General features: G+C 38.2%; 4 protein-coding genes across 4 annotated transcripts; 2 read left to right on the forward strand and 2 right to left on the reverse strand.

Annotated features, from left to right (window-relative positions):
* Positions 1–13,363: 13,363 nt before the first annotated feature.
* Positions 13,364–15,704, reverse strand: LOC118279529 (uncharacterized). The gene is made up of 2 exons (XM_035599164.2): positions 15,502–15,704; positions 13,364–13,709 (listed from the first exon to the last, which is right to left on the reverse strand). The coding sequence occupies exons 1-2, from the start codon at positions 15,602–15,604 to the stop codon at positions 13,381–13,383; spliced, it is 432 nt and encodes a 143-aa protein (XP_035455057.2). The 5' UTR covers positions 15,605–15,704; the 3' UTR covers positions 13,364–13,380.
* A 4,759-nt stretch (positions 15,705–20,463) lies between these two features.
* Positions 20,464–22,989, forward strand: LOC118279802 (uncharacterized). Its single transcript, XM_035599587.2, has 3 exons — positions 20,464–20,565; positions 21,645–21,778; positions 22,451–22,989. The coding sequence occupies exons 2-3, from the start codon at positions 21,691–21,693 to the stop codon at positions 22,972–22,974; spliced, it is 612 nt and encodes a 203-aa protein (XP_035455480.2). The 5' UTR covers positions 20,464–20,565; positions 21,645–21,690; the 3' UTR covers positions 22,975–22,989.
* A 22,241-nt stretch (positions 22,990–45,230) lies between these two features.
* LOC118279527 (uncharacterized) lies at positions 45,231–211,128 on the reverse strand. The gene is made up of 22 exons (XM_050702466.1): positions 210,514–211,128; positions 117,137–117,278; positions 88,765–88,854; positions 87,175–87,323; positions 86,460–86,572; positions 86,007–86,201; positions 84,681–84,792; positions 83,633–83,702; positions 82,615–82,730; positions 81,843–81,931; positions 80,989–81,172; positions 80,103–80,482; positions 79,432–79,694; positions 78,456–78,652; positions 76,877–77,308; positions 75,841–75,946; positions 71,862–72,723; positions 64,358–64,422; positions 63,227–64,156; positions 54,476–55,332; positions 46,966–47,116; positions 45,231–46,897 (listed from the first exon to the last, which is right to left on the reverse strand). The coding sequence occupies exons 1-22, from the start codon at positions 210,664–210,666 to the stop codon at positions 46,032–46,034; spliced, it is 6,522 nt and encodes a 2,173-aa protein (XP_050558423.1). The 5' UTR covers positions 210,667–211,128; the 3' UTR covers positions 45,231–46,031.
* On the forward strand, positions 180,020–183,720 carry LOC118278183 (uncharacterized). Its single transcript, XM_035597286.2, has 2 exons — positions 180,020–180,601; positions 180,844–183,720. Exon 2 carries the CDS (start codon positions 180,873–180,875, stop codon positions 183,432–183,434), a length of 2,562 nt encoding a protein of 853 aa, XP_035453179.2. The 5' UTR covers positions 180,020–180,601; positions 180,844–180,872; the 3' UTR covers positions 183,435–183,720.
* Positions 211,129–214,443: the final 3,315 nt, after the last annotated feature.

Here is a 214,443-nt window from a genome sequence, read left to right on the forward strand (position 1 = left end):
GATAACACGAATCAAAGTTTAGGAGTGGGAGCTAAAAGAAGTGTCGCCACACGACATTTCAAATCAACATGTCTTCGAAAGTATTTGTCTCTGTAAGAAAATAATTAAAAATACGTGTCTAAAGTTTTATAATAATCTACAGAAGGACATTAAAGTAAAAATAAATTAGTCATCTACCCTATTATGTAGGTAGGTAACAAAAACTTTGATTGGACTGAGGAAACCCCCTAATTCGGGGACTTTTGGCCATCAAGTCCTTTCTCATACCTTTTTTAAGGGGCCAAACTCATTCAATGACCTCTCGCCTTGGGTGACGCGAAGAGTGTCAGACTCTTACTAACTAAAATCCACCTCATTCCTACTTCTGTTTTTCGAGCCGAAGCTTCGGTAAACCTGCTAGGTAATCTGCAGCTCTGGATCAGACATCGTATCAGGTAAAAGAGCAGACGAATCACCTGATGGCAAGCAATCGCCGCTGCCCATGGACACCCGAATACCAGTGACGTTACAAGTGCGTTGCCGGTCTTTAGGAGGTTAACACTTTGGCTGCCAACAAAAATCTGTTGAAGGCGAATCCTCCGCTAGCGCCGGTCATTTTGACCTCCCATGGCAGCCAACGTGTTAAAAGTTTAACGGTTGTTGGGGAATCAGAGATTGGGCAGGGCCTTTAATTGGGCCTCCGATAACCTCACTCACCTAACGCAAGCGTTGTTTCACGTCGGTTTTCTGTGAGGCCGTGGTATCACTCCGGTCGAGCCGGCCCAGCAGTGCCGAAGCATGGCTCTCCCACACTTAAGCTTTGCGCGTCCTGCTGAGGAAGATCCTATTAGTGACTACTGAGGTGGTTTTAAAGAGGTAATTATCATTTTATTATAACTTTCGTGAGACAAACCTATACTAAATTAATTATTATGTTACGGCGGTGTGTGTCGCGGAATGCTGCTCATAAATAGCCTCTAACATGGCTTGAAACTAGTCGAGTTCCTCGTCAAACAGTTACGTGAGTAAGCCGATAACATAATAATTAATGAGGTAATTGTCACCTATACTTACTACTCGTTCTCCTCAAAAGCCCATGTGTCGTTTGACGGAATCCCCTCAACATCAAAATGGGTTTTTCTATAAAGTTGTAGACACAATTGGTTATCTAAAAGGTGTTATCAATATTTACAATAAATATGTAAATACTTAGACTTGATAAAGTAAATCCTAAGTAGATATAGGTATCAGACTCAGTACAGTCATTCATTTATATCGTCACGCCTTTAACCTTTTGAACGCCAGAGCGTAAACACATCGGCGCTCCTTCTACGCCAAGCCACAAATTCAGTACAAAAACCTACAAAAAAAATAGTGATTCCAACATCTTAACTAAAAGTTATCGATAACCAATGAATCCGTGCTTTTCGTTCTATATTTTTTAAATAAATATTATTCGTTGCATTGGCCTTTTATTTAACTTGACCCTATTTGGTATCATACTATCATTAAACAGCAGTTACTAAGTTCTAAGCAACCTAAAAGCAAACATTAGAACTACAAACGAATAAATCAATAATATAATAAGGTACATCACTAATCTGGTTCGTGACGTCATCCGCCGACGTGAAGACACGTCTCTGGCGTGGCTGGCACGACTTTTGACAACTTTCTCGCATGCGAGTAGGGATGTGATCATGTGATATTGTGGTACATAAAAAATAATAATATTTTATTATTTAAAACAATTTAACCTTTTGAACGCCAGAGCGTAAACACATCGGCGCCCCTTCTACGCCAAGCCACAAATTCAGTACAAAAACCTACAAAAAAAAATAGTGATTCCAACATCTTAACGAAAAGTTATCGATAACCAATGAATCCGTGCTTTTCGTTCTATATTTTTTAAATAAATATTATTCGTTGCATTGGTCTTTTATTTAACTTGACCCTATTTGGTATCATACTATCATTAAACAGCAGTTACTAAGTTCTAAAAGCAAACATTAGAACTACAAACGAATAAATCAATAATAAGGTACATCACTAAAGTTCTTCAGTAGTCATTTGACTGTCAGCCATTTTTAATATAGCCTCGCACAATAATAATGCTTCAAATTTTAATATTACCACCGATCATAATAATAAATGTAGTAAAGCACTAGCAGACTCCCGTAGCGCTAATGACGTCACCGCTTGACGTCCATTCCCGTCTGTGGCGTACAGGTCTATGAGCTCTTACATAGGGATGCGCGAGAGTGGACAGTAAACTATCGATTTAAGGATATCAATTATAAGTTCTTTTCCACATTTTTTTAAATATTATACATTAGGAATATTCAGATACGAATATTTGTCAGTAAAAAGTAATTGTCAAAGTAATAGTAAGCTACTTTCAATAAAATATTTCATAAATTTGGAATATAAGTTACCTTACCTACCCATCACTAGCTGACGTGTCTTGACGTCTGTGGCGTGGGGAAATACACAATTTTACGGATTTCGATTAGCAATATTTGACGATTGTTTTTTCTTGTGAATTCAAATAATGAATATATCTTTGTGTCAATTTACAATATTTCACTAAAGTAGTTTGAAATAATAGGAAAAAGAAACACCGAAAACTTAATTTAGTATATTTATTTTGTATTTAAAAAATGTCGTTTTCTTGACGTCTATAGACGTCGGTGGCGTGTTTGGCACGATTTCGTTAGACGTCTATAAACGTCCGTGGCGTTCAAAAGGTTAATCTCCGAAGGGGTAGGCAGAGGTGCACATTATGGCACGTAATGCCGCTGTACAATGTACATCCACTATTTAATTTATGTTGTAAGTCCCATGTAATAGATGGTGAGCCTATTGCCATATACCGGGCACATTTCCAGACTCCGTGCTACCACTGAGAAATTTTCGAGAAACCCAAAAAGGCCCAGAAATACTTCGCCCGACCCGGGAATCGAACCCGAGACTCCTAGCCTGGTAGTCACCTTGCAGTGCAGCAATACTCTTAGAACGAAAATGGCGCTCTGATTGGTTGGTTCATTCGAATCAGCCAATCAGAGCGTCCAACGCGCATTCGTTTCGATTAAGTACTTTAAACGTAAACCAAACTTACATTAATGTTTCTTGGCAAGGTAAAGGTAAATAAAATAGTACACATTTTTATATAAAAACAAGTTTATTTTTAGACGACAATTCAATTGTTTACAATATGCCACACAGCAAATGTCACAATAATGTAGCTTATTTAGATTTAACGCCTGTTTTACCAACTTAATCTAGGCATTGCAATTGGTATTCGAGTATTCATTAACTAGATAAGCATAGTTAAACAAAATAGGTAGGTACAGGTACCTAGGTACATTTGTTTGGTTTCAGTATAAAACAAGAACATAAAATTTAGTAAAACATTGAAGAAATAATAACAACAAAAATACAGAATGCTATAAATTCTATATAATATGCTCTATAATGCATACATGGTGACTAGGTACGTAAAATAATGGCATTTAGTTTCAATCAAATCTGTTTATTTTATAATTATTTTTTATTATACTGATACATTAAACACCACAGACATTCCGTCCGTGCCTTTTTAAAATCAAATACAAATAGTTACTAATACTATAATATCACTTAACCATTGACATGCTACATAAATCAATACAAAAACATAAATAACATCTACACATACAAAAATACAAAAGAAATAATTAAAAGTACAATAAAAAATTACCCTTTTTTAAGGGGGGATAATCATTCAATGACTTCTCCCGCCTCGGGCGAGGCGAGAGGAAGTGTCAGACTCTTACTGACTAAAAACCACCCCGTTCCTACTCCTGCTTTTCGAGCCGGAGCCCCGGTAAACCCGCTAGATAGACTGCATGCAGCTCCGAAAAATATTGAACAAAAAAAGTAAAAAACCTCTTTCTAGATTTGCACCTTGTGGTAAGCAAAAAGCCATAGGAATAAAGATTTTTTTTTATAATTTAGGTAATACACTAAACAAGGCTCTTACTCTTAAAACTAGACAGCTAGTCTCTTTCATATTATGCTTTGTTAGAAGTAAATTATGACTAGGAAATAATTAAAAAGAAAACTTATTTGTAAATGTCAATCTACAGTACTTAAGCGTAAGAAAAAATGCAACAGAAAGTAAATGCCTATATAAAATAAAACAGCGCTACTCAATAAAATATTTTTTTTAAACATTTTTTTTATTTTATTTTTTTTGAAAAGTTAAAACATTGTTATTGTCAAAGGCGTATTATAGCGCAAGAGAATTTTTAGAAGAAAAATTATTATAACATAAAGGTCTCAGCACACATATGGGATCGGAAAGGGATCGTAACCGTAACGCCTTTTGCCTCGCTGTCAACCAGGCGTCAACCTACCGTATGCACGTAACGAAAGCGTATCGGGTACGGAGAGACGTAAGCGCGGGTACGGAGAGACGTAAGCGCGGGGACGGAGAAACGTAAGCGCGGGGACGATGAGCCGTAAGCGCGGGAATTCAAGTTCGGAGCCTGTTCCGAGGCGAGGCGATTACGTTATTATTCCGATTAGTGTGCGTTGCAGTAGGGAGTTTAATACAAGCCATTCTGAACGGCTCGAGGCGATACGGTGACGATCCCTTTCCGATCCCATATGTGTGCTGAGACCCTAATACCGTAGTTTCTATCCAAAATTGCTTTATATTTGCCTCTATCTATTTCTTGTGGATATGAATATGGATGGATATGGTCAATGCTCCTTTTGTTAAACAATATAAGATCCCATATAAGTACCCATATTCGCAGAAATAAATGAATTTGAATTTGACTTCTAAACAGTAGAGCTACTCGGTTCTCGAATATGAAGTTCGTTTAATCTTCGGCCGAAGGTTTTATTGATTTACTAATGAAATTACTTAAAATAACGTTTTATTTTTAATTTCATATCAAAACCTAGTTATTTATCAATATTTCATTCGTTCATTTCACGAAAGTTCGTAATAAATGGAATTGTAGTATACAATGTGCGAAGTTTTTTCGTTTGATCGTTGAATTAGAGTTGGCTCCCATTATTTCTTGCTTTTCAGCCTTTGGTATAGAATAAGTACGAAAATATACCTTATGTTTACCCTCATAGCAACTAATATGATAAATAAAATACGCGATACAGAGAAACCCTAGTTCTAAATTTCGTCAATAGAAGGCGCTTTTTATTTGAGATAATTTTTAAAACTGACGTCATGTAATATTTCAACCCAATTTTACTGTCGATAGTGTAAATAAGTTCCTAACTTTAGGAAACAGAGAGTAAAGTTCCCTAAAAAAGGAGGATCCTCCGACCAGGCGAGGTGATCGTGTCTGGCGGGCTTTCTGCCCAACTGTTGTTCGTTGCGATTTTCTATCAACTTGTAACATATACATTATTTTGTGTTTTTATTTTCTCTTTTATTGATTTTCGTATCTAGGTAACATTTGCAATTTTAATTATTATGTTAGGCCTATCGGCTTACTCACGTAACTGTTTGACGAGGAAGACAACTAGTTTCAAGCCACCCTAGAGGCTCATATTCATGAACAGCATTCCACGACACACGACGCGGCGATTGTCGCGCTGCTACTGATGAACATATAATTAAATTAGTATGTCTCACGAAACTTATATTATGTAATAAAACATTTGCTATTATTTCTTTCTCCCAAACAGAGCATTCACTATACTAGGCAGATGGTAAGGCAACAACTTTTGCAAAGACTTCATATTTTCATTGTTATCACTAAACTCGACTAAACTGTCCGCTAGCTGATGAATAGGTTCACAAATCTCACTCTTTATTTTCTCCTGCAATGCTTTTCCTTGTTCCGTGGTTAAGCAAAGTTTAGTTATCGTACGAGACACACCCTCAACTTCAGCAGTATTCAGTATATTTATTAAACTTTCTCCATCCACATTATGAATGCATTTCATCATATTCTCTGTTAACTCTTTCCAAGATGGATTCGCTGCACCCAAAACGAATGCTCCAGTCTTTATAATCCCTACAATTCCATCTACATTGTCTTTAGTTACATACTTCCTTGTGCTTCTCAATAAGAGATTAGTTATATTCACTAAACCTTCATTGATAGCGATGTTCAGACATGTCTCTGGGTTAGAGCCGGCTGCTTCAGAATCAGCTTTCTGTTTCACAATTAATTCAAATAGAATCTTCTGGCTACTCTCTTGATCCGCTATCTCTGCTACTTCTGGGTCATATTTCAATTTGTAATCGAAAGCATTTCTTACCCCCGGAGGGCAGATCATTATTATGCAATTTACTACAAAATTCCAGCACGATTCTAGTTTGATGTGATCTAAATCTCCCCTTACTATAGCTTTTAAAAGATCCGTCGCTTGTTCCACTACAAAATACTCAGCAAATAGTAGATTGTAGAATCTTGGTACACCGTCTACTACACAATCTATTAAGTGTGATTTCATCTCGCCTGATTCTAATTTCCTAATGATTTCTTTCACTTGTGCGATTTCAGATTCAGTGAGAAGCTTTGATATGTCTTTCTCTTTGCATATTGCATACAGGGCTAATTTCTTGTGAGTTTCCAAGAATTCGTCGCGAAGTTTCTCATGTTCATCCTCAATGTCCAATCCCCAATCTTTCGTTTCACAAATCTGTTTGATATTTCCCTTCAAGAAACGTTGATAAGACGTCATAGCGTTTATGTAAACCGCTGATCGTTTACTAATCTCTTCCGTATTTAAATTCAATTCAAACTTATCTGTTATTTGAAATTTAAAGTAGTTAGCAGCAATGTACATGTGTAGCGGTGTTCCTGATAATTCCAGGCTGTTTTCTTCCTCAGGATTGCGAAGAAAATCGTCCATTGCCGTGTATGAATCCAAATTCCATTTTGTTTTAATTTTTTCCGCCATAAATACTGAAGATAGACTGTTCATTTCATTCTTGAAATGGTCCAATATAGTCAGGTATATTATGTGTAGTGGCATACTCAGCATAGGAATTATAGGTCGGTCTTCAACCAATGACTTGCCCTTAGGATTGAATATTTTTGTAATATAATTAATGAACATGTTTAAATTATTAAACTGTTCATGGTTTAATTTCTCCAATTTCAAATTTGTTTTCCAAAATCGACTTAAAAAGCTTTCTTGTTGTATAGTCGACAATCTTTCTAGAGTATATGAGTCGCCTAGTTCTTGTTCTAAAATGTGTTTTATGTAGCAATTACTTGTAATCCACATTCTTTTATTCCGTTGTTTCAACGCGACCAGTAATTCTAGCCCTTCTTTAGTGTGATGTGGGTAAATTCTATCGAAACCATCAAAAAGAAATATGACTTTGCCTTCATTATAAAAATGTATAAACCATTCCAATTCTGTAGGTACTACACTCAAACTGTTTAATTCAACTCTTTCACCATCGACTTCAGTAAAATTAAGTTTTTTAACATCTATTGGAGTTTTTAGAGCGACTTTGCATAGAAATCTCATAACATCATTTGTGTCTAACTTTTTACGCCATTTAGCATAGTCATTTGTATACAGCGACATGTTGATCCTAACTATCCACGGTTCTGGGTCTATTTTCTTCGTTTCCAAAGCTAAATGGGTAAGCAGTATTGTCTTTCCCATGCAAGGCTTCGAAGTGATTAAAACGACTTTGTCTTTTATATCATTCAAGTTATTTACTGTAATTTCTTCACCATCCATGATTAAATTTCTATGAATGTAATACTTCTTTATTTCATTGTACTTATGTGAGTCTAATGAGTGTCCTATTTCTATTTTATTATTGTTTAGTATTGATAATAGGAGTTTGGCGTTTATTAAAGACTTGGATCTATCGGATATAAGCGAGTTTAACGTCACATCCTTACCCTGATAGCATATTTTGTAGTCATTGAGTATTTTCATCTGAGATTTCGAACTTAAATCGCTCAAATTCACGTTTTTATCATTGAAAACGCTGTGTTTATTGTGTTGTGAGAATTTTTCGTCTAATTCTTTTTCTGTGATTACAATTATAGTACAGTTGCAATTCTCGATTATATTCTTTAGCGTTTCTTGGTGTCGTTCATCTAAATTCGTTTCACATAGGATGACTAGAGTGACATCTTTCATTTCTCTTAACTCATTCATTAATTGATCATAATCATTATCAGGAAGTATGTGAAAATAATCTAAATTAACAAAAGTGTAATTACTCTGATTCTTCACAAGCTGCATTATTTTCGCTGCAGTTAAAATGACAGCGTCGGTGGTTATATTAATGATTTTATTATTTGCTATTAATTCGTCAAGTTTCATTGCTTTTATCGCGGTTCTATTAAATTCTATGGCTAGCTTTTTAAGAGATCTTATGAACATGACATTTAGAACTGTTAAAACGGGACTATTGACTATATCTTTCTTAGCTTCATCAAAAATGGAGTCAGTTTTAGTTAAGTAACGTGCTTGAGATTGCGACTTCCACCATTTTTGTATTTCGTCGTGAAATCTTAGGAAAATGGCGTCAGAATGGACACGGAATAGAAATTGGTTTTCGTTTTTATTGGCGTTGTAATGCGCATCTATTTCAGCCTTAAGTTTACTTTCAACACCGTCCTCTTTCGCTTGGTTTGTGTAAAACCAGAGTTTACTTAAATATTCCTTCGCTAGCTCTTTATCGTTTTCATTTGGATCGAAACAGGTTCGAGGGAAGCTATTCATTTTCACATTAAATCTGTAATTATCTAAGTCATCTTTTAGGAGTTCTTTAATTTCTTTTAACATGTATTTTGAGTTCTTTCCTAATGTGCTTTCATTGGTGTTGAATGCAAACGTTTGGGTACGCTTATCATACAGCAATAAATTACCAACTGTACCACCGATACCTTTTGTAGTTAAATGATTTAATTCTAATATCTTTTTAGGGCCTACGTTATGATTACAAATATCAATTACTATAGGATAAAGTACTTCTTGTTTATCATTATTTTCTATTCGCATTTCTTCTAAACGTTTTTTACCATCTTTTATTAACTCATAAAACTTATTAGCAAGGAATTTCAATCTGTCTGTTGGCACTTCATCATTAAAATTAGAAGGAAAATCTGTATTACCAAATGTGTTGGGTAAAGTAAAGCGAAGTTGATTTAGTTTATTTTTACCGCATATGTTTATAGCGTCATTAATAATGGATTGTGTAACATGTATTTTATGCAAATAGTGGTTCATTTCACGGATCTCTTCCTGTTTGTAATGTTTCTTTGATATTTTATCAGTATCGATGCTTAGCCTGTTGTTTTTTTCATCGAAGTATATTACGTCACCTATTAACTCACTTATGGTTTGCGCGCACGGACTACGAACTATTTCTTGAATTCTATCCTTAACTTCTTCTTTAGAAAGTTTAGTTTTCTTGCTCTGTTTAAAAACTATGATCTTATAAAGTGTGTCCCTTAATGTCATTAGTATATCATCGTCAGTCTCGAAAAAATCATCGCGGAATTTAGCATCGAAAGAATTTTTATTGCGACCTTTCTCTTCGATTACGAGTTGAGCCAAAGCCGGGTGGTATAATTGTATTAGATCTATAGACATAATCTCATTTGACTTGTTAGATAATATACATGTTAGGAATGCAGTACCAAGAGCTTTGACGCGTTCTTTTTGCATGAAATTGGTTAAAAAATCAATGTCACTTGGTTCATGATCAAATTGGAACACTTCATTTTTGTCACCAGTGAATATAAGCTCATGCAACTTACTACAGATAGGTTTATTGCCAACAAGTTTACGATCAAAACATTCTTGAAGTGGTGTGTAAAATATAAAATAACAATCTATATCATTAAACTCACCTTCGAACATAGGATCGAAGACTTTAGACTTCTTCAAAAATTTTTGCTTAATTTTAAGAAAACTGTCGAAGTATCTAGCTAAGCTGAATTGTCCTGAAGTACTTCTGATGCTGGGCACGGTGAGCTTCGCTTTGTCGGTCACCTCTCGATGTTTCGCTTGCTTGAAGCACACGACATGTTTAGACTTGTCACCGTCTCTCATCTTGAATCGGAAACAGACGTCATCAAAATCCCCAATGTCTCTAATGTTTGTTGCTAAGTAAAATTCGTCTATGTCTTCGTCGTGTAGAGCTCTGTGGAGTACTAAGCTTAGTAGCTTAGTTTCATAGAACTGCCCGCTCACACCCGAAGTGCCTGCTCGTTTTGGGTACAGAATTTGCTCGGCCGGGTTTTCAGTTATTTGAGAAACTGTACGATTTTGGTATGACTGCACACGTTGGTTCGTAGAGCTACCTTCAGCACTTGCTACCCGCTGTCCACCGCTCAGTATTTTAAGAATTTCTTTACCAATTTCCGTTTTGTTCTCTTTAGCTATATGTAAAGGTGTTTTCTGGTCCAAATTACACTGTAGCACTGCACCGTTTTTTATGAGAAACTCTACAACGTCTTTTTCACCCTTTTCTGTGACAATGTGTAATATTGTATTATCATTGTTATTAGCATCTCGGCTATTTATGTCGGCGCCTTCGCTCAATACTGCTGCAATGTTTTTAATTTTTTCTTCAGCTGGTTTATTCTGTCTCGCTCGTACGAAGAGTAGTCCGTTTTGGATTAGTTCGTTTTCAGCGTCATCCATTGTGGCTGTATCACTGGTATTATCACTATTGTTTTTATCTTATATATTGCACAATGTAAACACTTGTAGATAATTATTAAAAGACACGATTCTCGTTCGGTGCGCGTGCGATGACTAACTTGTTGGGACAGGAATTGCGCGCGAACTTCACTACTGAGTAGGTCCAGTGATACCAGTTGCGAATTCATTTATTTTGCATAATTTGTATAGGTTTTTATAAATTGTACTATGATTTTAGATGATAATGTTGTTATTATAGAATTGATGTTTATTGAATTACTTGTATGTGTGTATTTTTCGGGTTAAGTGGTAAGTGTTTTCGGGTTCGATTCCCGGGCCGAGTAAAGTATTAGTGGATTTTTTCCGGTTTAAAAAAAAACTCATTAGTACGGAGTCTGGAATTGTCCCCAGTATATGACAGTAGGCTCACTCCCTATTACATGGGACTTTAACACACAAATGGTGAAAAGTGGATGTACATTGTATAGCGGCATTACGTGCCGTAATATGCACCTCTGCCTACCTCTTCGGGGATAAAAGGCGTGACGTTGCATTGTTACTTATTAGAATTTTAACAATTTCTACCAAAAATGAAGTGTTTTTTTATTCTGGCAACCCTGTTATGTTACTTTGTATAAAAATAACTCTGGTACTGCTAACTTCACTTGATTTGGCTAAACATGTATTTATTAAACATTGCAATACCTAAGTATACTTATTTATATGAGAACAAACATATGTGCGCGTGCGCGCATAAATCTGGAACAAGCGCACACAAACTAATGTATTATTGTAAGAAAAAAAATGGGTTTTCGTTATTTTCAAGAGAAAACGGGGATTTTTTCTAGATAACTTACCTACATAAGTGTGGGAGAGCCATGCTTCGACACGAATGGGCCGGCTCGGCCGGAGTGATACCACGGCCTCACAGAGAACTGACGTGATACAACGCTTGCATTGTGTGAGAGTGGCTACTGGAGGCCTAATACCCCCCTTATTCCAATCCCAAGGAAGATTGGAAAGGGAGGTAAATCCCCAATTCCCTAACAACCCTGAAATTCCTAACTCTCAAAAGACCGGCGACGCACTTGTAACGTCTCTGGTGTTTTGGGTTTCCATGAGTGCAGGTGATTGCTTACCATCAGGGGATCCGTCTGCTCGTTTACCGGTAACGTAAAACACAAAACATTATATTATATACTTTACCTGCAGCAATACTTCGCCCCGAAGAGAATCGAGCCCGAGACCCCTCGCTCGTGCAGTCGCACTTGCGACCACTCGACCAACGAAGCAAGACAGTCATCGTATTTAATATTAAAAAATAAATAAATCATCATTTTCAGTAGAAAAGATTTTTTTCTGTTATCGTCCTACATGCTGTGACATAGGCCATCTCCAATGGGCACGCCACTGGAGCTCGAAATCTTCAGCTATACGCATGCCAAGGTTACTACCAGCCTACCTTGCTCCCTTTCGTCACTCCAAAGGAAGCTGGAAAGGGCGCCCTACACTGAAACGCTAAAAAAAACTTGTCAACGTCTATGGTGATGGGTTTCCAAAAATAGGTTTTTACCATAAACTGACGTTTGGTAACTAACGCTATTATTAGAACTTATGCAGCAATACTTCGCCCGTGAATCGATGCCCGAGACCTTTTGCTTGCGACCACTCGACCAACGAAGAAGATATCGGAAATAGTAATAATATCATCGAAGTGAATAAAATGGTAAATATCCCGTCATAAGTTCTAATAATAAAAAATAAAATGTTAAGTCAAATGAACCTTCTGTATGTATATCTGTCATAACCTATATGTATATATGTCTAATGTACTATAAAATATGACTCAAGGTTATATTTCGGCGCTAGCTACGAGTAGGGGAATACCCTAAAATTGTATTTTGCTTATACAGATGCGTTGGTCAAATCGTTACTAACATTACTATTCCTGCATCGTCACGCCTTTTATCCCCGAAGGGGTAGGCAGAGGTGCACATTACGGCACGTAATGCCGCTATACAAAGTACACCCACTTGTCACTATGTGTGTTATAAGTCCCATGTAATAGGGGATGAGCCTATTGCCATATACTGGACACAATTCCAGACTCCGTGTACCACTGAGAAATTTCCAAAACTGAAAACCCCCCAGTAACACTTTGCCCGACCCGGGAATCGAACTCGAGACCCCTTCGCACTTGCGACCACTCGACCAACGAGGCAGATTAAAAATAGGTGAATAAATATGTACCGTATATCAAAAGGACTATGCCATAATGTAATTCATTCACAAACGTTATGTTACTCGTCGTAATAGGGTAGTATCCATTTTTTTTTATATCGTTATTTGGTATATAGATTATCTATTTATTTTAAAACATTAGTATTATTTTTTTATATGCCTCATTGGCCGAGTAACAAAAAGTGCACATATCTGCCGGTTTCAAGGGGTCTCGGGTTCGATTCCCGGGTCGGCTTTTCTCGGTTTTTCGAAAATTTCTCAAAATTAGAAACGGACCAGTAGTTCGGCAATAGGCTCACCCCTATTACATGGAACTTACAACATAAATAGCGAGTGAAATGTGTGGTGTACATTGGCATTTAATTAGTGCCATAATATTTGGCACCTTTGCCTACGAATTCCTTCGGGGCTAAAACGTGACGTTATAATCAACCTGTAAAAAAACGCTTCTTTGTTTGGGTATTTTGTTACACGTATATTTTCTTTCAAAAAATACTTTCGAGGTTACAAAAACTACCAATCAAATGTAGGGCTACCAAAAACGTAAGGCGATTGCTGTCGCCTCCGTTGCTGTGGTCTCCCATACCACCCTCTTGAGTACTGTTGTCTAGAATACTGAGGGCGCTGAGTATACCTGGATCTGTCGTAATATGTCCTCCTATAATAATGCCTCGGTTTAGGCTTAGGTTTTCGTGGTCGATTGTAAATGCTCCTGATCCGATTTGCAGGCATCATCGGATCTGGTCTCGGATCTGGTCTCGGAGCTGGCACCGGTTGAGGAGGGGGAGGAGGAGGGCGGGCGTCCCTCACAGTCCTCTGCAATATCTGATAATGGTCGTCATCTGAAAATAACAGTAATATTATAAACTAGCTACTTCTGCGCGGTTTCACCCGCTCTGCTCGGCTCCTATTGGTCATAGCGTGATGTTTTATAGCCTATAGCCTTCCTCGATAAATGCACTATTCAACACAAAAAGAATTATTCAAATCGGACCAGTAGTTTTGGAGATTAGCGCATTCAAACAAACAAACAATCAAACAAACAAACTCTTCAGCTTTATAATATTAGTATAGATATATGCCGCTAAGCTGAGCCTTTTCGACAACTTATCTATATGTGGGGCCCACTGTAGCTTAGAATAATTTTTTTTACATTTGATGGGTCGACGTTTGGCCGCTATCTCACCTGATGGTAAGTGATGATGCGGCCTACGATGGAGCACGTCTGCCCATAAGCAACCTATTCACTCGGGCTTTGAAGACACCCAGGTTATACCCATCAGGAAACACAGACTCCGGCAAGGAGTTAGCGTCTTTTTTTTGTGCCAGGGGGGAAAATCATTCTCTTTTGTGCCAGGGGGAAAAATCATCCAATGAGTTCTCTCGCCAGCACGCTGGCTTTAATTTAGCGATGTAAGGTATAATAGTGTCAGACTGGTTATATGACTAAAAACCACCCATACGTTCCTACTCATGTTGTTTGTCGAATTTTTCAAAGCCGGAGACCCCGGTAAACCCGCTAGATAGTCCGCAGCTCCGGACCCATTGTAGAACTTATTGTCCAGTGTTTTTAAGCTAAAAAGATTCACCTTGTAATCGATGTACAGGGTCCAACTCCTCGCCCTTGATTAGCACACTGGTCTTCACCTGTCTTACATTTAGTGTGGTAGATGTAATGCCAAAATATATAATATATAGTGTTGGTAAATGCTCCCCATTAGGTTTGCAGATATCATCGGATCTGGAGGAGGGCGGGCGTCCCTCACAGTCCTTGGCAATATCTGATAATTGATGTCATCTGAAAATAACACTAATATTATAAATGTCTGACTGCCTCGTTGGTCTAGTGGTCGCTAGGGCGGCTGTAGAGAAAGGTATCTCGGGTCCGATTCCCGGGTCGAGCAAAGTATTACTGGGCTTTTTTCAGCTTTTCGAAAAATATCTCAGTAGTAGCACGGAACCTGGAATTGTGCCCGGTTTATGGCAATAGGCCCACCCTCTATTAAATGGGACTTATAACACAAATGGTGAAAAGTGGGTGTACATATGTACTATACATTGTGTGCACCTCTGCCTACCCCTTCGGGGATAAAAGGCGTGACGTTGACGTATTATAAATGTGAAAGTTTGTTTGTTTGAAAGTTTGTCCGTCAAATACGCTGAAACTATTGAACGGATATTGATGTAATTTGGTATACAGACAGTCAGCTCATAGACTTGGGGATAGCGAGGATACTTTTACGTTAATGGGGCTCCAGCTGTATGATTTTCAAAACGACTGCCTGGTTAGCACGGCGTGCAATTGACTGCCGTGCAACTTGTAGCGGGTTCGACTCTCGCACGAAGTAACTCTTTGTGATCCACAAATGGTTGTTTCGGGTCTGGGTGTCATGATGTGTATGTGAATTTGTATGTAAACCGTACCCACGACACGGGAGAAAATACTAGTGTGGGGCAACGTTAATAAAAATGAATAATGTTCAAATACTCAAACGCCACTCAATTTTAAGTCGCTCTCAAAACTAGTTCTGTCACTATAAATGCTTTATAAAAGACAGAGATAGCACGATATTTAAGTACAACTTAAAATTGAGTAGCATTTCAGTATTCGGGGGTAAGTAATGTTATAGTTACCATTTCCAAGCTGTACATGTCTCTCGTCAGAGGCCGCTGGTTCGTGCTGTGCAGCTGCAAGCACAGACAGCGCACACAGCATAAACGCAAGCACGAGCTGCATGACTGCCGGCACAACGTTATGCAAACTCCACACTCATGCTGTGTTATTTCACTCCGCAGTATTTATACCATTTTAGAAGCAATTGATTCGTTTAAAACAATGTTATCAATTATTTATTACATTATGTATATTCTAAAATAGTTCCAAAAACAATACATTGTGATGTGAATATTAAAACTATAGTTTTTCAGATGTGTTTTTTATACATATATGTCGCAGGGATCATGATAAAAACAGGGATTTCGTCAAATCCCTAAGGGATTTGATCAAACCACGGCGGATGTCAAAATAACAACACGATTTTATTTTAAATCTGGTGATTTCACAAATCCCTCTAAAGAAATCTAGTGATTTGAACAAATCCCTAAATTGGTTCAGGGAAATGAATTAAGTAAACTGCGGTATTTTAAAGGTTTATTTTTTCAAGCAAGAAAAAAAAAGGATGGAATCATGGTTTCTGTCACGGCTCCGGTGATGCAGGGCTTCCGGCGATCCCATGCTCGCTAAGCGTCGCAGATGGCTCTCGCTCACCCCTGTAGCTTCGGCTCGTAGCCGCCTGCTCCTCAGCCCGCGGGCCGCCTCGCCCCTCCTACAACTACGCGATTTTTTTTTTTTAAACGTTGCCCCACATTAGAGATTTTCTCCTGTGTCGTAGGTGCGTTTACAAACATACAAGTTCACATACACATGACACCCAAACCCGAAACAACAATTTGTGGATCACACAAAGAGTTGCTCCGTGCGAGAATCGAACCCGCTTCCCGTTGCGCGGCAGCCAGTTTCCCGGCAATTTATAGCACCAACCGTGCAGTCAAATTTTTAATTTACAGTCTAGGGGTAGGGCAAACAAGACTACGTGCAGTCGATTTTGCAGCGAAATTCGGTCCTGTCACTTCACTAGCATTATCATTTCACTGAATTTATTCCTCCCGTTTAGTCAAATCACTCCGATTTGGTTAGGGAAATGATCAAATCGTGTTGTTATTTTGTGGTTTGATCAAATCCCTGTTTTTATCATATTCCTGCGACATACACAACAATACGTAACTTATATTTTTTCCTTTAGATTAAAGTTATTTTAATTAATATGCTACATTTATTTTACCTATGTATATTTAACTTATTTTAAGTACATAATAGTTATTATTTGTGTTTTTTCCTCAAAGTCACTGCTACGGTCACACCAATCGGGTAGTTGCTTCAGTCAAAAATACATATTTTTTACAATTTTTTCTGTCTGTCTGTCTGTCGGAACATGGTTGGATCTATTTTGACGGGACTTGATGCGGGTAGTAGTCGCATGGGGTTTGGAATTAGGCCCAGTATATGGCAATAGGCATACCCCTTAACATGGGACTTGTAACACAAATGGTGAATAGTGGTTGTACATTGTATAGCGGCATTACTTACAGTTACGTGCACCTCTGCCTACCCCTTCGGAGATAAAAGGTGTGACGTTGCAAAGCTAAATATTGGTATGTAGACTATTTGTAACTAAATAAAAACCGAAATCCGCCTTCAACTCTTAAAAAATCGCGTGCAAAGCCGCGGGCGGAAAGCTAGTAAAGTATAAAAAGAACTATGTAATATGTGTATCTATTGTTACATTACAAAATAATTATTTTAGGAATAATAATAATTGTTAAAATAAATAATAGATTATATTATGTATTGTTTAGTAGTGATAAATAAATTGTTATTAAAAAAATGGTATAAATAAGGCACGGTAAAGCATCGCCGATGTACAGTTGTGCATGGCGTTCGTGCATCGAAAACATGAAACTTGTGCTTGTATTTGAGCTGTGTGTGCTGTCCGTGCTCGTAGCTGCACAGCACGAACTAGCGGACCCGGACGAGAGACATGTACAACTTCGAAATGGTAACTATAAATTGAATATATGTACATAAAGCAGGCTACAATATGGGGTAGTTCAAGAAAGAAGTAAATAGGTTTCTTAATGGTCGGCAAAGCGCATGTAATGCTCCAAGTGTTGCAAGCGTTCATAGGCCACGGTAACTACTTACCATCAGGTGGGCCGTGTGCTTACTTGCCACCGTCGTGGTATAAAAAAATATACTTACTGGCATTTTTAAAGCATGCTTTTTCTTATTTCTTAAGTTTTGATATTTTCGAAATAATAATTGGTCACGCACAAACAGTTGTTAACTTGTTACGTGTGGTACATAATCGAACCCGTGACACATTGCACAACAGTAGCGAATCACATTCCCTTTTATTTAAATATATTATAGGCGTAATGTTCCTATTAGTACGACATGTTATAATAACAATAGGGTAGATGACTAATTTTTATTTAAATGTTCGTATTGTAGATTATTTTGAAATATTGGATATGTATTTTTTTTTCTTACGGAAACAAATACTTATGAAGATATATCGATTTAAAATATAGCGCGACGTCACTTCTAGGTACATTTTATACGTAGAAATGACGTATTTGCTCCCACTCCTAAACTTTGATTCGTTTTATCCAAGCATTGTTATCTTATACGACAAAATAAAAAAATACGTGTCTAATATTTTTTCATTACCTAACTGACGGACAAAATAGATTTTTAATTTTCATACCCCGTCATCATCCCTATTATGTTACGTTATATTTCAGATATGGATGACTTTCATGAGGTGCTACACAGGCCCGTGAGGAGCACCCGTCGCCGGCACCATAACCGTCCAGGGCCTAATCCAAACCCGAAGCCAATGCCAGTACCAAAGCCAACACCTAGGCCAATGATATCTGCAAATGAGATTAATCAATATTACCACCGACGTAGAAGATTTTGGGGAAATAAAAAGAAATCGTACTCTGGACGGCAAAAACAGCGTCAACAGCACCACAAGCCGCCGTATGTGAAACGACAGAATCTGTATAGGTACAATAGAAATAAATGGTGACAAATAAGTGCGCTTAAGTGTGGGAGAGTCATGCTTCAAAATCAAAGTCAAAGTCAAAGCATTTATTTCAATTAATCCTAAATTAGGCACTTTTGAAACGTCAAATTGCATTGTCCGTCAGTTCGTCCGTCAGTGAAGCTAGGCGCTCGTTCCAAAGTGTTGCTTCGAATGGAGAAGAACGAGCAAGAAATTCCATCGTTACTCTTTTTAAAAAAATGATTTTTACAATATCTCTGATACATTATTTGATCATTTACCTATTGTATAATTATATATGTAGGAACAATGTAACGACAATACAGCGTCAAAACTAATGGGACAATAAAATCAATTTGTGAAGAAAAAATAGCGGTTGTTTCAAACATAGTGCCCACATATGTACGCTTACGGCACTTCGGCATGAATGGGCCGGCTCGACCGGAGTGATAGCACGGCCTCACAGAAAACCGACGTGAAACAACGCTTGCGTTGTGTTTCGTTTCGTTGGGTGAGTGAGGTTACCGGAGCCCAATTACCCACCTTCCTAATGCTTCCAAGCCCCGATTCCCTAACAATCTTTAAATTCCTCATTGTATTAAATTTATTAAATGTAAATTTGTTTTTGTATGTGTGCAATAAAGTATAAAATAAATAATTTACTTAACCCTCAAAGGCTGGCGGCGCAGTTGTAACGCCTCTGGTGTTTCGGGTGTCCATGGGCGGCGACGAATGCTTACCATCAGGTGATGCGTTTGCTCGTTTACCGGCTTATACTAAAAAAAAATTGAATAACATATAAATTTTTATAATTTTTTTTTGTTTTATTAATGGTCAGTTTGTTCAATTGGTTCAATTTATTTACTATAGACATAAAAAAATGTGCTCCATAAATACAAACAAGTTATTTGTAAAATAACGCAATAAAAACTTTTATACAATATATCAAAATTATAGTTTCATTTGCTTCCTAGTTTTTTCAATAATAAAATAGTGAATAAAGTTGGTCGACGAGGACAAGCGGTCTCGGGTTTCATTCCCGGGTCGGGTAAAGTATTACTAGGCTTTTTCGGTTTTCCGAAAAATTTTCAGTAGTAGCACGGACTCTGCAAATCCGCCCGGTATATGATAATATGATAATATCACCTCCTATTACATGGAACCTGTAACATATATGGTGAAAAGTAGGTGTACATTGTATAGCGGCATTACGTGCTGTAATGTGCAGTTGTGCACCTTTGCCTATACCTTCGGGAATAAAAGGAGTGACGACAAATAATAATAAATTAAATAAAGATTGTGTGTATGTTTGTTATTCAAACGGCTGAACGGATCGGTATAATATTTAGAACAACCATAGATTCAGGTCTTTTTTTTAAGGGGATGAATCACCCCAGTTACTTGTTGCCGCCTTGGGCGAGGCGATTAGTGTCAAACTCTTACTGACTAAAAACCAAGTTGTTTATATGGTTTATAATAACGCCCTAATTAATAAAAACCTTTATAAAATTTATCAAAATTGTAGTTTCATTTACTTACTGCTTTTTTCATTAATCATGAAATAAAGTTTGTGAGATTGTATGTTTGTGTGTCGTCAAAACAGTTGAACGGATCGGTATAAAATTTGGAACAACCATAGATTTTGGTCTGGATTTAACACATAGGCATATATTTTTAATCGCACGCCATGCGGTAAGTAAATATTATGAATTAATTTTAGGAACCATTGTGTTATACAACAATACCTATTTACAAATGCACTGTGACACACGACTACACAAATCCAGTTTACCATGGTCTCGCTTTGTATGATCCTTCCGCACATTTGACGGTCAGTTTATACTGGTTATATGTTGCTTTATGGGTAAACTTTACAACAATGTGCTTATATTTAAACAATATTACGAATTACAAACTAAATATAATAATGCATTATAAGTTATAACTGTAGAATTGTTAGTCATGTGTGCACGCGTCGTAATGCCAAGTTTAAAGCGTTATTTTAATTCAACGTAGGCTTTTTTGAAACGTACTTAAATAATATTTGGCGTGTTGTTTAATTGCTAAGGTGGGAATTAATTACCGATTTTTGGTTTTATATAGTGTACAGTGAAATCATCATCATCTGGAATCATCTTTTTTTATGGAATAAGCCGGTAAACGAGCAGACGGATCATCTGATGGTAAGCAATCGCCGCCGCCAATGGACACTTGAAACACCAGAGGCGTTATTATTGTGTTGCCGGCCTTTTGGGGGTTAGGAATTTAAGGGTTGTTGGGGATTGGGAAGATTGGGAGGGGGGTAATTGGTACTCCAGTAACCTCACTCACACAACGCAAGCGTTGTTTCACGTCGGTTTTCTGTGAGGTCGTGGTATCACTCCGGTCGAGTCGAAATACGTCCACTGTTGAACAAAGGCCTCCCCCTTAGTCTTCCACGTAGAACGACAAGCCGCCACCTGCATCCACTGGCTTACTGTCACTGGCAGTGATGTCAAATAACAAGAAATAATTTATTTTACTCTGTTATTTGGGCAGAACATTCCTTTAGAAACAATAAATTTTCACATAAATGAATCGTCAAATTCAGTGCTCCTTTTTTAAGGGGGAAGATTGTTTGGACTTCTCCCGCCTTAGGCGAGGCAGGAGAGTGTCGGACTCTTACTGACTAAAAACCACCCCGTTCCTACTCCTGCTTTTCGAGCCGGAACCCCGACAAAACCCGCTAGGTAGTCCGCAGCAGCAGAAGTGCGCTTGGTTTTTATATTTGACTGACTGGCGGCTACTTCACCTCCCCTGGCTCGACTTTTGGGGCAGCTATAACGTAATGAGGTAAAAGACGTAGCAGCTGGGGAGGACAAGTTTGACAGCCGACTAACATCTAGTGACATCTTGTGTTATAACAGTTCTATTTAATTTGGGTTAGGGTAAACGTGTTCTAGAGTGGAGACCGCGTCTAGGCAAGCGTAGTGTAGGGCGCCCTCCAGCTAGGTGGAGTGACGATATCTACAAGGTGGCTGGTAGTGGTTGGATGCGTAGAGCTGAAGATCGAGCTCAGTGGCGTGCCATTGGAGAGGCCTGTGTCCAGCAGTGGATGAGAACAGGCTGATGATGATATTTTGGATTGAAATCGGTTCTTCATTTCAGTCAGTCTGTGAAGCTGGTTGTTCCAAATCGGAGATTCGTGTGCAGGATGAGACCTATAATTGTGCTGTGCATGCTGCCTGTGCTGGCTGTGCAGTACGTGCACAAGGAGGAACTACCCCCAAAATTCCAACAAGGTAACTTTTAATTGACTTTCTTTGACACAAAATAATAGGGATGATGACGGGGTATGAAAATTAAAAATGTATTTAGAAAATCTACTAGTTTCGATATGTCGCGCAGCCTACTCCGTCATGATGAAGAGTCCTTCAGTGACACGAAACTAGTAGACCTTTTCTCGTAATCGAGTGAATCATGATTTTAAGTTAACTAGTGGTCGCCTAGTGGCCGAAATTCGACCATATACGATTTAATTTACAATACCACTTAACATACGTTCAAGGATAATTAATTATTTAACTCAAACTCAAACAAACTCCTTTATAAAACTCTATTCATATAAGACGTGAGAATATCATCGCAACGTCTTGTCAATTTTGACGTTTTGTCAAATACGATCAGATACTATGCATGTGTGTGTAATGTTTTATTTATTGATTTAATGTACTTTATAAGCATTATTATTGAAAAATATTAGCGTTCTGCACTTCTCCTACACATAAACTATAAGTGTACCAAATTTTATGCTCCTACGTCCGCGCAATTTTCGTAAAAATGAATATAAAGTTTTTGCATCACGTATTAATATATAGATTTAGTATGTTTCATGAGAGTATTTTGTTGTAAAACGAATATTTGTTTTAAAGTTATAGGTATTTGTATTATAGTTATATAATTTTTTGTTTCAGTTCTCGAAAACAGTCCGGAATTTCTTATCGATAAAAAAAATGATATAGAAATAGCTGTAATAGGGCCATTAAGTAAAATGTTAAAAATCTACGGACCAGGCGTTTACGTGTCAGAAATTAGCCAGCGTATTAAAGTGGTACCACTTGCCAAACGCCCACCACATACAACGCAGCAACACACGCTACCATCAGGTCGGAAACCGCTTCAACCACGACCACCGTATCAAAAGCCTCTCGACCAGAGAAAAAAGACTTTGAGACCGGGGTACCAACAGGCTCTACTTCAGAGACAAAATAATCAGAAGACCCTGGATCAGAGACGAAAGGTCCCGAGACTGGGGTATCAAAAGTCTCTCGATCAGAGAGGAAAGGTTATGAGACTGGCGAATCAGAGGCCATTACTGCAGAGGCGAAAGTATCAGATGCTACCGTATCGGAGGTTACAGACTCCGAATTTGAGAAGACAGTCTCAATCACGGCATAGGAGACCTGGTCATCGCAATCACACACTTCATAGATCGTAATCATCATCGATATATCAGCCATAAGAGGGGAAACAAGGAGTACCTAAAGTTTTTAAACTGACATGGTCACTAACACTAAAATTGAAACGGGATATTTACCAAGTTTATCCGTGATCATGGCGCTTGCCACAGTGCCGAAATATCGGACACTCATAGAACTAGAAGATGCTAGATGCAACGCCACGCCTTTTATCGCAGAAGGGGTAGACATTACGGCACTTAATGCCGCTATATAATGTACACCCACTTTCCACCATTTAATTTATAAGTCCCATGTGATATAGGTGGTGAGCCTATTGCCTATTGCCATATACTGGACACATTTCCAGACTCCGTGCTACTACTGAGATATTTTCGAAAAGCCGAAAAAAGCCCAGTAATACTTTGCCCGACCCGGGAATCGAACCCGAGACCTCTTGTTCGACAGCCGCACTTGCGACCACTCGACCAACGAGGCAGTCATAGAACTAGAAAAACATGGTAAATATCCCGTCTTAAGTTTCAATTCTAAAGAGTAAAGTTCCCTAAGAACATGGGGATCCTCCGACCAGGCGAGGTGATCGTGCCTGGCGGGCTTTCTGCCCAACTTTTGTTCGTTAGTATTTTCTATCCATGTTCATTCGCATGTAAACTTTTTTTATGGAATAGGGGGCAAACTGATGGTAAGCGATCAGCACCGCCCATGAACACCCGCAACACCAGAGGAGTCACAGGTGCGTTGCCGGCTTTTAAACTTCATAATGTGCGATGATGTGTGCAGGATTTTTGACGTCATCCGTTGATTTGCTCGTCGATAGTCTGTGTGACTTCTGTTGTTTGTCACTTGTCATGTACATTGCCTCACAAACTCCTGCCTCAATGACTTCCAGTACCCTTAGTATGAGTTAGCTTTACGTTTAAAGCCATCTATGACTTCACGTTTGACGCGATGGCTGAGCAACTGGTTGCCGTGTAACGTGTAGCGGGTTCGATTCACGCAAGGAGCAACTCTTTGTGTGATCCACAAATTGTTGTTTCGAATCTGGGTGTCACGTGCTTTTTAATTTGTATGTTTGTAAACGCATCCACGACATAGGAGGAAATCCTAGTGTAGGGCAACGTTAAAAAAAAAATAACGGAACGAGAGTGCCCTCGGCGCTGTGATTGGTTGGTGTTGGTTTATTCGAGCCGTCCAATCAGGAGAGCCGAACGCGCTCTCGTTTTGATTACTTTAAACGTAAAGCAAACTTATTTACTTATTATTATAGGGAGGAAAAAGAAATCATTGTTATTAATCCAACATTGTATTTGTGATTTCATTATATTCAGGAAAACTGGTAAAAAATAATACTATAGTATTAGTTTTAGTACTAGTGTAAGTTTTATTTATAGTTTAGTATTTTCTTTTATTTACCTATTTATATTGTATGGAGAAACCTACTCTTATGTCTTAATTTTAACCACATATTTGTTTATCATCTGAAAAATGAGCGAAATAAGGCCAGCAGTTAAGCCAAAAAGCGCATTATTCTCTTTGAGCTAATTTGAACACTCTTTACAAATACGGCATTATAACAGCCGCGCCGCATGTCCGTAACATTCCTAGACAACCTACAACATTACAGCTCTTCTGTGATCAAGGAACATGGAGCTGTTCACACAGAATTTAATACTTGATTATTTTAATTATTTATTTTGTTTGAAAATTTAATTTTTTAATTTTCGGTTTTCGTTGAAATATTTAGTTGTATTATGCTTCTGTGGATGAGTACTACTTGTAGTTTCATTTAAGTCATATGGGTGATCTCCATACTGTATACCTACGATTCAATGATTCGGGCGTTTCCGGGAATGCATGTCCATTATTAATTTGGGAGTATTGTAGATAAGTAGAAGAAATAATAAGAATGCTTCTTTCTGTGTCTCGTTGGCCGAGTTGTTGCCAGTGCGACTGCCGGGCGAGGGGTCTCAGGTTCGATTCCCGGGTCGAGCAAATAAATGCTGTGCTTTTTTCGGATTATCAAAACTGACTAAGTAGTAGCACGGAGTCTGGAAATGTGCCCAGTATATAGCAATAGGCTCACCCCCTATTACATGGGACTTACAACATAAATTGTGAAAAGTGGGTGTACATTGTATAGCGGCATTACGTGTCGTAATGTGCACCTCTGCCTACCCCTTCGGGGATAAAAGGCGTGACGTTGCGTTGCGTTCTTTCTGTGTAACTGTGAATCAATGTTCGCAGTAAATACAAACACAACTGTACAATGTGTAAATAATTCAGGAGGAAGGTTTAATGGTTGAAGCTAGTAACCGATTTCTCCAAAATCTCTGCATTGTAGACAGAAACTCCATACCCACAGCTAATGTGAAAATCGGTTATTAACTTCAGCCGTAAGTAAAGTGTTACAAGTGAGAAATAAAACAAACTTATGAAACAGAATCGTCGCTTTATTCAGCAATTTCCGGTTGAAAAAAAGAATCAACAAAACTACACTGAAATTGTGAACATGACTATTTTACAAACATTTTTACAGAGCGATAATGTATAATTGCGTCGCGTCAGTTGTGGCCGCCCGTCGCTCGCCGCTCGGCGCTCGGCGCTCAACGCTCGCCAAGCTGACTGAAGCTCGCACGCAGAGCGGGCAGAGAGATACAAAATAATAATATTTACAACAAATGTACGTCCGCTGTAGCTCCAACGAGGCTGAACAAATAATAACCGGCGGCCGCGGCGCGGGCGAGCGATGCGAGCGGCGCGAGCGGGACGAGCGACGCGAGCGACCACAACGACTACGCCTAAACTAGAATTCAGAAACTTATGAGGTACATCATTCTATTCACGTTACTAAGCGTATGTTATCGGCCCCAACGACAACTTGGGGCCGATTCTTTTTTTTACATTTTTTCCCAAATTTGCAGCCTTTTTGTACAGTATATGATACTTACTAATTATATATGTATAGACATAGTTAAACCGTTACATTTTTTTGTTGCGAGACATTTTTCCTAGCAGCGCATGCGCGATGGGCTGCCATGAAAAACGTTCCCACGAAGTTTTTTATAATCGTTGAGACAACAGGACACTTGCGTAACACGACTCGATATAATTTCGCATAGCTAGATTAAACCCCAATGTTTTTTTTACTTTACATTAAAATACACGATATTTTTAACATTTTTTTTTGCTTTTTTTCTGCAAAATTTCTAACAAGAAGTGATTCGAACAGACAAAATATTTCCATTATACATCTGTTATCCCGAAAAAGAAACTACATTAAGACTGACGAGGCAAATCTGATGGCAAGCGTTGCGTGCTATGATCGTTGCGCGACACGTTGCACGTTGCATGTTACATCGAAGCGTATTTATTACGTGGCAACCCTCGCGAACGAGCACAGGCCGCAGCGTACAATGTCGCCATATAAAAAATGAACGAAAACAATAATTATTTGTTTTATTTCTATCTACCTACATTGTGTCTCTACACGTATATATCTAATAATTTGAATGGACACACTCCCTAGTACTCTACAGTTTATCATATCGATTACTTTACGGACCCCGTGGTCGTAGTCGTCGTGTCGAGCTAACCTTCCTTCATTAATGCAATTACGACCTTACGGCGCGACAATAAGGTTGTGAATGTATTAAACAGCGCTGTATAGCGTGGCATATCAACGTATCCTTCCCTTTTTAATGCATTTCCAACCTTATGTCGCGGCGATAGGCTTGTAAATGTACTGTCAGACAGGTATAGCTTTACATGCGCTCATCTGCACACACATAAACGTTGTACATGTCATATTTATATACGGAACATGTTCCGCGGTAACGCGAACTGTTCGCACAACTGATGCGTGTAATGTAAACTCACTTTAATTTACATGTTTATAAGGTTGTTATTTGTTTAAATAAAGGTTGAAGATAGATTTATTAAGGTTTTATTACAAAAATGAGATAGAAATAACAATCAAACTATAATATTGTGACTGTCTGTGTATTTGATTGGAAAACTAATAAAATTACTTGAGAAACATAGAAAGCCAATATAATTACAATGTAACAGAATCAGCGATACATGTATAATACTGCGGCGTTCCTCGTAGTAGAATATTATAAATGAAATAAATAGGTAAACGAGCAGACGGATCACCTGATGGTAAGCAATCAGCTTCACCCACGGACACTCGCAACACCAGAGAAGTTACAAGTGCGTTATCAGCCTTTAGGGGACTCGGAGATTGAGGGTTATGGGTACGGGGGATCGAATTTAGAGGGGGGATGGGGTATCGAATTTAGAGGGGGTGGGCGACCGAATTTAGAGGGGGGGGATGGAATTTAGAGGGGGGGGGTGGAATTTACAGGGGGATGGAATTTAGAGGGGGGTTTAATTTAGAGGGGGGATGGGGGATACGTGGTTTTCTGATGGGAGGAGGACTGAGCCACAGTATCACTCACATAGCGAAACACATTTAACTAGTATTGAACAGTAATATAGAAACGGCAGACAGACACATTATTCTTTACATGTATATAGCAGCGCAAGAGTTGTGAGAACGAGCGCGCGATTTACAAACGACACATCGAGCTATACAAAACCAGTTTAACAATGATCTCGCTTTGTACGACATTTCCGTACATCCGACGGTCAGTTTATACTGGTTGTTTCATAACCAGTTTATCACGTATGATCCTGTAGAACATTCGACGATCAATATCCATTGGTTATAATGAACCAGTCTACCATGGTCTCGCTTTGTATGATGCTAAGGGTCAATTTATACTAGCGCAGAGTCGAAGCGTCAAATTCTTTACTAAAAGCGAATACGCGCGCATTCGGTCGAATACGCGCGATAGTCCATCGTGATCAACACCGACGCAGGCCAATTACCAACTGATGACGCGTGGGGTCGCTAGTGGGCGCATGGATACGCGAGAATGCGCGCGCACCAATCGGCGTTGTTCATGCGCCTTTTTAAAATCTCAGAAGTAATGTTTTTTTTTATGAAACATCGGTAAACGGGCAGACGTATCACCTGATGGTAAGCAATCGCCGCCGCCCATGGACACTTGAAACACTAAAGGCGTTACAAAAGCGTTGCCGGCTTTTTGGGGGTTAGGAATTTAAGGGTTGTTGTTCGGGAATGTGTGCGTTACGCTGTGGAGTTAAGGTTGAATTTGTTATGTTCAGTTTTGGAAAGACGCTCCGATGCGCTTCGACTCTGCGCTAGTACAAATTGACCGTAAAGCACATTCGACGTCCTATTTATACTGGTTCCGTATACCTCGACATGTACGCGGGCGGAATACAAAAACGCGTTTAAAAATACAGGCTAACGTTACAAACATATTGGGAATCTCACTTGAGTGTCATATCTTTAATTACAAGTCGTATTATATCGTACGGGGGGTCGGCAGAGCGGTAGGTGTAGCTGATTGTTTAGTCCTTGCTGTAGTGAGGTGAATAGATAATGATAGGTAACACTTAACGATATTCTCGTGTTCACCGAGTTATAAGAGACCCCTACCGGTACAAGTAAGGGGGTCCTTTAGTTAGGTGCTACACGCTAAGTAACTGTTAATTATGAGATGGTTTTGGGGTTCTTTGTCAATATAAATTATAGAAGTAAGCTTCATATTACTATTTACGTGTGCACATCAACATACACCATTCTGTAATAGATTTTCAACCTTATCTGTGAGCAAATAAAGTTGAAACTTCATTACAATTTAGTATACGTTGACGAGCTACCGTCCTAACGTAAATATCTTGCAAACTAGACAAGCAGCTACAGACTACCAGCTTCTGCCCACCCTCGGGGGATAGCAAACCATAATTATATACAATACACTGCCTTCTCCCCTTTACAATAGGGTCTATATTTGTGTGGCTACTGCATATAGTTACGGGTTCAAAGCAGTCTGACCGCGAATCAAACTATACTAAACATGTTTAATGGATTTTAAACCTTATATTAGAGGAATAATGTCTAAAATACAATTTCAAAGTATTAATTTGGTTAATAAAGTATTTTTTTATGGGATTGGGAGGTAAACGAGCAGACGTATCACCTGATGGTAAGCAATCGGCGCCGTCTGTGGACACACGCAACATCAGGGGAGTTATAAGTGCATTGCCGGCTTTAATATGAGGAGGTATTGAGGAGGATTAGGGGATTTGAGGGGGATTGGGGGATTTGAGGATTAGAGATACTAAACCATTTTTAAACGGAATTTCAAACGTTATATTACAATGATAAAATCAATAATCAATTAGAAATGTTTACAAAATTTAGTATACCTTGATCTGCGGTCATTTACACTGTTATACAAAGAATCGTATCGACTACTAGCCGACTGCCGTCCCGCACTACAGTACGTGCAAACAGTCATACGCTACTATTTATTTATTATTATATAATTCGGTACATTTTCTTTTCTGCTAATCAAACATAATTAAAAACTGAAAAGGACAAACATTATCAATAGATTTTCGACCTTAATGTAGAATATTAAAAGTTGACAATACTATGAAAGATATTTTGTCAATTAAGTTTATTTATAAGGCAGTTATGAAATATGAATTTGTCATAATATTTATTTTATTACGTAATATGTCGTGTAGAGGTAAGGAACACAATGTTATTTAGCTGCGCCGAGCAAGTCTCCGGTTCCGAAACTTGCCACGGCGGCGCTAGTGTCGCAAATGATCTCATAGAGGTAACAAATTGCAAAAAAAATGTGAACAAGTCTGACACTCCCTCTCGCCTCGCCCAAGACGGGAGAAAACATTGGATAATCCCCCCCCCCCTTAAAAATCACAGCAGACCTTTGATACTATTTCAAATTTATTATTAAGATACTACACATGCCAGCGACTTCGCCCGCATTGTCAATAAACGACATCAACCTGCTAGTAACTACCAGGACAATTGAAACAAGCGACTGAACTAAGTGAACCGTCCAATAGTTGAGAAACAGAGAGCCTAGGCGTCATCCTACGCTACAATCTATCTCTGCGCTCAATTTCATCCGAATCCGTACAGCAGTTACTGCGTGATGTCTGTTCAAACATACGGACAGACAGACTGACATGTGCAAATATCCTAGAGTCAGCAAGTTAGGTGAAACACAACGGCACCTAACTATAAGTAACACATAGAGGTAAGAGGTTACTGTAGATGCTCCCCTACGCTAAATAACTCTTAAGAGGTGGTTTAGGGGTGGTTGAAATAGACATTTTATTTAAAATTGTGTTCTTTACTCCTACAAAACACATTTACAAATAACACATAGCTGTGTACATTACAAAGTCATTTCTTTTTAATTTTAATCAGTACATGTGCACCATGAAGTTAGGTACATGAGAGTTATTGCTTCGCGACTAACTTCAGAGTCCTGACCGAATAATTTTACAATCGCGTACATTGCTACTTTAGATCGAATAGAGATATATTTAGCGGAGATTATACTTCTGAACCAATAAGATATGTGTACAACAAGTTCAAATATTTACATTATGCCAAGTGTAGTTGTATTCAAGTCTCATTATTGTTCACACGGCGTATCAATTGAATGTTATAATCCCTTTAGAGGCGTCTCTATTCTCTCCAGAGTCCATTTTCGTTAATATAAGAGCTACAGAAAGGCATCCTTACAAGGGCGACTCGGTACAAGTGCCAATTGGCGCCCACCGAGGTACATAATCACACGAAATAATTTTTACATACATTGCCTCCCATCGAAAGCAGATACTTAAGTATTTATTATTACTATAGCAACACTGCGATCGTCTCCAGTGTTGCCACACGTTGACACGTTACAATTTCGTAGGGTTGCCGGACATGGTCGATATATTGATTCAGTATTCCGTGTCGGCAATGTTGCATACAAGCGAGTGCGGTTACAAGTATATCCTGGAACACGGCCGGAGACGTCGCCGGTCGACTACCGACCTTATCACTAACAACATAAGGGTGATATCAAACGGAACTGTCTCTATATACAAGTTGTCTAATAATAAATTAATGGTACAAACACAAAATAATACTAAACTATACGATCTGCCGAGCGCGGGACACGCGACCGCGCGACCGCGCCTCACCGAGTTATTAAGTAAATATTTTCATTATTTATAATACACATAAAACTATATGATACACAGTAATGCGGTTATTATTTTACACATGTTTAAACATTTCTATTCCGTCCCCACGCGCACATTACACATTAAACGAACAAAACAAAACTAACGAATGTCTCTTTTGCTAAAAAAAACTAGCGAGGGCCGGTGTACCTAGGAAGCGGTGTCGTACGGCGGCCTCGGATTAACTATTTCACAGCCTTGTACAAGTTGACACGCAGCAGGCGCGGCGCGGGTCACGTGACCTCCATCGGCAGCGTGTCCGGCGCCCGGCGCCGCACCGCGCCGTTCGTGGGCGCCGTCTCCTCGGGCGCCGGCGCCGCCGCCGCGCCGGACGTCGACGGCGCCGGCTCGGCGGGCGGGGCGCCGGGCGCGGCGGGGGCGCGCGGGGGCCCAGCCGCCGCTTGAGCTGCGCGGGCGCCGCGAAGGCGATGGCCGACACGTTGGCCGACAGCGGCTGCGCGGCGCCGCCCAGCGCGATCTTGTGCGCGGCGCGCGGCAGCGGCACGGCCTTGTGCAGCAGGTTGGCGACCAGCGCGCGCGGCGCCACGGGCCCGAGCGCGCGCGACTTGAGCTGGATCTGGTGGCGCACGGCGCCGGGCAGCGCGGCGCGCACGAGCTGGCGCCCGTCGAGGCTGAGGTTGACGCGGCGCTTGTCGTCGGGGGGCGCGCGGGGCGCGGGCTGGCGCACGACGTTGACGAGGTGCGGGCCCTTGCCGAGCTGGCCGGCCTTGATCTCGAACAGCTGCGCGACGGAGCCGGGCGCCGCCTTCAGCAGCGCGGCGGGCGCCTTGCCGTCGAGCGCGGCCAGCGACACGACGGCGGGCAGGCCGGCCAGCGCCCGGTTCTGCGCGAGCAGCGCGGTGCGCTGTGTCTGCGTGAGCGGGTGCGCGTGGAGTACCTTGAGCTTGCTGGGCGGCACGTGCTGTAGATGCGACTGCGCGACGACGAGCGGCGCGTGCGGCGCGTGCAGCACGTGCTTGTGCAGCGCGCCGCCCGCCAGCTGCACGAGCGGCGCGGACAGGCGCCGCCCGCCGCCCGCCGAGCTGGCCGCCGGGGCCGCGCTCGTGCTGCCGCTGGCGCTGGCCGCGCCGACTGTGGCTGGGGGCAAACCATACCGTGCCGGACATTAGAACTAGTCACAGAGCGAGCCGACAACATTCTAACCAAACACGTTGAACCAAGACCTCAAACTACATTTCGGAGATCTTCATTATTATTCAAGAAATAAGCAACAACTCACCCGAAGACTCAGTCAGTATCATCTGTCATTGTGTAAAAGATTACCATTCTGTCCACTTCTTTCATGATCATGTTGATCATTGGAAAGTCATAATGACGCCATTATATTAGTAGACTCAAACTCGTCAAAATCGACAATTTTGAAACCAATGATCGATCATTCTGACACAATTGTCAGTTAGCAGAACATCACCGCTGATGTCCAGGCTACCGGCACTATAAGCTGTACTAGTGTCGAGTCACAGAGGGACTCTTCATCATGACCGAGTAGGTTGCGCGACACCAGCATAGAAATTTATCAGTCCGTTTACAATGAAATACAAAGTTACCTATACAGTTATTCAGTGCAACACGAATTCCTCCAGAGTATTAGCAACCGTCGTTCTACGTGGAGGACCACCTTTGTTCAAACGTCTCTCGGCTGATGATGATGATGATGATTAGCAACCGAGGCCGCTGTATCAAAAGCCTCTCGATCAGAGAAGACTTTGAGGCCGGGGGTATCAATAGGCTCTACTTCAGAGACAAAATAGGCAGAAGTCGCTGGATCAGGTTGTATTTGTGATTTCATTATATTCAGGAAAACTGGTAAAATATATTACTATAGTATTAGTGTTAGTACTAGTGTAAGTTTTATTTATATATCAGTATTTTCTTTTATTTACCTATTTATATTGTATGGAGAAACCTCTTATGACTTCATTTAAACCACATATTTGATATCATTTGAAAAATGAGCGAAATAAGGCCAGTAGTTAAGCCACAAAATGCATTATTCTCTTTGAACTAATTTGAACACTCTTTACAAATACGGCATTATAACAGCCGCACCGCATGTCCGTAACATTCCTAGACAACCTACAACATTACAGCTCTTCTGTGGTCAAGGAACATGGAGCTGTTCACACAGAATTTAATACGTGATTAATTTAATTATTTATTTTGTTCGAAAATTTCATTATTTTTAATTTTCTGTTTTCGTTGTAATATTTAGTTGTATTATGCTTCTGTGGACGAGTACTACTTGTAGTTTCATTTAATTCATATGGGTGATCTCCATACTGTATACTTACGATTCAATGATTCGGGTGTTTCCGGGAATACGAACATTGACGAAGATGCTGTATGCACATTATTAATTTGGTAGTACTGCAGATAAGTAGAAGAAATGATTAGAATGCTTCTTTCTGTGTCTGCCTGCCTCGTTGGCCGAGTTGTTGCAAGTGGGACTACCGGGCAAGGGGTCTCGGATTCGATTCTCGGGTCGGGCAAAGAAAGGCTGGGCTTTCTTCGGTTTTTCAAAAATTACTCAGTAAAAGCACGGAGTCTGAAACTGTGACCGGTATATATGGCAATAGGCTTACCCACTATTCATGGGACTTATAACACATATTATGACAAGTGGGTGTATTTGTACAGTAGCATTACGTGTCATAAATAATGTAATGTGCACCTCTGCCTACCCCTTCGGGGATAAAAGGCGTGACGTTGCGTTGCGTTCTTTCTGTGTATCTGTGAATCAATGTTCGCAGTAAATACCTACAAACACAACTGTACAATGTGTAAATAGTTCACACGGAAGGTTTAACGGTTGAAACTAGTAACCGATTTCTCAAACATCTCTGCATTGTTGACAGAAACTTCATACCCACAGCTAATGTCAAAACCGGTTATTAACTTCAGCCGTAAGTAAAGTGTTACAAGTGAGAAATAAAACAAACTTATGAAACAGAATCGTCGCTTTATTCAGCAATTTCCGGTTGAAAAAAAGAATCAACAAAACTACACTGAAATTGTGAACATGACTATTTTACAAACATTTTTACAGAGCGATAATGTATAATTGCGTCGCGTCCGGTTGTGGCCGCTCGGCGCTCATCGCTTGTCGCTCGCTCAACGCTCGCCAAGCTGACTGAAGCTCGCACGCAGAGCGGGCAGAGAGATACAAAATAATAATATTTACAACAAATGTACGTCCGCTGTAGCTCCAACGAGGCTGAACAAATAATAACCGGCGGCCGCGGCGCGGGCGAGCGATGCGAGCGGCGCGAGCGGGACGAGCGACGCGAGCGACCACAACGACTACGCCTAAACTAGAATTCAGAAACTTATGAGGTACATCATTCTATTCACGTTACTAAGCGTATGTTATCGGCCCCAACGACAACTTGGGGCCGATTCTTTTTTTTACATTTTTTCCCAAATTTGCAGCCTTTTTGTACAGTATATGATACTTACTAATTATATATGTATAGACATAGTTAAACCGTTACATTTTTTTGTTGCGAGACATTTTTCCTAGCAGCGCATGCGCGATGGGCTGCCATGAAAAACGTTCCCACGAAGTTTTTTATAATCGTTGAGACAACAGGACACTTGCGTAACACGACTCGATATAATTTCGCATAGCTAGATTAAACCCCAATGTTTTTTTACTTTACATTAAAATACACGATATTTTTAACATTTTTTTTTGCTTTTTTTTCTGCAAAATTTCTAACAAGAAGTGATTCGAACAGACAAAATATTTCCATTATACATCTGTTATCCCGAAAAAGAAACTACATTAAGACTGACGAGGCAAATCTGATGGCAAGCGTTGCGTGCTATGATCGTTGCGCGACACGTTGCACGTTGCATGTTACATCGAAGCGTATTTATTACGTGGCAACCCCCGCGAACGAGCACAGGCCGCAGCGTACAATGTCGCCATATAAAAAATGAACGAAAACAATAATTATTTGTTTTATTTCTATCTACCTACATTGTGTCTCTACACGTATATATCTAATAATTTGAATGGACACACTCCCTAGTACTCTACAGTTTATCATATCGATTACTTTACGGACCCCGTGGTCGTAGTCGTCGTGTCGAGCTAACCTTCCTTCATTAATGCAATTACAGCCTTACGGCGCGACAATAAGGTTGTGAATGTATTAAACAGCGCTGTATAGCGTGGCATATCAACGTATCCTTCCCTTTTTAATGCATTTCCAACCTTATGTCGCGGCGATAGGCTTGTAAATGTACTGTCAGACAGGTATAGCTTTACATGCGCTCATCTGCACACACATAAACGTTGTACATGTCATATTTATATACGGAACATGTTCCGCGGTAACGCGAACTGTTCGCACAACTGATGCGTGTAATGTAAACTCACTTTAATTTACATGTCTATAAGGTTGTTATTTGTTAAATAAAGGTTGAAGATTGATTTATTAAGGTTTTATTACAAAAATGAGATAGAAATAACAATCAAACTATAATATTGTGACTGTCTGTGTAATTGATTGGAAAACTAATAAAATTACTTGAGAAACATAGAAAGCCAATATAATTACAATGTAACAGAATCAGCGATACATGTATAAGTGTTTATGATATTAAGCTTGATGGTAGTTTCGTAGGAATTGAGTCAGTTAAAATGCGTGTTTGCTTTAGGAGTTTTTATTTACGACAAACGGGTGACAACTAGTGACAAATACATTTTGTTTATTTATTCTTTTTTTACCATAAACAATATAGATATAACATGCCGCCCACCAAAAGGACACAGTTCTTTTCTAAACATAACAATAGGAAAACTTAAAATGGATATTTACTATTACTATACTTATTAAACTAATCATAATAGTCTTAAGGGTATTTTATGTGAAATTTAGCATAAACTTCATTCATTTTCAATTGGCAATGCGCACAACTTGGAACAGCATCTCTTCACTACGCTGTTACCACTTTTGATACTATAGACTCTAGTAATGCCGTCTTTTCCGGGATGCTTATCTACCACACGACCAAGGGAAAACTTTCCTGGCGGTAATCCGTCGGTCTTTATCAAGACAACATCACCGATTTTGAACTCTTCTGATTTCTTTAACCAAATGGGACGTTGTTGTAATCTTGTCAAGTATTCTTGTTGCCAACGTCGCCAGAAATCGCCAAGCAACTTTTGTGTATATTGCCACCGCGATAGGGAATGCATATTTGTGTTTTTGAAGTTAGGTGACGGTACCACTATAGGAGCTTCACCAATAAGGAAGTGTCCAGGTGTAAGGACTTCTATGCAGTCTGGATCTTTATCATCGATAGGACACAACGGCCTAGAATTGAGACAAGCCTCAATCTGGCACAACACCGTAGTCATTTCTTCATAGGTTAGATTGGTGGTCAGAATGCGTTTCAAATGGTGTTTTACTGATTTTACGCCGGCCTCCCACAAGCCTCCAAAGTTCGGTGAGTACGCTGGTATGTAATGCCATTGTGTTCCTTCCAGTGCCAGTGTGTTTGATATTACACCTTCGAAGACCAGATTTGCCTCTTTCCATGCAGCCATCAGTTCTTTGTTGGCCCCAACAAAGTTTCGGCCCTGATCACTCCATATATCACTACATTTTCCTCTTCTTGCAACAAACCGCTTGAATGCAGCGATAAAGGCCTCAGAGGTTAAATCGCTTACCAACTCAAGGTGCATTGCCTTGGTTGACATACATATGAATACGCAGATGTATGCCTTCTGAGTTCTGATGCCTCTTCCTTTAGACATGCTTATATTAAATGGGCCTGCAAAATCAACTCCGGTGTGTAGGAAAGCTCGAGCAGGAGTGACTCGCACTTTAGGTAGGTCACCCATTAATTGTGTTCTTGATTTCGCTTTTAGTCTAGCACATATAAGACACTTGTGTATGCAGGATTTTATAAGTGCCTTGGCTCGTACAATCCAATACCTTGAGCTTATGTAACTTAACATAAGTTGAACACCACCGTGCAGTGTGCGAGCATGTGCGTCGGCGATAACCAAAGGCACCAAAGTGTTCTTGTTTCCTAATATAACAGGATGTTTAACCTGCTCATCCAAATTCGCGTTACGAAGTCGACCGCCCACCCTGAGGATACCATCTTCGTCAAGGTAAGGATTTAATGTTTTAATTTTACTTTCTCCTTTTAATGCTTTATTTGATTTTATCCTTTCTATATCATCTTTAAATTCTTGTTGTTGTACTAATTCTATGCATTTCATAAGTGACTTTTCTAATTCCTTTGTAGTAAAGTTCTTCTCCAAGTTTTCTAAGCTTCTCTTAAAATTTAAAAATCTTCGACAGTATGTTATTACTTGTATCAGTTCTTGTAAATTAGTAAACTCATTAAACTGTGACGTTAGGCCTTCTTCAATATTTACTTTTAAATTTGCTTGTATTGTATCCCTTTTTCTTTCTAAATCAGTAGATTCATATTCTTGTTTTAATGTTATTTCTGTTTCAGAGAGCCAAGCTGGACCCTTCCACCACAAATTGGACCTTTTTAGATCAACTATTAACATACCCCGTGACCCAATGTCTGCAGGATTATCTTCAGATGAGACATGAAACCACCGGTTGTTATTTACATTTTCAGCTATCTCTACAACCCGATTTGCTACAAATGTCTTCCATTTGTGGGGATCGCCTGATAACCACGCAAGGACGATGGTTGAATCTGTCCATGCATAGATGTTTACGGTAGGTATTCGCATGGCTTGTTGTATTTGCTTAAGCAATCTCGACAGTAACAGCGCTCCACATAACTCCAACCGTGGTAGTGACACAGTTCGTAGCGGTGCCACTCTAGTCTTAGCTGCTTGCAGTTTTGTTGACACTGAGCCATCCCGCATCTTTATTCGGACGTAAGCTACAGCTGCGTATGCTCGCGTGGAAGCGTCGCTGAAGCCATGAATTTCTATCTTGTCTACCTCACTCGTTAATGTGCCAAGCCATCGATCAATATGTACTTCTTTTACTCCTTCAAAGTCCTTACGGATAGTCAACCACTCGTCAATCAGGTTTTGACTTATTTTGTCGTCCCAGCCAGTCTTTTCCAACCATAATTTTTGTATTAACATTTTAGCCAAGATCAAACTCGGAGCGATCCATCCCAGAGGATCGAACAATTTCTGCATGTCAGATAAGATTGTTCTTTTTGTAATTTTATCTGACACTGGAAGTAAGTTTATTTTATATTGAAATTGATCTGTTCCTAGATTCCAGATCAAACCTAGGGCTTGCACAGTTCCATCTAATTTTAAATCTAAGTGTACTCGTGTTGTTCTCTTATTGGCTTCTATAGATTGCATAAACTCCATAGAATTCGAAGACCATTTTGATAATATGAAGCCACCTTTTTGCAGTATAGATGACACTTCTTGAGCTGTCTGTATAGCTTTCTCTGCCGTATCCTCGCCTGAGATCAGATCATCCATATAAAAATCTGATTTGATAACTCGTACGGCTTCTGGATGGTTTTCACCTTCATCGTCAGCCACTTGATGAAGAGTTCTGACTGCTAGATAGGGTGCTGAAGCTGTACCAAAAGTAACACGAAGCATACGGTATTCTTTGATTGGATCTGATTCTTCTTCTCGCCACAGAAGGCGATGATATGTATCGGCGTCTTGTTTGTGTAGTAAAACCTGAAGATACATCTTCTGGATGTCACTGGCATAGCAGACACGATATAGTCTCGATCGCATAACAATATCTCTAAGGTCGTCTTGCAGTTGAGGACCTACAAGTAGCTCATCATTGAGAGAAACGTTATTCGACCCTTTAGCCGAAGCATCAAATACGACACGTGTCTTTGAAGTTTCTCTGTCAGCGCGGACAACTGCGTGATGAGGTAAGTACACAGATTTGTTTTTATTACTTTCATTTTCAGGTATTTCTTCCATGTAGTTTGATTTTATATATTCTTGCATGGCCTTTTGATAGTTATCTTTTAGTGTAGGTTCCTTTCTGAATCTTCTTTCAAGCTGTAGTAGTCTCTTTCTTGCTATTTCTTTAGTGTTTCCATTGGGAGATAAGGGATTTTCAGTTTTAAATGGTAAGCTTACTACATATCTTCCTTCTTTTGTTCTTGTCTGATTTTTTTCATATATAGTTTCACATAGCTTTTCTTCTCTTGTTAATTTTCTTTTCTTGTCTGTGTCAATTTCCCAAAGGGATTTTAACATGTTTTCTACTTCTATTTGTTGATGAAGGACCAGAAAACTTTCTTCTCTTACACTGGTATTGATTTCTCCAAACAGAATCCATCCCAGGTTTGTTTCTTGTGCACATGGAGAACCCGGAGGACCTTTGATTAATTGTTGCTGCACGATTTGTGCATACTCTTTAACACCAAGGAGCAAGTCTATTGGACCCGGTTTGTGATACTCCGGATCAGCCAGGTTGAGTCCCTCTAGGTGTGGCCAATGTGTGACAGTAACAGCTTTGGAAGGGATTTTCGTGGTTAACTGTTTACTCATGACGTATGCTTCAATGTTGATCTCGAAGCTTGAATGCAATCGAGAACCAATCCTTAGTTGTACCACGTGATTGACGTTAGTTTTTGTAGATCCCACTCCAATGATACTTCCTCTTGCTGTACGCCTGGTTAATTTAAGTAGTTGTGTCGCCTTCTCGCTAATGAATGATGCCTGCGAACCTTGGTCTACCAGTGCACGTAGAACAACAGTGTGATTATGTTCGTTCCTTGCTAAAACTGTTGCCGTGGCCAGTAGTGCTAGACTTGTGCTTAGTTTGGTACTGTGATGCGACGCGATTGTAGTGTTGACTAGTTCCTCCTTCTCTTCTACGCCGTGTTGTACTACTTTCGGTTGTTCAGTGTCCTCAGATTGTACCGAAGAAGTAGCGTCCTTAGATCGGTGTAGCAGAGTGTGATGACGTCGACTGCATATACGACATGAGACTCGCAATTTACACAGATAAGCGGAATGTCCTGGTACCAAACAATTAAAGCAAAGTTTGTTTGACTTAACATATTCAGCTCTCTCAGCAGGTTGCAGTTTGCAGAACTCCTTACAGTGGCATAAGGTATGGCTTTCTTTACATAGCACGCATTTTCTATCTCCCGACGATGGTGAAGTTGAGGCTGTAGCAGTAACAAAGTGTGAACGCTCTTTGATAGACTTCTCACGGAGGCCCGATGTTGACATTACAAGTTCTAAGGTACGGTATTTTGATTGCATGAACTGTCTTAAGTCATCCCAGGTAGGTAATTTATCGTCTTCATTTGTACAAACGGTTTGCTCCCATTCTTTGTGAGTCTCTGTGTCCATTTTCTGAATCACTATAAAAATGATTATAGGATCCCAAGAGCTCGTAATTATATTTAAGTTTTGTAAGTTGTTTAAGCAATCCGTTGTAACGTCCAATAAACTCTTTATTTGATTTGCAGATTGAGTATTTATTTTTCTTTGCGAAAATAATTTCTTTAAAACTGAATTGATAATCAATCTTTTATTACCGTACCTGGTTTTGAGAACACTCCATGCTTGTTCATAATTACTTTGAGTTATTTGAATAGGTTTCAATAACACCTCGGCCTCTCCAGTGACACTACTCTTCAAATAGTGTAACTTTTGAACATCACTAATCGCCGTGTTTTCATGAACTAATGAAATAAATAAGTCTTGAAAGGTAGGCCAATCTTCATAATTCCCACTAAATCTTGGTAGTTGTATCCTCGGCAACCTAACGAGTTGATCATTATTCGTATTTGTAAATGAATTATTTTTCGATGATGTGGGTAGGGACGATGCGTTTATCGTAGACAAAAGGTCTTGTAAGTCGGCTAATAACCCAAGATATAAATCTTCATAAGTATAGAAATCCTCGTTAACGAAGTAATTTAACGTTTGTTTTTGTTCTTTCGTTGTTATCTTGACTAATTGTTGATGAGATTCTCTGAATGTTGTCCAATATTCGTCTATACATTTTATTCTTGCTTCGACGTAACCTTTTGTCAGCCTGGTTTTAGGACATTTCTTAATGTTTACTTGCGTTTTTTGTAATAAAGCAGCTGTGTCTTCTAAAACGTTTATTAGCTCCTTAGTAGTCATTGCACCTTTTTTTGCTTCTATTCATTTATTAATGACGGACCTTCGGAATGCGATGTCGCTATTGTTCTCGTTGGCCGGCCGATATCTTCGATAACTTGTTTTTTGTAATTAGCTCGGTTCGTAAATCCGGCTCGAAGGACCACTATGTTTATGATATTAAGCTTGATGGTAGTTTCGTAGGAATTGAGTCAGTTAAAATGCGTGTTTGCTTTAGGAGTTTTTATTTACGACAAACGGGTGACAACTAGTGACAAATACATTTTGTTTATTTATTCTTTTTTTACCATAAACAATATAGATATAACAATAATACTGCGGCGTACCACGTAGTACAATATTATAAATGTTTCATGAAATAAACAGGTAAACGAGCAGACGGATCACCTGATGGTAAGCAATCTGTGTCACCCATGGACACTCAGCAACACCAGAGGAATTACAAGTGCGTTATTAGCCTTTACGGGACTCGGAGATTGAGGGTTAGGGGTACGGGTGATCTAATTTAGAGGGGGATGGGGTATCGAATTTAGAGGGGGGATGGGGTATTGAATTTAGAGGGGGATGGGGAGTGGAATTTAGAGGGGGGATGGGGGATCGAATTTAGAGGGGGGATGGGGGATCGAATTTAGAGGGGGGAGGGGAATACGTAGTTGTCTGATGGGAGGAGGACTGAGCCACAGTATCACTCACATAGCGAAACACATTAAACTAGTATTGAACAGTAATATAGAAACGGCAGACAGACACATTATTCTTTACATGTATATAGCAGCGCAAGAGTTGTGAGAACGAGTGCGCGATTTACAAACGACACATCGAGCTATACAAAACCAGTTTAACAATGATCTCGCTTTGTACGACATTTCCGTACATCGGCCGGTCAGTATATACTGGTTGTTTCATAACCAGTTTATCACGTATGATCCTGTAGAACATTCGACGTTCAATTTCCATTGGTTACAATGAACCAGGGGCCTTAGTCTGCTCTGCTACAGTGCAAGAGGGACGGAGCTATACAACCTACATAGCTCCGTCCCTCTCGCACTGCTCAGTGATCGACCATTCTGACACAATTGTAATAGCAGACTAAGGCCCCAGTCTACCATGGTCTCGCTTTGTATGATCCTAAGGGTCAATTTATACTGGCGCAGAGTCGAAGCGTCAAATTCTTTACAACTAAAGCGAATTCCAGCGAATACGCGCGCATTCGCTCGAATACGCGCGATAGTCCATCGTGATCAACACCGACGCAGGCCAATGTCCAACTGATGACGAGTAGATTCATTAGTGGGCGCATGGATACGCGAGAATACACGCGCACCAACCGGCGTTGTTCATGTGTAGACGCGCGAATTCCGAAGAATGCGCATGAAGCACGCGCCTATTTAAATTCTCAGAAGTAATGTTTTTTTTTTCTGAAACACGCCGGTAAACGTGCAGACGTATCACCTGATGGTAAGCAATCGCCGCCGCCCATGGACACTGGAAACACCAAAGGCGTTACAAAAGCGTTGCCGGCTTTTTGGGGGTTAGGAATTTAAGGGTTGTTGTTCGGAAATGTGTGCGTTACGCTGTGGAGTTAAGGTTGAATTTGTTATGTTCAGTTTTGGAAAGACGCTCCGATGCGCTTCGACTCTGCGCTAGTACAATTTGACCCTAAAGCACATTCGACGTCCTATTTATACCGGTTCCGTATACCTCGACATGTACGCGGGCGGAATACAAAAACGCGTTTAAAAATACAGGCTAACGTTACAAACATATTGGGAATCTCACTTGAGTGTCATATCTTTAATTACAAGTCGTATTATATCGTACGGGGGGTCGGCAGAGCGGTAGGTGTAGCTGATTGTTTGGTCCTTGCTGTAGTGAGGTGAATAGATAATGATAGGTAACACTTAACGATATTTTCGTTATAAGAGACCCCTACCGGTACAAGTATGGGGTCCCTTTAGTTAGGTGCTACATGCTAAGTAACTGTTGATTATGAGATGGTTTTGGGGTTCTTTGTCAATATAAATTATAGAAGTAAGCTTCATATTACTATTTACGTGTGCACATCAACATACACCATTCTGTAATAGATTTTCAACCTTATCTGTGAGCAAATAAAGTTGAAACTTCATTACAATATAGTATACATTGACGAGCTACCGTCCTAACGTAAATATCTTGCAAACTAGACAAGCAGCTACAGACTACCAGCTTCTGCCCACCCTCGGGGGATAGCAAACCATAATTATATACAATACACTGCCTTCTCCCCTTTACAATAGGGTCTATATTCGTGTGGCTACTGCATATAGTTACGGGTTCAAAGCAGTCTGACCGCGAATCAAACTATACTAAACATGTTTAATGGATTTTAAACCTTATATTAGAGGAATAATGTAAAAAATTCTATTTCAAATTCTTAATTTGGTTAATAAAGTATTTTTTATGGAATTGGAAGGTAAACGAGCAGACGTATCACCTGATGATAAGCAATCGGCGCCGTCTGTAGACACACGCAACATCAGGGGAGTTACAAGTGCATTGCCGGCTTTAATATGAGGATTAGGTATCTGAGGATTAGGGGATTTGGGGGGGTTGGGGATTGGGGATTACGGGGATTTGGGGATTTAAGGATTAGAGATACTAAAGCATTTTTAAACGGAATTTCAAACGTTATATTACAATGATAAAATCAATAATCAATTAGAAATGTTTACAAAATTTAGTATACCTTGATCTGCGGTCATTTACACTGTTATACAAAGAATCGTATCGACTACTAGCCGACTGCCGTCCCGCACTACAGTACGTGCAAACAGTCATACGCTACTATTTATTTATTATTATATAATTCGGTACATTTTATTCGCGATCCGTTTTGCTAATCAAACATAATTATAAACTGAAAAGGACAAATATTTTCAATAGATTTTCGACCTTAATGTAGAATATTAAAAGTTGACAATACTATGAAAGATATTTTGTCAATTAAGTTTATTTATAAGGCAGTTATGAAATATGAATTTGTCATAATATTTATTTTATTACGTAATATGTCGTGTAGAGGTAAGGAACACAATGTTATTTAGCTGCGCCGAGCAAGTCTCCGGTTCCAAAACTCGCCACGGCGGCGCTAGTGTCGCAAATGGTCACTTGGAGGTAGCAAATTGCAAAAAAATGTGAACAAGTCTGACACTCCCTCTCGCCTCGCCCAAGATGGGAGAAAACATTGGATAATTCCCCCCCCCCCCCCTTAAAAATCACAGCAGACCTTTGATACTATTTCAAATTATTATTAAGATACTACACATGCCAGCGACTTCGCCCGCCTTGTCAATAGACCACATCAACCTACTAGTAACTACCAGGACAATTGAAATAAGCGACTGAACTCAGTGAACCGTCCAATAGTTGAGAAATAGAGAGCCTAGGCGTCATCCTACGCTACAATCTATCTCTGCGCTCAATTTCATCCGAATCCGTACAGCAGTTACTGCGTGATGTCTGTTCAAACATACGGACAGACAGACTGACATGTGCAAATATCCTATAGTCAGCAAGTTAGGTGAAACATAACGACACCTAACTATAAGTAACACATAGAGGTAAGAGGTTACTGTAGATGCTCCCTCACGCTAAGTAACTCTTAAGAGGTGGTTTAGGGGTGGTTAGCAGGGATTTTATTTAAAAATTGTGTTCTTTACTCCTACAAAACACATTTACAAATAACACACAGCAGTGTACATTACAAAGTCATTTCTTTTTAATTTTAATCAGTACATGTGCACCATGAAGTTAGGTACATGAGAGTTATTGCTTCGCGACTAACTTCAGAGTCCTGACCGAATAATTTTACAATCGCGTACATTGCTACTTTAGATCGAATAGAGATATATTTAGCGGAGATTATACTTCTGAACCAATAAGATATGTGTACAACAAGTTCAAATATTTACATTATGCCAAGTTTAGTTGTATTAAGTCTCATTATTGTTCACACGGCGTATCAATTGAATGTTATAATCCCTTTAGAGGCGTCTCTATTCTCTCCAGAGTCCATTTTCGTTAATATAAGAGCTACAGAAAGGCATCCTTACAAGGGCGACTCGGTACAAGTGCCAATTGGCGCCCACCGAGGTACATAATCACACGAAATAATTTTTACATACATTGCCTCCCATCGAAAGCAGATACTTAAGTATTTATTATTACTATAGCAACACTGCGATCGTCTCCAGTGTTGCCACACGTTGACACGTTACAATTTCGTAGGGTTGCCGGACATGGTCGATATATTGATTCAGTATTCCGTGTCGGCAATGTTGCATACAAGCGAGTGCGGTTACAAGTATATCCTGGAACACGGCCGGAGACGTCGCCGGTCGACTACCGACCTTATCACTAACAACATAAGGGTGATATCAAACGGAACTGTCTCTATATACAAGTTGTCTAATAATAAATTAATGGTACAAACACAAAATAATACTAAACTATACGATCTGCCGAGCGCGGGACACGCGACCGCGCGACCGCGCCTCACCGAGTTATTAAGTAAATATTTTCATTATTTATAATACACATAAAACTATATGATACACAGTAATGCGGTTATTATTTTACACATGTTTAAACATTTCTATTCCGTCCCCACGCGCACATTACACATTAAACGAACAAAACAAAACTAACGAATGTCTCTTTTGCTAAAAAAAACTAGCGAGGGCCGGTGTACCTAGGAAGCGGTGTCGTACGGCGGCCTCGGATTAACTATTTCACAGCCTTGTACAAGTTGACACGCAGCAGGCGCGGCGCGGGTCACGTGACCTCCATCGGCAGCGTGTCCGGCGCCCGGCGCCGCACCGCGCCGTTCGTGGGCGCCGTCTCCTCGGGCGCCGGCGCCGCCGCCGCGCCGGACGTCGACGGCGCCGGCTCGGCGGGCGGGGCGCCGGGCGCGGCGGGGGCGCGCGGGGGGCCCAGCCGCCGCTTGAGCTGCGCGGGCGCCGCGAAGGCGATGGCCGACACGTTGGCCGACAGCGGCTGCGCGGCGCCGCCCAGCGCGATCTTGTGCGCGGCGCGCGGCAGCGGCACGGCCTTGTGCAGCAGGTTGGCGACCAGCGCGCGCGGCGCCACGGGCCCGAGCGCGCGCGACTTGAGCTGGATCTGGTGGCGCACGGCGCCGGGCAGCGCGGCGCGCACGAGCTGGCGCCCGTCGAGGCTGAGGTTGACGCGGCGCTTGTCGTCGGGGGGCGCGCGGGGCGCGGGCTGGCGCACGACGTTGACGAGGTGCGGGCCCTTGCCGAGCTGGCCGGCCTTGATCTCGAACAGCTGCGCGACGGAGCCGGGCGCCGCCTTCAGCAGCGCGGCGGGCGCCTTGCCGTCGAGCGCGGCCAGCGACACGACGGCGGGCAGGCCGGCCAGCGCCCGGTTCTGCGCGAGCAGCGCGGTGCGCTGTGTCTGCGTGAGCGGGTGCGCGTGGAGTACCTTGAGCTTGCTGGGCGGCACGTGCTGTAGATGCGACTGCGCGACGACGAGCGGCGCGTGCGGCGCGTGCAGCACGTGCTTGTGCAGCGCGCCGCCCGCCAGCTGCACGAGCGGCGCGGACAGGCGCCGCCCGCCGCCCGCCGAGCTGGCCGCCGGGGCCGCGCTCGTGCTGCCGCTGGCGCTGGCCGCGCCGACTGTGGCTGGAGGCAAACCATACCGTGCCGGACATTCTTCAACTAGTCACAGAGCGAGCCGACAACATTCTAACCAAACACGTTGAACCAAGACCTCAAACTACATTTCTGAGATCGTCCGAAATGAAACTGTAGCGGACACAGAATATCGACGGGAAGACTGCAGTTCATGGAGTATATAAAAGCGACCTTCGTCCCTTTGTCATGATCATATTGATCAAAAACCTGAAATAATAAATAAAAACGCAAGAACTTACCCGTAAAATTCTCAGTTAGCAGATCATCACCACTGATGTCCAGGCTACCGGCACTATAAGCTGTACTAGTTTCGAGTCACAGAGGGACTCTTCATCATGACCGAGTAGGCTGCGCGACACCAGCAAAGAAATATTTCTCATAAGAACTTACAGTCCGCTTACAATGAAATACAAAGTTATATATACAGTTATTCAGTGCAACACGAATTCATCCAGAATATTAGCAACCGAGACCACCGTATCAAAAGCCTCTCGATCAGAGAAGAAAGAGTTTGAGGCCGGGGTACCAATAGGTTCTACTTCAGAGACCAAATAGGCAGACGTCCCTGGATCAGATTTTATTATATTCAGGAAAACTGGTATAAAGTATTACTATAGTATTAGTTTTAGTACTAGTGTAAGTTTAATTTATAGTTTAGTATTTTCTTTTATTTACCTATTTATATTGTATGGAGAAACCTCTTATGTCTTAATTTAAACCACATATTTGTTATCATCAGAAAAATGAGCGAAATAAGGCCAGCAGTTAAGCCAAAAAGTGCATTATTCTCTTTGAACTAATTTGAACACTCTTTACAAATACGGCATTATAACAGCCGCGCCGCATGTTCGTAACATTCCTAGACAACCTACAACATTACAGCTCTTCTGTGGTCAAGGAACATGGAGCTGTTCACACAGAATTTAATACTTGATTAATTTAATTTTGTAATTTTCTGTTTTCGTTGAAATATTTAGTTGTATTATGCTTCTGTGGACGAGTACTACTTGTAGTTTCATTTAAGTCATATGGGTGATCTCCATACTGTATACTTACGATTCAATGATTCGGGTGTTTCCGGGAATACGAACATTGACGAAGATGTTACATGTGCATGCCCATTATTAATTTGGGAGTACTGTAGATAAGTAGAAGAAATGATTAGAATGCTTCTTTCTGTGTCTGCCTGCCTCGTTGGCCGAGTTGTTGCAAGTGCGACTGCCGGGCAAGGGGTCTCGGGTTCGATTCCCGGGTCGGGCGAAGAATTGCTGCGCTTTTTTCGACTTTTCGAAAATTACTAAGTAGTAGCACGGAGTCTGAAACTGTGGCCGGTATATGGCAATAGGTTCACCATCTATTACATGAGACTTACATAGTGAAAAGTGGGTGTATATTGTACAGCGGCATTACGTGCCATGGGTAATGTGCACCTCTGCCTACCCCTTCGGGGATAAAAGGCGTGACGTGGCGTTGCGTTCTTTCTGTGTAACTGTGAATCAATGTTCGCAGTAAATACAAACACAACTGTACAATGTGTAAATAATTCACGAGGAAGGTTTAATGGTTGAAACTAGTAACCGATTTCTCAAAAATCTCTGCATTGTTGACAGAAACTCCATACCCACAGCTAATGTCAAAACCGGTTATTAACTTCAGCCGTAAGTAAAGTGTTACAAGTGAGAAATAAAACAAACTTATGAAACAGAATCGTCGCTTTATTCAGCAATTTCCGGTTGAAAAAAAGAATCAACAAAACTACACTGAAATTGTGAACATGACTATTTTACAAACATTTTTACAGAGCGATAATGTATAATTGCGTCGCGTCCGGTTGTGGCCGCTCGGCGCTCGCCGCTCGGCGCTCGGCGCTCAACGCTCGCCAAGCTGACTGAAGCTCGCACGCAGAGCGGGCAGAGAGATACAAAATAATAATATTTACAACAAATGTACGTCCGCTGTAGCTCCAACGAGGCTGAACAAATAATAACCGGCGGCCGCGGCGCGGGCGAGCGATGCGAGCGGCGCGAGCGGGACGAGCGACGCGAGCGACCACAACGACTACGCCTAAACTAGAATTCAGAAACTTATGAGGTACATCATTCTATTCACGTTACTAAGCGTATGTTATCGGCCCCAACGACAACTTGGGGCCGATTCTTTTTTTTACATTTTTTCCCAAATTTGCAGCCTTTTTGTACAGTATATGATACTTACTAATTATATATGTATAGACATAGTTAAACCGTTACATTTTTTTGTTGCGAGACATTTTTCCTAGCAGCGCATGCGCGATGGGCTGCCATGAAAAACGTTCCCACGAAGTTTTTTATAATCGTTGAGACAACAGGACACTTGCGTAACACGACTCGATATAATTTCGCATAGCTAGATTAAACCCCAATGTTTTTTTTACTTTACATTAAAATACACGATATTTTTAACATTTTTTTTTTGCTTTTTTTTCTGCAAAATTTCTAACAAGAAGTGATTCGAACAGACAAAATATTTCCATTATACATCTGTTATCCCGAAAAAGAAACTACATTAAGACTGACGAGGCAAATCTGATGGCAAGCGTTGCGTGCTATGATCGTTGCGCGACACGTTGCACGTTGCATGTTACATCGAAGCGTATTTATTACGTGGCAACCCCCGCGAACGAGCACAGGCCGCAGCGTACAATGTTGCCATATAAAAAATGAACGAAAACAATAATTATTTGTTTTATTTCTATCTACCTACATTGTGTCTCTACACGTATATATCTAATAATTTGAATGGACACACTCCCTAGTACTCTACAGTTTATCATATCGATTACTTTACGGACCCCATGGTCGTAGTCGTCGTGTCGAGCTAACCTTCCTTCATTAATGCAATTACGACCTTACGACGCGACAATAAGGTTGTGAATGTATTAAACAGCGCTGTATAGCGTGGCATATCAACGTATCCTTCCCTTTTTAATGCATTTCCAACCTTATGTCGCGGCGATAGGCTTGTAAATGTACTGTCAGACAGGTATAGCTTTACATGCGCTCATCTGCACACACATAAACGTTGTACATGTCATATTTATATACGGAACATGTTCCGCGGTAACGCGAACTGTTCGCACAACTGATGCGTGTAATGTAAAATCACTTTAATTTACATGTAAATAAGGTTGATATTTGTTTAAATAAAGGTTGAAGATAGATTTATTAAGGTTTTATTACAAAAATGAGATAGAAATAACAATCAAACTATAATATTGTGACTGTCTGTGTGTGTATTTGATAGGAAAACGAATAAAATTACTTGAGAAACATAGAAAGCCAATATAATATAATTACAATGTAACAGAAACAGCGATACATGTATAATACTGCGGCGTTCCACGTAGTAGAATATTATAAATGTTTCATGAAATAAACAGGTAAACGAGCAGAATAACCTGATGAAATAAATAGGTACGCCAGAGGAGTTACAAGTGCGTTATTAGCCTTTACGGGACTCGGAGATTGAGGGTTAGGGGTACGGGGGATCGAATTTAGAGGGGGGATGGGGGATCGAATTTAGAGGGGGATGAGGGATCGATTTACTGAGGGGGAGGAGGACTGAGCCACAGTATCACTCACATAGCGAAACACATTAAACTAGTATTGAACAGTAATATAGAAACGGCAGACAGACACATTATTCTTTACATGTATATAGCAGCGCAAGAGTTGTGAGAACGAGCGCGCGATTTACAAACGACACATCGAGCTATACAAAACCAGTTTAACAATGATCTCGCTTTGTACGACATTTCTTTACATCCGACGGTCAGTTTATACTGATTGTTTCATAACCAGTTTATCACGTATGATTCTGTAGAACATTCGACGTTCAATTACCATTGGTTTACAATGAACCAGTCTACCATGGTCTCGCTTCGTATGATCCTAAGGGTCAATTTATACTAGCGCAGAGTCGAAGCGTCAAATTCTTTACAACCAAAGCGAATTCCAGCGAATACGCGCGCATTCGCTCGAATACGCGCGATAGTCCATCGTGATCAACACCGACGCAGGCCAATTTCCAACTGATGACGCGTGGGTTCGCTAGTGGGCGCATGGATACGCGAGAATGTGCGCGCTACAATCGGCGTTGTTCGTGCGCCTTTTTAAAATCTCAGAAGTAATGTTTTTTTTTTCTGAAACACGCCGGAAACGGGCAGACGTATCACCTGATGGTAAGCAATCGCCGCCGCCCATGGACACTTGAAACACCAAAGGCAGGAATGGGGGTTAGGAATTTAAGGGTTGTTGTTCGGGAATGTGTGCGTTACGCTGTGGAGTTAAGGTTGAATTTGTTATGTTCAGTTTTGGAAAGACGCTCCAATGCGCTTCGACTCTGCGCTAGTACAAATTGTCCCTAAAGCACATTCGACGTCCTATTTATACTGGTTCCGTATACCTCGACATGTACGCGGGCGGAATACAAAAACGCGTTTAAAAATACAGGCTAACGTTACAAACATATTGGGAATCTCACTTGAGTGTCATATCTTTAATTACAAGTCGTATTATATCGTACGGGGGGTCGGCAGAGCGGTAGGTGTAGCTGATTGTTTGGTCCTTGCTGTAGTGAGGTGGATAGATAATGATAGGTAACACTTAACGATATTCTCGTGTTCACCAAGTTATAAGAGACACCTACTAGTACAAGTAAGGGGTCCCTTTAGTTAGGTGCTGCGACATGCTAATTAACTGTTAATTATGAAATGGTTTTGGGGTTCTTTGTCAATATAATTTATAGAATTAAGCTTCATATTACTATTTACGTGTGCACATCAACATACACCATTCTGTAATAGATTTTCAACCTTATCTGTGAGCAAATAAAGTTGAAACTTCATTACAATTTAGTATACGTTGACGAGCTACCGTCCTAACGTAAATATCTTGCAAACTAGACAAGCAGCTACAGACTACCAGCTTCTGCCCCCCCTCGGGGGATAGCAAACCATAATTATATACAATACACTGCCTTCTCCCCTTTACAATAGGGTCTATATTCGTGTGGCTACTGCATATAGTTACGGGTTCAAAGCAGTCTGACCGCGAATCAAACTATACTAAACATGTTTAATGGATTTTGAATCTTATTTTAGAGGAATAATGTTGAAAATCAATTTCGAAGTAATTTGGTTAATAAAGTATTTTTTATGGGATTGGAAGGTAAACGAGCAGACGTATCACCTGATGATAAGCAATCGGCGCCGTCTGTAGACACACGCAACATCAGGGAAGTTATAAGTGCGTTGCCGGCTTTAATATGGGGGTTAGGTATCTGAGGATTGGGAGGTTAGGGGATTTGAGGGGGATTGGGGGATTTGAGGATTAGAGATACTAAACCATTTTTAAACGGAATTTCAAACGTTATATTACAATGATAAAATCAATAATCAATTAGAAATGTTTACAAAATTTAGTATACCTTGATCTGCGGTCATTTACACTGTTATACAAAGAATCGTATCGACTACTAGCCGACTGCCGTCCCGCACTACAGTACGTGCAAACAGTCATATGCTACTATTTATTTATTATTATATAATTCGGTACATTTTATTCGCCATCCGTTTTGCTAATCAAACATATAAACTGAAAAGGACAAATATTTTCAATAGATTTTCGACCTTAATGTAGAATATTAAAAGTTGACAATACTATGAAAGATATTTTGTCAATTAAGTTTATTTATAAGGCAGTTATGAAATATGAATTTGTCATAATATTTATTTTATTACGTAATATGTCGTGTAGAGGTAAGGAACACAATATTATTAAACTCCGCTAAGCAAGTCTCCGGTTCCAAAACCCGCCACGGCGGCGCTAGTGTCGCAAATGATCTCATAGAGGTAACAAATTGCAAAAAAAAAGTGTGATCAAGTCTGACACTCCCTCTCGCCTCGCCCAAGACGGGAGAAGACATTGGATAATCCCCCCCCCCCCTTAAAAAATCACAGCAGACCTTTGATACTATTTCAAATTATTATTAAGATACTACACATGCCAGCGACTTCGCCCGCATTGTCAATAAACAACATCAACCTGCTAGTAACTACCAGGACAATTGAAACAAGCGACTGAACTAAGTGAACCGTCCAATAGTTGAGAAATAGAGAGCCTAGCCGTTATACTACGCTACAATCTATCTCTGCGCTCAATTTCATCCGAATCCGTACAGCAGTTACTGCGTGATGTCTGTTCAAACATACGGACAGACAGACTGACATGTGCAAATATCCTATAGTCAGCAAGTTAGGTGAAACATAACGACACCTAACTATAAGTAACACATAGAGGTAAGAGGTTACTGTAGATGCTCCCTCACGCTAAGTAACTCTTAATTAAAAGGTGTTTTAAGGGTGGTTGATGTATAGATTTTATTTAAAAATTGTGTTCTTTACTCCTACAAAACACATTTACAAATAACACACAGCAGTGTACATTACAAAGTCATTTCTTTTTAATTTTAATCAGTACATGTGCACCATGAAGTTAGGTACATGAGAGTTATTGCTTCGCGACTAACTTCAGAGTCCTGACCGAATAATTTTACAATCGCGTACATTGCTACTTTAGATCGAATAGAGATATATTTAGCGGAGATTATACTTCTGAACCAATAAGATATGTGTACAACAAGTTCAAATATTTACATTATGCCAAGTGTAGTTGTATTCAAGTCTCATTATTGTTCACACGGCGTATCAATTGAATGTTATAATCCCTTTAGAGGCGTCTCTATTCTCTCCAGAGTCCATGTTCGTTAATATAAGAGCTACAGAAAGGCATCCTTACAAGGGCGACTCGGTACAAGTGCCAATTGGCGCCCACCGAGGTACATAATCACACGAAATAATTTTTACATACATTGCCTCCCATCGAAAGCAGATACTTAAGTATTTATTATTACTATAGCAACACTGCGATCGTCTCCAGTGTTGCCACACGTTGACACGTTACAATTTCGTAGGGTTGCCGGACATGGTCGATATATTGATTCAGTATTCCGTGTCGGCAATGTTGCATACAAGCGAGTGCGGTTACAAGTATATCCTGGAACACGGCCGGAGACGTCGCCGGTCGACTACCGACCTTATCACTAACAACATAAGGGTGATATCAAACGGAACTGTCTCTATATACAAGTTGTCTAATAATAAATTAATGGTACAAACACAAAATAATACTAAACTATACGATCTGCCGAGCGCGGGACACGCGACCGCGCGACCGCGCCTCACCGAGTTATTAAGTAAATATTTTCATTATTTATAATACACATAAAACTATATGATACACAGTAATGCGGTTATTATTTTACACATGTTTAAACATTTCTATTCCGTCCCCACGCGCACATTACACATTAAACGAACAAAACAAAACTAACGAATGTCTCTTTTGCTAAAAAAAACTAGCGAGGGCCGGTGTACCTAGGAAGCGGTGTCGTACGGCGGCCTCGGATTAACTATTTCACAGCCTTGTACAAGTTGACACGCAGCAGGCGCGGCGCGGGTCACGTGACCTCCATCGGCAGCGTGTCCGGCGCCCGGCGCCGCACCGCGCCGTTCGTGGGCGCCGTCTCCTCGGGCGCCGGCGCCGCCGCCGCGCCGGACGTCGACGGCGCCGGCTCGGCGGGCGGGGCGCCGGGCGCGGCGGGGGCGCGCGGGGGGCCCAGCCGCCGCTTGAGCTGCGCGGGCGCCGCGAAGGCGATGGCCGACACGTTGGCCGACAGCGGCTGCGCGGCGCCGCCCAGCGCGATCTTGTGCGCGGCGCGCGGCAGCGGCACGGCCTTGTGCAGCAGGTTGGCGACCAGCGCGCGCGGCGCCACGGGCCCGAGCGCGCGCGACTTGAGCTGGATCTGGTGGCGCACGGCGCCGGGCAGCGCGGCGCGCACGAGCTGGCGCCCGTCGAGGCTGAGGTTGACGCGGCGCTTGTCGTCGGGGGGCGCGCGGGGCGCGGGCTGGCGCACGACGTTGACGAGGTGCGGGCCCTTGCCGAGCTGGCCGGCCTTGATCTCGAACAGCTGCGCGACGGAGCCGGGCGCCGCCTTCAGCAGCGCGGCGGGCGCCTTGCCGTCGAGCGCGGCCAGCGACACGACGGCGGGCAGGCCGGCCAGCGCCCGGTTCTGCGCGAGCAGCGCGGTGCGCTGTGTCTGCGTGAGCGGGTGCGCGTGGAGTACCTTGAGCTTGCTGGGCGGCACGTGCTGTAGATGCGACTGCGCGACGACGAGCGGCGCGTGCGGCGCGTGCAGCACGTGCTTGTGCAGCGCGCCGCCCGCCAGCTGCACGAGCGGCGCGGACAGGCGCCGCCCGCCGCCCGCCGAGCTGGCCGCCGGGGCCGCGCTCGTGCTGCCGCTGGCGCTGGCCGCGCCGACTGTGGCTGGAGGCAAACATACTTGAACTAGTCACAGAGCGAGCCGACAACATTCTAACCAAACACGTTGAAACTGTAGCGGACACAGAATATCGACGGGAAGACTGCAGTTTATGGAGTATATAAAAGCGACCTTCGTCCCTTTGTCATGATCATGTTGATCAAAAACCTGAAATAATTACCTTGATATTATTCAAGCAATAATAAAAAAAGCAAGGATCTTAAAATCCTCAGTTAGCAGATCATCACCACTGATGTCCAGGCTACCGGCACTATAAGCTGTACTAGTTTCGAGTCACAGAAGGACTCTTCATCATGACGGAGTAGGCTGCGCGACAGTTAGTAAAGATATACAGTTAATTCAGTAGGCACAATACGAATTCCTCCAGAGTTAATAGCAAATGAGACCACCATATCAAAAGCCTCTCGATCAGAGAAGAAACACTTTGAGGCCGGGGTATCAGCAGGCTCTTTCTGTTGTCGCTGGATCAGGTTGTATTTGTGATTTCATTATATTCAGGAAAACTGGTAAAATATATTACTATAGTATTTATAAAAACAATAGTTTTAGTACTAGCTATTTACCTATTTATATTGTATGGAGAAACCTCTTATGTCTTAATTTAAACCACATATTTGGTATCATCTGAAAAATGAGCGAAATAAGGCCAGCAGTTAAGCCAAAAAGCGCATTATTCTCTTTGAGCTAATATTAACACTATTTACAAATACGGCATTATAACAGAATAGTTGTAAAGTAGTAAGTTAACAGTAACATTCCTAGACAACCTACAACATTACAGCTCTTCTGTGGTCAAGGAACATGGAGCTGTTCACACAGAATTTAATACTTGATTAATTTAATTATTTATTTTGTTTGAAAATTTCAATTTTTTAATTTTCTGTTTTCGTTGTAATATTTAGTTGTATTATGCTTCTGTGGACGAGTACTACTTGTAGTTTCATTTAAGTCATATGGGTGATCTCCGTACTGTATACTTACGATTCAATGATTCGGGTGTTTCCGGGAATACGAACATTGACGAAGATGTTACATGTGCATGTCCATTATTAATTTGGGAGTACTGTAGATAAGTAGAAGAAATTATTAGAATGCTTCTTTCTGTGTCTGCCTGTCTCGTTGGCCGAGTGGTCGGGTTCGATTCCCGGGTCGGGCAAAGAAAGGCTGGGCTTTCTTCGGTTTTTCAAAAATGACTAAACTCCGTGCTACTGGAGTTTGAAAATGTGCCCGGTATATGGTAATAATGTGAAAAGTGGGTGTACAGTCGCATTACGTGCCTTAAATATGCACCTCTGCCTACCCCTTCGGGGATAAAAGGCGTGACGTTGCATTGCGTTTTTTCTGTGTAACTGTGAGTGAATGTCCGCAATAAATACAAACACAACTGTACAATATGTAAATAATTCACGAGGAAGGTTTAATGGTTGAAACTAGTAACCGATTTCTCAAATATCTCAGCATTGTTAACAGAAACTCCATACCCACAGCTAATGTCAAAACCGGTTATTAACTTCAGCCGTAAGTAAAGTGTTACAAGTGAGAAATAAAACAAACTTATGAAACAGAATCGTCGCTTTATTCAGCAATTTCCGGTTGAAAAAAAGAATCAACAAAACTACACTGAAATTGTGAACATGACTATTTTACAAACATTTTTACAGAGCGATAATGTATAATTGCGTCGCGTCCGGTTGTGGCCGCCCGTCGCTCGCCGCTCATCGCTCGTCGCTCGCTCAACGCTCGCCAAGCTGACTGAAGCTCGCACGCAGAGCGGGCAGAGAGATACAAAATAATAATATTTACAACAAATGTACGTCCGCTGTAGCTCCAACGAGGCTGAACAAATAATAACCGGCGGCCGCGGCGCGGGCGAGCGATGCGAGCGGCGCGAGCGGGACGAGCGACGCGAGCGACCACAACGACTACGCCTAAACTAGAATTCAGAAACTTATGAGGTACATCATTCTATTCACGTTACTAAGCGTATGTTATCGGCCCCAACGACAACTTGGGGCCGATTCTTTTTTTTACATTTTTTCCCAAATTTGCAGCCTTTTTGTACAGTATATGATACTTACTAATTATATATGTATAGACATAGTTAAACCGTTACATTTTTTTGTTGCGAGACATTTTTCCTAGCAGCGCATGCGCGATGGGCTGCCATGAAAAACGTTCCCACGAAGTTTTTTATAATCGTTGAGACAACAGGACACTTGCGTAACACGACTCGATATAATTTCGCATAGCTAGATTAAACCCCAATGTTTTTTTTACTTTACATTAAAATACACGATATTTTTAACATTTTTTTTTTGCTTTTTTTTCTGCAAAATTTCTAACAAGAAGTGATTCGAACAGACAAAATATTTCCATTATACATCTGTTATCCCGAAAAAGAAACTACATTAAGACTGACGAGGCAAATCTGATGGCAAGCGTTGCGTGCTATGATCGTTGCGCGACACGTTGCACGTTGCATGTTACATCGAAGCGTATTTATTACGTGGCAACCCCCGCGAACGAGCACAGGCCGCAGCGTACAATGTTGCCATATAAAAAATGAACGAAAACAATAATTATTTGTTTTATTTCTATCTACCTACATTGTGTCTCTACACGTATATATCTAATAATTTGAATGGACACACTCCCTAGTACTCTACAGTTTATCATATCGATTACTTTACGGACCCCATGGTCGTAGTCGTCGTGTCGAGCTAACCTTCCTTCATTAATGCAATTACGACCTTAGAACGCGACAATAAGGTTGTGAATGTATTAAACAGCGCTGTATAGCGTGGCATATCAACGTATCCTTCCCTTTTTAATGCATTTCCAACCTTATGTCGCGGCGATAGGCTTGTAAATGTACTGTCAGACAGGTATAGCTTTACATGCGCTCATCTGCACACACATAAACGTTGTACATGTCATATTTATATACGGAACATGTTCCGCGGTAACGCGAACTGTTCGCACAACTGATGCGTGTAATGTAAAATCGCTTTAATTTACATGTAAATAAGGTTGTTATTTGTTTAAATAAAGGTTGAAGATAGATTTATTAAGGTTTTATTACAAAAATGAGATAGAAATAACAATCAAACTATAATATTGTGACTGTCTGTGTGTGTATTTGATTGGAAAACTAATAAAATTACTTGAAAAACATAGAAAGCCAATATAATTACAATGTAACAGAATCAGCGATACATGTATAATACTGCGGCGTTCCTCGTAGTAGAATATTATAAATGTTTCATGAAATAAACAGGTAAACGAGCAGACGGATCACCTGATGGTAAGCAATCTGTGTCACCCATGGACACTCGCAACACCAGAGGAGTTACAAGTGCGTTATTAGCCTTTACGGGACTCGGAGATTGAGGGTTAGGGGTACGGGGGATCGAATTTAGAGGGGGGATGGGGGATCGAATTTAGAGGGGGGATGGGGGATCGAATTTGTAGGGGGATGAGGGATCGAATTTAGAAGGGGGACGGGGGATACGTGGTTTGCTGAGGAGGACTGAGCCACAGTATCACTCACATAGCGAAACACTAACTAGTATTGAACAGTAATATAGAAACGGCAGACAGACACATTATTCTTTACATGTATATATATAGCAGCGCAAGAGTTGTGAGAACGAGCGCGCGATTTACAAACGACACATCGAGCTATACAAAACCAGTTTAACATGATCTCGCTTTGTACGACATTTCCGTACATCCGACGGTCAGTTTATACTGGTTGTTTCATAACCAGTTTATCACGTATGATCCTGTAGAACATTCGACGTTCAATTTCCATTGGTTACAATGAACCAGGGGCCTTAGTCTGCTCTGCTACAGTGCAAGAGGGACGGAGCTATACAACCTACATAGCTCCGTCCCTCTCGCACTGCTCAGTGATCGACCATTCTGACACAATTGTAATAGCAGACTAAGGCCCCAGTCTACCATGGTCTCGCTTTGTATGATGCTAAGGGTCAATTTATACTAGCGCAGAGTCGAAGCGTCAAATTCTTTACTAAAAGCGAATACGCGCGCATTCGCTCGAGGCCGCAGGCCAATTTCGCAGGCCAATTTCCAACTGATGACGCGTGGAGTCGCTAGTGGGCGCATGGATACGCGAGAATGCGCGCGCTACAATCGGCGTTGTTCATGCGCCTTTTTAAAATCTCAGAAGTAATGTTTTTTTTTTTCTGAAACACGCCGGAAACGGGCAGACGTATCACCTGGTGGTAAGCAATCGCCGCCGCCCATGAACACTTGAAACACCAAAGGTGTTACAAAAGCGTTGCCGGCTTTTTGGGTGTTAGGAATTTAAGGGTTGTTGTTCGGGAATGTGTGCGTTACGCTGTGGAGTTAAGGTTGAATTTGTTATGTTCAGTTTTGGAAAGACGCTCCGATGCGCTTCGACTCTGCGCTAGTACAAATTGACCGTAAAGCACATTCGACGTCCTATTTATACTGGTTCCGTATACCTCGACATGTACGCGGGCGGAATACAAAAACGCGTTTAAAAATACAGGCTAACGTTACAAACATATTGGGAATCTCACTTGAGTGTCATATCTTTAATTACAAGTCGTATTATATCGTACGGGGGGTCGGCAGAGCGGTAGGTGTAGCTGATTGTTTGGTCCTTGCTGTAGTGAGGTGAATACATACTATCTATACTATAATATTATAAAGCTGAAGAGTTTGTTTGTTTGTTTGAATGCGCTAATCTTTGGAACTATTGGTCCGAATTGAATCATTCTTTTTGTGTTGGATAGTGTATTTATCGAGAAAGGCTATAGGCTATAAAATATCACGCTTTGACCAGTAGGAGACCAGTAGTAGATAATGATAGGTAACACTTAACGATATTCTCGTGTTCACCAAGTTATAAGAGACACCTACTAGTACAAGTAAGGGGTCCCTTTAGTTAGGTGCTGCGACATGCTAATTAACTGTTAATTATGAAATGGTTTTGGGGTTCTTTGTCAATATAAATTATAGAAGTAAGCTTCATATTACGATTTACGTGTGCACATCAACATACACCATTCTGTAATAGATTTTCAACCTTATCTGTGAGCAAATAAAGTTGAAACTTCATTACAATTTAGTATACATTGACGAGCTACCGTCCTAACGTAAATATCTTGCAAACTAGACAAGCAGCTACAGACTACCAGCTTCTGCCCACCCTCGGGGATAGCAAACCATAATTATATACAATACACTGCCTTCTCCCCTTTACAATAGGGTCTATATTTGTGTGGCTACTGCATATAGTCACGGGTTCAAAGCAGTCTGACCGCGAATCAAACTATACTAAACGTGTTTAATGAATTTTGAACCTTATATTACAGCCAGTTTCAATAACGTATCTATCTGTACACATTTTGTATGGAGCTTATGTCAAAATACTATCTCTATTAGGCAAATCTACAGATAGATAGGTAATTGAAACTGGCCGTTAGAGGAATAATGTAAGAAATACAATTTCAAAGTATTAATTTGGTTAATAAAGTATTTTTTATATGGGATTGGGAGGTAAACGAGCAGACGTATCACCTGATGGTAAGCAATCGGCGCCGCCCATGGACACACGCAACATCAGGGGAGTTATAAGTGCATTGCCGGCTTTAATATGGGGGTTAGGTATCTGAGGATTGGGAGGTTAGGGGATTTGAGGGGGATTGGGGGATTTGAGGATTAGAGATACTAAACCATTTTTAATCGGAATTTCAAACGTTATATATTACAATGATAAAATCTAAAATAGAAATGTTTACAAAATTTAGTATACCTTGATCTGCAGTCATTTACACTGTTATACAAAGAATCGTATCGACTACTAGCCGACTGCCGTCCCGCACTACAGTACGTGCAAACAGTCATACGCTACTATTTATTTATTATTATATAATTCGGTACATTTTATTCGCGATCCGTTTTGCTAATCAAACATATAAACTGAAAAGGACAAATATTTTCAATAGATTTTCGACCTTAATGTAGAATATTAAAAGTTGACAATACTATGAAAGATATTTTGTCAATTAAGTTTATTTATAAGGCAGTTATGAAATATGAATTTGTCATAATATTTATTTTATTACGTAATATGTCGTGTAGAGGTAAGGAACACAATGTTATTTAGCTGCGCCGAGCAAGTCTCCGGTTCCGAAACTCGCCACGGCGGCGCTAGTGTCGCAAATGGTCACTTGGAGGTAACAAATTGCAAAAGAAATGTGAACAAGTTTGACACTCCCTCTCGCCTCGCCCAAGACGAGAGAAGACATTGGATAACTCCCCCCCCCCCCTTAAAAAATCACAGCAGACCTTTGATACTATTTCAAATTATTATTAAGATACTACACATGCCAGCGACTTCGCCCGCATTATCAACAAACGACATCAACCTGCTAGTTACTACCAGGACAATTGAAATAAGCGACTGAACTAAGTGAACCGTCCAATAGTTGAGAAATAGAGAGCCTAGCCGTTATACTACGCTACAATCTATCTCTGCGCTCAATTTCATCCGAATCCGTACAGCAGTTACTGCGTGATGTCTGTTCAAACATACGGACAGACAGACTGACATGTGCAAATATCCGTTTTTTAAGGAGTCCTTAGTCTGCAAGTTAGGTGAAACATAACGACACCTAACTATAAGTAACACATAGAGGTAAGAGGTTACTGTAGATGCTCCCTCACGCTAAGTAACTCTTAAGAGGTGGTTTAGGGGTGGTTGATGTAGAGATTTTACTAAAAAATTGTGTTCTTTACTCCTACAAAACACATTTACAAATAACACACAGCAGTGTACATTACAAAGTCATTTCTTTTTAATTTTAATCAGTACATGTGCACCATGAAGTTAGGTACATGAGAGTTATTGCTTCGCGACTAACTTCAGAGTCCTGACCGAATAATTTTACAATCGCGTACATTGCTACTTTAGATCGAATAGAGATATATTTAGCGGAGATTATACTTCTGAACCAATAAGATATGTGTACAACAAGTTCAAATATTTACATTATGCCAAGTGTAGTTGTATTCAAGTCTCATTATTGTTCACACGGCGTATCAATTGAATGTTATAATCCCTTTAGAGGCGTCTCTATTCTCTCCAGAGTCCATGTTCGTTAATATAAGAGCTACAGAAAGGCATCCTTACAAGGGCGACTCGGTACAAGTGCCAATTGGCGCCCACCGAGGTACATAATCACACGAAATAATTTTTACATACATTGCCTCCCATCGAAAGCAGATACTTAAGTATTTATTATTACTATAGCAACACTGCGATCGTCTCCAGTGTTGCCACACGTTGACACGTTACAATTTCGTAGGGTTGCCGGACATGGTCGATATATTGATTCAGTATTCCGTGTCGGCAATGTTGCATACAAGCGAGTGCGGTTACAAGTATATCCTGGAACACGGCCGGAGACGTCGCCGGTCGACTACCGACCTTATCACTAACAACATAAGGGTGATATCAAACGGAACTGTCTCTATATACAAGTTGTCTAATAATAAATTAATGGTACAAACACAAAATAATACTAAACTATACGATCTGCCGAGCGCGGGACACGCGACCGCGCGACCGCGCCTCACCGAGTTATTAAGTAAATATTTTCATTATTTATAATACACATAAAACTATATGATACACAGTAATGCGGTTATTATTTTACACATGTTTAAACATTTCTATTCCGTCCCCACGCGCACATTACACATTAAACGAACAAAACAAAACTAACGAATGTCTCTTTTGCTAAAAAAAACTAGCGAGGGCCGGTGTACCTAGGAAGCGGTGTCGTACGGCGGCCTCGGATTAACTATTTCACAGCCTTGTACAAGTTGACACGCAGCAGGCGCGGCGCGGGTCACGTGACCTCCATCGGCAGCGTGTCCGGCGTCCGGCGCCGCACCGCGCCGTTCGTGGGCGCCGTCTCCTCGGGCGCCGGCGCCGCCGCCGCGCCGGACGTCGACGGCGCCGGCTCGGCGGGCGGGGCGCCGGGCGCGGCGGGGGCGCTCGGGGGCCCAGCCGCCGCTTGAGCTGCGCGGGCGCCGCGAAGGCGATGGCCGACACGTTGGCCGACAGCGGCTGCGCGGCGCCGCCCAGCGCGATCTTGTGCGCGGCGCGCGGCAGCGGCACGGCCTTGTGCAGCAGGTTGGCGACCAGCGCGCGCGGCGCCACGGGCCCGAGCGCGCGCGACTTGAGCTGGATCTGGTGGCGCACGGCGCCGGGCAGCGCGGCGCGCACGAGCTGGCGCCCGTCGAGGCTGAGGTTGACGCGGCGCTTGTCGTCGGGGGGCGCGCGGGGCGCGGGCTGGCGCACGACGTTGACGAGGTGCGGGCCCTTGCCGAGCTGGCCGGCCTTGATCTCGAACAGCTGCGCGACGGAGCCGGGCGCCGCCTTCAGCAGCGCGGCGGGCGCCTTGCCGTCGAGCGCGGCCAGCGACACGACGGCGGGCAGGCCGGCCAGCGCCCGGTTCTGCGCGAGCAGCGCGGTGCGCTGTGTCTGCGTGAGCGGGTGCGCGTGGAGTACCTTGAGCTTGCTGGGCGGCACGTGCTGTAGATGCGACTGCGCGACGACGAGCGGCGCGTGCGGCGCGTGCAGCACGTGCTTGTGCAGCGCGCCGCCCGCCAGCTGCACGAGCGGCGCGGACAGGCGCCGCCCGCCGCCCGCCGAGCTGGCCGCCGGGGCCGCGCTCGTGCTGCCGCTGGCGCTGGCCGCGCTTACTGTGGCTGGAGGCAAACCATACCGTGCCGGACATTCTTCAACTAGTCACAGAGCGAGCGGACAACATTCTAACCAAACACGTTTAACCCAAAACCTCAAACTACATTTCGGAGATCTTCCGAAGTGAAACTGTAGCGGACACAGAATATCAGCGGGAAGACTGCAGTTCATGGAGTATATAAAAGCCACCTCTGTCGTTTTGTCATGATCATATTGATCAAAAACTTGAAATATTAACTTACCCGTAACATTCTCAGTCAGCAGATCATCACCGCTGATGTCCAGGCTACCGGCACTATAAGCTGTACTAGTGTCGAGTCACAGAGGGACTCTTCATCATGACCGAGTAGACTGCGCGACACCAGCAAGGAAATATTTCTCATAAGAACTTACAGTCCGCTTACAATGAAATACAAAGTTACCTATACAGTTATCCAGTACAACACGAATTCCTCCAGAGTATTAGTAACCGAGACCACCGTATATTAAAAGCCTCTCGATCAGAGAAGACTTTGAGGCCGGGGTATCAGCAGGCTCTACTTCAGAGACAAAATAGGCAGAAGTCGCTCGATCAGTTTTATTTGTGATTTCATTATATTCAGGAAAACTGGTAAAAAATAATACTATAGTATTAGTTTTAGTACTAGTGTAAGTGTTATTCATAGTTTAGTATTTTCTTTTATTTACCTATTTATATTGTATGGAGAAACCTCTTATTATATAATTTAAACCGCATACTTGTTAACATTTGAAAAATGAACGAAATAGGCCCAGCAGCTAAGCCAAAAAGTGCATTATTCTCTTTGAACTAATTTGAACACTCTTTACAAATACGGCATTATAACAGCCGCGCCGCATATCCGTAACATTCCTAGACAACCTACAACATTACAGCTCTTCTGTGATCAAGGAACATGGAGCTGTTCACACAGAATTTAATACGTGATTAATTTTAAGTTTTCGCTGTAATATTTAGTTGTATTATGCTTCTGTGGACGAGTACTACTTGTAGTTTCATTTAAGTCATATGGGTGATCTCCATACTGTATACTTACGATTCAATGATTCGGGTGTTTCCGGGAATACGAACATTGACGAAGATGTTACATGTGCATGCCTATTATTAATTTGGGAGTACTGTAGATAAGTAGAAAAATAATAAGAATGCTTCTGTGTCTGCCTGCCTCGTTGGCCGAGTGGTTGCAAATGCGACTGCCAGGCAAGGGGTCTCGGGTTCGATTCCCGGGTCGGGCAACGAATTGCTGCGCATTTTTCGACTTTTCGAAAATTACTAAGTAGTAGCACGCAGTCTGAAACTGTGACCGGTATATGGCAATAGGTTCACCATCTATTACATGAGACTTACATAGTGAAAAGTGGGTGTATATTGTACAGCGGCATTACGTGCCGTAATGTGCACCTCTGCCTACCCCTTCGGGGATAAAAGGCGTGACGTTGCGTTGCGTTCTTTCTGTGTAACTGTGAATCAATGTTCGCAGTATACTCAAACACAACTGTACAATGTGTAAATAATTCACGAGGAAGGTTTAATGGTTGAAATTAGTAACCGATTTCTCAAACATCTCTGCCTTGTTGACAGAAACTCCATACGCACAGCTAATGTGAAAATCGGTTATTAACTTCATCCGTAAGTAAAGTGTTACAAGTGAGAAATAAAACAAACTTATGAAACAGAATCGTCGCTTTATTCAGCAATTTCCGGTTGAAAAAAAGAATCAACAAAACTACACTGAAATTGTGAACATGACTATTTTACAAACATTTTTACAGAGCGATAATGTATAATTGCGTCGCGTCAGTTGTGGCCGCTCGGCGCTCGCCGCTCGGCGCTCGGCGCTCAACGCTCGCCAAGCTGACTGAAGCTCGCACGCAGAGCGGGCAGAGAGATACAAAATAATAATATTTACAACAAATGTACGTCCGCTGTAGCTCCAACGAGGCTGAACAAATAATAACCGGCGGCCGCGGCGCGGGCGAGCGATGCGAGCGGCGCGAGCGGGACGAGCGACGCGAGCGACCACAACGACTACGCCTAAACTAGAATTCAGAAACTTATGAGGTACATCATTCTATTCACGTTACTAAGCGTATGTTATCGGCCCCAACGACAACTTGGGGCCGATTCTTTTTTTTACATTTTTTCCCAAATTTGCAGCCTTTTTGTACAGTATATGATACTTACTAATTATATATGTATAGACATAGTTAAACCGTTACATTTTTTTGTTGCGAGACATTTTTCCTAGCAGCGCATGCGCGATGGGCTGCCATGAAAAACGTTCCCACGAAATTTTTTATAATCGTTGAGACAACAGGACACTTGCGTAACACGACTCGATATAATTTCGCATAGCTAGATTAAACCCCAATGTTTTTTTTACTTTACATTAAAATACACGATATTTTTAACATTTTTTTTTTGCTTTTTTTCTGCAAAATTTCTAACAAGAAGTGATTCGAACAGACAAAATATTTCCATTATACATCTGTTATCCCGAAAAAGAAACTACATTAAGACTGACGAGGCAAATCTGATGGCAAGCGTTGCGTGCTATGATCGTTGCGCGACACGTTGCACGTTGCATGTTACATCGAAGCGTATTTATTACGTGGCAACCCCCGCGAACGAGCACAGGCCGCAGCGTACAATGTTGCCATATAAAAAATGAACGAAAACAATAATTATTTGTTTTATTTCTATCTACCTACATTGTGTCTCTACACGTATATATCTAATAATTTGAATGGACACACTCCCTAGTACTCTACAGTTTATCATATCGATTACTTTACGGACCCCATGGTCGTAGTCGTCGTGTCGAGCTAACCTTCCTTCATTAATGCAATTACGACCTTAGAACGCGACAATAAGGTTGTGAATGTATTAAACAGCGCTGTATAGCGTGGCATATCAACGTATCCCCCACTTTTTAATGCATTCCCAACCTTATGTCGCGGCGATAGGCTTGTAAATGTACTGTCAGACAGGTATAGCTTTACATGCGCTCATCTGCACACACATAAACGTTGTACATGTCATATTTATATACGGAACATGTTCCGCGGTAACGCGAACTGTTCGCACAACTGATGCGTGTAATGTAAAATGACTTTAATTTACATGTAAATAAGGTTGTTATTTGTTTAAATAAAGCTTGAAGATTGATTTATTAAGGTTTTATTACAAAAATGAGATAGAAATAACAATCAAACTATAATATTGTGACTGTCTGTGTGTTCATTTGATTGGAAAACGAATAAAATTACTTAAGAAACATAGAAAGCCAATATAATTACAATGTAACAGAATCAGCGATACATGTATAATACTGCGGCGTTCCTCGTAGTAGAATATTATAAATGTTTCATGAAATAAACAGGTAAACGAGCAGACGGATCACCTGATGGTAAGCAATAAGCCTCACCCATGGACACTCGCAACACCAGAGGAGTTACAAGTGCGTTATCAGCCTTTAGGGGACTCGGAGATTGAGGGTTATGGGTACGGGGGATCGAATTTAGAGGGGGGATGGGGTATCGAATTTAGAGGGGGCATGGGGATCTAATTTAGAGGGGGGATGGGGGATCGAATTTAGAGGGGGCATGGGGATCTAATTTAGAGGGGGGATGGGGGATACGTAGTTGTCTGATGGGAGGAGGACTGAGCCACAGTATAGAAACGGCAGACAGACACATTATTCTTTACATGTATATAGCAGCGCAAGAGTTGTGAGAACGAGCGCGCGATTTACAAACGACACATCGAGCTATACAAAACCAGTTTAACAATGATCTCGCTTTGTACGACATTTCCGTACATCCGACGGTCAGTTTATACTGGTTGTTACATAACCAGTTTATCACGTATGATCCTGTAGAACATTGAACGTTTAATTTTCATTGGTTACAATGAACCAGGGGCCTTAGTCTGCTCTGCTACAGTGCAAGAGGGACGGAGCTATACAACCTACATAGCTCCGTCCCTCTCGCACTGCTCAGTGATCGACCATTCTGACACAATTGTAATAGCAGACTAAGGCCCCAGTCTACCATGTTCTCGCTTTGTATGATCCTAAGGGTCAATTTATACTAGCGCAGAGTCAAAGCGCATCAAATTCTTGACAACCAAAGCAAATTCCAGCGAAAACGCGCGCATTCGCTAGAATACGCGCGATAGTCCATCGTGATCAACACCGACGCAGGCCAATTTCCAACTGATGACGCGTAGGTTCGCTAGTGGGCGCATGGATACGCGAGAATGCGCGCGCACCAATCCGCGTTGTTCACGCGCAGACGCGCATACTTCGGAATTCGAGCGCCTTTTTAAAATCTCAGAAGTAGTGTTTTTTTTATATAAAACACGTCGGTAAACGTGCAGACGTATCACCTGATGGTAAGCAATCGCCGCCGCCCAAGGACAGTGGAAACACCACGACTTTTTGGAGGTTAGGAATTTAAGGGTTGTTGTTCGGAAATGTGTGCGTTACGCTGTGGAGTTAAGGTTGAATTTGTCATGTTCAGTTTTGGAAAGACGCTCCGATGCGCTTCGACTCTGCGCTAGTACAAATTGACCCTAAAGCACATTCGACGTCCTATTTATACTGGTTCCGTATACCTCGACATGTACGCGGGCGGAATACAAAAACGCGTTTAAAAATACAGGCTAACGTTACAAACATATTGGGAATCTCACTTGAGTGTCATATCTTTAATTACAAGTCGTATTATATCGTACGGGGGGTCGGCAGAGCGGTAGGTGTAGCTGATTGTTTGGTCCTTGCTGTAGTGAGGTGAATAGATAATGATAGGTAACACTTAACGATATATTCGTGTTCACCGAGTTATAAGAGACCCCTACCGGTACAAGTAAGGGGTTCCTTTAGTTAGGTGCTACATGCTAAGTAACTGTTAATTATGAGATGGTTTTGGGGTTCTTTGTCAATATAAATTATAGAAGTAAGCTTCATATTACTATTTACGTGTGCACATCAACATACACCATTCTGCAATAGATTTTCAACCTTATCTGCGAGTGAATAAAGTTGAAATTTCATTACAATTTAGTATACATTGACGAGCTACCGTCCTAACGTAAATATCTTGCAAACTAGACAAGCAGCTACAGACTACCAGCTTCTGCCCCCCCCTCGGGGGATAGCAAACCATAATTATATACAATACACTGCCTTCTCCCCTTTACAATAGGGTCTATATTTGTGTGGCTACTGCATATAGTCACGGGTTCAAAGCAGTCTGACCGCGAATCAAACTATACTAAACATGTTTAATGGATTTTGAATCTTATTTTAGAGGAATAATGTTGAAAATCAATTTCGAAGTATTAAATTAGTTAATAATGTAATTTTTTATGGGATTGGGAGGTAAACGAGCAGACGTATCATCTGATGGTAAGCAATCGGCGCCGTCTGTGGACACACGCAACATCAGGGGAGTTATAAGTTCATTGCCGGCTTTAATATGGGGGTTAGGTATCTGAGGATTGGGAGGTTAGGGGATTTGAGGGGGATTGGGGGATTTGAGGAGTAGAGATACTAAACCATTTTTAAACGGAATTTCAAACGTTATATTACAATGATAAAATCAATAAAATCAATTAGAAATGTTTACAACATTTAGTATACCTTGATCTGCCGTCATTTACACTGTTATACAAAGAATCGTATCGACTACTAGTCGACTGCCGTCCCGCACTACAGTACGTGCAAACAGTCATATGCTACTATTTATTTATTATTATATAATTCGGTACATTTTATTCGCGATCCGTTTTGCTAATCAAACATAATTATAAACTGAAAAGGACAAATATTTTCAATAGATTTTCGACCTTAATGTAGAATATTAAAAGTTGACAATACTATGAAAGATATTTTTTCAATTAAGTTTATTTATAAGGCAGTTATGAAATATGAATTTGTCATAATATTTATTTTATTACGTAATATGTCATGTAGAGGTAAGGAACACAATGTTATTTAGCTGCGCCGAGCAAGTCTCCGGTTCCGAAACTCGCCACGGCGGCGCTAGTGTCGCAAATGGTCACTTGGAGGTAGCAAATAGCAAAAAAAATTGTGATCAAGTCTGATACTCCATTTCGCCTCGCCCAAGGCGAGAGAAGACATTGGATAATCCCCCCCCCTCCACCTTAAAAAATCACAGCAGACCTTTGATACTATATAAAATTATTATTAAGATACTACACATGCCACCGACTTCGCCCGCCTTGTCAATAGACCACATCAACCTGCTAGTAACTACCAGGACAATTGAAACAAGCGACTGAACTAAGTGAACCGTCCAATAGTTGAGAAATAGAGAGCCTAGCCGTTATACTACGCTACAATCTATCTCTGCGCTCAATTTCATCCGAATCCGTACAGCAGTTACTGCGTGATGTCTGTTCAAACATACGGACAGACAGACTGACATGAAAAAGAATTCAGCAAGTTAGGAGAAACATAGCGACACCTAACTATAAGCAACACATAGAGGTAAGAGGTTACTGTAGATGCTCCCTCACGCTAAGTAACTCTTAATTAAAAGGTGTTTTAGGGGTAGTCGGCAGGGATTTTATTTAAAAATTGTGTCCTTTACTCCTACAAAACACATTTACAAATAACACACAGCAGTGTACATTACAAAGTCATTTCTTTTTAATTTTAATCAGTACATGTGCACCATGAAGTTAGGTACATGAGAGTTATTGCTTCGCGACTAACTTCAGAGTCCTGACCGAATAATTTTACAATCGCGTACATTGCTACTTTGGATCGAATAGAGATATATTTAGCGGAGATTATACTTCTGAACCAATAAGATATGTGTACAACAAGTTCAAATATTTACATTATGCCAAGTTTAGTTGTATTAAGTCTCATTATTGTTCACACGGCGTATCAATTGAATGTTATAATCCCTTTAGAGGCGTCTCTATTCTCTCCAGAGTCCATTTTCGTTAATATAAGAGCTACAGAAAGGCATCCTTACAAGGGCGACTCGGTACAAGTGCCAATTGGCGCCCACCGAGGTACATAATCACACGAAATAATTTTTACATACATTGCCTCCCATCGAAAGCAGATACTTAAGTATTTATTATTACTATAGCAACACTGCGATCGTCTCCAGTGTTGCCACACGTTACAATTTCGTAGGGTTGCCGGACATGGTCGATATATTGATTCAGTATTCCGTGTCGGCAATGTTGCATACAAGCGAGTGCGGTTACAAGTATATCCTGGAACACGGCCGGAGACGTCGCCGGTCGACTACCGACCTTATCACTAACAACATAAGGGTGATATCAAACGGAACTGTCTCTATATACAAGTTGTCTAATAATAAATTAATGGTACAAACACAAAATAATACTAAACTATACGATCTGCCGAGCGCGGGACACGCGACCGCGCGACCGCGCCTCACCGAGTTATTAAGTAAATATTTTCATTATTTATAATACACATAAAACTATATGATACACAGTAATGCGGTTATTATTTTACACATGTTTAAACATTTCTATTCCGTCCCCACGCGCACATTACACATTAAACGAACAAAACAAAACTAACGAATGTCTCTTTTGCTAAAAAAAACTAGCGAGGGCCGGTGTACCTAGGAAGCGGTGTCGTACGGCGGCCTCGGATTAACTATTTCACAGCCTTGTACAAGTTGACACGCAGCAGGCGCGGCGCGGGTCACGTGACCTCCATCGGCAGCGTGTCCGGCGCCCGGCGCCGCACCGCGCCGTTCGTGGGCGCCGTCTCCTCGGGCGCCGGCGCCGCCGCCGCGCCGGACGTCGACGGCGCCGGCTCGGCGGGCGGGGCGCCGGGCGCGGCGGGGGCGCGCGGGGGGCCCAGCCGCCGCTTGAGCTGCGCGGGCGCCGCGAAGGCGATGGCCGACACGTTGGCCGACAGCGGCTGCGCGGCGCCGCCCAGCGCGATCTTGTGCGCGGCGCGCGGCAGCGGCACGGCCTTGTGCAGCAGGTTGGCGACCAGCGCGCGCGGCGCCACGGGCCCGAGCGCGCGCGACTTGAGCTGGATCTGGTGGCGCACGGCGCCGGGCAGCGCGGCGCGCACGAGCTGGCGCCCGTCGAGGCTGAGGTTGACGCGGCGCTTGTCGTCGGGGGGCGCGCGGGGCGCGGGCTGGCGCACGACGTTGACGAGGTGCGGGCCCTTGCCGAGCTGGCCGGCCTTGATCTCGAACAGCTGCGCGACGGAGCCGGGCGCCGCCTTCAGCAGCGCGGCGGGCGCCTTGCCGTCGAGCGCGGCCAGCGACACGACGGCGGGCAGGCCGGCCAGCGCCCGGTTCTGCGCGAGCAGCGCGGTGCGCTGTGTCTGCGTGAGCGGGTGCGCGTGGAGTACCTTGAGCTTGCTGGGCGGCACGTGCTGTAGATGCGACTGCGCGACGACGAGCGGCGCGTGCGGCGCGTGCAGCACGTGCTTGTGCAGCGCGCCGCCCGCCAGCTGCACGAGCGGCGCGGACAGGCGCCGCCCGCCGCCCGCCGAGCTGGCCGCCGGGGTAGAGCTCGTGCTGCCGCTGGCGCTGGCTGCGCTGACTGTACCTGGGGACAAACGATACCATACGGAATACTCTTGCTGGACTCTTCACAAAGATATCAGACACAATCCCAACCAAAGACGTTGGTGTTCTTCATAGAGAAAACACACATTATATTACATAAATCTGACTCAAACCAAGTTTTAGAGATCATCTAATAGAATGAAAGTATAACAGACACAGAATATCGATGAGAAGACAGTTTATAGAAAAGCGAAATAAAATGTCTCTTTGTCCGAAGCACCAATACACGCACTATACGAGGGCTGCACTAAAAGTATCGGTAATGGAATATGTCCACTGTTCCTGTCATTTTAAAATCTTATTAATTGAACATTCCCTGGTTTTAAGAATCGAATACAATTTATTTATTTACAAAAAGATTCTCGGTCTTGTCAACCTTGTACGAAACAAGTTACTAGTAATTGTACTATACGTTGAGTAACTGAAAATGACTCGTGAAAATTCAAGAGTGATGATGAAAAGTGATTGTGTGACTTTCAAAGTGGTTTAACACAAAAACAGTGAGTTGATCGGTTGCTTTCTGCATTTGAAGCCCCATCCAAAACCACAATTTATCTCTGGTATGCTGAATTTCAACGTGGACGTGTCAGGCTCACTGAAGATCCCCGTCAAGGGCGTCCAAAAACTGACTGGTCGTCAAGAAAACATTGATCCTGAGCGTAAGCTGACTGAGCAAGATCGACATGTGACATACACGATAATTGGAATGAGTCAAATAATCTAACGTAAAATGCAGGTGTAAAAAATAAATTGCGTGTCGGAGATTTTCATCACCTGAAGAACGTATGGACGCCTACGAAATGGCCGTTTTAGGGACCCCAACTTCCAAATGGAATGGTTGGTTTCATCGCATGGATTAATGTGTCAAATTTCGCGGAGAGTAACTTCGAAAAACAATAAATTCTTACATATAAAAATAAGTCGGGTTTTCTTTCCTGATGCTATAACTCCAGAACGCACAAACCGATTTCGACGGTTTGTTTGAAAGGTGGCATACGTTGGAAAGGTTTCAGGTTCCGTGAGATTTATAGCATGAAAATTCAAGAGAAATTCAAGAGAAAAGCAGGAAAACAAGGTCAAAGTCAAAGTCAAAGTCAAAGCATTTATTTCAATTAATCCTAAATAAGGCACTTTTGAAACGTCAAATTGAATTGTCCGTCAGTCTGTCTGTCAGTGAAGCTAGGAAAATCATTGTTGGCGAAAAGAAGTTTCCCGGTTTGCTTGTACAGTTTTAAATAGTAATGTTGTGTCAATCCCTCGATTCCCAAATTTTTCGCTCGTAAATGCTGCTATTGAACGAAATAATGAGTCAAAAGTCTTGGTCAATTATACATATAGATAAAACTTTTAGTTCAACTCAGTAAACCAAATTTCATAGCCGTTAAACAATACATCATCATCAGCCTGTTCTCGTCCACTGCTGGACATAGGCCTCTCTAATGGCACGCCACTGAGCTCGATCTTCAGCTCTACGCATCCAACCACTACCAGCCACCTTGCGGATATAGTCACTCCACCTTTTTTTTTTTTTGAGGGGTGAAAATCATCCTATGACTTCTCCCGCCTTGGGCGGGGCGAGAGTGAGACTCTTAATGACTAAAAACCACCTCGCTCCTTCTCCTGCTTTTCGAGCCGGAGCCCCGGTTAACCCGCTAGGTAGTCCGCAGCTCCGGATCAGGCATCAGCCCTGCTGGGCCCCATCTGATCGTCACTCCACCTAGCCCTACACTACGCTTGCCTAGACGCGGTCTCCACTCTAGAACACGTTTACCCCAACGGTCATCGGTTCTTCGACAAATGTGACCGGCCCACTGCCATTTCAGCTTGCTAATCCTTTGAGCTATGTCGGTAACTTTAGTTCTCTGTCGGATCACCTCGTTACGGATTTGATCCTTCAGAGAGACTCCGAGCATAGCTCTCAATAACAATACATGCGTCTCAAAATGGTTGCCGATACAAAGCATGCTCGTCTAGTCGACATTACAATACTTTGTATTTCATTTTCTACACATGAAAACAGTTTTGCATGTCTTATTTATATCTAATCTACACCTCACAGCGTCAATAAACTGGATCTTTCAATCCCAAACACATAAGAGCCCGCAGGAAACTTTTCGAAATACAATCAACTCTCGTTAATTTGAAACTGGAGGGATTCTGCAAATGGAGCGAGCGACACTGGGATGCCGTCTCCTCCTTCTGCGAAGCAGTCATGTTGGCTAAGGAGGAGGCGCAGCGCTTAAGGAAACAATCCTCTTCACAAATCGAAAGTTTTAAATTGACAAGACTCGACTGTAGAATATGCATGTACAATCTCTAGCTTAAGTAACTTTTTAAACCTGTGTACTAGATACTGTCAAGAATTTCCCTGTACCTATTCACCTCTCTTCTGTCCCTATTCACCTCTATTCACAGATTATATACGGTAAAACAGGGTGAATAGCGATCCCTATTCTACTATTAATTAGACCGTATATAATCTGTAGGCTATGCACATGGTTCTTTGTACCTATAATATTAATAATATGTACGTGTATTGAACGGCGATGCGGCTGCGCCCGCAGTTCATGTATGTATGTAATTGTATTCAGTCGCCAATATACCGTGATCGCTTTCGGATGTTTTATTTCTTTGACACCCTTCTGATCTAATATTCGTAGTTGGATATAGCAGACATTATTCATATTAACTAAAAATCAATTCATCGCTAAGATCCTTCGGTAAGACAAGGGCGGAAGTGCTAAAATTTCCGAAAATAAGTTAAATATGCCTATAAAGACCAAGGGGCAGGAGTCCGATACGTTGGTCGGACCAAATCCGTGCCACACTGGAGACCACAGTCTGCGACGCCATCCACATCGCCGAAGATAGAGCAACATGGCGAAATATAGTTAACCAGAGAGTTATTCGTCGGGGTCACGACCCTCAGCATTGAGGATAAACGACGCAAGGAGGAGGATGCCTATAAAAACCCTATAAAAACTTTAAAACTTCTATCTTGAAAATGTTTAATACATATTAGCACTTCGGCCCTTTTTCATACAGAAGGTGCGATATTATGTAAAAAAATGGTTTAAAGTTAAAAACTAATACATACCTGTGTTATCCCTAGCCTGCACGGGCACGGCGACGACGGGCGGGAACGGTCCGTTCTGCACGAGCACTCCCGACTGGGCCGACAGCAGGTGGTTCTGTAGCCGCACCTGGGACAATACAAACGTAATGTTATATAGCTTTATTGTATTTTATTATTTGGCTCACTAACAATTGTTTACACGATAGAAATATAAAATACATTCAATATAAAACAATACTTGTGTAACATTTTCTTAAAGGTAAGCACAGCATGCGTTATAAAACTTAGTTAATGTTAACATTTATACAACCTAATGAGACATCCGAAACTTAACAAAATAACATTGTGAACTTTATTGTATGAAGAGATACATGTTTTTGAAGATGTAAGAGGGAGAAGAAGGTAAGTGTAGGAGAGCCATGCTTTTTCGGCACGAATGGGCCGGCTCGACCGGAGTGATACCACGGCCTCATAGAAAACCGACGTGAAACAACGCTTGCGTTGTGTTTCGTTGTGTGAGTGAGGTTACCGGAGGCCCAATTACCCCCTTCCCAATCTTCCTAATCCCCAATTCCTCAACAACCCTTAAATTCCTAACCCTCAAAAGGCCGGCAACGCACTTGTAACGCCTCTGGTGTTTCAAGTGTCCATGGGCGGCGGCGATTGCTTACCATCAGGTGATACGTCTGCTCGTTTACGTGTTCCATAAAAAAACTAGTTTTATTATAAGAATTTCTTCCTGAATATTTCTTATAGACTAGGTACAATAAGGATGATGACGGGGTTCACAACAGACCGCATTAAAACCATAAAACACATGGTTATTAGTTAGAATAATATAAAAATTAAATCGGGTTTTCCTTCCTGGCGCTATAACTCCAGAACTCACGAACCGATTTCCACGGTTTTGCATTCGTTGGAAAGGCCTCAGGCTCCGTAAGGTTTATTGCAAAAAAGATTAAGGAAAAAATTCAAGAGAAAAGCAGGAAAACAGGGAAAATCATTCGCCGGGTTTGCTAGTTAGAACATAGAAAATGAAATTAAGTACAAAACATACCTTCAAACTATCAGAAACAGCAACAGTCACGATCTGAGGCTGAGAAGGAGCCTGCGGTTCAGTAGCCACGGAAGTGACAATAGCAACATCGCTCGCTCTTCGATGCCCGGTTGAGGTAATTATATGCTTCTTAAGCGGCGAGTGCTTCGTCTGTACAGTCTTTAGTTGGACTCCGTGAGGTAATTGGACCTCTTCAATGGTGTCCTCTTTGCGTTTCTTCTCGATCTTGATGTGTGGTACCTCGTTGACCTCTTCGACGATGATGTTGGAGGTCGGTACCGGCGCTGGTACCTCTGCCACCTTCTCCTCTTTGATTGGTTTGGGCGTTTCGATCTTGGCTGGCGGCGGCGGTTCGTTTTTGACCATGTCCACGTAAATTATTTCTTTATCCGCGTTCGTTACGTTCACGACGGTCGAACCAAACGCGTCCGCCTGCGGGAGAATACGTTATTAGAAATATCTTTCGATGAAATTAGTTGAAAACGTACGAGGTTTTTATGATAATTTAACTTTTTAAACCCTAAAGAGAAAGGTACAAATATTCAATGCCACACTACTTTTCAAATGTCATGATAATGTACAAAGTATAGGTACATTATACAATATATTTTTTATATTACGAGTATGTGTATTTTTTGACAAATTTCTCGGTAGGGAACAGAGAGTAAAGTTCCCTAAGAAAAGGAGGATCCTCCGACCAGGCGAGGTGATCAGCCTGGCGGGCTTTCTGCCCAACTGTTGTTCGTTGGGATTTTCTATCCGTGTTAATTCGCATGTAAACTTCGTATGTGCGATGCAGGATATTTGTGACGTCATCCGTTGATTTGCTCGTCGATAGTCTATGTGCGATTTCTGTCAGCTGTCACTTGTTACTTGTCAATGTGTCGCCACATACTTATGATTTGAGATTGACATTTGATTGATGAGAATTTCTCCAAAGTAAATTTTACTATTGCCTCTAAGACCTTAGTAGAACTTGAACAGATAAATTGGCGAGATTATACTAGGATGGATGCTAGAGTCTAATAAAAAAGTGGGATATTTAAATATAAAGAATGCCTCGTTGGTCGAGTGGTCGCAAGTGTGACTGCCGGACAAGGGGTCTCGGGTTCGATTCCCGGGTCGGGCAAATTATTACTGGGCTTTTTTCGGATTTTCGAAAATTTCTCGGTAGTAGCACGGAGTCTGGAATTGTGTCCAGGATATGGCAATAGGCTCACCCCCTATTACATGGGACTTTAACACAAAATGGTGAAAAGTGGGTGTACATTGTATAGCGGCATTACGTTCCGTAATGTGCACCTCTGCCTACCCCTTCGGGGATTAAAAGGCGTGAAATTGAGTTGTGTGTGTGTGTATCTTTATATATATAATTCTTCTGTAAGTGTGTATGTCACTGAACTTCTCTTAAACGACTGGACTGATTTTGATGAAATTTTTTGTGTGTGTTCAAGGGGATCTGAGAATGGTTTAGATTCACAATTTTGTCCGCTGGACAATATTTTTTTCAAATTAAAGATGTGTAGACAGGACAACGTTTGCCGGGTCAGCTAGTTAAAATATAGAATCGTGTGCTCACCTTTCTCTTCCTCGGGCCAGAGTCGGCACGCCCGTCCGAACTCTGGCCGTGCAATAAAAAAGAATCCTTAGCGTCCACGTTGTTCACCAGCTCATCCAAGATATCGTCCGTTATCGCTATCTTCTTGTCGTCCTCCTCGGCTAGTGCCTTGAGGTCCGTCTCCGATAGTATGCTCTCCACTTGTGCTTCTGTCAGACCTGTACAAGATAGAAGAAGTTTATTTATTTATTTATTCAACTCTTTATGCACATGAATGTTTTTTTTTAAAACATTGCTCCACATTAGGATGTTCTCCAGTGTCGTGGGTGCGTTCACAAACATACAAGTTCACAATCATCACACCCAGACCCGGAACAACAATTTGTGGATTACACAAAGAGTTGCTCCATGCGGGAATTGAACCCGCTACCCGTCGCGCGGCAGTCAGTTGCCCAGCCACCGCGCCAACCGTGCAGTCAAATGTGTACATAAGGTGGGCTTATTGCTGTAGGCATTTTCTACCAGCCAAACCCAGTTTAATGTAGTACTCAAGTCCGCTTATACCGTTCAGTAGTTTCAACTTGATTTGCGGATAAATATCCAAACAAATAAACTTTCACATTTATAATATTATATAGTGTGATGTGTGATAGTGTGATATCAACATTGACAGTCTATAAGGGTGCTTTTGCTTTTTACTATGAAGGTTTTAGGGTGATTTTTCACCAGAGATGTGCTATGTAGCTATGCTACAAAGATGTAATAGCTACGCTGTGAAACTATCTGCCGCACTCAGAGACATTTAATGATTACTTAAACTATTCCTTAGTAACAATTTTGTATGGAAAACAATTGCTAAGGACTAGGTTAAGTAACCATTAAATGATTCTGAGTGCGGCAGTATTTGACCGTTTCCACTAGTACTGACATGATCATATTGTACAAAAACCTTGAAACATTATTTAATAAAATTTTTTTTAAAAAGCAAGGAACTTACCCGTAAAATTCTCAGTTAGCAGATCATCACCGCTGATGTCCAGGCTACCGGCACTATTGTCTATATCCGGAGTAATATCCGGGTACAATTCTCCGAGAGTGAACTCCGAAGTAGTGAACGAGTCTAGGCCTTCGGTCGGGGGCTTCTCAGCAGCCCTGAGTTCTACGGAGATCGGGGTGTCCAGGGCGATCGGGAACTGATCGGGGTCCGGCTTTTCTTGGCGGGGCGGCGAAGGGGGCGGTGTTTTCGGTCGGAAATGTAACCTGGAAAGAAATAGGAAATATTTATCAATACATGTTTAACAAAGTTGATATTTTTACCTCAATAAAACTCTGATGTCTATTATTGATTACTCTATGTCTGATATTCGGAGCTCACTTTTCACAATTTGTGTTATAAGTCCCATGTAATAGGGGGTGAACCTATTGCCATATACTGGACATAATTGCAGACTCCGTGCTACTCCTGAGACGTTTTCGAAATACCGCAAAAATCCCAGTAATTTTTGGCCCGACACGGGAATCGAACCCCAGACTCCTTGCTCGGCAGTCGCATGACCACTCGACCAACATTAGTAAAGATGGTAGGTAATGATAATCACTTTCATCATATCGTCACACAGGTAGATCAGGCATCCCCAAATTTAAACAATGATTATGCACAAAACTCACCATTTCTTATTAACTTCATTGATAAACTGCTCAAACTCCTTCTCGACGGGCTGCAGCGGTTCATCCGAATCGTAGCTACTGTCCGAGCAGCCGCTATAAGAACGCTTTCTCATAACTCTCTGCAGATTGTCTTGTACAACATCATCTATAGTCCTCGCACTAAATCTAATATCACTTTTAACACTGTCTTGTATAACGTCTGGTAGGCTATTTCTGTCTGTGTGTCCGTCGTCTGCGTTGTCTGGGTCTGGCTTCGTCCAGAGCTCTGGATTCCTGGCCAGGTGTCGCCTGAACGCATGTCTCCAGGGGTACTTGCCGCTTGTATGGTAGTCTCGAGTCATCTCTTTTGGCGTACGATGCGCTTTTGTCTCGAGTTCCACCTGGAATTTAAGAGTTGATTATAGTTATTAGATTATGATCGTGTTTACTTAAGTTAATAATACTTAAATATGTGTAATTTCATTTCTATTTCGTGTCACTGACGGACTGCTGTACATAGATCTCTTCCAGTGACTTAGATTTGAGTCCATATAGAGATTAATTTCAAGCCCAACCAGGGCTCTTAAAAATAACTGGTACATTCCGTACAGTACGAATACCATGATAAATAAGTGATTTTCTGCTATGTCGTACGACAAAAATCCTAGTACGAAGCCACGTTTTCTTTCTTTAAATAATCTAATATATAAAAATAAGTTGGTTTTTCCTTCCTGACGCTATAACTGGAGAACGCACGAACCGATATCCACATTTTTGCATTCGTTGGAAAGGTCTCGGGCTCTAGTTTATAGCAAAGAAAATTAAAAAAAAAAACAGGAAAACAGGGAAAAACATTGGTGGCGAAATGCAGTTCGCCGGGTTTACTAATTGAATATAATGTAGTTACCTCCTCGTCCTTCTCCCGGCGGTAGTGGTGCGAGTCGGTGAAGGTGAAGGGCAGGTGCGTGAAGAGGTCGTGCAGCGGCGTGCGCGTGCGGTCCAGCACGACGCGCCCGCCGCGCGACACGCGCCGCCGCGCGAACCCGATGCAGCGCGTGCCGCCCTCCGACCGGAGCGACGTCAGCGTGTACCTGAGGGAACAATGTTATATTAGTATAGAGAACATTACAAATATGATGAATCGGCAGAAGGTAATAGTATTGTTCAAAGGTTGTCGTAAACCTTCCAAAAATATTTTCTATAGTGAATTGCATAGGTATTGCATATAAAAATAAGATGATTTCCATTTTTAAGATTTGTTCTTTCAAGTTGTCCGAAAAATGGCTGTTAAGATTGCCTAATCACATGTTACGATCATTATTATTCGCAGACCTTCGATTCCACGATGGATGGATTGTGAAGTGGAAGAACGTAAGTAATAAGAATTTCAAAACTGCCATACCTACATAGTCACACGATAGTAAATATCCCCTTTCCATATTAAAATTTCACAACCCTCTTACATATTATCTTACGGCCATTCCATCAACATCAACAGCTTTTTAATGGCCACTGTTGGCCAAATGTCTCTTCTCACACAGAAAAGGTTTGAGCATTAATCACTACGCTTGCTCATTTCGGGTTGGCGATTTCAAACTTATAATTAGAAATTATAAGCCCAGGTTTCCTCACGATGTTTTCCTTCACCGTTTGTCAGTGGTGTCTAAATAATCTTAGTACTTGCTGTTGGCAGGACAGGCAGGCACCTGTATTCCATATTAACACTACATGTAATACTAAAATAAGCAATATAAAACATACCTATGCCTCTCATCGACCTCGTGTTCGCACAAAGCGTCGGCGGAGGTATCTTCCGGGTCCAACGGGTCTCCGTACAACGTAGACGTCGGCTGCAAACATAACACTATATTACACACGACTATTAAATCTGATACAAATTATGGGACAGTCAAAAAACCTTAGATTAGATAGCCGGCTCGACCAGAGTGATACAACGGCCTCACAGAAAACCGTGAAACAACGCTTACGTTGTGTGAGTGAGGTTACCGGAGGCCTAATTCCCCCTTTCCCAATCCCCGATTCCCGAACAACAATCCTTTAATTCCTAACCCCCAAAAAGCCGGCAACGCACTTGTAACGCCTCTGGTGTTTCAAGTGTCCATGGGCGGCGGCGATTGCTTACCAGCAGATGATCCGTGTGCTCGTTTACCGGCTTATACCATAAACGCCAGTATACGAATAATATCAATGTTTATAGGCGAGCCAGTATACGAATAATATTAAGACGTAACGTAACGCCTTTTATCCCCTAAGGGGTAGGCATACAATGTACACCCACTTTTCACCATTTGTTTTATAAGTTCCATGTAATAGGGGTGAGCCTATATCCTGGACACAATTCCAGACTCCGTGCTACTACCGAGAAATTTTTCGAAAATCCGAAAAAAGCCCAGTAATACTTCGCCCGACCCGGGAATCGAACCCGAGAGTTGTTCGGCAGTCGCACTTACGACCACTCGACCAACGAGGCAGAATAATATTAATGTTCACAGAATATGTATAAAAAACGAACCATTTCATAATAACAGCCGGGTTTCCGTCTGAATGTGAACGGTCCATCGTCGGGCGGAGTGGCGGCCTCGGCGCGGGCGCTGCTCTCCTCCTCCGAAGACGTGTACACGCCAGAGTCTGGAACCATTCAATTTTTTTATTATTATTCATACTTTTATGTACACAGAAATGAGTGAGAGAGTGACCAAATGGTCACTGATTTTTATGAACTAGATTTATTAGCGTAGATTAGGGTTGTCATCTCTGAAGTTTCCAGGTTTCCAAAATAACTTTCGTACAGTTCCTTAAAGATACTTAAGAGAAAAGAACTGTACCCTTAGTATGAGTTTGCTTTACGTATAAAGTAATCAAAACGAGAGAGCGTTCAGCGCTCTGATTGGACGGCTCGAATAAACCAACCAATCAGAGAGCCGAACGCGCTTTCGTTTCGATTACTTTAAACGTAAAGCAAACTCGTACTAAGTGTACTGGATTTGAAACAATTCTCCTAGACGTCTAGACGCTTTTTGAACTTCTTCTAAATTAGGAGAAATCCAAGAAATTCGGATGAATGACAACCCTTGTCTACCGAGATGAGTTTAAAGGAGTTTACAACCAGTTAAGTTTATTAAACTCATTGTAGGCTTAGTTAGTAGTAGCCTACTATCAAATACTGGGGCATACCCAATTCCGTAGTACCTATTAAAGAATATCCAAAAACAATAGTTTAAACCTGAGATATCATGCTTGAAGTCTATATATCAAAAAATCAACCATTTTAGCAAAAACGTTTACATTATTTGAGCAAGAAAAGGTGTCCATTATAAAATAATGGTCTCTTTATTCGATTTCTTCTTTTTAACGATTTATTTGAAGATTTGAATACTTACTTTTGTTGATTTATTAGAACAATGCTAATTACATAACATTTAGACTTGAATAAACCAATTTTTACCGTAGATTTAATGTTCAAACGTTGGTATAGCATCACGCCACGTAACCTAGGTACCTCGGGGCAGAGCTAGTGTTTGTGTACATACCTCTCAGCCCCTGCACGGAGCCGACGACCGGATGCCTGTGTTTCCGTCTCTTGTACGGTCGCTTTTCACGCTGCAAGTTAACAGACCATCATGATATCTTACTCGCTTACAGTTTTCAATTAATAAACTATGCGAGTTTTTTTTTTCGTTCCTATTTGTTGGTGAATAGGTTATATTTTTGTAATATGATTATAATTAATAAAATATTGTAGGTTTTGTACTGTATACAGTACTTTGCTGGTCTATCATTGTTTATTAAGTTTGTTTTTAGTAGGTAACCATAGATACCGTTACAAACCAACCTAGGTAGACAGATTACATTTTGTAAATAAACTGAAACTTATACGAACTTTGTCCTCTTGTGTATACCTTAGTTTTGATGTAAATAGGAATTTCTATCTATCGGATAAAATAAGGTAAAGAAATAGGATGAAAAAAGAAGTATGGAACGGCAAAGGATTACTAGATGGTCGGAAACGGGGATGACCAGAGTAAAGATGTATGAAAAGAAAGAATTTGGTACAGCATCAGGCACAAACAATAGTTTGATGAAAAGGAAGCGATTACCAGAGAAAAAAGAGATGGAAAAGAAGTGAAATAATAGATTGTATGAAAGAAAAAGAGTTCATTATAGAATAGGACGTCGATACATTGAGGAGAATGTCTGAAAAAGACATCGTTCAATTGCCTGGTCCTAAGCAATAGGAAAGTAAAGAATATTTGTAATAGGACGAGACTCCTATGCTACAGCATCAGGCACAAACAATATATCGATGAAAAGGAAGAAGAGATTACCAGAAAGAAGTGGATGAATGAGTAGATTGTGTGAGGAATGATTTGTAAAAAAGGCAGTTTAAGATAGGATGTCGATACATTGAGGAGAATGTCTGAAGAAGACATAATATAATTGCCTGATCCTAAGCAACAGGATAGGAAAGGATATTTGTAATAGGACGAGACTCCTACAAATGAAGAAGGATGGTAGAAGAGGTATAACGTTGACCGGGTTTATGTGTATATGTGTATATTTGGTGTTGTATATAGATACCTGTCGCGGCTGGTCGACAGGCGTGGGGGGTGGGCGCGGCGGGTAGTGGGGGAGCGGGTACGGCTCGCGACGGAACGTCGACGACGATATCGGCACTGCGCTGTAGGTTGTCCTGTGAGATATAAAACATACATGTGTAAAACAATCTTATCATATTTGGCGTAGAATGCAACGTCACGCCTTTTATCCCCGAAGGGGTAGGCAGAGGTGCACATTACGGCAGGTAATGCCGCTATACAAAGTACACCCACTTTTCACTATTTGTGTTATAAGTCCCATGTAAAAGGGGGTGAGCCTATTGCCATATACTGGGCACACTTCCAAACTCCGTGCTACTACTGAGAAATTTTCAGTAATACTTTGCCCGACCCGTGAATCGAACCCGAGACCTCTTGTCTGGCAGCCGCACTTACGACCACTCGACCAATAAGGCAGTCTGGCGCTTCCCGAAATATGCTTCAACAATGTCGTATCATCTTACTTTGTGGGCAGAAATCAGTCATTGCCAAAAAAACCGGGTCAATGTCCATTTAATTGAGGAAGAGACCAAACACAGTTTTGGTCTATTTGTTCTAAATATCTAAGAGAACAGTCACGAAGATATTATAACATTTACTAATAGTAATGACTCAACCGTGGACCATGTGTACATGTGGTATTTTAGCGTAAATTATATCTCTGACAGTGATATGCTTCAGATCATAATTTCACTCCGCAAATTACTCTCGGGACAACTTTTTACTGTTCCCTTACTTCCTAATAAAATCAAGAAGTACACAAAAACTACGTCTCATGTCCTAATTCGGTGGATAGTGATATTTAAAGCCGGGCAGAGCCCTAGTTTTGGGATAAGCCACTCAGAACTCCTGTGCACCAGGATCTATAATAGACACAACCATGAAAACACCGGAACACTGAAGTCCGGCGCATCCCAGGGACATGAACAACTGTCTTGGATCCCGCAAAGACATAAATCTGAAGAGGAGATATCCAGAGTCTGTTATCACATTGAACGCCGTAGTGGTCACCGGTGACCGACGTTAGCGGAGGATTTGCCTTCAACAGTTTTCTATTGGCAGTCAAAGACTTAAACTTATGAAGCGCTTCGCTTCAAGCTTCCTTGTGCGAACTGCTAGGGAGTGGAACTCCTTGCCGGAGTCTGTGTTTCCTGATGGGTATAACCTGGGTATCTTTAAAGCCCGAGTGAATAGGTTGCTTATGGGCAGACGTGCTCCACCGTAGGCCGCATCATCACTTACTATCAGGCGAGATAGCGGCCAAACGTCGGCCCATTTAACATAAAAAAACTGGTTGTTGGTAGTATACCTTGGCGGTGGTTCAGGCAGCAGTTGGTTGGCGAAGTCTCCGGCGTGGTACCGTCGCTCGGCGATCAGTGCAGTCAATCGGACGAGCTCTCGCTTGGCGTTCTCTCGACGTGAAACCAACTCTAACAGGCTCAACGCTCTGGCCAAATCCCGTCGCAGTTTCAACATCTTCTCGTATGAGCTCTCGTCGTTTTTCCTGGAATTAAGTAATGTGAAGTTAATTATTGTTATAGTAGTTTGTTTGTTTGAACGCGCTAATCTCCGGGACTATTGATCCGATTTGAATAATTATTTTTGTGTTGGATAGCGCATTTATAAAACATCACGCTACGATTAATAGGAACCGAGCAGAGCGGGTGAAACCGCGCGGAAGTAGCTAGTAAGAAGATATTATTAGAGTCAATGGCTTATTGACGATGTAAATCCTTCTTCACAAGAATCTGGTATTTCTCACCTGTTCTTTCTGGTCTGCATCTTCTCTGTCCGCCGCCTGAACGCCAGGTAAGGGTTGTTGGACGACTGGCCCGGCCTGTTCTCTGTTTTCACCGACAGGATCAGCGGGTGTTGCTGGAAATATACAAAACAATACATTATTAGTTAAAGGAAATAATCTGTCTAATTATTTACTTGGAGTAACAGTCTCTTGTTTTGGGATAGGTCGGTATACGACGGTAGATGGATCACCTGGTGGTAAGCTGTCGGCGCAGCCCACACACTCGCACCACCTGAGGAGTTATTTTAAGTATGTTGCCGGCTTTTAGGGGTTTGGTGAATTCTTCATCCCTATTAAGAATTCACTGACAATATCTAAAAATGACTGTCTATAACACAAATGGTGCAAACTGGGCGTACATTGTAAAGCGGCATTACGTGCCGTAACGTGCACCTCTGCCTAACCCTTCGGGGATAAAGGCGTTGTGTGTGTGAAAGTGAGAATTTTCGTAGAAATATACCAATTTATTTATTTGACATGATTATGTTTGTGTTTTTTTTTTACACATTTAATGGGACGACGTTTGGCCGCTATTTCACCTGATGGTAAGTGATGATGCGGCCTACGGTGGAGCACGTCTGCCCATAAGCAACCTATTCACTCGGGCCTTGAAGACACCCAGGTTATACCCATCAGGAAACACAGACTCCGGCAAGGAGTTATAAACTTTTATTACCGTATTAAGCCGCTTATTGAGCCAGTAGTCGTAGACCGCGATGACGAGGTCGTCGTTCCTCTCCAGCAGCAGCTTGGCCTCGTTGAGGGTCACCACCGTCTGGCCCGAGCTCTTCTCCAGCTTGTCCATCATCTGCTCGAATTTCAGCTCTGCAAATTAAACATACTAATATTATAAAGCTGAAGAGTTTGTTTGTTTGATTGTTTGTTTGTTTGAACGCGCTAATCTCCAGAACTACTGGTCCGATTTGAATAATTAATTTTGTGTTGAATAGTGCATTTATCGAGGAAGGCTATAGGCTATAAAACATCACGCTATGACCAATAGGAGCCAAGCAGAGTGGGTGAAACCGCGCGGAAGTAGGTAGTTAAACGATAATGTTTGTATTATTACATAGATCAGGTAATTGAGTGGTCACTTAACTGACTATCAAATAAGAAGTCAAGGATATTTAGTCAAGTTGAAAGATGAGATCCTAATATTGTGGTGGCCCGGAGGTTTAAGACGCCCGCTTCTCATGCATGAGGGTGCGGGTCCGAAACCTACCAACGGCAAGTACCAATATGACAATTTCCGAGTTTTATGTTCTTTCCACGATTCATTTAGACACCACTAACAAACGGGGAAGGAAAACTTAGTGAGTAAAGCTAAGGTCATTAAAGCAAATTTTCAGAAGTCAACGAACTTTTAAGCCGGACTGAGCTCTTTTATATCCACCTCTTTCAGACCAAAGGGTATTTTAAAGACTTTTGAATTTTTACATCAGTTTTCTCTATAAAACCACTTTAAAAATCCATTCCATCTCTACCACAATGAATTTTTATCTTGAGCTGCGGTAGTCGACACGTCCGGCGCTACCAGCAATAAATAAGCCGGGGCCACACTAACGACATGATGACGACAAATTGCACCGCTAGATTGATTCAGTCGGTGTGTGCTAGTTACTCACTGCTACGGATTTGTCCGCATAGACGGATAGACAGAGACATTCATTTAACATGTGAAATTGTAGCTTTATTACTTTTTTGGGACACGCTTACCCAACTGCAACTCCTGTAATGCACGCTACACACCTTACGATTTAACTGGGCAGTTTTATCTGTACAGGCGAACTGTACAGTTAAATCGTAAGTCCATACAACCTACACACCTTCAGTCAGCTCTATCACAACATGCAGAAGGCAGGGTCTACAGTAGATACAACCACGAAAACACCGAATCCATAGCGCATCCCAGGGATATAAATAACGGTCGTAGATCCCCCAACGAAATAAATCAGAAGATATCATTAAAGGAGAAGAAAAGGTGCAGTATTCACATGTGTCGGTAATGGGTTGAGCATTCAAAACTCTCTCTGACCTGAAAAAGCGAAGTATCTGTTACCTACAATTACACGAGAGAGTGGAATCAACATCCTTGATGGATTCGGTATATTTAAGTTACCTAAAACAGTCGACACTCTACCAGCGTAGGATTATTAACCTTTCGTATGCCGTATATAAGACAACAATAAAAATTACATTGTGTCTCGCGTGGATCTGTGTTCCTGTACACGACGGGTTTCTTGATAAAGGAGGTTCAATAATTTACCTGTTAGCTCAGGATGCCTTTGCTGTTTCAGCCACCTTTCATCCTCCGTGTCGATGTCGTATTCTGGCGCCTCTTGCTCTTCCCACAGCGCTGTAACAATATAAAACAACATTTTAATAACAAGATAACCATATATTACAGTTATTGAATCGCCAGCTTTTAAAATTAGCCGAAAAGGCAGGAGTAGGAACGGGGTGGTTTTTAGTCAGTAAGAGTTTGACACTCCTCATCCACGGCGATATAAGTAGTTCGAAGATTATATAAAAAGTTTTTAAAAATAAAGCTGCAGTTTTGAAATATACCATGGAAAGCAAAGCTTCAATAATATAAATGTAAACTAGGAGCCCATCCTAATGAGTAATAATGAGGACCCTCATTTCCTCAACCAATATTGTAATTGTAGGTAATGTTTTTCAGACACTAAATATTGTTTTAGATGAGTTCAATGTGTTCAGCTTTTCGCAAACCTAATTGATAATTGAAATTACTCGGAGTCGGTAAAAAAGTACTTATACGCGTCGTACCACAGGGCCAGTGTAAGATTTTTTATGATGCATTTATTACTTCTGCCATACAGCATACTTGGCGTCATTCTCGCGAAAAAAACCTCAAGCAGGCCCTTGTAAGAAACAACAAGTTAGTGTAACATTTCCAAAACCCTTCGACCGAACGGAGGCCGAACCCAACACTTAAGTCAGCGTAAAGTTATTTTAAATGCTAACATTCCCTTAATAAAAACAGGCTCAGGTAGTCGGTACAAAGTTTTTCAAGTCGGTTTCTGTGTGGACCTTTTGCTGTTATAGTTAAAACGCAAACTTCATGTTTTTTGCTGAGCTTTATGGTTATGGTATTGGCACTTTAAAATGTATCGTTTTTTTGTGAGGAGAAAGTCATTCAATGGCTTCTCCTTCCTTGGGTGAGGCAAGAGAGAGTGTCAGATTCTAATTGACTAAAAACCACCCAGTTCTAATTCTGCTTTGAGCCGGAGCTCCGGTAACCTATTACGTTGTTCACAGCTCCGGATTTAAAATGTAGTATCTGAATTGTAATTAATGATTTAGCTGTCAACCCCAGCTACGGATAGTTGCTATTATTCCCCTTATTTTCTCATTGAATTAGCTATTTTTATGCCACTGAGTTCAGTAATAATGAAATTTAACAAAAATAATTATCCAATTAGGCGCAGTCGTTCAGGAGTAATGAGCTTACATACATTTCTTCAACTAAAGTTTACCTAATCGTGGAAAATAAAATCAGCATGTTTATTTTTTAATTAACCGTTCTTATTACAACGAAAGACCTCGATCTTTTAGACCTGTGCCTGTCCTAGCGAGTCTAGCAACTAATGATGTGTATTATTTGTTTCGAGGCAATAAATACATCTGTTGACCATGAATACATTTACTGAATGGTGCAAAATTGATAAGTAAATCTATTATTTCGATTGATTTTGGCTCATTCAACATTTAAGTAATAGAGCCTTAGCCTGGCCCTTTTTTCAGAAGAGAAAATGATCCAATTACTTCTCCTAACCTAACATCTCTTTTCTGTAAACCCCTGCATTACCTACAAAAATAATTTACTAACAGTCAGTTAAACAGCTTTAGTACGTAAAAAGAACATACAACCATCAATCAAACGCGATCATACTACAAAATACGAAAGTTTGTGACTACGAAAAAACCTACTAAACGTATAAAGACAGATTACATTAGTCTGACCTAACTTTGGTGGTATGAACCAAATAATAATAACTTCTTCTTCTTTATTTTTTTATAACTTCACGCTTTTAATCCCCGAAGGTGTAGGCAGAGGTGCACATTATGACACGTAATGCCGCTATACAATATAGGTACACCCACATTTCACGATATATGTTGTAAGTCCCATGTAATAGGTGGTGAGCCTATTGCCATAAACCGGACACATTTCCAGACTCCGTGCCTGCGTGATTTCCAGAATGAGAAATTTTCGAAAAATCGAAAAAAGCCCAGCAATACTTCGCCCTACCCGGGAATCCAACCCGAGATCCTTGCCCTGCACGGCAGTCGCATTCGCAACCACTCGGCCAACGAGGCAGTCTAAATAAATAAATCATCGTATTACATATCGGGCCGACATTGCAACATTGGAACATTGATACCGCACGTCCGTCCACCACGGCGTCCGCCATCGCTCTGCGAAGGCCGAGCCGAGCCTAGCCGAGGCGACTGAGGCGAGTTCACAGCTGACGACTAACGTAATCGAATCACCAGACGCGTGCGTAGACTGGCGAGTGCACACGTGATTTTATATCTAAGGATAAAATGTGCGTCAACTTTTGTATCCAAGTGGTCTGTTGAAGTTTGTTTTGTGTTTTAGTTTAGATTGTTTGCTTTGGTGGTTGGAGTACATAAGTTTCATAAACTCCTTTGTCGCATGAGGATACGATCCTCGGTTGGAATTATCGCAAGTCGAGCAATAGGTTTCAAGAGATTTTAAAACTGACATGGTCACTAACGTTAACATTGACACGGATGAACAGTTCATCTGTGATCATGGCGCTTGCAACAGTGCCGAAATATCGGAAACTCATAGACATAAATAAACATGGTAAATATCCCGTCTCAAGTTCTAATGTTAATTCTCAGAGCATTTTTCTTGGAATTTCACCGATTACAGATCACATTACATTAGGCATGATCATTGAAGCCATATAAATAGAAATAACAAAAACCACAATCATATCACGTATAGCTCCCAAAACAACTGCTGTGCCTAAACCATTATCCTCACAGCTAATAAACAAGTTAATTAATGAAATTTCAATGTAATTTTAACGCCTAACCCCTCACGGGCTGTAGTAATTTGGACCCTAAAAGCTGGACGTAATAACATCAATGCCTATACTAAATAGATACGGGTGTAAAGCTGATTGTCCATTGACGCGGATTTGTTTAAAGGCAAAACATTTATTCGAGGCCTTTTTCAAATATCAAGAATCTCTATGATTACTCTTTAGGACAAATTGAATTTTCTGCGCATTTTTGCTCTACAAATTCACAAAATAGGGGTAGTACAGGAACTGTAGGAATAATGGTAACAGATTCCTAACTAACGCACTTCATGTGATGACCATAATCGATTTGCCAAGAATGATCTGAAGAAGCAGTACTTACTCCTAAGATAGTAGCTACTGGTCACTTATTTTATCCCTTTCTTTCATGTATGTAATTCATTTCCTACTTAGCTAACCTCCAGAGACGTTGGACAATGTTAAGTAAACCCATATTAATAAAGTCCAATATTGTTTAATTTCTACACTGTCTGCAACAACCCGCCGCAATGGAGACTCCGCTTAAGGTCCGGGATTGTTGACTAATTAATGTGATGTAGGTACCTTTGTGCCTGTGTTCAACGTCGAGGGTGAATCGGGTTCCAATAGCCAGACAATTGAATAACGGCACGCGTGAAAGGGTTGAGTATTGATTTTGGCTAACTATTATTACTCGTATGGAAGTGAACGGTACTTTTAGTGATATGATTGATTTTAACGAAATTATTTAGTAGCAAAATATGAGTAAAATAATAGAAAGGATGACATCTAGTAGAGAATATAGGTAAAACGCAGTGTCTAACATTAGAACTTAAGACGGGATATTTACAATGTTTATTTATATATATGAGTATCCCCTCTTATAAATATCCCGTCTTAAGTTCTAATGATAGTGTTAGTGACCACGTCAGTTTAAAAACTTAAAACCCTTTGTCATGTGATTAGAATTTTGATAAACAGAAATTTTAGACTACAAAACCATACCGTTTTTAATTACTAATATTTGTTTATATAAAAGGCAAAAGGATTGAATTTACCAAAGGAAAAACTGCCTCTTATAATGAATGAAAAGAAAAAAAAACTTTGGAATTTAAAATAAAAACAAAATTTTACAGTTTCCAACGCAACGTGTGTATTGTTTTTCAAGGTTTTACAAGGCTTTTGTTCTAAATCAATGGAAGGAAACGACAAAAACAGGAAAATTAACTTTTTGTTTGCCTAAACAAAATGTTTTCCTTAACGTTTCGTTGTTTTTGGTAAGTGACAAAGACTGGTTGCTTTCTTAGCTTCTTTTAATTTTGCAACTTCAGAAAATATATGTCATCGTCATCATACATAAATAAGTCTTCGTTTAATGGTTTTCAGGGACCTTGTTTTCTGATTGGTTGGTTCATTGGAGCCAACCAATCACAACGCCGAACACAGTCTCATTTCGATCTCATTATACGTAAACTCGTACTAAGGCTCAACTCGAAAAGTGACCTCTGTTTTTCACTCAACACAATAAATCAAATAACATGAACTATATCAGCTAGTAACCAACTCTTATTTCAACACTAATAGCCAATAACAACAAGCTACATTCAATTTTGAACCTTATTAACAAGTCGTATGATGGACGAAATCTCATCGGGAATCACCCTCCTTTTGATCTCACACACACGTCACGTCGTCAGTAAATAAGGGTGCCTCATAAATAAACCCTATATATAAAATCATAAGCAACATTTTAGAAAATCCTTTCAAACACATTCACCACAGACTATGAAAGTTGTTGATCGAATTCACATACAAAGGCAGAGACTCCCAAATTGAATTTTGTACCGTTTACATTTATAAACCGTTGAATGTAAAGTAAAAAAATCTTTACAATTTCCCCTCATGTTTTCTCTTTTTTTCGCAGGGAACAGCTAAAAGGAAAATGTTTTATGTTTTTGTAATTTTTTTAATTATACACGGAAGGCATCGCGAAATTTTCAATTAACGCTCAGCGCCGTCCGCGATACAGACCTGCTTTATTTTCATTATTAATTCGTTACTGATTTTTAATTTCCGCGATATTAATTTACAGTTTACTTAACGAAAAAATACTCAGTTCATTAAAATTTTTAATGGGGGAAAATATCTCGAGATTGTTAAAATATCGTTAGAAAAATCTTCTGATACATCGCCACATGTGTTCATGCCATTCACACGGATATAAAGCTGTGTGCGTTGCGCGTACGTCTGTGTTAACGCACACATTGTAAAAGTGGTTTTACTTGGTTCCATGAGTAATTTATGTTGCAACTGTTAGTATAGAGGAGTATCCTACAATGAGGAACTATTGTTTTGTCTCTAAGCAAGTATTTTGTAACTGTCTAGAAAGCGTTTGTCGCGCACAGAGATAGAGAATACTTTGTGCAATGTGATTTATTAGACGAGTACGTATTTTTAGACTGTTTCTATTACTTTAGAGAACTTGTTCTGTGAATTATTTAGAATAAAATCCTCTGCTGCGTTTAAATTGAGATTTTATGGTAACATTTTCGTTATTTAAGCAAGTTTTGATTTTGCTGGTATAAAATAACCACTCGCACAGTTAAGGAGAACAACATTTTTTTTTTTGCATAATTTACGCGAGAAAGATGCGCAGTTCGAGTATGCGATGTACCGATAGTAGGGAAGCCATCCATAGCAGGCATCTTTCCATATAAAAACATAGCTTCGCCGAGTCCATTTCCACTAGGGCTAAGCTATGTGTACCAATGAATATGATCCGTGCAAGCCAAACGCATCCACAGCATAGCATATCTCTGGTGGAAAATCACTCTAAGGCTATATGAATTGCAATGCATAACATACCTTCTTATTAATACCATAAGAAACTTCCATCATATAAAAATACAATACAAATGAGTCACAAGTTTCTCAGTAAGACTAACCTGTGAACAATTTTAATAAGGTTGTAAAATCGATACGATGCGGATGAGGAAAAGTATAAACCGCTTATTTGGATACATGTATGTTAGGAACAGGTTGCAAAAGTTATTTTCTTGAACTGAGACATAATTTATTATCAATTTTTAAACATTATTTTAAAGGTCGACAGCTTATCTAGTTATTTTGACTGTCTAATAACAAAAATAGGAAAATCGTACGCTAACGTTGGTCACATATGACCACCCAAGGCGTTTAACATGTTAATGGTTAATGGTCTATTCATCACGACGTCTTTTCATTGCATTCTCCAATTTCTCTATACTAATGTACAATTTGGTAAGAGCAATTAGCTTCATTCATAGGCAAGATAGACGGGGATAAATGTATAATGTTTCAAAATTGCCTAAATGTGATCTTGATTCCCTAACAATCCTTAAATTCCTTACCTCGGCGACGAACTTGTTACACCTCTAGTGTTACTGGTGTCCGTGAGTACCAGCAATTGCTTACTATCAGGTGATCCGTCTGCTCGTTTACCGGCTTATACCATAAAAAAGCCATTCAACCAGCTATGACATTTGCTAGCCCGTTCTAATCTATAACATGCCTTATTCCGACTTAGCTTCAGTCTAATAACTTCGCAAAGTTGGTCGTTGTATCTAGAAGTTTACGAAATAGGAGCTATCATTAAATGCAGATGTGTCCATTCCCAGCGGCCTCATAAAATTTCAAGCACAAGGGGTCGTATTGTAGAGCTGTATACGTTTTATTTTTATTTCTATAATGTACAATGAATGATTCAGAGGATTTTACGTTATACATTATTTTCGTATCACAGCGTGATCATCACGCAACTGTTATTTGGTTAGGGAGTATATTATGGTCTACTATACGTGTTTTTGTGGATCAGTTATCGAGTTATTCATTCTATAGAATAGTTAACAAACACGATTCACAAAGACATCATGTTGTTACAGCGGAGCCGAAAACACCAAGAGTAATCAACAGAAACGTCATTATATTCGGAGCTGCAGACTACCTAGCAGGCTCCGGCTCGACAAGCAGGAGTAGGAACGGGGTGGTTTTTAGTCAGTAAGAGTCTGACACTCCCTTTCGCCTCGCCCAGGATGGGAGAAGTCATTGGATGATATTCACCCCTCAAAAAAAAAGGTTTCAATTCAACCAACAAAAAATACACATAAGGCTGTATTATTCGAAATACAACAATTTCTACCACCAACGACAATTTTCAATCATCTACAAGTCCCTTCGCTTTTATTCCATCACAATAGAGTTGATTATCATTCCCTTTTACACGCTATACTATATAACATCTCCATTTAGTCCACCATATCCACAATTCAAAATTAAACAAAATATTTAGACATTCCAAAGCGTAGATTTGGCGTCAGTCATGTAAATTCCATTCATTGCTCAATCAACCCTTCGACGGAGCAACGAAAACATATCGCATAACAAAACATTTATAAACGTATCGGGTTTAAAACATCCCGTCGACATAACAGGTTGAAATTGAGGGGGTTGAATGTGAACCGGTTACATTCGATCCGGAATTACGGATGAAGGATTCCGTAGTTCGTACCGTGGAAAATCACCGAAAAATCACTATTTTGTGTAGTGGATACGCATTTTGATTTCGGTTTTAATTAATTTTTATTTTTAGGTTCACTCGACACAAGTCTTTGTGTTTTATTCCATTATTTAGAGGACTTTCTTCAGATAACTATGATTATGCATGAAAACTTTGAAAAATGTAAATAAAAAGAAATATGTATATTATAATTATCTGGGGGCACGGCAGTGCCCCCGCCAAGTCGAGCAAAAAAAAAGCGGCACGGCCGTACCATCCTTTTCTCGAAGCAATTCGGGCCTTTTTCGACCCCCTATAATTCGGTTGTGGATAAAGCAAGAAACCTGAATCTTCAGTAACTAATCCGGCATTGTATAAACACAGAATATTTAAAATTTCAGTCAATTTGAACCAGTAGTTTAAGAATGACAACTTGTTAAAGTTTCTAAATTTTGTCACTCACTGACTCACCGATCATCAAAAGTCCAAGGCACTTCTAGCAGACTTAGAAGCTTCATATTTGGAATACATATAGAGTTTAGTGTCTTAATCATGGGAAAACTTAAATATTTTGTAATTTCGGTCCAGTTTTCCAAATACACCAACTGCATCAATAACTTTGTAATCCCATATAAATATATGGGGAAAGAAGCGACAGACACAATCTTAATACGAGAGGTAAAAATAAGTTGGCTATACCGCAATTCCGATTGTCCAAAGTGCAGAAATCCTTCATGGGTTTTTGTGTTAAATGTTATAATAAACTACCAACTACCATACTGAATCTGAACGAGAAAAAATTTAAATCTTGTATAAAGCGTGAACTGTGTAAACAGGCATATTATAAACTGTCAGATTATATTGAGGATAAAAATGCGTGGCAGCATGTTGGTCCGGCTCCACTGGACACTCGCTCACACTAGACAATGCTCAAATACGATCACTAGTTACACGTTAACTTAAAGTATTAATTTATTCCAATGCAGTCTAGGGATCCTGTGGCATCAAGCAGATATTTATTTTTTTTTATGTGAAAGATTAAATTATATATTATTATTATTTGTATAGAAGCATTATTTCAAAATTGTAAGTGTACATATGTGGGCACTATGTTTGAAATAACCCGCTATTTTATTTTCTTTACAAATTGGTTTTATTGTCCCGTTAGTTTTGACGTATTGTAGTTACATTGTTCCTACATATATATACAATAGATAAATAGTGTATCAGAGAAATTGTAAAAAACTTGTTTTTAAAAGAGTAACGATGGAGTTTCTTGCTCGTTCTTCTCCATTCGAAGCTACACTTTGGAACGAGCGCCTAGCTTCACTGACAGACAGACTGACGGACAATTCAATTTGACGTTTCAAAAGTGCCTTATTTAGGATTAATTGAAATAAATGCTTTGACTTTGACTTTGGGATTACAAAGTTATTTATGCAGTTGGTGGTTGGTGGTGGTTATAAATTTAATAGGTGTAGATAGGTACCTACCATATGAGGCAAGGGAGGGGGTATAGGGTGGGTAAGGGTGTGTTTAGTACCGGAAAAGAAAAAGAGGAAGACTACATATAAAAATAAGAAAATATCATAAGACCTTTAACAAAATTCGTTAGAAGTAGATGGTATCAAAAAGAAAGGCTCTACAAAAAGAAGTGAGATCCCATCAAAAACATCCTGTAAAAAACCCAAGTCTCGCAGCTCAGTCTTTCTACCGTCAAAAGTTGTGAGATCCATGTAATACCAAGTCGGTTAATCTATTTAGTGTCTACTTGAAGGACCTTCTGTCTTAAGTTATTACATAAGTTATTATCATGCCAATATTAAAAATATTTAACGTTTTAAACAAATAGATCGACTTGGACATCGCATGAAAACAAAATGAATATAACAATATTATATTAGATTCTTTAGTCTCTCGCGCCTCACGCGATTGAAACTCTCGTTCCTGTTGGTCGCTGGCCCGTCGTGCTGTGTAGTGTGATACATACTAATAATCAAATCAAGCGATGTCCAAGTCGATCTATTTGTTTAAAACGTTAAATATTTTTAATATTGGCATGATAATAACTTATGTAATAACTTAAGACAGAAGGTCCTTCAAGTAGACACTAAATAGATTAACCGACTTGGTATTACATGGATCTCACAACTTTTGACGGTAGAAAGACTGAGCTGCGAGACTTGGGTTTTTTACAGGATGTTTTTGATGGGATGTCTTTTAGCGTTCAATTAATTATTATTGTCTGTGCAACAATGAAAGAGGTAGATAAAACATGAATTACCTATCAGAATTAGTCCACCACTTTTCGAGATTAGCGCTCAACAACACATTTACATTTCGCCCTTTACTTTTTGTAACTTTTTAATCAAAAATGTTCATGTACAAGATCAAAAGAAGTATCAGACAGACGGACAGCGAAAACTTTGATAAAAGGGTTCCTATAGCACCCCATTTTCACGGTGGAACCCTGGAAACCCCCTCATATTTTTAATATACACACTTGAGCCCACACAATGGGAGGCTCAAATTAGAAAAAAAAAGTGCAACATTACAAAGGGTTCTCCGTTTTTAGGTAGGTATCAATTTCTATATCCTGAGGGTGATATGGAAGTTGTTTGACGAATTTGAGTCGTATTAATGGAGTGTAGAATTCATTTTGTGTTGTTTCGTTTGCTAATCAGTGGGTGGTCATCCGAAACAGATGGTTGCGTATGTTTTTGCAGATAATTTGTAAGTTGAATTAGTTTATAGTGAATTTTGGCATCAGATATTATGAAGATTTGCATCATGTGGAACTACTTAAGATATTGTAAATGTTGTTTATGTAGATATTTTCTTATGCTGTCATCAATACTCTTACTTACAAATTTTAAAACTGTTGCTGTAAAGAAATTACAGTATAACACTCAGTTTTAATAAACACACGATTGATTTGACTGCACGTTTGGTGCGATGGCTGGGCAACCGGGTGCCGCCCGACGTATAGCGGGTTCGATTCACACACGAAACACTCTTTGTGTGATCTCCAAATTGTTGTTTCCTCGCGTTATTTTTCTCCACCGTTTGTCAGTGGTCTCTCAGTTTAAATAATCTTAAAAAGTACATATAACTCGATAACGTCACATCCGTACTTTGCCGTTGGTATTCAACCCACACCCTTATGCATGAGAAGCAGGTATGTATCTTAAACCTTTGGGTCACCCTGACATAACACAGCCCTTGCCCTACACAGACACCGAAATCCCCTATCATCTCGGCAGTGGCACTTTCAACCACTCGACCAACAAGGCACTCTTATTAAAAAATACTAATCTTTTTCAGGGAAAACCAAACTAAAGACTTCATTCAGTACTGTTCCCAAGTGAAAGTTCAATGACCCCGACCTCCGAAATATATCATAAATAGGTGACCCCGGGTTTGGGTTCAAAGAGCTCGTGTTATAAAATAAGGTTGTAGAGTGTAGAGCGAACCGTATATTCGTATCCATATACATTTGAACTTAATTAGTTAGCTGGAGGAATGAAAATGTAAATAAAATGGAACACGTACGAGGATTTTCAGAGGTTTTTTGGAAAGGGGTAGTTTCATTCATAATGAAATAGTTTTTGATTATATTAAAGTTACAGTAAAGACAGCTTTTTCCACCATAGATGTGCTATGTAACTTGGCTACGAAGATGTAATAGATTAGCTGTGAAAATACGTGATCGTTTCCACTGATACTAAGTGATGTAGTTATGCGCAGCTCGATTATGCGATGTATCGATAGTAGGGAAGCCAAATAGTACGCACCTTGTGTGTGTAACTCGTTTATGATGTGATCTAAACTTTTCTTATCAACCATTGAAATGTTGTCTGAAAACATGTATGATTAGCCATATACTAAGACGTCATAAGACGGTCAATGTTGAATGAATGTAGGTCTTTCCCAATGACTTCCAGTTTTATCAAAATATTGTTGTAAAATAGAAAATAATACGTGACGCTTGCTTATGAATATAAATGAACAAAAACGTATCACGCACTGGCCAGTTATCGGATTATATACAAACACACAAAAAAAATAAACAATGATACATTAATCCCTTATTGAAAAACGGAATGAAATATGAATCGAAAAGCAATTTATGAAAAAAAGAACTGCGAGAAACAACATTTACTATTTAACATTTATATTGAAATAGGATTGTATACTTTCAATTCTAGTGTCGAGTAAAGTACGTATTAGGTATGGAGTGTTTTCAGTTTTCCAAAATTTAAAAAGAAACACTGCTTTTAGAATATTTTCAAGTTGTCAACTGAATGACCCTAAGCCCTAAAATCACACGGGACTTTAACCAACACTAACAAAAATGAGTCTCACATTTATAAAGCGCGCACCTCTGCTAAAACCTCTGAGGAATAAAACATATTATTTTAAAATAAAATGGTTTTACATGCTGATAATATAGTAATGTGCTGTCAAAGACTAATTTCCCTTGGGTTTTAGGTACGTACGTATGTAATATCGGAATATTGCTGCATCATGATGGTACCGATATACTCGTACTGGTAGACATTGCTTACATATTGTTAAGCTGAATTTCATTTATATGTATTACCAGACAGTTAGTACTTACTAGATTACTTGTCGCTTCGTAATCGAAAAAAATAGTAGGTAAAAGCTTTCAAAAACAGCTCGTGTTTTTCCGTTCAAGCAAGAAATTCGTGTTTCAAGAGATGCTACGACTTAAAAGGTTTTTACCATTAGTAGTTTTGACTATGCGTTTTATATCAGTTACTAACTGTCCTGGCAAACTTCATACCGCCTCAAACAAAACCAAAATTAGCCAAATCGAAACTAACGAACAGAAATTGATTTTTATAAATAGAGAAGATGCAAATTCATATTCTTTATTTGCAGACTGCAGACAAAATTAACCGATTGACTAAAAATCTTTCCTTATTGGTGACTACTAGTCACAAAATTTATTTATATCCAAATTTTATTTTCCCTTAAATAAATTAATTGAATAACAGACGTCTTAAATAACTAAATTTTCACAAAGTAATAAACTAAAATCCGCCCTAATAAATTGTCCATTGTTCTAGCAGAGTTCAAACAAGCGTTATAGACAGATAGACTGACAGAACTAAGCAAGTCGAAATGGGTCAAGCCCATCTTCCATTCAAGCCGCTCTCATGATAGATTTGACACCGATCCGTCTTCGTTTCTCGTCGAGACGTTGAAATTTGTCGATTGTTCAGCAGTAGAATTATTGGATGAAATTGTTCGTGAAGATTTTGTTGAAGGAAAAATTTGGAGAAATTGTTTTTTAAACTTCTTAAACAGATGTGGAAAGTTATGCTGCGTCTGTTAAATCCCTAAAACGCATTTATAAAAGTTAAATGACCGTATAATATCTAACCAACCTCTGTTCACATCTTGTAGACAAATACTTCATATTTGTCTCACTTCCGAGGAATATTAGTAATTTTCTTCTCTTCAGACTCTTCCTCCTTCTAGCTTCGATGGTGCAGAAGTCAGGGTCGTGACCACACTTCTGCACCACCTTTCACAGATAAACTTTTTCATGAATTCTGTCTCTGGCTCTTCTTACTACATGGATAGAGTGTGTCTGTACTGTCACTCCATGTTTTTTTCAGGAAGAAAACATGCCAATCTGCAACTTTCAACGAAACAGATGTTTCTGTCACTCATTTTGTTACCATTACCAAAGCATTATCCAAATAAATTGGACCACCATTAAACTAACAAACAACAACTTATCATACATCACATCACCAGCCTATAAGTGACCACTGCTGACCGAAAGCCTCTTCTCACACGGAGAAGGTTTGAGCATAAATCACACACTCAATGCTGGCCTACCAATATTAATTCCTACAAACAAAAAAACATACACACGACCCCACCCATATTGTGGAAAGTGCGCTATACTATATCTACGGATTTCTATTTAATAATGGTAATGGAAACCCCGATTGCTATATGGCATTCGATATCCGATACGGTATTGCAAACAGATTGTTCGTAGCGGCTTGTTCTCTTGTTTTTATTTATTTTCAAAAACCTTTTAATTTGACTTTCCATTAAAATCTGCGGTCGAAATGAATGGTTGTGTTTATTTTTGCACCGATGGAGATGTGGTGGGAATGGATTTTTCAATTCTCAGTATTTTGAAAGCCAAGCCAAAAATTCGTTCATTTTCGTATAAAGTTGTAGGGTTTAATAATAGAATATTATTGAGAGTTTGAAATCTGATTTCTCAGTGGTTCGCATAGAGACTGAGACTTTAAAAGGTCCATTGAAAATAAAACTGTTTATTCGAGCAAAATTGCCACAAAGAGTAATCCGTTTGAAAAGAGTATAAAAAGTTATTTATATACTACACATTCTTTTGGAAATGACAATAGCAAAGTCAAAATCTTTAGACCTTAGAGGACTTTTGCGAAAACTGAGAAAATTCGGACATAAACAAAGAAAACTACCTTATTCCCTTAAGAGCCAAACAACCATGGTGTAATACCATCCAAATTGTATACCTATACAACTAATATCATATCCCTAATCCCAAAGAGCTAAGGCACTCCATTGTCTGGTCTATAAGTACCCCTATCGTATACGCTCACCTTACGCCAATTATATTATGTTTCTCTCACATGATAGGATCTAACGAGGCCCATATCCCTAAAAACATACATAGCATCAGCCTTCATTTCAACATTTTCGTAATCGAAAAATTTTCATTCCTGTTTTTGAAAAGAGTAAAAGATGCTAATACCATGTTTAGTAATCATGCTTTTATTCCGTTGAAAATGGGGGAGGTTACGTGTGTATTTACATATTCCTAAGATAAGATCCTATGTCCACAATCTAAGCATTTCTTTTTGGAGAAAAGATCGAATCTAGACCTTTAAAAGATACACCTAAGCATAGTATAAGTAAGTGCATAAAATGAGTCGCTTTACGGATAAAATTATTGCAATTTTCATATACGATTACCAAATGAAACTGACAAGCATGTGTATTTTAATTCTATTCTCAAATCATCAAACGTGTTATTTGGAATTCTTAACTTCGAGAAACCAATTTTCAGAAAATCTAACCACACCACTTATTAAACAAACAGAATTTATTGTCAAAATTGGACAAAATATTAAACCGGCACAACGACGGCACAAAAGTCAAAAGTTGCTATAAAACACCAAAAGCGTAAATTAGACCTTAATTCCCCCATAAAAAGGTCTAAAACAAGGGATTCGTCGAATTTAATTGAATTTATTAAACAGACCCTTTGTGTTGGAATATTGAAAAATAAACTAGAAGGGCGTCGGAGTGTAAGGGTTGAGATTTAATTACAAGTTACCATGTTAAATGAGTTTGTATTGAGTTAGCCATTTTATTTGTATTCAATAACGATGCGTGACAATAACGTGTTAATTCCATTAGGTTGTGTGTATTGTATGATTCGGCGAGTTACTGAGTTAATAATATGATTAAAGATAATTAATCTATGGCTAATTTGTTTAAATATTGGATCATGTTTGATGTTTAAGACTTCGTTTCTCGACTTGTTAAGCTAAGCTAAGCTAAGAGAAGTTTTATTTGTATTTTTGCAATAGAAGAGCATTGGTATTTTTGCAGAGAATTTCACATAAAAAGGAGTTGCAACGAATATGCTCCCACTAATTCCTCTAAAAATAATAACTGTTATATTACATTGAACAAAAACCAACACATACCTAACCTATACATAGAAGTAAACACAAACTAATTATAACACATCAAAAATATGACCTAAAAATTAACTTTCCGAAGGCACAGAGCTGCGGCAAAAGGGCTATTTAAAATTAACATACATATTTCAATATATGTAGGAACAAATAATATACGAAACCAGTTTACCATGGTCTCGCTTTGTACGATATTTCTTTACATTCGACGGTCAATTTATACTGGATTTGTATAGCTTGATGTGTAACCGTTTACGTACGGTATAGTACGTTCGTTAACCGAATACTTGACGAGATTCCAACGATGTAGAATGTTGCCTGATGACTAATGGAAGCCGCGAAATGTATAAAAAATGAGCGGTTAGTTGTGAACGTTGTTTAAGGGCCTTGGGTTCTGTGTATATGTTAGGAAATTATGGTTGGTATATTTATAGGGTACCTAATACAATTTCACGCTTATTAATTTTCAATGGAATGGATAGAAGTTCACATAAACAAGATACAGTATAACGCTCACTTTTCACCAGTCCCATGTAACAGAGGTTTTTTTTTCGCAGACGGATCACTTGTTAAGCAGTCAACTTTTCAAGCATTATTTCCTTGGCCTTTATAAGTCGGTAGAACTAAGCTGCAGTCGACACTATGTCATAAACAGATACGTCCTTCAATAAAACTAGATAAACTTGTATAATAGAAAAGTAAAGTCGGGAGAAGGCATTGGATGATAAAAAATCTCAAAGCAAAGAGATATTGTCAAAATAATCCCGAACATAGAACTAAGAATAGAACATAGAATAAAGGAGATGGACAAATTTTGCCCCAAGCTGTACATAATTAAAAGTATTACAATTAATTAAATTAAAATAAATAAATAATTGATAATATCTAATAATATTTCATAGCAGTCTCTGAATAAAGTACAAAAATAAAAGAATTTTAAGCGATTTTATCCGTTCAATTTCACTTTAAAAAGCATATTCAATGTTGCCATTTAATAATATCCATGCTTAGAGGAAAATATAACTAAACGCATACAGCAATTAAAATATTAATAACAAAATATTTATTTAAATATATTTTTGACGATAAGTAATCCATTAAACAAACCTTCTTTTAATGATTTTTTAGATCAAAACTGAAAGTACACAGACAATATCATATTTTAATAATTTATTTACATAAAGGTTTTACTTGAATTAACTATTACTAACAACACTCAATGAATCCGTCAAACGTCAAAACTGACATGACATATTATGCACTTGAAGTACTCGTTGTTTATATTGTGTTCACTGTATTCGTTTGCTTCGTATTATTATTTTATGGTGTCGTAGCCCCATGCAAATGCTCCACTAATTATAATAAATATAATATTAGGTAATAATATACCTAATATTCGGACAACTATCACACAACATTGTAAAATCATGATGAAAACTGATTGAAAAAATCAAGAGTTTCAATTCTTTATAACTTTATTCCACGACTGCATAGCTATATGTAACTTACGATTCTTAATTATTGAAGATGTGCCCTATTGAACGACATATACTTCATCTCTGTACATTCTGGGGCACAGGTCCTAAACATTTTTGTCCATCTCCTTTATTAAAAATCAAATCATAACGTAGGTAAACTTAATTTATATATGACCGACAAAAGAAGAAGAAGACGAAAGGTTAAGGAATAACCTTTCGTCTGCTGGGATATGAGATATGATATGAGGCACGATAGACAATGCGTCTTGCGCAGATCTACACTCCAAACATCCTACGGGTTTACAAGCAAAATCACGCGATCAAAACAGCGTAAAACATTGCACTAAAACGTATCCTATTTCAACAAGGAACCCTAACTAGACCGCGGTTTCCACAAGCCCTAGTACGAACAGCGTATAGTGGTAAAAAGTTGGCCGGCATCTGCTGTTCAGTCCGCGCATACGAGCAGTAGGGGTAAACAACCGGTCACTGATCAGCCAGTCTATCGGAGGACACTGTGTGTCATTGTGGTTACACTTTATTGTTCAAATAGCTTCTGCTAGCGAGTTCGCCCGATCCCTTCAGCTATATTGATGTGATTGAGTAACAAACATACATACAAACATTCGCATTTATAATATTAGTAAGATTTGTATTGATTTTTGTGCAAATAACTTTGACTTAAGAGTTATTTTGACCTTTGGATTAAGTTTAAACTTAGAGCAAACGTTCTTAACATTTTATAAACGGATTATATTTGAATGTTTGTAGTCGTGTTACTTAGGGGTCATCGTGATTTCATCGTTTCGCATTCTCAGAATGGAGTAGTCATAGCAAATGAACATTTTACTACTTGTAATTAGTTGTAATATTATAAATACGAAAGTTTGTTACTTATGTGTTTGTGTATTACTCGATTACGTCAAAACAACTGAAGAGATCGGGATGAAATTTATAACAAGGGTATGGTCTGGAATAACACATAAGATACTTTTTATCTTAGATTAGATTAAACGCTGGCTAAAGCTAGTAACATATAAAAAGCTGTCCATCCATTTGACCGACTGATCAATTCAGAAGTTAACAGGGCCTGATACAAAATATAATATTTTCCAAGTTAAATATGTTAAACCTTAACTACACATTGTATAACAGATTCTCAGTCTTATAAGACCAATCTTATTAAAACTCAACACTAGAATGAAGAAGAAAAGTAAATATAGTTAGTAGAAATTCATTGCAAAATCGATACAGCTCAGCGTTGTGTCATACATTTTTAAGCGCAAATTACATTTATGTAGAAAATATCGATTCGTCCGTCCGAACCGCCGGCGAACTCTTTAATTAAACAGTGCCACATGTACAATTCACATGTATAAATACATAAAGAATGATTAATATGCACTTTCATTTATTTATTTGTTTAATCAATTGTTTAAGTACCTACGTGAGCAGACGTGTGGTTAAAATATTTCCAATTTGTACTAACACTTTTTTAGTTACTTTTTTGAATTAGATAATTTCGATATTTCGACTGCCTCGTTGGCCGAGTGATCGTAAGTGCGACTGTCAGGCAAGGGGTCTCGGGTCAATAGTAGCAAGGAGTCTGGAATTGTGCACAGTATATGACACTCCCTATTACATGGGACTCATAGCAGAAACGGTGAAAAGTGGGTGTACATTGTACACAGTTGCATTATGTAACATAATGTGCACGTCTGCTTACCCTTTCCGGGATAAAAGGCGATACTTTCGATACCTATTGGCTAAATACATCTATCTACTTATAGTAGCACTTATCGGTAGTTTTACGTTGTTACTTTGTGTGAAAAAGGTTTCTACAGTAAAACGGCAACTCAATTCATACATTGTCCTTTTAATAAAAAAAGTCATCGAAATAAAAACAAAATGGAAACCTTAACTAATTTTACGGCAGAACCTATCTACCTATCTTATTAATCAGCCACGCATCAGAAAATTGCATAAGGTACCTACCTACCTACCTATTTTAAGTTTAAAATTAACTTTTTTTTAAATAAATCGTCGTGCAATCACAGGGTTTCGTTATCTCGTTTCAGACGTCCAATTAAAATGTTGCTACACCAATCGTTTGGTGGGAAGGGGAGCGGAAAATGCTTGCACGTGATACACCCACGTTCCCATGTAGGGACATGAGATTCGACTGTAGAATATAACCAGTATTTATTTATTTGTACTGTAGCTTCTGCCAGTGGTTTCGTCCGCGTACCCGTGGGATAAAGTAGCCTATGTATTAGTCCAGTGCATAATTTATTTATTTATTTTATATTTTATGTACATTATACAAAGGTGGACTTAATGCCAATTTGGCATGCTCTAACAGTCAACCCCCAATGTGGCATTCTGTGTCACGTGGAAGCATAATCTACCCCTATCCTATACTTCATCCCGAATCCTTAAGCAGTTTTGACATGATTTAGTAGCAAACATACAAGCAAACTTCTTATCTCACTAATATTACTCGTATAATTACGAAAGTTTGTGAATTTTTATTTGTGTGTATGTCTGTTGCTCAGTAACGTCAAAACGGCTGAAGGGATCGGGATGAAATTAGACGAAGCCGCTGGCAGAAGCTAGTTTCTAATATTAGTTAGATTCGTCGTGTAGTTACAGCACAGTAGAATACATTTCTACCAGCCCTACTCTTGCTGCGGGTCTCGTAAGAGACGACTAACAGGGACTACATATTAAACAGAGACCCGCAGCAGCCCTCTCATCCTTTTAAACTGCGATTAAGTTTAACGTAGTCGTCTAGTTGTCTACCTACGAATATATCGACCGCAACTTAGGTAGGAGAAAACAAAAAGCAAGATTAAAAATACGTACTTACTTACACAAAAGGTTGTTTTAAGTACATATTTATCTAACTTAGGTTAAGTAAAAAGGACGAGTTTTTTCAAGTACCAAAAATGTCAACAGATCGACCGCGTCAGCCGTATCTAAACCATAATCCTATATCGAAAACATAGTAAATTCAGAGACAATTTAGCCATTATCTTATAATCCCAAATCCCTGATCTCAAACTGCACTAGTTTGAAAGCTTTAGTCGACTTTAGGGAATGATTTATGTATAGTATATGGATGTGGTCAACTCCCGAGGGTGTTTAAATGCAAACTATGTATATTCGTTACCTATCTATTGACTGTGAGTATGAACAATTTGTATTCAAGTCCTATGGGAGTGTGTTTCTGTGTCGGAAGCGAACTAGTTAGTAAGTTATGTAAATGTTTCATTATGTATTTATGTATTTTACAGTAATAGAGATAAGTAGAAAGTCTACTAGGAAATGTTTGTTTAGATGTTACATTGTGTTTATAAATTCACCAATGTAATAGGAGGTAAACCAGACTCCCGAATACCAAAGCCCGATATACACGACTACTCAAACTGAATATGAGTTCTGTAGTCATTCTTTTCAGGGCGGAGAAGAATGCTACACCACAAAGCAAACATTTTTAATTAATAATACATTTTTTTTAATTCGGCATTTATATAATTAACGACTGAATAACCAATTTAAAGACCAACCGGCCTAATTGAAAGTAATTGGAAGAGGCCTATGTTCAGTATTGGACGTCTTGTGGTTGAAATGATGATGTTGGACCAATTTTTAACCAGCATCATCACTGTCTGTCTGCTCGTTCTGGCTAATCTCTGAAATGGTGGGATCGATTTGACGGGACTTTTATTGTTAGGTAGCTGATGTACTAAAGAGAAATTTGTGCTACTTTTATTCCAGAAAAAATAACTCAAATTCTGTCGATAGTTATTATTTTCTATGCGGACGAAGTCACAGGCACCAGCTAGTACCATAATATTGTACAACAAATTACTAATACTGCATCCTACTTATGAAAACTTGTACATATAGAGAAGCTTGTACTTTACATTACCTACGGGCTACAGGAAACTTTTAGTTTAACGTTTCCGTTAAGTTTATAACTGGCGTTTAAGACTTTAATGTATACGTTTCAAGTTAAATTTGTTAACCATTTAAAGTTATTTGTACACAGACTTTTCACTACATAGTATAAAACAAAGTAGCTTTTTCTGACATCGAGATTTTGATGCGGTTTTTTTAATAGATAGAGTGATCTAGAGGAAAGTTTATATGTATACAGGCATAATATATCACCATTGCACCCATGCGAAGCTGGGACGGGTCGCTAGTTTCTTTATAATTTACTATCTGATGTCTCCAATTTCGATCGCGTGGATTGGATTTTGTAACTAAAATATAATTCCAAAATTAAATTACCTAAACAATTTTTTTGTGCAATCTTGTCAGTACTATTTTTGAGCCATGCTTGGGCACGAATGAGCCGGCTTAATTGGAGTGATTGATACCACGGCTTTACAGAAAACCGACGTGAAACAACGCTTATGTTGTGTTTCGTTGTTTGACTGAGGTTATCGGAGGCCTAATCCCCAGTCGTTTGTTTACCGGTTTATACCATAAAAAGAACTAGTATAAAACCACATGCAGCCAAAATCCAAATCCAAAAGCAAAGTGAGTTTTAAGTAGAAACAGGAACAGGTATGTTCATAATCCGCTTTAATGTAGCTTTGGGCGTGTGTTTTATATTTCCACGTTGGGAATTGAGGTTTCTGTTTGTAGCTATAAAGAAAATGTATTTTGTTTGCGTCAAAATATTATAAAGCATATGGAAATACATATTTTAATTTTGAGGTTCTGCTTGATGCTACATAGATTTAATAATAAAATATGTATTAAATTGAGAAATTGTAAAGAACAGACGAAAGATATAGTTGCCTAGGAGCATAAATAACTATTTAATATTTTGACTGCCAACAAAAATCTGTTGAAGGCAAATCCTCCGCTAGCGCCGGTCATTTGACCCCCGTGGCAGCCAATATGTTAAACAACCTTTTCTTTGCCTATAAATATGACTTTGACTATATATTCGCTGGTCGCTGTCAAACGACCTATCTGAAAGTCACTGAGAGGTCTATGAGCAGCAGAATATATCTTGCGGCTGACATGATGAGGATGATAGCCAGATGAGTCTAAGAACTTGAGATTTTGTTTAAAACATCTATCTGATTAATCAAGGTTTCGAAACGAACATTCCACTCACAAAACCTACGTGCAGAAGGAATCTATAGAAAAAATCTGCAAAGCATCACACGACTTACTGTTTATCGACCAGCCGTTTCCGAGTATCGTGCAGTACAGACAGATGCGCGGCATATGGTGTTCAATTGCAAACGTCCGGTTTGGTATTGTAATTTTCATTGATATATTATTGTTTTTAAATAATGACTTTTTGAGTGAAAGGTGGCAGGTGTTTACTGAAGGATAGTAAGGTTAAAGATAAGTTCGGTTTGGTTATTGATGTTTTTATAATAGGTTTGATTTTTCCTTCCTTGTAATAATTGGGTTCATTTACCCCGTTGAGTATAGAAAATTGCTTCCTTATTAAATGTTAAGATTGAGAAACTATGTTCGTCATAAGTTTACGTCGAAATAAAATGCTGCGATGTACGGGTCTGCGGACGGCAAGCAATTCATGTTTCGTGCGCCCCTCATAGAGCCATCAGACCACCACAGATGGGGCCTCTTAATTCCTTTATACCTTTTAATTCTAAATAGTGGCAAATATACCTAGGTAACTTAGCACTGGTTTCATAGGAGTTATTTTTTCGTTCATCAGAGAAACAACTCAGTTCTTTTGAAGCACAACTTTGTCCTAGGTATACTAACACAAAAAGCCTAACTTTTATCTTATGTTACTAACAACGACATAACAAAAATCAGTTATTTGTCGGATTTGTCTAGTAAAACATTATGAGTACGAGTTGACATCACATTCATTAATTCTACATAACACCCTCGTCAGTATGATTGAAGATGTGCGTTGACATTTATATTTTGTGAGAAATCGTGTATTTTCTGTGTCATCTGAAAACGTTTGTGAAACGTGTAAAAGACAGATGTATGCAGATTTTTATTTGACACAATTATGTGGATATAATTAGGTGAAATTGTGTTGCATCAATGCTTGTAGCTGTACTATAGCCATAGCGTATAGGTTTAAACGCCTTAGTATATAAAGATCCGGAGCTACGGACTACCTAGTGGGGTTACCAGGGCTCCGGATCGAAAAGCTGACACTGAGTAGGATCGGGGTGATTTTTAGTCAGTAATAGTCTGACACCCCTTACGCCTCACCCAAGGCGGGTAAAAGCATTGGATTATCTTTCCCCTAAAAAAAAAACAAGTATAGAAAGATATACTTTCGCACTAATGGATTGAAAGTAGTTAATACAACTTTTGATGCTTCAAGCAAGCTTCATGTATAAACTTAAGTCATTAGTTCCATGCAAAAACTGACAAAGTATCACCTACTAGGATCCTTACATACTTCTTTAACTTACACCACATTCATGCATCTGGTCCTACAAGCACACCGATTAAGTATTACAACTAAGTAAATTAGTTAAAATAGACGTTGAATTTAGTCAAAACATGATACTAAGGTATTTAGTGCTCAAAGGCGTCAGTCTAGACATGTTGCATCGATCGAATATAAAATAAGATTCCTTGGAATTTCGACTTATACAAAGCTGTTTATTTGCGTAGATCTCAAAATAAATTAGGGATAATTCGATATTCGATTAATTTATTAGATTAGATTTTGAGATTATGTTATTTGATATTAAATATAAGCTTATTGACTTTTAAAATTCTTAGTAGTCGGACTAATTAAAACATGGTCTATAGTGGTGTAATCTATCTACAGAAAATTAATATTATAAATGTGATAGTTTGATTAGATGTTTGTTACTCAATAACATCAGAATAGCTGAAAGAATTTATATGATATACTGCCATAGAGGTTGATCATAACCATAGGCAATGCACCTATGACTCCTTTGGTGTTGCGAGTGTCCATTAGCGGCGCTGATCGCTTACCATCAGGTGACCCAATACCACATAGACGACTACTAAAGCCTGGAATAACACATAGAGGACTTTTTGACCAAGTAACGTGATCAAGGGATGGGGTGGTTTGTTTTTAGTCAGTAAGAGTCTGACACTCCCTCTCGCCTCGCCTAAGGCAGGAGAAGACATTCGACGATTTTCGCCACTCAAAAAAGAAGTTACGTGCTCAAGACCACTGGCAACGTTTACTTTTTAAAAGAATAACTATAGGCAATTCCTACAAAGATCAACAATTCATGTTCTCATACAAATAAATAACAATAAATCGTGCTGTACAAACTGTCTAACACCCACGAAGTAAGATACAAAACTAACGAACAAAGAATACGACAAAAGTTTAGTGAAAAAAACTTCAACAAAGGTCATAGTCCTTTCTAAAAAACCTCACAAATCAGTGTCCAGATGTTTTGTTTGTAGAAGTGTGCGATTTTAAACCTTATCAGTAGAGAAATAAAGGCTTTATAAAAGTATAGATAGTTGTGTACATGATCATAAAATGATGAATGTTTGACTAGATGTGGTCCTGGTTTGGACAAAGTGATTTTTGCAAACATTGCAAGATGATTTTGTGTCGTATAAGTAAAGACGGCATTAGGAAACACAAACGATTAAAATATCAACATAATATAATGATGTTTGTTATTTCTCAAGTAGATAGACAGTAGTTACTTTACTTCAGCGAGATTCGAGTTCCATCACACTGTATTATTATACACGTGAAAGTTTGTTTGTTTGTATTATTGTCCGTCAATCACGCTGAAACAACTAAACGGATTTTAATGTAATTTGATATTCATACAGGGTATGAGCAGACTGGGTGATAGAATACTTTTTATCCCACGGGACCGCGGGCGAAGTCGCTGGCAGAAAGCTAGTAATAAATTAATAATGTAATCACCATTTCATGCCTCTTCCTGCAAATTACCATGGCTTTCTGAAATATCACAGGAATATACTATCATGCCTGCAAGTATTCCTCGAAGGGATATATCTTTACTTAACAACATAACTTTAATTTACACTTTACCAAGAAGAATCAAGCCATATTCTTCTATGCCACATCCAGTTGCCAACAACGTAAATCTACGTCATCGCCCAGCTACACGAACTACGCGACATTGACTTTTACGTCGCAAACACAAATATTAAATGTTTGATTATGATATTATGTTTGCACAACTATTTAGGGTTGGCTGTCAGCTCCTTATCATAATTATTAAACTTGGAATATTTTCGTGTTTGCTACTATATTGTAGGGTTTATAACTTCACTACGTAGGTATGATTAGTCAAGTATGAATTGAGCAATTAACAATTAAGTTTTGGATTCGTGTGCTATATGATCCTGATCAACGATTGCTTAACTTGTTTTGGCGTGAATAAGTCTTCAGAAAGATTCCTTCATAAAAAAGACACTCAACTTATTCAACCGTCCATTTAACTCCATTTCAAAAACGATTAAATCAACATGTTCGATCGTGCACCAATTCGTTGCAGACTCAAAGAAAAAAATATCGAAGACACACAACGGAACTCTTCAATAAATAACAGCACAACGTTGGAAATTGCTTCAATCGGCTTTAAAATCATTGCTTTTAACACGCCATGATTCTGTTTTAAGCGTGATAGTCGTGATATACTCTGCAATGCATACTTTTCAGATATTCACCCTCCGGCCGGGTCAATAACCGGACTGACGTAGGGTTCAGTTACAGTCTGTATCGGTATTTTTTGTGAAGATGATTAAGTACTTAATACAGCTGTATGATAGCTAGATTATTATGTCTAATTAATCTTTCTGTCTACTCCAATGGATGAAAGCACGAGCTTAGCGGGAACCTGTCTAGAAAACCGGATTCTCGAATCTGTACGATTCGTGCAGTAGGTATGAATTGAAGAAATTTTCAAAGCACTATGTCTGAATTTGTTCCTATAGTTTAGTCTTATGTTACACGGAACTAATGCGAAAATTGGCGAAAATTTTGATATGACTTAATCAGCGAACTTCAGACAAAAAACAAACTTCTTTTTGCAAGCTTGTTTATACTATGAACAGTCACGTCCAAAAGCGACAATGCTGTAGAAGTTGATCATAAGGATCAAAAGTATCTCTTTATTTAATGGACCTACATTACTTTCAACTAATGATTAACTTAAATACGGCATTAAATACTAACAAAGTAACACAGGTTACACACGACCTATTTTTTAGGACTCATCGCATCGATTTACCAGAAACGTCCTTGGCACATATCAGGGTGAGAGGGAATCGTGCAAATTTTGGGAAAACTGAATTCCGTCCGGATGATATGCCACACTCCTGGGATCCGTACGGTATATATATTTTGTCGAGATTGGCAGCCCTAGGCGCCAGCGGCAACGAAATACACATACGTTGATATCGCAAACAATTTTCGTATGAAACATTCATCGTATCGTATGAAAAAATAAAGCGAAAACCGTGTTTTTAAATGTTAAAAGGTTTACTGAAAAACAGAATATGATAGAGGTATGAAAACCAATGGCAATTCATGAAGCTAGGATTTATTCATTTCAACCTATACACCTAACTGAATTATGGACATAAACTGACTGATATTAGAAACCTGTTGTTTATTTTCTTTGAGACTGTAGCAGCAGAACTAGACTAATTTTAAATCACTAAACTGTACCCTCTATAGGATTCATTACCTCAAAAACAATTAAAATGTCTACCACCCGATTTGGGCATTCACTTCGCACTCAGCTTAATTTCAATGGAGTATCAGCTTAACCTATCAGCGGGCAGGGTGAGCCTGCCTGTCTACATTAGCCAATCAAATCAGCTTACGTCACACGGGATTAACCAACACGTCTGGCTGTCACATTCGTTGCGTGTTTCAAGAGTACATACCCACACAATGATTGGACAATCCCTTTCATTTCGTTTTGATATCATTTGCACGAGACGATTGCTTTAAAATGTTTAAGGTTTTTTTGGGTTTAAATAGTGTTTCAACTTTGCTATTTCTAACATTTAATGACTATACTCTATAGGAAGGATATATGTAGTTTGGTATGTTGCCACCACTTCAAAGTCATCATGTGTTGATTTTGATTTTCTTAGTAGCTATGAAGTCTTGGTATGCATGACTTATGTTAGTGTCCTAGAGTGGGTCTAGCAACTTTTTACATAATATGTGAAACTTTTAACTAACTGATAATTTATCATTCGAAGAACTAAAGGCCGGCATTGCTCTAGCCATAGCTCTTCACTATTCACAAACACACGCTTTTTTATAGTATAATCCGGTAAACCAGCAGACGGATCACCTGATGGTAAGCAATCGCCGCCGCCCATGGACTATAATTAATTAACATTAATTGTATAAAACGCTTTTAATTTTAATTTAATTTACTACTCAAACTATTTCCTTTTAAGTCACAAACACCCTGCAAATAGTATAAATTAAGCCATTCTGAGCATATAAATACGTAATAATCCTGGCTCCAACGTGAATCAGAGCTAACGTACAGTTTACAGTTTACAGAGAAACGACCTCACGGGTCATCGACTCAGTTAATTTAGTTCGAAAGGGAAAATACTGGCTACTGAACATTACCCGTTTGATGGCTTTTAGGGTTTATTAGCTTAAATATACTGGGTTTCATGTGTATAGTGGAATATATGTCGTTTATTGAACGGTAGTTAATGGCTATGTTAGAGAATTTTGAACCTTATTGACTAAGGTTACGTTTTGTTTAGTTGTTTTAAAGAACATGACCACAGAATACGAACATTCGAATGAAGTAGGTATATTAGGCAATAAACACAAACACTTACTCATTCTCTTTTTAAATTCAACCTAACTTGTTAGTTTACGTTACGTTAGCAATACTGTACCTTTAGTACGAGTACGAATACGAAACGAGAGCGCGTTCGGCGCTCTGATTGGCCTGTGCGAAAAAACCAACCAATCAGAGCGCCGAACGCGCTTACGTTTCGTTTTCGTTCAACGGAAAGCAAACTCGTACTAAGGGTACTGACATATATTTTCACGAACATAAAGAATAATCCAATCGTTTGAAAAATAATGAAAACGTTACACCATAACATTCATAACTCAGAATCGTTATGTAAAATACGTAATGGCTAAATTATACAAATGAAGAGGTGAAACAAAGGTAGATATAAAACACTGCAGCCACTGCAGGGGTTAAAAGCACCAATAGATATGATTTATTCGTACGTATAAAGGCGGTAGATAGTGTGAAATCGAGTTTTTCACCTGGTCTCCTTTATGGGAGAATACCTAAGTAAATTGCAATGCATTTACACTTGCTAAATAGGACTCAGTTATCAGTGGACTTCGATTAAAAGGATAGATCAGGATATCCTTAATTTCTTCATGCGATAATTAGAATAAATATTTTTTTTAAGTCTTTGACTGCCAATAGAAAAATGTTGAAGGCAAATCCTCCGCTAACGTCGGTCACCGGTGACCACCACGGCGTTCAATGTGTTAAATAATCTTCCTTTCTTTCTTTCTTTTAAAAAGGTAAAAAGAAAACATTAGCCATAAGTAAACTAAATTAAAGTAATATCTGAAAGAGTAATTTAAAATATTACCTTCCTTTAAATAAAATAAAGGACCCATAAAAAGACGTTAAACGTCGTGGCCGTGGCATAAAAACCAGACGATCGCAGTAAACACTCGAAAAGATAGCAAATAAAAAAAAAACAACATAATCTATCAAGCTACATCGCAAAATGACTGCATAATATCACGTTCGGAAAAATTCGTGTATTATACGACAAAATTATAAAATGTAGAACTTACGTTGCATGTGTATGTGCTGCTTGGGCATTTTGTAATCGGGCGGGTAACATCGTTCGTAGAAGTCTAGGTCGCTGACCTGGCATACCTCAGGCGTTGGTATTATCAGACCAGTGCCTGATATCGCCCTCTGCAGATGGTGTTCCTGTGGACAAAAATAATATTCTGTTAGTTTCATTAAGAACTTCAATAAACAAAATCGCTAGGTTCCAGTATATTTCGTTTCGTTTGGATTGGAATAATCATATTCATTGGTACCCATAGCTTAGCAGATAGTGCAAACAGACTCACTGTTTCCACCAGTACTTAGCTATGTGTTTTTATATGGAAAGATGTGCGCTATGGATCTGTGCTATGAACACCTTCCCTACATCGCATCTTCCTCGCACAGCTATATAACTTAGTATCAGTGGAAACGGTTCCATAGTTTCACAGTTTAGCCAATTATTACATCTTCGTAGCTACATAGCACACGTCTGGTGGAAAAGCACCATTAATCCTTACGAAGATACGAATGAATTTCGACCGGAGATCACGTAGAAGTGGATCAAATAAAGAAGTAGACTGCTTCAGTGAAGCAGCTCTTGGTCACCACAAAACCTTGCCATTCTATCAATCCCATTTCATTAATACATTCCAAAAATACCTACGATACCTACGTAGGAAGCTCATCGTCACCGTCATTCTTGCAATATTACATCAGACGAAACGCATACAGGATTACATAATTAGAACATTAATATTACTATTAGGTTTCGTAGCGCATTTGCAAACTGGATGCTTCATTCTGAATCGTCGGAGAATACAAATTAGGTGGTGCAAAGGGAAGGTAGCTAAACTCTATTACGACAGTGGATAGAATTATGAGAAGTATAGATAGGAATATTCTGTGATTAATTAAATAAAAATAAATATTTTTATGTCGTGGTAGAGAAAGATGAGGGTGCGGGCTCGAAATCTGCCAACATCAAGTACCAATGTGACTTTTTCCGAGTTATATTATGTACTTTCTAAGATTATTTAGACACCACTGACAAATGGTGAAGGAATTTGGTTAACAGTGGACACTACCATAGACTGTTGATGTGAATATTCTAACATTGGAGTTGGCTGCGCTGCATAGCTGTCTGCTTATAAATATGGATCCTGATGTTACTTGAAACTAATAGAGCTTTTCTCGAATAGTTCAGAGTAAGTCGCAAGTTTCAGTGAATTTAATATCCTAGCATATAGGTAAGAGCATACATTAATGTTTTGTCAACAATTACTTAAATAAAAATTCTACTGCATAATCACATTCTGAAATTATGAAATGAAACCAATGATTCCTTAACAAAATCAGACAAAGAGACTACAATAAAAAATAGAAATAGGTACTCATAATTTTTCGATAGATCTTTCTTTACATTATAACTTAGTATTCGGAGAAACGCCTAAATAAAATCTATGCGTCTCATAGGAATTGCTCAGATTTCTTTTAGGGTTTGAGAATGTAACCAAAGAAAGCTTTTAAATAGTTATTGTAAGAAGAAAATATATATGGACAATCCTTTTACATGTTTTATGAATCAATTTAAACATAGATTAGGTTAGTATTTGTATTGAAAGAACGTATTGATACCAAGTTTTTCTCAATTCCTAGATGGCAACTAAGAAAAAGACTTGCTGGCGAAAAGAGTGGTACTTCCAGCTGAAAGGAATTTTCCAGAAAAACTTGCTTCAATAGAATAGAATCATTAACTTACGTCATACTTAATCCGATTAGCCAAGAAACTAAGCAACGAAAGCGCTTACTATAATTAAAATAAATTGCCACCTAAGAAAGGGAGGGGTGTTTTTTTTATAATGTTTTCATTTCATATTGAAAAGAGGTATTTCTTTGTAGAGGTTTAAGGCGATTAGGGTCTAAGATATTATAACCTTTATGAAAAAAAGTAAAAGGATATTTTTAATATAGAAACTGGATTTTCATATAAAGAAATTGGACTAAGCACTTTTATATTAAACGTAAAGGTCTTGCTGAACCGTAGTTAGATTTTCTAGCTAAGGACCTATTTCACTAGAAATTCACCTTTGGAGATCTCTTTGTAAAATTATGAGCAGACTATAACACGCATAAATCATAGCTTATACTGCCACAAGCAAATCTTACAGTTACCAGAACCGCTTACAGATTAAAAATTTGAGGAAAGCTAAGGGTCGGTTCATCATCATCATCATCATCATCAGCCGAGAGACGTCCACTGCTGAACAAAGGCCTCCTCCTTAGTCCTCCACGTAGAACGACAAGCCGGGTCGGTTCATATCTGACGTAAAATACGTCGAACGTATCATCGGTTGTCGGTTGAGTGTGAAAGGCCAATTTTTTTTCTATACATTTATCTGTTCTGACGTTACGCGACCGATGATACGCGACGCAAGATCTTCAGACATGAACCGACCCTAAAGGATGAGGGATGTACAAAACTGAGAAGTATGACAGTACTAGAGTAAGACCTATACCCAGCACTGGGTAAGTCCAGAGGCGCTATAAGTATACCGGTCTTTTGGGGATAAGAAATTTAGCAGGGGTTGGTAATACGAGGGATTGGGACCGCTGGTAACCTCATTCGCACAACGAAACACAACGCGAGCGTTGTGTTTTCAGTTTTAGGTGAGGCCGTGGTATCACTACGGTCGAGCTAGAAGACTCATCATATCATGATATCATAGCTGCATAAAACCACTTTTTATCTTCGACAACCGAAGTATTACATAGTAAAGCTTCAAGGCTAAGTACTCATACAACAGCATACATACATCTGTCAACACGACTTGGAAACGTTCCCACAAGTCGTCAGCATCTCGAATCCGCATCGTGACGTCACCGTTCCGATAGAATAGATAGAACTATGACAACACTGCGGTAATATTGATAAGGTATCGATATGTGTGTGATTAGATCACTGATTATGTTGATGATGATGGTGTGAATTTTGTTTTTCGAGTATTTTTTGCGAGGAAACGTTGGTTATATTTTATTGAACAGTATAAACGTTGTGGTTATTAGACATATACTTTTTTCTAGAGGGGAAAATCATCCAATGACTTCTTCCTTGGACGAAACGAGAGGGAGTGTTAGACTATTACTGACTAAAACTCACTTCAATCCTATTCCTGCTTCGAATCGAAGTCCCGGCAACATAGGGTAACCTCCAATTCTATAAAGTTCACAGGAAACTCTCCTTTTTGTAAATAAAGTTAGAATTCCTCTGCAAAACTTTATCATTCCACATTCTTCACCTAGCTTACCCAAGTTTTAAGAAAACAAACACAAGTATATTAACCTTTTATTGTATGAGTCGTTAAACAAGAAGGCAGATCACCTCATGGTAAGCAGTCACCGCTGTTCATGGACACCCGAAACACCAGAGACAAGTGCATTACAACATGTTACTATAACACTCCTACATCAAAGAATTAAAAACAAAATACCTCTAACACTCACATCACAACAAAACTGTAACAATAAATCTACGTTCCCATTTTTTATTTTCTATATAAATCTAGGCACGAAATGACCGTAGTCTATATTTTTAATCAAGTCCATACAATTTCTAACAGAAATAACTGACCCAAACTCCTGGCTGGCACGCGATACCACGGCCAATTTCACCCGAAGCGAAGGTGACTTAGCATTCGCAGGGGCCGTTCGCGTCATGTCTTCTTTAATTTAAGTAAAAGAAAGTATCGGTATGTTGTGATTGGTTTTGTTAATGAATGGAAGACATGCGTTTATTGGAAACCGATTTAAAATATAGAAAAGAAGAAAGAAACAAAAAGCATTTATTTGACAGTAGACATGCACACAAATATAAAAGATTATAAAAAACATATTATACAGAATTATACGTGGAGGACTAAGGGGGAGACCATTGTTCAGCAGTGGACGTCTCTCGGCTGATAATGATGAAGATACTGAATAATAATATAGATCATACATCCGTCTGATACATTCGAGATTAAAATATTTTTAAGAGGATTAAATGGCCATCTATTCTCCATAAATCCATAACCAATTAAGGGTTCTACTAAATTCTCAATTATTCTCTTTATCAAATATTTAAGACACAATGTGCCTGCCCATTTCAACTGCTATAAATATTCACACACTACGGCCTTCCAAGTACTGTAAACCCATACATAGACCGCCTTTGGCAAGCGTAGACTAAGCTTAGCCAAAAACCAATACCTACATTTAATCAACAAGAACAGTTTTCTATTACAAAATAGAGGATCAAATCAGAACAACTACAATATGCCCCTATCAGATAGACCATTAACAAAGCCCCCATGCAATTTACTATCATAACAAATAAACAAACAAACAAATAGCCTTCTAATCAGTAAACACTACAAGTTCTACGCTTAACTTGGTCATAGGAAAAACATGAATTCTCTCTCAACTTACCCTCATTAACGAAGAAGGGAATTGAATTAAGGCGAGCCTACCGAAAACACATTCGGAATTTATTATGAACGTTGTTTTAGGTAAGGCAGGTAAATATTGTGTATTATGAAGATATTTCTTAGTAAAATCTTAGGTAGGTTTTTTTTGCAGTGGCTTCTCCCGCCTTGGGCGAGGCCAGAGGGAGTTTCAGACTCTTACTGATTAAAAACCACCCGTTCCTACTCCTGCTTTTCGAGCCGAAACCCCGATAAACCCGTTAGGTAGTCCGCAGCTCCAAAATCATAGGTAGGGTATGTCTTAAAACTATGACCAGCCCAGCGGTTGTGGAGAACAGTACCTACTCTCAAAATTTTCGGTGACCTGACGAAGTCGTTTAAGCCCCTGCTAAAATCGACGGCATTTTTGGGAAACTTGATCTAAAAAATGTCTTTATTAAGCAGTGCACGTAATCTGGCTGTTGTAATTATATCGATTGAATGGTCGTCTAAAGTATTATTTCCTTTTAGAAGCGTTACTTAAATAGCAGATTCTGCAAAAGACCCTTATGTACAACAACAAGTTCACCTCCTCACTTGAGAACTGGTTAAAATTGTACATTTAATATCTGTAGTACCTCTGTGTACTCCTTCGGGGCATTATCTTATCTCCTGATAAATGTAGCTGTTGATTAACTGCCTCGTAAAGGGACTTCTGTGAGCGTACCCAGAAAGGTTCTAATTACCGTGTCGATCAAATTACTCTTGGGATTTTGGACTACCGATTTTCTTAATAGCGCCATGAAGCGGGTTTATGCTTGTCATTTAATAAAGTAGCTTCTACCTATTTTTTTGCGTATGATTGAGAGGTTGGAATAAAACAAATATTACTCTATAGACTATGATTTATCTCTGTGTCAAAACAGATTGTTTACTGGTCCCAGTGGGACTGAGTAGCAAAGAAATATAGATTCAGCCGTACCTTAACCATTTATTATTCCAGTAGGATAAAATAATAACCTCAAAAACTGGGTGAAACAATACCACGTCAATACCAATCAAAGGCAGTTTCCATCAGTCCAAAATCTACAATAAATCACGTAAACGTTTTGCTAATAAATAAAATAAACATCCACAAAACAAACGAAGGCATTTTCCATTCGTATACACCAATAAAACTGACCCGAATTCAGCGTGGCAGTCAGTTTTATCAATGAAAATTAATGGTCCACATAAACCACTGTGATCGTGGCAATCCCCTAAAACTAACCCTAGCCGATAAATTGATGCGGTTCCCGGTTATTTACCCTTTAGAACCTTTCAATTAATCATTTAAATACCCATTGTCTATTTGTTACTTTTCCTGTCTTTGTGAACCTCTATTTGTCTTGGGTAAACTGTCTGAGACTTAAGTCGAAGGAATCTTATAGATTCTGGTATTTTGTGTTAGTAAAGTATAACATGACCGTTGTAATTGGCCAAAATAGTAGCCTGAGGTACACCAACAGTGTATTTCATACAATTACCGAGAATTTCCGGAGCAAAACGAGGGATATTATTTTTTTAACCCCAAAAAGAAAAATAACTTATATTGGGCAGTCGCCAAGATATAAAAGCGTTTTGATTTAACGCACAAAAAATACATCGATACCTATACATTGTCGCACATTATACGCACACACATATTTACTATCAAAACAGTGTAGCGTAGAGATAAGACGATATGAATGGACCGTGCATACCTACTAATGCTTTATCATCCCACGCGTTCAATCTGCTATAATAACCAGCGGTCACAAGATACTGTGTACCGTACAATCGATAAATTTGAATCATGACCTGCTTTGACTATAAATCGTTTGAAGTAATTGACTAACATGGTTAGGTTAGATATTGTATTGTATATTTATGGGAATGTCGACAGTAAGAGAGTAAGCTTAAGGTGAGTCATAATTAAAAGGTGTCGATTGTACCTATCCATTACTTTTTACCTGTCGTTGTTTATATAATATTTGTACATCTAATGCACGCTACACTTACCTTACGTATTTAACTGTACAGTACCTTATCGTATCGTATATTAAATACGTAATAGTATCATATACGATAATCTTAAGGTGTGTAGCCGTTATAAGTAATCGAATGATAAGCGAGACTTTGTAGCATTGCAGCTGATGCGCAAATGCGACTTTCTTAAAAAATATATGATACATAAGTCAATTATTATGTTATTGGCTTACTCACGTAACTGTTTGACGAGGAACTCGACTAGTTTCAAGCCATATTAGAGGCTCATATTCATTGAGTAGCAGCGCGACAATCGCTACGTCGTATGTCGCAGATGTTCATGAGCAGCAGCTCATGAACATGAGCTTCTAGCGTGGCTTGAAATTAGAAACTAGTCGAGTTCCTCGTCAAACAATTACGTGAGTAAGCCGATATCATAATAATTAAATTAGTATGTCTCACGAAAGTTATAATAAAAAGACATATAAGTCCCTGAACATAAGAAACATGGGTACATACATAATATATTCACCTTTTAGTACCTGTATATATCTACTTATACGTCTGAAAAGATGACAGACAAAAATAGTTTGCGAACAAACTTTTTGCGAAGGGTATCCGTCGGGTTCAAACGCGTAATACTTCCGAGCCTCCGACCCGGCTCCCTTTAAGAGGGACGGAGGAAGAGTAAATATAATAAATAATATGTAACAAGCCTCTCAAGAACGTCTCGAGAGTTAGGATTTGTTGGCGATTGAAATAGAAAGACTGTACGGTCTGGCGCTTGCAATTTTCTTGTAAATGATTTGTATGTTTACTTTGTTTATCTTTTGATTTAGAGTCATTGGGGAGGTCTGTGTTTAGCAGTGGACATCTTGTGGCTGATATGATGATGATGATGATCCTTTAACCTTTGCGTATTTAGGGAACAGAGAGTAAAGTTCCTTAAGAAAAGGAGGATTCTCCGACCAGGTGAGATGATCGTGCCTGGCGGGCTTTCTGCCCAACTGTTGTTCGTTGGGATTTTCTATCCATGTTTATTCGCATTTAAACTTCATAATGTGCGATGTAGGATTAATGACGTTATCCGTCGATCGACTATGTGCGACTTCTATCACCTGTCACTTGTCATGTCGCCACACCTGCCTGTTTTTCTATTCATATTTCGTTACTCTATTTAAATTAAACCCAATAGCTACTAAAAACATATCTAGTGTATGTTTTCACCAGTAAATAAAAAATAAGTTATGAATAATTAAGTACCGTAGACAAAGCAGTGTGGGCGGAAAACTAATAAATACCAACATACTCCCATTTTTTTAAATTATCTGTGGGAAAATGGGTGCCTAGGGACTTAAGGCAGCCGTTAATGTTATTTACGGAAGAGTTGTATCGAATGAGAATGGATCGTAACATAGGTAGAGGGTGCTTGAGGTGAACAGGCGTCAATCGGATTGGTAATGTATTGAAAGAAGGGTAAAATTAAAAGTAGCTGAAGCCAAAGCTGATGTATGGAGAGAGAGAGGTCTTATCAGGGCACTTTTATTCTTTCTACGTTTCACGTTTTAGTAATACAACGAGAACACAATATCTGTACTGTAGAAGACTTTTTAGTACTTACTTTAGAACCGTACATTATTTTAACGTATGAAAGCAACTCCTGGATACAATATCAGACATCATACTGAGAATGTTGACATTAAAGCATAGTTAAAGGTTAGTTTTCCACCTGAGATGTGCTATGTAGCTATACTACGAAGATGTATTAGCTAAGCTGTGAAACTATGTGACCGTTTCCACTGATACCAAGTTACGTAGCTCTTATAAAACTATAAAAATGAAACTAACCAAACTTTCGCAAAATCAATACAAACATAATACCATAACATTTCGAGTCCATCATCGTACAGTTCGCTGAATCGTGTCGGTAATTGAACTTAGGCGAGTACGGTCCAACGCATACGACCCGTCGGGTACCAAATGGAAGTTGTTTGGGTTCTCGCAAGATTACCAGGCGGAAATGAGAGTCTTGTTAGGGGAGAATACTTGGAAGAAATCTCAAGTTTCCTTCATTATTGTGTTAATAAGAAACGAGTGTATATGTATGAAGTGAAGTTTGGCAGGGAATTAAGGAAGGCAAACACATATTACACAGAATATGTAATGTTGTGTAAGACCTTCGGGATCAAGAGCCATTCGATTTTCGCAGTAGCGTATTGGCAAAAACTGACAAAACTTTATATACCTCTATGGCGACACATGACAAGTGACAGATGACAGAAGTCGCACATAGACGGTCGTCATAAATACTTATAAAGTTAACATACGAATAAATATGAATAGAAAATCCTAACTAACAACAGTTGTGCAGAAAGCGCGCCGGCCACGATCACCTCGCCTGGTTGGAAGATCCTCCTTTTCTTAGGGTACTTTTCTCTCTACTCCCTAAACCTGTTAAAGCACACAAAGAAAAAGTAAAGCGCAGTTTATTTCCATAACTATGCATATTTTCTAATTCATCTCGTTACTTCTTTCATTCTTCGATAACCTGAACCTTATCATCTCATCAAAAATTGTGAAACTGTATAACCTTTTAAGTATTCACAAAATAGGCACCTAAAAAACTTCAAACAAAAATACTTTGTTCTAAATAAAGAGTTATAAAAGCCACACCACGAACGATGGAAACCAATAGCAGATAGCAGAATAAAATAATATAAACACAACTTATTCTTTTCCATTAGGTAGAAATATAATTTCTATTGGAATTACCTGGAACTCGGTTACTTTAAAAAACTAAGTCCAAGCAATAATGGCAGTGAAATGAAAGAAAAAGTGTATAAAGCCGTTGCTATAACTGAGTTCTGCAAGTAATGGAAAATATTTTATGAGCGTACTAAGGTCGGTTTTGCACCAGAGATGTGCTATGTAGCTATGCTACTAAGATGTTAAAGTAAAGTTTTGATGTTATATTTATAGTTCTAAAGTTTAAAATGTAGTTAAGTGCATATGGGTGATTTTCCACCAGTAATGTACTATGTTTATATGCAGCTATGCTGCGAAGATGTAATAACTAAGCTGTGAAACTAGGTGACCGTTTCCACTGATACTAAGTTATGTAGCTGTGCGAGGAAGATGCACAGCTCGAGTATGCGATGTATCGATAGTAGGAAGCCATCCATAGCACGCACCTTTCCATATAAAAAACATAGCTTAGCTGAGTCCGTTTCCACCAGTGTTAAGCTATGTGTACCAATGAATATAATTGGTGGAAGCCAAACACATCCACAGCAACGTAGCATAGCACATCTCTGGTGGAAAAGCATCCTAAGTCCGCCTCGGTCGTCCGGTGGTTAGAAACGTGCTCTAGCGTAAAAGTATTATACGTATTGACGTTTTCAATTATGAGGAAAGGGGTGGTTTAGATTCTTACATTGTAGTACATAGTACACAGCAGCGGTTTACTTTTCATCAGTTATTTCTTATATTACGAGTTTCATACAGTATACATTTTTAACAGCTCACACATAGTACCCACTTAGTTTTAAGACCAATATTCGTGATGCTTAGCGACTGAGGTGCTCTCTTTTGTGCCTTTAGTCTTAAGTAATTTTGTCTCCTGCATTAAATTCACTATTTAAGTGAAGGGAAGTGAAAACTATCGTTTTTTTTTTCTTATCCTCTAATAATATCATCTGATTTATTTTATTTCGTCGTGAAGAGACATTCATATCCCTGGGACGCTCTGGACTTCAATATTTTAATGTTTTCATGGTTGTATCTTACTTCTAGATCCTGGCTTACCGGAGCTGCAGCGGTTTTGGGAGATTGCGGCGGACTTGTCCAATAATTAAAAAAAATACACTTTCTTTTGTACGAAGGGATAAGTAAAAATACTATATATTAAATACTGTTCACCAACGATTTTCATCAGTTACGTTATCTATATATTAATACGTGATGCAAAAACTTTGGACCTCTTTTTACGATAATTGCGCGGACGTAGGAGCATAAAATTTGGTACACTTATAGTTTATGTGTAGGAAAAGTGTAGAACGCTAATATTTTTCAAAAATAATGCTTATAAAGTACATTAAATCAATAAATAAAACATTACACACACATGCATAGTATCTGATCGTATTTGACAAAACGTCAAAATCGATAGACATTGCGATGATATTCTCACGTCTCATATGAAAAGAGTTTTATAAAAGAGTTTGAGTTAAATAAAAATTATCCTTCAACGTACGTTAAGTGGTATTGTAAATTAAATCATATATGGTCGAATTTCGGCCACTAGGCGACCACTAGTCAATAGTAATAAACAAAGTTATTAAACCAGTTCCTGTAGTTAATCTTTAAAGAACAGACAGACTTTGACGCATATTGATAAAGCTATTTTTACTACTACTAAAGTGATAGTCTTATCTCAGGATCAATTTATATTAAAGCGAAGTTTTAAAAGTAAAATTGTAACAATATTGAGTTTATAGCGCGCAATAGTAAGACTAACGAGTCCGCGCACACCCCATCCCTAACCCGACGCTCGGCACGAGTCCGCGCCCGCGCCGCCACCGCCCCTAACCGCCAGTGACGCGAGTACAGTACGATTGAGCGCACGTACGCTCCTGCCGCGCGCCGAGTAGGTTTTCTTCTAAGTATTAGTATTGTTCTTAATCTGTACAAGTTGTGTAATTATTTACTATAATAATTAAACGGTCGTTATAATAAATATTTATTGAGTTATTCACTCCCTCGACCTATAACTTCTGATATCGAATACACTCCACTATAGGGTGACTAAAATCCTGATTTGACATTGATATAATGAATGACAAAGTAATACATTTATCCTATTTCCATACATTGATTTTTCTATGCCTTTCAACTAAGGTATAGATAGATAGCATGTCTCTAGTAGGAAATGTCAAGAATGTCCGAGAAAAATGTCTACTGATAAGGGCTGCATTCCTTATAACAATAATTAAGAAGATACGAGAATGCATAGCAAAAATGAATCAATGTTAATAAAGTGAAAAAGATATTTAAGCCAAAAACAATTTGACTAATTCATCTGTCCCTATAGGAGACAGGTGTATCGACACAATTATTATAATTTATGCAGATATTACTGTTAAAAATTTTCTCGAAAAAACGAACAAATACACCATTTCCCAACCAATTTCGTTCGACTAAAAGCTAATCAAAAGAGATCACTTTACCGGGACATCCGCTGACGATCCCCTACGGAGATCTGAACAAGAAGCGTCCCACCTAATCAATACGTTCCCGGTCCTGTTTACCATAAAATAGAAAGTAGATACTACGGGTACATTTGCCGAGACTGGTGCAGTGTCATCGACCTACGTCATCGGAGTGTAAACCACAGAATAAGGATGGCAGGCGGGGCTTAACGCTCCGTTACATTTCTCCTGCGCGTGTATTCTGTTACGTCTAGATATTTTTTCTTGAGGGAATGGTAAGATGGGGTTTTAAATTGAATGATAGTGTTACTTGATAGTCTAGACAGGTTCTCAATAACACTAAGAAGATTTTTAATGCACTTATTTCTTCAGGAACATGTTAGTGTAAATTTTAGGGATGTTTTGATTACGAGATTCAAGTCCACATTATCACCTCTCATGATACATATTCTCAAAATATTATTTTAATAATTTCAATGTGTATATTTGTTAGATCGCTCGATATATTATTAATTTCCTGATAAATAAAGTCTTTAACAAGTACTAATAAAATCAGTATACACGTGTATCTACTGAAATAACGTTTTATTTAAAAATGTAGAGTATACAGAAGGAATAAATTAGCGCAGTTTGCGGAACAAGATAAACCATAATCCAGTTCTTATACTCTGCGGGATAGAAAGAATTGTTTTGCTGCAGAGAGATATAACATTTTATGTTAAAGTTTTATATAATAGTGAAATGTTCAGCGGAGACTGCATTTAAATAGGGATATTTTATAAACTTACCACCGAAATAATAACAGATCTTTGGATCGTTGAAGTTTTTGACAAATGATCTATAGAGCTAATTTAATGTCAAGAATCGCTCTTGATATCTCGAATCTGAACTAAAGTTTTGGATTGAGATCAGTCATTAACACTTTAAACGTCACGGGGGTCATCGGTGACCGACGTTAAGGATTTGCCTTCAACAGTTTTATAACTTGCAGTTAAAGACTTAACTTATAAAACAACTTGCATAGGACTATAACAAGATAAGAGTTCTTCTTTTTCTTCTTCTAAAGAAGAATTAGCAATACACTTTCGTTATCACTCTGTAAATATTTACTACTTTCAGGGAGCATTTAAGTAAGGAACAATTTTCCAAATTATTCAACGTGAATCTAATTACAGACACCATCAGACGTCTCTCTACAGTGTCTACTACAGATTAAACGCTGTCTTTGTCTTTCTATATAAAAGAAAAGAGGACAAAAGATAGATATAAAGTAGCACGAAGTATACGGGGTGTCGTATAAACTAAGTTTCTTCTTTATATTGAATTAAGACTTAAGAGAAAATGTATCAACTTCGCTAAGACTTGCTAAAAGCAAGGGTAATAATTGAAAATGTTCATTAAGCTGAAGATATTGTAGTTCGGTTTTAAACTTATGAAAGTCATAACACGACACCCTTTACTCTCAGAAAGTATAAGCATAGTTGCACTTACACGTAATATTATCGTATTACCCACTCGAAAGCTGTGGGTTACCGGGGATCCGGTGCGAAAAAGCAGTAGGAACTGGGTGAGTTTTGTCAGTAAGAGTCTGACACTCCCTCTTGCCTCGCCCAACGCGACAGAAGTTATTGAATGATTTTCCTCTCATAAAAAAGGATATGTCGAATAACCACAACGTTTATGCTGTTTAATAAAATATTACAACAAAAGATTCCTTGCAAAAAATTCTCGAAAAACTAAACTCTCAATCCAGTAAGAGTCTGACACTGTGTGAGAAGTCATTCGATGATATCCTCATAAAAAAAAAACTCATCATCCACTTTTCAAGTACCATTTAGCGAGCCTAACCTATTGTCATAGACGTGTATTATGGGGTACTGGCAAACGAGCAGACAGATATTAAATCACCTGATATTAAGTACTAAGCGCCGCAAATCGACACCCAACATCAGAAGAGTGTAATAATAGGCAGACACCGACAAAATCTATTAAAATTAATTATAGAATACTTAAACAAGATCAAACAAAAAACGGTCCCTAATAAAAATTTCGTCTTAAAAATATATTTTCAAACGTCCTCATCGCCCTCTCGACCTACATAGATATTTTGTTGTTAGGCAACGAAGGTCAAACGTTCTAAGTCCCTTAACATTATAAGGTTTCTTCTTTCGTGTTGAAATTAGCTAATAATTGTGTAGAAACGGTCTCTTGTGTTGTGTGTATTGTCTAATCAAAGAATATTAATGGTTACCAAGAATCTACAAGGTAAACTTATTTATGACTTATGTTTACTTTTATTTTTGAATGGGGTAGGGGGGCAAACAAGCAGCCTTATCAACTGATGGTAAAACATCGCCGTCTATGGACACTCGAAATACCAAAGCAGAAGGGAGTTACGTGTGTTGCCGGCCTTTTGGATTGTGTCTCTATCAGAAACCACACTCTGGTTTAGTTATAACTTTCGTGAGACACACTAAACTAATTATTATGTTATCTGCTTACTGTAGCAGCGCGACAATCGCCGCGTCGTGTGTCGCGGAATGCTGCTCATGAAAATGAGCCTCTAGGATGGCTTGAAACTAGTCGAGTTCCTAATCAAACAGTTACGTGAGTAAGCCGATAACATAATAATCACTCTGGTTTTCTATGAGGCTCAAGTAAAAGGCCTTCGCGCTTAATTTAAATTTTCTGAACATCATCAACTCGATTAAAACAAAAAAAGTAACCATGACATGATACAATACCGAGTTACAAGCGAATTTTATCGCGTAACGATGTTGCAGCAACGAGTTGCGTAACCTAGCTATAAAAAGAAATTTCGTCCTCAAATGTAACCGAGCCTTTATTACAATTAAGTACGGAACAAATTAAGAGTAATTACGGCTTAATGAGAAGTCTTATAACTGTTTTCATTATGGATTATTTGTGTCACGAATAGAAATTACTTTTTTGGGAGACGAATTTATATAAAAATGTAATTACATTAGGGAAGTATTTGTGATGTAATTTTGACGATTTAATTCGTGTTTTTGTGTGTTTAATGTGTTCATCATATTTAGTAAAGAAGAATATTGTCACAAAGCTTTTAGTATCGTTTTATAACAAGGATCTCAAGGATAAGTTTATCACGAGAATATTAACTTAGAACATAGATTATACGCATCCTGAAATGAATCTATTTTCAATTTACATATTTTAGAAATAGGTAGATTGAAAACAGATTCTTTCACTCGACTACATGGGGAAAACAGTCCATTATATTCCAAACCAGACCAAAAATTACGCATGCTACTAATAGGACACTCTGTCATTCATTAAGTTATGTCCTAATTTCCTAAATGAGGTGATCTAATTCCTCATAGCCTAAATACTTGCTATGAAAGAAAGCATTGACAAGCTAAGATTGAAAGCAGAACGTTAGATACTTATATGTGATCGATTTTCTTCTCACAAAGGCAGATGACAGTGGCCAGTCGAGAGGTCCATTATTGTCCAACATATTGAAGTGAACTTAAGCCTTAAGCCCTTATTGTTATAGAAATAAGGTTGGTTTTAAGTGCTAAATTAAGATATCGTAACTGTAGCTTGTTAGCTCTTTAAAACACAACATTTCATTAGTTTTCTGTTGTACATAAGCGTACGTATTAACTAATAGAGCAGATATTCATCTATCCGTATTCGAAACTACATCAAAATCAGTTCAGTAGTTTCGGAGTGAGTATAACAAGCACGCATTGAACATTGCAAACAATTTACTACTTTTTTATGGTATACATCGGTAAACGAGCAGACGGATCATCTGACGGTAAGCAATCGCCACCGCCCATGGACACTCGAAACACCAGATGCTATACAAGTATGTTGACTACCTTTTGGGACTTGAAAATTACATCATACACGTCTTAATTCTCATAGTTTCTACATCACGCCAATTTTCATCAAGGATACCCCTTAGCATAAAACTAACGTAACATAATAATAAGTACCTACACAGTTACCGATAAAGTTTCAACTATCACATCGTGTTTACTCGACCGTGGATAAAACCACGTTGGATAAGTCTTTCAACGCAAACTATGTACAAGTATGACTCAATCTTGGAGTTTATTCTTATCCACATTCTCTTATCTTTGGAAGGTTGATCACGACCGCAGTTACCATTAAGGGCTCAGAGAATAAGCGATAAAATTATGTAGTAAACTCAAGTTTTACCGTGTCATGTTGAAGGTAATATTGGGCATATTTTTCCTTGAGAAGCGAAAGTAATTGGTGAAAATTTTGCGTTCTTTACATAACTAATCTGATCTCGTTTTTGCTAATTACTTTTTACAATTAACTTGAATGTCTCTTGTCAATTCTTCTCACATTTTTGCAATTAAATCAAAACCTTTCATAACAATTTCCCATTTAATGAAACAATCTCTGTACGAAACTCAAAAACCATGTAAAGGCCACTTAACAAAAAAAAAGAAACAAAAGCACATTTCGGGAGCACAAATAAAAACACAGGAACTCACATTAAATAAAGTCTAACAGCGTTCCCGGAACAGAGCAGCCATTATTCTTTGTGAATAATCGTTTTTACCAACAATATATCACTTGGAAATTATGAAAGTCAACATACTGGCATGAATTAGGGCCGGAGCGCTATGCTATGCTAACTTAGTCAACTGGTATTTTTTGGGGGAATTGGCCTAGTTTATGCTTTTATAACTTGTTATTTTGTACGATTTATTTTATCAATTCAGCAAAAAGCCCTGTCAATTCTAATAAAAGTTGAAGGTTGAGAAATGATAGGGGCATTTCTTATCGTTCAAGTTTTATTTGCGTAAAACCAAATCATAAAACCGCTATAGATCTGGAAGCTCGCATTTATCTTTGCACTTTTTTAAAAAGGGGGAATATCATTCAATGACTTCTCCCGCCTTGGACGACGCGAGAAGGAGTATCCAGACTCTTACTGACTAAAATACACCCCGTTCCTACTCCTGCTTTCCGAGCCGGAGCCCCGGTAAACCCGCTAGGTAGTTATCTCAGCCCAATAAAATTATTTTAACTATTGTAACATGGATTGCATTCTATTTTTAGCAACCAAAATACTATAAATATAACAAAACTATCAATAGAACTCCCTAAAATGCTTTACAACACTTAAACCTCAACTTCAAGTCACATTAAGTACACCAATGAACCACATTTTTTTTTTTTTTATGGAATAGGAGGCAAACGAGCAAACGAGTCACCTGATGGTAAGCGATCAACAACATACATACATACATCAACCCTCCTTCAATCCCTAACCACAAGTAATAGCAAAAACATCCAACTCCATGAAAGATTTCCCCTCCATTCATTCTTTAATCCCCATAAGCGAAACGCGTGACAAAACAACGCATGTTACGTATTTCTAAAACACCCTACTTACGAAAGAAAATAGAGGACGAAAAATTATTAATATTATGTAAAGCTACGCCAGACTACCTCGGGACCCTTACGATACCTATTAGCATTTTCAAATTGAGACCAGCTTTGTTTTCTTTGAATAATTCCCGCTAATTTGTGTTTAATTTACATCATGTTAATTACCGTTGTTCTTTTTGAGGGCCTTGTTTTACGTTGATATTTAGTTAATGAATATTTGTTATTATTAAGCGTGTAGTAGTAACAGAGCAAAGTGTATTGGTCACCACCATTACTCCTCCCGCGGGTGTCGTAGCACCCAATAATTAAATTGTCTTTTAAATTTTAACTTTAAATCGTAAGTCGTATGATATATTTCACAACGTCAGCGTCAACGTGGTAAGCAGTAAGCACGCTGGCAGCTTGCTTACCACCTTTTTGTGTCATTTCCAAAACAAAAAACGCCTTGCCGGAGCCGTGCTTATTAAAATTAAAGCACTTTAACTTTAGGGACTACATTTACATTTGACAGAAACTAAACTACAGCACTTTCATTAGGTTTACTAAACTTTTAAACTGTGCTATCCACATCCAGCCTGCCTTCCAAGAAGAGACAAATATGTCTTTCCTTTAGTGTATCTAGGTTTACTTTGTCCTTAGAAGTCTTATTAGTAAAATTGTTTCAGTCAAGCACATTGCTCATTAGTCCCATCAGATCCCTATAAAACCACAAATCAAAGTAATCTACCCACCGTACATGCAATTATATCGTTACACCAAAACACAAAGCGCTTAAGAAAAGCGCTGTTTCCGCTGAATTTAATGAATTGAAATCAGGACGCCGCTTTGGGGTGAAAAATCAAACGCAAGCTGTTTCGGCAAAACTTAATTTTGGTTTGGGAGTTCGTGTCGCGTATATAAAGATCTCATTATTAGATTAGATGTTAGAGTTTTAGTATACATACGAAATATTAGATGTGTATGCCATATTTAGGGAATTGCTTTATTATTTCTATGTAATAGGGGGACGCAATATGAATCGTATGAACGTAATTATTTGTAGAATTCATCTATTTATATAAGTTGTTCTGAAATATATTTAAAGTACGCCTACATGTTTCGCTTCTATTCTTGTATAAGGGCGAAATAAAAATGCCTATATCGTTGTTAATTAATATTCTAAAAGGGAAACATTTCGGACAAAATCTACAGACATAAGTAAAGATATATCAAAACACGAATATTTTGAAATGAAACGTAAGAACTTAGATACATCGTATCAATTGTAAATGTAAGAAAACTGGCTCTCAAAATACAGGTTTCCGTCTAGCTAGGTACGAATAGTTAGCTAAAAAACCTAAAAATCAATAGTTCCACTAGACGGATACCATTTATTTAGTTTTTGTACAAAATTCTTAGAATATACGCCCCGTAAAATACTTCGAGATAAATGTAATTAGGACTAGTTTAAACAGCGTCTATCAACAGTCTGTCGAGCGTCAAGATTACCGCAAATCCTCTCATGTAGAGAAGGCTCATACACCAGCAGCATAGATAGTCACTATTCATACCTTAAAATTTGAGCCTTAAATTATTTGATATTGAGGCAACCAATTACCAAATTAACATAACAATTAACATAGCTACATGAAGCCAATTATAGGTTATCTAAAAGAAACAGAAAACTTAGATAAATAGACTTAAATATTAGCAAACACTTACTTCCATTAATAATAATAACTATTTAGGTAGTGCAATATGAATATGGTCTCTTAAAAAGGTTGTATTCCATCAATTGCGTACCGAATGGCAACTGGATAGACAGACAGAGGGTCTAGTGTGAATTCCTTATTACCTATTAAATACAAAGAGTTTTCAGCTAAACAAAAAACACACTTGTTAGTAGTATTTTTTCTTTCTAACTGTAAGATAGTTACCTAAAAAGCTCCGTTATATCTATTAGTCTACCTAGTCTATCAGATACGAAGCCTATGAAGTTTTATTGCTAGCTCAATTTCTAGGAATATACCAATGACTACAAAAGGACCCATTCCAATATCACAATAACTGTACTTCTACGAATTTTATCATGAATTCAAATTAATATCTCAATGTTTACATCGGATGAAATCGTTCATTGAAATTTTAATACTACGTATTCAGTGAAATTAAAAATCTTTGGACTTGAGTTTGGTAACGATATTTTATGCTCTATTTAACTTACATAATTATAGAATACATAGGCACCGGTGTTAAGTGTCAATTTAATATAATTAGTGTAGCGTCTCGACTTCACAAAGTTATTTTCGAACCTTCTCGGAAATGTAACAAAAATGTACCATCGATCGTTCGAAAAATGCTGCCTAAAGTGATGGATCAAATTCCTCGTTCACACTGGACCAACTTGTGATCAGTAGACAACCAATGTTGGTACAGTATAGAGCGAGAACATAAAGAGATGTTGCAATTTTGTCCATATTGTAATGTCGTAACCACACATTCAGTGAAAACTACTTCACTAAAAATCTACGATCCGCCCCAGCTTCGCATGGGTACAAATACATTCATATTATGAATGTATTTGTATTATACATAGAAACCTACCTCTTGAATCACTTTATCTATTAAAACAAACCGCATCAAAATCCGTTGCGTAGTTTTAAAGATTTAAGCATACAAAGGGACATAGGGACAGAGAAAGCAACTTTGTTTCATACTATGTAGTGATGCTATAAAAGTCAAGGTATTTATTAGAATATAACAAATTCCTATGGGACATCATAATACCCTTAAAATAATTATTATGTTATTGGCTTACTCACGTAATAACATAATAATTAATTTAGTATGTCTCACGAAAGTTACGATAAAACCCTTAAAATAGTTTACAAAAAGAATTAAAATAATATTCATACGGCATCTCCTCTCGTCGGTACGTATCCTTAAATTCGGGTGTTACGTAATTCGGGGTCAATGATCTGAGGCCCGGCCATCGCATGGTTGTCGCTAGCGAATTTAAGCGCGAATCGTGTTCAAATTACACGTTAAATATTTTTTGTCGAGTTTGTAGTTATAACGTTTTTCGCTTGGTGTCAGACCGGAATTGATGTTTTTAGTTCTAAAGTAAAGTTTTGATGTTATATTTAGAGTTTTAAAGTTTAAAATGTAGTTAAGTGCATTAGAGTGCTTTTTCACCAGTGATGTGCTATGTTTATATGCTACGAAGATATAATAATTATAGCTAAGCTGCCAAACTAAGTGACCGTTTCCGCTGATACTCATATATAGCTCAACTATGTAGCTTTGCTTGGAAGATGCGCAGCTCGAGTATGCGATGTATCGACAGTAGGGCAGCCACCCATAACACGCATCTTTCCAAACAAAAAACCTAGCTTAGCTAAGTCCGTTTCCACCAGTGCTAAGCTATGTGTACCAATGAGTATGATTGGTGGAAGCCAAACGCATCTACAGCAACGTAGCATAGCACATCTCTGGTGGAAAAGCACTCTTAGTCTGCATGTTGCAGCTGAACTAAGCCTGATTTTATGTCTGTAATACCCATAAACTATCTAGCTATAAATTTATGACGCCTTGCGACTATTTAGTCGCGATAAGCAAGGCTGAAGCTTTTAAGATCATTATAAAGGGTCTATAAAGTATTAAATAGTACTAAGAATACGTAATGTCGCCCCCTCTCCGTCCCTTTGAAGAACTAAAACATGATTAAGTCTTTGACTGCCAATAGAAAACGGTTGAAGACAAATCCCTCGCTAACGTCGGTCACCGGTGACCACCATGGCGTTCAATGTGTTAATGATTATATTACATTGTCCACCCTTTGAACACCAAAATTTTAACAGACGTAAGGTAAAGAAATTCCTCATCTCTGGAGATAAAACATAAAACATTGAATAAAACCATGCAGTATAACAGTTACTTTTGTCTTATTCTCACAAAATAAGGTTTACAAACCAGCTGTCGTTGAGACCGGCTTGCAAGCGGCCCACGTGTCCGTATGATTGAATTATTTACAGTAAAACATCAAGTGCCTAAGTGCAAGTAGCTTCGGGGAGATGAATCATTTTTCTTGGTGGAAAGGAGTTTTTGAACGTGAAGTGTGTGGGTACACTATTATTTGAACATTAATTTCAAGATATTTCAAGTTTATTATTTGACCTGAAATTTTAATGTATTGTAACTCTCAAGCTGAGCTAATCATGTCAACTTTATATCTCATCCAATATCGGAAACTGAAATAAATATGTGAGTAATACGCGTCTCGTAAAAGTAAAAAAAAATAAAGAAATAAATATTAAAGTGCTAAATATAATTTCTCAATATTTGGTTTAACCATGAATTAGTTATTAGAAAAAATGTTTTTTATATAGGGAAGGAGATCAAAAGCTATACTAGCGCCACAGGCGTCGTTAAAACCTTTTCACTAGCATTCACAAAAGTTTCTATACCACTGAAACACGTTCAATCAAATCATTGTAAACACAAACGACACCTTACCCATTTACCGAGCAAAACTTGTGAATAAAAATCCTTGAAAGTCTTGAAACTCTGTCCTAAAGGGCTCAACAACTCTAGATTTATACGACAAGCTTGGATTAGGGCTGTCAGCCCGTTGATTACGGTATCTACATCTTTGCTCAAGTAGGGTAGACTTGGGGGGTTTATTGCTATTTATACCGCAGATCTCGTGAAGGGAATAAAAAAATCTCAAGTTTTCAAAAAGTGGTATCTGAGATCAGAGAAGTGTGCTTAAAATTGGCGACTTTATCCGTTTTGACATTGCAGATTGACAGTGATACTTTCTAATCCATAGCCGAAGAGACTATTATTGTGTATAAGACACCTTCATAGGTGCGTCTACTGTCATAATCATAAAAAAAATCAATATTAACAGCTCATGATAGTCCACTGCTAGATAATGGACCTCTAATACATTAGATAGTTTGCCAAAATATAATAATACTGTACAATTCTCGACGTCATGTTGCTACAGTTACTGCAGACGAAAAAGCAATAACACTTTTCCCAACAACGATCTAGTCTTCATCAATCGCAAAAGTGGTCGACTAAAGGAAAAAAAAACCTAAAAATTCAGCACTAAACTTTTACAATCAATCTTAAGTTAGTGTCTAGTAGAAACAAAGTTCGATTGTACCAACAAAGTTTTAAAATTGTGAAGAAAAACTGTAGTACAAGCTAACATTAGTTGGGGAATATTATAAAAAAGGAATTTTCAGCCTTTTATGTATCGACACTAAGCCTAATTCGGATTGTAAATTCTGAATTTGCAGCTGACAGACTTTTTTATATTGAAAAAGTCCTTTCCATCATCGTACCACAAGACAATCGACGAAGCGCCACCGCTTCATGGTAGATATCCCACCCACTCGCACGAAGCGCTTCGCTTCAAGCTTCCTAGTGCTTGGGAGTGGAATTATTTGCCTGAGTCCGTTTCATGATGGGTGTAACCTGGGTATCTTAAAGCCCGAGTGAATAGGTTGCTTATGGGTAGACGTGCTCCATCGTAGGCCGCATCATCACTTACCATCAGGCGAGATAGCGGCCAAACGTCGACCCATCAATTGGAAAAAGGGGTTGTAGTTTGTCCACTATCTCGGCTGGTGGTAAACGATGATGGAAGGCGTCTACCCTATAAGCTCCATTCACTCGGGTCTTCGAAAACACAGACTCTATAAATAAATTCACTCTTAAGTAGCCCCTGCAGAATATATTTAGTCCGTCTCATATGTTACAATTGATTTCAAGGCATTAACAATAAACAATTCAATCGAACACGCTGACTTATTAGTTTGCGCAACATAGTATATAATATTTGCATATTACTGAGAATATTCTCAAGATCAGATGCTTGGATGCTGCACTAAATGTAGTATCTTGCCAGGTGTGTCATTTCGTACGTCTAGTCTATTCAGTTTGAAATTACATGTAGCTTCTTTGATGATAAACATTTTGTTTAGTATTTTGTATTAATCACTGAATACAAGACCAACACTGCTGAAGATAAGCCTCCCTAATAATAAGTAAAAATATCATCAATTAATATTTTAAAGACTTTATTTTCGCAGGTTTCTTATTCTTATCAACATTATACAGTGAGACTTTTTACATAAAGTTGAAGAGTTTTGTGTTTGTTTGTTTGAACGCGATAATCTCTAGAAGTACTGGTTCGATTTGAAAAAATATTCTTATGTTAGATACTATATTTATCTAGGAAGGTTATAAGCTATAAAACATCACGCTACGACTCGTAGGAGCCGAGCAGAGCGGGGGAAGCCGCACCAGAGCTATAAGACCATATACAGAGACTGCTGCGAATAACCAGTCTTCAAGTCAACCAAACTTTAATACGATAATAAAAAAGAGACACAAAATCACTCTTACTCTATACCACAAAGCAAAAACATCAGTCCCAGTTATTTTCACATAAAAAGGCAATATCAATATTTTATACGAGAATACGACCTAAAAGATTTATAAACCTATTTTTGGGCGTTCGGATAATCAGGTTATAATCTATGGTATCGTAGTTATTTATGTATGGTAGGTGTAGTTTTTTTTACATGGCAGCAAAAAAGGTTTCATTTCATACGTTGGCTAGTTGGCCTTGGAATAGCGTGGTACGTATTACATAGTAAATCACGGTTGTGATACTAGTACATGTACAATTTGTTATTGCATTTGTTGTGAGTAGGTGTATGATATGTATTTATTGTATCCTTGCGCCATTTTGTGTGATGGTCGATAGCCTATATTGCTATAGTTTTCATTAATAACTATAATTTTGATATCAATTACGAATTTACGACAAAAACCTCACCCTAACCTAAAATTTGAATCTCCAAGGATTGTGGCGACACATGACAAGTGACAGATGACGACATAAATCCTACATCGCACATTATGAACTTTACATAGGAATAAACATGGATAGAAAATCAAACGAAAAACAATTGGGCAGAAAGCCCGCCAGAAACGATCATCTCGCCTGGTCCGAGGAACCTCCTTTAGTTAGGGAACTTTACTCTCTGTTTCCTAATGAATTATAGAAGAATCTTATAACTTTATAAGACTTTTGCATGGAGGCGTTGATTGCTAACCATCAGTTGCTTCCCTTTCGATTGGAAAACACCTTTTCACATTTAACTGGCATAGAATAAAGCATACACATATGAACGCGTTTAAAGGAAAGAACAGGTGAAACCATACGCCTAATGTACATTTTACATCATACATAAACTAACCAAGGTTCCTACAATATAGGTAGGTACCTAGATTGATATCAAATCTTCTTTGTTCAACAACAAAGAACGTACAAAATAGGGTTGTTAATTCGCCCTTTGTATCGCAACACCTGCCTTTAAGTACACGATAAGAGCCATGCAAAACTCACCCTTAAAGACTGTGCAATTACATTCACACTGTGGTTTTTATTAAACCCTTCAGAACCTGTCTTTTGAAATGATTATCAGTTTAAATGGGATTGTATTTCTTGTAAATTATAGTGATTTGAGTTTTAAGGGTCAATTTAGTTATCATTTATATCATAACTGTGGTACATGCAAATTCTTAGTAGGGTGAGATCTGAATCTTGGTTTGGGGAACTCGTTATTGTGATTTTCGAATTCGAAAGTCATACTAGGTTAGTAATTATGTCCGGAGCTGCGGACTACCTAGCGGGTTTACCGGGGCTCTGGCTCGAAAAGCAGGAGTAGGAACGGGGTGGTTTTTAGTCAGTAAGAGTCTGACACTGCCTCTCGTCTTGTCTAGGGCGGGAGAAGGCATTGGATGATCCCCCTACCCTAAAAAGGTTAGTAATTATTTCCACTTTAAAGGATTCCCCACAACACAGATTGAAACATGACTGAATAATAACAAAACGGACAAAGGCTGAACATTAGCTGTCTTAATACATTTGCCTGCCAAAATTTAGGATTATGTAAAGTTAGAAAAAATAAACGTAGCTAGTTGAAAACATACCATATACGTATAAGTACTTAATATATTTTAGCAATCACCGCAGAACTGCAACCGCCAAGATATCCAAAAATAAATGTTTTTCCTTATGAGCCGAGTGTATTAGGATTCGGGAGGAAAATTGTGGGAGCGATGAAGTCTTATCATCGTGGTTTATAGGGGGAAAAAAATATCTACGAAAAAGACTTGCTCGTGACAGAATAGCAAAATTCATTTCATGAAAAAAATCTTCGTAAGATATGAATAGATTTTTGGAAAGACCGTGTGTACGTTTTGTCTAATTGTAAACATGTTTCTAGATACTGAATTACTAGTGACTAAGACAATGCACAACCGAAACTACTGGGTATTTACACAATGCATCTTTATAAAAGAAGGATTTGCGCTATTCCCACAAAAATATTGGGATTTTTATCGGAAAGTCCCGAGCACACTAGGCGCAAAATATAAACGTAGCAGTCTCCTTAGATAAAGCGACTTTGTGTGGGAGTTATAGTAAACATATACTCTTTAAATGATGTCACCCAGATACGTCTAGCCTAGGTAAGCTAGCATAGCCACACTATCAATCATTAATGTTGAAAGCTATATCTCTGCGGGTAAAACGTGGATACAATGTTTACTTCACTTTTCATCAGATCACAAAACTAAATATTTAGTACTGCGAGACGTGATAATATACAGTTCAGTTCAATGTCTTCGGAGTTCACCAGGGCCTGGTGATCTGTAACACAGGTTCAACCGCTTACAGACACCAGTCTCAGAACTGTATATATCATCATCATCATATCAGCTACAAGACTCCGGACTTGCGGACTACCAAGCGGGTTTACAGGTTTGAAAAGCAGGAATAGGAACGGGGTGGTTTTTAGTCAGTAAGAGTCTGACACTCCCTCTCGCCTCGCCCAAGGCTGGAGAAGTCATTGGATGATTTTTTCTTTATAAAAACAGCTACAAGACGTTCACTACTGAAAGTAGACCTCCCTCAATGACTTCCAGATAGGTCTGTTGGCAGCGACCTGCATCCAGCGGCTCCTTGAGCCTTTAACTAGGTCCTATGTCCACCTTGTGGACTGAGCATAGGTCTGTCCAATAGTCGATACATAGAGTAAATATTTTACAGCAATATCTATAATAACAGAATCTCTATTTTCCACTACACACACTGATACATCGGAACAACCACACCCAGTTACATTTCATGTAATACAAGTATCCAGTTTCTAACGCCAGCGACTGAGTTAGTTTCTCTTTGTATGTAGGTATGTACGTTTGCAACATTGTATTATACGAATACATAATACATTTTTCACACCAGTTATTAACTAATAAAGAACGGATATATCGTTTACCTGTTCTGTTGATTTTTGGGAATCTTTTCCCTATTTTCATTATCACAATTATTCCATTAATTTCAGGTGTCTTTTCTATGGGTCACACACAAGTATTAAAGAGTTTTATACCGTCCCCATCACAAAAAGCAGTTTGAAATCATCAATATTAGCCTGTAAGTGCCCAATGTTAAGCAAAGGTCTCTCGAAGATATGGGCATTATTCACCACACCACGCTTGCTCAAGGCAGCTTGGCAATTTTAAACCTACAATTTTAAATTTAAAGTCCAAATTTCCTCACTATATTTTCCACAGAGTACCACAGCCATTTAATTCTGTCACAGCATAAAAAAAAACAATGGCATTTTGAGGCTAATGAAAGAAACGTGAAACGCACGTATTGGAATATGTACTCTAATTAAAAAGAGATAGAACACAAGATACGAATATTTAACCCCAATTAAGCTGAAACAGAGTAATTTCGTAGTCTTGACCGTCTTTTATCAGTGTCAGTCACAATTTAAATATTTATAAAGAGTTCATTATCGGTCAGTGACCTTTAATTAGCAAACTATTCAGAATTTTTTATATCTCCTGTTCGTGTGAGAGATTATAAATGCTATGTTTCGATGAAACTATGCGATTTTAGTACTTAAACGCGAGAGAATAGAAGTTCTATTTGTTTGTGTTAGTTGGGTCGATGCAAAGATTACGTCATTTCAAAGTAATAAAGTGAGCTTTCCGAAATATATTTGGTATATTTTGTTTAGAAAATGATATTTATAAGAGAAGTAAATGAACCCATAACACCTAAAATACTTTATTGATTTGTGATCGCTATGAATTTATATACTTAGAAATGTTTCGGTATCTGGCTGTTGAGACACAAAATATTAAACTACTTAACACATTTTCATACTATATCGGTCAAGTAGATTTTCAAGGGACTTTGTGCCTAATTGAAAAGATTTTTGATAAGAGGCGGAATCAACAGTACACAAACTTAATTCGCTAGTTGCCTTTTTTAAAATCATGTCCACGTTCAGTGTTACATACAGTATATCTGCATAAGCTTCAAATAACTTGGTAGTATTAAAAATAATGTATTTAAACGAGCAAAAAACTTATCCTAGACCCAAATCACGTAATGTTTTATGTTAGTTGACTAGCAAAACAAATTACATAACATGAATAACCCAGCTCAGAAAAGTAGGTACCTAAATTCCTAAACAAAACCTAAAACACTAAAGGAAATGAGCCAGCAAATCCGCATCCTAATCGATGCCTAGCCTGGCCCTGACAGCTGAGACCTACATAACATTGCTACGTATGTACAATGCCCGGCCGTAAATATTGCACATCATCCTTTGGGAAGAAACGATCGGTCAAGTTGCCTCATATAATGATCGTGACTATAAGCCGCTAAAACTAGTCCACAGTATCCTCGAATCATAAAAATATTAAAAAAGAAAATGTTTTGTTCAAATAAGGGGTCTTCTTAAGCCTTGCTTCGATACGAATGAGCTGGCTTGACCGGAGTGATACTACGACCTCACAGAAAACCGGCGTGAAACAACGCTTGTGTTGTGTTTCGCCAAATGCCCGATGCCCAATCCCCATTCAATATCCTCAAAAAAACCCCAAAAGTCCAACAACGCACTTGTCTCCTCCTCTGGTCATGTGGATGTCCAAAAGCAGGAGATCAATCTGTTCATATCTCACCCTACCACGTAATAAAATATTTACGCACCAATATCGCACTAAATTGTCTTTTACGTGCAATATTTATCGCCGGGCACTGTACGTAGATACAAGTAGTGGGCTGAGCTGGTATAGTCAAGAGCACGTTTGGCAAACACATTGCGAACAGCTCAGCTCGTTCATTATTAGCCGACGGGTTTACTTGCAATGTTATTGAATAATAGATTTATGTGTAAATAAATATAATGAGTAAGTAAACGGTTTTATGAAGGTTGTTTCTTATTATCGTATGTATAACTTGAGTTGACTTCGGTCGCGTCCGCTTATTCGGTTCTTTATGTATGACTATGGGCTCTTGGCGTGGCTTGAAATTAGTCCAGTTACCTCGTCAAATTTAATTGACATATTTCTTTATTAGGTTTCCAATTCTATCGTTTTGTCATCATCATTAACTGGAATACGTACGGGTAAGCTACAATACCTACGCTTTTTTTGAGCGGGGAAAATCATCCCATGACTTCTCCTGCCTTGGGTAAGGCGAACAATCTCTACGCTTGGCTAACGGTTTAAGGATCGAAGGAAAGATTATATTACGGTTTAAGGATTTGACATAAACTTAATTTGACATTGTTTTATAGGTTTTTTTTCCTTATATATTCTTTTTAAAATTGTTAGTTTGAGGACCGTGTGAGACTTTTGCTAGTCATTTTATTTTTAGTAAATTATATTCTGACAGTTTGAGCATTTGTGTGGCCTACCCAAATGTTCTTTTGGTTGGTGTTGTTCGTCGGATCATTCAGCAACAGCCGTCAGCTGAGCTGATTGTAAACTGACACATGCGTGCTGCCATCTGAACAGGTCCGCTCAAACTGCTGTGGTTCTTTCCTCAAAAGACCACTACAGAATCAACTTGCACGGTTCTCCGACATCTTTAATTGATTTTGTCTGGACTTTAAAAGAGACTATGACCTCTGAGTTTGTTTCGGCATTTCTTCTCAGAGTAGTCGGATAGGAAATGCCGGCCTCATCTAGTTATTTAAGAGATTGACGTGTAAAAGTGTTATTTTATAACCTATTTGCAAAATAAATATCATTTATCATTTATCATTTATGAAGTCATGATAATATTCCCTCCTAAACCTAAACCACATGCGATAGAAGCAAAAACCTCATTTAGTAATCAACGTAATAAACTACCTACTCCAAACAATTATTTACCGGACAAACAATAGCGGTAATTATTTAAGCCAATATTTAACAAATTCATCATAGTTAGATTTAAATCGTTTTTGCGGGTACAATTTACACGGACGCGATTAATTTTAGTTCAGTTTTTGATTGAAATATGGTTCGGATGACGAAGACACAGATGTTTAGAGACTGGAAGCCGCATGTGAACTTTTATAGTACAAACTGGTTGTTGTAATGTCGTGGCACTGTCGATCAAATTGCAGCTTAGAGTCAGTCTCTTAGCTAGCAAATTAATTTGGAGATTTGGAAAGTGGCAGGCGCTGTTTGAGAAATCAGACAACATATTTTTTTAAACGTTGCCGTGTGTGTGTGTGTATGTGTTTACAAACATACAAGTTCATATACTCATGACACTCAGACCCAAAGTTGCTCCTTGCGGGAACCGAATACCGCTACACGTTGCGTGGCAGCCGGTTGCCTGTTAGTCTATTGGTGTAAGGCTCGATTCACACCGTTTGGAGACAGCAATTTAACAGGTTCAAGTGATAAAGACAACGCAAATGTAACTGACTACTTCATCTTCATCCTTTCAATGAAATTAGGCCGACCAAGGAACTTTATACCCTTTACCAACATACGCGAGAAGATTATGGGTTGTGACAAACGATTTTTATTAATTACACCATAGCACAGATAACCATACACGCAATAAAAATGGCACATCTAGTAACCACGTACATCCACGACCAGTGTATTCGGGTATAAACGTTGATTTAAAATCAAATACCATTGTAATCCCTTTGCAAACGAAACGGAACGCTGCTCGCTGTTGTTATCCGCGAATAGTCGAATACATACGATTCGCGTTTTATCTTTACAAACGTGCAACTTTGTTTTAGAGATTACTTGGAAATTGGCTTAAAGGAGATTGCAGCTTATTTTGCCATTCTTGATTATAACATTTATCAATTAATTTGGTTTATTTTAAAAGATTTAAAGGGTTAAAGGTTGATTTTAATTATTTTTAATCTGTTTTTATGCTAGACATAATAAAAATATTGTCTGTCTAGTAAGGTTAATTGTTTTGGAAGGTCAAAAATTAATATTGAAATCGCTTTATCAAGTCCTTTAGCTGTGTTATGTTAGAAGATGAACTACAGAATTCTTAACTAACACAAAACTGAATTACACTTCAAGAGAAACTTTGGAAACTCGTTCGTTTTTTTGTTACTAAAGTACGGAGCTCCCATTAATTATGCATAACTTAAACTCATTACGGGGAACGTCGCTCCCTCACTCTTTTTAAAATTAAACATGCCATGAAATATGAACCGTTTGCTTTGAAAACTTGTTTAAAAATCAATTAAAATACCAACAAAATGTTTTAAAATAATGGCAAAGTCCATTTTTATTGTTTAAAAGAGAAATATCTGCCGGTAAAATGGTTCTGCAGTTGATACGGTGAAGTTTTTATTTCGTCGCTGTTTGGGGTAGGGACGTTGAACACGAGTGGGGTGTTTTATGACGTGGGTGTTCGCAGTGCACAGGGAATACCGAATCGATGGCTAGAAACACGCTTCTAGGGAATTCCATGGCATTTTTCTACGGTTTTATCATGGGTTTTTTTCGTTTAAGTCGATAACTTGGATAGGAAAAGCTTTTATGCTTTGGTGAATCGGAAACTTATGTTTGGGTCTAAAATGGAAATAGAATAGGGTAGATGCTTAATTTTTTGATTATTTTCAAACAGAAGACACGTATTTTTTATTTACTTACGAAAACAAATACTTTCGAACATCCAAGCAAGTACAGATTACTTGTAACAAATTGCATAAGTATAGCGTATAATTAATAGATTAGAAGTAAGTATCTACTTACAACTTACGCATTTACTTTTCACAACGCTTATCAAACTAAGTACTCCGATAAGCCAAGGTCATAGGATTATGATTAAAATTATTACTTAACTTATAAGTGGTTGTAAAATGAGATTGTAATATCGATTTAAGTAGGTAATATTATTTTCACGTGTCATTTAGGATGTTGATTATCTTACTTTTATTATCAGATATGGATAAAAATATGTCATTCTAAAATGAGTGCAGTTGCGTGTATGACGAAATTGGGTGGTAATGCACTAGTTTAACGTAAAATCAAGATACTGCATCTTGAATATAGAGCCGTATGGCATTTTTGAAATTTTTAAATGCAGTCTCTTCTACTCTTCGTGGGCTAAAAATTTACTGCTGATTTGGGGGATTTGGGGAGATAACCACGTTTAAACACTTTATTATAAATTCTAGTAAAATTGATAAGTATAAAATTTTCATTTCATCCTTATGTAATGCTTTCTTGGACATTCTAGCGTTATTTTCTTTTCAACATAACACACACATCTCTGAGAATTGGATTACGAATATTTAGGAAATTAACACGTTGCAACATAACCAAAAATTCTGTTTTTGCAACATACAAATATGAAATTTGAAAAATACCACAGAAAATTTCGAATATTCAGCGCAAATCCTTGCATTTTAACATCATTGTGGTTCGTCGGGTCCGGGGCGGCGTACTAGAGCGTGTTTTCTATTTAAACTTGTAAGTAAAATGTTTTTTGCATCAAAGCCCCGACCTAGGGAAAATGGTATTCTAAATATGCTTCGCAACAAATTCCCTGTGGTTGCTTTTGATGTGAAATGCACGTTACGTTTGCATTTAGTTTATTTCATTATGATAACTAAATATTAAATTAATGTGTAGCGTATATTTTTAATGTGTTTTATGCACCGTCTGGATAAATGTGTTGGACATTGCTTTATTACATTACTTTATTACATTTCAAGTAATAAACCATAGACAGATTGCCTTTGGTATAAATTCCAGTGTTCTCCTAAAACTTTAATCTTAACCTACCACTAGTATGTTAATGCATGTTTTGTATGGTGGGTTGTAATGTACTGAACGAAATAAATGATAAGATTTTCATGACAAAATACAGGTGCATAATTTAATTTTAAACCGCTTTTATATAGTGTGTCCTATTTCATTTTGTATTTCTTATACATATGTAAAACGTGATGAGTTCGGAAATTAAGTTTAGATAACTGAACAAACGACGAATAAAAAGCTTAGTCTAAGTAAAGAAAAAAATATAACCGGCAGGAATTTCATTAAGATTAGATAAGAAGAATAAAGAAACAAAGAATTATACTAGAAGATAAGTTTAAGTGCTAAACATTAGCAGATAAGTTACTTAGACACGATGATGAAGTAGAACTGAAACTTATCACAATTTGCGTGTTCATAATGACTTAAATCCATAATGTAATAATATCAAAGTATAACATCACCGTACAGTATTGCAGCGTAGAATCAAGTAATCAGCATGGTACTTACCTGTAAACAAATAAGGAATACATTAATATTGATACATAAATATACATTTTAAATAGGTTCTTATAAGTATGGAAAAGCATAATGGAGTTTTTTTTTTACGGAGGAATGACCAGTCGGATGTCTTTTCTCGACTTTGGGCAAGGCTATCAGCGCCGTGTCATGAACATTCGCATACTGACCAGAATAACGACCCCGTTCCTACTCCTGCTTTTCGAAGCCGGTAAGATCTTTTGAGTTAAACTCGCTAGGTAGTCCGCAGCTCCGGATCAAACACCAGAGGAGTTACAAGCGCGTTGTGTGCTTGAAGAAATCGGTAAGAAGGTCATTTGGTGTATATTAGTCAGTGTGCTTCGAGCGTACCACTAGTTTACGCGAGACACAATGTGTTTTCTATTGTGTCTCATATACTGGCATACAAGAGTTTAAGGGTCCCAATGCAAAGACCGCCTAGCCTAATAAATCGGTCTAACTGCCCTACTCAGAAACATTTGATGATCACTTAAACTATTCGTTAGTAAAAACGTTTTTGTTCCTAAAACAATAGCTAAGGACTGGTTTAAGCAACCACTAAATTACTCTAAGTACGGCGGTAAAACAATTAATAAGTCCTCGTATAAAGAAAGCCGTGTGTACACGTTACAATAAAACCAAGCAACAGTTATCATCATCACGTTACGTTATCACAACATTATCGGTTACTTTACGCTTATCGTTTTATCAATTCACTCAACATACCTACACATAATGTCGGTAACGCTTTATTTTTCCCACGATATTGTTATACCACATATGTATATTTTAGAAACACTAGAAAATCTATCTACTGCATATGGCTTCTACTGTATGAAATTTAAAAGGATTTGAAATTAAGAAACCTATATCTTAGGCCTAAAATAAAAGGCTTGCGAATGGTGAAAGAATTTTTCGGATCGGTACTATGGTTGCCGAGCCTAATGCAAAAATCTTAAAGTACGAATCTCCATTTAAGTCAGATAATGTACCTAAAACCTTCTCCTGAATTTGAAAAATACTATGGTGAAAACCGCATCAAAATTACTTTAGTCAAAGACGAGATAATTGCGTACGAACAAACATACATACTTAGAGGTCAAACAGAGAACCTCCTTCATTTTTGAAGTCTGTTAAAAAGCTGTACGTTGACGACCAGATTTCGTATTAACAGTGACCATTATCACCTAGCGACCACTAGCCTAGCGAGGCAGTAATAATTCTTAACTGCCAGAAATTCGGCCCCTAGAGGGATACGGTATAATCCTCTATCTACCCTTATAATTTATATACCCTCACTGGAGACCTGACAACGGCTTTTTAAGGATCCATTTTATAACTGTAATCTTTTTTGGAAAGGTGTTGCTTGATAAAACTTATAATAGGCTTAAGTTACTTATCGTAAGACAGTGGAGTATGATTTATAGAACAAATAATATTGAGTATCTATATAAAAAAACTATTTCTCCCAACTTTGTACGCGTAAATAACAAGATAACAGGGAATCTTCTCTGCCTTTTACTTCCTAAAGAATCATCATCATCATCAGCCGAGAGACGTCCACTGCTGAACAAAGGCCTCCCCCTTAGTCTTCCACGTAGAACGACAAGCTGCCACCTGCATCCACTGGCTCCCCGCGGCTCTGCCCATTCATACCATTCTTCCCAAAGAATACTACGACATAATTCCAGTTCTTTCTACTATGCGTTATGTATCATTAACGCCAAAAACACATATCTTTTTTTACTTTCTTTCAAAAATGTTCACAATCAACGAATTGATAAAAATGCCATGCTAGTTTTACAGATGTCATAAAAGAAGGATGAGGCCAATTTAATAGAGGTCGTGATGAATTTGAATGTCAAAACATGGAGGGGTAGAGAACGATCGAATTTAAGATGAATCGGTTATGTTAAGAGAAAGGGAGTGAGTGCGAGTGACGAATAGGGGAGAATAGGAAGCGAAAAACATGCGTCGAATGACCTCTTGTAACTCGGAAGACGAATAGAGAGATTGAAGATTTTATACATGGTGTCCTTTACTATGTGTAGGCGACAAACGAGCAGAGCTACTTATTATCTAAAATATAAAAATAAGTCGGGTTTTCCTTTCTGACGCTATAACTCCAGAACGCACGAACCGATTTCCACGGTTTTGCATTGGTTGGAAAAGTTCTAATGCCAAATAAAATTCAAAGGAAAAAATGGGATATCCGTGGTGGCGAAACGCAGTTCGCCGGGTTTGCTAGTTTTGTTACAAATATTGTGAATAATTTAACAAATTTCATACTAAACGAGAAGAACATAAGACACTTTTCACAACATTAACATAGTTTATAATAAAAACAAGATCTCAAAAGCAATCAACATCGCTCGAACAAGTTTTGCACAAAAGGAGAACTCGAGAAGAACTCTTTTAATCTATTTAAATTGAATTAAACTTCGTTTTAAGTAAGGCTCTGCGCGGACTGCTTAAAGAAGCATTAGGCACTTGAAAAATCCTCCTGTCTTATGAAACAGGGTCAGATTGTGTAGGCTGGTATACAAACTACGTTAATTACATCAACTTGATCTTTATACTAAAGGTTTTAGGGTGCTTTTCTACCAGAGGTGTGATATATAGTTATGCTACGAAGATTTTATAGTTAAGCTGTGAAACTATATGACCGTTTCCACTGATACTAAGTTATGTAGCTATGCAAGTAAGATGAGCTATGAAGATACAACCACCGCTCGAGAATGCAATGTATCGATAATAAAGAAACCATTCATACGAGTAGCACGCATCTTTCCATATAAAAAAAAACATACCTTAACTGGGCTGTGTAATTAGGCCTCCGGTAACCTCACTCACACAACGCCAGCTTTGTTTCACGTACGTTTTTAGTGAGGCCGTGGTATCACTCCGGTCGAGCCGGCCCATTCGTGCTGAAGTATGGCCCTCCCACACTTAAGCTTCTTAAGAGCCATTCGTCCCACAAGTTAAAACATCAAAACTACGTCCTAAAGTTTCAGATTCTCATTTCACATGCACCGATTAGGAAACAAAATTAAAATTGATACAAAATTTTCAACGTTTAATACGGAAAATAAAGGATTTGCGAGCGATCAATGTGGTAGTCAGGGGCTTATAATGATAGCTCACTGGGGGATCGTTGCTATGGCAACCAGACAGACGAAGCGGCTAATGTGTAGGTACAACGAGAATCAAATTGAAAGTGTATTTGGTAGCTCGAATGTAGTTTTCGAATGGTGCTGTACTGTGCAATTTGATTTAGCGTTTCATTGAGTTTTGAGTGCTTGTTTAATATTTTACAAGCTGTTGAATTAGTTCGTTTGGGACGGTTTTAGTTAAATTGCCATGCTAGTCTTTTCAATTGAGTTATTTGTGAGAGCAGTAGAAGTAAGAATTCACAAGCCCTATTTTTTGGCTGTCGTACTTGCAAACACTTATTCGTCATTTGATGTTTGACATTTGACGAATGGATATAACCTACAAATGACAAATGCATCGTGTTTAAAAACAATGTAAACCGTCGAAGCGGCAACGTTGCATCACACACTCCTATCGTCACTTGTAGGTTGCATGCATTAGTCAAATGATGCGTCTTAAACAGTAGGCCGTAACCAACGAGGCATAATGTAAAACAAGGCATTTAAAGTCATATCAATAACATAAAGCAAGTTAACTATACATTACAACTAAACACGTCGACATCCATTAGAATTTAATTAAGATACACTACTGACCCTTACTTAGGAAGGGGCCAAAGAGGAAGGGAACCATTTTAATAATGTAATAATTCTATTTCTAAATAATGACAGAGGCTTCTGTGAATTGACTTAACTGGACAACTTCAATGAGAATAAGATTACCGATAACCACAGGGTTTTCTATAAGAGAGGAAAATCATCCAATGTCTTCGCCCGCATTTGGCGAGGCGAGAGGGAGTGTCAGACTCTTACTGATTAAAAACCATCCAGTTCCTACTCCTGCTTTTCAATCTGGAGCCCCGGTAACACGCTAGGCAGTCCACAGCTCCGGATAATTAGGAGACTAGAGCTATTTTTTCTTTGACAGCTACTTAGTAACATATAAAACTGACAACACTACTTATAGTACGGCTTTTCCCTCGATTCAGTTGTCATTCACAATTCTCCGTGTCACTACAATGACGTCATTACACTATTAATAGACACAGTGCGTGGCATGAGGTCAACGGAACGAACCTTTCCGACTGGCCTAGCTTAGTAAGTGGTATAGAATATTATAATATGTATAAGGTAAGTACTCTCATGTAACAATAGAACTAGAGTACATAGATACCTATATTATAGTCTAATAACTTGAGATGATGATTAACTAAGTCTTTTTAGATTGTAAATGTTACTTCTCAAAGCTACTTGAAATCGGTAGCATAATACTTTAATAGATTTTCAACTTCAGCACACAATAATTAGGTTCAAAATCTATTAACACACTAGGTTAGGTTGATGTGTTGCTGATGTAGATTTTCACTCATCCGAGAGACAATAGGAGGCGACATGTATCTTGCATTTACTACGCCTATAGGTACTTCGGTTCATACCTGTGCCGTATGTTAAAATCGGCGAAGGAAAATATCGTAAAAGAACCTGGACTTATAATATGAAAGTATAAGTTTGAAATCGCCAATCAGCCTTAAGCAAGCATGGTGATTCTCACTAGGCCATTGCTCAGTAGTGGGCGCTTATAGGCTGTTGATGTGATGTGATGACCGTTCGCAAACCCACCTTTGGACAAGAAAATCCAGCTAAAAACTATCTGAAAATAATACTAAAACCACAATAACGATTATTTCTAGTTCCATTTGAAAAAGGCAACATTTCTATTCCATTATACTGGAGCTATCGCTACACCACACAGCAATGGGAGCAAACTTGATCGGTCTATCATTTGTTACCCTTTTTTTTTCGAAAACGGGTCGGGCTTCGGACTACGGATCCCTTGGGCCGAGTTCGCTTGAAAAAGCCGCTTAGTTTTTGTTCGAAACGGTCGTCTAATTTGTGATGGAATGAAAGATTGTATTGATGGAACTTGTTACAGGCGTTTTTGAAGGTTTTTAAGTTGATAACATTGCTTGGTTATTGGGGTGTAAATATTGTATCTTTTCTGTAATCTTTAAGAAGTATATGCGTTTTACTTATGCGCATTTTTTCACGAACATTTGTATAATAACTTTATGATCAGGCTTGAAAAGGAAAAGGTGATCTTGTATTGTCTGAAAGTCTGGTAAAAATATGTTTTACCTGCTTAGTCCGGGTGGGTTACAATATATTCGATCAGCAGACCAACCCAAAACTGAATACTACAGTGGTCCCTTTGCAACCTAACATAAAAGACGTTAGATATTGTCATGGCTTTTTATATTACTGTCGACAGCAACTAACATTAGATCCCCCATTGACTTCGACTACGGTGACCGCCTACCGTCTGGTAGCCGCAGTACACCTGCATCACCAGATAAGTACACCACGAGAGCACGAGTGTGTTACCGAACCATGTAAGAACTAGTTACATAATGTTTAATATTAACATACCAAGCACAAATACAGAAAATGTCATTACTACTGAATGTGACCACGTTTCAAAGCTTCTCAGACATGTGCTACAATATTTGCTATATGTATTCCGTTTCCGTGGTTTCTACTGGATCGAGTATTTGCCTGCAATTGGAGATGCTTCTTGTAGTTACATATTTGAAGACTAGTTTTATGATATTGAAGTTTTTATTGGAATTCATTTTGTAATAAATACCAAAAGGGGCCTAATTATACAAACGAGTATTACTTCTATAATTGTTTTGGCTAGACCGTTTTGACGGGACTTTTAATTGGAAGGTATGTGATGTATTAAGTAGTAACTTTGGCTACTTTTATTTGTCAAAAACTTCGTAACCCAGGCAAACGAAGCTGTAGGCATCAACCAGTATTTTAAATATTTGCTTTGACGTTCAAAAGTGCCTTACTAGTCTATTTGAAACAAATCTTTGACTTTGACTTTTAACTAGGCTACACCGAATAAAACTTAAACATCAAATACCCAAGCAATAAACAGCCAATCAAAAAACTGGAATAAAGTAACAACGGTGCTTGCAACATCGTTATAAAATTCTATAGCTTTTATACGGGGGTGATTCAATTAAATTAATTGGATTAATCATTGGCAGTGGCAGTGTCACGTGTTCGAAAATACTCGGAACTCCGAAACCCGGGGATCCGAAAGTCGGGCAATTGATTATACTGGTACGGTACGGTACTTACATACATACATGCGATGAAATAACGTTTTTGGGATATTACTTTGGAAAACTTTAAGAATAAGAATGATTTGACATTCAAATTGGACGTGATTTTGGAACTTTTTGACTGGGTCGCGATTTTCGAGAAACGTTCGTACTTAATAAAAAGTCAAAGCATTTATTTCAATTAATCCTTAATTAGGCACTTTTGACACGTCAAATTGAATTGTCCGTCAGTTTGTCTGTCAGTGAGGTTATGTGCCCAAAGTAATAAATGATGATTATTATGAAAAAATCGAGAATTTTTATAAACATTTTTTAAATAAGTAGTTAAATGTTTTGCTGGTGGTAAATTATTACAGTAGGACAAATCAAAGTCATATATTGTATTTTATGTTAGACTAGCTTTTGCCCGCGACTTCGTTCGCGTGGAATAGTGACTTCCGGCAAATTTTTGGTTTTAACCACATAGTTCCCGATCTCGCTGGATCTCTTCAAAAATTAGATGTGGAAGATATTCCAGGGAACTCTTCAAAAATCAACATAATGAGCTCTGCGTTTGAATTTAATAGATGTATACTCACTTAGGGCATTGAAAAAATAGTTTAAAAACGGACTTAAACTAACTTAAAACTAAAGAAAGCTACGAATTACGAATTTATAACAATTAAAAAAGAAACTATATTACAACCTATCCTCTATGCTATAATAACCAAGCTTAAACTAAATAATTTAAAAGAAACGACTTAAATCTAATTTAATTAAAAAAAATTAGACTTACAATTTTATTAAAAAAACTAACTACAGTAACTACTAATAATCGATATCAAACTAAACCTACGTTAAATAGTTTAACCAAAAATCTCGGAAAACCCAACAAATAAACTTATTAATTGACAAATACAACGAAACCAATTTAGAATATACGAAACAGCAGGACCACTACAGACAAATAATCATACGACTGATAATACACTTTTTCTACGATAGTGCCGAAGCGCTCGGCCGATACCCAACCAAATGAATGTAACGAAACCATAGCGCGATCTATTTCGATCTATCGAGGATAAAGACAACTTGGATTATTTATTTATACTCCGTTCGGGCATTTTCTTTGTACTAAAAGTTTAATTATATTGATATTATTTTTATATTTTTCATACCTTTTTACTATTTATTTACTTTTTTCGATGAATTAAAACAATAACATGAACCGAAGTCGTGTAACGATCGACATAGAATTATTTATAAATAATTTATTTCTTATTTTTATTTTTTGATTTTTGAAATAAAAATATATCTATGTCCTTTCTAAGGTTCTAAACTATATCTGTACCAAATTTCAACCAAATCCGTCAAATAGTTGCGGAGATTAATGGTATAAGCATAGAATGTTCGACGTGATTCTTTAATTTGACATAACTTTTTTATTTATGAACCGATTGACATGAAACAAACACTAAATGTAAATTTAAGCATCCCACAATATATTCGTGAAAACCGCATCCAACTCGGATCAGCCGTTTCTGAGATTAGCGCGCACAGACGAACAGACAAACAGACAAACAGACAAACAGACAAACAGACAAACAGACAAACAGACAAACAGACAAAAAAAAAGTTAATTACATTTTTGGGTTCGACATCGACATAACAATAACCCCTGCTATTTTTTTTATTTTTATTTTCAATGTACAGACAGCACTTTTCTACGATTTTATTATATGTATAGATGTATTTACGTACTTTTTTGTATAATGGAAAAATTGTTTTAAGTAATGCTAACGAGATGATTGTAAAAACATGTTAGTTGCTACTGTACAACATTACATTTTTTAATGATCGTTGAACATACCATTAACCTTAATCATCATTCATAACACTAATGACATGTATTTCGTTTTATACAAAAACGTTAAAAAACCGACTTCAATATCATTTTTGAAGTCGGTTTACATACTAAAACCTGCTCCTAAGTGTAACAAACACTTCTGAAAACCGCATTAAAATCGGTTCGGCCAATCGTGAGATAATCGGAAGATTTTTTGAAGTCGGTTAATCAAACTGCTAAATTAAAATGTATCATTTACTTAAACCTAACAAAGCATATACCTACTAACTTAAAAACCAAATAACAAACAAAACCTTCACAAGTACACACACATATTGACACACACATTGACATACAAAATAACTTTAAGTCCTCTTTGACTTAGAGAAATCAGGAATAAATAAGCACTTAGAACTAATTTAATTCAATTTGTCACCTACACGGTAGATAAAAAGGTTCATTTTGCTTCTAATTAATCCATTTACATATCAAATAGTTATACAGGAACTTCCCACGCGTTTTACTGACATTGGACAAAGCTTGTTTCGTTAAATTATTTTATAATCTGGAGTTGCTAGTGTACTTAAGCTACGGTGGCTGTGTCGACACATGACAAGTGACAGTTGACAGAAGTCGCACATAGACGATCGACGAGTAGATCAACGGATGACGTCATAAATCCTACATCGCACATAAGAAAATCCCAACGAACAACAGTTGGGCAGAAAGCCCGCCAGTCATGATCACATTCCCTGGTCGGATTCTAGATCCTCATTTTCTTGGGTAACTTTACTCACTGTTCCCTAAAAATGTAAACTATGTCGCTTTTCTCAAAAAAGTTGAGTAAATAAATGTATGCACACAATTTTTGCCAATAATGAGTCACCGTTACTATTCACCAGACAACACAAAATTGTCGAGAATTTGGACTTTGCCCAACCAGGGAAAACCATCCAAGTTTTTTTTTTATTGGATACGGGACAAATGAGCAGATGTACTATGTGATGGCATACAATCAACTCCGCCCGTAGACACATGCAATACCAGAGCAAAGAGGATCATTAATGCTAGTCTTTTTATGGACCTCTGGATAGCTTCAATCACATGAATGCGGTTGCATTGGCAACCACAGATATCGACCGATATTTTGAAACATTTTTAGTTTCTATACAACGCTGAAGTTAATCTGTTAACGGTATACTATGAGTAAGCATTAGCAATCAGTCTGGCTGCCTACAATAATTACGAATTTTAAAACAACAGCTGTTGGTAGCCATATACGGAGTTCTTAGAAGAGAATGACAGGCAGTGGTGTATACGACGGAGCTGCGGACTACCTAGCGGGTTACCGGGGTTCCGGTTCGAAAAGCAGGAGTAGGAACGGGGTGGTTTTTAGTCAGTAAGAGTCTGACTTCCTCTCGCCTCGCTCAAGGCGGGAGAAATCATTGGATGATTTACCCCCTTGTAAGTTAAAAAGTAGTGTAACATATGAATTATGCTATAGCTAGACTTTTAGTTAAAAAAACCTCTTAATATCTAGATAACATAACATGGATAACGTGACGCTTTTAATTCTCAAAAGAGTAGATACAGCTACGATATACACAATACGACACGCACTTTTCACCATTTATATTATAAGTTCCACATTTATCGGAGGGTGAGTCAACCACGCAATAGCTGAAACGTTTTTATTTTTAAAACTACTTACATAAAACGTAAATACCGTTTTTGACTGAGTTCACAAACCTGTGCAGACGTGCTGAGTGATTTTCAAACATCGATGATTCACTATACTTACCATCAGATGAGTAAAAGGCATTTATCATATCAATTACTTTAGCACACACAAATACTTTTAAACAAAAATGCTATTGAATAAGAACTTAATATAAATTGAATTGGCCTCTCCAATCACCGTCCAATAAAGACCTTTTAATTACCTTTTATAATAATGAAAACAACGACTTAAAGAGTTTAATTCATTGAATACGAGGGGAGTAAAACCATCGCACTCCAAACTAATACAATTTGTCGTTTTGTGGACATTAAACGAAGAAATAAAACGGAAAGACACTTTGTAATGTAAAAGCAATTTGAATGAGAGTATAATAAAATAAAAAAGGTTGACGATTGGGTAATTTTATGTTGTTTAAAGTTTTATTTTTATGGTAAACAAGAATCTACCTGATGGTAGTACATTTAATGTAGAATTTTCATCGTGGAAGCGATCGTAAAAGAATTATACATTCCGTGACCGTCTATTGCTGAACTATCTTAGAAGATGGTTCAACAACGTTCTCGTTTCACAATTTACCTATTTCCAGCTATAAAAAACATATGCGAAATGTCGTAAGGGCAAGAGAAATAATCCAGACATTGGCCGGGTTAATATGGAGCACGCCCATTAATGATGAATGTAGGACAATACCGTTGGGGCCAAGCAGGACTGATGCCGGATCCGGAGCTGCGGACTACCTAGCGGGTTTACCGGAGCTCCGGCTCGAAAAGCAGAAGTAGGAACGGGGTGGTTTTTAGTCAGTACGAGTCTGACACTCCCTTTCGCCTCGCCCAAGGCGGAAGAAGTCATTGGATGATTTATCCCCCTCAAAAAAAACATGATACTCGTTGAAAAAGGTAAGTGTTGTAGTAAGTTCAGTAATTTTCCTTATAATATAGCTGCATCACATTAATTGTAACTGGTAGTCTCCTCTTTATCTGTCTTTTTGCACCATAACATCAGAACAGAAGCCAATCTTTGCTTTAACACTACGTTTCTGTTTACAGAAAGAGAATAGATTATATAGTCCAGTTACCTAACCCATGCAGTCATCTTTATCGACATAAAATGCCTGTGGTGCACCACAGCTCACAAAGACTGACCCCCCAAATATTTGGGTGCCGTTGCCAAGCCATATTTTAGTAAAATTGAAGTGTTATGTTCAACATAAAATAGCTTTACCACCTTAAACTATATGGGTGAACGTCGTTTGTATATTATGAAGAGGGTGCTCTCGTTACTAGGGGGCTGCTGTAGGAAAATGTTTGAAAAAGATGATTAAAACTGAGGTAATAGAAACTACAGCCTTAGACAACAAAAGCAAAGGAATCTTTGTATTAAATGTGTTCAAAATAATGTGAGGTAGATTTTCTGGCTATAGACCTATTTTTCTGAACTTTGGTATGGTTAGTTTCGTCATTATGGCGGTTGGTCTATAGTATACTCCACCTACCTATAGATTTTTATTATATCTACCATTGTAAAAATCACATGCATTTTCTACTTTACATTCTCCCTTTTCCATTCATATCATACATTTTTCCATTAAAATCTACCCATAGGTAACTTTTCTTCTCTTTAATTGCAACTGTGTCTCTAGTATATTGTCGACTATACTGCCAGTGTCATCAGCCATACCTTCCTCAATCTCCATGACCATACCAAAACAACTTTTATTCATATCATGCACGACTTATAATGCTTCGTCATAACAACAAAACAACTAGCTACGTCATAATATAATGACGCCACTATCATCTGCAATCTTTTGAGTGCTTATGGAGACGTTACAAAATATTGTGTAAGTAAGATTTATCAAAAGAAACATCGTGTTTTGACGACGATATTTGATCAGCTGTACTGGAAAGTTCTTTCGCTTTAATTGTATGAATCATTGTTTTGATTGGTATTACGGTCGGTTCATATCTGACGTAAAATACGTCGAGCGTATCATCGGTCGTACTAACGTATCATCGGTCAAGTGTTTTTCTATACATTTGTCTGTTCTGATATGAAACGATCCTTAGGTATACCGGTTGCGTACTTGTTTATTTATTTGTAGCAATGGAATTTACGGGTGTCGTTGATAACCTTTTTTATTATAGAAACTATTAATAGACGATTTCTCATTTGATTTTGTTTTTGCAGTAGACGTTTCGTAGCGAAACATGTTTAAATACTTAAATAAATACTCAAATCGTTTGTCACACAGATTTTCAAAGAATATGCTTTTCGCTAAGATCAATAGACGTGTTACAACGTCCATTTATTATAGTTACATGTGAAAAGGGACGCCATTATTAATGGGATACATACATCAGAAAAAACGTATAGACATTGTGAGTTTCGGCGTTAGTGTCCCATAATACTTTGCAGCCCGGGAATCATAAATACCTAACCCAATCATAAGATCAACGAGACAGGTTAAGAGTCTTGCACTGCTAGAATACGTGGCTCCTCTGCATAAGAAAGTTTTGCCATAATCTCCACAGTCGGTAGATAGGTTGGAGATCGCAGTTTAAAAGGTTTAATTTTGTCAGAGACCGCTGCTGCCCGGGTTTTTGTCAAATATTTTTTCAAGGTCTGAGTGAATAGAGACTTTCTAAGTCTGTGTGCTCCATCTTCAGCCACAGCCACATGTTCTGGCAGTAAGCGGATTGGTGGCCAAACGCAGACTTATCAACGCAAAAAAAATGTATAGTACTTATACCATCTTACCTGTATGAATAGTAGGGATGGTCACAAACGTAATTTACTCAATCCTCACTATACAGTTAAATTATATTTAACAAAAACCTATAAAAAGAATGAGCATCATGGTCTAGGAACGGAAGTTTGCACATTAATGCGTGTCTCCACATTGCAATATAACTCTGGAACGATGCCCAATTTTTTTCCCCGTTTCCCCCATGCGACATCGGGATTTTACGTAACGTCTGAAGTTCAGACTTCGGCGGTTTAATTAAACGGTTCTGTAGTCTGCGATTATGTTCACAGTTTAGTTTTTTTGTGGCGGGATGACTCACTGTGGCAGACTTTACTGCTTTTTGTGGGTTAAATTGTAGGTTAGATGTGATTTGATTAATGTAATTAATGTGTGTGAGGACTGTATTTAATAGGTTTGTATCAATATGATAAATGTTAAATAATGCGGTTTTTTTTTTGAGGGGAAAATTGTCCTATGACTTCTCCCATCGGTGATGCGAGAGTCTCATCACCGATGGGAGAAACTGATGCGAGGTTCCGTTTTTGAGCCAGAACCCCGGTAATCTGCTAGTTAATCGGTAACTCGATTTGATAGTAAATGAGAGAGAGAGACCCGAAGTGTACATCAAAAATTCACTTACCTATCGAAGAAGGTTATAGGATAAGAAAGAACACGTTACGATCAATAGGAGTCAAGCAGCGGTCGCAATCGCGCAGGAATAGCTAGTAAAATACTTAGTTGCAACAGTGAACGCGTAAATTCAAGTCGACCTCAACTGGCCATGCCTCATGACGTCATATACTTAATTCATTGGCTATTCTCACAGTCGAGTCGATTACATTGACCTAGACTTAGAGCCCACTTGGTGTAAGCCTCACCTGTGAGCTAGAACTTCTAATACCTTTCTATTTTTGTTTAGCATAATTACTGGAAAATTGGCAAAGATCTATATTCAGCAGACGGCGTCTTCTAACTGATACGATGATTATGATGACAACTTCCACCTTTTCGCCCGTAGTTTCACGTTCCAACGGGGAAAATCATCCAATGACCTTTCGCATCTTAGGCGAGGTGAGAGAGAGTGTCGGACTCTTACTGACTAAAAACCACCCCGTTCCTTCTCCTGCATTGAGCCGGAGCCCCGGTAGGCCGCAGCTCCAGACCTTCAAACCTTAACGAATACTCTTAAACTAAACACACACCTTATAAATATACTTAAGAATTCTCAAGAATCCTACTCACTGATGATAATTGCATAAAATAGGTGTAGTAGTTTGTGAATTTACCGCGAACAAATCAATAACATTGATACGAGGTTGAGAACAACTGTGCTGAATTCATAGCTTAGAATCATACTTTTTTTTTAGTTTTGATAAGTCTGCCTTTGGCCACTATCCCGCTTACTACCAGAACGGCAAAGCGAAAATGTGGCCGAAGATGGAGCACACAGACAATAAAGTTTGCAGTTGTAAGTTGGTGTCCTTTCTTCAACATCTCAAAGTTGCTGTCTAAAAATATAAAGAATACAAAAAGTTTGGAGAAATACTGGCCTTAATATTATGTTTCAAATCATCCAAAATATAATTACTCGAAACCTGTGTCCCGTGCAATTAAATAACAGCACAAACCAGTCTAATTTGTAGTTAAAATCAAATAGCTTTCGATGCCAGAGACTCGTTCAATTGAGAAATTAATTGCTTGCAATTAATTATGTTAGAGGTAGAAGCATTGCAATGAAAATTAATAATTTTATATTAAGTACATTGTATTTGGAAAATGAATGAACTCTAGGCATTATATTACGACTTTCGTGAGACAAACTAAATTAATTATTCAATAATTTGTCAAAATACCTAATCAATTATTATGTTTTTCGGTTTACTCACGTAACTATTTGACTAGGAACTCGACAAGTTTCAAGCCATGCTAGAGGCTCATATTCATGAGTAGCAGTGCGACAGTCACCGTGTCATGTGTCGCGGAATGGTATGTTAAGGATGTAGTAATAAAAAATAAATAAATAGTGAACTAAGAAACTCTACTAGAACCTTACGATGGGAACAATTTCCAACCGAACAAAATCTTAACAAAAAAAAATCAAGAAATATCTAGCTTTTTCTTAGCTAAAACAATAACTAAGCTAGATGACAAAATAGCACTATACGCGGCAGATATGTTGTGTATGCGGATAGGGAAAATCGATGAGGAAACTGCGAGCCGTTAATAACAAATTCCAACCACGTTATATTGCATGGAAAACAACGATATAGTTATTGGGATTAAGGTGAATAGACATCGAGAATTTTCTTAGATAGAGCTTGAAATATGCAGACAATTTCTCTTTGCACTGACCGTTACCTATTTCATGGAGGTTTGCACTGAGTCTATATTCTGATCTGATATATTTGATATTTAATATTTAGTAAAATTCTACTTTTGATAACTTAATCTTTCCGGTTAAAGAGCAGACGGATCACCTGATGGTAAGCAACCGCCGCCGCCCATGGACACTTGAAACACCAGAGGCGTTACAAGAATGCGTTGCCGGCTTTTTGGGGGTTAGGAAGTTAAGGGTTGTTGGGGAATCGGGGATTCGTAAGATTGGGAAGAGAGATAATTTAGACTAGAAGCGCATAAGAACTTGTATTGCGCGAAATAAATTTTCCTCACAACCCGCAAGTTGATTGGATATTCAACTATCTGGCTTTTTTTGGCTAACCAAATACAATGTAAATGTTGTTGGGAGAATAGTCTAGAGATAGGTTTATTGTATTGTCACTCATAGAGAGATTCACTGGAATAACGGTAGCTTAGTTTGAAGAGGGTTTGATCCATTTAAAGCCACGATGATATCCTGTTACATATTTATAACTGGTTTTCCGCATTTATATCAAAACTAGAGCTTACTCTCTATTCGTTGTTTTTTCGTCTATTAACTACACATACTTGAAAAATTTGCGCAAATCCCAGCTTTTCTCGACACCTAGAGAACTGACCCCAAAGTTTCCCAGGCTCCAATATTCTGGCTCAACGCCAACATTTCTGCTTAAGGAACAACTTGTGAATTTGCTGCGAAAATTTACGAGTCCATCACGTTCATTTCCATACTTTTCAGTAGAGTTTTATTATCAAAAGGTAATTTTTTTCTCAAGATCCCCCTAGAATAGACCAAAATTGGTGGCAACCAGTTCTTGCCGAGTGATTTTATTGATGTGAAAGTGATACTGACGTCCATATATTTTTATCGTCGATGTAGTTTCAAAGAAGTATCGGGCCGAACTTCCGTGCGCTACGTAGGGTTTCTTATAAAGCTTTTTTTCGAAGTGGTATTGGATTACTTGATACAATAGACTCTGGCCTATATCCAGTATTGCGTCATGGACCATCTGATAATAAAAAACGTGTGTTATGATTCAGATCTTATTGCTACAGCATATATCAAATTTCAATAGATTGTATGACTTTGAATTGTACACCTTGTTAACGACAGCAATAGGTGTCATATGGGCTGACAAAAATGGAAATGTAGTGAGATCAACCGTAGATCATTTTCACTGGCAAATACATTACTTGCATATAGAGGTGAATCACTCAAAACCATCATAAAAACCATGAATCCATCTCATAACAAATGAGAAGTACCCAAATAACTTCCAATCTCGTCTAGCAAAGACTGAAAAGCAAAGTTCAATTCAATCCCAGTAGAAAATCAAACAATCAGTGTATTCCCCGTTGCAAAACAACAATACGTGCACATTCCACCCTTTTAATAATGGCAATAACGGACCTGGACGCGATCCAATAGTTTGAAAACGTTACAATAACAGTTGTTTCGTATTGGGCCCTTGATAGCCTTCTAAACGCGTGCACCGTTATGGCAGGGCTTTAGTGAAATTGTAATACTGTCATTGGCAGTGCGGGGTTGTTTTATCGGATTGATAGGGTCTGGATTTCCTATTAGTTTTGCTGTTGTTTGCAGGTGCATGGAGATATTAATTAAGAGTTCGTGTCAGTGAACTATGGACCTTATTTATAATTTTTTTTTTAATGTTAAATGGGCCGACGTTTGGCCGCTATCTCATCTACGTTTGGGAGATGAGTTGAGAGTTGATTTAGGTGGTATCGTTATTAAAAGGTTCATGCTTATCAAAGAGCACTGATGCCTGGTATTTGTCAAATATGTAGTATATTAATCGGTTCTTACGTCACTCGAGGAAAGAGCAGGGCTGTTATTAATATTATCTAGGGACTCTAGCGTCACCACACGGCGGCATATAGAGGTATATATAGCTTAAGAGTTTGTTTATTTGTTTAAACGCATTTATCTCCAGAACTACTGGTCCAATTTGAAAAAATATTTTTGTGTTGGATAGTCCATTTATCGAGGAAGGTTATAGACTATAAAACATCACGCTATGATCAAAAGGAGTCGACCAGAGAGGGTGAAACCGCTTGGAAGTAGCTTGTACTAAATATAGAAGACTTATAATATTTTTGTTTGCGGTTTAGACTCGATTAATGCGGTCAAGTGTTTGTGGTTACAGTATTTGGGAAAACCAAGGCGACGTTTTGACTGAAACGACACCGGTAGAAATAACTTTGCTAAGGAAAACTGTAGTGCCTACCTAAAGAGTTAAAATTAGCTATTGTCAATACTTAACGCACGTCGGTGCGTCAATGTTGTGACTCGCTGGGCATAGGTTTAATATTGTTTTTAATAAATAAATAAATTTGATCACTCACCACATGACCTAAGGAACTATTCTCTAAGCCCTTAAACTACCTATACCAATGAATAATTTTCTTTAGTACAAGTCTATCAGAAAATCGGAAACCACATAAGAATTTACTAGGATTTTGTAATAAAGGCATTAAAACTGTCGCGTGTACTCTCATCTCTATCTATCAGACACAGATAGACAGATAGACAGACAGACAACGCATGTCAACTGCGCGAAACTGCTTTATCATTATTACGTCTCATTTCATTTAAAGTACTTGCCGACTATATTTATCTATAGCAAATACCAAAATTTATATAAAGCTAAAGAGTTTGTTGTCTGTAAACGCATTAATCTTAGGAACTACTGGTTCGATTTGAAAAATATTTTTGTGTTGGATAGTCTATTTATCGAGGAAGGCTATAGTTTTTAAATCATCACGTTATGATCAATAGGAGTCAAGCAGCAGCTGAAAGAATACCTAATCAGTGTTTTAGAATAGTTCGGACTTGTCGTATTTCTATAAATAAATCAACTGCATATTCATTGCTGTTGACTGACTACCTCGGATAAAAATAAATCTATGTTTATAAATATAAGGCAAGTCTTGAGTGTTTAAACATTTTACTGGAAGTGAGTAAATTAGGTACCTAACATAATGTGAATTCATTATTATAATTTTTTCTACTAGTTTTCTGACTGCGTCTTCAGAGAATGTGTCCATCAATAAATAACCCTCTTAAAAGAACTTCTTACAAAAAACTACAAACAAAACCCTTGCTAAACACAATTCTATTTATCTATCTATCACCAATACCTCCATAAAAACATGCCACAAAACCTAGAAAATCAATATAAAATATATTTTCTAACACGTGCAATCAATATGAATTCGGGTAAAAGGTTAAATCGATTGGCGATGTCTGGCAACTAATCACCGCTCGTGTACTATGGCACACACGTTTCGCTAGCTAGTCCGTTGCCAACTATGTATTTAAAAATTACATAGTAACGTTAAAAATTTAATATTGAATTCTTCAGTTGTGAGATTTATTTAGTTTTATGTCTTGAAAGCGTAAACCGTTTCTGTAGAAGCTGAGGAGCCGTGTGATGAAGCGGGTAGTGGATTTTAAAGGTAAACAAGCGTCCATAGGTCCGCTTGGTACGCATCGCACTCAAGGGATTTTAGTCTGTCTTGTATATAAACTCATACAACCCTCAAAACTCAGTAGACGCAGGTCTACTGATCCGCATCGTACGGACCGTATCATCGGCAATGCCCACATGCAATGCGTACCGATGACGTCATACGGAATACGTACGATGCGTGCGATGCGGACTTGTGGACGCTTACCTTAATGTGGACAAAAGAAAATCTAGATGGAGTATGTAGGGAGTGCCTTGTGTGTTTGAAGAACTACCAATAACCCGTATTTAATGTATTCAACGCCTCACCAAAAACAAAAATGCATCAGATCTGGCATTTGGGCAAAAAAAATCACGTTTACTAACCTCGACATTTTATCTTTGTGAAGATACTTCCTAACGGTTTGTCTAAGTCTAAAAGTATATATGAGTAATTTCGTCTAAATATATTCAGTAGTTTTGCGTAAACCATTAATCAAACTACCCTTACAAATAAACGCCTATAAACATATTAGTACTGGAATAATTTCAACCTCCCACTCCTTTATCGAGCCAAGACAAGAGAAAATTCATTTCAAATCACAATATTAGGCACAAAATTCTAGGAAAACAGTCCAAAGTTATCTCAATGTCAAGCGAAACTGATTACAATTCAAATTGTACGATCATCGTTCAAGGTTTACATTTCAAAATGTATGTGATGAGCTCCCATCCCGACTCCCGTTTTTATAATAGTGTTTTGTACGCAGGCTTTTTGCATAAGGTTATTTTTCAAGGGTATTTGTCTTGTAAAAATATGTGTATTTAAGTTTGTTTTTCCACGAAGAAAGAGGCTGAAAATGTAGCCATTTTTTGCCAGTACCTATAAAAAGCAAACACAAGCACTAAGGCAAAAATGAGACTATATATTCTCGCTATTACACCACATATTCAGTGTCTAGTTTCAGTAGTTAATTGTCTCTTGTAAACACTAAATAAACATGACTATCTTATGATTATAATAACGCAATAAAATATTATGAAAGTATAACATCACCGTACAGTATTGCAGCGTAGAATCAAGTAAGGGGCCGTTCAATTATTACGTAAGCACTATGGGGGGGCGGGGGGTCTTTGCTTTGCTTATTTTGGATGACATGGGGGGTAGGGGAGTCTAGATGATGATTACGTCATCGGTAGTTATTTTCTTTTTTACACGAATGGCAACCCACACATTGTCTTTGCTTGAAAACGAAAAGCATTTTCGGGGATTCCCGCAAGTAATACATACATTTAGTGAACAGTGCGCGGTAATTCCCCTACTCGCTTTAGAACCGAGTAAGGGAATTACCGCGCGCTGTTCACTTGTCTAAATTTCCTCTATCAGTGTATTGTTTCGTTTGGCTGCTATAGCGAGTAGACGTATTGTAAGCATAGTAAAGCAAGTTAACATTTGTGTTACCATTCATTCCATTATCCAAAGTTTAATGTTTAAATAAGATGTCATTTCAAATAGACAAATCCAAGTTATACCAAAAATTGTTTGAAAGTTTTAAAAAATCTCATACAAGTACGAAAGTACAAAATGTACAAAAGTTAGTTAACGAAGTGTGGCGAAATTATAAATTACAAGCAAAATCCGACAAGGAACTAGATATTATTGTATCTAAGAGAATCGAAGAAGAATTGCAAGCAGCGACTAAGAATAAATCCAATTTACTACATTTTTTTCTAAGGTGAGTGACGAAATCATTTTAGGTACCTACTAGAAATATTAGAAATCGCCAAAAAGTTTCTCTTTGCTAATTAGAAAATATTATGGCCTATCTTAAAGTATAGAGGTAATATTCATTATATAGATTTATTTCTTATAATTGATTCCGTCAATTGGTCACAAAATACAGGATGTCAGTTTTATACATATATATTATATACCTACAGAAAACTATACTCTATTCAAATAGGTATTTAACAGAATGTAAACAATCTTTATATGTCTTTTTATTGAAATATGTGGTTTAAAATTGTAAACTGTGTAAAATCTGTTGTGATTCATTTAAAAACTCAACCAATATTAAAAAATTGCTTTTCTGTAAATACATAAAGGTGCGTACAAACATCGTGAGGCGTGCGCCGCGAATGGTTCGCACGTATACATGTGCCGTAGCATGCCTCAGGTTGATGTATGCGAGACGAACCATTCGCGGCGCAAGCCTCGCGATGTCTGTACGCACCTTTACAGATATCTGATTTTATAATTGCATATTTCAATAAAAAGACATATCAAGATTGTTTATATTCTTTTAAATACCTACTTGAATAGACTATAACACCCTGTATTTTGTGACCGGAACGATTTGCTCGTTTAAAGATATTAGATTTAAAGCCATAGGGTTTTGTATTTACCATATTTATTGCCATACTTTGTATTTATGTAGCTTAATAAGAGAATCTTTAGCAGAACCCATAGAAAGTTTTTATTTTTAGGCAACCTGTAAACCTGCAGAAAAAACACAAATTACACAGCCAGCTTCAAATATTAAAAAACAGGAAGAAGATAAAATAAAAACCGGTAATGAATCACAACAGCAATGCGAAATTAATAAAAATACAGATAAACAGAGACCAAAACCTTCTCAGGAAGCTATGAAAAATAAGATTGCTCTACTCGAAAAAAATTTGAATGCTTTGTATTCTGCCAGAGATACTATGTCAATCCGTGCTGAAGTTGATAAACAGATCATTAAGTTGCGCGAGGAAATAAAAACAGCAAAACAGTCTTTAAACAGGAAGGTTCAAAACGCAGTTGCCCAGAAGAAACACAGGGATGGTATGAAAAGAAAGTTAGAAGATATTTGTCATGAAAATCCAGAAATGAAAAAAGACTATCTCTGAGGGATTCAGTGGGACGTCCTAATCTTGAAAGCAATCAACCTTTACTATTGAAAACAATCGCGGATATAGCTTTATTTGGGAGTGCAGCAGATGATAGAAGACGAACGGAATCAATTCGCAGCGTAAAAACTCTTGATGAACTCACACAAGAATTACGTAAAATGGGATTTGACATTAGTCGCAGTGGGACATATCTTCGTTTGATTCCCAGAAAATCTAATTCTGCAGAGGGACGAAGACATGTATCGACAGTCCCTGTTAAGCTCATTCGGGCTCAAACTGATCACCACAAGAGCCACTTAGATAGCAAGTTCGCTGAAACATCAATCCATTATTTAGAGAACATAGCATCCATACTAGGACCAGATCAAGTATTTTTCATATCTCAAGATGATAAAGCTCGAGTCCCTATTGGCGTAACTGCGGCAAATAAGCAAGCACCTCTTCTAATGCACATGGAATATAGAATCAAATTGCCTGATCACGATTGGGTAATCGCTGAGCGTCATAAATTAATACCATCTGTTTATGCTGGTATCAAAATCACTTCCAATATGCTAGGACAACCGCAAGCCGTTGGATATTCTGGACCAACATACATCGCTATTCGAAGTGGAAAGCATAGTTCATCTACTGCTAATACTCATGCTCAGGATTTCGAGACGCTTCTCGAACTTGAAGAGTTTCGACCATTAGCTAAAACTGACCATGGACTAGTAAAACCAGTGGTAATCATGACGGTTGATGGAGGGCCAGATGAAAATCCGCGTTATCAAAAAGTCATAGGGTTTGCTATACAACACTTTAAGCGACATGATCTCGATGCATTGTTTTTAGCTACCAATGCTCCCGGAAGAAGTGCGTATAACAGAGTAGAGCGCAGAATGGCTCCTCTTAGTCGGGAACTGGCTGGTTTAATATTGCCTCATGACCATTTTGGGTCTCATTTGGATGAACGTGGCGTTACAATTGATGAACATTTAGAAAGATCTAATTTCGAATTTGCAGGAAAAGTATTAGCTGAAGTATGGAGTTCAATGGAAATTGATGGCTATAATGTTAATGCAAAATATGTTGGGGCAGGTGAACAAGATCTTCCTGATTTTCCAGACATTAAATGGTATTCAGAACATGTGCGTGAAAGCCAATACTTGCTCCAAATTGTAAAATGTAGAAATACAGAATGCTGTCGTCCAAGAAGTGGACTATTTAGATTACTAGACAACAGGTTTCTTCCACCACCTGTAAAAGTAAAACAAACAGTTGATGACTTGGTTTTAGATGAAGGAGGGCAATTTCTTAATCTTCCAGTCAATTTAGCTCTACGCTTAAGTGCTTCACTCAAAGATTTCCTGCAAATGCCATACGATTATTTTTGTCCGACGGTACAATTGAGGCTATCAAGTCGAACATGCAAAACGTGTGGTCTTTATCATGCTTCCGTCAAGTCACTAAATCGTCACATCGAAAAGATCCATAAGAAAGTAAACACGCACACTGATAGGAAAGTTAGACCTGTAAGAGTCGCTGCTCGTCGTGCTAATGAACTGATGTGCATTATTCAAAATTTAGAGCACCATGATGTTGAATGGCTCGATGAGAATGACGTAGACATTCCAAAATCGGATGAAAGCGAGCAGACTCACAACACTGAGCAGCAATCGAAGCAATCCAATGTCATCGAAAACTTAGAATCATGGATTCGGGTTTCATGGACTGAAGACTGTTAATTTGAATTTAATATATGTACCAAAAATTTAAAATAAGTTTGTTATGTTAGTAAGATATAATATTTTTGTCCTTTACTCTATGTTGAATACCGTTTCAGTAAAATATAATCTCTATCCTAAATCTATTTTCTTATTTTTCAAATTATAATTATAACATTATAAAATTAAAAAAACAATACATTAATTGACAAATGTTTACGTAAGCATGGGGGGAGGGGGTAAGAGCTTTGCTTACTTTTGCTGACAAGGGGGAAGGTTGCGTTAAATAATTGCAATAAATCTGCTTACGTAATACTTGAACGGCCCCTAATCAGCATGGTACTTACCTGTAAACAAACAACGAACACATTAATTTTAATTCATACAATAAAATAGCGGTAATAGAACACAATATAATGGCACGCAACGTAATCCCTAAATAAGTAGACAGAGTAGAAGTCATTTATAAAATAACGTCTACTTTTCAGCAAACATACGTTATGAATACCACGTAATAGGAGGTGAGGCTCCGACCCGAAGCTGTGAACTACCTAGCGGGTTTACCGGGGTCTGGCTCAACGAGCAGGAGTAGGAACGGGGTGGTTTTTAGAGTCAGTAATAGTCTGACACTTCCTCTCGCCTCGCCCAAGGCGGGAGAAACCATTGGATGACATTCCCCCTAAAAAACATGGGTGTGGGACTGTCATACACCGAGCACCTTTCCAAAATCGGTGCTATCACTAAGAAAAAAATCGAAAAACAATAGAGACTTACGTGCAGTAGTGAATATAATAAACTGATAGGAATGATGATGATGTTGATGCTCCATAAGTAGCCAACAATTTAGAATCTCTTCGAAACATCTATTCGCTTTCTATCAATACAATACATTGTTAACTACTCAATCATTATGCTACCAACAATAGCTCGTTTATCAAATTATGACAAGCAGTTTAATAGTTATGAATAGAACATACATATCTACGTACAAGTGAGAAAGATCTCTACAATATCTGGCAATAAATATTGCACATCGACTTTAGAAATAATTTTGTGTACCTACTGTTCTTATTCTAGAGAGTGGTCGAATTGATCTAGCGGCTTACTTTGTGTGACTGAGGTTACAAGAGGCCCAATTACCCCCATTTCTAATCTTCCTAGTCCCCGATTCCCCAACAACCCTTAAATTCCTAACCCCTAAAAGCCGGCAACGCACGTGTAACGCCTCTGGTGTTTCGGGTGTCCATGGGCAGCGGCAATTGCTTACCATCAGGTGATCCGTTGGCCGATTGTCTCTTTCTAAAAGGTCGATGTGCACCATTTATCGACGGCTACTGTACAGTTGTACACGGGTCAGAAACATCTCTACTTCGACGTGTTTATTCACTAAATAAAGTATTTCCCTACATTTTACGAGTGGAACGTTTTTAGTATTCCATTCAGTGGCAACTACACATTACAATTCAACTGTCATGGCTGTCACTATGTTCAAAAAACCAGTTTATCACGGTCTCGCTTTCTATGATCCTTTCATAAATTCGACGTTCAGTTTATACTGGTTTTATATAGCTATATGTGCAACCACATCGCTCACGTTGTCATCATCTCCCCTTTTGTTTGTGAAAACAATTTGAATGTCCCCCCTCCCAATGCGAAAGCACATTCCCCGGATACCATTATACGTAGTCGCAGAGTGAAATGTTTCACGGGACGGGAATATAACTACCGGAATGTTTTCGGCGAAAATATTTCTCTTATTTAACTTAATGAACCTAGTTTCGGTCTAGTTTCGAACTAGACTATCGTGTTTCTAGATGAAAGGTATTTTGATACTTTTGGGAATTTTCCGCGTTTCGTTTTACTGTAGCATAACCGCATTACGTAAGGTAAAATATTGGTATTTTCCTTTGTTATTTAGTTTTAAAATCTATTTACTAAGAACTAAAATAGATTGTTGTACGTTCTATGTATATATTTTTACAGCAGAAGGTTGTATTCACAGTTTATCACAAGGAAAATACATGGCATTATTATGCTAGGGAAAACAAAAACATCTATCCACGAAAATATATCATCACTGTTGAAGAACATCAACGTAAGTGCGTTATTTACTTCGTTATGCAAAAACATATGGTTTACTTAAACAGCTACAGACATATTGCTTCAAAAAAAAAATTAAGAAATATGATACTGATTGTTCACTAAAGCGTCTAACAAAGTAATTACCTAAATAGTTTATCAGCTTAAAACTTTAAAACTTAAATTATAACGAATTAAACTTATTCCAAAGAACTTCTAAATGACTTTTAAGTTAGAATTTACTGGAAAATAACTCTTAAATAACTATGTGAAGATGATATAAAGACTTATGAGATACTTAAGCTATCTATTTGTTTTAAGATATTCCTAGAAATCTGGAATGAAAATGTTTCGGAAAATAATACCCATATATTATTACATTTTACGAAATGTTTTTGTTGGTATCTGTGCATAAATACGTCAGTTTCATATTCGAGCGAGTTGACGACAGCAAAATTAGGTAAAATAGGAGTGTGCCAACTCGGATACACGCGCGAGTTTTTCACCCGCGAGTAGACGAATAACTGCCGCATTCAGAGAGACAATGTACTTAAACTATTCCTTAGTAACGATTTTGTACCGAAAACAATTGCTAAGGACTGGGTTAAGGAATCATGAATCTATACTAATATTATAAAGCTGAAGAGTTAATTTGTTTCTTTGTTTGAACGCGCTACTCGCAGGAACTACCGGTCCGATTTGAATAATTCTTTTTGTGTTGAATAGTGCATTTATTGAGGAAGGCTATAGGCTATAAAACATCACGCTTTGACCAAAAGGATCCAAGCAGAGCGGGTGAAACCGCGCGGAAGCAGCTAGTAAGGAAATATGACTCAATAACATAAGTACAGCGGTTAGTCAATTTTACTATACCCAAGAAATAATTGGAAATGCTCTGAACAAACATGGGAATTTTTATAAAAGCTATCTTGATACAAATCACATAGTAGACTGGACATAGCCACGTGTCTGCAGTGCAGCGATTCTATCGATAACATTCTGTCAATTTATCTAATGGCTCCCCATGCAGCTTGATTGTGTGCATCTACGCTGTCGTTTGAAGTGGAAATCTGTTACGAGGGGTGTAAAATGCGTTGTATTTGTTGAAAAATCCTTTCGAATTTGTTTTACGAGGTAAAAATCGGAGTTCTAATTCCAGTACAGATTGTTAGTGCGTTATAAAGACATATTGAATAGTTAACTGAATTGATTTGACTAGTAAATTGGTCATGAACGTTTCGACTACAAGATTACTTTTTATAATAACTTTTGTGGGACATACTAAATTAATTAAAAATCTCGCTTACTGTAGGCTGCACGACGTCGCGCACGCTGTTCATAGTGAAGAGTCCCTCTGTGACTCGAAACTAGTAGAGCTTTTCTCCATTAATTTACGTGAGTAAACCATGATTTTTAGTTAATAAAAGATAACTTTCGAAAATCTTACTTCCAGAATAGTAAATGTAACATAAAGCACTACATATCTACACTAGATTAATTAAAAGGGCTAACACACCCTAGCTCTATAGTACACCTATAAAAAAGCAGTAACTATCTATCAAGAGCCAAATAATCATAAAAAAGAGACTGAAAAATTCATAAAAACCCGTCTACAATCTACATTACATAATTTCGCGTAGGTACAATCTAAAGCCACACGCACTCATAAATTTTACGTGATATTTTAAAACATAAAACCTGTTTTGGCTTTTCTTTTTTATCAACGTTATACTTAAAACCTGGCCATGTTTTATGTTAATGTTATTTAATGGAATTCGTTAATATATTTGATGGTATATTACTTCTATATATGGCGTAATATTATGGGATTTGATGCAATAAGATTGAGCTTCTAACGAAGATACTTTTCTAGAACATGCTACGATAAAATTAATGTTAATTATTACCAGAGTTTTCTTTCGAAACGTGAGGTTAGATAATCATATAGAAATACAGTTTACGTTTTGTTAAAAAGAAAAGTATTAGGAAACTAATTTTTTTAAGGGTGGAAAATCATCCAATAAATTCTCTCGCCTTGGACGACGCAAGGGAGTGTCAGACTATTATTAACTAAAAACCACCCCGTTCCTACTCCTGCTTTTCGCGCCGGAGCCCCAGTAAACCTGCTAGTAGTCCGCTCCGGCGGAAACAACTATAAACTTGAAATGTCAAGGTACTTAAAGAAAATTCCAGATGAGTACTTTTGTAGAAAATTCTATCGTAAAACTTTCATCAGCTGTTACAAGGACACTCAAACTTTTTACAGGTAGAGATAAAAGAACAAGAGAGTACTAGAAGTAGTACTAGGGTTATAAATAGTGCAACAAAAGATACATTATACATTGTAAGAATTATAAAATGCACTTGGCGAATAGCCTATTGTATTTTAATAGAGGAGCTCTATGAAAGAGATTGTACATATGGATGTACATAAAACTATGCGAAACCAGTATAAACTGACCTTCGAATGTGCGGAAAGATTATACAAAGCGAGACCATGATATACTGGTATTGTATAGCTTAATCTGTAGCTGTATGTACAGGAGTAGTATCGAACTGCACTATTGTTACTATATTGGATGCGAACTGCTGAAGATTGGGTTCAGTGATGTGATATTTGAGGCTTTTATGTCCAGCAGTGGATGGAAACTAGCTGGTGGGTGTTTAGACAAGACTGACTGATGGTGCACAATTGTGGGGAAGTGATATCAACTTCAGTGTACAAATAAATAGTTAAATGGAATCTTAACACATTAACCGCCATGAATTGCAAAAATTACAAACGCTAGCGGAGGATTTGCCTTCAACAGATTTTTGTTGGCAGTTAAAGTATTAAGAAACATTTCAAATGCACCGTCATTACCAATACCAAGAACTCTGAACATAAGGACTGTTAAAGAGGAGCGTAAATTAACATACAAATAAGTATAACGCACGACTGAAAAAATATCCAAATGTCCTAGGACAAAATCATCCAGTGTCTTCTCCCGCCTTGAGTGAGGCGAGAAGGAATATCAGGCTCTTACTAACTAAAAACCTCTGGACTTGAAACCAAACTAGGAAACCCTCAAGAAAGAGAAAATATTAAATAAACACTTGTTTTTGACATCATGATGTAGAAGTATTATTATGTTTTCGTAACAAACGAAGAGACAATGCAATCATAGCTCTCTCATGGTTATATATTTCGCAACGGCAAGGGCTATATCGATGGTCAAACATATCATGCAATCGATCTGTTACGTCACTGTTATGTCAGACGAAATGTGTTTACTTTTGTAATAAAGTTCCCTAAACGCTTTTGTAAATATTACGAAGTATTTTATAAATAGGTACATAGTCATTCTTAAAATACATTTTAATTTGTACTTAGTTCAAACCTACGTATTACTTCACCAACAATAATGATGTCCAAATCGTGACGTGACTCCCACATAAACGTTTTAACCTACCTAGTACTACATAATATTATAATATTTTAACCATTACTACATAGGTATAGTATAAAACAAAGTCGCGCTCTGTCCCTATGTATACTTTTTTTGAGGGGAGGAAATCATTCAATGACATCTCCCGCCTTGGGCGAGGCGAGAGGGAGTGTCAGTCTCTTACTAACTAAAATCCACCCCGTTCCTACTCCTGCTTTTCGAGCCGGAGGCCCGCTAATCAGATCTTTAAAACAGTGCAACGGATTTTGATGCAATTTCGTTTTTCCAATAGATAAAGTGATCAAAAAAAACCTTTGTATAATAATTAAAGCGTGTGAAGCCACGGGCAAAAGCTAAAACATAATAAAACTAATCACGTTACACGTAGGCGAAACCAGAGAACCGTCGCCTCTCATGAAATTTCAACATTTTCGTAACAGTGTCTTCACTCACCCACAAATAGTGGTTAAGCAAACAATTTAACTCCTCAACTATGTTTAAGAACCTTATTACTTAGTTTGAAGGCGTATTTCGTTGAGAATACATTTATTACTTAATCAGTAAGAAAGGGTTTTAAGTCTTAATTGTATTAAAAACGGCTAGACTGCGTAATTAATAAGATGTTAAATTAATGAAACTTTGCAAAATAGTAATGGATCATCTATTTCATCACTTAAGCCATTATAAGAATTAAGTAGACACAGATTAAAACATGAGCTTATATTACTATGTTCAAAGTCTCATGTTTAGGGAACAATGACTAAAGTTCCTTAAGAAAAGGAGGAACATCCGACCAGGCGAGGTGAACGCGTCTGGCGGGCTTTCTGCCTAACTATTCGTTGCGATTTTCTATCCATGTTTATTAGCATGTAAACTTTGTGTGCCATGTAGGATTTATGACGTCATCCGTTGATTTGCTCATCGATAGTCTATGTGCGACCTCTGTCATCTGTCACCACATATGTAATAGAGGGAGAGCATCTTTCTACAAATCCAGACAGATCCAGGTAAATAATATAATACCTAATGACCTAATAAGATGGCCTATTAGAAACTCAATAGATGAGAGAATAACCAATAACAGACAATCAAAAGCGTCGCTAGAGATAAATTGTATGAATACTTAACGCTCAAGCTATCTTTTTAATACTATTTCGTGGCCATAACACAATAATACACGACAATTAACACAGGAACTACCATATCAAGACGTGACGACGTACCTTGAGCCAGTAGGTGACCTTGACGAAGCCTATCGAATTCTAAAAGGACAATACAACAATGAAAATGATTTTCAATTTCCATTGTGTAGTACAAACTGATCATTGGCGTCTAAAAACGCCTCCACACGTAACCAGATCCAACCAGCTCAAACTGGCTAGCGGCCAGAATTTCAATGAACGTAATAATATTTCATAACTGCCCAATTCACTTTTAGTGTTTATTAATCTCGTGTAATTTAGTGTTTTTACTTTAGTGACTTTAAACCTAGCTTCGGAAATTTATGGTCTTTTTTAACTCTCCGTGTTCCGTTCGTAAAATATCAAACCAGTTTCCTATGGGAGCCATTTCGTAATTTTCGCGGTGAATTTTTCAAGTTCTTTTATGTTATAATGCTCTTCCGAAATTGGTTCAGTCATTATTTAAATTTATGGGTGTTTCTCCAGAAACTTGTCCACTCGCTGTCTCAGAGCAATATTTTCATAATAGGTATAGATTATGTAATAAGTCGTAGTAAATCTAAAAGATAATGCCCTGATTTATCTCTGCTGGCAGTAAATCATTATTAAAACAATTTTTAATGTATATTTAAAAATTTTAAAGCACTCAAAAACCAGTCCCCTGGGGTGTCTCCAAAACAGAAAAGTCACTTAAAGGAAAAGTAGTTATGACAATATCTGTAAAAAACAAATAACTTGTTAAATTATTCAAACAACATTAAGCAATCGTTCAGGAGAGATGCTTATTTTTTTACAAACATTATTTGGAATAATTAAAAAATAACATTAAAATGTGTCTCCGTATTTCGTGAACATTCCCCTGTGCATATTTTAAATTACGCGCCTCTTTTTCCAAAAGGTTAAAATATGTTCTACTTGAGCGTAACGAAACGCAACCGATCTGAAGTTTGCTCAGATGCCGCCATTAGCTTTCGGGCGCCATTTTATTTAGTGCCGTACACGCGTCCATCTGCGAAGCACGCGCCATAACCTCAAATCCAACAGTCCTCTGGTAAGGATATTTTATCACTTATTTTTATTCGATTTAATGATACCTTATGTAGTTAATATTGTTTTAAAATATATATGATTTCCAAGTAAAGTGAAATAACGTGACTGAATTACTTTTTACACTACCTCTGAATAAAACAATAAAAAACAGTCCCCTGGCGACAGTCCCCTGCCCTACCACACGACAGGGGACTGTTTATTCTTCCAAGGGACTGTCATTCATTATGTTTTTCTTTGTTGTAGGTATTTTTCGTGTGTTTTGGGTGTACGGTATGGCGCCGAGGAAGAAAAAGCTTTCTAGGGAAGAGATTTTGCAAAGAAAAAGAGAAGCTGAGCGAAAAAGATATGAGTGTATGAAAAACGATCCGCAAAAACGGGAAGCACTTAAAGAGAAGGAACGTCTTAAATACCTTAAGAAAAAAGAAAAGGGAACTAGGAAGCTTGTTGACAATATGACACCTCGTGAACACCGCGAAGCAAAAAAGAAGTGGAGAGAGCATTGCAGCAACTACCGTAATAAGAAAAAACAATTGAAAAACATTGCTACAGCATTCATGAGGGAAAATACTCCAGAGACTGGTGTATCAGATTCATTGCGAATGCCAACACCTGGACGCGATGTTGCTGACAAGATTCAAAAAAGGAAGAACAGAAACAAAGCACTGAGATACCGGATAAATAAGAAAAAAGATGATGAAATTAATAAACTAAAGAAAAAACTATTTAAATATAAGAAACGTTTAACAAGATTGACGGAGAGAACAAAACCAAAACCTAAAGATACTCCTAACACTAAGTTACAGAAAATGATAGATAATCCAGAAACCAGAAGAGAAGTGGTAAAAAAGGCGCTTTTTGGTGAAGTATTAAAAGAGCAATTACGAGAAAATTTGTCTAATTTGAATACTGTAAGAGAAAAGAGAATGCTAGCAAAAGTAGTTTCAGGATCGATGGTTGATAAATATAAACTATGGCGAATGGATAACAATGCTGTGATAACCCTCAGACGAATAAAAAAGTCAAAAGTTACTGGAAGACTGGCAGGAAAAACGAAAGTATCCGATGAAGTTTTAAAAGCAGTTGCAAATTTCTTCGAAGATGATTCTAACAGTAGACTAGGAGCAGGAAAGAAAGAGTTTATCACTAGAAAGGGGACCCGGAAACAAAAGAGATACATGCTTGATTCATTAGTCGGCCTATACAGCAAATATCAGAAACAGAAGAGCCAATTCAAACTAAGTTATCAAACCTTTTGCAGACTCAGACCATTTTGGATTGTGAAGCCCAAAGTAGATCAGCGTGATACTTGTTTGTGCATTACACATGCAAATATAGACCTAAAATTAACAGCTCTACATAATGGCAAAATACTGAATTATAATAGCTATCAAAAACTGCTTCAGGAACTGTGTTGTGACCGATACAATGAGCAGTGTATTTCCAGAGAATGTCAGAAATGTCTTAATAAGACTCCTTCTTACAAGGAATTCAACGACAAGAAGTCAATCATTTATAAAAAATGGATAGCTGAAAAAGCAGAATTCATTGACCCGAAATCCAAAAACACTCGCCGAGTAACCAAACACATTAAGAAGTCTCTTGATGTAAATCCTCGCTACCTGATCACAGAATTACATGAAGATCTAGAGAAATTATTTCGCCACGAAAGAAATATTTTACACCAGTTCGATTCAATAAAGCAACTTAAAAACTCACTGACAGAAGAAGATGTACTAATTCATGTAGATTTCTCAGAAAATTATGTAACAAAATACGCCCAAGAAATTCAGGCTTTCCATTTCGGCGGGTCACGTACACAGATTAGTCTACACACGGTTGTAGTATACCTGAAAGATAAAATAAAAAGTTACTGCACAATCTCTACAAATGTATCTCACTCTCCCGCTGCGATTTGGGCTCATCTGATGCCAATTTTTGATGATTTGCCACCCGAAATCAAAACCCTGCATTTTTTGAGTGATGGTCCTGTAACCCAATACAGGAATAAAACGATGTTTTACATTATGGCTAATAAAATCCCCGAGCGATTTCCACTTGTGCAAAAGTTCACCTGGAATTATACGGAGAGCGGTCACGGCAAAGGCGCACCGGATGGTGTAGGAGCTGCCTGCAAGAGGACTGCAGATGCCGTGGTTGCTGCTGGAGGTGATGTCGAAAATCTAGAGAAGTTTGTGGATGCCATTAAACCGAGATGTCCTGCCATTAATTTAAGTATTATACAAGATGACACGATTCAAGAAATGAGTGCTAAAATCGAACAGGAAGGATCCAAGATAAAGAATTTTGTCGGCACCCTCAAAGTGCATCAAGTCACTGGAAAATTCTATAATTCTTCGGGTATAAAACTAAATTCCATTGAAATTGTGATGAGACATCTCAGCTGCTTTTGTGAAAATGATTCTTGTCTACATTTCAAGATAGGAAAAATATTGTATGAAGATATGCAAAAACTACGTGTGGAAGATGTGTTCACTGACTCAGAAACAGAGAATGACGCTGGACCTAGTTGTATTACTACAGGAAATGCTTTCAACACTGGTGATTACATCCTTGTCAAATTACCTGCCAAAAATATGGAATATAGATATGTGAGCGTTATTGACATCATTGATGAAGAAGAGGATGAACTGCGTGTCACCTTTCTAAAACTGTGTGATAAAAAAGGTCAAACATTTAGGATTGATCAAATGGATGTGGCGGATGTTGCAATGAACCAAGTCATAGAAAAACTGCCTAATCCTAATTTGCTTATGAAAGGTAACCGAATTTTTTACAAATTTGATTCATGTGTAAATGTCTTTGAACAAAAATAACAGTTGAATCTAATATAAAAAAATCTAAATATGTTCATTACAGATGATTGATATGATAAGACTGATTAGTATTCAGAGAAAGACTTTTATGTTTTAGTCACTTAATAATTTTAATTTTGTGATATCAAGTGATACTCAAGTTGATTTGTTGTAAGAGTAAAATTATTAATAAGACTGTTAAAAACAAAGACTATAGTTAATATTGTTGATTTAATGTTTAATAGCCTAATACCTAAGGTTTGTTTTAATATTCTAATAATAAAAAGACTTACATTTTGTATTAAAATGGTATTTTTATTTCAAAAGTCAATCCCCTGTTATAGGCAACAGTCCCCTGTGTCATTTTTTCAGAAAAAGCTCAATAAATCCTAAAATAAAGGAAATACGTTCGGTTAAATTACTTCTTCTTATTGACCAGGTAGATGCCTATTACGATACTAAGGTTATTTTAAGATATAAGCAAGCAACTGTATGAGACAGATTTTGCATGAAAGTGGACCTGTTTCTTGAGAAACGCCCATATATTAAATGTCCGCGTTTACCAACATCTCGCCACCATCAGCTAAACGATGATGTGGCCAAAGATGGAGCACGACTGCCGATAAGCAACCTTAGTCAGGATAGGAAGCAACTCGGGTTGCACTCTTGATAAAAAACAGACTTACTATGGTTTTAAAATACATTCCTAGTCACCTATGTTACAAATGATAGTTATTGGATGAATGGATACCTAAACATTGAATTGATATTAACTCGACATGGTGACACCATACTACATTAATTTGGCTGTATCGTCAACCTATAGCGATGATGAAACAGACTAAATAAAACAGAAAACAACACGAATGACTAACATGATATTCCTAGAAAAGGAAAAAATAACACGCTACCTATCTATTGAATATTTACAAGTTAATGTTGATATGAGTAATATTAGTTAAATGTTTATATTTGAGAAAAGTACGACTCGGGTTTATGACTGTATCGATTAGCAGTAATGAGCAGCAACATTCTCATAATATCCTATGATTTAACTGCAATCTCTAATCCGTCTGCCAAGCATGGTAATAATCGAAACATCAGACACAGGTACCTTTTATGCGTTTTTTGAGACGGGAACATCATTTTACAGCTCTTAGTGACTAAAAACCACCCCGTTTTTTCTCCTGCTTTTCGAGTCGGTAAAACCGCAGCACCAAGACACAGGTACCATATATCCTAAAACTATGATCAGTTATTTACGTCAGTTAGTTACGAACGGAAATTTAAATCCCCAAATCGCTTGCCAAACGTGGGGATAGATAGTGGAATTTCCCCCCTTTAGTGGGAGTATATTGATGAAAAGTCTTCTGATTAATGATAACAAAACGCCAAAACATCATGACAAACGCTTATAACACAGAAACTATAAAGGAGTTTAATCTTTAAAATATCTCAAAGCAATTTCAAGAAAAACGAAGTCAAATGAATAGACTAGTTTTATTAAAAGTTTCGCACTGAATATAAATCAGTTCATTTACTCCGTCCCGAGCTAAAGATGAGATCAATAAAAGCTAAGATAGTGCAGAATCTTTATATTTTAAACACATCGAATGAGAATGCAATACACATACCGTGGATAACTTGTCAGATTGCCAAATATTTAATGAATAGCATTCTTGAGCAAAAAATATTTACTTGGAATATACCTTTGGTATTATATTGGATATTGGGAATCAGAAACTAGCTTTCCGCTTGCGGCTAGGCAGATACGATCGTGTAGGAATATCAGATTAAAAATGGTATTCGTAGTTTCAGGGTCTATTCGCTGCAAAAATCTTTTCTCTCTCTCTCTTATGAAGAAAATTCATTCTAAAATGTCATTGAAGTTCGCTCCAGCTCATAAGTGACTGATCAATCTTTAAATAATTCATTTTTAAAGCGCGTAAACTTGTGAATTTTCCTCTTAATGTTTCCATATTATAAAGAAACCTTCCATTGTATTTAAACCTGATCCTAAAACCGCGACCAATGATCAAATACAACTCACACGTTGTTTGAGACCAAATCAAAGACAAATTGAGTGTTATTTAGTATGTTGACGTCACTCCTTGACCTACCTAAATCATTAAGAGGTAGTAGCTTAGAGGTCAAATCACCACAAACTAGGAAGCAAACTACGACTACTAATTAAATAAGATAAATGTAAAAACCAAACCAACTATTGCGTTTACGAACAATGGTCTTACTAAAGCTATGAAAGTACAAAAAGACTAAATAAAAGAGCTAAGTGTATTATTACTAACAATAGAACAATTTTAGGTGTATTCGGTAACAATGAGAAACTTCACTGTTATATTTCGCAACCTTCAACCAGCCGTCAGCGGGGTGCTGGGTAGAACGCGTATTGTTACTCGGAACGAGCACGGCTCGGTAAACTAACTACTGATTATTTCGCAGAATGGCACTTTTATGCCTAATATTTGCACAATGAAATCGTGCTTCAATTTCCCGAAGAAGTATGACTCTCTTATGGTCTATGTTCAGCAGAGGATGTCTTGTGACTGATATAAGACAAACATAGTTATGAATACTATGTGATAGGAAGCGGGCTTCACAGGATAATGTCACAAACGCAAGTTAAAACTAAACTATGTATCATAAAACTGTGGTTAGAAACAATGCCTACTACGATTTGTTAGTTATTCTGTTACCTATAACTGCTTAGTAACACATTTACAACAACTGAATCAAGAGGAAATTAAATGATTTCCTTATTAATCGTATAATAATTACTATATGAATTAATCAATGATTAAAATCATTGTGATGGTGACAACTAATGATAAGTTTTATTACTTTTTAATGTAATAACTATACAAAATAAATAATATTGTGGCATATAATCGATTGTAGTATTAGTAAAAAGAACAAGAGTTTTTGACACGCCTAATCTACAAAGCAAGTTAAAAGGCATAGATTACAATGAGGTATATGCACCAGTGATCCATAATACATCTATTAGATACCTCATTGGTCTTGTTCGCAACTATGGACTTAAGATACACCAAATTGGTGCCTTAACAGCCTTCTTGCAGGAAGGCATTGATGAGGAAATTTACATGTTCTTACCCCCTAGCTATGATGAAGAAAATAAGGTGTACAGATTGAACAAATCAAAACAAATATTCCAAAACAGTGTCCAGTCTCTACATTTCCTTTCAAAACCATAAAATTATTATCAAAATTCATACCTATCCGAATACAACCCACGCAACGACTAAAATTAATTATCAAACAAAAAAAGGAATCTTCAAAAAACTGACGACCCCGACGATAACCTTAACCAGTCTCGCGGCGAGTGGCTGATCTGTAATTTATTTAATCTTTGGTACGTCTACACACGCAGCGGCCCACGTGAGTCGGCTCTGACTCATATTCATTCAACGATAAACATTTAGTATCAGCTGTGCGCTCACACTCGGCTCGTACTTGAACAATTCTGGTTTGAATCCTGTGATAATTGTATGTGTGCATTTTATATTATAGTTTTCATGCTACGCGTCGTATGTGGTTATGTTAAATATGGATTTTTTTGGTATCTGTATAAGTGATTTAAGTATTTGTGTGGTGTATTTTTGTCGGTTACAAATTAGTCTAATTTTAATAAATGTTTTTCTAAATAACTTGCTAGCGAGTTCTCAGAAATTTGTGATCAAAGTTTGGTGCATTTTTTTGACAGTTACATAAATTCTTCACTCTTTTTAGTACCATTTTTTCCATTGAACAAATGTGAAATAACACCACAAGACATTTCAAAGTGTACGGATTCAAGTGGAGTATAAAAATGGACGCTTATAGTGAAACCACTCAAGATTTTTTGCTTAGCACTCCACGGACTGAAGTCAAAAGGAATGTGTGTTGGGAATATGACTCCATTTCTTTTTAAGTTAAAATTTTTTGTGTCACTTTCAAGTCTGAGGTTATTAAAGTGTATTTTTAAGAGTGAAAGTAGGTAATTACAACCTCCTCGTTAAACTAAACATGATAAAGTCAAGCAAAACGTAGCAAGTGTACCTACATCCTACAGCAGTTCATTAGTATTGTATGCGGCAAATTCAATGTCAACTTGTCAAACAAAAAACACTAGCTAAAGAAAATCGATGTCTTACTCTAGGTACAAAACCCAGACTATACAACCTCCTTAAAAGATTTTGTACACCACATAAGCACAAGGAACCCACTACACTGGAAAAAACCGGATTGAGCCAACGAAACGAGAATTCCTTTAAGCAAGAATATCCATCTGTGTAGCAACACAGAGTTATACAAAACCAGTTTATCATGGTCTCGCTTTTATGATCTTTCAGCAGATTCGACAGTCCCTTTATACTGGTTTTAGGTAGTTGGATGTTTAGCAGTGTGTATAATCTAAGTAATGCTTCTAGAAAGAAATGTTTATCGATATAAAAGTAGGTTTAGTTTATTTTTAATACGGTTCATTCATGTTTTGCATGGAAACCACGTGGCTGGGGGCCGATTAACAAAAATAGAACTTGATAAAAATATTGTGAAATGGACGTCTGTGTTTCTGTTACGAGATAGTAGTCACTAGTCGGTATTAAACGAAATACCTACATAATGTTTTATTACCAATACATAAGAGATCCCGAAACATAATATAAGGCAAGTATTCCCAACAAATTATTATTAAACAAGCCACGTAAGGAGAATACAACAACGTTCCTTTAATTAGAACAACATATAAATAGAAGCTATAGGGGAAAGCCATTTCTCGACACCATAGCGTTGAAATGTTAAGAAGATCCATTCAGATACCTTACAATAATGGTATAGGGAAGAAAACATGGTATGGTAGTCAACATTTAATATCTAACATTCATATAACTCGAATCAAGTTATTAATAGTTTTGATTTCGAACCGAGAAAGAGCCCATTTTGTGAACAATTTTCTTTAATTTGTAGTAAAATTAACAACAATGAATATTGTTATACAAAGTAGAAGGTATTTTATATTATGCACTTCATTTAATAACACAATTTCTTAATGACACATTAACACCGCCATGTGGGGGTAAAATGACCGGCGTTAGAGGAGGATTTGCCTTCACCAGAATTTTGTTGGCAGTCAAAGTATTAACAAATAAATAATAGATTCATAACTGGCTAAAATGATCATAAAGTCAATGAATGCCAAATAACTATTACAGTAAGCTAAAAATCAGATCTTTTCGGTCACACCGAAACTTCTACCCATTTACTTTCAGTACAGTTGTGACAGTTGGCGTATTCAGTATATTCCGGTCCGCCGGTTCGCATCCGAGGCTGAGCCGTAATTTCACTGAATCCTTTCTTTAATTAAGGATTTACCTGGTTTAGGTAAGGCCTGGACGAGTTTTTGCGGCATTAGAAATTTATGTAGATTGGATTTGAATTTACAGGGTTTACGTAAACCGTGAGAATAGATTCAAAATTACTAATTTTAGGCTTAGATACCTTTTCTGGTGTATTCGTAAAATGTAATGTATACAACATACTATTTTATCTGCATGCCTTAATGGCGGTCATACACGTAAGGTATTGTATGGCGGTTTTGGCCTTACATGTAAAACTGTGTATAAGGTAAAACTGTACAGTTTTCAGTACAATAGAAGTGGATTATGCCAGTACAATACAGTACGCCAAGGAAGATGTCATGTACAGAATTCTCAGTATTGAAATCAAATCAAGATAGTATACAAGACAATTCTTCGTGGTCGTGAGTCAGACGATTATTAAATCTAGCGGTTACTAATTAAAGTTCCAATAATACAAAAAATGGGGTAAACACGGATGGACATAAATATGAAAATAACCGATGACACAACGGTTGATATAGATGGATGAGCTACGTATTACAGTGCAGATAAATTGATACGATGCCTGCCGCAGAATGGATTGCTTTCAACGGAACAGAGAATACTTCACTGTCATATGACGGCATGTATTCGAGTAGGCTTGATGTGAACATTCTAGCTTGTATCTTCTTGTCTAAGTATTCTTCTTACTTAACATTGTATGTGTGAAAGCGTGTGGTTTGTTCGTCTTTATTTCAGATTCAAGACTTTTTTATGGCACTGTACAATGAACACCCACTATTTACAATTTATGTAAGTACCATGTAATAGGGGGTGAGCCTATTGCCATATACTGGGCACAATTCCAGATTCCGTGTTACCACTGAGATTTTTTTTCGAAAAATTGAAAATGTTGTACCCAATATTCCTTGTCGGCAGTCGCACTTGAGACCAGAGCAACGAGGCAGTAGTTATTTGAAATGATTACATGAACCAACTCATATAAACAAACCCGCCATATTGAAAACTGGGTGTATATTAACCTTAACACATTACACTGCGTTCCACACGAATCGTGTGTCATCTACAATCTACAAATCTAACTGTTAATTAAAATATGTTAGGTCCAACAATAACAAAAAAAAAGCCGCAAAACGGACAAATTAGTGAGGTTTTTTGACTGAACCGACATCAAACATGGCAGGTAAGTGATTGGCTCGTGACCTCGATGTGTTGAGAGCCTTAGATCTACGTTTATACGAAACTAGACGGAGTAGAGTGTTCCTGGAAACATTACTGGGGATTTTGTTTGTTGAAATAAGTTTTCGCTGTTATATGAAACAAAGATTAGGTGTATGTACGCAAAGAATGCATAAGAAGTTTGTGGAATTAGAAAATTAATAACGTATTGTAGATCTTCAAGTGCGGTTAATGTCAAGGTTAATGTAAATCTTTATATATGGTATTAGGTATACCAAATATAAAGATTTAACCCTCGTGTTTTATAGTTTTCGCCTCTCCTCTTGGAACAAAGACTCCAGTTCATTTAAATACATAAAGCATAACGATCTATTCACGAAAATCAGTACGTTATCAATCACAATTCAGGTCCTGACATATACCGTTTAGATTATGCGTTCCACTTCTGCGAATCACGAATTCGTAAGTCAAAAACGTAAATGAGTAATGCGTCATTCGTTTCAAAACATAAATAATAAACTCGTTAGTGGAATGACTGGAATAGACTTTAAAAGAACTTACTACTTATGATAGTATTTGTAAACATACTCTTTGAAATTTTACCAGCTTCAACTAAAATTTTATTACGTACTAAACATTCTTACGTATTGTTAACATAACACCTTTATCCACTAACGAAAACCGCATAAAAATCCGTTGAGCAGTTTTTAATATCACTGCGAATTGCCGAACAGACGCGACGCAGGGATTCATTTCACAATTTGTATGGATTAAGGATACCCCGACCAGACAGGCAGACAGGGGTGCACTTACTGTATAGTTACACCCACATACCATTAATTAGCAGACCCTATTGTGATAGGGAAACGAACGTTTCAAACTTGGGGGTGTTTGAATGAATCGGCCGGCTCCCTATTGCAATTTTAAAAGCATGTGCTATTATTATATTTATTATAGAACCTTTTGGAATATAGGACCTATAATAATACTTCACACGCCTCATATAATATTATATGGAACCAGATAACAAAGAAAAGAAAACATTTTGGATATCGCTCTCCAGAATCGTATCAAAGCCAAAGCATTTATTTCAATTAAACCACAAACAAGCTCTTTGGAAACATCAAAACAGAATTTTCCTTCAATGAAGTTAAGATACTTTTTCCAAAATGTAGATTCGTATAGAGAAGAACGATCACAAACACCTATCCCTTAATTAAATTAATATTGAATACTCATACTAGGTCGTTACGGTGTAATGGAAAAATAGCATAAAAAATCTACCGAAATGATAAAAGTTGTTCCATTAATAAGGCAGGGCACGTTTGTGTAAGATTGACCGATAACGATATACTATCAGCGGCCAATAAAAACGGTGACGTCATTGTTTGTACGAATAATAAATAATGATGACCGAATTTGTTACAGTATTTCATTTCAATTAATTTAGATATTGGACTTTATTGAAATGCCGTCAAGGCAATCATAAAGATAGAAATTATAAGGTTTGTCCGCAACTTTGTATTCTTGTCGTAATTTATGCCACAGAAACGTAATATCAGCAAGAAAATCTAGTCTCTCTGTCGTACTCAGAGTCATTTAATGGTTACTTAACCCAGTCCTTAGCAATTATTTTCGATACAAAATCGTTACTAAGGAATACTTTAAGTAACATTAAATATCTCTGAGGTGCGGCAGTCTATGTTTTACAGATAATAGCCTAAATGCTTTATGACAAAAATCTTCCAGATACATTTAGCCATCATAGCATGATTATTCACCAACACATACTTTTACAACTACAATACTAGTAGGATTGAATTAGGTAAAATTTCTTTCAACAATTATAAATTACCCCTAATTATTATTACACACCAAGGGTTGGCCCAAAAGAGCATAGAAACACCCCCATTTCCATAGATATGTTATTAGTTACACGAAAGTAAAAGGGGACGAGTCTCATTACAAATTCAGAGTCCCTCAACTCGATACTGAGAATTTTCTATTCGAAGAATCGGAGAGCCTTTTGCCTGACCCAGCGACGCGATGGAAACCAGAACACGTGTTCAGCAGTAAAATAACAAGTTTCACTTATTTATCTAGACATGCAAACTTTATTTTATTTATTTGGGAATAAAATGGTATAACTATTGTAGAAAACTGTTCCCATTTTATAATTATAATTGAACTAGGTAGATTCGCCCGCATGGCAATGCGGGATAAATATTGCCCTGTACCAAATTTCATACCGATCCCTTCAGCCGTTTAGACGAAATTGTGCAACAAACATACTCACAAACATTCGCAATTATAAATAGAAAAACCATGTTAAATGGGCCGACGTTTGGCCGCTATCTCGCCTGATGGTAAGTGATGATGCGGCCTACGATGAAGCACGTCTGCCCATAAGCAACCTATTCAGTCTACTAGTAGGTATCTACTTAATAATATTGTCTAATCATGGCGCTTGGAGATAAGAGATTCAGCAATTTTTGCATTTAAACTCAAAGCGAAAAACTTATTCGTAAAATATTCAGATCACATCATAGATTCTCCCCTACCGAGACCCAAGCAAATGACGCGATTCTATCTAAGTTTTTGGGCAAATTTCCAATCTGGAAACGAAATTTGGAAACTGGCATTTAATAATAACCGTTCGCCAGATCTGGGAGTCGAACTAAACCCGTCCGCAGTCACCAGACAGCCCGACTAATGAGCCGACGTAATTAAACTCAAGGTAATTGCGAGAACCTGTTACATATTTCATAATGTTTGAATGTTAAGTGTTTGACTGTTAGTTTTTGAAATAAATTACATAATAACTAGATATTATGACATTAGAAGTCTTTATGTTAAAGGAATAGGTAATAATTTCTTAGTGGGCACTAATACTCGCTCATTATCATACACTTCAGTCATCAGGTCCATAATAGTTAACATAATACCTTTTAACGAACACATTGGGTATTTCGACGCATAGTTAAGAATTGTATTGTATTACTGGACTGTTTTCAGTTAGTCGAAAAATTTCTCAATAGTAGTACGGAGTCTGAAATTCAGTCCAGTATATGGCAATAAGCTCACCCTATTACATGGGACTTATAACACAAATGATGAAAAGTGGGTGTAAATTGTATAGCAGCGTTATGTGCAGTAATGTGCACTTCTGCTTACCTCTTCGGGGATAAAAGGCGTAACGTTGCGTTAGGAATTGGACATTGAATATATAGAAACAATAACTATACTATTGCAGAGTAAACTTTGTAACAAGTAGGCACTACCTAACTATTCTTCTCAGTTTAGTTCTAAAAATCCAAAATAACTAATTAATATGACAAGATTTATTAACAAATCATAGTAAATTCTTATTTTTACAAATGAAACAGTAAGTAAGGACTAGTTAAGAATAATTTCCATAACAACTAAGAGCCTAGCAATATAACATCGTGTCCGACATTGACCTTTTCGTCCGCCACGCTAACTTTTCTTAGCAAATAATTTTATTGGGAAAATAAATATGTTTTCGCGTTTTACCTACCTAATATTAACTTCAAAAGTAAGTGTCAAAGTCAAAGATGTTTATTCAAATTGTACCAACAGAGTCTGAAAGTCGAATTTACAATATTATATTAAGTGTTTGTTGTATGTCGGTGGCTAATGCAGAAATTCTTGTATCATAATATGATAGGAATGTCGTGGTGGCTCGGAGGTTTTGAGCCCGCTTCTCATGCATGAGAGTGTTGGTTCAATACCTACTATCGGCAAGTACCAACGTGACATTTCCCGAGTTATACATATGTACTTTCTAAAGATTATTTAGACACGACTGATGGTGAAGGAAAACATCGTGAGGAAACCTGAGCTTAAAATTTCTAATTATAAGTTTGAAATCGCCAACCCGCATTGAGCAAGCGTGGTGATAAATGCTCAAACCGTCTCCGTGTGAGAAGAGGCCTTTGGTTAGCAGAGGTGACTTATAGGCTGATGATGACGACGATGCGATTACTCAAAGCAATCAACACTATGAATTACAGACATAACTTTACTAATAAAATAAAACTATTAAAATGTTTTTACAGTTAATATGCACAGCTCAAATTATCCTTTATGTGATAAAACTTCATAATTAATATACGCCTTCCGGCGAGGAGTTTGCGATAAAATTAATGTTGCCAACACGAGAAGCATTATAATAAAATTTTCTCGAGCGCGCTGGATATACATAATAAGACAGTTTTTAATGAACTAAAATAGTTTAACGAAACTCGTCTCGAGTAGTAAACGTAATCGAATGTTATCTTACAAAATATCTGATAAGTTTTTAAGAGTCAACATCAAAGTACGCACAGAAAGGAAATGATGAAATTTAAAATACTCATAAATATAAACTGGATATTAAAACAGACTTCGCACGGCATCTACTAATTAACAAAAATCCTCTACAAATTATATCAACACTTAAATCTTCCTAATTAACGACTTTATCCATTAATGAAAACCTTATAAACATCTGCTTAGCAGTTTTGGAGATTTTCACATTCAGACAGAGGCGGTAATGGTGAGTTTGATATAGTAAATGCCTAATAGGGTAACTAGTGTGCTTAAGTTCAAGGCAAAATACTGACTATCCAGTTGAATCTGAATATACTATACAAGAGTAACAGAAACACAGTAAAGCAAAGGCCAGATGAAACAAATAAAACTCAATTAAAGCAATATGGCTTCAATAGAAAACGTTTTAGCAAGCGATATTGAATATGACCGACTGGGTGATATTCATGAATGGATAGTATTATTGGATTTTTCGATTTCAGAAATCTTATTTTATGTTAGAGCTGATGCGTAGGGTTATATTTATGGGCCTAATAACATACCGTGGGAAGAATGGTTATAGAAAGTGAGATAGCTTCTAATAACCATTTACGAAATGTGACTTGATTTTATCCAATTCTTAGATGTTACAAAATAAAACCCTAGCTGCGTCTATCTGTCTGTATATTCGCGATATACTCAAAAACTGCTGAACGGATTTTTATACAGTTTACTTCAGTGGATAGGTAACATTCTTGAGGAAGATTGAGTGTCACTAGCCAAGAAAAAGCTAGGTATCTATCTATAGACTTAAAAAACAACATACTAAGTACTTTATACCTTTAAATCTAGATATTTTCCAGAGCCGGCTTATACTCAGCATCTACCGTGACGCGAGAGCATCGCGGATGTATGCACCGGTGCACATTTCCCTTTTACTGAGTGAATGGTAGCAACGGTATCGGAGTTAAGTGCATCAGTTTTGCTCCACAACAGATGTTGCCTTGTTTTGTATTATGTTGAAATTAAATTAAATGAAGACTTGATAAATGCACTCAAAGAAATATTCAGATGTTTTTGATACTGTTAAACTAATTACTTATACGGGATTCGCACAAATTTCCTCCCTGGAACCATTATGAAAAGATTTTTCAAATGGATAGCGGTAAAGCGGTCACCAGCCCACCCATAGACGGGTGGCAACACCAAAACAGTTCAAATGTGTTGCCAACCTTTTGGGGCTCCGGTAACCTAACTCACACGTCGAAACAACGCAAGTGTTATTACACGCCGGTTTTCCTGCCAACCTAACACGTATTACAAACATTAATTTATAGTTTTATACTCTATTTCATACATGCATTAAGAGAAAAGAGTTACAACAATTCCTGAACACTTTTGTAATGTAGCAACAAAGTGTTTAGTGTACTTCTTACAACATTATAGCACTTTATTGCGACATTTACGAGTGTTTCAAAGCTTAGACGTGTTAAATTAGGTCACATCGTGTAATGAAACGATAAGATAAGGCCATAAAAAACAAATACCGCGTAGAAATGTTTGGTGCAGACAAACTATTTCTCTTTTTTTTCTAGTCACTTCGTTGGCTCAGCGATCCAAAGTGGATCTTGGCCTCGGATGCGAGATTTCGCCATTTCTCGCGGTTCTTGGCAGTTTCTCGCCATTGCTTGTTCGAAGCTCCTTCGAATCCGCCTCTAATACGTCTTTCCAGAAGTAAGTTCGGCAAACCACTGGTCTGTATCTGGTAGGTTAACCAGGGTAGGTGTATGCTTTTTTTACATTACAATCCTCAGCCATTCTTTATCGATATAACCGATAAAGGATGTTCGTTTTATATTCCGAGCTAAATGAGTAATTAAGAAGATATGCACGTAATTTATGCGTGGCGAAGATAAATATCGAGTCTTGAGTGATTGATAGTGCACAGAATGAAAATAGATATACGAATCTAAGGAATGCTAAGATTTTCCTCGTACATTTGCGTAAATCAAATAAAAACTAATTTCGTAAATCAAAAACTATCAATAATCCTAATTTAGATTGTACAAACAACTGAATCTGTTTGTTGTAATTGTATCCTTAATCGAATTACAATAAATTTATAGTTGGACACTACACATTTCACAGAGACCGAGAAGCACAGCTCTCTTATACAACTTAAACCTATTATAACTACTGTGATTTCGAACCTGAGCGCTAAGTGTAGAGTTTCTAACAACCCTCAACCACAGGCAGTTCAAATAAACCCTTAAACAAAACAATAAAACAAAGAATTCCAAGAAGAAACGTGTATACGATAAACCCAAAATAAATGCCTAGAAAAACGCTCCAATATCAGAACATTTCCACCTGAAATACGATCACGAAAACAACATAAACAACGTAAGGCACAGGTGCTCCTATTAAACTTTAATAAAAAAAAAACGGTAGAAAAAAGAGACCACCATTTATAACCTAGGTTCGTAATAACAGACTAGGTTTCTGAGACCTAAATATACCCTTCATTATTTGTAGACTATCACACCTGTGGTAGTGTTATTTATTAAGTTCAGTCGGTACCTAGTTACTTTAAATTAGATTAGTCGTGCTTAATATAGATTAATTTGAATTAGCTACGTGGTTTGTTTGTTGAAGGACTATGCCGAGGTGTACTTAGGTAGAGTGGTTAGTACCTGTAGTACCTTCCATTGGTAAACTTATTCTACATTTGACACCATCCCTATTCTTGTCGTGGGTGTTTAAATTTCGTAAGAAGGGCTAACGTCAATAATAGGATGAGAGAGGCATGCTTCGGCACAAATGGTCCGGCTCGACCGGAGTAATACCACGGCATCACAGAAAACTGACGTGAAGCAACTCTTGCGTTATGTTTCGTGGTGTGAGTGAGGTTACCGGAGGCCCAGTTACCCTTCCCAATCCCCGATTCCCCAACAACCCTTAAATTCCTAACCCACAAAAGGCCGGTAAAGCACTTGTAACGCCTCTGGTGTTTCGGGTGTCCATGGGCGGCGGCGATTGCTTACCATCAGGTAATCCGTCTACTCGTATACCGGCTTATACCATAAAAAATTTGGTCCAGCAATAGATAGTCAGTCACCAGTAATTGATGGCGTCCTCCACCAAGGAGACAATTACCTACTTCAAACAGAAGAAACAGGTACTTGTAACATTTTTCATCATGACTCGTGTTACGGCTAGATAAAGTAAATATACGTTACGATTGTAACAACTTATCTAGAAGTACCTACCACGTGTTAAATACAACACGCTTAGTCATTTTATACAATTGTAAATTATCGTTGTAAAGAAGTGTAAAGTTAATGAATCATCGGACAAGACCTGCGGACTTCATGGTGATAAGACATTCGTAGTTCTCGCTTACTCTAAAGAAGGAAGTCTTTCACACAATATTTTACCATATTACCTACTAAAATGATAAAGCAGAAGAGTTTCTTTGAAAGCGTTAATCTCCAGAACTATTGGTTCGAATTGTATAATAATTCGTTTTGCGATGGATAGTCCATTTATCAAGGATATATAGTCGAACTCTAGGTGAAACCACAATAGTACCTAGTGTAAAATAAAATAGGCAACAATTCTAAACATCTTCATTCAAAAATCCATTTCCCTGCCTATTCTTGACCGAATGACCACAAAAAACCACATTTGAGTACAAAACGACACTTTAAAAACGCCATTAGGTGGTAAAATACCATTTAAAAACTAGTTTTCGTCTACTCTACCGCGGTCATTAGAGGTGGAAGGCCCGTCGTGCATGAGTTAACAAATTCGACCCTTATAATTAACGGTCACGAGATCCGTTCCCATGGGTGTCAGGAACACGATTAAGGGCTTATAGCTAGCAAGATGGACAACCGTAACAAGCCACGGGTTGTTATTAATTCCCTTTTCCATCAACGTTAGACTTATCCTTAAAACAAAGTCCCCTACCGCCTGTCTGTTTGCGATAAGCTCAAAAACTACTGAGCTGATTTTTATGCTGTTATCACCATCAAATAGAATTCTTGAGGAAGTTTTCAACTGAAACTACGGACGAAAATCTAATAACAACCTAAATTAATGAGATACAAGCATCCGAAACCTTTTAGCGAAATATTCGAAGACAATTTCCGGTTTCAAAATTGGCTCCAAGAAAATACAACGCTCCTAAATGCTTACTAATTGAGTAAAAAAAAAATATAACACGACCTCTGCGAAGAAAAAGGCATTCAAGACCGTTTTATCTTGATAAGAGCCTTTTTATTATATCTGTTAAATTTTTAATCCTTACTTTAAGATTCCATGACGGAGTGTTAATAATAAATCCTGCTTAATAACTACATCGGGATTTGATCCAAAGCTTAGTTACCTGAAAAAAAAAAATGTTTTCCTGTACCTACCGCGTTTTCCCTGAGATTACACAATTTCAATATTAATTAACCATCGAAGGTACACAACAAGGTTTTTAATAAAAGGTTGAAGGTCTTTTTAAAAAGGTTTCTATTTTTTATCGTACCGCAATGAAATTAGCATTTTTATAAGGTTTGCTTTCTTGTTGGAAGTCCCAAACTTTGGCTGAACCATCTGTGGTCTATGACATAGTTATAATAATACAGTTTGAATGTGATATTGTTAGGAGCTTAGGAGATTGAAGAAAATTTAGATTAAAGATTAATTAAATAAGAGTGTTTTTCCACCAGAGATGTGCTATGATACATTGCTGTGGATGCGTTTGGCTTCCACTAATTATATATTCGCTTGTACACATAGCTTAGCACTGATGGAAACGGACTCAGCTAAGCTGTTTTTATATGGAAAGATGCGTATCCTAATAATATAGATAGATACAGAAACTAATAGTTTTTCATAAACATTATGTCAAGCAAAGCATGTAACTAGAGTACCTACATTACTTTGTGAGCTTCCACGATTGTATAAAATAGTGTAGGTATTTCTTGTTTTTACAAAGCCACACGTACGGATAAGCAATGGCCTCATTCATTTCCATTTCCATGCTTACTTTATTATACATAAACTCTGAGCTATCACTGAGAGTTACAAAAACATAGTAAATAGGTAAGTGCGTAAGACATAAGATAAAAACTGTCTCAATTGTCTAATTTTCTTATTATTATCATAAGTTGTCTGATTAACAGCCATACTCAGAGTCATTTAATGGTTACTTAACCCAGTCCTTAGCAATTGTTTCCGGTACAAAATCGTTACTAAGCAATAGTTTAAGTAATCATCAAATGACTCTGAGTAAGACTGTTCTCACGAACATTCGAGATTCAGTTTCTATCAACAATACGTTTAGGACTAAACACACACAGGAAGACAATTTAATACTACCTAGTACATAAGTTCTACTACATATTTTCGGGTTTACACGAATAGAAATAATAATGGAAGACAATAAATATGAGAGAGCCGTAACTATTATAATATTTTTTCCATCAAACCAAACAGCTGTGCCTAATTGAGTCTAGAAATAAAGGTCATAATATAGTAATGTTAGTTTCAAAGTAAGTACCAATATCAACCTATTTGGTAGTTCCGAGAATCCTAAAAACCTTTGGCCTTTATTCCAATTGATATAATGTTAGCTAAAATATTTTTTTCATAACGATAAGAGAAGGGTGCTATGAAAACTAATGTATCGTAAATCATACACAAAAAGGTTTTTTCTTTGGTTATAAAGAAGATAGTAGAGGAAATATGTTTCTTCTATTAAAAGATAATGACGATCGTATTAATTGATTCTTTCTCTATTATCAGTGCTGATAGGTAGAGAGGAAGAGGGAATAAGAGATTAAAAAAGAAACAATCTCTTTTCGTTTTATGTTTCATTCACATATATCCTTCATGCCAGCTAGTTAGCATGAAGAGGGGGGAGATTTTAATTTGACTAAGAATCAAGTATAAAAATTTATGTGAACCAAAATTATATACATGGAAAGACCTCCTAAATAACATAATAAATATTCACCATGCCTCAAACCACTATACACAAAGAACCTTGATATAACATATTTATCAAGATTAAGCAACGGGCTACGGAAGTATGGAGAACATTGCGGATTACCGGAGTTCCGGCTCAAAGTAAGAGTAGGAACGAGGTGATTTTTAGTCAGTAAGAGTCTGATAAGCCCTCTCATTTAACCAAGAAGAGAAGGAGAAGTCATTTGATGATTTTTTACACTCACAAAATAAAAAAAAAGGATATTTATAACCAGTTATGCCGACTACGGTAATCCTAATCCCCATTGAATCGGTTCACAGTAAAAACAAACGATGAAAAATTCAATTCTCTCCTTTTCGGGGCCTACTTATTTACAGACGGGATTTCCTCAGATTCGCTGTAATAAATAGATTGGAATACCTGAGGGATTTATCGTAATGTTTCTTTTTTACTTCGCGATATTTTTTGATGAAAGAAATTTCTTTTATCTTCGTTTCGTACGGATTGTTGCGAAGTTTTGGGACTTTTAATTAAAAATATTTACTTTATTGCTTTTAGAGATGTTTTTGTTTACTCTTAAAGTGATTAGATAGATAATAATAGAGGTCAAACTTCCATACGCTAAGCACGTTTCCAGGTTCCCTGCTAAGACTAAGAATTTATGCATTCGGGGATAGCAATTTGGGACTACATACTTAGAACGTACTATGACTAAACCAAGAAGGTATAACAGTAATTAAAGTGCCCATTTCCTTAAATCTCAACGCAGATAAACCTTGCAAACTGCAACTACGTTCCAGTATATCGGTATGTTCGGATACGATGCCAAGAATCGGGTCGTAAGGCTAACTTTATGTAAGTAGTTATGTGGGCTGAATAGAATAATATGTTCCAAGTTATATTGCTAGTACTATGTTGTCTGGCTTGTATTAAAGTAGGTCGTAGGTTTATTTTTATTATTGAAATGTTAATGTTACACGCCAAGGGTATGAAAGTAAAAGTCGTGTTTTGAATCTCTATGCCATTACTCGATTATGCCAGCGGTTTTGTTAGCGTCATCGAAATAAGAAGTAGCCTGTGTGTTATTGTAGATCATATATTCTACTCGTATCTCTGTGCCTTTAATTCAGAGCTGTTCAGTAGTTTTGTGTCAAAGAGAACGCGTCTCTGGAAGTACTGGTACGAAATAAATAATATTTTTTGTAATCCATTTAATGAGGAAGGTTATGTATAGGTTATATTACTATAGGTTATAAAACATCACGCTACGATCAATAGGAGTCGAAGCAGATCGTGTGAAACCGCGCGTAGCAAAGTAGCTAATTTGTAATAACGCTAGAATATATACCTATTAATCAGAATTTCTGGCACTGTGGTTGATAGTCAAATTTTTATCGAAAGTTAAAGTATCTACCATGAAGCTGAAATATTTTAAAACAGTACATATTGCACAGTACGATCACAAACACCAAATATCCTACTCAGTAACCGTACCATAAAATACAGCAGCCAATCAGAGCGAACTCAATCACCTAGTTAATTAACCTAACAAAACTATTGAAAACTTAATGAAAGCCATTGAGCGCACGTTAAACTACAAATAACTTGGTTACAGGTTCAAGTCCTTATACACGGGAAGTATTACTAGTTAACTGTTCGATAAAATAGGTCACACTGACTATTGATTCCAACTCCACACTCAGATTTGCTCTTGTGAGAGTGGAGAACTCATTTCTGACATGTTATTTTTCCAATTTCTCGCTATTTCTTTCAATTAAATTAATATCGATACGTTTTAAGTAATTTATACTTTTCTGTTGGTCTTTTACTTTCGTATATAAGACAACAATAGAAAATACATAGTGTCTCGTGTGGATCTGCTTTGCGGTACACGATGAGTCTATACGCGCTATAATTATCGCTCGTTTTAAAATCTTTATATACTTTCTTTAAACCTTGTAAACTGCAACGGGCAAGAAACTGCTTCTCATAGGCACAATCTAAGGTTTTTAGTGTTGCGAGTTCTACAATTAGTTCCAAATAACAAGCAAGGTTATTTACACTACAACACACCTATGAAATGGAACGAAAACTAGCTGTAAAAGCTAAAAATGTAAACCTAACATGTTTCCACATAGAAACACGAACTACTAAGTTACAGAAACCTATTTAAAGGCATAATTCACAGTCACCAAACCTCGTAAACTTGGAACATTAATTCACAAGTCCCTAATCATACAGATGTGACCGCATCCGTCTCACTTTACGAGAAAAATACCCCCCACATACCTACCTTAAATTCAGCTTACCCTCATCCGGTATAAAACAGGGTTTAACTGCACATTGTTTCCGTTAAACGATCCCTTCCGAGCCCTTTATGCGTTGCCTACGTCATCGGGTGTATCGCTCAGCCGGTAGAGCAATTTCGTTTCATTATAGGCTACAAGAGAGTCTATAGTTTAACATTGTATCGGATAAAATATTGAAATAGGTATGTAGTGTGGGCATATGGTCTTTTTATCTCGGTTATATCAATGATGTAGTGTTTCTTTACGATATTCCGTTCTTTATTTTATCATTTACGCCATTTTATAAGGAAAGATGTTTGAAGATCTACGCAGTATGATACACTAAAGACGAATTTGAGCTACATGAAAGAAAGTTTTGTAGTTTTGAGCTAAAACAGTATTATTTGGAACAGTAACTAACTATATAGTTTTGTCAGCAATGTTATTAGCCCCATTTAACACAGGGGGCGAGTCGTTTTGACACAAATAGGGCACGCTGACAGGGCAAATATCGAACCGAATAGCTCATTCAAATACTACAAAACTTCACTATCCCCACTAAAAAATAACATAAAAATGCCACAGAGGCAAAAAGTTAACGTCCTAACAGATTTTTTGTTAAAACACGACTCCAAAACATCTGAATTAAGTATGCAAGAGATGATACACTCAAAATTTTTACTGTCAACTGTTTTGTGCGGCGGAAAATCAATTGTGTACAATGTACATGAGTGAAATACAAATGTAGTACACAGCATTGATTGGGCTGTTAGCGGTTGGAATAAAGGTTTTTAATCAAATTGTGATTTTGGTTGATGAATTACTTCATCCATTGATCTAAAGAACAATTTCGCTTACTGCTTTTTCCTTGTGGATAGACAAAGCTTATCATTTACTATCTACGCAGTTATGTGCATCAAAAAGCATTTTGCAACCGTCCGTCCCAGCTGTTCCCGAGGGTTAGGCAGATGTGTAGGTACAATATAAACGCATTTTTTTCATCAACAAAGTTCCTTTGTTGGGACGAACCTATTGCGAAATAACAGGCGCTCTATACCTATTAAAAACTATTATTCAGAATTTCTGCGACTTTGATCGATCCGGAAATCATACCATCGTCCTCGTGTTCGACAGTCGAAACTGCGACCACTCGACCAACAAGGAAATCTTATTAACACGAGTATTCGATATTCGACCTTCAACAGTCCTCTATATAACCAATAAAATAAGCCATAGTAACAAAATATATCTCCCTAGGCAATCTTATTCATATTTTTCCTAGAAAAACTACGTCAGACAATTCTTAAATAGGTAAGTTCCTACAATTTAGTCCCTAGACACATTCAAGGAGACGGATACGAATAATTTTGTACCTCCACCTATAGCATTTCTATCCGGCTGTAAGCTACACGGGCCATACACTGAATACAAATTGAAATATTTATGTGGTTTTTATGATAACGCGAGTCGGGATCGATAAAAAAAAATGGGAGCTTCGTTACGTATGTATGTTTCAAGATGGCACTCAAATATACTTATTATTACTTCTTAAAAAGTATAATTTGAAGGTTGTTCTATTTCGATATTAGCTTTTAGGTGGGGACTCGCATACATTGATATTTGGTCCATCATTTTCGGATAACGCAGATAAAGTGTATTCATTCTGAGAAGAGTTTGTTGGTATATTTAGTATTCTCTGAAAGTGTACGTAGATGTTTCCAGATGTAAATAAACAAATATAATAATACATAACAACAATTCCACCGATTATGTTTCTAGTCAAGTTACTAGAAACATTGCCTATACATATCTAGTAGAGACGTTGTATAAATGTAATTAATTCATTTAAAAACTAATTAACAACCTGTATTCAAGCCAATTCAGTTTAACTTCACTGAAAACTTATTACTGTTAATACAAGAGCACCTTTTGTACCCAGAATATTGTTCTAGCCTGCAGTTAAATGATTTATTAATTGCATGTCGACACATACTGAATAAAATTTTAATAACTCATAGGTACATCATAATTTAGTTACATAGCACAAGACTTAGCTTAAATAAAAAAGTTCGGTTATATAGCAACTAGATAAATTATGTAGATTAGTGGTCTTACTAGTAGTGCTCTCTAATAAACTTGAACTTTTTAAATTGCGATCTCCAGCGGAGATTATGGCAAATCTTATGTACAGGAGGTTCACGGGCTGTTCATAATCATGCTTACTTTATAGAATAGAAGATATAGAAGCTTTGTTTTAATGACATTCAGAAACCGGTACTTTTTCGACAGTAAATCCATGATTATAGGCAGTATATTAATCTCTTTCCATAATTAACCGCCTGTACCAAACAAAGACAAATCCAGGACATGAGATAACGTAATCCCATTCTCGAAATAACGATAACTAACATCAATATTGTCACTAGACAGCTATTATGGACAAACTCATTAATAATATCAGATGAAATTGCCGTATCATTCATTAAGGAAACGGCTAATGACGTCATCAATTAAGTATATGGTTGTTTAAGTACGTAGGTAGTTACTTATATGATTATGTTATGTAAGAACGTGTTTCCTTATAACGACATACATAAGTCTTTTTTTAGGGGGAAATACTATCCAATATCTTCTCCCGCCTAGGGTGAGGCGAGAGGGAGTGTCAGACTATTACTGACTAAAAACCACCGCGTTCCTACTCCTGCTTTTCGAGCCGGAGCCCCGATAAACCGCTCAGTAGTCTGCAGTCTAGGTTTTTATAACGCTTCAGGTTTTTCATCACGACTTTCAAGATAGGTAAAAATATGAGTAGTTTAAATATTCTAGTCTATATTCTGTACATAATATTCACATCACATTACCTATGCCATATATGGTAATCTGATACACACGTGTCTCATAAATTGTGATAACTATTTTTATCATCATTTTTTTTCTGTCTATTACTAAAATTAGGTACTTTAGCTGACTACTACATCACCTTTGAACATAATATGTTGCATAGTACATGATCTATTTATAATAATTAACATATTAACTAGTCGTGTTCAACAAATTATCTTCAATACTGACGAAAAGCCCTAGCAATTTCCTCCATAGTAACATTTACTGAAACCAAAAGTTATTTCATGGCCTTTTTAAAAAACCTACCATCGGCAGAACCGTGGAAGCCCCATAATTTCGTCAATTCAATGTACATTGCGAGAATGGGACGAAGGTATTCCCTCCTGGGAGTTCCGAGGTCGTCAACCCTCGCTAGCTAAGATTAAATTTATTTTCGGTATTACTTTTAGCTGATAAACATTTGGTGGAGATATTTCTTTAATTTGTTAACGTCAAATTCCATTTCTGGGACGAGATGAGACATTTTTGTGGGTGAACATTTTATTTTTCAAAACTATGAGTATAGACATAACGAAAATAGACATGCGTTTTTCGAAACTATAATCTACCTATGTTCAAAGTTTTATATAAATTCATTCAGTAGTTTTTGTGTAAAAGAGTAACAAACACACAACGTATTTATAATTTTGGTTCAATAAAAGTATTATTGGAGAACGGTATAAAAATGATATATGAGAAATGACGACATTACTCAAATATTCTGTCGTCAATAAATCCATTAATAATTTAGATTCCAAATGACTTATGTATGTAGATATACCTACTAAACAAAACCTAAAATGTTTAATACCTATAGCACTTTAGAAATAGAATAGTGTATATGTTTAGGTATCACTCATTTTGATTATGGAAAAAGCCGTCAGTCCTGTACCGAACTTGTTTGTTTTATAAGAGAAAACGATAACTAATATTTTTAAGTACTTTCCCTTGTGTAATTACATTTTTAAGACTGAAGGAATATCTTGTGAATGAGGAAAATTATATTTTTAATGCCAATATTTATCCTGTTTATGTTTTTGCACGTGGTCATCATAATCATTATTTCGATATTTCGATTAGATTAACTTTGGCTTCGGCTTTAAAAGGTTTTTTTAAAGAAACCACTTACTAGGTACCGCCTCCATTTTTTTAATCAATTAATATCCCTTAAGCCTTCTCCTTACTCTGAAAAAATACTACAAATCGCCGTCTATTAGGTCGGTACGTTTTTTTTTTCAGAGGGGGAAAATTGGGAATATCAGACTCTTACTGACTAAAAACCACCCCGTTCTTACTCCTGCTTTTTGAGCCGGAGCCCTGGTAAACCCGCTAGGTAGTACGCAGCTCTAGATACCTATTAGATACATGGGACTCATAATATAACTAATGAACTGGGTGTCTCATTATTTTAATGTGTGCACCTTTTTTATTCTTTTAGGTTTGATATCATATCATACAAACTGACAATGAAATACACTCAATCAATACTTATAACTCAACAATGTCACTTAATCTCAAGCAAATCAAATTAGTCTTTCATCGTAAATATTTGCATCAGACAGACAGACACACAAGCGATTGTGACTTGGTATAACGAATGAGTCAACGAGGACAATCATTGGATTGTGCGTATCTCGGCTCGTTCGCGAAATCCGGTCAGATGATTGGATATTTGTCATTGGATACCATTACGGGTTTTATTGTCTCGTAGCCGACTGAAGTGTTTGGTAATGTTCTTGTGTCTAATTATAATTGTATGAGAGTGTATTATTGCTAAACATAGAGGAATAAGGGCTCCATTTCTGAGAATGCTCGCAGTTCGAGTTACTTACGTGTGAAGTTGTGACCACTTGAATAAGGAAGAGTATCTAATTATTGTATTAAGCTAGAGGTTGGGGTATGGTAGACAGATTATTTATTTACATATTTTTTAATGTTTATAGTCGATGAGTCACTTTATTGATAAAAACCCCTTTTAAAATATAAAGATTAAAAAATGAGTACCTAAATTGTTACAATGCCACTACGTTTCACTTATTTCGGCTAACGAATTTACTGACGCGTTTACGCTACCTACATTCAGTAAATTATTTGTTACCTACTTCAAAAAAAAAGAGGGCGGGTTCTAAGGACAGGAAAAAAAACAATAGCTTCGGCAGAACATACCTAAAACGATGAAACTAAAATAGGCAGATTGTAACTACGATATTTAACTACCACGTATCCCCGAAAAAAATTCTATTTATTAATTCCTGCTAATATTACAAATGCTTTTGTCTATTTGCTGTTCATTTACGCTTTAACTGCTAAACCGAATTCGATAAAATTTGAGCAAGGTCATAAGCCAAAAAAATAAACTCTCGTCTGCTCAAAAAAATATTCTATGCGGACAAAACCGCAGTCGAAAGCTAGTTCTAAATAAAAAAGGTACCATGACTGACTACTGTCAGTACAATAATGTGCTAAATGGCGCCATGAGGTCATCATATTAAAAATAAACATATATACGACCTTAAACTATGTACTACTACCTAATATAAACGCGTATTAACCGCAGTACATATAAACAAATTAGTTTCGGAACGAGCTGCACCTACCTACTTTTAGAAAAAAGGTTTTTATTTTAATTTGTAGGGTAGGTTAGTAGTTAAATTAAAATAAAGTATTCTGTCTACCGTCAGGCAATGTTTTATTACGATTTACGAAACTCTGCTAAAGTACTTGTAACATAACTTTAACATTACTTAGGACTTGTAACATAGCTGACAAAATTGTACGATTCTGTCTGTAGGTGTGTGACACCTAGCATTTATAAGTAGTGTAAGTTAGTTATATTGACACTTAATTAAAAGTATTCTTAGCAACTACACGTCTCTTCATTTTGCTCCCTAAGTCTCCAAATTGCACTGTCTACCCTTGAAGAATAAAACTCGTTAAAATACTAGATTTAAACAAACAAAATACACGTTCAAATCATAGAACGTTACACGACGAAGGAAGACAAAGTAAATATTTTAAAAAGAAAAAAAAAATCGTGCTCTGGCCTGCGACGTTGCCCGTATCCGCACGGAGCCGACCCTTTTTTTTGAAACCTTTTTTATAGTGACGAGGATTCGAATTTCGAACGACGCCACCACTGACCGTCCGTCCCTTCAGCTGCCAGTATTGTGCGCGAAAGCTTTTTGTGTTTGTAAACACATTTCGTGATAAAAAAAAAATGTTGAAAAAAATCAAGATAAATTTCGGTTAGATTCAAAATGACTTACGTAAAAAAAATACCTACTTATATTAAGGTTAACGAATTGGGTATTTGAATATTAATAAATGTGAAGCTACCTACTTAAAATCATAATTAAAATATTACTGTATGTGGGTAGGGTAGGTATACTTAGAAAATGTTATGTACTTGGTTCAATATTACCTAACTATAAAATACTGTTACTGAACATGACTTTTATTAACACACTGAACGCTGTGGTGGTCACCGGTGACCGATGTTAGCGGAGGATTTGCCTTCAACAGTTTTCTATTGGCAGTTAAAGACTTAAAAAAAACTACCTACCTATTCACACTTACATACCCAAAACATATTAGTAGGTAACAAATAAAAAATACATATAAAGAAACTTCAAGGTACCCATCATTTAGCTCTAGCAATAGCATATAAGAATAACCAATTATTACCTTCATACAAAGAGGTCCAGAAATAGAATAATGGGATTTTAATAATAGTAAAATCAAATAAGGAATTATCTAAGGAGTTTGTAATATGACGTCTTATAGAGGAGAAAGTAAAAAGATAACATATCATGACTTTGAGTAGGTAAGTATGGATGAGATCAGGAAGAAGTATTAATTAATCGGAATCAATGTAAAAGTTAATATAATAAAATTAAAACTGACAAGCATGCATGTAAAGACTGATGACTATTTATGAAGCGAAAGAGGTGTGTAAGAATTGCAGAAATTGGTGTTCCATTGTCTCTGCTTACCTCTTGGGAGAAAGGTGTGAGGTATTATATTTATGTACAGTGTAAACCCTAAAATGACCCATTAACTGAAGCCTTTTTAAATGAATATTAATTATTATTAATAGAAAAGATTATATCAATAGGTTATTTCATAAAAATATATGCGATTGAACTTGTTAGCAAGTAACACCGAGTTTCATCACAGTCGCTCAAAGCGATTTCTTCAGCTTCTCATAATAAATGTTAAGTATATCCTAGCTAGTGTTAAAAGTAATTTAGTTTTATTTAAATATAATAAATAGTTGAGGGTTCATGATAAGAACTTAGTGTAATGTAGGTAAACTAACTTTATAAGAAAAATTTAAGTTGGCAATAGGCTAAGATAAAATATTTTCTCTAATTAGGTAGTTTAAGTACCAATACTTACTCTAAAAGTCGTTTTATTCGACATTATAAAATATTAAAAACAAAAAATAAAATAATGGATGCACTAAAAAAATGGTGTTTTATCAAAGTAGTAAAAAGTTACGAAATTAATGATATAATTGGAAAATAACAAATTAATCGTGTATAGAATTACTTAATCTACTATAAGAATCCATATTTTGTATTTTTATTAAGATTTAAAACTGTCGATAATTAAAATGTTGCGCTTGCCGGCATCCATTGTTTGTAAACAAATAACATATGACCCGGCCGCCGGTTTATTATCATTTTAATATTACAAAATATACACAATTTCGCCCCCAACATACAAAAATTCCAGCTCAATAGCTTCAAAAATAACGGAGTAATCCTCAATTGAGTAATACATAGTCACAGTACGGTAAATTCAACCATGTGCTCGATTATCGCGCCAAAATTTGACAATAACTTTCGCAGTCAAGATAACGTCGATGCATTTGTTGTCATATAATAATTTTACCCAGAAAACGAATCCCGGCATTTCCCACGCGTGGGAACAAGCCAAATAATAATTATTTTTCGAAAATATAGAATTTCCTGAGAAATTATACCGCCCCTAGCGGCGAGAATAAGAAACATAACGTAATGGCCGACACACAGTAGTTTCCGATGACTTAACATCTAAATGCGCAAAATACTTACACTTTCTTCCTCTTTTTCCATTCCAGAAGGCATCTGAGGTACAGCACGGTTAATCGCCGAGTAGTCCGGTAAATCCGGAAGCTCCTCGGCGAGGTATATGGGCATTGGTTTCGACGCATCCAGGGCCCTCGCCCTAAACGAGAGCTTCGACATTTTGTTGACAGAACAAAACACGCTAGCGTCGACACAAAAATGCACTTATAAAACACTTTATAGCTCCACTAGGAGGTCCCAAAGGACCGTAAACTGAACTTTGCACACTCTAGTTCGTTCCCATGATTAATTTTTGCACGCACTCAGTCACAATTAATGAAAAACAATAACGAAACTTTACATATTGAGCGTACTTTACAGAAAGCCATCATGGCGGCTTTCCGTTTGGCGGACGACCATGACCAACTTCCACCTAGTACGACGTGCGCGGGAAGGAAACACGCGGGACCAATTCCAACATTTTTTATACTTTTATATTATTTCTAATTATAAAACACATTTTTGTCACAAACATTTAACACAAAATAAAAATATAATTATTTTATATAAAATAAGGTCACAAAAACGAATTTTTATTAAAAATATTGTAAAAGTACAGAAATGACGGTGGAGGTTACTTGTCAAACCATAGACTAAGCCATTCTATAAGTAACGTTTCGTTTCATGCAATAAATTTTTGGCTTTGTGTTGCTTTATACAAAATAAATTAAATATATATTTTTTAAATAAAACTGTATTGTAGTATTAAAAATAATATCTTGAATTAACACATTAACTAGCACATTCATTTAAAATATTTATTTTACTTCTACATGTCGTACCATAGACAATTTTTTTTGGCATTGGATTTAATTACAAAGTCTACTTTTTATTTAAATTACGAAATCATTTCGCAATATTTTTGAAATTATCATAAAATAATGATTTTGATTTATTTAATTAATTTCAAGGTTTATTGAATTATTAAAATATTAATTTAAAAGTTTTTGTGAATTTCACAGTTCGCTCGTTAAAATCCACCTTTTGACAGTTTATATTTCTCTATGGCCCGTAGATGGCGGTACTGAACTTCCACATTTTATTTCACTATATTCTATTAATCTATATTTTTTTATAAATCACCTCACAAAATATAAATAACGAAAGTTTACAACAGAATTTACACTACACCACGCGTAATTTCAAACAAAAAAATACGTGTGGTTGACAAGACGCGCGAACTATAAACTGATGAATTTAATGTACCTACTTACCTAAGAAATAAATAAATAAAACCTGAATAAGCAATCAACATTGGACTTTTTCCTATTACCACTGATAAAATTACGTTTAATTAACAATTAATATGAATTTACTCAACGAGTTTGTCCATTAAATAGTCATTTACGCCTTGCACCATAATTTGCCTTGTGGTGTGGAAAGAATAGCTAAGTAGATCAGGTTTACCATCACAGCTTTTTTCACCCAACTGGGTGCTAGGTTGCCAGGGCTCCGCCTCAAGGGCTCGAGCCAGTAGTAGTAACGGATTGGTTTTTAGTTAGTAAGAGTGTGTGGTAAGGGGCTGACGCTCTCTAGCGTAATCCATTGGATGATTTTCCCTCCCTAAAATTTCGGGTTTCCCGCGGGTGTCGTAAGAGTGGACTAAAGACCTGTTGAAAGAGATGGAAGCAGCACTCTTACTTAAACTTTTTCGCCGCTCCGGGCAAAACAATATTTGCCGCCTTTACGTTATTCCATTTTTTTTTATCCCGATGGTAATCCTCATAGACTTCCTAGGTCGTAGAGACGACGAGGGTGGGGCGTGCCTCTTACCGGAAAAATCACCGCCGTGTTTCTCCACTGCCTGTATCCGTGATCCTGGTTAAACCTTACAAAATCACCACATACGGCAGGCTTCAACCTACCGCTATGTTTGTGGCAGGTCCCACCACGCCAGCGTTAGGTTGGAAGCGGCCCTGCGAGGATGCTTCCCTTCCTCGAGTGGCGCGTGTGGAACACTACGGTAACGCCTACACAGCGGACGTCTCAGACGTCTCCCCCACCCACCCACAGTCAGTCAGTCTCCCGCAGGCCTCTCCTATGGAGGTCGTAGATCAGTTACCGCCTCACGGCGCTGAAGACGTGTCTACTGCGAGAGAACTTGACGTCTACCTCTCCCTTTCACCGGCTTCCTTTAAAAAGTACACCAATGTGCTCAACAGATCGAGACAGTATTTCACTCCAGCTCATCGCTTGCTTCTATATAAGGTGCAGTTCGGTCCAACATGGAATATTGTTCTCATCTTTGGGCTGGGGCTGGCACCCCAGTACCAGCTTCTTTCTTTAGGTACAGTTGCAGCATGCGGTTCGGATTGTTGATTGTTGAATAATTGGGTCTCCGGTAACCTCATTCAAATAACGAAATAAAACATTGTTTCACGTCAATTTTCTGTGAGGCAGTGGTATCACTCCGGTCGAGGCGGCGATCGTGCTGTGTGCACCATATTGCAAAACATGCATAATTGGGACCACATTTTATTTTTTAAATCTACTAAATTATGTTTTTTTGTTTAAACCATCTTTAAAATTGTCACCGCCAACGCTCCGCGCTGCCCAAAATTTTGCCGCCCTCAATTACCCCTAAATCTGGCCCTACCTGGTTGATAAGAAGGGTTTTTTTTTACATTTAATGGGTCGACGTTAGGCCGCTATCTCACCTGATGGTAAGTGATGATGCGGCCTACGGTGGAGCACGTCTGCCCATAAGCAACCTATTCACTCGGGCGTTGAAGACACCCAGGTTATACCCATCAGGAAACACAGACTCCGGCAAGGAGTTCCACTCCCTAGCAGTTCGCACAAGGAAGCTTGAAGCGAAGCGCTTCGTGCGAGTGGGTGGGATATCCACCATGAAACAGTGACGCCTCGCCGATTGTCTTGTGGTTCGATGATGAAAAGGACTAGGGGCAATCAAGTTGTGCAATTCCCCCGCACACTCTCGAAAAGTATCTGGTAAAAAACGGAAAGGCTTGCGACCTTGCGCCTGTGCACCAGGAATAGGGATATTCTGATCGGCGGCTGGTATTAGCGCACCTGTGTTAGGTTAGGTTTCGGCCGTAGTACGTAGGATGGTCGACAGCGCAGAATCGTGGGATGCGGTGGAGTCCTTCTGCGAAGAGGTCATGTTATGAGGAAACTGCGAAACGGGACGGGGAGATCTCGACTCCCTGCGCCCTCGACCTAAACGATAGCGCTTAAATTCCATCCCTATCATATAGATAGTTGGCAGGCCACAACTGTGAGGTCCTCACGAAACTTTCTACCTCACACAGCAGAACTGTGGAATGAACTGTCGTCGGCGGTATTTCCGAGCTGATACGACCTTCAAACCTTCAAGAAAAGAGTGTATTCTTTATTAACCCATTCTTGGTCGCTGTGCCAATTTGGGAACACCTAATAATTTAGGGTAGAAACATTGATTTCTATAGTATAATCAATATACAAATAAACACAATTAAAGTATTTTTTTTTTCTATGTAACCATTAATGGTTTTTTTTTTTTTTTAGGGTGGAAAAGTTATCCAATGACTTCTCCCGCCTTGGGCGAGGCGAGAGGGAGTGTCAGACTCTTACTGACTAAAAACCACCCCGTTCCTACTCCTGCCCGTCGAGCCGGAGCCCCGGTAAACCCGCTAGGTAGTCCGCAGCTCCGGATTAGGCATCAGCCCTACTGGGCCCCATCTGTGGTGGTCTGATGGCTCTTTGAGGCGCGCGCAGAACGCGACGCGCCGCACGCACGGGTAACCATTAATGGGTTAAGGCTCGCAGCGCACCTGTGAGATCTCTGGTGTTGCTGGTGTCCATGGGCGGGAAATACCTAGGAATCTCCCGTTACACTTTTTTATGGTATAATCCAGTAAACGGAAAAGGGAGACCTCGACGGCAGCAGTAGGTGCA

Source organism: Spodoptera frugiperda, chromosome 22 (assembly GCF_023101765.2).
Source record: "Spodoptera frugiperda isolate SF20-4 chromosome 22, AGI-APGP_CSIRO_Sfru_2.0, whole genome shotgun sequence".
Classification (NCBI taxonomy): Eukaryota; Metazoa; Arthropoda; class Insecta; order Lepidoptera; family Noctuidae; genus Spodoptera; species Spodoptera frugiperda.

What these genes read in the sequence shown, in the direction of transcription:
- LOC118279529 (XM_035599164.2), bottom strand. Translation starts at nt 15,604, where the DNA reads ATGCAGCTCGTGCTTGCGTTTATGCTGTGTGCGCTGTCTGTGCTTGCA. An exon ending in ACATGTACAGCTTGGAAATG is followed by an intron (nt 13,710 to 15,501) that starts GTAACTATAACA and finishes TGTTATTTTCAG; the next exon opens with ATGACGACCATTATCAGATA.
- LOC118279802 (XM_035599587.2), top strand. Translation starts at nt 21,691, where the DNA reads ATGAGACCTATAATTGTGCTGTGCATGCTGCCTGTGCTGGCTGTGCAG. An exon ending in ACCCCCAAAATTCCAACAAG is followed by an intron (nt 21,779 to 22,450) that starts GTAACTTTTAAT and finishes TTTTTGTTTCAG; the next exon opens with TTCTCGAAAACAGTCCGGAA.
- LOC118278183 (XM_035597286.2), top strand. Translation starts at nt 180,873, where the DNA reads ATGGCGCCGAGGAAGAAAAAGCTTTCTAGGGAAGAGATTTTGCAAAGA.
- LOC118279527 (XM_050702466.1), bottom strand. Translation starts at nt 210,666, where the DNA reads ATGTCGAAGCTCTCGTTTAGGGCGAGGGCCCTGGATGCGTCGAAACCA. An exon ending in CTGTCGACCAGCCGCGACAG is followed by an intron (nt 83,703 to 84,680) that starts GTATCTATATAC and finishes GTTAACTTGCAG; the next exon opens with CGTGAAAAGCGACCGTACAA. An exon ending in GTCTTGGTTCAACGTGTTTG is followed by an intron (nt 46,898 to 46,965) that starts GTTAGAATGTTG and finishes GTTTGCCTCCAG; the next exon opens with CCACAGTCGGCGCGGCCAGC.